General features: G+C 35.1%; 3 protein-coding genes across 12 annotated transcripts in view; 2 read left to right on the plus strand and 1 right to left on the minus strand.

Moving 5' to 3' along the window:
- The first annotated feature begins 1,403 nt into the window (after positions 1–1,403).
- On the plus strand, positions 1,404–163,972 carry plcb4a (phospholipase C, beta 4a). 8 transcript variants are annotated; one of them, XM_015350630.2, is made up of 41 exons: positions 1,404–1,575; positions 10,772–10,827; positions 81,946–82,010; positions 109,627–109,724; positions 120,895–120,975; positions 121,428–121,487; positions 123,338–123,481; positions 124,346–124,425; positions 124,516–124,569; positions 126,085–126,166; positions 127,493–127,593; positions 128,626–128,683; positions 129,517–129,625; positions 130,414–130,624; positions 130,807–130,900; positions 131,330–131,409; positions 132,085–132,169; positions 132,257–132,347; positions 132,671–132,766; positions 133,266–133,286; positions 134,383–134,483; positions 134,736–134,804; positions 136,077–136,218; positions 137,610–137,694; positions 138,296–138,420; positions 139,186–139,237; positions 140,074–140,176; positions 140,727–140,891; positions 143,038–143,242; positions 145,896–145,984; positions 146,795–146,945; positions 147,725–147,777; positions 149,002–149,067; positions 151,994–152,109; positions 152,737–152,812; positions 153,329–153,504; positions 156,231–156,332; positions 156,811–156,868; positions 158,545–158,631; positions 158,925–158,961; positions 160,704–163,972. In XM_015350630.2, exons 4-41 carry the CDS (start codon positions 109,641–109,643, stop codon positions 160,790–160,792), a joined length of 3,678 nt encoding a protein of 1,225 aa, XP_015206116.2. In that variant the 5' UTR covers positions 1,404–1,575; positions 10,772–10,827; positions 81,946–82,010; positions 109,627–109,640; the 3' UTR covers positions 160,793–163,972. The 8 variants fall into 8 exon arrangements, with proteins under 8 accessions (XP_015206116.2, XP_015206102.2, XP_015206136.2 ...); XM_015350616.2 differs by lacking the exon at positions 1,404–1,575 and adding an exon at positions 1,587–1,761; XM_015350624.2 differs by lacking the exon at positions 1,404–1,575 and adding an exon at positions 1,786–1,986.
- A 9,130-nt stretch (positions 163,973–173,102) lies between these two features.
- Positions 173,103–190,936, plus strand: lamp5 (lysosomal associated membrane protein family member 5). Its single transcript, XM_015349598.2, has 7 exons — positions 173,103–174,702; positions 177,248–177,360; positions 178,042–178,214; positions 178,921–179,052; positions 179,386–179,491; positions 187,068–187,256; positions 190,170–190,936. The coding sequence occupies exons 1-7, from the start codon at positions 173,120–173,122 to the stop codon at positions 190,343–190,345; spliced, it is 2,472 nt and encodes an 823-aa protein (XP_015205084.2). The 5' UTR covers positions 173,103–173,119; the 3' UTR covers positions 190,346–190,936.
- Positions 190,937–196,047: 5,111 nt separating this feature from the next.
- The window catches only part of pak5 (p21 protein (Cdc42/Rac)-activated kinase 5), a 130,748-nt gene continuing 38,437 nt past the window's right edge, over positions 196,048–288,358 (minus strand). For 2 of the 3 annotated variants that reach the window (XM_015351350.2, XM_069178669.1), the window contains exons 2-10: positions 269,954–270,177; positions 264,512–264,556; positions 234,952–235,743; positions 214,887–215,381; positions 213,025–213,158; positions 202,614–202,740; positions 201,202–201,327; positions 200,261–200,395; positions 196,048–197,923 (exon numbers count right to left, since the gene is read on the minus strand). In XM_015351350.2, coding sequence (XP_015206836.2) covers positions 197,768–197,923; positions 200,261–200,395; positions 201,202–201,327; positions 202,614–202,740; positions 213,025–213,158; positions 214,887–215,381; positions 234,952–235,743; positions 264,512–264,556; positions 269,954–270,157 — 2,214 coding nt within the window. In that variant the 5' untranslated portion in view covers positions 270,158–270,177 and the 3' untranslated portion in view covers positions 196,048–197,767. The remainder of the gene's footprint in view (positions 197,924–200,260; positions 200,396–201,201; positions 201,328–202,613; positions 202,741–213,024; positions 213,159–214,886; positions 215,382–234,951; positions 235,744–264,511; positions 264,557–269,953; positions 270,178–288,358) is intronic. The other variant, XM_069178670.1, reaches the window with a different exon arrangement.

The following is a 288,358-nucleotide window of genomic DNA, read 5'->3' on the forward strand; positions in this document are numbered from 1 at the left end:
TACTAACAAAAGACAAGCCATTGAACAAGACTTTTAGAAAACAGTTTTGTGCAACTGAATTGAACATTCAGTTCAAATCACAGCTGTGACATTTGTATTCATTGTACAGTGGTGAAAAGATGCCAAGTGTTACGCTGTTTCAGTATTACTTCAGTCTCTCAAAGACACAGTTCACACTCATAAAATGAAGCCTGCTTTGACCCAGAAATGACATTTTCTCATAAGATAAAAATCCCCTTGTGGTATTACTTTCAAACTCTTACTCCCCCTAGAAATGTATAATAACTGAATTTAAAATATATTATTTAAGACCTAAGTTATCTAATGTGTAATTTGAAGGAGTACAATTTGTATTACCCTGTAATTTGAGAATCACTTCTATTGCATACCCCATTACACTGTTTTGACTTACTGTATGCGTCTTCTTTGTATTTTTTATCACTATTGTCATTTGACAAGATGACAAAGTATTGTGATAAAAAGGCTTCTGAAAAAAAAGAAAGGCTTTTTTAAAAGAGAATAGCTAATATTCCACTGTAAAACAGGTTAAGATTTACAAAGATTCAGAGACATACAGTATTGGACAGTCTACATGAGCTGTATGGCATACAAGTACACAACTGATTAGCATTTTTGTCAGATGGCTCATTGAAATATTTTAGATACATTTAAACAGAGATGTAAAATGAGGATAATATTTCTATTATCCTTCATAGCCATAGCTCTTTATTCCAATTTCTTCACAACATTGTTATCAAGGAGGTATAATGCACGAATGCATTTTGCATGCTTAAATAGACCAATATCGACTGAAGTTAGCAGTTGGCTAGACTTTCTAACTGAAATCATACTTGACGGTGCAGTTGCTCAGTATGTTTTCTTCCAACTTAAGGACTTAATATTGACAGAAAAGAGGAAATCGCTTATATTCTGAGCATACAGCAGTTGGTCGGTTGTAACGTGACACAGTAGGTATATAATACAAGTAACACTGGAATAGTTTGTTGAATTTATTGGAGATAAACTTTGTGCCGCAGTGAAAGAAAGTTCTAATTCGCCACACAGATACAATTTAGATGCACTACATTACCTATTCACGCACGTCAGCATTAAGGTTGTAAGTTTTTTTTAAGTCATACCTGTACAGTATATGACAGTTTTGTAGGCCGACGACTGTACGAATTCTAAAATCTTTATTATTAGATTCCTGAATGCATACTATATTTGATCGTGGTATACAGTAGATGATGCTTGTTGATATGGTCGGTCTGTTTGGTTGCATTTATATGGCTTCGCTTCTCATAGAACAAAATCCGCTGTCTCGGTAATGGGGAAATGACTGTTCCCGCAGGCACTGATCGTGTGCACGGTGTGCACAATATCCTAGCACACCGCCGTGCATTAGCAGAGACCCACAGAGGGCACGAGCGCGTGCCGCGGCGTTAGAGTCCTGGATTGGCAGCACTGAGCTGTGCTCTCTCCTTCATTAGCTGCAGGGAAAGAAGGATCCCAACGACTCGTTTCAGCTGACAACCTGTCATTCATCTGCGGTGTGCACGCGCTCCCTCGCTAAGGGTTAGTCTCATTCGACCGCATCAAGCCATCCTCCACTGGAGGGAGAAGCAGACAGAAGCAGGCACATTGGGAGGGATAAAGAGAGAGCAGATCAGTTGGAATCAAGAGAGAGAAAATCCCCTGCGCTGCCACAGCAACCATTATTTTTGTAGACCGGATTTAATACGCCCACGACTCCCAGCTGATGTAAGAAAAAATAAATAATTATGTTGTTTTCAGTAGCTAGGATCCTGCTGCAGTCCCGGACGGTGTAGTGCATGCTTTCTGAAAGCGCATGACTCGAGGTTGAAAAAAGGGCCGGTGAAAGGAGAATATACTGTATGTTGGCTGATTAAAAAAGCTCAAGAACCATCAGATCTACAAAGAGGACAGGCTGCAGACGCAGTTGTTATTTGTTTTTAGAAGTGACAGGTAGGGGTATTTTTAAAACCTGGTTTAGTATTTATTATGACAGTTTTACACCGGATATTCGTGTTGAATATGACAGTAGTACTGTAGCTACTCGTGTTTGTGCAGGACACCGTGGCGGTATCTGAAAGCTGGAATTAAAAACAAAACATTAGAACAATTGAGACAGCAGGTCATTTCTTAAATATTTAGGATCTTTGGTACGATGGCGAGAGAAATTGACCGATTTTGTGTATTAAAACTACATATGATATCTTCTTTATAGCAGAAGCTGTTTTATATTACTGGGTGTATTCGGACTCTAGAACAAGTCCATATAACAACAATCTCCGCTTCTGACAGCACAGAATCCCGTGGGATTTCTTTTGTCGTGTGCGGACAAGTTATTCATTTAACCTTTTATGCAATTCGATTTAGGGTCTAGGTCAGCATGTGGCTGAAATGATTAATATCTTTACAATGTTATTTAAGCATATGACTCTTAAATAAGATTTGTACTGCTGTTCAAGTCGTTTAACATTTTTTAAAATGATTCATTCATTTCATGGTGCTAAATAGTTTCATGATTTTTAATTTCAGGCCTGTTAATGATAAACTACTGCTAACATTATAGCTACCCATTGTCCTACAATATTGTCAATAAGGGCAGTAGGAAAGCTAAGATTTCTCTTTATCATTTTGATTATTTTGTTGTTATTATATGTAAGTCATGCTCTTCTAAATGGAACGCGCAAATTTATATATATATATCAAGGTTGCAATTACCTATATGTTCATACTCATCGTTGATTTAAAATATTCATTACAGCTGCACGCAGATACTGTATCACGATGTGCTTGTTAAATACAGTTTTGTACTGCACGTCGTGTTATGTTCTTGATAATTAGGCGAGGTACTGAGAATTACTGTATGAAAATAATTCTTTACAGCAATAGAACATTACGTTACTGAATACACTAATCTTTGTTTTGTGCATATGTCGGTAAGTGTATATAAAATAATGACATTTTTGTTTGAAAAACAACACTATGCACTATTCATAAATTGTTAAGTAATCTGTAGGGTAAAATCATTGAAACAACTGAGTTCAGTTTAGAGTCAGGATCTGTGTCTAAAGGGCAAAAAGGAAGCAAACATACAGTAGTATTAATTGATTTCTATATACAGTATAAGGTTTTCCATTAGCTTCATAAGAATGTTCACCTATTATTCCATTTACAAATCTCACAGGGGGTGTTGGTGTTTTCTTGAAGTAATTAACCACATATGTACTGTTTATGTTCCTCTCTTTTTTATTGCACACATTTAGTGTTGCATGTTTAAGTTTTCTCTGTTACTACTTTGCATAACACTGCAAAAAATGCTTAAGTTTGAAATGACTTAAATCAATGGGATTTTATTTGCTGTTACTGTTTAGTGCAATTTAATATTTCTTCTAGTGTTAAGATTGGTTAGGTGCTGCAGTGATCAATAGGCATACAATTCCATTTGAATAATGATGATAACATTATTAACCATATACTTCTCATTGATTATGATTTTTATGATTAGAATAGTATTCTGCACATTTGTACTGTGGTTTTCTAACTGGCAAAATGTATAGTTTGGGATGTGTATGCACTTCATAAACGTGACTGGTTCCATTCTTTTATTTAAACAGAAGACAAAGCATATATATTATATATTTTCAATAACAAATTAGTCTTTATAACCATAACACATTCACCTAGGATCTGCACATACTGTATCAGAAGAGTGTGGCAAGACTGAGACAAGATGCTGTCTTGATTAATAAGAAATAATTTATTTCCATCTCAAATCTTGGTGTTTTTAAGCACATATATTTTGATTAATAATATAAGATTTCTATCTTATATAAATAACTTTACATTGAAGAGGAATATATAAAAATGGAAAATATGATCTGTTGTAATTGTTTATAATTTCAAGGTCATTTGAGATATTTGAGAGATTTAAGTCCATTTGAGTTCATGAGTGGCAACATAAAATCAAAATGAAAATATTTAACTTCTAACAACATATAGTATGTAGTAATCAGGATAGACAGTAACACTTTTGGAAAAAAAAAATCAAAATTCTTATTTGATTTAGAAGCTGATTAACATGTCATCATTTCTGTATGTGTATTTTATTCTTATAGGTCTCCAAAGGAAGATTGTCCAGTTTTAGAGTGACTAAAAACATAATCGAATAGGGAACAAATCTGAAATTAATTAAACATCAATGATATTAAATGTGATAGATACTCTTACTGTAGGTCCACAAATAATTATAGATTTTAAAAGAGAATAGTGTGTACGTTTATGAAATTGTTATATCTGGTACATTCTTTATATACAGTATACTTTTAAAGGTTTACTGTTAAGTACAGTGCTGTTTATTAAATTTGCATGCTCATAACAGTAATTATTTCTAAACCTCTGGGACAAAAATAATATGACATAATAACATAATCCTCCAGAAAGGTCTTCTATTTACAGTGTTCGGCTGCTCTGATGTCTTACCTGAAAAAGTATTTAATTCAAAACATCTTCAGAATATTGCTAGTGTAAAGTGAATTAGCTTTAATAATCATATATTTCAATCACTTTAACCATGGAAAAAAGTCCTTTATTAATTTCATATTAATACTACTGCAGGCCATTACAGATATAGGCCTAAACAAAAATGAACATGCTTTTTAATTTTTGAAGCTTTTGGAATGAAAATTAAATCTACTTTAAAGACCTATAAATGTCAATATTTATGTGTGTATTGTTCATGGTGGTGCAGTGATTGTTATTGCTGCCTTTCAGTGCTGGGGTCCTGAGTTCAATTCTGTACCTGGGTGCTCTCTGCATGGAGTTTACAGTATATGTTCTCCCCTGTGTTCACATGGGTTGCTCTGGTTTCCTCTCACAGTCAAAGTGTATTCTGGTAGATGAATTTGGCTTCAGGGAAAATGGGTCCTGTTGTCAGTCTATATCCTCCCCTGGATAGGCGTCATGTCCAGGGTGTAATCCTCCTTGTGCCCACTGTTTGTCGTGATAGGCTCCGGCTGCCTCATGACTCTGAAGTGGATGAAGTGGTTAGGGAATGGTAACTTCTTAGATAATTTTTGTGTATGTCCTAAAACTGAATTCACCTGAGAGTGGAATGAAATTGTTTATATACTGTATTTAAGTGTGCCATCAAGGAATTTAGAATGTTCTGTCTGTCCCTTAGTTTGCTTAGTTGTTTCTGTTATGCCATTTGTACAGTAGGAAGAATATTGTGTGATCAACCCACAAAATACTGGTTGTGTACTGTAGCATTTTTTTGGCTATAGTGTGTATGTTGAGGCTGCCTTCTTGGGGAAGAGAAAACAAAGACAGCTGCAAGATGCTTAATAGACATGAATCACTCAGCTGCAATCTCAAGAGTCTTTTTTAAAGGAGAGAGATCACTGGTTATTAACTCTAATGAGACCAAAGGAGAATTGACGATAAGGACAGGGACTAATTAATGCATCTACTGTATGTAGTTGTCAAACTGCCTTTTTTTCTACATTTTTGTGTAGTTTTCCTTTAAGCAGAAAAAAGCTGCAGTTCGTATAGTAATTCAATCTACTAGATACAGTAGCGAAGCTTTGCAGTTTTACCATTCTCTTACTGACAGTTTGTTCATTTTTCTTAATTGAGATCAAAGTGTCATTGTAAAGGTTCAGTAAGTCACAATTCCTATCAACTCTCTATGATTTTAATTTGAATTAATGTTTTAATTGTATTTAATTTCTTAGATTAATTATCCTATATTTTTTCTTATTAGTAAATATAATTTTAATGTTCCTGTTTATATCAATGTATACAATCTGCTCTTTTAGAAAATGGCAGTGTTCCAGAATATTCTTAAAAGCCTTAGATTTGTAATGCAAATCGTGTTGTGTTCTACAATGTGATTTACCCATATTTTCCTAGTAACCTGTGACTGGTAGCTAATTTTTCAGTGATTATGCTTAGGAGTGAAAAATGACAATTTTGGGTGGAAAAATCTGACCTTTATATTGTAATTTTAATAATACTTGCTTGAAGGAAATGCAAATAAAAAAATATATATATACTTGCAATAAGAAAAAGAACAGATGTATCTTTTACCAAAGTCCTGTTTTTTTCTGAACTTTCAGGTTTAAATTTAAGGTTGATGTTCTTCACAAGCTTACTTTTGCGTATTTAAAAAGTTTGATCTCACCCATATTTCTGTAGCATTAAACAAGTACAAACACTTCCTTTGGATGCATAGGCCTAGCTCATCTCTACTCCAAAAAAATTGTAATACATTTTTTTACATTGGGTTTGATTGGAACAGCCGGGATAGATTACCTAGACCCAGATAATAACAGTCATGTTTATGATGGACTTGAAGCCATAATCCTCAGATGGTGAGTCGATGGCCTTAACTTCTGTTCTTCACAGACAGTGCTTTTGAAATCAGTGGAAATATACTGTATTTGCTGTGTACCTCACTCTTTTATATTGTAAGTATATTTATATACTGTAAACGCATAACCTTTGTATCTACATTTCAAAATGTCCTTTAGCAACCCCCAACACCATTTAGCTCAATAACAAACAAGATAAACAGAAACCACAAATCTCAATTATTGCTTAAACTTTGATCAGACAAAGAATTTCTATTTAATAGTCTTTATTTAAAACTCATTGTATGTTCACTGACCTCTTAGATCTTCCCTGTATTTGAGGTGTGACTTCAAGTGTAATATGATCTGTGGAAATTTAGAAAATGTATTTTCTTCGTTTTTCTAAAGGCTTTAGAAAAAACACAAAATAAGGTATTTTAGATACAGATCTCTACTTTTACTCCTTGCTGATCTAAACAGGATTAGTATTTTTATGACAGGAGTATGTCCATGCTACTTTTTAAAGATTGTTGCTAGTTTTTTAGACTTAAAACAATGCACCAGTTCTGTTGCTTATTAGACTGTAGTGTCTTGACTATCTAGAAAAAAGTAATAATGCCAGAATAGCATAATGATCAAATTAATAACATCATCAACGACTTGCTTCGGCTTGGAGCCAGAGCTGAAATTTCACATCTTGGATTAGTGTCAGCCTTCATAATTGCCAGTGGGGGCCCACACATAACCTGTACTGTACATCATAGCCAACCTGAACTAGACTAGTAGAAAACTGTTACAAGATGCCATTTCAGCACATCTTTCCTCCTTTTTCTTGAGAAATTACTATTATGGGCACTCAACTTGCATTGTTAGAAGAATATGCTTGATGTATAGATGTATAAATATCTTTGCCTTTGAAAATAAACTAAAATTACTAAAATACTGACAATTCTTCTTGAAACATCTGTATAAATCAGTGCTTAGTATTTAGCATTTGTTTTAGAATTGTTATCATTTAGTGCTGAATCCTAATTCTAAACTTATTAGTAATCTGTTATTGGATATTACAGTTTTATTATTCAGTTCTGTTGGTTTTAGTTCCAATGAAAGATAACATACAAATATTTACAGTATCAATGTGCGATTGAACAACTGAGCTGGATAATACCTTTGTTTTTTGCCAAACTAAAACAAACTCATATTGTTTCACTGATTCTGATCTTCTGGTATGAGATTTGTTGCCAAAATGAAATCATCCCTTGGAGAAGAAGAGGAGTTTTGATGATGATGATGATGATGATAATAATAATAATATTCTAGATGCCAACTGGAGTTCTGCATGGAGTTCTTATTATTATGCATGTTTCTCTTCAGTGGTAGAAAAAACACATTATTTCTCACTCAGGTTTTGATCTACTGTTCTTTAGGAACCTTCTCCCCATTCTTGTCTGTTACCATTCTTCTAAGCTGGATAAATGATACGGTGTTTATGGGTTTTGGTAGAAGCATTTTTGAATATTTTTACGTTTATATTTAATCTGTTCCCCAAATTATTGTTCTGTTTATTTAATTTTCTTCCTGGAGCTATGTAACAAACAGCTGTTCAACATCTACACACATTTCTAACAATTACTTATTTGCCCTTTCCTGTCTAGTTTCCATCTTGCACGCTCCATTGAAACTACTCTGCTGTCACTGACTCCACTTGTTGTTAAGAGACATTGCTGATCATAACATAATTCTGTCCTTGCAGTCTGAACTTGATATTTCAGGCTTTGTACTTGACTTTTTAACTGTTATTGTATTTTCGGCACCTTCTTTTACCTTCTGCAGGTATTCCACATTAAACTGTTTTGGGATCCCTTCTTATTTTGTCTTATTCAGACTCTTTTTCTTCTGTTATTTACTTGCATGGTTTCTATTTCCAATCATTTGTTGATGGATATACAGATTTTCTTTACTTCTTTCCCATGTCTTTCGAAATCTGACCACCCTTTTCATATTTCTCTAATTCTTTTTTGTTCTTATAGAATCCTGTCTCCCTTCACCACTGGCACAAAGCTTTAAGTTACCACTGATCTCACCCTTTACGATCCACATCATATATTTTCCTTTAACATTCTGCTTGATAAATGAATAATAATTTTAAAGCAGATACAGTACATCTTTAAAAATCCAAATTTAAAGGCACTGCATAAAGTAATATTCATTTGTGCTGCAAAGGACTAGTTTAATTTAAAACAATCAATGGGTACATGTCTGTTAGAAACCACATATCTAGAGTTGTTTTCAGATTGAAGGAAGTAACTGCAGGGACAGGGAACACTAGCTTCCCTTTTGCAGAGTTAATGTTGAGAGAGCTTTAATTTATGACACCCAGTCAACTCAAGTGCTGTGTTTTCCAAGCACAATCACTGTGCAGTGGTAGTGATCACTTCAAATGTTGAATTGAATGAGAGTGTGATGGTGAAGGACTCCAGCATGATCTTTATTGCTGTGCTTGGAACACAGTGTTGTAGGACTCTGTAGGTGGGAGAAAGAGTTTCATTAATATATTAACTAAATAATAACAATGATGAAATTCAGTAGTTGAATATGAAATTAATTGTTTTTTTATATTCATTACTAAAATATAATTTAAAATTTTAATTTTAAATTTGTTCATTTGGGTTCGTTGATATGTTTCTCATATACTGTGTATTTCAGTTTCCTGAGGAATTGTAACTTTAGTCAGCAAATACGCAAACCAGATTAGATTAAACATTCTAGGGTTTTAATGGTATGGATTTAACTATGGATTACACAGAGTTTAAAAAAGTATCTTTGTATCTTTATTTACTTTTGTATAAATACACAAGGCCTTCCCTTCTTGATGTTTGTTATCTTTCTTATGTTTTAATGTTAAAATCCATTAAACACATACTTATTATTAGCAGCAAAGATGATTGTAAATGTATGGTTGCTTACCTAGAGCAACCTGCTGACAATTGCTGTACTCAAGGATATGAAAAAGAGCAAAACAATTCTGATAGCTTCAATATACTGTATAAGTAACTGGGGAATTTATTGATCTATTTTTTAGCTAGTAGTATTTAGTATTATTATTTGTAGAACACGGTCTGTTTATGGCTTTATATCTATATTCTTTAATGTTGTTATGCTTACTTTTAATGGGTGGGTTTTGTTTTTTTACTTTAAGAGTTGTTTGTCCATACAGCATGCTGCATTAATCTGAATTTGCGCTGTACTACATAGGCAAGGTACTATGAGAGGTCTCATTTCCTTTTCATATTCCTTCATTTTTTTTACTGCACTTATTAATTATTTTTTTTATTAATGTAACTAATTTACTACGTCATTATTGCTCACTAAGTTAGATCTCTTGTTGTTTTCAAAAGGCTGTGCTTGCTAAAATGCACAGCACAACGCCATTTATGGTTATGTGGTTACGTCCTTGTCTTCCTATATTGTGAGTAATAAAAGTTAGTAGTAGTTTTAGTTCTAAATTGGGCAACAAAGTGGTGGATAAACATTAAACGTTCTTATAGTCTTTATTTTCTTTTTCTTACCATATATAATTTTATGTTTTTAGCATAAATATGAATGCCCTAAACCCAGAGCTCTGTACTATTTGTTGTCCATGTTAGGTTATATTTATCTCAGCTGGTGTTTGAAAATACTGTCATTTCATGTACTCTTTCTTTGGCGTAAAAAACGGCTACAGTTCTATCTGGTTCTCCTTTATGTTAATAAAGCCAAGTATGAAAAGACGTGTATAATAAATAACCTCTTGCCATATACAGCAGCCATATCACCCTGCAGCTCACAACTGGCAGCCCACTGAAGCTAAGTAGGTGTGAGCCTGGTCAGTACCTGGATGGAGACCTCCTGGGAAAAACTAAGGTTGCTGCTGGAAGAGGTGTTAATGGAGCCAGAAGTTCACCATGCGGCCTATGAGGGTTTTAATGCCCCAGTATAGTGATGGGGACACTTTACTTTAAAAAGGCGATGACCTTCAGATGAGATGTAAAACCGAGGTCCTGACTTTCTGTGGTCATTAAAAATCCCAGGGCGTTTCTTGAAAAGAGTAGGGGTGTAACACTGGCATCCTGGCCAAATTTCCCACTCTGTTCTCCTCCCCACTAATAGCTCATGTATGGTAAGCATTCTGGGTCACTATGGCTGCCGTCACATCATCCAGGTGGATGCTGCACATTGGTGGTGGTGGAGGGGAGTCCCCATTACCTGTAAAGCACTTTGAGTGGAGTATCTGGAAAAGCTAAGCAGTTATATACTATAGTTATAAGAAACCTCCCTTTATCTGGTTCTTCATCATGGAAAATAAAAATGTATTGTAAAACATTTATTTATATGCTTCTTTTTTGTTTTAGGAAAAAGAAATATTTTCTGCTGGGAAAATGTCCAAAATATAATCCGTGTTGATGTGGTAAGTAAAAGAACATTTTATGTCTTCATTTAATGACATCATTTATGGTGGTTATCGGAATGAGACTACCTACTGTATTTAAGACAGCTTAACTAAAAGGAGAGCAGGAAACAGGTTGCATTATGAGTATTTTGAAAGACATTCAATACATTTGTTATAATGTTTATTGGAACTTTATGCATATACAGTACGTTGACAGGCACTAACCTTCATCAGTCTACTGTTTAGTCAGAATCCTGTTTTTTTAGAAGATGTAATTATTATGTTATATTCTTTGAAAACTACTGAAGTTAGTGTGAAAGAATTAATAAAGCACTTCACCAAAAATCCATATCCAGGCATTGACCCAGATTTCTAAAATGACAGCAACCAATAACAAGAACTGACTTGGATATATAGGAAATGTATATAAACAGTCAGTATCAACAGTTTCAAAGCTGTTTCTTTTACCATATACACCATTACCATTCATCTACTATATGTTACAAGCTTCAGGTTTTTTTATTGTTGATTTGTTATTGTTGACTATTAATATTTATACAACACTATGGATTAATTCAGAATTGAATGCAATGTGTGACTTAGAAGAAAAGGGGGCATTGACAGATTAAACAAAATATAAAGTTATTTGTAAACTCATCTGCTTTTACCTAAAGTAACTAGACTATTGCATAATGCTTCTTATAAAATGTTCAGTGGGAAAAAGACTGAACTACTCTTTTTTAAATTTTTGCTTTCTGGTCACGAAGTATTATGTATGTACTACAGTGTGTAATAGGGAAGCATTCCTTTTAAAACGATCTTGAGTGACATACACATTCCAGTTACATTATGAAAATTTACACCAGTTGTTCTTATCTTGGAACCAAGGGGCCAAATGGTTTTTGGACCTCTAAACAAAAGCAGAATTTTTCATCACAGGACTAGTACTCGGGTACTGTACCTCTCATTAATAGATTTTCCAAAAAAAAAGTTTACAGTTGAAAAGCTGATTTTCACTTTCAGCTTTTCAAGCCGAATGGTTTTTAATAATTGTGTAGTTGACTGGTTTATATTACAGTGGGTCCCTCGGCAGTGACATGTTGAAAAGGGTTCTTCTAACCAGAATAGGTTGGTTTACACAAATCCCTGATATACACAATCAGAGCAGATCACATTCGTCCTGACTTGCAAAACATGCTGATTTTCACATAAATATTTTATTGTTTGTAGCAAAATAAAATATTTGTATGTTTTATATCTTCTTAAGCTTTTAGGAATCTTTTCTGTGCATTTGATTCTTGTTCACATGTGGTGATAATCACATAAAAAATTAGATTCATGAAGGACAGATGTTTCAGAGCTTTGTGGTCTAGATGTCTTTGGTTTGACTGTGGGTCAGGTCACTAGATTGCACTGTTTTGTGCTGCTAGAGTACATTTGGTGTTAATCAGCCATAGCCCTCTTTAATCCTGGGACAACGGCAACTCCTGTGATATTAGTAAGAGACAACCAGTTCCCACTGCATAACTTGCACCTTATTAGGTGACGAATGAGCTCTGCAGGTGGGTGTGTCTGATGAGTATTTCTTGCATATTTCTCACTTCTCACTCATTTTCTGAGGAGTCACTGCCAAAGAGCCTTAAAAAACTGGTTATTCCAGGCAATGGAAATGCTTGGAACAATGTTTTTTTTAATAATGTAACAAAACAAATTGCACAATATGTTAAACTGCACAACTACTTGGAAAAAATAGTTGGTACTGCATCTCTTTTTACTGATTGGTGTGATATTTTCCAATTCCTGTCGTCAAATAAGAATGTATAATATACAGTATGTCAGAGTAATCTATTATAGTAAACAGGCAATCCCTGTTGTTTTCTCTGTTTTACACATTCCGATTGAGACTTTCTTTACATTATCAGGAACTCAAACTTAATTCTAAAATGAACATGAGTACTGACCTAAAAAAATACCCCTGAAAATCTGAATTTGGGTAAGAAAATCCTTAAGTAGGTTAGGTTGAACTTTCAGGAGATTAGAATGGGTAAAACAAAAACAAAGGTTTGGTAGTTTTGGCCCACATAGCCTGAGACTTCAGTGCTGTGCCACAAACAGCATGCAGTCTAACTGCAGTTCATTATACTGAATGGTTCTTTGTTCATCTTCCAAATAAAGTAAAAGAACATGTTTCAGAAACAGTGATTCAGCAGATAGACATTGATTTGTATTGTTTCCTGGTTTATTGAAAATGAGAAACCAAATGTGTTTAAGGTACAGCACTTTTCCAATTAATGTCTAGCTGTACAAAAAAGTTTGAATGGTGTGATATACACCAGAAACTGCTAAACCAATGTTTAAAAAATATGGACTGTTTTCTTATTTTGTGTGACATAGTGAGTCTATACCAGTATAATTGTAGTCTTTGACAGTTCACCTACTCTCACTAATGTTCTGGCTGCTTGATATTCATAAAATCACGCTGTAATCATTTTATAGAGACAAAAATATTATACCCAAGCAGAAATATGATTTAAAAACTGTATAAACTGTATATGTACTATATACTGTATATGGTCCTGTCATTTGATCTTTTTTCTCTATTTTGATTTTATTTTTAAGGATATAGTTTTATTCAGTAACTTTAAAAAAAATATGAATGCATTCCTAAAATAAGTCGGATGTATAAATAAATACAAATATGTAAATTAAAGTCAAACTTTTTAGATGTGTTTGATTAAATATTATTTGATCATGTGAATTTACTAAGACTAACAAAGCTTGATGTACAGAAAAATATCTTAAAGCTGATAATGAAGTAATGGCACTTGTGCAAGAAGCTCTTTATTTCCCACATTTGTTCACTCACTATTTACAATAAATGTCAGTATTTTGTAACTATCAGCAGCATACGTCCCCTGTTTCTTAAAGGAATTGCTTCACTGTGCATGTCAGATGTCTTTCGTCACACTTTAAATTCTCAAATAGTGGTGAACCAATTCTAACAATAAAATAGAAGCCGTGAATGCAGACCTACTTTAGTTCTACATTGTGTTTTCGATAACAGGCTAATCTTGACAATTATAATTTCAGTTAATGGTTTTATGGATACATACTGTATATGCAGGTAGACAAGTACAAGTACACATGGATATATATATTATCCAACTATCTGCTTTATCCAATACAGGGTTGTGTGGGAGCTGAAGCCATTCCCAAGGTGGGGTACACCCTGGATGGTATGCCAGTGCAACACAGGGGACTTACAAACACAGACACACACATGTACACACTCACACCAGGACCCATTTTCATAGAAACCAGTTAACCTACCAATATGTCTGTGAGCTGTGGGAGACAACAGGCAAACACAGGGGAGAACATACAAATTCCACACAGATAGCACCCCAGGTTCATAATGAAACACAGTGCCTCAGCACAGGAAGACAGAAATGCTAACCACTGTGCCACCCTGGATATATACAGTATTATATGTGTATAAAATTTATGTTGAAAGGGAAAAAAAAAAGCATAATTATTTGCTCTCCTCTGTTAGGTTTTATTTACCTGTTCCAGAGTACGTAATACTATATCTGTTGGATGAAAAAAAGCTTTCATCACCACACAAACAAAATGACAAAAATAATTTAATGCGTTTTAGTTACTGTAAATATTTAAGATACTTAAAGTGGTGGCCTTTGTGATATACGGTACTAATGTCTGTTGGACATAAACTGCAAAACAGAAGGTCTATGTAATATATTTTTTCCCTAGAAAGACAACTAAATCTGATATTTTTGGTCAGATTTCCACAGGAGGTGTAAAGATCAGTTGTATTGCTTGTTTCAAATATCAAACCAGGAAAATCTGCAGCTTTGTTACAACACGTAGATCTGTCTTAGAAAATCTTAATGTACTGTATGTGATAGGGTGTGGTTGACACTAGTTATCCTGACTATGTTTAATGAGGCTGGATTTCACAATGTTTCTATGATTTGGTGGGTTTAATGTACTTTGTAATGCAGTATTGACAGAAAACAACAATATGAACCAGAAAAAAAAAGTTGAAAGAGTATTAAATTCAGGGTTTGTTTGATAGAACAAATTTAATCATGGCTTCAAAATTGTTAACAAGGGAGAGAATAAGGTTGTCGTACAAATTCCATACACACACATTGCCTAGTAATAATTTGTTATTTTGCAGGGTTAAGGAAAAATTATTCTTTACTTTTACGGTTTATAAGTGATGTTATGTAAAGAGCTGGAATTACATTGCCATAAGAGCAGATTTTAATCATTAAATATACATACAGTACTGTAAATGAAGTTCAAATTAAATGACCTTCTGTGTTTTGTAATTATCACTTTTGCGGGTTTGTAGTTGAAGCTATTTATAGAAGTTTGCAGTGTGCCCTGGTTTCTTGTTTGGCAAACTTGAATGTTTTTATGCAACATGGCCATTGCCAGCAGATTTCTGCAAGCTCTGTGTGCATCATGTAATATTATATCAGTCCTTCTTTTACAGTCTTGCAGGTGATGAAACAAGTAAAATTTAAATGAAGGTGGTTTCTAACGCCATTTATAGTCAAATAAAAGTAATTATGGCTCATACCGAGTTAAAATGTGACTCACCTCCCCTTTCTGCCCACTGGTTTAGTGTTGAGCATTTGTTTTATCTCGCCTTTATCTTCAGTTAAAAAGGAAATCAGCAGGTTGCTCTAGGTAAGTACTGTAAATAGATCTGCTTAATGCTTCCAAGTTTTTTGGATGGATGCCAGAAAAGGGAGGCCCTTGAATATTTTTCGTGTTTAGCAACATCGGTCAAATATTTGTAGTTTAAGAAAACATGCCCACTCCTGGATGCTTTTTATAATTTTGTGTATATGCATATTTTGAGCTATGGTATTAATTATAGATTTGGTGTACAGCAGCTATTAGGAGTAGAAAATCTAATGATTATTTTTAGAAGAAATGCGTAGCCTAAAAATGTAATGGTGCAAAGCAAACTTATTATTATCTGCCCTTTCTAATTCTGTCATCCCCACAGGAAACACATCTTTTTTGTCTTCACATTTTACAATTCCATGCCACAGTCACTGGTGGGACATATACTTCTGAAAATAATTTATGGTTCTAATTAAACTTTTGACCTCTGCCTTATAATGCACACTGTGACCTTCTTAGATTTTTTAAACATTTATTTTGCATTTCTTCAACAATAAAAATAATTGAATAATAATAAGCATTTTAAGAAAAATAGCAAATTGTTGCAGTGGAATAGAAGGGAGATACTTAACTATAGTGCTGAGGCTCATCTAATACTTTCAAGAGTTATCTGAAGATTAATGATATAGAGATGTTTATTCAGTTTCTTATGTTCCTGGGGCCAACCTAAAACTGGTGAAAAAGACGCTTTGTAGCACAAGCAAAGCAAACAAATCTAGACCCTCAGGCAGGGCAGAGTTTCCTTCAGTCCGATTATTGTGACACATGACTGCTCTTAAGATCAGATGACTGCATTCGCATTAGAAATGTACAGACCTTTTTGGTATGCTCCTGATTTGTCTTGAATGTTTGAAGAAAGGGAGTTATTTAAGCAGTAGAAACAAACAAGAACAAAACAAAATAGGTTTCATTAAACTATATTCCTAATTTCTGAGGAGTAGATAAGGTAAAACCTTCATGAAAAAATGAAAATATGTAAAAAATTACTGTTTAAAAATATTTTATTTAAAAAGTTTGACTTTTTACCAATATATTAAATAACACAAAAGGCTAAATATTCAATTAAGAGCTTAAGCGTTTTCCTGCAGACTTGTCTAGAATTTGAATCTCAAATGCCAAAATATGAAAGCAGTCATTTATATACAGTAGTGTAAAAGTAAAACTGTGTTGTGGTTATCATTAACGCTTAGAGGTGTTTTAAGTAAATCATACATGCTACACTAATGATATGAGGAGGACATATATATGGGTGGGTACTGCTCTTCAGTAATAATAATTAATAATTCCTTACATTTACATATAATTTTTCTGAATACTCCACTCAAAGCACCTTACAGATAAGCGGGACCACCAATGTAATGTAATGTAAAGGCCAATGGGAAATTTGGCCAGGACACTGGAATAACACCCCTACTCTTTTCAAGAAACGCCCTGTGATTTTTAATGACCACAGAGAGTCAGGACCTCGGTTTTACATCTCATGCAAAAGACAGCGCCTTTTTACAGTACAGTATCCCTGTCACTATGCTGGGATAACAAGACTCACATAGGCTGCAGGGTCAGGGCCCCTTACAGGCCCCACTAACACCTCTTCCAGCAGCAGTCTTAGCTTTCCCAGAGGGCCTCCTATCCAGGTACTGACCAGGTTCACCCCTGCTCAGCTTCAGTAGGTTACCAGATGTGAGTAGCAGGGTGATATAGCTGCGTCATCCTGCTTCATTCAACTTCAGTGTTGGATGAAGTTAGCCTCCCCCTATGTATATATTACTTTGGGATTGTTTGGGATGAAAAGCAGTGTACCAAAGTAGGGAAAATTACCATTACTCGGATGCTCAGATGCTTGCTAATAATATGACATGCTAAATGTTTATTAAAAAGATTGATATCACTGAATTCTCTTTTAATATGATTTGCACAAAATCACAAAATATACTTTATTCACAAAATATAATTTTCAAGTACATTCAAGTTTTCATACTGGACCCCCTGAGCATTCAACCCTAATCCTCTTGTCCCATCTTCCATCATTTTCCACTCCTGGAAAATCTCCAGAGTTCTGTTTATTAAGACATCATTCTCACATGTTCTTTGCTTGAACTCCTTAACCAGCATTGTGCTTCATATTCCTACACCCTCTCTCCATCAGATCTGAAGAAGGTCCCACTGCTGAAGCATTATGCTCTTTCTTCCTACTTTTCAGCTTGGAACTAACATTTGCCTGTCCCTATCCAGCCCCAATTATTTTTACGCTTATATGTAAAGTTGAAACCCCAAGCTGCCTTGAAAAGGTGTCTGCACAATCCTCGTATGCTCTAGACTGTTCCAGGGCCAAAAAAGCCTTTAATACAACCATGTGTTCTGTGTTTAGTTCTGAATCATTGAACATTTACTCTGGAGTGTTAAACAATCCCTTAGTAACAAGGAGTATATTCTCTGTGTACAGATTATGAGTAATGAGCCTAAAATACTGTGGAGAAAAAAATGATGTTTGCAATACATTGAAAAACATTATTAGCATGACTTAACACATTAAAAGACATCTAACATCATTTTCTTTTTTACAATTTTTTTTTAAATTCCTGAAATTCACTTTTCATATCACAGATTCAGATGTCAGTTTGAGTTTTCATTCTCTTTGGAGAATTCACTTGCTTGCTTCAAGTACTTGTATCTTAGTTGCAGCATTAATTGATATATTGAAATATATTATTCAAATATATAGTATTTGAAAAAAAACCCCAAAACATAGCATTAAAGTTGACCACCAGTGATTGTAAATAAAATAACTTCAATAACAGAAACAGTAAGTTTTGGCTGAATATTTTTTTTTCATCTTAATGGGGTTCCCACACTGTACTCACAAATATGTGACTCATTCATAGGTAATGAAATCATATTTTGGTTACTTCCAGTATATAAAACCAGTAATCTGATAAGCAACAGTTTAGGTCTTTGTAATAGTGCCCTAGACCCCATTACCTTTCTGCTAATGGGATTTGCTAATTAGGTAGTTCTAAGGCAGATGGTACAATATGCAGATCTTGTCAGTATGAAATTAGACAGAGACCCCCCAGACCTCATTTCTCTTTTGCTCGTTAAATGGCAGTAGGATATAGGTCTCAGAGGGAGAAGACAGATTTTCTTGTTCCAGGAAATACAGTATATAATTCTCAACCTAATGAGTATTAACAGGATAAAGATGGACAAACATGTGGCTTTGGAATTGTTGTATTTTTCAAATTCCACCTTCCAAATGTAGACTACAGACTGAATAAATGAATTGTACAGTATGTAAGCCAAATGCAAATATGAAGTACCTTTCGTCACTGACATTGGATTATTGATTTCTATTGGTCAGTTACTACCAAGTGAAAGGCATTGATTTACAATTCCAAATGTAAATTGTTTCTAAGCATTTTTAGTTTTAGCAACAAATTTAGTTATTAATGTTATATCAATTTATTGAATTATGAATTAGAAAAAAAGCTCCATTACTGTTACAACATGACAGTTTATCTGCCTATTATATCTGTTACAGATTTTGTAAAATGTTGTAAAAGGTTGCACAAAATGATTACTGAAAAAAGTCTTCAATGAATATTATTAGATTCCTTTGTCTTTCAATGTCAGTTGTTTGGTATTTAAGATGTAGAATCAGGTCTGTGGTGTAATTCTAGATTTGGGTGGTACCCGCCAAACCTTTGCCAGGTAATGCACTTTTGTATAACAGCTGATCCTAGGGTGGGACACTTTTCTATTCCAGTATTACCTTTTGTTGTTTTTCTTTTTTGTTTTTTGTTTACCAGTATTTACCATGAAAGACAAATTAATTGTCACAGAGAGGGTTAGTATTGATACAAGTGGGGTGGGTATGAAAATGGAGAAAATAAGGAAATAAGCCAAGCTGATAAATCAATAATTAAAATATATAATTATAACCCCCAACAAAAGATTTTGCCAAGAATATACTGTACCTAAATGTGATTTGTATAGTTAGAGGCACATTCATTCTTTGTTCTGTGGCATAGCTTGGTAAAAAGAATAAGAATTCAGGCATACTTGGTTAAACAAATATTTTTTAACCATGACAATCCACATGTTAAAACACACACAATAAAAATACAACATACGTGTTACGCTATGTACAAATTTACAGTAAGGCGATCCAGAGGCCTATGTCCTAACCAACCAGAAAATCACCAGACTATTACCAAGTATTCAACTTTTAAATTGTGCCTACAAATGACAAAAGAAGAGATATGCTGCATTCTAAACTAAACAGAATACAAACTTTGGTTAAATGTCTCTCTCTGCAAACCCAGAAGTTACCAGATGAATGAGAACCTATCTACTGTACCTACTCCAAAAAATGCACACACAAACCTGGAAAGGCCATTTTTTATGAATTGATTCTTTACACAGAAAATCAGAGTTCCCTAAAAAACACAGAAAAGAAAGTTCCCTTGACAAAGTTCAAATCCTTAACTCCAGTCTGATCTTTCCAATTGATCTACAGTAGAACAAGTAATAGGTTTATTCCATGCTGAAAAGAGAAGAAAGAAAACACAATGTTGCGGCCGTGGAGCCTTCTTCAGGTGCTGTTGCAGCTATCCACCTGAACTACAGTAGAACAAGCTGTGCTCACCTCCAGTATCTTTTCTTGTGGTCTTGCCTGTTGTCTTTTCCTGCTTCACCATCCTCGTATATGGTGTCTTTCTGGACTGTTGATTGACACTTAATCATTTACCCAGAAGTTAATTAGCTAATTAGGTGTTAATTAGATGTTTCTCTTAGAAAAATATTTTGTTTAAATATGTCATGCTTTGACACAAGATCACAGCACCTAGGTTGGCACTTGGGATAGTTAAAAGACATCAATAATATGTGTTTAAACATGCAAAAAATAAATAAAATATATAAGATGAGCTTAATGAACCACGGGGTGGAGATAATTTATGAATTTACATGAGCAGTGCACATACAGTGTAGAATTCATAATCAATCCTGAGAGCAAAAATTATGTGGGTTGTAGCATAATTTCTTTATGAATACTGAATGGGTTTGTGAATTTTAATTTTTAAAAGTTCAGTGTTTGAGAAAATCTTCCATTTTATCATAATTTAACCTGTGATCACCTGCTTGTAGATTTCCTACTGTAAAAAATTATTTTTAGAGAGAAAGGATTCTAGAAGGCAACCTAAGGGATAGGATAGGATCGAATCCTGTATGAACAACGATGTGCTGCTCATTCTGGAAAATCAGGGAGCTCAATGGAGATAATATTCCAGCTACTTACCAGGTTTAGAGCACAGAAGCTACCTACTCTGCTACCAGGACAGAAATGGGGCCTACAGCTATTGAGGAAACTGTTCTTCATCTTATCTCTCTTTCAGCTTTGTTATACTATATATTTCAATATACAAATTGCTAAATACCATGAATTCGGCAACATGTTTAAGCAATAATTCACCGCAACGTACTAAAATGAAACGCATATTTTCTCTGTTCTTTGCCTGATTTTAATGGTATGCATGTAAAAAAAGCTTGAGGGGAAAACACTACAACTCTTTTTTTGATGATGTAGATGCCACAGACTCTATTTTGATTTTTCATACTGAACCTTGAATTAATATTATTGGACTTGAATCTGATTATACAGTATTTAATATATGAAAAGTCAGAAATATATTTAAATACTGAGGTTGGTCTCAAGTGCTGTACAGTATATGCCAGGCAACATCAGATTTCTTTGATCTGAAGGATCAAACAGCATTTGATTGAGCTTGTCTCCCCCAAAAAAACGAAATTCTTTTTAGATAATTTTTATTAAATGAACATGCTTCATTTAATAATTAATTATAATGCCTGACAGGAAACACTGCTGAAAGATCAATGGACTGGAATGGTGGGGGTTAAAAATGTATGATGTACTGTATTTGTTATAAAGAGTTTGTTTTCTGTGGATTTTGTTTTATTGGAACATACTAATTGGTCTCTTTATAAAAATGTGACTTGTAAGTGAATATATCCATTATCTTAAAGCCTTCAAACACACCAAAAAATAGGAAACAAATATGCTGTATAACAGGAAAAAATGCAAACTGGATAATGTTGCAATAATTCATACAATGTCACATAGCTTTCTTAATAGCATTGAATAGAGAAAAGGCATAGTTGTCAAAATGTTTAGGCCTCAAAACACGAGGGTTACATTTATTCACATGCCAGTAGTTTGTAACAGTTAACAGTTTCTAAATCCTCCTCTGTCATGAATTATACTGACAAGTTGTATCCTTCAGTGGGCTGTGAGGTTTTGGAACTTCTGAGGGGGAATTTTGACCATTCCTAAAGACAGAATTCCTCTAGGTCGTTTAGACTCTTTCATACTCTTTAGTTTCCATTTATGAACTGCCTTTTTGAGTTTAAACCACAAATAGACTGAAGATTGAGATGGCCAGTTGAGAATATGTATTTTGTGTGCAGTTAGCCATTTCTTTGTCTATTTGGATGCAGTTTTTTACGCTGAAATGTAAATTTTTGGACTATTTGACAGAGTAAATCAGGTGTGTGGCCAAAATATTGGAGTTCATGATTCCTTTTATCTTAACAAGAATTACAGGACTCATAGACTCAATACAAACCCAAAATATACTAGATACCTTACGTGTTGAAATTAGAAATGGAGCTGAAACAGATGTAATCATTTGGTACTTTAGGTCAGAAACAAATGTTTAGAAAACATTGAAATAACGCTTTTCCCAAGTATCATTTCTGCCCTAAAACACTGCCATGCCATTAAAAACAGTCTACATTTTGCGGGAATACTAACCATAACCCTAGCTAAGGGTTTGGCTAGGTTAGGGTTAGGGTTCAGACATTTGTCAAAGACATTTCATGATCTTCCACTCATTTGATTGGAAAATATGCTTCTCTGAATCAAAATACATACATGGTATGCTCAAAAAGTAATGATGGAAGGAACTGTTGTTAGTTAACTTTGGGATTTTATTAGTCATCTGATTGCTCAAGGAAAACATTTAGAGATCCAGACATACTGTACCCATAGTCATCTCCAGGCCTGAAATATTTGCTTTGAGTTAGGATCTTAAATAGTGTGACAATATTCTTGCCATATGTATGATTTCCTGGTAAATATTTCTCTGAAGCAAAAAGTCAAAAAGAAGAGAGATGTGTTAGTTGCTATGTAACATGATTCCATTTAACACCTCTGATTGCTAGGATTGTTGTGCACAATCCATATTAATTAAATATATTCAGTTTTGTGCATACTGTTTGATAATCATAGTACTGCTAGTCAGCTGTGTAAAATTACTTGTGAAAACAAATAACTACAGTATATGTCAGATGTTGTTTTGAAGAATTTTCAGACGGCAAGAAGATTTGATTTAAAGTTCAAGGATGCCCTGACCTCTTTATATAAAACCTGTTTTGTGATTTTTTTTTTAAGATTAAGAAATATCTGTGGCCAATATTAACTGCACTAAGAGTAGATAGGAGGCCCTTTGCTTTCTTTCTTACAGTATATGGGGATGAAACATCCAGGACTTGGTCTTCAGCTTTCTCAAGAACTGTTTTTCATCTGTACTATAATTTATAATTCATACGAGTCCAGCTCCACTATAAAATCTATTTATTAATCTCTTGCAAGGTCAGAACCCTGCTTTGTACTTGTTATTTAGCTTCAGATCATCTTCAGGGAAGATTTATTTGGAACTTGAAACAACTGATTGTTTATTCTTTCAATCCTTGCCAAGGCTTGCATCTAGGCAACTTAGCACAGCTCTTGCTTGAGGTACCTGTGTTCTAGATGAAAGGTTTACCTTAGTTGTGATGTCAGTGCAGTGTGGTGCTTTACATTTGAAAATGTTAGAGCTAGCCGTAGTGAGTTTAGCCTTAGTTCTGCTGGGCTTTGCTGTTATAAATTAGAACTTGGCTGCAAAAAGTGGGTATGTGGTTATCATGGTAAAACAGGATTGGATGTTTGGAATCAGTATCTTTGACTGTCAGTATCAAAAGTGGCTCTGACTGTGCTTGGTTAGGAACTGACAAATATAGAAGTCCTTGTCATTCTGTGCAGCATTAGCCTTCCATAGTTAGGAACCCAAAAGGGTGTATGAGCATGGGTGGTACTGTGCATGTTCCGTTTGTATTAGGCTTCACTTGTCCTTTTTTAAACATTAGTACATAAGAATATAAGAAGATTGGCAAACAAGGAGAGGCCATTCGGCCCATCTAACTTGTTTATTTTATCTTAAGCAAAATGGATCTCAGGATCTCCTACCGCCAGTTCTTGAAAAAAGTGATGATATCGGCATTGAGAGCAAGGTTGTTATAGCTTCTTCCAGATTCTTTTCTGCCTTGAAAAGAAGCAGATGGCTTGGCACAGCATGTCTCAGGGAATGCATGGATATGCAGTAGTGGTTTTACTCTAGTCCATAATAGAGATTAAAAAAAAGAAGAGAAAATCTTTTTATAGGAAATTATTCAATATATACAGTGCCTTGCGAAAGTATTCGGCCCCCTTGAACTTTTCAACCTTTTGCCACATTTCAGGCTTCAAACATAAAGATATAAATTTTTTATTTTATGTGAAGAATCACCAACAAGTGGGACACAATTGTGAAGTGGAACGAAATCTATTGGATTTTTGAAACTTTTTTAACTAATAAAAAAATGAAAAGTGGGGCGTGCAAAATTATTCAGCCCCCTTGCGTTAATACTTTGTAGAGCCACCTTTTGCTGCGATTACAGCTGCAAGTCGCTTGGGGTATGTCTCTATCAGTTTTGCACATCGAGAGACTGAAATTCTTGCCCATTCTTCCTTGCAAAACAGCTCGAGCTCAGTGAGGTTAGATGGAGAGCGTTTGTGAACAGCAGTTTTCAGCTCTTTCCACAGATTCTCGATTGGATTCAGGTCTGGACTTTGACTTGGCCATTCAAACACCTGGATACGTTTATTTGTGAACCATTCCTTTGTAAATTTTGCTGTTTGTTTGGGATCATTGTCTTGTTGGAAGATAAATCTCCGTCCCAGTTTCAGGTCTTTTGCAGACTCCAACAGGTTTTCATCCAGAATGGTCCTGTATTTGGCGGCATCCATCTTCCCCTCAATTTTAACCATCTTCCCTGTCCCTGCTGAAGAAAAGCAGGCCCAAACCATGATGCTGCCACCACCATGTTTGACAGTGGGGATGGTGTGTTGAGGGTGATGAGCTGTGTTGCTTTTACGCCAAACATATCGTTTTGCATTGTGGCCAAAAAGTTCGATTTTGGTTTCATCCGACCAGAGCACCTTCTTCCACATGTTTGGGGTGTCTCCCAGGTGGCTTGTGGCAAACTTTAGACGAGACTTTTTATGGATATCTTTGAGAAATGGCTTTCTTCTTGCCACTCTTCCATAAAGGCCAGATTTGTGCAGTGTAAGACTGATTGTTGTCCTATGGACAGACTCTCCCACCTCAGCTGTAGTTCTCTGCAGTTCATCCAGAGTGATCATGGGTCTCTTGGCTGCATCTCTAATCAGTCTTCTCCTTGTCTGAGCTGAAAGTTTAGAGGGACGGCCAGGTCTTGGTAGATTTGCAGTGGTCTGATACTCCTTCCATTTCAAGATGATCGCTTGCACAGTGCTCCTTGGGATGTTTGAAGCTTGGGAAATCTTTTTGTATCCAAATCCGGCTTTAAACTTCTCCACAACAGTATTACGGACCTGCCTGGTGTGTTCCTTGGTCTTCATGATGCTCTCTGCGCTTTCAACAGAACCTTGAGACTATCACAGAGCAGGTGCATTTATACAGAGACTTGATTACACACAGGTGGATTCTATTTATCACCATCAGTCATTTAGGACAACATTGGATCATTCAGAGATCCTCGCTGAACTTCTGGAGTGAGTTTGCTGCACTGAAAGTAAAGGGGCCGAATAATTTTGCACGCCCCACTTTTCATTTTTTTATTAGTTAAAAAAGTTTCAAAAATCCAATAGATTTCGTTCCACTTCACAATTGTGTCCCACTTGTTGGTGATTCTTCACATAAAATAAAAAATTTATATCTTTATGTTTGAAGCCTGAAATGTGGCAAAAGGTTGAAAAGTTCAAGGGGGCCGAATACTTTCGCAAGGCACTGTATACAGTAATTGTAAAATATACTTTACAATTAAATTTGACTTTTGATTAATACAAATACAGAAAACTGATATTTTATCAGTTGATTATATATTCCTTGCAGTAGGGAGAAAGGCATGACATGTTATAGTTTTGATATTCAAGTTAGAAGAACTTTTTTTCATTCAGTTTGTGATGTTTATGTTAATGCCACTTCTTTTTGTGAGGGGTACAACCATTTGTCCGAACAAGGAGCATGGAAACTTTTTAAAGGAAGACAATTGCATAATTTGACTTCATTATTCTCTTTATGTTTGGCCTAAAGTCTAAATAATTTGCTGCCAGTAAAGAATTTTCACATTAAATTGAAAGGATTGAGGTCAAAGGACCTAACCAATGTGGCCCACTAGTGCAAGTGTAAGGAAAAAAGGAAAACAACCTTTTCACTGGTTAGGAAATGGTGTCTTGAGTCAGAAAGATTTATAACCTTGTTTTAATATGTTCCCATTGGTATTTGAAAAGATTATATAATATGTATTATATTTGCATGCTGAACTTTTCATACAGTGTGTACTATTTTCTTTTGATGCCTTTGGGCCAGAAAACCTGAGATCGTGCAATGTAGCTGAGCCCAAGAAGAAATATTCCTTGGTATATTTGTATTGGGTATGGTATAATGGTATATTGGTTTTCAAATGGAAGTCTGTTGTGCTAGTCTGTTGTATCTAAATAATGACATCACAACAAGATATTGTGTTGTTATGTTGTTGAAAATACTATCACTTTCAATTACTGCTTTTCCAATTCCGGTTGCATGGAGCCTATCATGGGAAGCATTGGTTGCAAGTCTGGATACACATACTGTGCACCCTGGACAGGAGCCAGTCCAGTGCAGGGCATACACAAACACCAACACGTACACACTTACACTAGAGGCCATTTTACAGAGCCACTTAACCTACCAGTATGTCTCTGGGCTGTGAGAAGAACTCCCGGTGCACCCAGATAGAAACCAGTGGGAGCACAGGGAGTAACATGGAATTTCCAAGGGCCCCAGCACTGCGGGTCAGCAGTGCTATCATAAAAACATTTATGTTAATGTACCTAGAATTCCATACTATAAGTACATACTGTACTGAGGCAGATGTTCATGAGGAAATATTATTGTTTCCAAACTATGCTGCAGTAACACTTTAATAATAATAATAATAATAATAATAATAAAAATAATAATAATAATAATAATAATAATTTCTTACACTTATATAGGGCTTTTCTGGACACTCCACTCACAGAGTTTTACAGGTAATGGGGACTCCCCTCCACCACCACCAATGTGCAGCTGTAACGAACAGTTCTTTCCGGACCCTATGCGGACAACACAGTCTGACGGAGTGGGGAAACACTAGGGAAACGTCATGCAGGAAAACGGGGCTGAAGACAGGGGGGCGTGTCCAAGGTGCGCTGGTGCACGGGGGAGGTGTGGCCGAGGCAAACAATCCGAGAGATTAGTCCTTTGGGAATATCCAAAACACAAGGGTAAGTCCAAAACCAAAAGATCCATCAGAACAAGAATTAAAAACCACGAAGGCCGGGTCGGAACCGGCGGACGGGGAACAGGAACGGCAACAGAGGTTAAAACCTTAACGGGACCAGGCGCTTCCAGGCGCTTCCAGGTCCCGGACTCGCACGATATGAAAATCAGCGTCAGCGCCTGGCTTTTAAGGTGGGTGACAGCAGCATCCACCTGGATGATGCAACGGCAGCCATAGTGCTCCTGAACGCTCATCACACATCTGCTTCAGTGCTTCAGTAGCAAATAATTTGCATTGGTATTTACCCATGAAAGTTACTTAATTCTTTCAAAGCCAATTGATATACTGTAAAAGCTAATGTTTTCACAACACTGAAATCATTGTTTCAGGGGAATAAGGGTCTTTCATTATTAACAAAAATGTATAATACAGGCAAAATATTAAAACTGAGTGGCTCCTTTAAAGTTGTCCAAGATACTTATTCTGAAAGGGGATTTGTATATTTATCATTTCAAAACCTATATTTCATTAGAACTGACATACTTCAAGTGCTATTTGGAATTAAAAAATGTGGCTGGATACAGCTGTACCTTAGGTGAATAATATTGTAATGGATTTTCTGCAGTGTTATGACATTTATCAATTATGGATTATTTTGCTGTTTATGCCTTATGATAACTGACATGATGCAGTCTACCACTAGGATGCACCTATCAGCTTTTATCAAGATTGCTGCCATTCAAAAGCAAAAGTAGTTGTTGCTTACTAAAAATTGAGGAAAATGTTAGTACACTGGGTGGCACAGTGGTTATCATTGCTGCCTCTCAGCGCTGGGGTCCTAGGTTCAATTCTAGACCTGGTGTGGAGTTTGTATGTATGTTCTCCCTGTGTTTGTGTGGGTTTCCTCTGGCTCTGGTTTCCACCTACAGTCCAAAAACATACCACTAGTTTAATTGGCCTTAGACATTTGCCTAGATGTAAGTGTGTGCTTCTCTGTGTTTGTGTCTGCGTTTCTGCCCTGTGATGGACTGGTGTCCTGTCCAAGTTGTACCCTGCCTTGCACCTGTTACTTGTCAGGGTCAGCTCTGGCTTCCTAGCAACCCGAACTGGAAGAAGCAGTTAGAAAATGGATGGATGGATGTTAATACAGGGAGACACAGGGTCATGGGAGTTAGTGCTGCTTCACATCCTGGATTGGATTTGGGCTTGGGGAACCTTCTGTGTGTATGTTGAAATGTTCTTCCTGTGGTGGCCTTGGTTCGGTCTCCTCCCGCTGTCTGAATGCTATTGAGGTTAATTTGTCTCTTAGTTGTCCCTGTTTTAGTGACTCTGTGTGTACTGTGTAATAGACTGGTGATGTGACGTACTGTATTGGATTTTTGCCAGTCATAGCTTCTTGAATTTAGACCAAAAAGTTCCAATTTTGAATTGTATAACCAGAACATCTTTTGTCACATGTTTGCAGGTTTATATCATTTGTTGTTTTATTCAGTAATGGCTTCCTTCTTGCCACTTTGCCATACAGGTTTTGTGGAGTGATATGTCCTGTTTTTTTTAACTCCGCTCCTGTGTGGGTGGCCATTTTTTTATGTGGGTGTGTCCCTAAATTGGGTCTCTCTCTGGATTGGTTGAAGAGAGGAGTCCAGTTTTAAATGCCGGTACAGGACATCCAGAGAGTGTGTGTGGAAGAGAGGTGTAAGAAGAAGAAATTGCAACAACATGAGCCGTATCAGATTTGTTTTCTTGGCTGTGGTGTAGGGTTTGGATGTTAGTGGCTTCCGTGTTTTTTTAAGTTTTCCGTTATAGCTTAGTTTGGATAGAGTAGACAGATATCTTGCGGAAGACTTTGCTTTGGCTTTGCCACCCCTTTCCTGGGAGACAGGTTTAGAGGGTATTGGGTTGTAGAATAGTGTAATTCATTTTTTTTTGTGTGTATTTCCGGCCGTTAAACCATGGCTCATGTGTTAGTCCCCATTCGCCTCTAGACTGAGTCATACTGGGGACGTAACATGGAGCTTCTGGGATATTTTGATTCATGCACATTTCCTCCCATCTCAGCCATTGTAATTCTTACAAAATCACTGCTAGCCTCGGAGAGGCATTTTTTTTTTCTTGCTTCTCAGTTTGGAAGGACAGCCTGCTTGGCAATGTCACAGTAGTATGATACATTTTCCACTTAGCAATGATCAATTTCACTGCGTTCAAAAGGTTATTGAATGTTTATGATTTTTTTTTATCCTTCTCTTGATCTGTGCCCTTCTACAATTTTATCCCTGCTGATTCACAACATGACTCAGGTACCTTACAGTGTATTTTTTTAATCACATGGACCACTATTGCTGCACTCTAGCAGAGAGCATTTGATTAATTGTGTGACTTGTCAAAGTAATTTTGTGAATTTGAATAACTTTAGGTTTTCTGTAGCAAAGAGGGTGAATACTTATTAAATCGGCATATTTTAGGTTTTGATGTTGATTTTTGTTGAGATTTTTCTTCTTTCACCTGTAAACGTTTTCTCTTTGAGATTCAAATTTTAGTTTAAATTTTGACTTTCTATACCATTTGTTATTCAACAAAATTACAGATCACTGGAAAGGGACAAATACTTTTGCAAGGAACTGAATATATGTTTTGAAGACTTCAAATAGGTGAACAAACAAGTTTAGCTTTGATCGGCACGTGTTTATTTTGGAACTATATACTTAGCACTAGCAAAATGTTATTTGAATTAATGCTTTGTTGTGCCGTTTGCAGTTAATGTTGAGTGGATCAGAGCAACATAAGCATGATTTTGGTAGATCTTATGGTGTTTTCAAAGTTTATGGATGTTTTAAAAATAGAAAAGCGACTGTGTAAAAGACAGACGAAATGTGTGCAGCTCAAGGCTTCTGTGATCTTTTTGCTGCCGATCAATTTAAAGCACAGACTTCATCCAGGCAGAAGTTTATTATTCCAAGGAAGAGACACCATTTTTTTTCTCTTTCTGTTGTTAATTATTTCCTTGTGTCAGCCTCATATGCAACGAATACACAACTGTCCAGCCTAGCAGGGTGTTTAGCGTGGGTTCCTCTCAAAACAAAACGTCTACTTCTCTGTCCCCATGATTCTTGCTCCTGGAAAGAACTTGTGGTTTGCTTAGAAGAAGCCATTTACCATGTTCTTAAGGTTGTCTTTCATACTCTTTTGCTTCTGTGAATGTTCTCTAAGCCTCTCTTTGTTATTGGACATTGATTTTCTCTGTTCATACACAACTTTGGATCTATATATAGGGTGACAGATGCATAGATATTCAGGACAGGCAGCACAAACCAAGACTGGGCTATTTCCTAGAATGGTCCGTGAGTGAGAAATGTGTGGCTTTCATTTTAGGGAAGGAAGTACATTAGTAATTGGAAAAGGTAGGTGACCAGCAACTCTCTAGTAGCTTTATAAGTTTTTTTTTTGTGGATGACACATCATGAGTTTTAAAGGGTATGAAGGTGCATTAATTTTCTAATATAACCACTAGTTCTAGTGGTGTTATGCTAACCTAGGAGGCTGTATTTTGTTTTTTGCTGAAAACTTGCTCATAAATTGATAAAGGATACTGTACAATTATGCCTGAACCCATAAAGCCTCCAGCTCCAGAAGACAGTTGGGCTATGCTTCCTAGTAGTGTACCACAGTAGTGTTGCTAAGGGCTATGTTCCATACATTCTTAGTTCCTTTTGTAAAATTTGGATTCTCTTATGTTTTTCATTGCAGATGCTGTGCAGCACACAATATCAAAATCATTGATCATTCAGTTTGTTGAAGTTCTTCTCTGTTGTTGGTTGTGATTTCTGCTTGTCAGTCTTAAAATGATCCCTTGGAATCTGGAGTAATCATCTGATGATTTGCTTTTGAGAAACAACTGAATTCTTTCAGGAAAGGGCATTGTCTGTCATGGCTGACTTGTATATTCTGTCTGAAGCACTTAGCTCCTGTTTGGCATTCTCACTGTGTGAAGTATTGTAACTGTTGAAAGTAACATTACTACTTGTCGTCACCATTGTGTTCCTGTAAAGTCCAGGTATAAAGTTAACCCAAGCTAACTTAGACAGCTTTTCTCTCACACAGTATCATTTTTATCTCACATCATTAACCCCAGCAAGTGAAAGTACTATATTTCAGGACCTACTTGTCACTTTGGACACAAGAGGTAAGTTACAACTTTTAGGCTACTAGTCATGTATAACTAAATTTTCTTGACTCTTTTCCCTTTTTTCTGATAGGTAGAATATTTCAATACTATTATTTTACTATTTTTATTTGATTTTTTTTAATTCTACAGGACTTTTGCAAGCTTGTTTTGTAGACTTAATATCATAGAAGCTGAGAAAATTTGTCAGGGAAGTGCTGCTATCTGGAATTATTTTCAGCATGAACACACCCCTCCTTGGCTGCACAGTCTTGTAAATATACAGTACAACACTTCTGTTTATTAAACCAGTATTTCCATTACATTTAAACCATCATCACTGTTCTTCTGGTCTTTTTCTGAGTATTGATTGTTTTTTTCTGTTCATACTGTCATTAGTCAGTGTAGACATATAAAAAAATTTTTTAACCTACTGTATACTGTAGGTTGCAAAGTACTGTGCTCGGGTCTTGTGACTGGGAGTGGAAAATTATTTTTAAATGTGGGGTTTTTAACGTTTTGAGAGTAACAGAATTTGAGAGTGATAGCAGCGTGGCACTATTCAAAAAAGGTTTTTAAGGGTATTGCTTACTACTGCTTTGTTTTCTCAGTTTTGTTAAAATGCTCCAGTTCATGATACGATCAGAATGAGTGTTGAAAACAATGGTTTGGAATAGTGATACTCTGAACATACTGTGTTTAGGTGACAGCATGAATGAGATCAAATTTAATACGAAGAACATTGCACTTGTTTCCTATACTGCTTGTGGCTATTGATATCAATTACAAAAGGACAGAGTAACCTAAATCGCTTTTTATGTTTGGATTATTAGGTCAGGTATTTCATCTAGGAAATCTTAAAAAGAAATAAATACATCCTTACTTTAATTATGACTTTGTTTTAAATCAAACATATACAGTAGCATAGTTTTGTATGTACAAGTACTTTAAAAAGTTGAGATACTGTACTTAAGTTCTTACGCATAGCAACATCAAAGACAATATAGAACAAGGAACCTAAAATGAATGTCTAAGTGGAGACTTTTATATGCTTTCAAAGTATATAGATTAAAATTCTTCCCAGCTTTAAGATGAATGCTTTTTATAGCAAGATTAGTGTTTTTTTTATAGCAAAGCAATTCAGGGTTATTGTTGAAAGCATAAACTGATTAGTTGATGCTTCAGAATCAGTGTAAAACTAAAATAGTAATAATGGATCATTCCAGGGGTGTGGTTGTGAAAACAAAAATTGTTAAATGGTATTACTGGAAACCATGAGGTTATTTTAGACTGATTAAATTTTGCTTGAATGTATCTTTGATTTTGAAATTCAGAACATTTCAGGATCATCACTGACCAAAGGCATTTGTACTGTAAATCAGATTTTTCTTGAAAGATTCCTTTTATCCTTCTTCATGTATTAAGAGTATTCTCACTTAAGTAATATGTGGTCCAAAAGTACTTTTTATACTTTTTAGAAAAATATATGGATGTTTTTTTATTTGTATTTATTTCATAATAAATCAGGATTGTCCCCATTGCTTTATTATATCTTCTCATGGGGTATGAATAAAAGAAGAATCTAAAAATGATTCCTAGTCACCACTAGGAAATTAATCCAAAATAACCTGCAATGTTTATATACAGTATACTTTTCATTAAACAAAAAAAATCGATTTATTTGCAGAAAAAAACTAAACAAAACAGATGAGCAGAAATCTGTGGAATAACTAAGATGTCGAATTATATTTGAACTAAACGTAGTTTGAACCCACCAAAGCTTTGAACCACATTTGGCATCACATTTCATTCTTTCAAAGCATTCTTTTTATCATACCCTAATATTTGGCTAAATTCCATTTCAGATGGGGGAAACAGTGACCTTCTCAGCACCCTAGACATTCCCTACAGCAGCTGCAGAATTGAGGAGGTCACATTGTTGCTTTCTCGTGTTCTTGCCTGCTACTGCTTGTTTAATATCTTTTTATGTGGTAATAATAAATGACCAGACATTTCTAACTAGTGTTAGACAGCCATTGATTTCTCATTGATATGATAAAACAGTGTCGCCTGTTATATACTGGAATATTAAACTTTCTTGCAGATTAAGATAATTTGGTGCCTCAGTTATTGAGTCCTTCACATCCACACTGTTTACTTTAACATTTAAGATATGTGCAATTATTTTTAAATAAGAGAGGTGAAATCAATATGTTATTTTATAAGTATATCATTTAAAATGTTAACTACAATTTAATAGAGAAAGAAAAATTATGTTAAGGTACTAGATAATTTTGTCATTGACAGGTTGAAGAAATTTTCATTAATTGTTTTTTATGCTTATCCTTTGTTGTATCACTGTCAGTGCAGAAACAGTATTTTAGTCATTAAGTTTACAGCTCTGAAATTTCCTTTAATGTAACTTTTGTATATACTGTAGTAAATAAAATATTCACGTAACTTATAATGGAACTGTGTTCTGTAGCCTGTGTTCAAGTGAATTTTATTCATAAAAAACACATTTGAAAAAATACATTTGTTATTCTGTGAAAACCACAGTGTGTAGGGGATAAGCATTGTCTGCTAATGTACTGTGTGGCACAGTCAATCTCTAATCATTAACTTATCCAAGCACCAGAGACAATCATTGAACCGGTTGCTAAGCAATCATGTTGCCCATCAATTTGGAAAGAGAAAAAAGTGATTGGTTGCCAGTACAGAGGGAAACCCCAGAGTTTAGTTTATATACTTATACATGGAGATAAGATCCCAATGTGTTATATGGATATCCAATACATAAACATATAACTAACAAATTCACAAAGGTATTATCAGGAAATTGGCAACCTTTTTGTAGCAGGTGCACTTACATTTTATTGAAGAGGTATGACAGGTTAATCATTATGCTGATTGACTTTTGCAATATAAAGGGTTGATCATTAGAGTTCTACTGGGTACTCTTAAGGCTGGTGACATAAATGATCTCTGTTGGAAGCTATACAAGATATTCAACAGATGCAAGTTTTTCACTAGATGCTCTGTTGTGGTATTCTGTCCGATTCATACTATGGAGGGTGGACAGCATGTTGCTTCTCTGGTCTTCGAACCTTAAATGCCACATTTCAGCCCTACTCATATCACAATGTTCAATGGGATTCAAGTGTGATGAGTAGGATATCTGTGACATAAATTGCATATCACAAGAAGGCTGTACGAGCATGTGCATTGTGCTGCTAGAATGTTGTCACATCAGGATTAGCCTGCCCATGGGTCAACAAGTGAGGTGCAAGAACGTGATCAATATTGCACCATGCTGTTTTATTCAAAACTATTACAATACATCTGCACCCTTATGTTCCAGCTTTTTATTTTATTGGAGCAGTTTGTAGGTAAAGGAACTTCCTCAAGGATATGACAGCAGCCTTGTACCTGGGATTTGAACACACAGCCTTCCAGTTATCAGTACAGAACTCTAATTACTGTTCCACACTGCTGCCTCATAACCTCCAGACCATCACACTTGGAATTCCCCATCAGGTAGTATGTTGTACACGGCAATAAGCATATTACTTTGCATCCATGCACAACACTTGCAGAATATCATCAGAGCGGTCTATGCAAGATCTTGATTCAAAGTCAAAGAGCAACAACTGCTGTATGCATCCACTATTGGTGCTGTTCATACGCTCTCTTTCTATTGTGTTCACGGTTATTGGTCATCACTGGCCCTGGTATAGTCATCTAGCCTGCAAATCGTAGGACTGTCAGTCTGAAAACAATAACAAAAATGGAGTGTGATGACGTGTAAATCTTGGCGAGGTTTTGTGACTTGTGGTCCGCTATGACTGTTGAGCTCCCTAGATGGAAAATGTGTAATAGCTTAGTCCAGTCTCCCACATACCGATGACACAAAGGCATTGTACTGTTGATAGGAGGTGCATTTTGGTTCTTTTCCAGGTTTTTATGTTTTGATTTTCCCTAATATTGACATTCAGTGACTTATTGCAATAGTGAAAAACATTTTAGTGTATTATGGTCAGTCGTGATTAATCAATAAATCAAAATGCCAAAAGTATTTAATTAATCAATATCCAAAATCTGTATACAAAGAGTCCCTATTATAAGTTGCCCAATATATGTTTCACTCCACTAACATTGTAAAAATGATGATGGCAACATAAAAATTCCCCGCACTTATGTTGTTTTGGAGACACAGTGTTAAAATTCTCCCCCATGTACGCAAATTTTTGCATCTTGAGTTTCATGTAGCTGGTGGTGAACATGAACAATGATAACTTTTATCACAGTTTGTCTTTACATCCATGCAACAAGTGTTCCAAGTGCAAGTAATAGCGCAGATGTGGAATGTAAAAAAAGGCAAAATACTATTTACTGTCAAGTGCAACCTACACTGTCACTTAAAGTGCAAGTAATATGTTAAAAACAGTTTAAAAATGTTACTGTAAAGTATTTAGGTAGCTACAAATGAAACACTAATTTAGTCTATTTTATGGTCTCTAACACCTCTTGTTCTTAGTTGGAATTTCTCCTATATACAGTGTTTTGCTATAAATATTTATTTTTTGGTCACTAATCCCAACTGGGACCCCTGAACCCCTGGGACCCCTGAACATGCATAAAAGTGTGGTTTGTGTTTGTGTTCGATATGTACAAAGTCATAGAAACTTTGCACTGTTCTCACTCAGTTTTTCCTTCTTTATACAGACATAATTCAGTGGTGATTAGTTATCCAGATCAATCTGTTTTGTAGCACAAAAGGTAGCTCTTTGTCCTCATTAGTTAAATACTGTTGATGCTGAGAAACACCTGACAACATGTCATTTCCATGTTATTGGGAAATGTGATGGATTAGCAGCTACAACACCTCTTATTGGCTGCCCATATATAGTTTACCTTGTTGTTGTGATCACATTTTTGAAAATTCAGAACAATGTGAATGAATAATGGGCTTGTTTATTCTCTCTAAACTAAACTGTATTAATAAATGTTAAAGATGCTCTAGTAATAGAAAACACCAGTGGAAGTTTTGAGTAAATTGTTTCTACTCTTAATTGTGTCTATGAGTTTTGCAGAGCAGTGTGCATACATTTATAAAGATTATTTATGGTTGTGTGCCCTGTATTTTGAGACTATATAAAACGAGGGAAATAGTCATTGGTGTTTTTGGATTGCTGACAAATAAATCCATTCAAGTTAGTTAGCCGACTGGAACAGTTATACTGTAGGTCTTTCATTTCCAGGTATAAGAAGATGGTGATGTCTGTAAGATGGATAAAATTAAGAGTTATTAAACACAGATCTCTAAAATGAATGGATTTTTTTAAAGAAAATAGGAAACAGGACTGTTTCTTACTGTTTAACCATCTTTGAGTTAGAATCTCTGTAGCTTATGAACTGTTAGAGTATGATCAATGTTTATACATTCATAAGCTGACAGACAGACTTAAGCTGTGCAATTTGGTGCACCCAGTGTAAGTCAAATCATGGTGAACATTAGACATTTGTGTCGAGCATAGATGTCCATTAACAAACCGGCCATTTGCCCTCTTGTTTAAAATGTATATAGCAACAAATATCAATTCTGTATTTTAGGAAAGTTATTAAAATCATTTAGCTCATTACTAATAATTAGCAGGGGTTTAGTTTTTTTTATGATTATAGGTGTTAATGGGAGTTGGTTTAATTTGCCTTAATCTTGTGAAAGAACTATAGCAATACAAAATTCGGCAGCCAGAATACAGACCAGGTCTAGTGCAAGTGATCACATTACTCCTATCCTGGAGTTCTTGCACTGGCTTCCTGTCAAGTTTTGTGCCAACTTAAAAATCCTCATGCTTACTTACAGGTACAAGGCTCTGCATGGCTTTGCACCTCAGTACCTGTCTGAGCTACTATCGCCCTACTCCCCACCTCGCAACCTTCGCACTTCTAATTCTGGTCTCCTATCTGTCCCCCAAGCCCGTCGACACTCTGTGGGTGACAGGACCTTCTCCTGTTATGCCTCAAAGCTCTGGAACTCTGTCCCCAAGGATATCAGAGAGTCACCTTCGCTAAATTCCTTCAAATCTAGACTCAAAACCTTCTTCTTTAGACGAGCCTTTACTTAACTGGTTCTGTTCTTTACCTGTCTGCACCTAAAGTATTTATTACCCCCATCTTCTGTGTCCTCCGAATGTGTATTCTCATTGTGCATATGTAGTATTTTTTTCATTGTTGTTGTTACCGTTCTGTAAAGCTCTTTGAGAAGCCACTTTTAAACGTTCTATATAAAAAAAGTTATTATGATTATTATTACTGAGCTAACATCTAACATGCCACAGAAATGTATGTGAATTAATTCAGTTATAGGAATATTGCAGGGCGCAATATTCTTCCTCTTAGCGGGGGCCTTGGGTTTAATTCTGGACCTGGGGTGCTTTCTGCGGGAAGCTTGTAGATTGTCCCTATGTTTGCATGGGTTTCTTCCAAGTGCTCGCTTTGTCACCCACACTCTACCGGTAGATTAATAGGCTTCTGGGAAAATTTGCCTAGGTGTGAGTGTGTGCATATCTACTGTACGTTTGTGTCTACGTGTACCCTATGATGGACTGGTGTCCCATCCAGGGTGTTGCCTGCCTTTTGCCCATTGCTTGCTGGGACAGGCTCTGGTTCCCCTGTGACCCTGATTTTGAAGAAGCAATTAGAACATGGATGGATGGATATTGCAGCCTTTTGTATGTAATATTAATATATCCCTCAGCAATGCCAGGTGCAGTCCTAGTTTCAAAGAGTTCATGTGAGCTGACAACTCATTTCTGCATACACAATTTGTTGGTTCACTACTGGCAGCAAGACAACCTTGGCAACAATGTCAAGTGCCTCCAACTTGATCCAGCTGCACTTGAGAGAACCTATGCCATTTCTGTTTGACTCACAAATGATAGAAAAAATACAAATGACAATATGGGACTGATGATTTTAACTAGCTAAGATCTGAGAAATGAAAAAGAGACATTCCAAACAGTCATACAAGTTGACCTTAGTGTCTTTAATTATCAAAAGCTACATCTTAAATATTAGTTGGGACAGAAAATGTCTGACAAGTGAAAGGAAATAAATCTAAGATGCTAAATAAAATGTATGTTACTAAATAAAATGTAATGCATTTGCTTGTACTAAACATGTTCAGACTCAGAATGTATCTGGGTTTCAAAGGCTCTATTATGCATAAAGTATGAATGTTAGAATATCACAATATAAGTCGGGTTTGTACCGTACATCCTGTTTTGTTTTAAAGCATTTACCGAACTATGGCTTAAATTTGACTATGGTCAAACCAGAGATTAGCACAGTCATGGGAATCTGATTTTTTTTTTTTAGTATGTACAGATACCATGAGATATTGGGTTCATTGACCATACATTTTAAATTAAACTTTCATCAGGGTTAATGTGATAAATAGACAGGTGTTTAGTAAGACTTTAAAGTGGACTTAATGTGTAGTGCAATATTATTAATGTGTTATTAAAATGGTATGTTTAGTTTTCTTTCAGTCAAGGTTAGTGTTTTTTGCAGAAAGTATTTACTTCTTGTTGGCTAAACAAGTCGATGCATTATTGCATTTTGCAGGACACTATTTAAAATTAGATCAGCAGTCTTCTGCATTATAGAACATTTTCTCAGGGAAGACAATGAGAAAAACAAGAAAAAATACTTTTATGTGTGACACAAAAGCATTTTATTTATATCATTTCTGTCTTTTATATAATACACATCGTAGTGTGTGCAAGGCTTTTGAAGCCAGCAAGCTGCCTCAATATTTATAAAAATGAAATACAGTATGAAATACATTTATTGGCCAAAAACAAAACTGCTTAGTGTCAGCTACTGAAGATTGGATGGTTTTCAGCATGGTTTTCAGTCTCTGAGGCAACACAATAAAATCCATCAGGGAGTGAAGGTGTGCATCAGAGAGCCATGGTAGTTTCATATATTGTCATCATAGGAAAATTAGGTTTATTGACACTGCCAAAGACTAGATTAAACTGGACATATTAAAACAAAATGGCTGTTAGACATTGAGAGGATGAGGCGTCACCATTTTTTAGCCCTGAAACCAATGAAATTCCCTCCTTGCAATTACTTATAATGACGCCAAACCAAATATTTAACAAATGGAATTAATCATAATATATTTCAATGAAACGGTATGGTAAAGGACAGGATGTAGTATTAAGAACTAGTCCCCAAGTTTGCATCACAATTTTAGGATTACTTAATTTAAATTCAATTTTAATTAAATTTTGAATGCCCAAGATAGTTACTTATGCCTCTTTAGAATTAAAACACACTCAAAAGTCCCTCTTGCATGTAGTCAAAATGAAGTGATATCAATTGTCCTATTTTGTTAAATTCATTTGGGATAGACTTTAACTAATTGGTGGAAATCATATATGAAAACAAAAATAAATTATTTTTTAATCATTGGATAAATTATTTCACTTCCTTTACAGTCCTCTTGGCTATTTTCAATAGAACATTCTGTACCTTTTCTTTAAATTACAATCTTACGTCCACAAATAAGTTATATAAACATTAATTCACATACTGTACACATTCCAATAACAGGACAAATTGATTCTACAGTAAAGACCTTATGAGATTATTGTCAATTATGTCGGCTATACAAAAGCCCAAAATGAATGACATTACACAAAACAGTCAATTTTACTGTACATTTTGTAATTAATGGCCTGTTCTGAATAAATTAAATATTTCAAACATACAATGAGAACTGCATCTTTTTATCTGCATCTTAAAAAAATACTTCTTCACATGTACTTGCCTTAAATATTGAAGAAAAACAATGTCACAGACTGATCTCAATTGAATGAATATTCCTCTGTTTTGAAGTGGAAAGCAAATTGACAATGTAATTAATATGCAAAGGTAAAATCTAAATTTTGAACTTTTTTCAGACCCACATTTCTTCAGAGTTTATTATGGTTAAGAAAAAAGAAACCTTTTTTATAAGTATAAAGTCTTTAGTGTTAACTGATTTACTGTAGACTGGTTTGTCATTAGGGAATGTGCCTATTTTTAGCTTGGGTGCTAAAAATGCTTAATGTTCCATATCTTTAGAATTATTTTTTTTCTATTTGATATTAAACAAAACTGTTAGTGTTAATTAACAATACAGTCAATCTATATTATATTATAATTATAATAATTTTTTCACCAGTAGTCATATCACCCTGCAGCTAACAACTGGCAACCCACTGCAGCTAAGCAGGTATGAGCCTGGTCAGTACCTGGATGGGAGACCTCCTGGGAAAAACTAAGGCTGCTTCTGGAAGAGGTGTTAGTGAAGCCACAGGTTTCTTCGTGTAGCACGTCTTCCAAACAAATGAGCTGCACAAAGTACAGCCGTCATCCTAATACAATTTTTACCCCTGTTAAAAATCATGAAACAAACCAATGTCTGTTGCCAGAAACTGGGGCTCAGACCTAAATGTAAATGTTTAACTAACCTCAGTGTTGACCTTAGCATTATATTATACAGTATGTAATGTAGTTTACTTGGTATAGTTGTTAAAATACAGTGAACAGCACACAATTCCATTTTTTTTGTTGTTCATTTTTGCTGTTAAACACTGCTGAGTAGAGTTAAACATTTCTTACCACAATGAAGTATATTGTGATTTGTGTTTCTCTTGCTAATTTTTTCATGACTTAGATAGAACGGTAATCTGTCTCATGCAAAATCCATTACACTGGAAAAGCCTACATAGTTACTTGGAAGCAAGTGCAAAATAGAATTTACATTTAGACTAGGGAGTTTTTAACAGTGTAATTTATTTGTATTTTTTTGCATTGAATGATTCAATTTTGTATCTGTAAACTGATAGGAGTGCTTTGATGTGGGATAGACTGTGAATTATCAAAACAAATTTGATGAACACATTTAATGCTGGGTTATGTCCGTAAAATATTGTCATACTGAACTCAATTTCAAATCCAAAACAGTAACCAAAGTCCGTAACGTTGTTATATTTATTGATATTTCTAACACATATCCTACAGTAAAATTAATTAATTTAACTAAACTCTGAATGACTCAATTAATTTGACTTAGGACTTTCACGGTGTATGATTACAAATTAACTGAATAATTAGAATGTTAAAAATTACACTATTCACTCTGTTGAAATGTTTCAACTGCACGACACAGCAAAGTTTTTCTGGCATGTAGGGTATTTAAAAAAACATCTCACTTTGGTCTGATGTTGGCCATTAGATGTTGGTTATGTAGATGTTTGGTCATTCATAGTAGTATTGTATTGATAGTATAAATGTTTTGCATTTTTAGTGCTGGCTTGTTTCATTACAACACATCAGGTTTTGCAATAATTCTGCGATCATCATAAATAAGACCATGTATCTGATTTCCAGGGAGTATCTGTTTATTATCAGAAAGTTATGTTGTGTTGTAGCTACATTGAATCCAACTCATCCAAACTTTGAGATAATTTATCTTCTGAATGTAAATTCACTGCAACACCCCAGAGGCACAGCATGAACAGAAAATTGATCTTACAGCCCTTAGTGTAACTGAACGACATGTTCCTTTCTGAAGCTTTTTCTGCCCCAACTATTTTTACATAAACAGGAAGAAAAGCAGGTGTCTCTCTTGAAATTGGTGTTATATTTTTGAAACATCAGGTAGAAACATGAGATATTTAAAGTAAATTATTATCTAAAATGGTAGAAGCAGCAGATGTTGCTTTAACTAGGTGCCCGGTGAGTCATCTTGGTGTGAGAATAAGGACCTCCTCTGTCTCTGACAGTAACAGAACTGGTGAGCAATACATAATGTTTTCCATGCCTGTCAGGTTGTATTAAAATGTTAGAAATGAAACAGAAACAGAGAGACGAAGTTTGCATTGGGTTGAGACTGTACCTTTCTTCAGCCAAACTGTCTAAATGTTTTATGCTACTAATGTTGTTACAAAATGTAATATTCTGTCTCCCTGAAGAATGTATGATGTGCTTTCTGCATGGTGTCCTTAAATGTGAAAGAGCTAAATTCATTCTGCCCTTGAGAAATCAGAAAGGCAATGAAAAACAATTTGCATTGTAAAATCATTGTAGTATTAAATTATGCATGCATTAACATATTTATCTGTGCAGAAGAGATTGCTTAAAAGTAATTCAGTTAAAAATAAATGTCACATGTTGATTGTATTCAATTTTAAAATCAAGAGATGCATTTATGTAATATTTTGTGGGTTTCCATTTTCTACAAGAAAACCCCATTGTGCAACACTACTGTATTTCCTTTTGTCATTTATTCTCTAATAATAAATGACAGAATACTTTGGCTATTGTAGGATATAACGGTTGGATAAACTGCAAAACAAAGGCAACATTTAATAAGAGCGGAGAAACTTTTAACCCTCCAAAAAAACATAACATTTTTTCTGATATACAGTATCTTGTCAAAGTATTATTTTAATGTGACTTAGATAAAATTACCACAATGTGGACAATAAGATACTGTTTATGAATTTCGTAGCAACGAAAACAGATGGAACAGTTCCTGTGCATTTGCAAGCAGCTGGCAGAGGTTGGCAAATAATGGTTGTCTTCTTTTAACAGCATTGGCAAAGTGATTTGATTGGACAATGCGATTGGACATACCATGGCAAGATCGTTACATTGTTTTCTTGACGCTGTGCCACCATAATTTTAGCCCTGTGTGGTCTTGCATTCTCCTGCTGGAAATTTGACACCCCCAGAGTGGTTTGCAGGAGTGGAAGAAGTGTTGGCTCCAAGACCGCGTGCTAGTTTATAGCTGAAGAGTAAAATGGTCCTTCATCAACAAAGATCAAAGGTGTTCTTGTGTCCAAATAGATTTCATCACACTTTCACTGCCATAGTGGTTGGCTTGAACAATGCAACAGTCAGCATAAAATTTATCATGGCATCTCCACATGTGTTATGTTCTGTCAAGCTTGTCAGGAGTGCTATGATAGTCACTGGTGAATTAAACACAGTTGCAAATGGGAAGCTTTTCTCTCTTTTTTAATATGTGGGTTACATCCTCCTAGAATTGTCTGTGCTATATCTACAAACAGGCTGCCTTCAATAATGAACAATAAATAACAACCAGATTATTTTTATTATTTAGTAGGGTCATTATCATATCACTGTTTTTACATGAATTTAAATCATGTCTTTTTGGTTAGCTATTTTAACATTTTTCATCATATAAAATTTGAAAGTTTTATTTTTAGGTAATATACAAAATACTAAATAATTGGTGCTTATATGAAATCATATTAGTGTTTTCTTTTGGAGGATAAGGATCAGTGCTACTTAAACAGTCAATATATCCACAACTGCATGCAACATATGTACTGTAAATAAAAGTATGGTTGTACACAGTGACCTACTGATGTGAAACCTAGATTGTTGTATTTTTTTGCACTTCATTATATTACATTTTTAACAGCTATGAGTGATTTTTCTGAATAATTTTGGAATCTCAGACCCCTTTTCTTGGTGTCTTCTAGACAAATATCATGTTTTTTGTTTCTGAAATGAGATATTATTTATGTCACAATATAAAAAAATCAATACATTAATTACAAAATACATTACAATTAATTTTGTATTATTTGTATTCAGATATATTTTCTTATACTGTACTTGGGTATATAATTTCGGAACATTTTTCTATTCCTCTGTTCAGCAGGGGTTTCTACTCAAAATTCTGTTTTACTCAAGCATACTGTACGCTGATTTCTGCTGGTGTGATACATGACAGATTTGCTGTTGTTGTAATGTAGCTGAACAGACTTGACAGATGATGCTAAGTGGTATCTTTGTTTCATAGATAAAATGATGGAAGGAGAAAAATGTGGTTGCAAAATAGACTCATGGGAGCCATTGCTCATAACTGTATAACTGAAAAATTAGTGAAAAACAAGTGTTTGCTTTTCCTAGTAATAGTGGTATTCATGCAGAAGTATGAGAGCAGTCTGAATATAAAGCCATTCGTGACACTATTGATGTTCAAGATGTTTTAGCTACTGGCATTGAAAATAATACTAAGACTACTACTACTGCTACTACTATATTGTCTAGCCATAGTAAATGTCATGTCAACCTGTCCGATGTACTGTATTTCAAGTAGCCTCTTGTAGCTTATATTCCCATTTTGTTTATGTACAGATCCAGCCATTCAAAATGGGTGGGGTATTTCGCGGCATACCCCGGTGGGCGTGTCGCGGTATTGCGCAGTATCACGAGGTTAATCACGTCATTTGACGTCATGCCGGAAAGTATCCGGCATCACCTTGTAAAACCGCCAGGGGGAGCTTAACCTCTCATGTACAGCATTTGAGCTTTTAAATTTGAACTGTGTATTACAGCATATTAATCATCAGTCATTAAAATGTTGGTATATTTTATGAAAGCAAGATTGCTCAGTTGGACAAAAGTACACAACCTACCTTTATCAGAAATATTTATGCATCAAAGCCTTTACCGAAGATATTACTAATAGTATTAATAATGGATGACTTTGGACAAGCTGTATACTCAAAGTATAATTTCTTTAGCACATTTGTACAAGCACTTGGAATCTGTCCAAGCCATACTTTGTCAAGCATTTTGTTTTACTTCAACGGGCATAAAAACTCCCTTGCTTTTAACAGGTGTTTCATAATTTCTAACTACGAAAATGATTTAAAATGCGACACTTATCATTCAACTAGAGCTCAAAATATCACAAGGATCCTCAAGAGCACAGCAAAGACTGTATTAAAAGATACTTGTATGAGATACATGAGAATCCAGGCTTTTTTATCAACGCTTTCTTTTCCGTATACCAGATATTATGGAACCACTTCAGAAGGGTGTCAGCCAGTCAGATTCCAGGAATTGGTATTTTAAAGGAAAAATACACACCGGTATTCTATTTCTCCCTAAACATTTTAAGCATCAAAGTATTTAACTAACATGTGAAATAGCATGTGAAAAAGTGGTAGTTTTAAGCTTTTCTGCTAATATAATATGGAATCGCATATCTAAAGAAATTAATAACGATATGATTATATTCGTGTACTGCGACAGGGCTGTGTAGCGCTGTTTCGCCTCTCTCTTCGTGTGACTTCCCTTGTAGCCCACTGGTCTACATGCCTGATTACACAACTCACTGTGTTCAAATCCAGCTGGTGCTGGACTTTTCTTTTAACAAACATTTCCTCGAAAAAATAGAATAGCAATATTATGGACAATCAATTGACTTTTATATTTCAAAATATCACAACATGATCGATTCTAAGTCATTTTTGATAATGAATTGTCACCTTCTTCCCTTCTGACTACGGTCCCTGCTTCTGCTTCCTGCTTCTATTGTGTGTGTGTTTTGGGGGATCCCTTCAGATCTCCCTTCAGATTTAAAAGGTTATTAATCATATCTTCGGTGTCGCATCTTACCAGTGCAGCTGATCTTTTGCTGCCTGGGTGGGTCAGCTATCACAAAACTTTAGAGAACCTAACATTTCTATTATTAACAAATTGTAAATGTGTAATAGAGTAAATTTTTATAGAAAAATGGAGGCTGGACAGTATGCGTTACAATATAAACATTTATATTGATTTAAATAGTGTTTTGATTTAAATCGCAAGCGCGTGTTTAATTATATGTGTTTTTTTAATCATAATCAGACTAATGCAACATAAATTGATACAGTATCTTTGTCTTCTAAGTATCTTAATAAACTTTCAGCATAGCTTTCAACCCGTTTAGATTTATTTTTCTTGGGATTTTGGGATCAAACGTGGAAGGATTAGATTGTAATCGTTTTTATTTTTCAAATACGTTTTAGAAAAGTGTAATCTATACCTGCCCAGACTGTACGCCTTCCTAAACCCCACCCTGACCACTTTCACTCCTGTCCTGCTCTTCCCCGCGCACCCCAGCCGGGCGCTCTTCGGCCTCTGCCCGGGACGAATGTATATTTTGATATTTATACCCAGTGCGGCACCGAGGGAGCGTCTGCATTTATAACTTAGTTTTTAAAATTAGACAAGCAATATGAAGCATCTCCTTTTACTTTTAAGTCCCTTAAATACATTGAGCACAGCTTTCTCACCACTTAAGATTACTTTTTGATACCATCCTTACACAAAGGAGAAACTTCCTGTATTTTCCGATGACACACAGTACAAGTGGAAAGATTACAGATTTTAATCAACTTTAATTTTGGTACGTTATACGTTTTAGGAACGTTTCATCTAAACAAACACCACAAAACTATTCTCGATTGTATTTCTGAATGTTATGTTACACCTACAGATGCAGCCATTCAAAGTGAGCGGTACAGACACGTACCGCAGGTAATTGACTGCTGTGTCGCGCATCATGACGCAAGATGACGCGGGGTACCGCGGTACGTGATTGGTTGACCGACAGGGGCACTCGTGGTCCGTTGGTCTGTCGTAGAAAGACTTACAGTAAACTTCTTTACTGTGCCCGTTGTAGATATTGAATTTTACCACTGAAAGGAAATCTTAGTAGCTGAGCATAAAAAGAATAGGAGCATACTGTAACGCGTGTGAAGGCCATAAACGATATTAATTTTGGAACATAAACATACAGTACTGTATATGGCTGGTCTTGGTACTTTAAAGTAAAAAATACACACCAGTATTCCATTTCTCCCTAAACATTTTAAGCATCGAAGTCTTTAACTAAAGAGATACCGGAGTCAACAAGCATACTTTTAGAATTTGATTAATAGGGAATATAATATGGAATCGCGTATCTAAAGAATTTAATAACAATATGATTATATTCGTGTACTGCGACAGGGCTGTGTAGGGCTGTTTCGCCTCCCTGATCATGCGACTTCCCCTGTAGCCTACTGGTCTATGTGCCTGACTAACAATCCACAGGTAGTGTGTTCAAATCCAGCTGGTGCTGGACTTTCCTTTTAACAAACATTTCTTCGAAAAAATAGAATAGCGATATTATGGACAATCAATTGACTTTTATATTTCAAAATATCACAACATGATCGATTCTAAGTCATTTTTGATAACAATGAATAGTCACCTTCTTCCCTTCTGAGAACGGTTCCTGCTTCTATTGTGTGTGTGTGTGCAATAGAGTAAATTTTTATAGAGAAATGGAGGCTGGACAGTATGCGTTACAATATAAACATTTATATTGATTTAAATCGTGTTCTGATTTAAATCGCAAACGCGTGTTTAATTATGTGTTTTTTAATCATAATCAGGCTAATACATTTTTACATTTCTGTATGAACCAGCTTAGAGGTTCATACAGAAAGACAGCTTGTGTTTAAATAGAGTGTAAGGTAATTTATGCTTCTAAAGTTATGGTCAGCATTTATTATTGTACTGTGCTGTAAACTTGTTCTGTGCTTAGTCACATTATTTTATAGCGTTTTTATAGCGTTATCAAATCTGGTGGCGCTGTGTGTTAGTTTCCTGACTCCCATGTCACATGGTCTGTGAGTGAATCTCATGGAACTATGACTTTATTTTTTAACAAACATTTCTTTGAAAAAATGAAACGTTTCCCTTGGTCAGAGATTAAATAAAACCTCACTCGCACCAAACAAATTTATATTTCTAAATATCACAACATGATCGAATTTAAGTCTTTTTAATAACAATGAATAGTCACCTATGCGTTACAAAATAAACATTTATATTGATTTGAATCGCGTTTTGATTTAAATCGTAAACACGTGTTTAAATACATGTGTTTAAAGGCGATATACTGTATAAAAGCGCTGATTCTTATGGAGTGTGTTCCGCCGGGGATTCAAAAAATTTATTTTAAATAAGCTGATAAAGCTTAGACTAACTGTATTCTAGACTGTATTACAACAGAACATTGGGCAATGCAATGTAAATTGCAAAAATGCACTTGGAATCTGTCCAAGCCCTCCTACAAAAATTATTTAAACTGCGACACTGATCATTCATCTCTAAATAAACTTTATTTTATATAACGTTTTAAGCGAATAGGTAATTAGATTGCTCATAAACTTAATCGCTTTTTCTACATAAACACAGCGTGATTGCTCTCTGAAAATGCTTTTCCTTTATATTTAGGCTCAGATTTCAACTATAGATCGTATTATTGTAAACTTTCTTGGAAAAATGTATTTTATGTAAACCATGTTTGCTATTAATTCATTTAGGGCTCAAATACGTTCATTGTCTTCCAATCGAGTCGAGTTGACATTGGAAGCTTGCCACACCCGGACTGTTAAACCAACGCATTAGCACGTCAAAGCCCATTGAGGGTATTGAGCCAGTATTGGCTTTAGTATTAGCCATACAGAACATTAAAGTGCCCCTTTTCCATTCAGCGGGTGCCTGAGCCGCTGTGTCCTATCTTCTGACAGTCGCCGTTGTGAATGTCTGTAGAGTGTATCTTATTTTTAGTACTATATTTTTGTATTATATTCCCTATTAATCAAACTCTAAGAGTATGTATCGGCTTGTCCCCTCCTCCCGCCCCTCTCTGTGTACAGTGGAGCCTCCTGTCCAGCCAGCACATGTCCACAGACATTCACAACAGCGACATATCATAAAACGTTTGCACATATAGTTAAATTATTTGTTGTTTTTCAGGAAGTTAAAAAAAACACTTGAATTACTTATCCAGTCTCTCGAAATAAAGTTATTTTTCAAGCAATACAACAAACTTCGGGCAGTGTTTTTTTTAATCCAACATTGACAGCCACATCTTAAATCTTGTCAGTCAGGTCTTTTTTTATCTAGTTGAATTGTGGTTTGCACATCGCACGACTTTAAAAGCTAGAAAGATAGGTTTCGATTCACATTAGCTGGCGAGCCTTGTTAACAAAAAAACTAATAATAATGTAACATGCCACTGTTTGTTCATGAACAGAGTTAAACTGAGATTTCCTTAGATATGCGATTAAGAAAAAAATAAAAAAAAATTGAATCCCCAGCGGAACACATTCCATAAGAATCAGCACTTTTACAGTATATATCGCCTTTAAAGGTGGCTTCTCAAAACGCTGTACAGGATAAAAACAACAAGAACAGCAACAACAGCAATATTGTATTTCATTGCACTTTGAAAACCAAGTAATAACTTAACTATACGTGCAAACGTTTCATATGTCGCTGTTGTGAATGTCTGTGGAGTGTATCTTATTTGCCTTGAGTCCTGGTTTTCTCTCTCCCCCTCCTCCCTCTCTCCCTCAATTCAATTCAAGGTGTTTTATTAGCATGACAGATGGGTAGAATCAGTGTTGGGTATTTACTTTGCTTTGAGATTCCACTTTTAAAGGTGATATATAACATTTTAACTAAAATAAATTGATATCTTTGTCTTCTAAGTATCTTAATACATTTTCAGCATAGCTTTCTCCCCGTTTAGATTTATTTTTCTTAACTAGTATACTTTAGATCTTTTTTTCTGAACCGGGGAAAATCTGATCATGTTTCTCTATAACAATAATAAAAAAACATTATTTTACATATCACCTTTATGTGATATCACCTTAAGGATGCACAAAGAAATTTAAAATAGTCTTCTTTAGGTATGAGGGTAGGAGTGGATCGCAGAAGGCATAATCGGCAAATTAGGAAAACAAAGAACAGGACAGGCGAGACGTATATCCAGAGAGCGAGTGATCAGAAAAAGGAACAGCTGTTACACCCAGGTTTTACGCTCTCTCTGTTGAATGAATGAAAGCATTTTATTAAAAACACGTTTGCGTTTGTCTGGGTATTTACTTTGTAATCTGTGGTTTACATCTACTGTATTGTTTTGAGATGCCACTTTTAAAGGTGATATGTAAAATAAAGTTTTTTATTATTATTATAGCGAAACATGATCAGATTTTCCCTGGTTCAGAAAAAATATCTAAAGTATACTAGTTTGTCACTCTTCTCATCCCCTCTTTGCTAAATGGCTTTTGAATAGAGTCACATGAAGAGAGAGGTGAAACAGCCCTACACAGCCGTGTCGCAGTAGACAAATATAATTATATCTTATTAATTTCTTTAGATACGCAATTCTTTTAATACAGTCTTTGCTGTGCTCTAGAGGATCCTTGTGACATTTCGAGCTCTGGTTGAATGATAAGTGATGCAGTTTAAATAATTTTCGTAGTTGGAAATTATGAAACGCTCTGTTAAAAGCAAGGGGTTTTTTATGTCCGTTGCAGTAAAAGAAAATGCCTGACAAAGTAGGGCTTGGACAGATTCCAAGTGCATTTTTGCAATTTACGTTGCAACAGACAATGTACAGCGTGTACTATTCTTGTGCTGCGGTACATGAATATAATTATATCATTATTAATTTCTTTAAAAATAGGAGCATACTGTAATGCGTGTGAAGGCCGTAAACGATATTAATTTTGGAACATAAACGTACAGTATACAGTAAACTGTTAACAGACCTTTTTTTATGTATTCAAGTACAGTAGGTAGTTGCCACAGCATGCATAGGCTGCAAAAGAATAGGTGAAAGTTAGGCTATGATACAACAGGTAAATATTACCCCTGAAGAAGGCTCCACAGCCGAAACGTTGCATCAGCATGGAATAAACCTTAACCTACTCCTTTCTTTATGCAGGGTAATTACTGATGCTGAATGCAGTACTGAATCTACAGATGCAGCCATTCAAAATGGGTGGGGTATTTCACAGCATACCCCGGTGGGCGTCGCGGTATCACGCAGTATCACGCGGTTAATCGCGTCATTTGACGTCATGCCGGAAAGTATCTGGCATCACCTTGTAAAACCGCCAGGGGGAGCTTAACCTCTCATGTACAGCATTTGAGCTTTTAAATTTGAACTGTGTATTACAGCATGTTAATCATCAGTCATTAAAATGTTGGTATATTTTATGAAAGCAAGATTGCTCAGTTGGACAAAAGTACACAACCTACCTTTATCAGAAATATTTATGCATCAAAGCCTTTACTGAAGATATTACTAATAGTATTAATAATGGATGACTTTGGACAAGCTGTATACTCAAAGTATAATTTCTTTAGCACATTTGTACAAGCACTTGGAATCTCTCCAAGCCATACTTTGTCAGGCATTTTGTTTTACTTCAACGGGCATAAAAACTTCCTTGCTTTTAACAGGGCGTTTCATAATTTCTAACTACGAAAATGATTTAAAATGCGACACCTATCATTCAACTAGAGCTTTAAATATCACAAGGATCCTCAAGAGCACAGCAAAGAGTGTATTAAAAGACACTTGTATTAATCAACGCTTTCTTTTCCGTATACCAGATTTTATGGAACCACTTCAGAGGGGTGTCAGCCAGTCAGATTCCAGGAATCGGCACTTTAAAGGAAAAATACACACCGGTATTCCATTTCTCCCTAACGATTTTAAGCATCGAAGTATTTAACTAGCATGTGAAATAGCGTGTGAAAAAGTGGTAGTTTTAAGCTTTTCTGCTAATATAATATGGAATCGCGTATCTAAAGAATTTAATAACGGTATTCGTGTGCTGCGACAGGGCTGTGTAGGGCTGTTTCGCCTGCCTGTTCATGCGAGCTGTCTTGTAGCCGACTGGTCTACATGCGTGACTACCAACTAGCAGGTTGTGTGTTCGAATCCAGCTGGTGCTGGACTTTTCATTTTTATTTATTTATTTTTTAATCGCGTAACATAAACATATTACCGTATGCAAACTGTACTGTATACAGTATGTATATGTATATTTAATGTCTTAACTGTGCCCGTTTAAGTATTGAATATTCATATCTAATTTTACCACTGAAGGGAAATCTTAGTAGCTGAGCATAAAAAGAATAGGAGCATACTGTAATGCGTGTGAAGGCCATAAACGATATTAATTTTGGAACATAAGCATACAGTATATGGCTGGTCTCGGTACTTTAAAGAAAAAAATACACACCAGTATTCCATTTCTCCCTAAACATTGTAAGCTTCGAAGTCTTTAACTAACGTGATACCGGAGTCAACAAGCATACTTTTAGAATTTGATTAAAAGGGAATATAATATGGAATCGCGTATCTCAAGAAATTAATAACGATATAATTATATTCATGTTGCAAAAGAACTGCAACGGACATAAAAACTCCCTTGCTTTTAACGGAGCGTTCCATAATTTCTAACTACAAAAATGCCAGGTGAAAGGATTTGTAAACATATTTTGTTAAAGCAAGTCAGTTTTTTCCGCAACACATAAAATACATTTTTCCAAGAAAGTTTAGCCTTTGTCACTAATGAAACCACTAAATAAAGACATAAATATAGAAATCTTAAGATTTGTTTTATTTAATGTTGGTAGCAGGATGAACTGTCAGAGTTTATATTTTGTCGCAGAGTTGCTGCAAGATGTTAACAGTGAAAAAGGTATTTAGAAATGAGTTATTTCAAGATGAAAAATAAAACATACACGAAACATGGTTTCATTATGACCAGAATCGGTCTTGAGATATTTTTAACTTGATTTACAGCATTTGAGAGGTATGTCTTAACACCGATACTACAGTGCTTAAGTACTGCTCACGTATATGTTTCTAGGTTTATATTATGCATTTCATACGGTTGCATGATTTATGAGCAATCTAATTTCTTGTTCGTTTAAAACAGTGAAATGTCAGCTGTAAAAGATCGCACCAGAAACGGCACTCTCTCTGCCTGTCATAGACATTCAGGAAAGGCTGAATGAAGTCATGTCAAGTACAATAATTCGGTGATCAATAATAACAGTTGTATTATATCCATGGAAATATATTCATTATATGCCAGCGAACCTCACCGTGCCAGGCCACCACTGCGTCACAACACACAGCTGCCAGCGCAACTCACCGTGCCCGGCCACCACTGCATCACACAGCTGCCAGCGCACCTCACCGTGCCAGACCACCACAGCGTCACACCACACAGCTGCCAGCGCACCTCACCGTACCAGGCCACCATTGCGTCACACCACACAGCTGTCAGCGCACCTCACCGTGCCCGGCCACCACTGCATCACACAGCTGCCAGCGCACCTCACCGTGCCAGGCCACCACTGCATCACAACACACAGCTGCCAGTGCACCTCTACATACCCGACCACCACTGCATCACACAGCTGCCAGCGCACTTCACCGTGCCAGGCCACTTCTGCGTCACAACACACAGCTGCCAGTGCACCTCTACATACCCGACCACCACTGCATCACACAGCTGCCAGCACACCTCACTGTGCCAGGCCACCACTGCGTCACATAGCTCCAAGCGCACCTCACCGTGCCAGACCACCACTGCATCATACAGCTGCCAGGGCACCTCACCGTGTCAGACCACCACTGCGTCACACATATTTCAGTGCCATATATTTCATGGATATTATGGAATATAATGGATGGATATCTTAGTTATCTTTCTAGTTCACAGGTTTGCATGCATAATTTAATTTTGAAAGCCACTGAGACATCAGGTACTACTGTTGTTTTTATGAAAAAGAAACAAAACAAAAAACATACTAACAACTGTGCCATCCTACTCCTTAGTTAATACATTTTATTATTCATAAACAGTTAACATTGTTAGCAAAATATTTTGAATTATATTTAACCCTATTTTTTCTTTAGTTTTGTATTTAACTTATTATATGATAGTCAGACTTAATGTATATTTGAACAATGAAAATATATTTTTACAAGATTTTACATTAAGCACTTAAAATTAATATGGTTAATAATAGTAAACTGTAACATGCTGTAACAAGATCGGTTAAACTGCAAAGAAAATGCTTTCAGAGAAAATGTTTCAGGTGTGAAGAACATAGATCTCCAATGCAATTTCAACCAAACCTGTTCCAACACACCCTGCCCCCACTACCATTAGAATATACACAAACATTTTAGCATTTCATTCTGAGCAGAAGACCCTCACACCTGAAGAGTGCTGGCTGTGACAAATTAAACCGGTTTTACAGGTTTCAATCACAGACCATGTGACATGGGAGTCAGGAAACTAACACACAGCGCCACCGGATTTGATAACGCTATAAAAACGCTATAAAATAATGTGACTTGGCACAGAACAAGTTTACAGCACAGTACAAAAATAAATGCTGACCATGACTTTAGAAGCATAAATTGCCTTACACTCAATTTAAACACAAACTGTCTTTAGCCCTCTAAGCTGGTTCACACAGAAATTTAGAGATCCAGGCTCAGAACACACAGCTTTATTAGCGAATACATATGCAGGACAACTAGAGAAGACGTTTTACAGAGGATGGATTTTTAGAAACATCCCATCAGTGACATCACTGAAGTCAACTCCTAGGTACTGTAACTGTCGTGTGGATAGTTTCACAAGAATCAGACAAAGGTTTAATCATCGCTTGTTCTAGATAAAACTGCAAAAAAAAAACAACAACCAATAATGTACTTCTTTGCAGCTCTGTTTGCCCAAATCATATATTCACAACGTGAAATCTAGAAAATAATATTACGTAATCAAAATCCGCAATATGGAAACAGAACCTGTGTAATTGTTGATAGATGATGTACTCGTAACATTTTTTCAAGACGAACTACAACATTTAAAAATTGACTTGTATGTACTTGATATCTCTAATCAATCCATGGGTCCCAGCACAAAACGAAACTAAAACGCATACCGTTTCGCGCTTCTTATTAGTTGCTCAAAAGTAATTTGACCGTATGAAATGCATAATATAAACCTAGAAACATATACGTGAGCAGTACTTAAGCACTGTAGTATCGGTGTTAAGACATACCTCTCAAATGCTGTAAATCAAGTTAAAAATATCTCAAGACCGATTCTGGTCATAATGAAACCATGTTTCGTGTATGTTTTATTTTTCATCTTGAAATAACTCATTTCTAAATACCTTTTTCACTGTTAACATCTTGCAGCAACTCTGTGACAAAATATAAACTCTGACAGTTCATCCTGCTACCAACATTAAATAAAACAAATCTTAAGATTTCTATATTTATGTCTTTATTTAGTGGTTTCATTAGTGACAAAGGCTAAACTTTCTTGGAAAAATGTATTTTATGTGTTGCGGAAAAAACTGACTTGCTTTAACAAAATATGTTTACAAATCCTTTCACCTGGCATTTTCGTAGTTAGAAATTATGGAACACTCTGTTAAAAGCAAGGGAGTTTTTATGTCCGTTGCAGTTCTTTTGCAACATGAATATAATTATATCGTTATTAATTTCTTGAGATACGTGATTCCATATTATATTCCCTTTTAATCAAATTCTAAAAGTATGCTTGTTGACTCCGGTATCACGTTAGTTAAAGACTTCGAAGCTTACAATGTTTAGGGAGAAATGGAATACTGGTGTGTATTTTTTTCTTTAAAGTACGGAGACCAGCCATATACTGTATGTTTATGTTCCAAAATTAATATTGTTTATGGCCTTCACACGCGTTACAGTATGCTCCTATTCTTTTTATGCTCAGCTACTAAGATTTCCCTTCAGTGGTAAAATTAGATATGAATATTCAATACTTAAACGGGCAAGGTTAAGACATTAAATATACATATACATACTGTATACCAGCTGGATTCGAACACACAACCTGCCAGTTGGTAGTCACGCACCTAGACTAGTAGGCTACAAGACAGCGCGCATGAACAGGCAGCCGAAACAGCCCTAGACAGCCCTGTCGCAGCACACGAATTCTTTAGATACGCGATTCCATATTATATTAGCAGAAAAGCTTAAAAATAACACTTTTTCACACGCTATTTCACATGCTAGTTAAATACTTCGATGCTTAAAATCGTTAGGGAGAAATGGAATACCGGTGTGTATTTTTCCTTTAAAGTGCCGATTCCTGGAATCTGACTGGCTGACACCCCTCTGAAGTGGTTCCATAAAATCTGGTATACGGAAAAGAAAGCGTTGATAAATACAAGTGTCTTTTAATACACTCTTTGCTGTGCTCTTGAGGATCCTTGTGATATTTTAAGCTCTAGTTGAATGATAGGTGTCGCATTTTAAATCATTTTCGTAGTTAGAAATTATGAAACGCCCTGTTAAAAGCAAGGAAGTTTTTATGCCCGTTGAAGTAAAACAAAATGCCTGACAAAGTATGGCTTGGACAGATTCCAAGTGCTTGTACAAATTTGCTAAAGAAATTATACTTTGAGTATACAGCTTGTCCAAAGTCATTCATTATTAATGCTATTAGTAATATCTTCAGTAAAGGCTTTGATGCATAAATATTTCTGATAAAGGTAGGTTGTGTACTTTTGTCCAACTGAGCAATCTTGCTTTCATAAAATATACCAACATTTTAATGACTGATGATTAACATGTTGTAATACACAGTTCCAAATTAAAGGCTCAAATGCTGTACATGAGAGGTTAAGCTCCCCCTGGCGGTTTTACAAGGCGACGCCGGATAGTTAGTCACGTGACACACGTGAACTGCGTGATACCACGACACGCCCACTGGGGTATGCCGCGAAATACCTCACCCATTTTGAATGGCTGCATCTGTACCAGTATTCTTTAGCAACAGAATCATATTTGTTTTGTATTCATTCATTCATATTCATTTGGTTTATATTGAATGTCACTGATGTATATTTACATAAAAATAATATAAACCTACACATTCTTGTTGTCCAACATGGCCATTTTTTCCACAAAGCACAGTAAAGTCTGGCTAGAGATTTTTTTAGATCAGTAACCTTCCATTACTATTGATGTATACTCTGTTATGTAATGTCAGTTGTCGATTAGCATCCCTAGGAAGAGAAATCTAATATCTCCCTAGCCTCTCAGCTGGAAACAACAGTTACTTTAAACGTTCACAGTTGAAAGGGTAGTGGCATTGTGATACATAAGTTACCAGGCAACAGAAGTCCAGTTGGACATGGACCAGAATGGGTTGGTATACAATAGGTAAGGGGAATAGTGAGTGTTACAATGTACAATGTTAATAATTTACCTAACAGTTGATCTGTTTATTTTGGTATGTGCTGTGTACAGATATAAGTTTAGTGTTTATACCAGCACTCTTCCACAAATACCCTTAAAGCAATAGGTTCCTAAATATGAACTTATAAGATTGTATTTTAATTTGGAGTGATATATTTTAATTATCGTGTAAGACATTGCAGGTTAACATACCTTTTAATAAACAGGTTTGTCTGTATTTTATTATAAATATAAAATACACAAATATATTTATATCCTGCTTTATAAAACAGTGACATTCATGTGTCTTAAAATTCTGTTTTCTCTATCAGCAGACAATAGAAAAATATTGCATTTGCACATATAACCTCATTCATCAGTGTCGATGTGGAATGGAAGTAATTTGTTTTGCTATTTTTCCCAAAATAGAATTAATAAAAACTCCTAATTTTAGATATACTGCACAAGTATTATTCGATTTGTAGACTGAATCATGTGCAAATTAGGCAATGCATACACTTCATGATGCGACATTTTCTACATTTGTCAGTGAAAATATAAAATCAAAATAACACAAACGTATAAAGAGGGTAAAGCAAATTATACCAAATTAACAATGGCTGGTTAAAGTGGATTTCTTACTATTACTCCATGCTGAAAAGAGAAGAAACTAAACAATGTTTCAGCTGTGGAGCCTTCTTCAGGTGTGAAGTATGCTCCCGAAGAAGGCTCCACAGCCAAAATGTTGTTTCTTTTCTTCTATTTTCAGTATGGAAAAAAACTTTACTTGTTCCTTTGTCGCCTACGCACGCTGATGCAGCTACCTACAGTACTTAAACTTATTATTAAGATGCATTTACATTAAGACTGACAACTGAAAGATCAAATCTAAGTTTTAGTGTCGTGTCTATTGTTAAATTTGTATATAATGTAGTGTTTGCTATAAAATTGTTATGTATAGGAATGTGTGCTATAAAACTGTAATACTAAAACATGTAATACTAATACTGTTGATGATAGCTACAGGCCCAGTTACTACAGCACGATAAAACACATTTTTCTTTTCTAGTACTTCTCCACTTTTTAAAACATTGTTGACTTATTTGATAGGTATGAACAGCACATTATATCAACTCACTTTTATAAAAGACTAGTGCATTGTTGCACCCGTACGAGTGGAGGGAATAAAATGTTAAGTACAAGTTAAGAGACCACTTCACAGAAACCTAGGGTCAAATTCTAAACATTAGAGAAGTATTAAAAATATGTTTTGATAGCTGAATAACTCTGTGCTGGCATTTCAGTTTCAGAATGAATTTAAATTTGATTTTCAACAAATAAGCATACATCAAATATATCAAACTGATTTTCTGTGGTGGGTAACATATGATTTGAATATATTTTAAGCGGGCCAAACATACAATATATATTTATTTAATTAACCATACATCCATTACACAGTATTATTTATTTATAGTGTTGGTGTTGTTGATAGATTTTTTCCAACAACATACCTCACTTTACATATTCATTAGATCCCAATTAAGCAAAACCTACTTATTCCACTTTGAGAATGGTATGCTACTAAATCTCTGTTCTGTAGAAGGGAATATTGTTGCATCTCTGTACATACTGTGCCTATATTTGTTTCCAAACTGTAAGCATGAAATGTGTATAAAACGGAGTCTGGGCTTAGAATTCCTCTTCACCTTATGTATTTGTTAGGATACTATTTAAAAGTCAAACACTCATTGACTGTGATAAGTAAAAAGCAGCTCACTTTATTTCATAATTAGCAGAGCACAGTTTAATTAGGAAACTGAATTGGCAAAAGGCAAAGTTAAAGTTTTTTTTCATTTTGTGACTAACATGTGAACACCAAAAATACACTGCAGTAAAAATAGCAAAAATTAAGGCTCTACAACTATTGCTACTTCTCTTAGGCAACATCTCCCTGTTGCATGCAACATCTAACATGTCTGTTTTCTATTCACATTGAGAAAGAATGATACATTTCTCTACCTCTTTATAGTTTTTGGTATACATTTTGCAATAGCATAATTCCTTTTAACATACAATTAGCAGACAGTAAATATTCCTAGATCTCCGTTTAGATAACATTAAGTAGGGAGGACAAAAGAGAGGGTCGGTGTAGTAATATCAGTGGTGGAATGCAACAATATCAAATCTGTAGTTGGGTCAAATTCTAATTAATGCAATGAGTTGATGATCTTTATAGTGTTAGTGAATTTAAGGTTTATTTGGTGGTACTCACCTTTATGAGAAAATGGCAACTTGACCTGTTACTGCTGCAACCTGGGCCAGGACCAACATGGGTATAGGCGGAGGGAAGGGCTGTGATTGCACAGCCTGGAGCTGGTTCAGAATGATGTAGTGAATTTCTGCCCTCTGGAAAGACACCCATGGGACAGCAAGAATGGAGGATTGAGGAAGGGGAAGAGACAGAACACTGGGGACGAAAGTGTGATGCATTGGTGACATAATGATAAATAGGGGGTGGAAGCAGGGAGCATACAAAGCAGGGATTGCTTAAACTGGGAGAGAGGATGGGACAGTAGGAAGTGGCCCGGGGGGTTGAGAGTTTCTTTCTGTGGGCCGTGTTAAGGTAGCGCATGAAGAGCTGCTTGTGTGAGGTAGAATGTAATTGTGACTCCCCGCGACTGTCTTGGAAGAAGCGAATGCTGGTCAGATTGCTGAATCTAGCCATGCTTGAAAAGCTGGGGTGAGCAAGGAGATGATGGGATAGAAGTTGAGTGATGAGTGTGAGGCATGTACAAGAATGATTAGGGATGAATATCAGAAATGGAGAATTGTTAGGTACCGTCTATTTCTGGCAAGTGATGAGGGTTTGAGTTCTATATGAGGGTGCCCAGTAGATGAGATATTTATGAGTAGGAGAGTGGAAGTGGGCAACATAAACATTTAACCTTCTTTCCAACCTAAAACATTTGGTAAACTGTAGGACTGCAGGATTCAAGATGTAGGATTAGTATCACCTGTAAACTCTGTTTGAGAAAGTGTAAATAGCAACAAATAGCAACATTCAGAGCTAATAATAATTTTCTTCTTTTCTTTTCTTATTTATTTGAAAACATCATTACAAGGCAGTTATGACTATATTCAAAAATGTGAAATGAGATTATCAAAAACCTACATGAGAATCACCATTATGAGACTAATGGTGATTCAATCATTAAAGAATATGTTAAGGAACAATATATAGATCCAGCCATTCAGAGTGCACAAGAGATACTGCAGTTGTTTGCAGTTCAGTGTCTGTGGGGTATCAAAGCTTTTTAGAAATTTTCAGTTGTATGATTGCACTACTTTCTAAAACCACCAGGTGGAGCTTAGAGTGGCATGTGGAGCATTTGGGCTGTCGCCAAAAAATGCCTGATTTCGAATCCTGGTCAATGCTGATGGACAATCTTTTTCCAATTATAGAATTTAAGTTGTATACTGCTTAGACATTTATTAATTTTAAACTGTGTATTACAGCATGTTAAATATCAAACTAATTAAAAAGTAGGTATGTTTTATAAAAGCAAGGTTGCTCAGTTGGATACATAAAAAAGAGTTTATTATTATACTATAGCTTGTGAATGCGATATGCCTCTTTCAGGTTTATATCCACACAGAGAAAATCCATTTTGGTAGCTGAAAATAAAAACAGTAGCATAATGTAATACATACCTAATGTACACTCTGTAGATGGTAGTGGTAGCTAAACATATACAGTACATTACTGTGCATTTTGAATGGCTACATCTGTAGCTCTTGCTGGATGATTTTTTCCCATCGTGTTTGTGCAAAGACATGCCCCTGTCAAACGTATGAGCAAATTCAAACAAATGTTGAATTTCATTGAATAAAAAAATGCTAAACTAAAAATGACATTATAATAACTCTTTTAAATTGACCGGTGCTTTGGGTTTCCCTCAGGTTTTGGTAGTTAATCGTACTGAAGAACTTTTCATTACTGTTAGAAATGACCTTTTCTCCTACAGTATGTAGGGTTTAAGATCACTTCAGATTGATGTTATTCCAGGGAGCCAAATGCATTTTATTATACTGCACATATACAGATACATTAGAAAAGCCCACAAACATCTGTCAGTTGTACTTGTGCAATACAATTTTATTATGCCATTTTATTGGGACCCTTACCTTGATATTACTGAGCCATAAAGCAAATTAATTTTATCCTGTCTTATTCATTGGTGCCAACAGTGCTACAATGCTGTAAGGTAGAAATAGTTTTAAACCATGTGCTCATGATTTGAGAAATGCAGCTTATCTTTTTGCATTTTGCAAGAAGTTCAGTAGACAAAATATTAGATCAGATCGACACTAGTAAATATTAGTTTGCCTCACCACTGTCCCACTCAGTTCTGAGACATACAGGAAAAAAAATATTTTTTTGTATTGGTTTATATATCGCTGTGTACACTGCCAATAGCATTTTATCAAAAATTGGTTTTGAAAAACATCAGGTGAACCTTCTTAAAGTCTTTTGAAATTAGTGTTAATTTTTGTTCTACAAACATGACCCAGTTCTCCCATTACTGATTAAAGGGAATCTGGTAAACCTGTAGGAAGGTGGCAAACAACTGAGGTTTTTTTTTTAATTCTAGAAAACATCTGTTGTTAAGGGAACACCTGTTGTTGATGCTAGTATAGATGGAGATAAAGTTGTATGGAAGCGCTCAAAGCCGATATCCCCAGTGAGAAATAGGAAACAGATGTTAGGCATGAGTCTTTGAAGAAAATGCTTTGAGTTGAGCCAAACAAAGTTGTTTACAAACTCTTTTACAATTTAGGCTGTGGTTAAATTATTAAGCATACAAAAACTATTGCCTTGATCATCTTGTAATGTCACTACCTTAATTAAATGTTTTTTTAACAATGTTTTTGATAAAACTTGTGATTTTTCAAGATAATTTTAAAGGTGTGTGTGGGAGGAATTTGCTGTAATTTTAATCTCCTTTGCTTTATATTGTGTTTTCATCCTCTGCTTTTGCTGTTCTCTGCCTGCTGGGTCAGGTCAGATTTCACTACATTGCTACAGCATATCCCATTTTAAGTAAAAAAACATTGCAGACAGGTAGACATGTCTATTTCCTGCTGATTTTCATTTAGTAAAACAGAATTTATTAGCAGTTTATGAGTGCCTGAGATTAGGTCTGTTTTTTTCTGATACCTGGTGCTATTGAATCTTAGCCCATTTTTCACGATATGTGCTCATTTATAATCACCAATTGATAAAGAAAGTTTTACATTTTAAATTCCTGTTACCATTGTATAACTTGAAACTTTATTGACTTTATTTTTGTTAATTTAGAGCTCAAGATGCTTTAAACATATAATAAGAGTGCAGTTCCCCCCTTGCTTAATTTAGTGCTATGAATTGAAAGGCGAAAGTATTGGCACATAATGAAGTGAAATTTGTCATTTTTGATGTGCATTATTAAAATTATTTTAGCTCAAATTATTAAATTGAGACAAAGTTATAGAATTTCAGCCTGTAGTATTATTTTGCATTATTTGTTTGCATACATGGTTATTTTGTGTTCACACACTAACATTGTTGCCAGTAGATACCCTGGAGATGAACTAAATATCTGCTGTTTTATGTACTGTAAGTCTCCTGTGTTTATCAACTAATTACTTGACTGAATGTGGGGAGTTTCACACGGTGTCTGAACTACTGTATAAAAGGTGTGTATGAGGAGGTGTTTAAAGTCAGGTGGAGATGAGAGGTGGGAGGTAGGTGAGCAGACATACTGTAATATTCAAGAGTGTGAGGTTTAGTGCAAGAGTAGGGTGTGGTTTCATTTTGAAAAACTCTGTAAAACAGGACAATCTTCTAGACTGTAGAGACAGTTCTTGTACACTAGTCCCTTAACCCACACTACCAGATTATCTGACTTATCGGGCACAGAAATTGGATTGTGGTGAGATAAGCAAAATATTCCAACTGTGTTGAAGCAGGAGCTTAACCAAGAATCCTCAATGCTGCTAGAGAGAAGTTCACCAAACAGGGACATACTGTAGATAGAGGGTGGCATGGGGTGGCCAAGCCTAAATATGTTTTTTCCTGCCCCAGCTAACACCCCATTTTAGGCATTACCTAAAATCCCATATTTACCAACAGAAGAAAATGTAAATGTACTGTAGGAAAAAATGATGATGCACTGTGACAGAGGAGCCTGTCAAGAGGTACGGATAGCACAGGAAATACACTATTCATTTACCTTCCGTTGAGCAGTTGCTAGATAAGTTCCTGAGAGTGCACACTCAGGGCTTGACTAGTAACTGCTATTACTTAATTTCATATACATTCACATACATAAAACACATACTTAAACACAGGTATGAGTGACCATTGTAGTGTGAATGGAGAGCGCTCTCAAAATGGATGGTACTCACTGTTTGTTTGGTGTTGGTACTTCCGGGGTGGGTTAGCCTATGGTGGCCTCAGAAGGCCAAACCTATACCTACTTCTCAAGGTTTTAATTATGGAGATGGGAAAAACCACATGCATATGAACTGGAGAAATGGTTTGTTCCAGAGAGATAGGGGCTTACAGGCTATTTAAGATGGCTCCTCAGCCTAAGTTGTTGTTGGTGGTGGATGAGTCAGGAAGTGTGACTTAAAACAGAGAGAAAGCAATAAGAAAAGGAGGATTTATCTTTATTTGAAGAATTCGTTTTTTTTTTTCTTTTTGGGGTTTTGTTTTCTGGTGTGGGGGACTGGGAGCACTGTAAATAAACTGCACTTATTTTACTTAAGTGCTTTTGCGGTGGAGCCATTCTGTTATAAAATGGACCTAATTTTGGCCTTCGTCAGGCCATTGTGTGACATTTTGGTGGCAGCAGTGGGACCTCTGCTCTGCGCAGGCCACCTGGGTGCTCCTCTAAGATGGGTGCCCCAACCTTCGGGACCTGTACCCCTCCACGCTGCACGTTCTGTGACGCCCCAGGCACCAATCCTGCAGAAACCCCACGGGCACTCCAGTCCTGGCAGAGCGGAGCCCCACAGGCACCCTGCTTCTGGCAGATCTCATGGAGGGATGTGATAAGTATAGTGCGACGTTGTCATCTTCAGTAACACCAGGAAAGATGCCCAGAAAGAGGCCTGGAAAGACACCCGGAAAGAGGCGCAATGGGAGACCCGGAAAGAGGTCGCACCGCCAGCGCCGGCTACTTCGTGTGCAACCGGCCCCCGCTGCCCGACGCCATGTCCGCTGGGGAGGTCTAGGTGCAGATCCACGTGGCCCACAGAAAGTGCTTTTGCGGTGGAGCCATTCTGTTATAAAACAGACCTACTTTGGCCTTGCTCAGGCCATTGTGTGACATGTATCTAAATTTTTTTAAAGAGTGTACAGTATATGAGCCTATATTGTAAATGGTTGGTGTTGTTAAATACTGTATGTGGCAGATCATTGCAGATTGTTCCTATGCAGCGGAGTGAAAGTTGCATGAAATTTCGGTGTGGGGACAGGTTGAGTGAAGGCAGCAGATGTTAGTTCAGTTTGTAAGAGATAGTGAGAAGGTTGGGTTTATCATCAGGAATGAATAGATATCGATAAATGTACACTGATATTAACATGCTAATTTTGATCATTTTGATAGGTGTATTCATGATGTTTTAATCTGATTTAATGGGAAATAACAGGGTTTGAATGTCTTTCCTTGCACAGAATACACTTCAAAGTTGTGTCCGTGAATACAAGCTCGCCACAATTCCACTCCGCTTCCATGTCAGTTCTGTCTTGCCCGAGTGTAAAACAGTGGTTACCAGTGTAACTAATGCAGAAAAGAATAGTAGTACACCTTTTAGTAGTACATCCTATTTTAAAAGGCAAATCATATCCTATCCCCATAGGGAAGAGGAGGAAAGGAACATTTGATCCAGAGCACAACCTTCCTGGCTGTTCATTCCACCCACCTGCCTTATACTTACACTAAACCAATTTAGTTAAGCAGGGGAGGAGGATGTTTGGCTGATCACAGAGTAGTAGGACACACTGACAATGTGGCTGCCAATGGAAGATAGCTTGGAGAAGACTAAGATGTTGTACAGTGTTCATTGTAAGTTTCCTCAGGGACCTTTTAAAGTGTCCAAGGACACTGCATACCTTGATGTTGGTGACATTAGTACAATTGCCGGTACATATGATAGGCATGTTTAATTAGTTTAATTGTGCTCTCAGAAAGTACAATTGAAAAATAGGCATTGCTGCACTTTCATTGTGGTATTGTGGAGATGTTTTTAAGCATGCAAGGGCCTTATATGATGAGAACTACAGTTTCTGTTTGATTTTATTTTGAATGGATTTCCTCCTTTGCTCTTTTAATTGCATGTACACATGTGAGGGAAGAGCTGACATCAAAGTTTCCCTTTGATATATTTTTATTTTTTTTCTTTGTTGACTCAAGAGGACACAAGAATGTTATTTTACACTTTAAATACATAATTTAAATATCATTTACATTTCATTTGCATTAAGTCAGGAAAAAGTAAATATTCATGCATCTTTGAATGGGCATAGATCAATGTCTGTGGATTCCATATTTAATGTATTTATTGTTTTATAAGACCTAGATATTATTTTTTTAGCATAATTACACTTTCTTTCCAGTATGCACTACACAAACACAGTGTAATAATGTGCTGTGTACTATAGAGATGCACTTTGGCATAACAGAATATTTACAGTTTGGGTTTTTCCCATTTTGTGATACACCTTGAGGGTTACACTGTACAGTTAGGTGCTTGTTGGTTGTCACTTTGAGCAATTTTGGGATATGACAGATGAATACTGTATGCGATCAATTGGACCCATCCATCCATTTTGTATCTACTTCTTCTGTAGTTTTTAATACAGTGAGCTGAATGAGTGTACAAAGAACTACATGTCCTGATATCCAACACATGTTAAAGAATTCTGTGTATATCTACAGATATCTTTATTGAACATCAGCTACAGTATTGGTGCCAGTCCTGTAGACTGCCTTCATTTAGATGCAATATTTTACTCTACTGTTTTGCAGGTGATCACTAAAATGATATTAAAAAGCTTTGAACAGTGCATACTGTACCTCAACAATACAGTATAATGTAAATAGTACTATATAAAATAAAGTTTATTATTAATTTGCTGGACAGAGTGGTGAACATTTTTATGCATAAGACAAAGATAACGATTTACATTAAAAGACATTTAATTAAACACGAGTTTGTGATTTAAATGGGAATGGGGGCGACGGGAACTCTTAATCTAAATACAAATACAATAAATAAAACAGGTTTCGATAGTTAATAACCACTTTTTATGCACGGGTGATTTTTCTTCCTCCTGATCAGTTTAGAAATCTGTGTACGCTGTATGGTTTTTACTTCTTAATTAAACTTTTAAAATACATGTTTCGAATAGAAAGAAATCCTCTTCCTGGTACAGTATGTACCTGAGATTGTCTGTTATAGTGGACATAAACACAAGAGTTTGCTGCGGCGTTATTGGAAACCCAAATTTAAAAAAAAATCGCTGGCATTATATCCTAGAAGACACAGACCGGGAGAATGTCCGCAGCATAAAAGAAAATGCCTGATGAACTAGGGATTGGACAGTTTCAAAGTGCTTGTACAATCGATGTAAATGTTCAAATAAATGTGCAAAAGAAATAAACAAAATAATCATTTATTTCTTTATCAAATTGGCTAGCTAATGTCCTCTCTTTGCTAGTTAGTGGCTGGGTTTTTTGCGTTGGGTAGCAACGGGTGACTGTTCTCAGGCAGAAGATGTAAACAGCTTAATTTTCGTGTGAAATATTTTTTTTTAATTAAAATTAATTCTATACAGCAATCACATATTTGGGTACCGTTTCATAAAACTTTCATGCTTAAAATGTTTAGGGAGAAATGGAAGACTGGGTATTTTTTCTTTAAACTACCAAGACCAGCCATACACAGTAGAGTTTACGTACATACAGTAATGTTTATGTTCCTAAATTAATATAATTTATGACCTTCAGATGCGTTATGCTCCTCTTCTTTTTATGGTCAGCTACTAAAATTTCCCTTTAGTGGTAAAATACCATATAAATATTCAATAATAAGCGGATTAATATGTGAACAGTAAAGAGATTAAATGATTAAATCACTACCAACCAATGCACCACGGGTGCCCCTGTCGGTCATTTTTGCCAGCCAATCACTTACTGCGGTGCCCTGCGGTGGCTTGTGGGTAGTTTACCGCACCGCGGGTTTGTACCGTGCATTTTGAATGGCTGCATCTGTACAGTAGGTAGATTTCTATTGTTATTGAACTAACAGTAAAATTCAGTCAAGTGGGATTAGTTTGTCAGGGTAGAGGTATTCTGGTTATGTTTCTTGATAAAACTGGTTAACTGTGATGAGAGCATAACACCCTTTTAATTCTGCCCTGAAAAAAACGGCTATGCGAGGATGTGCAAGGTAAAAAAAAAGTCAGATTTATCAGTTGGTAAAATGTATTGATCCTTGGCCTTCTGCAAAAGTACCTCTTCTGCCTCTGATGTTTTGAGCAAATTAGTTCAGGGGAAAAAAAAAACATTTTTTAACCTCTCAAACAAAAATAAAAAGCTGCTGTGTAATCTTTTCATTAGAACTTCAGTAAGCCCTATTATTTTCTCCAGGACCATGTTATAAATTTATGCAATATTCCATTGTAAATAGTTTATACGGTCAGATGCACAGATGTTGTTCCTGGTGTTCTTCTCCTTCTTCATCTCCTAGTAATGTTCTTGATTTTACAAAACATACTCAACCACTAGGTAGTTTATGCTATAATGCAATTATGATGAAATCAAATAAGTTAACTGATTTGATTGCAGTGAAAGCAATATAAATGTTGTATTTTTTCATAGGAAATTGATTTCCTAGAGACCTGATGCTCATTTAGGAAGTCTTGGAACTTGTAACTGTCTTGTAAATGGTTTCTTGTGAGCACAGCAATCAACTACACAATGTGCTTTCCGGTGGTGGTTTGCTGCAGATATCCAAAAGTCAGATATCCAAAAGGATGAAAGCTTCATTCTGTCATAAAAATGACACAATATAAAGTAGATTGAACACCTGTATCATTTTATCACAGATAATATTATTCAATCAATGTGACAGACATTCTCAATTATTCTTTGTGTAGAGAACACAAGTTATTATCAGCATTTATCACAGGGACATGAGCAAACAAAGGATCATAACACAAAGGAATGATCAAGCAAAAAATAATTTCATTATAGCAGACAACATTAGAGCATAAAGCAAGTCAATGCTTAGTTTAAAGAGCTGTTTTTGATATATTCTTCAAACCGGGCCTGATTCTTCCTGCAGACAAACTCAGCTAAGTGCTCAGCTAAGTACCACATCATAGAGTGATTTGATTTCTTATAGTATTTCCACATTGAAAATAAAAAGGTTTCTAAATTATTGACTATTAAATAATCTAGTAAAATAGCAAAAGACAGAATTTAAAAAGTTACTTGGATTTCTTGTATAGTGCATCTCTACAATTTTTATTAATATTATTTTATATTGTAAAGAAATAATTTTCTTGGATTAACCTTTTGTGAGACCACTGAGCATGCAGGAGACAATCATCTTTATGAGACATTTTGTTTCAAAAGTTAAGTTGATGTATATTGTCTGTATTCTTCATTGTAGCAATTTATACAAAATAGAGCCTGGTATCAGTTCTTGTGGTATCTAACACCTTATTCTAATACCTGCTTATTGGAAGGTAAGCAGTAGGGCTGGATGATATGACTTCAAATCAATATCACGGTAATTTCAAACATTTACCTTGATAATATTTTTTTTGAAACCCTTGAAATTATATGATTAAATGATATGCTGAAAGATCATGTTTTAAATATGTGAAACTATTAAAGCTGCACACACCTCATCTTATCCCAATGTCTTATCAAATAATTTAAGGATATCATTCATGGAAACAGAAATAGAATAACTTTTAATTAACATTTTCTCAAGGGCACAACATATCTCTTGTTAAGGGTTTGAATGAGTCTTTTGAAACCACTATGTTCCACTGTAGTTATGGGGACCATGTCCTTCGCTATGTAGTATGTAATGGCGTTAGTTATCTTATTCCATCTGCATGAATCTTTTGCATATTGAGTGGCATTAGTAAATGCTTGTGTTAGAGACAGCTGTTTGGTGGAATCACTTCGGCCATGAGGGCACTTTTCAGTCTCTCTCTTTTTTTTTGGCCATATACACTTCGTATTCCACGACATGGTTGTGTTCCAAGTGATGAAACAAGTTAATCATGTTACGTTTGGGCGCAGAAACAGTTTTCCGATAGAGTTTACATCTGACTTCTCTTTCTTCAGTATCCTGTTTGCTGAAGCCAAAATATGGCCAAACGATCAACACTGCATCTTTTATAGATACCAGCTCATCTTCATTTGTACTTGAGTCATCCCTGCCTGTCTCATGCCCGCCACGCTTCTCCGTGTTTTGAATGAAGAACGAAGGCTGGGTGAGGCAGAAGCATGTGACTGGATATGACGACTGGGTGTTGTAGTCTTTTAAGGGGACCGCTCATGAAAGCACACAGTGGGGAAACCTTTTATCGAACATACCGACAAGCAAAATTAGGTCGGTGAGAGATTCTTAACGTCGTAATCGGTACATTTTTGGTATATCGCCCAGCCCTAGTAAGCAGTAAGAAAAGCATTACATTTAAAATATAAAAAATATATATAAGACAACTACAAACAGTAGAAAAAACACTTTGAAGCTATCAATAATTTAATGTGCACGCGACATGACTTTATCTTTCTGCAAGATTCCCTTCAGTTCAGATAAGACTTTTCACTCACTATTTTTTTATCCAGACCACCTGAGAAAATTTGTAATCTGACTTTCAAACATTCCTCGATTGTACCTTCAGATTGTTCAGATTCAGATTGTTGCTCCAAAGACCAAATAGGTGAAAGTCCAAGGATGCCTGGCTGCATACAGAGTTGTGGAGCACCTTTCAACCCTGTTTGACTAATATGTTCTTTATGTCCTTTAATGCAAGTCTTTGATGGCTTCATATAGGCAAGCTGTACATACTGTACAAGCCTCAGATATCTATTGACAAAGTGTACACTTTCTTGACTGTCTACCTGGGCGTAATGGCGTAACAGTTATTTGATTTGTACAAACATAAAAACATATAGCAGGTTACAAAAGAGAGGCGTCCAGGTTCCAGAAACCAATTAAAGTCTCTGGCTTATATCTAGCCATTTTTTTAGAAAAGCCCATATGCCTGCTTTGAGAAAAGTTGTCAGGAAATGTGTAAAACTGTCTCCTGTTCTTGGTTTTAAAAGCACACAGTTATTTCCTCTTGTGTCACCTGGTTCATACTATACTGTTGATTCTGAAAAAATCTTTCTTTGACTTAGTCAGTGCCTTTGAGGTATATTTGAATATGTCAATGTCTTTGCAGCTTTCATTAGTTTATGACTTAAAAGTTTATCTCCACTTGGGCTGTTCATATATGTCATTCCATTAATCCTTTATTGTATCTGGAACCTCTCGGCACTAATTCTAAATAAAATATACCATATGTATTGTTTGTATCAGTCATTGTTCTTTATCTCTTCAAAGAACTGTAACACATTATTAAGCAAAACATACCTTTTCTACATCCATCTTTCCTATCCCCTACAATTCTGTTGCCACACACATAATCCTGTTTTTTAGTTCTAATGTTTATTTTAAATTTACATTTAATGGTAGTAAGAATTTGTATCAACACTACATTCACAATTTTCTAATCAAATGTTCAAGAGACTGGTATTGTTGTTAATGGTGTATGAACATCTCTTATTCTCTAAAGTAGAATACCATAAAGCTCTTCTAGTGCCTATAACACTTCTGATTTCTGGCTTTTATATGCTATTATTTAACACAAAGCATAGTCTTTCCTCACCCTAAGGCATGTTTTTAATTACTTTCTTGGTAAAAAAAAAATATTAATTGAATGCATTATTACCATGTCTATTTCATTAACTTTTTGAATCTTCTTTACTTCACCCTTCACAGTCTATTTGATGATATAATACCAAAAAACGACCTTTTATTCTAAACTAAGCAAGAATATTTTATTGTTTATAGCTGTTTTATAAATAAATAATGATTCTAAACACTGCTCATTGTACATTGTCGCCAAATTCTGTACTCACCCCTCATTCTCCCTGATCTAAAAAGTTGTGTCACTTTCTGGAGGAGACAACAGGCCATTTCAAGGCGCAACATACTGTACACAGACACAAAATACATTTTCTAACCTTTTGAGCTTTTGCATTCTCTTAAGATTATTTCAGATGCTTGTCAGTGCATTATGATTGAACCTAGCTTTTTTTAATAATGTCCATTTAACAAAAATAATATTTTAAAATAGAATAGAATTAGAATATCATAAATTATATTTTGAGGATAAATACTATTTTTATAATTAATAATCATTTGAAAATAATAAGAAGTATAGGGAATATTGCGATAATATATATATATTTTTTAAATGATGTATGTATGTGCCCTCATCTTTAAAGTTTACAATATGTGCAGTTCTAACTAGGCAATGGACCAGGAGATGAAATGTAACTGTATTCACATAAAATAATAAAATGCTCACATATGTTATAAGCATATTACAGTAAATGTATAATTAAATTACCCTGGACCTGTGCAATCACTGATGTTACATGTGATCACTCTCAGGATATTTACTTTGTTCTGGTTCTGCCATAAGCTTTTCTCCCAGGGCAGTATAACTTTTGAGTACGTTTTTTTACATGTTGTATTACTTCCTGTATGAGGACTTTTTTATCTGAACTGAAGGGAATCAGTAGTTAAGTGAAGCACGGGTTGTCTTGTTTTCACCATATTGTTCATATTCTAGTGTTTAGGTTTAGTTTAACTCATTTGCAATCATACAAATACTCTAAATGCCTTTTCCAAAATCACAGTCCATCCTTTTCTTCTGTACATGAGGCCCTTTGTGTTATATTGCAAGAGGCTGGATCATTTTGAGTTTTGTTTAGATTTGTGAATTACATTTAGTTTTATAGCTATACAATTTGTAATTTGGAAATTTTTGAATCATAATTTGGAACATTATGATTTGCTCTTATGTATGTCCTTCTGTACATCTTAGGACAGAATGAAACACAAAGACGTGCTCCCCCAATGTGCTCACCTGTGGAGCTATTTGTCATTTAATACTGTATGCTGCAAGTTCTAAGGAGCCTTACAAGAGAATGGGCCTCAATTATAAGAGTGACTTTGTGTCATCCTGACGTCACAGTTGCATGTGGGATCACTGATTGCCAGAACACCCATAGGGCCCTTGCATTCTCATGTCAATTCTACTGTAGCCAAGCAGTACTTTAGAGTGTTTGGGAAATGTCAGTCATAGTCCAATGGTGACACAAGTCAGGCTTCTGGCCATAGAAATATACACGGTTTTCAATCCAGATGTGGCCTATAAAACACATAATGTTTGAAGTCTTTCTTTAGAACTGAAATTGATAATAAAAGGCAATACAAAACACATTAATTTCCTTGATAAAACAAGGAAAGATAGGTAAACTAAACAATGACAATACAAAGGAAAAAAAATAAAAATATGATAAAATCTGTACTTTCATTATTCATATGAGTTATACAGTAGTTGTTTTTTTTACCAAGTAACATATACAGAATCAATAAAGAAATAGCTGACAGCCATAAGTACATATTCACATTAAATGGTTCGTGTTTAATTATATCATAATAATCATTAAAAAGACTGCTAGGTCTGTTTGTTTGGAGCTGCACTGAAATATGTGCTTTGGGTTTCAGTGGAATAACCTACTCTCTCCTAAGTGAGTTCCTTTAGTACTTGAGCTTCTCAAGAGCCTCTTTTAGTTGGAATTTCATTCTAAAACACAGTAGCAGTCAGTATAAACACAATAATCAGTTTTATTTCTAATGTTATCCTCTGCTATCCTCATATTAGCAAGTATGTTTTAGGTTATACTTGTCAGAAAAAAAAACCTTTAGAAATATTACAAGTGAGCTAATTTAGTTCAGAAGGCGAGTTCCAATACGTAATCTGCTATTTCATGGATATCTTTACCATCAATTTATTTGCATGCACATTTTAATGTGTTTTTTGTTATGTTTGCCTATTCTTGAACTGTTATTCTGAAGATCATTCAATATGTAAATGTTCAGGTGATTTATCAGTATTTAAAGCACATTAATTAACTTCATTGAGAGATATCATTGAGAAAAATAACAGAAGTGCAATACTGTAATCCTTGTGTTAGAATGTACAGTATGTGTAGAATTTGAATGTTCTCACTGAGGCCATTAAGATTTTCTCTGTTTCCTCCCAGAGCCCAAAGGCATAATGATGGTTTGTGTTTTGCAATGGACAGGTATCCAATTCAGGGTTTATTCTGCCTTATGCCTATTGTCTGCATGGTTAGGCTCTAGCTTACCATGACCCTGTATTGAACTAAGCAGTTAATGAAAATGGATGGATGATATATACAGTATATAGTGCCACCCCTGAAAACTAAATATCCTTAATTGAATAGGATTGAATCAATCAAAGTCTAAACATCTTGGAAGCCTATTTATTATAAGAGGCATCTAGAAAGGAACTGGTTCATATCTTGTTCTACATAATGCAAATAGGGACATTGACTGACCGAGTGTTGATGGTCTTGTATGTTTCATCATATACACATCCGTTGTTGAACACTATCCTTGTTAATGTACTGTATATATACAGTAGATATATGATATATAATATGCTAGTATTTGCAGTGATGCAGTCAGATAAGTCTGATAACAGAGGGGTCATTCTCGGTTTTTCTTTATCTCTCTGACCCACACACCGACAGCAACACAGAAGTGTCTGGAAGTGGCACAAGGCCGCAGGGGTTGCTGTGTCTCTGAGAGCTAAGAGGACCCAGGCTGATTAATCCAGCTCTGTACTTGGCAATACAGAGCAATTTGTATTTGTACTTGGCAATACTCAGCAATTTGTACTTCAACACTGCTAGTGACATGACTGCGACTCGAACCTGAGCTAGGGTGAGGGCAATTACTGGTGGAGTCACTTGAACAAGTTCTCACAAATTATGTTTTTGTTTCATTAATCCTTTGGAGTTTCACGCAACTTTGCTGAATGCCAACTACCGTGTTCTGGATTTCAAAACGTTTAGTTCTGTAGACTAGAGTTTACAGTTTTATATATCTAACAATTGAGTATTTTTAAGAAACTGTTTTACATTTTTTTTATTTTAAGGACATTCATGTACAAAAGAAATGCAATAGCCATGCTTAATGGACTGACAGATATTAAAAAAGATTTCAAAGACAGAAAATATGAAAATGGAAAAAGCAGACCATGGCACTATCACTGCATTGTTTTCTTGAAATTGTACCATTGTAATCCTAGTGCTGTGTGGTTTTGCATTGCCGTGCTGGAAAACAACTTTTTCAGATTAGCTTGAAGAATTGAACTACTTTTGGCTGATGTTTTTTGTCAATTTATTGCTGAGCACTAAATTGCCCTCAGTCTTCACCATTGCAGTTTTGTTGTTAAAGGAAATTGTTCCTCACCTAATCATACTTCACTACATTGCTGTTTAGTTTGAATGAAACAACTGCCATCATAACACTTACCAAATCATCTTCATACACATTGTCTTCCATCAGATCTGACATGGGCAAAACAGTATTCAATCAGTAAATAAAATACCCCTATCAATGTCTATGCCATCATTTCAAATGTTCTTTATTATACAGATGAAAGCAATTGCATTTCTCAGCTTTCAAGAAGTTACCTCTAAATGATCAATGAGCATGCAGGTCATTTTCACACAACTACTGTCATACTGCTGATGTCTCTCTGGAATTTCTCATACTCCAGCCACTGCAGTCTGTAAAGTATTATTGCAGATTTAAAACTCCTGGACCATTATACTGTAGGTATCCCGTGTCTTGTGGTCTGAATGTCAGAGAGCTGGGTTCCTGTTTTTTTTTCCAGTGTGTTGAATTATTATTAAATTCTGTCACAGTGGTAAATTGCTGATAGCAACCATGTGATTTTCATCCCTCGGGATGGCCAAAGTCACGTCTTTAATTTGGCCTGTCTAGCCAATTGTGTTGCCCCATGGAACAATACCACTTAACAAATCTGTGTGCTTTCCCATTTAACGTGTAAATATACAGTATATCCAACAAGCCACTGGAATAAACCTGGGATATTTGTGTTTTCAAAAGATATACCAGTATATAAATATCAAATTCAAAACATTTGTTATATTCTTTAATTCAATTTAAATGTTATCATTATAGTAATATGCTAAGTTACTGTATGTAAATATTGGTAAGAATTATTGAACTGTTTTTGATGGATTGTGTAATTAGGTAAAAAAATCGCCTAATTCAAAAGATCTGTGTGTGCATTGCACATTGGAAATGAGAACTGTTAACAGAACTGTGGTTTTCAATTTACAACATGACCCTTATGACTCATCAGTTCAGACGTTTATCCTAGCCTTGAAAGCAGCTTTTATTAAGATGCTCAGTGTTCAGTTTCAAGCAATATTAAACCTGTTAGAAGGTTGGATATAATGGGGTTGGTGTATGATTGTTTTTTTTTTTGCATTTTTATGTTGATTTGCCATAGATTTTCTACACCATAAAGTCTAGTTTTAAAACTATTCCCATTTGAAGCTGCTAGATTTAAATGAGTAGGAATTATTAATGTGCATTATTTTGTGAATTTAAAATGAATGTAGCTTATGTTTTTCTGTGGTGTATACATTTTAATAAGATGCTATTTTTGGACTGTTGTTATCCAAGTAGAACAGAAGTTGTATTCAGAGAAAATGTTGTGTATGAAAGGATACATTGTTGTAACTATATATTACTCATTGTAAATTCGATTTTTTATAGAACTGCAAAAACCTACTATAGACAAGGTCAATTCAGGCACTTGTGCATCCCCACTCATGCATACAGGCAAAGTAATGACCCTGAAATGTTTTCCCTGACATAAAAGTAAATACAGTAGTTTTATACAATTGCTACTGTATACATTTATATTACAATATATACAATACTAATATACTATATATACAATATATAGTAGATTCTGACAATTCATTGCCCGTGTTTATGCACCACCACCAGTTTGAGATGAGGTCATATTTTCTCAGTTGATTTCTTGATTTTATTCATATGCTTAAAACAATAATTCCTGGGGGAAATTATCCTGGTTCTTGCATTTATGATGTTTCTGCAATAGTACATGGTTATTTTTCCAGTTAAGACTGAAAAGTGACTATACTTATATCTAAAAGAACACTGAGTAACATCCATCTATAGAAGGTGGGGTCATGTATTTTTGAGGTATTTTCAGATTACTTCAATTAAATATTGAATAGACATTGATTGAGCTTGTCTGGAGAGGTGAAAGTCCTTTATTCTTCACAACTGTTTCTCTTTTTGATAACACAGGCCCACATAAAAATAATGCCAGAAGAGAAATAACACGGTGTACTGTATACAGTTTATTGTATGCAACCTACAGTTTACTAGCATTCTTTTTGAATACTTACAGAAAGTGCTTTTATTTACATGGTTTAAACTAGGTTTCACCACTTGGCAATTTTCAGTTCAAGAAAGTACTGTGGTAAGTTATGCTTTACCATGGACTAAATACTTTTCTAGGAGAAATGTTATTTTGTAGGTCTTATCATTTAAATGATCAAATTATCATTTAAATTGTTCAGCATGGCACAAGAGAATAGTGGAGATCTGTGCAGTGACTACTTTTTTTCTCTAACTTTTGTAGCATGTAAACTCTCCTATCTAGTAAATATTCAACAGTAGTAAATTACTCATTTCTGCTCAGAGTAAGTTATTACCTTGTGCGCTCTGGGAATTTAAATTGCTACATCAAATTGTTGAGTGGAAAAAAATGTTTTGTAGGGTACATTAAAACCACTTTTTTGTAGTTGCTTTGAAAAGTGTAATTTACAGTTCATTTTGATATGTTAAGAAAAGTCCATTGCAAAAATGCATTGGTACAGTGACATAAAAGAATCCGAAAAAGCTTTCCTTGTGTTAAGTGTTTCTGATGGTGCCATAGCACTGACGCAGATCCATCTAAGTGTACCTCTGAGTCAGAGATATATATACACTGTATATGGGTGGTTGCACGCGTGACAGACGTAGAAGCCTGACACTGATAGTCTTGAACTGTCTTTTGTAGAGAGGTGGATATGTACGTCTCAGAAAAACTTGTTTATACAATGCTGTATATACTGTACATGCTATGCATGCAATACAATTCTCATGCAAAGAAAAAAAACAGTCCAGTAAAATCCAGTAATGATGTTTATGAATATGGTTAGTACTTTTAGTTCTTTTTATCATTTTCATTTTTTTTTGATGGAGCAACAATAAATTAATACAATATAGCAAATGTGGAATTGAATTGAAAAAAAATGTTGCACAGGAGTACATTTATTTTTATTGTAATGATGTATGCTGGGAGACAATTTAGAATTTGATACTATATTTCTAAATCTGTCTCTGTTTTTATGATCAAGGAAAAAAATAATTTCAATAGTCATGTATTACACTAAGATATAAGATAATACTTAATGGCAGATTTGTTTACAGATGAAACAATATGTACTGTATCTGTAGGGAATTGAAAGCCAGCAGGCTTAGACTGGTTAATTTTAAATCTGGAATGCATGTTAAAATCACTGAAAAGAGGTGATTAAGCAGTATCCTCTAAAAATAATAGCATGTAACAATAAAGTGGTAGATATTGTTGCTTCTTTTTAATATTGATAAGAACTAAAGTGTCAGGTCAGTGAAGTGGTTATGTAAAGAGTTCTACAGAAATGGCAGACATCAAGAGAACGTTCTTGATGAGCACCCTTCGATAAAGAGAGCTATGGAGTACAATATTCAGGCAGAGTACATTGCAAAAAACACTCTACGTAGAATGCCCACTTTGAGATGGATTGGATCACGTTTGAAGTAAGAATACAATCAGTCCTAGAGAATGATCTATGCCTAACAGAATGAAATGTGAAAGCTTTGGGATGGTTTAAACACTTGCTAACTGCAAGTGTGCTAGCGGCAGGTCAGATACAGGTCAGATCTGCGCAGACCAACAAAGGTTGTACTTCGTGAAGGGCCCTGTTATGTGCACTATGAAGTACTAGATTCAGTACTGCATTCAGCATCAGTAATTACCCTGCATAAAGAAAGGAGTAGGTAAAGGTTTATTCCATGCTGATGCAACGTTTCGGCTGTGGAGCCTTCTTCAGGGGTAATATTTACCTGTTGTATCATAGCCTAACTTTCACCTATTCTTTTGCAGCCTATGCATGCTGTGGCAACTACCTACTGTACTTGAATACATAAAAAAAGGTCTGTTAACAGTTTGGTTCCTAAAGTTTAGAAAAGTAAAACTTATCAATACCAGAGTCCTCTTGTGTGGCAACAATACAGCGATGCTTTATGCCTCAGGAACAGGTCTGTCATCCATTTATAGTGGACCATACCAGAGGGCCTAGTTCAGTTGTAACAGTGAGCTATCCTTTAAGTGAGTTTTACACTCTTGTAAAGTGTTGTAATAGTGCAGTGAATCAGAAAATGCTTCAGTCCTTCTCAGCAGAGCCAGGCCGTCACTGTGGTAGACGTCTGTTTGGTGTTGATTTAGAATAATCCTCAAAAATAAAGTGTGGCAATGACCACCTACTTGTAGTGTCTACAATGTCCAGATCCCTGTCTGTCCATTTGCTGCAGAAGTTTGATAATTAATCCTATCCATTGAGATAACTCCTGGAACTTTAATAATATTAACAAATATATTTGCAGAAACTAAATTTGCTATTTGCAGTTCCTCTTATGCATAGCTATGATGCAACAAAATAAAAAAAAATGATTAAATGTTCTTCAGAAACATTTTAATGTCAGTATATCATTGATGTTTCCAACAACCTGCTGAGATGGTTGACCTCTGAAACATTTCAAATGAGCGGGATTACAGATATTATGGTTTCGCAGTCGAATTATGTTATTTACTATTTTCATCTGTGACATCTATAACATACTGTATTTTGCTTATTTATATTTAAGATGACAGAAGCATTTATGTATTCTAGATTTTTTATGAAGCAGGAAGCAGGCAGTCAAAGTACACCTGAAACTCTAACATCCACTGGTTTTAAATACAGGTGCCCCCCAAGTCTGTCACCACTTCCATACTCCTTGTATATTAATGACGTGTATGTACTACCAAATCTGTGAAATTAATCAAAACAATCTCCAGCTCAATAGCTTTGGTTATTAAAACCAAAGAGGTAATCTTTGATTTCAGCTATAACATGAATCAGATGCAACCTATGGTGTTTAATGGAAAGATAATGGAGAGGGTAGATTCCTTTAAGTTTCTTGGCACAGAAGTTTCCTCCACCTTGAAATGGGAGACCATTGTACATAAAACAGTAAAGAAAGCCCATCAGAGACTGTTTTTTTAGCCAGCTCAGAAAGTTTGGTGTGTCTCAGGAAGCCAAGGTTCATTTATACAGGGTAATAATTAAAAGCAATGTTTTTCTGTGACAGTCTGGTTTGGAAACTTAGCCAGTCAGAAGAGGAGACAACAGGATAGAGTGGTCCACACTGCTTTTAAATTAATTGGCTATGACTGTTGCACCTGCAAATGCAACGTGTTTAAATTGAAAATCTCTGTGGGTTATAAACGACCACTCCTACCCAACATGGGAAGAAGGCTTAGAATTTACCCTAAGGGGAATTGGGTCTCTCAACTCAACACTGCTATAAAAGTATTTATTAAAATATGTATTGGTAAATTTCTGGATTCTCTCTTCACTCTAATGTGACATCATACTGTATTCTGTATATGATATGTGTACGTTATTTAAGATTTTTCTTACTCTTCTTGTATTTTGTATTTCTGTTATTTCAAGCATACAGTACAACAAGGACTTTGACCTTAGACACATGAAAAGACAAATGACTACAAATTGCTTTTTGTATAAATGAAACTAGATATATGATTATATTATTCTTGTTTACATTTGTGACAATGAATTTCCATGTTTATAATGATATTTGTAAGCCAATAACAAGCTTTTAAGACACTAGACAACACTTCACCTGCTCTTTAAGAGTTTCTTCTAGCATGCCTCTGATTGTATCTTTTGCTTTCCTTGATAAGAACCAGATCAGCTGCTGGTTGATTAGGAACCCAAAGCTTTATGTTGTATACTAATAGGTTTTACAATCTGAGATGGTGATAAAGTAAACTGTTTTTTAGGTTGTATTATTCTATGTAAATAAATGAATTATATCTATTGACAAAGTACATAAAATGAGCTTCATCCTATGTGAGGCCTTGTGTTTTTCATGTCTTGGTTTGGGAAAAGGGACAACACCTAATTTCTTATGTCATCATAAGAACATATTTTTTTAAATCGAGTGTCCATCTTTAAACCAATTCTGACAGTGTAACTCAAATGCTAGGAATTAACTGAAAATAGTTTATTGTACCATAATGTCTTGAACTTTTCTTTAGTCCTGAGATTTGTAAATACAATGGAGTACTTTTCACCTTCTTCTGAAACAGAAAATCAAGTTAACCATAATTATGGTCATACAATGGTTATGATATAGGTTGTGGTTTGTGGAAAGGCTTCAACCCATGTTGGTTTTGATGATCATTATTGATTTACATACTATACCAATAAAAAGGGTAGTCATTGAAGGTCAGTTAGCCCACATTAATATTTTGTTTACATTAATCAGGTGGAAATAAAATAGCTGTATTTATGCTTTACTCAGAATTTGAAAAGGTTTTTTTTATGTACTCTAAAGAAGATTGGGGGCCAGATGGCAGTGTCACAATTAAAATCAGAGATACTTTGTATACATATTTATTTAAATGTGCTTTTGTATTTTAAAAAATGTATTTGCAAGAATGCACAAAATGCAAGAAATTTCAATGCATGTGTAATGGAGGCTCTTTTAATGACAAATGATGTAACAATGCAAATGTATCTTCTGTTATTCTTACTGTACATGGGAATTTTACTCTGCATTGTTTAGTGTCCATATTTCGTAGTTTGGACCGCGGAAGGTTGAGGAAAGGAAAAGTAATCTCACTGTAATTCTGCTTTCAGCCAGTATCTTTGGAACAAATTTGGCTTTACCTTTGCCATGATATTTTAAAATAACCTCTTTACAAATCCCTCATCCCACCCTAAGTCAACAGCAAGAGAATGAAGGTATATTTTTTGTCTTTAGCTTTTGCTATGGAAAGAGAAGAATAGTAATCTCCCATAAGACACTGCTTAAACATTTATTATGCCTTGGATTAATACTTGCTTTACGGATATTTGAAATGAGACATCCTTCACTGGAGGTTTCCCTTCGGTGAGAGTTCAGTATTGATTTCTTTTTTTTTTTCCACAAACAGAAGGAAGAAGTCTTGCTGCATCGGCCTAATCAGACCACTTTCATTCAGATCACCACCATTGTTAGGTAAGTACAACTTCATTATGAGCACTACAAAAGCTGATTGTAGTTAAAATTTTAAAAATCTATATTAAAAATTACATGAGAATTCTCATCTTACTAAAATTAATATACTGTATGCAGTCTTCTGTACCATAGATCCAGACTCATAACAAGCACCTTTTAACATGGCCACAAACATCTTGTCTACTTTAAAAAGAAGATAATACAACAAGGCAATTATATGACTTGCTTCTTTTGGTACATGTACTGGACTAATTTGGATGATTATGGTTGAGAACAATTTGTACAGAAAGGCAAGAACTGAATGCTTCTTCCTTTGAACAGTTAGTACCAAGGGAGCATTAGCAGTGTGCTAGAATTGTGAACTTCTGCAGCTAATTATAAGACATAGGAACTAAGGCGAGCAAATTATTAACATTAAAATATTAAGTACGCTAGCCCTTTAAATTTCATTCTCTCATTGTGTTAATTTGTATTTTACCAAAATAAAGTACTGAAATACCGTGTTGATCAAAAGCTAAAATATTTTATTTTTGCCATCTTCTCTGGATTCATTCTGAAATACAGTTTAACATTTTGAAACCAAAGCACATGGATGTGTTCATTATTCATCTTCAGCAATGCGTATATTTATATGTAAAAGAGTTTAGCACGAATACACTGTTCACTTACTATGTCAATTAGAGATTTATAATCAAGAAAACTATTTTGTTAACTTGATAAAGCTTTAAAATGAAAACAAAAAAACATTATTAATTTGGTCCAATGTCCATTAATTTAAGTTTAAATGGTGAACAAATCAATGACTGAAAAATAAAACATTTCAAATACTATAACACTTCAATGCATTCTTATGTTACTCTTCAAATTGTTTTTAGTATTAACACATAATGCCATGAGTATAATTTATGTTTTAAAATAGTCAGATAATTTAAATGTATTTTATTGTAGAAAATTTAACTCCATTTTACACATGCAACATTATTTTGGTTGTCATTGTCAATGTTGTCAATATTAGGCCTAATGTGTTTCGTAAATACATTAAATACTATCAGCTTCTGAAAAAAAATAATACATGTATCTGTTATAACATATTCTTACTCTGTGCTTCCAAATGATGAATCTAGTTTTTCCAGTATTTAGTATGGATTTGCATTCATTATTACTGTTTGTTTTTACCTCCTAAGTAGAAAGTACTTAGGAGGTAAATCAGTATTACATGTAGATCAGTAATACATGACCTGTAAAGTAGAATATACTGTAAGAATAAGTTTAGCAACTGCAGTATCCTTTCTATAACATGCAAATAAGAATTAAATATCTTAAATTCTTATATTTAAATTTAAATTTATATTTAAATATATTAAATATATATTAAATAAATATGTTTTTATTGAAATCCTACTAAGTCTCACATCTGTTGTATTAGAAATGGTGATTGTGCATGTTAGTAACATAAAGTAAGATTAAGAAAAATTTTATACTAATCATATGCTAACACATAAGTAGTAGCACTCCAGATACTTATTTTCTGCCAAGTTTTGTGTGTTTCATATAATAATATGAATCCATTAAAGATTAAACATTTCAAAGCATTAAATCATTCACCAAATACATGAACCTGAAGAGTGTTACTCCTTTATTTTTTGTAATTGCCTACTGATGTTTGCATGCTTGTATATTGCTGATGTTTTTAGGAATAGCAAGAATTTTTTGAAAAGCAGGTTAATAAGGCCTTAAAACCCCATTTGTAAAGAAGAACATAACAAGCTGCAGTTCACTTTAGTGACTTAACTCTTTTGTTACAAACTCTTTATCATAGTTTTAGTTTAGTTTTAATTCACTCCTCCATTTAGTGATGTCGGAATTATAAATCAGAGACAACAGGAAGAATGTACAAAATCGTCCTCATCTGTGTTCCCTCTGTATGTCTGCAGTACATTCTGTCATTCTTATTCCAACATTAAAATTTTGGCTGGAAAAACATGCTGAAATACATTCATTAGAGGCAGTAATAAGTTCATGGATACCAGTATACTCAGACTTTTATTGACAATAAAAGCACATGACCTGTCATTTAACTACAATTTAGCAAATATGATGTGTAAAGATGTGTGAACCATGAATTGTATCTAGCTTATTGTGTGGCTGAAGTAGCACAAAAGAAATACCAGCATGCAGTATGAGACACATTATTTGACAACTGGAGGAAATGTATAGGACTGTTTTACAAAGCAAAATCTAAAATACCTAATACCTTGTCTGAGTATACTAAGAATAAATTATTCAAGTCAAGTCATATTTTATATAGTGCTTTTCATGGCTTAGCATCCTAATGTGCTTTATACCTAGAACTGTAAATTTGAGATATTCTATTTCTTACCCTCTTTCTTTAACCTTCTTGTTAAACAACACCACATTCACGTACTATAACACACATCACAAATCTATAAAAAACAATGCGACTGCCTCCTTTTTCGAAGCACCTGTCTTTTTATTTTTGCTATGCAGTCTAATCTTACTCTTAATTTTACTTAATCAGCTTGCTGTGCTTTTATTTGTTCACTTTTGTTTTCTTCTGTTGTGTATTAAGTATACAACATGCACATACAAAAAACAACACACAATACACAACATGACCATAGAAAAAACAACATTGATTTAAATTATTTACAATCATACCAGTCATAACCAGGTCATCACATTAGTCACATTAGTCATTAGTCATCACCAAGGCACATCTGTGATCTATATGCAGAAATCTGACTGCCCTACCAATGCCAACCCTAGAAAATCACCAGCAGAGCTCCATTACTTTTGATTAAAATGAGTTAAGGAAGTAAGTTTACAGTGGAAGACCTTAAGTTATTATGTATTATTAAATTTACAGTATGGAACAATTCAAAATGGTAGGCAGTTTATAGCTGCTGTCTGGAACAAAGATATTTCTTATACTGTAACATTACAGAAGAGGTTAATAACTAAGGCCCTGGAAACATTTCAAATTATTATTCAAACACTTAAATTATAAGTGTAAAATTCCAAGGATTTTTACAATAGCAACCCTGTGGTTTACAGTGTTTAAGAACTGTTTTACTCTTACTTGTTGTTTTCCTATTATATATGTATATAATTTACATCACTGTACTTAGATCTTTACTCAGTGTGCAAATTAGTGTTAATAGCCCAAATAAAAAGCTTCTCAAATGCATTTGAAAGGCAGTGCTCAGGATAAGCAAATCAGTAACACAGCAGGATATGAAAGCCTGTTGATAAAGTATGTATTTTAGTTGGTGAACCACCGTTACACTTACATTTTTCGTTATCTGTCTTCCTGTCTTTTTTTTCTGAAAGCAATATTTCTTGGAAAAGTCAGTTAAGCATGATAAATATTCTAAATGTTATTTTCATCCACCCATCCATTTTCTAACTGCTTCATCCAGTTCAGGGTCATGGGGGATCTGGAGCCTATCTCGGCAAGTAATGGGCGCGAGGCAGGTTACACCCTTGGTGGAGCACTAGTTCATCGCAGGACACACACGGACAAGCACGCATTCACACCAGGGCCAATCCTAGAAGCCAATTAACTGAACTATGAGAGGAAACCCATGCAAACACAGGGAAGACACAAACCTCCACACAAATAGCACCCTGGGTGCAGAATTGAACTGAATGCAAGGTCCCTTATTTTAATTATTTAATCATAATTATATGATAATGCTTGATATAAGACAAGTAACACAAAACTGAAATTAAAAAAATCAGGATGCAAATGACCACTTTCATAGGGATATATATTGTCATCTTCATGACAGCAAATTCAAGTCATGAGATGGTTTTCATTCACATTTTTTAAATAATTCATTCGCAAAATGCAACACAAGAGGGTTTCATTCCCCTGGAGTTTGAATAAGAAAGGAGTTTGCCAAGTGTGAGGCGTACTGTATACTGTTGGAGTAATGTACACAACCTCATAATGTATGTCTATTTACAGCATATGTAATGTTGTTCATTTCTTGAATGTACAAAGTACTAATGTGCCACTAACATAACTGTTCCTAGTGATGTTAATAATAAAAACACATTGTTTCTGAAGTGATATTCTATTATTTCAAGAGTTGATAGTCTTTTCAATCTTTTCAATGATTTTATTGTCCAGTTTGTTCACAAAATAAAGCTAAATCTATTAGAACATGATAAAATGGTGATACTAGGTATGTCATTTTATTGTGAAAGCTGTTCATGCCAAGTTATCATAATCTTTTTCACTTAGCATAAAGTATAAGCAAAAAAAAAATCCCTAAGTCTAAAGAGGAAAGTAGATTTCACATGGAATTTTTAATGTGATCTATAAAAGACAATTAGTTAATCAGATTTGGACAAATTTAAAGAATTGTGACCTCATGAATAATTTTGAAATTTAATTGATGTGTTAAAGTGATGTGAACCTAGATTATATCAATTTAGACTGCACAGCTATTCCACAAATGGTCTTGCTATTCATGCAGATTGCTTCTATCAAAAATGCACCTTCTGCCTTTCATCCAGGTTTTTATTACTTATTTTTAAAAGCCTGCCTGTGCATGCCACCTTTACCTTTCCTGTTTGTTTACTGCATTTTTACATTGACTTTCAGAATTGTAATTAATGTCAGTACCTCCTACCTCTTATGGGGGTGTGTTGTTGGGTTAGGATGACATCACTTAATTTGTGAAATTCGTGATAATTTATTTAATTTGTAGGAACAAAATTTTAGATGCAGATGCTGTCTTTGTCACACAATTTAAATAAGCACAATTATAATATCTCACATACAAACGTCTTAACACCAAATGTGCTTTTTGTATTAAAAAAGAAATCTTTAAAACATTCTGAAATGAATATGTCTGCCTTCACTGATCTGCAAAGGATTACATTTCATCCTGGCTGGCTGTTGTAACTGATGTAATTGATTTTAAAGTATTGCCCTGGATACACTAATCATTCTATTGTAGTTTTTTTATTGTATTATTCAGTTTCTTTAATACTTTCTTTGTATGCCAGCCTCGAGGATATAGCTGTGTGTTATACAGCACCAAGGTTTCCTGAACAAATGTATCCAAAAATAAATTCTTATCATTTTGTCCTTTAGATATAACCTAATTTTTATTAAATCTTAAGTATACAAAATGAAATTCTAGATGTGACATTATTTGATGACTCAATAAATGTTAATGGGTGGCATTGTGACATATTGGTTAGTGCTGCTGTCTCACCGTATTAGTTATTAGGCTGGCGGGGAATTATCATCAACTCCCAGTATTCTCCAGGAGCTCTGGCTTCCTTGCTCCCTCCAGTGTAGTACGGGTGAGGTGATTGGTATCTCCAAATTATCCTTGTTTGTGTGACTGTAACTAGGGATGGATTTTGCTCCTTGTGTTGGTCAGGTTAGGCTCCATGCATCACCACCCTCTTTAGGATGAAGTGGCTGTGGATAAAGGATGGATGAATGAAGGCCATACTGTAAGACGAAACAGCCCCAGTCTACAGTAGTGCTGATCGGCTACGATGTAAAATATACTGTAGAATGAAAATATGCAGACCTGATTAGCGATGTCAAGTCATGGTTGGGACCACTCAGTGTCGTGAAACATGCCTGAAGTCTATATGACATTAACTGACATAGACTTGTGGGAGAGCAAAAGTTTTGTCATATGCTACAGCTGTGGGTATTGCTCTCAAACATGAGAATCCAAGTTCTACCATTAGCGTACAGCTGGGTTCATATTATACCATCGTAAACAACACCAATTGACCATTCAGAGCACTGCGTCCATCAGGGTGCACAAATAGTGCAAGATGTCGACTGCATACCACTGGGCAGCATGGCTTCCCAGTTCAACAAGTTTGGAACATTAATTGCACCCCATACCGTTACACCTTGTCAGTCAAATTGAATGGGTTAAACAGCACAGTTCTTTGAAAATCATTCCATCGGCTAGACATGGACTTGGTCAATAACAAACCTCAGTTCAAACCTTAATTCAGCACACAATTAATTCTTTCCATTTTCTGTCCAATATCCCTGTGCAAGGCAGTGTTAACAGATAGGTATTTGGCCAGGTTAAGGTGTCTACAGCACCACAAATTGTATCTACTGTGAATGCTAGCTAGATGCTTTCAGATGGTTCTGTTACTACCTGGCCAGTTTCAAGTCCTGATGTCTGTAACAATACCTAAAGTGATCTAACTTCCAAATGTATACTGGGTGGATGTGAACACAATTTGTAACCAGTAGCTGGAGAATTTTAACATTCACAATCCCTAGTGTCCAGCTCTTTTAGATATGATCAAACATTACTTTTTGAAGATGAATGAACTCATGTTGTTCTTTATAGGGACAGGACGCGCATCGAGATCCTTGCAGGAACTGCTGTGTTTCTTGCACACAGTATCTGTTACCATTTCAGGAACAACACTCAAAAAATATTTTTCTGCACACCAAGATACATTCTAAGCATTTATTTTGTATTCAAATTGGCAAGCAAAGTAATATGAGGACATTCACTTAAGGGGATATCCTTGTATTTATAATAGCTCTTGCTTTGTGTAATGGAAAGATGACAATTAAGTTTTCTGCCATTCCAAAAATGAACATGTGCATTCCTCTCATATCTCTAAGTTTTTACACATCCTTTTCAAATGCTGGAAATATCCTTATTAGGTTAAAATTATAATTCAAGAAAAAATGATTTACTGTCTTGAAAAAATCTAAATCAAACGTTATATTTAACTGGTGTTAGATTTTTATTTTGTAAAAAACATCTTCCATTTTTGGAGGGTTTGCAAAAATGTATAATCTAGAAATTCAAGGAAATGTGAGTTTGAAATTATATTAAACACTGCAGGAATGTTTCCATCAATATGGCAATATATTTTAAATAAATCAGGTTTATTTAATTTGTGTGCTTTGGACTATACAGGCTGTTTATAATGACATTGCAACTGCAAAATAATTTTGTCTGAATTTGGGTTATGTTCCATTATTTAAGGTGGTCCAATGAGAGAAAGCACCTAAGAGGAATAATGCCTATAAATACACTGGCAACCTGTTAGGTCCCAATGTACTGTAAAGTGCTGGTGGGGAATGTGTGAAACAAGGTCTTTTCCTATGCTGCTCTTGGCTTGATGCTGCAATAACATAAGCTATTACAGTCTAGCAGTCACTCTTAACAGGTTGCTATGGAGATTTGTGATGTCATAGAGGAGCAACATCTGTGTGGTGTTTGTTTGTTAGGAAAGGTCAGTCTGTTTCTCTGCGAACACCAAAGAAAACACATCCTAACTATCAAGAAAGGAACTGCAAAACATTCTAAACCCAAGGTTGACTTATGTACTTTTTTAACAGTTGAAGGTTACTTATGTGGTTGTTTTTTCACTTTTGACTCTCCTCACTGGTCCATCAGTGATATGTCTCTTACTCATATTCATTTGTAATAAACAGAAAATACTAAAAGACAAATATTTTTGTACAGGAAATTTCCTTGAGTAAATCTGAAGCCCCCTGCAAAAAAAAAAAAAGAAGCACATTCACTCAGCACTTCTAGTGTAGCCCATGTTTCCCTAAGTTTTTAAATGAGTGACGCCCTTTTGAGCTATAACTATCAACAGGGAACCCCTAATGTAAAGTAATGCAAATATATACTGACAATTAAAGAATGGTCACCATGAAGGGGAGGAGATCTGTTTTTTTGAGTGTTAGTTTACATGGTAATGAGGTGTACCAGTTTCCGTCTTTGATTACAGCATATGTATTATATCCTCATCAGGATATCATGATGAAAACATTCCACAAATTTCACCTTTTCTTCTAATTGGGTAAACAGTAACTGAAGCATTAAAAGTCCTTTGTAGTCATCTTCAAAGGTCTTTTTATAATGTACAGTACTGTACACATACTTAATGAACTGTAGTAAACTCTTAACCCCTAACTCTGTTGCTAACCTATTCTGTATAAGGTAGTGTTCTATTTCTGTGACTGTGGAAAAAAATGTGGTATCTTATTATTCAGGCTACATTAGCTGGTAAGGTCAAGGGGGCAGAAACCATAATTTTGTGAAGTGCTCATTATAGGTACTTATTTGGGCAGTTTGGGATGTTTCTGTTGTTGGGGGTTTGTTTCTCTTTAATGTGGGATAATTTTGAATCCGGAACTAACTGAAACAGAAAAAGAAAATGTAATGAGTGATGACATTTTAGAATATTTTTAGTTGCTATAATAGCATGTTTTAGTATATACTCTGAATAGCAACCATCATTTTCTAATTCAAAGCAAAAAAGGTCAGTCAAGAAGAGATAGATTTGAAGGCAAGTGAATTACATTGTAAGCAGAATTTATACTTTATTATGTGACTGGCTCCTAGCTTATTGCTGACACTGACCAATTTTGGTCAAATGTATCAACCAGAAATTCAAATGGCAAGTGTGGATACAATCATCCTTGCCCATCACGTGAAAGCTGGATTTACAGTTCACTAACAAGACCTTTGTGGTTACTAAGATGAGAAAAAAATGAATTTTAAAGTTCTTAGGACAGATTTATTTTATACAAACTCAGACAAAGATAAAGCAAGTGACCAGAAGTAAATGCATTTACTGTATGTGTTCCACCCTCTTATGTAAGCTTTCAACAAATTATACATGATTTACAATGCCTTGCAAAAGTATTCACGTTATTCACAAAGTATTCAAGTATTCAGACTGAACACTTTTTTGGGTGAAAGAAGTTAAATATCATTAAAAAATGCAAAGAAAATCCAAATCTCTAAAATATTGATTGGAAAACATTTTGCCACTCTGAGTAAATACTTTAGCAGCAATTACAGTTGTAGGTTTTTTTGTTCATTATTAGCAACCGCAAGCTATGAAATCAAACTGTATAATTGATGCATTCACACATTTTAACAATTGTGGGAGAAAACAAAATATTTTACAAAATATGATAACATTACCACTTAACATCGCTGGGGCTCTGGGTTCAGTTCCTGAATCTAAAAAGATTTTGTATGCTCTCCTCATGTTCACGTGCGTTTCCTCTGGGTCCTCTACTTACCTCCCATAGTCCAAGGACATACTGGTAAAGCTGGCCCTGGTGTGTGTGTGTGTGTCTGTCTGTCTGTCTGTCTGTCTGTCTGTCTGTCTGTGTGTCCTGCAATGGACTGGCATCCTGTCCAGGGGTGTATCCTCCCTTGCTCCTATTTCTTACTGAGATAGGCTCCAACTCCCCAGTGACCCTGTATTGAATAAAACAGTTAGAAATTAGATGGGTAGATACATTTTTGAGTTCATCCTTTATTGGACATGGAAAGAGTAGAGACAAATTATTTTCAACATTACAAGTATTTCGAGTTCTGGCTGAGCTCTTTGGTTGCGGGGTTCGGGTCATTTCACAGTCCAAGCATGACCACAATTGGCTGAGCTCTATCAAGGTCGGGGAGGGATTAATCAGCTAGGATCCTGTCTGTGAGGGATGTTTCTCTTTTCCCATCGGCACCAAATCTCTGGTACAGGGCTCTGGTGCCTGAGACAAACTAAAAGACAAATGGCTCGAAGGTGGGTGGGTCGGAGGAGTCTGACTGCACTTCCTTGTACTCCCCATATGTAATGGGTTCATAATTACAAGCCGGGATATGAGAAGCACACAGTAGCATATTCCAGATCGGGTGAGTATAACAAAAATAATTTGCCGATTCTAAATTTAAAACAGGAAATCATTTTGTGATATTTTTTTCTGCACAAAATACACTCTAATGCAAATTAATGCAAAGAAAGCCCTTTACACATCAGTAAATGTCACAGAATCAATATGTTCAACATTTTCACATTTAGCTCTGCTGCTGCTAGGTTGGAACAGCTTGTGTCTTCATAAGCAGTGTGCAGGATAGTAAGGAAAACCTTAGATATGCAAATGTTTCCTGCACTGTTATCAGTGTACCAATATGACTCTTCTCCACAGTATAGAGAAGCTTACTGTTGGTGTTTGTTGTATCCGGCTTTTGCAGATGCTGTTTACTTCATTATGAGAGCTATATAAGTAGATGATAAGTCACTTTAATGTTTCTATTTTTGTCCTGAGTGCATTTTTGTTAGAAGATTTTTTTTCCATTTACTTGATGGGTTTATTTATGGATCTAACATGCAGTTTTCACAAAAAAAAGAGTGAGCGAGAGCCAGTGAAGAACATATGGGGGATGGGCAGGTTATTCCCACATGCCATATTCTTTTCTGTAAGAAGTGTTTTGCTGAAGCTTGGTATGGGATACTGTAACTGTCTTGTTTGATACTATATATTTAATGGCACCAGGTAAAAGTACAGCGCTAAATATTTTTTGTAGATTCTTGCTCTTTCTGGAAGTCTGAGCTACTTTGTATTTACCTGATTTCGGAAACCCAAGAATGTACTGTATAATAGGAAGAGGTGAAAACTGGATACAGAGACACACTAAAATATAATACGTCCTTAAGTGTTAAGGAGCAGAGGGTCAGGGAGACTGTTGTGACCCCGAAAAAGAACTTTGTGGTGATAAAAACTACTGTATATTTCTCTGAGCGATTTTAAGTCAAGCTGAAAGCATCCCATTTGTATTTGTAAAACTTGGATCCATGTGACGGTTATTAATACCTGCAAGGTATGATTCTGAAACATGAGCCCAGGGAGACTTAATGACACTTCTGGATTCCCGTTTATTTGAAATTCAAATTCTTGCAATTTAATGGAACTACAGCTGTACAAAAAATGCAAATTGTCAGCAGAGAGTATCTGAGGGTGCAAAACCGGTTACAGTTATTTTAGTTAAATGCCAGAAAACCACAGTGTGTACAGTACTTGCACACTGAAGAGGAAATCCTGGAAAGGGATCTGTTCCTTTTTAATAATTTACTTTCTGCCTTTAGCATGTTTACACTACGCAATTGTTCTCTGTTACTCTGGTACTTATTGTTGTGCTTTTATTGTTTATATTACTAAAATAAATAGGTGAAACCAAATACGTAAAACTGGTTTTTATGGCACATAAATTCATCATGGGATTCTGCTTCAATGTTTTTTACATTTCTCTGGATGACAAATGTGTGTGATTGCTTTTTATGCATATACAGTATATATATATGTTTTAAGAAATGGTACTGTTTTAATTTAATTTTTAATTGGTGAATAAGAAATAAAAAATAGTTGTGAAAAGACAAATATCTTGGGTTTTTTTTTCTTGATTCTCTGGATATTATCAACTTTTTTCACAGCGAGTTGAGTGAATTTAGAATTACCAGTCCTGGATATGCAGAGTGCTAACATGCAGTGGGTTCGGTGCTGCTAATGGGAAGACACACAACACATGTATATACTAATTGAAAATTGAAGGATGTCAAGCAGACTTCCAGTGTATTGAGTTCATCAGCCAAGCAACTCTCCCTGATGGATCAGATCTAGCAGAAAGAGAATATGCTACATGTTCTAATTAGAAAATGCTTGTTTTTATTAATACCGGTATTTTAATGTCTTAATCTTATATGCGAAAGTAATGGAAATAACAGGACAAAATAAACTGATAGCCTACACATTATTGGTTTAAAGGTAGATAGAAGAGCATGACATTTACTCCACTTACTGTTTAGTATTCTTCTTCAAGTGATTGGTAATATTTAAGATCAGAAAAAAATTAGTTGGGTTTTAGCATAGTTCAGGACTCACAGTTTGTTATTGATCCATACTGTGTAGCATTAACATACACCACTTATTTTTCCAATATTCATTAGTCAGAATGTGATTGATTACTGTAGTTTCTTTATGTTATCTAAGTCCTCTACTCCAACTTTCTAAAATGCAACAAAAAACATTTTAGTCAGCTATTAGACTGAGAAAAGACTTAAAAGGTGGTAGAATGCCATCAAAACAGGCGCTGATGTCAGGAACTCTTCTCTATTGTTCAGTGACAGGTGTTAGTAGCATATGAGCAGTTAGCTTTGTTCTGCATTCTTGACTCTATAGGAACAGCCAACTGTATTCTAAGTACATGTGAATAATTAATTGTAACTTTTTTTTTTTTGGAAACAGGGGTTTTATGCCCATGTTGAAAATAAAAAAAGACTGCTGTCTAGCCTACAGAAAACAACACGCCAGGCAGGGCTTTTCAAGGCGGATATTAGAGATTTTCATCCAAAACTGGTCGGTCTCAGGGAACTATTACAAATGCATGTTAGTGAAATGTAAGACTCTGTACAGTTGATTTAATGAGACAGGGCTGTGCATTTATCAGTTATACAGGTGCAGTTTCACTGCAAACACTGTCTTGTAGGCTTTCTTATTCAAAGCTTTTCATTGAGAAAGATTCTGCTTCATCCTAATGCTGAGAACATTCACAGACTAGACTTGTTTTAATAATGAAAAATATATTTTGTCACCTTGAAATTTTTATTTTCCATGTCTGTGTTGTGAACATGTTTTAACACGTGGCCACTTCAGTATCAGTATCATTCATTTAAGAGAACCACAAGCTTAGAAAGCAGCTAACTGCCTACAGGGAAATAATATTACATTTTTCAAAGCTTTTACTTTATAATCTCATTATGCTTTTTTGGAGCTTGGACATTTTAATCAGCATGCAATTAATATAGAAGTATTATACACTCTTTCAATATTAAACTGGTGCCTTGTCACTACCTTGAAGTCATTGAAACATATTTTGAATATAAAATACTGAGTTTATTTTTTTAATATTTTTTTTAAAAGAATTTTGAAAGTAATGTTTAGCTGGGCTTTAAAGTTCCTTATTACTTATTATGTGCTGTAGATGTAAAATGCACAGTAGAGTAACAGGATAGATCTTTATCATATTGAGGGTGGGAGAGAGTGATGTTAACAAGCAGTAGTGTGAGAGGTGTGCTCTATTTAGTTCATTATTTCTTCACTTGGCTCTATCCCAAACACTTCTCACATGCACAGTATAGCAGAGCAAACCGTGATAGTCTGGAATGCATTCTGCCTCATTTTATCATCAGTTAAATCTGCAGGTTCAAGCCATTCTAAAGTATCTGTCACCCTGAAATACATTTTTACATGTGCTCTCTTCATTGTAAGGTAAGCAATCGAACAGCTTTGCTTGTGCAGATACCGCATCATCACGATTAGTTTGAATTTTATACCTGGAGATTAATGTTTCTGAATGGAACTGTGCATTGTTTAGATTCTGCAATGCATTCACCGTCAAACAAGCAAATCTAATCACGGGTGAGTAAAGAATTGTAGTTGTTTTAAAATATATTTGACCAGTTTGTTGATGATGTTTTAGATATTTGCATCTGTCAAAAATGTAGTAAAATTAGTTCTGATGTGTCTTTTGAAACATTTGATGTGTCTTGTATGGAATCTGTGGAGTTTGTGAAATGAGACATATCAATTATCCATGAGAGAATGCAATGAAAAAACCTTGAGTACCTTTGTGCATACGCTGGGCAATCCCAGAAGGTTTTAAAGGTATCATCATCTGTGCTACTATTAATAGGTATAGCAACATGAATGCCATTATTTCCTGTGTGCAGGACTAATCGGAAAGAACTGTATTAAGGAATTAATTTGAATTTAGCAGGGCTCCTTGATCACAAAAACTTTTCTGGGTCTGATTTGCAGATCTTCATATTTGAAGACTTGTCAGATTTTGTAGATTATATTGAAATTCTGCTATGCTACCTTAGTATTAGACAGGACTTTGTTGAAGCAGTTTTTTCCTTCTCCTCTGCTGCATGCATAGACCTTGTTCTGTGCAATTGCTGTACCTAAGGATTTTTATTGCGCATAAATTGTACAAATTCATTATAATAAGATTAATTAATAAACAGCTCCAAGGTTTACTTAAATGTGACTTCCTCAAATTATGGTGTTTCACAGACTTTCTTATTGAAATATAAAAAAGAGTCATATTTTATTGATTTATATATAAAAACATCTAAAAATGCAAGAGGAGATACATTGTGTTGGAATTTCACTGTATTCTTTATGCATCAAAATACTGCAACTGTATGTTCCGTGATCACTTGTCAAATATACTTCACAAGTGATCACGGTACATACAGTTGCAGTGTTTTGCTGTCCATTTTACACAATCAGGTAAAATGGCAGGCATGCTATTTATTAATTTTGTAAGAAGTCTGTGTTGTTTTTTTCTAACTTATGTAATTAAGGTTTTGCCTGGCTGCATTTAGGGCAGTTTTCTTGAAATTCAAAGCTTTACCCACATTAGAAAGGTCATTAGAATTTTGAATGACACTGAAGAATGAGAATCATCCTTTGACAATTGTAACGTTTGTTTTTCCTGCAGCTTGTGCTTTTGTATGTGCAAAACAACTTCAAGCTTTAATGTTACTGCCTCTATATTATATGGGGGGTACTGACTATAGTCTTTTATTTGAGAGGAAATAAATAATTTGTTACAAGGAGTAAAAGTTTATTAGTGCGACTAGTTATTATTAGTAAACTTTCCGCTTACATTTTAGTTTTTGAATGGAAAGTTTAAATTTGTATAGCCTAGTACAATGTGTACAATGCTCCTTTTTGAATCCTATCCGGACTTTAACTGTACAGAAGATCACATTTTACCACCTTTGTAAAAACAGAAGCATTTTCACACCCTATACCAGTATGTTGGGGCTTAGAAGTGCTGAAAAGGTCTAGAGCTGAAAAGTTGCAAGTTACAGGCCAGCTAATGTTTCCGAATATATTAACATCATTATTGTTGTGATATTATCATCACATTTTTTTTCTGAACGTTACATGAGTGTTTTAGAAGAAAGTATGTTTTGTTAATCTCCTTATTCATAGATAATCTAAATGGTGTATTTGTACAGACTGCATTTTCAACAGGGCGTCATGGTCGATTTTGGGATGGGGTGAACAGGCTGTATTCTCCTCCTTGTGTATTTATGGGTGTTCTACAGTTGCTGTTGTTTATTTCCATCTCCCAAAGCCATGTTGATTAGAGGATTGGTGATACTGAATTTTCTGCTTCATGAGAAGTGGGGCTCCTTTGTCATTCATTTGTATTGTTTGGAGTTACTTAACTGCAATCCTGAATCCATTGTAACAAGAAAATGTTTCATCTTGAGAAAAAATATCCAGTAATAGCAATATTCTATAACAAATGGGCTCTTTTACTACAACATTATGCTATTGAGAAAAGTAAAACCATAAAAGAAATATAAAGTTTTTTCCTGTATTCAGCGTCTGACTACCTCATTATGTGAAGGCCAGGCAGTTGTTCCTTAACACAAGTGCCTTCAGAAAGTATTCAGACCCCTCCACACTTTTTCCACTTTGTTGTGTTGTAGACTTATTTCAAAATGGATTGAATTGTTTATTTTTTGCCATCATTCGACACACAATATCCCATAATGACAAAGTGGCAAATTTATTAAAAATAAAAACTGAAATCTCCCATTTACATAAGTATTCAGACCTTTTATTCACTACTTTTTAGGACCCCTTAGCAGCAATTACAACTGTGAGTCTTCTTGTGTATGCTTCTACCAGCTTTGCACATCTGGATTTGGGCAGTTTCTCCCATTCTTCCTTGCAGATCCTCTCAAGCTCTGTCAGATTGGATGGGGAGCGTCGGTGAACTGCAATCTTCAGGTCTCTTCACAGATTTTGTGTGGGGTTCAAGTCCGGGCTTTGGCTGCGCCACACAAGGCCATTCAGACTTTTTCTGAAGCCACTCCAGCATTGTCTTGACTGTGTTTGTTGTCATGCTGAACGGTGAATTTTTGCCCTTGTCCAAGGTTGTGTGCGCTCTAGAGCAAGTTTTCTTCAAGTCCCTCTCTGTATTTGGCTCTGTTCATCTTTCCTTCAATCCTGACCTGTTTCCCAGTTCCTGCTGCTGAGAAGCATCCCCACAGCATGATGCTGTCACCATCATGCTTCACCATAGTGTCATCCCCTCTGCAGCCAGAGGGCGCTCCTTCTCTGTCCTGTCCCTAGTTTCCTGCCTGCTGTCCTTCCGGTCCCTCTCTTTCCCTTGGGCTATATATTTCTGGGTCTTGCACTCTGCCCTCGCTCAGAATTGACGTTCGGATGTCCTGAGACCCGCCTAGCACCAGGTCGCCCCACGTCCGCTACCTGAGGGCATAAGTTTCTATACGGCACTCCTGAACGCTTTGCACTAACGATCCCGGGCCTTTTTCCCGTCTCGCCGCTACACATATGGGTCTTTTTCCACTCTCCTGCCTCTCCACGGCAAGTCCATTTGGACGTCCGTGACACATAGGGATGGTATTAGCCAGGTACCTAGTTTTCGCCAGACATGGCATTTGGCATTCAAGCCAAAGAATTCAATTTTTGTCTCATCTGACCAGTGCCGTTTAGAAAACTCCAGGTGGACTGTCATGTGCCTTTTACTCAGGAGTGGCTTCTGTCTAGCCAGTCTACCATAGAGACCTGATTGATACAGAGGTGGTTTTCCTTCCAGCAGGTTCTCCCATCTTTACAAAGGAACTCTGAAGCTCTGTTAGAGTGGACGGCCAGCTCTAAGAAGAGTCTTGGTGGTTCCAGACTTCTTCTATTTCACAATGATGGGGGCAACTGTACTCCTGGGAACCTTTGCCAATTTTTGTATAACCTTTTCCAGATCTACGCACTGATACAATCCTATCTCGGAGGTCTACGGAAAGTTCCTTGGACTTCATAGCTTGGTTTTTACTCTGCCATGCACTGCAACTGTGGGACCTTATAAAGACAGATGTGTGCCTTTCTAAATTATGTCCAATCAAGTGAATTTACCACAGGTGGACTACAGTCAAGTTCTAAAGCCATCTCGAAGATGATCAAAAGAAATAGGATGCATCTGAGCTCCATTTGGATTGTCATAGTAATGGGTCTGAATACTTATGTAAATGAGAGATTTCCATTTTTTTATTTTTAATAAATTTGCAAAAATTCTAAAAACGTGTTTTCACTTTGTCTTATGGGGTATTGTGTGTCGATTGAAAAAGAATCAATTCAATCCATTTTGAAATACGTCTACAACACAAGAAAGTGTGGAAAAAGTAGAGGGATCTGAATACTTTCTGAAGGCATTGTATATCAGTAAGCTCTTTCTAACATTTGCATTGTTGGTCTGTGGCTTTATCTTTTCAGATCATCAGTTCTTAACCTGCTTCTCAGTGTATATATATATTAATTTTTATACCGTTCTCATGATGTCAATCATGATGTCAATTCCATATTCTTATGGGAATATGGAAACTGTGATATTGCCTAAGTAATTTGAAAGCAGATGAGTTTTAAAAAACAGTATATATTTTGTTTATCTTTTGTGAAATTAATGATAGAAATGAAATAGAAAGAAAAAACACTTAATTCTGATATCATATGAGGTACTGTAATTTGCTGCCAGTGTCCCTTAGCCAGCAATTGGCAATCTGTTGACTGAAACAGGTGCACTGTTAGTTATTATTGATCAGTTGAGGGACTTCAAGGTTCATTAAGAGCAAACCATATATTGTTCAGTATGTAGGCAGCATTGCGTGATCACTGTTCATTTTAAATGAATGTCTGTTTTCTGTTAAACTGGTCATTTGAAGTTCATAAGATCTGTAAAGACACATGCCAGTCAGGTTACATCAGTCTCAGTCTGGCTTAGTTTACTATTGGAAATATTTTATTGCTTTTATCTTGGTCCAACAAGACTAAGAGTGAGCAGCATCAGAGAGTCTGCACTGACATTTTTACACAATTAGTCCTAGGCATTCTGAAAAAGAGGCCAGGCTTGTAAAAGTTCAATTGCTGTCTCAGATAGGATTAGGGAATACTTTTTTATAAAGCTTCACATTGGCATTTGTATAGCCTTAGCTATTCTTGGACTTGAAAATAAAAGGTGTCAGCTCTCCATTGGATAAACACTGGAATCCTCTGAGGTAGAGAGTCTGTCTACAATATCTCTTTTTTACTAGCAAAAACACACTGTTCATACATCTACAGTATATACTGTACTTCATTGTAATTACTTCATGAAATCTGACATGGGCAGTGCCTTACAATACAGTGCCTGTTATTTCAAATGCATTTGGAGGCATGTTTCAATATTAATATTTGTGTTTAACTTACATCTTATGCTGATTAGGACACGTTTCTTTAAATAACATAAGCAATATCTAGAAATAGCATAATATCTAGCAGAAGGCTTATCAATAGAGGGCTATACAAATATCATAGTAATTCAAGAAAACGGGACAGCTTTTGAACCTTCAAACACTCGGGGGTCATTTTGGATTTGAGAGTTAAAGAATGAAGCTGTGAATGTGGGTAATACTGTTTTCCTGAAATTCATTATGTCAAAAGAAAAGCTACATGTGCTGCTTCTAAATTTTGTCATTTACATATTTAAAATATTGTATTGTATAAATTGAGCCATGGTTTTAAACAAATCAGACAATTAAACAAATTTAGTCCACCTGTTTTGAAAATTTGACTTTTCACCAATACATAACAATTTGGTAAGAAAATGTGTCATAATTAAAATTTTAAGGACAACAAACTGAAAGAATAGTACAAACTCTGTATACTGTTCACCTTAGTTTTTTTACAGTCTTTAATTGTGTTTCTGTTTTATAAAAGAAAATGGAAATACACAGACCTGATGACTTTTGCATAATTGTTATCTAATCTTGTAGTTATATGGTTCAGAGATATGGTCAAATACATTGAATTTGAGGAATACTGATAAAAATCATTCTGTCTGCATTTTCCTTTTCGCTGTCCACATGACTCAGCACAAAGAGATCACTTGTGAACACAACAGGTTTTTTTTCTTTGATTTTGGATACAGATATTTAGAATTGCCTTGAAGCAAAAAAAAATGCAAAAGTGTATCTGATATGGCCAAAATGTGTATATCACCATAAGCCTTAGTGCACATTGGGTGCAGGGCAGCATAACACAATTCTTATTAGAGAAGTAGTTTTTGTTTTCTTATTCTTATTCTTATTCTTTTGTTCTTTTGTGTGAGTTGACCATGCTAAGTGGACTCTGGATTATGCAGTGACAATGGGTCACCAAGGAGACTTTCACAATGACTGTAAATAATTCACCTGTTTTCAGTAAAGTCACTGATTGTTTGGTGTGTTTGATTGAGTCACATGGGGTTAGTTTGTATATCAGGTGTGTTCTTGTCTCATGGGGGCGTGGTGTGTATTTGACATTAGAGTTCATTAGAGCAGTATCCAGCAGACCAAGTGCATGTGGATGGTGGTAGTGTACACCCCAAAGTGCTCCTTTACTTTCTGCCTTTTGGAGTGTATTTTGCAAAGGCCCCCATTGGCCACCTTTAGGTGGGGACTTGCCACACAATCAAGAATGTTTTAACACATAGTCCAAAATAAAATGTTTAAAACTTTGAAGGTATATTCATGGTACTGATGATTCATGACCTGATTTCTGCAAGAAAATATTTCCTTTTATCTTGTGTGTGTTGATTAAAAGGCAGTCTTATGGGGGTTCTGAGTGATTCAGTGGAGCTGATTGCTGTCAAGATTAGTTAGGCTTCAGTCAACCAGGATATGCTTGAAGACAGTGACTACTGGGACTTTACTGTGCCCCTTTGAACTTATCTTTCTGAAAGTGGACAAAACACTGCAACTCCAGTTGATCTTACCTCTCCTGTAAAGACTATGTTGAAAGAGAGTCTGCAGTCTATAATCCCCTGTGCTGGTAAAGTGGTTTTGGTGATGAACCGTTTTAACGGTGATTCCAGATTAGGAAGGTACAGTATATTTATAAAAAAACTGTGATTCACATTAAAATAAAACAGATTTAATGCAAATCCACATAATGACTAATATAAATAATTAGAAGTAATGATTTATTTTAGATATATTTGTATTTTAAAATATCTGCTATTTGGATGTAGCAAAATTCTTCTACTCTTGAATGTTTACAGTAGGCTTATTACCCAGTCCCTAAATTTAGACAATGACATGCTGAACTGATGAATATTACTTTTGGTTCCATTTCAAATGCTATTTGTCAGTGAATAACATGGGAATTCACTTTGATGCTGGGCTTGGCTACTATTATGATATTATCACTGTTTAGATTTTTGCTCAGCTATTTTAGTTAAATATATTCTAAGGGTTAGTGCTCAATTAATTGTTTAAAATTGTGATTCCTAAGTGAAATAAACCTTTTGAACATCTTTACATTTTGTGAAAATTTGGAGTCCTTGTTATTCCAAAACTCAAAATCGAAACACAATGCAACTATATTACATCATTTATAATGAGTATTTTGTGTCCCACATTGACTTGTTTGGAGATTGTTTAGAGATTGGACAGACTGAAGGTAATTTTCTATGTTGACATTCAAGTATGAAGTAAGTCTTCCATAAGTTTAAGGTGTAGGGAGCTGTAGTTGTTGAATCCTAAGCATCGTTTTGCCATTTGTTGTGTTGTGAAAGCAAGCCATTTATTACATAAAATGATTATTTCTGTGCTATAGCATAGAGCACTATTCAAAAAACCCAACCAATTCTAGTCTTGGTATGAATCAGTTATTCCTTTTCCTTTCCCTCATGTGATACTCATCTATAAACAAATTTTAGACCTATAAATATTCCTTGTAATCCATTTGACAAAAATCACAAAATTCAGCCCCATCAATGCCTTTATTATACAAGTCATTGGTTGGAGTATGATGCTACTTTATGCACAGCTTGTCTTGTTTTATTGCATGAACCTCTTAGACACTCTTAGACACTCATAAGTGTTTAACAATTTAACAATTTTAGATTTAATGTATTTTTTCTAACTTTTTAACACCATGATTGTGATTTTGTTTTCCTTAATAAAGTACTGTTTTTAGGACAAAGTCACAACTTCACAGTTTCTATACGTATAAAAATACACCCTTTCATGATTAATGGCTCTTCAAACAAACGTTCTAATTTCAAGAAAGTTCAGTTTCCAGAAATGTCTGTTTAAGATCCTTGGACCAGTTAGCTTTTTAAAAACAAAAAAGAACTAAATTGATCAGCTGAATGGTCTCTTCTGGTTTGCAGACTTTCATGAAGACATCAGCTGCAGGTATTGGCAGAATGTTAGCATTCCAAATAAATAAGCCACATTCCTTGAAGACTAGAATAAGATGCCAGTCAGGGAGATATAAGTACTGTACCAAAGAGTACCAAGGCTGATGTTGACAATCTCCAGCCTTGGCGACATTTTTATTTACCTTTACAGCAGGGTGTTTTGTCTAGCCGGTTCATTAACATTGTTAATAATGTTAATAACTGGAGGCAGCGGAATGGCTATTAAATAGAAAGTGGTTTTGTTTTTCTCACGAAATTCAGTTCTTAAGTGCAATGTGGTTCTAAATAGAGACAAAACAGAATGATAATAAACACCTGGGATTTAAAATGCATTTTAGTGTGCAGACACGTAGTTTTGTACCTTTGCCTAAACAGAATAACTGTACTTAATTGACAGGGATGAGCCATGCATGTTTTGGGTTAGCTGAGTAAAACGTGTTGTGGTTATTAGTCAGTTCTCTAGGGAAGCAGTGCTGGTAGTGGTAATGTTAATGGAGTAAGTAAAAGCAAAAAGGATTGCCTCAGTTTTCCATTATTATTTGAATGAAAGGAGGATAGAAGTTACAGTAGACTGTAACTCTTGAGTTTTTGTTTTGCATTGGGAGCCCTTGTATTTATAGGTGATACATATATATTCTATACAAAACATAATACATTATGGATCTGTATATGTTATATATACTGTATATACAAAAAGAAATATATTTACATATTACTAAGGTGAATGTCAATAACATATCAATTGTTAAAAATTGTTAAAATATCAACTGCCATTCACTGATAATGATTCTTCTTAGCTAACAAAAGCATGCATCCATCCTATCCATCCATCCTCTAACAACTTCATCCAATTCAGGGTTGTGGGGGAGCCAGATCCTATCCTGGCAAGCAGTGGGTGCAAGACAGGGTACACGCTGGATGGCACACCAGTCTAACGCAGGGCAGACACAGAGATAAACACTCATACCTAACAGTATGTCTTTGGACTGTAGAAGAAAACTAGAGCACCCAGCAAAAACCTACATGAACACTGGAAGAACATACAGACTCCACACAGATAGCACTCCAGGTCCAGAATTAAACCCAATGCCGCAGTAGTGCAAGGCACCATGATGCCACTTTGCCACCAGTAGCATACCTTAAGGCTTTAAGGATATTTTTTGTTGTTATTTAATCATTCCTTGACTTTGAAGTGCAGAATTAAAATATATCTTCATTGTTAAAGAGGCCAGTCCCAAAATGGACTTATTGATATTTGTGGATAGCAAGGTTAACTCACTGGCAGTACTAAAATCTATTTGGCAAACATACTGTAACTACAGATTTGATAATGATGCTGCAGAAACCTTTATTTTCATGTACTGACAATGCATTATTTTTGTTGGTGCTGTTGTCCAAAGTGACTTATTTTTGCACCCATTTATGAAGAATACAGTTTAGTGTTTTATTTAAGTAACTTGAATTATGATTTTTGCTTTAGGGTCCCATCCAGGATTTGGGGCCACATACCTTTATAGCCTTCTATAGAAAGATACCTAAGCACTACTTGAAATGGCTCCATTAAACTGCCATTTATACTTTATTATTTATCATTTAAATTGCCATTTTTTAATTACTTGTCTTCTGGCATTTGCTTGATCTGTTCAGTTAATTGATGATTTATGCTTTCTACAGTACACATTTTAAGTGTTTCATGGTAGTACTGAAGCATAAACTTCTTTAATAAAAAATAACAACTTTGTTGAATCTATGGAATGAGCATACTTCACCGCCACCTATGGACTGTCAAAGAAATATAGTTACTGTGACATGGTTTAAAAGAGGAATGTACAAATAATAAAACATTAGAATCTGATTATTCTGAGGATAACTATTTTATAGTAATAATATGTAAAGGGTATAGGAGGAATAATGTTGCTTCACCCATGCCTTTACTTAATTCCCACCTCTACAGTCTTAATTATTAAGATTCACTACTGCTATACTTACTGTACCTGTATACACTACTATATAAAAAAACTTTGCAATCCATCAATTATCACAAATCGTATGTTCTTCTGGAAAAGATTGCAGCAAACTTAACAAACCGATAACAAACTTAAAAGACTGGATACATTGCACACAACAGAGCTAGTTACAACTATTAAGGGAGGATGAATAATGGCAGAAAGGTCACTCCTGCTCCTCATGAAATAGGCATGTCTTTGGAAGATAGAGGGATATTTGGAGCACTTAATGAAACTTACGGGACATGAAACAAACATGCAAACTCCACATATAAGGTTTGCCAGTTCCAAATCAAGGCACCAGCACTAATTACTGTGCCACTGAACTGAAATATCTAATTTTATTTAATAAGTTAAAAACAGAATTATAGATGGAACAGATGGATCAATACAAGAGATAATTAACCCAAGTTACAAGATAGTCAGCTAACAATTACAGTAGGTTAACAATTTAAAGCAATTACACATGTATGTCTGTATTACTGCAGGTTGTGATAAGAATACATTTTTTTTGTATTTGCAAGGATTATTGTTACATCTTAAGACCTCCAAAAGTTCTATATACAGGCAAAAACAGTGAGGGCAAGATATCAAACCTTGAAATAAAATGGGGAGCTTGCACAAAAAATATATTAATGGAATTCTTTAGACAGCCCATTTTTAACAGGTGGGTGCAGATCTTGTGACAGATGTATTAAACTGCAATATCAGAGGAAAGTCTAATCACAAAAATGTCAGGACTGCTAACACAGTACACTGCAAGTACATTTTGTAGAGAAGGCTGTTTTCAAGGAAGATTTAATTGAATTTTCTGTTACAGCTGTTGCTATTAGTGTTCCTTTACCAAATCCAACAAGGGCACACAAGTGCAAATATCAGGATGCCATCTGAAGCAGGCATTTCATCTCAATTAATTTAGAAGGTTCTTGTTGTTCATGTATGAATCAATTCCATTTTTTATCTTGATTTGAAGAGAGAAAATGAGTGTTCTCAAGGTTAATGAGCCACATTACCCATTTAAACAAAAAAGTATTTAAAATAAAGAGGCTTAGAATTTATAACAGCACACTAACCCCAAAATGATTAGCATTATACCAGTTTTAATTTACATGTACAAGACCTTGCTAGAATACATTATTCAAACTCATTATGATATTTCATATTACAGCAGTTCTGAATAGAGAATAAATGCAAATAAGGCAATGCAGTGACAAAAATAATGCAACTACAAACTTTCTGCCCAAATGCAAAATGCCAAGATACTATTTATGTTTTTGGAAGAGTACTTGGGTAAAATCATACCATACCTAATAATGCCTAAAAATGCAGACACGGTGGAATAATGATCATTAGCTACTGTATACTATTCTTTGACTGTTATATGTTTTGGAGTTCCATACAAAATTACTGGCAGTTTTATTTTAGCAGGTAAGAACTGAAGGATAAAGCTGAAGCTGAAAGCCACTTCCATATGCACGTGGAAGATATGCAGTACTGTACTGTACATGTGGTGATGTGATAAAGACAAAGTAGTTAATCTTCTGCCCATCTTCTGCCCAATGAGAACAGCATAGTGTGATTTCTTAGTTCAGTTTAGGACGCATGACAACTTCAAGTCATATCGATAAACGAGACTTTGCAATTCATTTATTCTGTTTTTTTTAAATGTGATTATAAAATTGAAAAGACATGTGGACATGTATCATTGTTTTCAGTGTTGTATTAATTTCCAGCAATTTCAGCATTTTATCATCTTTGTTTTATTTTGTTCTGCAGTATTAACAGATGCTTTGACATACTGGAATAGCCTTTCTTTTGATTTTATGTAAAAGAATCATCACTTAATTTTTTTTGTCCCTCATTTATTTGATCAAACTTTTTTTAAACTTTTGTCTGTCCTCCCCTGTGTACCTTTATAATTGTGAAACATATCTCTGTGACTTTTAGGCACTCAGAAGTGTCCCATCTGAGTACATCTTTTCACAATCTGGAGTGGAACAGAATAAGACAATGAAGCTAAAGAACCAGTACACAGTGACAGTTCCCACTGTTTTATGCTGATCTTTTAATAGCTCAATTGTTTCATTAACATATGCGTTTCTGTTTTATTACAACTTCAATTTAGAATGCTCTGCTGTGAAAATTAATCATGCATTCCATTTCTTTAAGGACACTGTGCTGTGAATTTCTTGTCTTAATTTGAATGTATCAAAATCAAATGAGTGAATTTATATTATCACTCATTTGATTCTGATACATTGGCCTTCTGCTATGAAACGATACATTCATATCATCAGTCTTCCATAAATTGTTTCATAAATAACAAATGGCATCATTTCACCATTACTATACTGATGTATAATGAATACATAACAAATTTTACACTTTACATCAATAGCTCATTGGCCATATACTGTACATACAGGTACTGTATCTATTTTGAAGTCATGAGACAATACATTTGTTCGTTATTTCAATTGTATTGATGCTTGGTAAAATTCAAGGTGCTCAGTGTTTCATATAGAAGTTGAGTAGAATCCTCATAGTGAATTGATTAAGACTCTATATACTGTAAATAACAATTCAAAAGACTATCAAAGTATATAACCATCACCAGTATGTGTGATGAAGGTCGTGCTATTGTTGTGATTGAAGGCAGCCTGAAATGCTACTTGGAGGTTGAAAAGTATAGCTTTAACAATCAGCAGACTAGTTCACAGAAGAAAAGAAACCAACTATGTGATAAACAGGCAGAGGATCATCAGTACAAATGTATTGTCTCATTACTTCAAAATAGATACCTGTATGTACAGTATATGGCCAATGAGCTATTGATGTAAAACGTAAAATTTGTTATGTATTCATTGTACATCAGTATAGTAATGGTGAAATGATGCTATTTGTTATTTATGAAACAATTTATGGAAGACTGATGATATGAATCACACAGGCCCCAGGACTGTCACATCCTTCTGATCCATCTCCATAATTGTTCTGAGACTGCAGTGGCTATAGAACATGAAATTTCTCGGGAAAATAATCCACATTTCAGAATGACTGTAGCTGACCCTGCACATGAAAATGATCCACATGGAGGCATTTCAGGGGTAACATTCTAAAGGTGTTGTCAGTAGGTAGAACACCACCTACCGGTCCTTTACCACCACTTACATGAGCAATCTTGTTTTACCTTAGAGGTCTCCTTACCCAACACTGCTAAGCCCAGTCCTGCATAGTTTCTTTGATCTGACAAGATCAGGCTGGATGATGATAATGCTGAGAGTACTAGAATACAACTTTGAGAAAACCAAGATGAGAACCTGCAGTGGCCAACTATTCTGCTTGCTTCAGCGCTTTTACAATTGTGGTCAGGGAGATCGTTCCATAATGCTGAACATGTTTTCATTTTAGCTGTGCCACATTTCATACTGAAAACCTACCATTTTTTTACATTTTCTGTATACCTCTTAAATAAAAAAGATAAATATATATATATTAATATTATTAATATGAAACCCATGAGATTAAATTATTTTATTTTGTACATTATTATATTTTGTAAAGGTAATTTGAAAAAGCTTGATTTTCAAATCTTTCACACTATGGTGCTAGATTCAGGTATAATAATGTTATTATATTAATTGATATTTTATATAGATGCAAAAGTTACTATTTTTGATTTCTTAATAAAGAATGGAGAAAGCCTATGGATGCATTGAGTTAGCTTCAAAATAAAAATACAACATATGTTTTCAGCAGTAGTTAAAGGAATCAAGCATTGCTTTCTGTTGGCATTTATTAATCTTCAAACCACAAAAAATAATCCCTGGCTATGAATAATTCTTTTATTCAGATGTTTCATCTCTCCTTTGATTAAAGAAGATGGGACCAATAGAAAAATACTTTTTTTTAAAGAAATCTTTTTGAAGATCAAGCTTTGATAGTTGTTGATCAGCTTTATATTTAAAATAAAGGTATGCTTTTTAGTCAAGTTTAAAGGTGTGGTTTCACTTAAATTATAATGATGCTATACAACAGTTGTGTCTCAGAAAAGGGAGATGCCTGGATGAAACAGAGTGCAGATCCTCCCACAACCCCCCTACATTATAACCAAGCACTGATTGTTTCCTTTTCGATTTCAGTTTGCTAGCAAAGTGTAATTGCTTCAAATATTTTCTGTATTCTGATTAAATTTTCTCTGTCCCTGGTTTGTATGACAGAATTTGTTGTTTACACAAGAGTTAAGGATTATGGGGGAACTGAAAAGTGGTCACCACTGAAAGCAATATGATAGTGTTAGCTACCATTCAAATTAAAATACAGTTTTGAATGTGATACAAAAAAAAACAATTTACAACTGGATTTTCCATTGCTTTCATATTGGTTACTTCCCAATTCACTTCATAGAAATATAGGTACAATTAATGTTTTTTTTATATTGTGGTATTTGAAAAATAAAAATCTCAATGTATATATTTTTACATCCGCTGTATATTTCTTGCTTTTCAGATTTGTGAGCAGCCATGGCAAAAGCATACGAATTTAATTGGCAGAAGCCCCTCCCTGATTTTTTGCAAGCAGGGGCTGTGTTTGACAGATTTGAAGAGGTAAGGAGTAAGTCATTCTATCTGACATTGACTTTAATGATTTTGTATCTGATTATTTGCCCTTTTCAGTCATCTGTTACTGAATTCTGTTCCAACTTAAAAGGAAATAATGACATACAATAATAGTGAGGCTGTTTTTATTAACTTCAAGTTCTAGGAAGAAGCATGTGACTCAAGCATAGGTGTTTTATACAGTAAGTGTAAAATTAGTTGTTACACTGTATTGAAAATATTATGGGAGATTACTCATTATGACATTAATGACATAATTTTGTTTGCATGTTGTTCCCTCGTATCTTCTTTGTCCATTTTTGTGCTTTGAATTTTTGTGCTTTGAAGTGCTTTGAATTATGTTGTTTACTGTGTATAAAGTAAACCTAAAAGAGTTAAAAAGAAAATTAAAACTTAACCAGCAACATATTTTTTTTTCAATGACAGTGACTTCCTTGGGATTTCTGTTTCACAGTATATATTCTCTGTTATCTACTGTATGTGACCTCCATTTTTTCACAGTGGTTACATTCCGAAACTGTATTTCAGAAGAATTGACTCAGATCTAACAGCACGTGATTCGACCCTAAAAATATAGGGCAGCAAATTTGGCCAGAAATGTTTAATTTTGTATGACCTTATCACATCTTTTCTGAACTCAGGCAATTTCAGTTTTGAACAAACTTCACAGTTTGTTGCATGATCAGTCCAAGAATGTCAAATGGTTCTCAGTTTATCTGAAAAAAAAAGGTTTATGCTTCTTTAATAAATTAAGGCAGTAAAGTAATACACTGCAGCCTGTAATGTGTAGAATATGTACTAAAGATCATCATTGGTTTGTTACATGGAATGCTAAGACTCTCTTTATTATAGTTTTAGTCTCATTCTAGCTCTGTTGTGCTGAGCAGCAAGTGAGAATTATGCATCTAATAATTTTGAAGAGAGGCAGTCTCAAGGGCAGTATCTTCCTCAGTATCATAAATTTAATAACATCTGATATTTACTATTCTCATTGCAGATCTGGTGAGTCATTTCTGGCCACAAGTTGTCATTTTAATTACACATCAGCCCCAGCATTAAAACAGTGCTTTTTCAAGCTTTTTCAATATTTCAGTGCAATATTTCAATCATATTGCTTTAGTTTGAATTTGTATAGAACACATTAAACTGCTCCTTGCAAAAGCGGTCATAAAATAGAATTAAAAAGATGCGATCCAGAGTAAAAGCCATTTTGTGGAGTTCAGCTTTTTACTATTACTGAGCTACAATTTTTTTTTACATTTACAGTAGCTACACTTGAGACTTTGTCTTCTCAAATAACATCACAATCTAGCTAAATTTTAAGGGTGTTTAAGCTGATCACTTTCTTGATTTTCCTTTTACTTTGCAGTTGCCACTTCAGCAACTAATCAGTATTATATTTTAAAGTACCCTCATCCATCAATTCAATGAGTTTAGACTTTTTGAGAAATATTACCCAATATATTGTTATGTGTTCTGGTTAAGATACACCACAGAGTTGTTTGATTTCAAGACTAAATACGTGCAGTCAGAAATTTCCAAGTATTAAAACATGCTTTTTGTGTGTTTTAAGTACAAAAGTGCTTGCAGAATGGCCTTGTTTACCAAAAAAAAGTCAGTAGTTCATGGGTTTCGTAGGTTGGATTGTTGAACGTGACTTTTGGTAGCTTGCAGTTATTGTGATGCTTGATTCTTGTTATCTTATGTAAACTACCAATTTCATGCTCCATTTTCAGAACAGGGAAAAATATGTAGTTTGTTTTTTAAAAATGTAAATTTACTTCAAAATGTAAATTTTTAAAAAATAGCCTGCTTGGTTTTTAACCAGTATGCAACAATTGTTATAGAAGGAGTGGAATGTATTTTGGAACAAACTAAAGTTACCTTAATTTAACTTGAATGGTCCTTTGAGGTCCTTTGGGACTCTAGCCTTTCGTTTTGTTAAATATTTTCAAAATGTTTTTTTTTTTATTTAAAATGTTTAAAATGGCAGTTCGTCTTCTAGACAAAACAAAATCTGAGAATTCTGTTAATTGTTTATTAAATTACATGTTGAAGGTAGCAATATTATATAGGTGCATTTTTATTTTGCTCTTTTCCTTAAAGGAAAAGAGTATTAACTTCCTGTATTGAGGCAGATATTACAGTATATTAGCCTTTTTGTAACATAATGTGCAAATTGTATTTCAGTCCTCATTTTGTGTTCTCAACAGGTGAAGCAATGTTCCATGTTAATTTCATGAGAACCTACTGTCTGGTATGACTTGGACATTGTCTGTGGTTACAAGACACCCACATAAAAACGTTTTTCCGCCCCTTTGCTGTGCGGCTTAATATTTTGGTGCTGTGTTAAAGCATGTACAATATCAAGTCATATTTACAGTTTAAATTAGTTTAATGTAGCCATGGCCTTTTGAATGTATAGATATTGAGGGGAAGTATAACCTATTTATTTATTATAGGCCACACTTGGCATACATTACATCTTTTCAGCAAAGTGCTTTACTTTTTAAGGTTAAAATGGAAAACAATATTTTTTGGGGAAAAAAGTTAGTGTTCCTTTTCTTATCTCATTACTTGAATTGCCCTGCAGGGACACTTTTTTGATTAACATCACAGATGCACAGTGTTCCATGAAATATGTAAATAAGGTACACTTTCAGACAAGTGCAGTTACTGCTTTTTATGAATCCCATAGTGGAACAGATGCTACTGCCAAGTACTCCCAGGACTCTTTCTTTTTGCCTCACCTAACTAAAACAAGAGCTTTTTTTATTTGAAGGCCTGTGTTTTTTAATGATTTGGGAGTATAATAAGCAATCTACATGTGATAATTAACTTAAATTAATTAGAGTGGTAGTGGTAGTGTGTATTATGTATTGGACTTGAAAGAATTGGCACATCAATTCATTTTGGTAGCATTTTCAAGATGCTTATGACAGGTGTTCAAATGAAGCTACTGTGTATGAGAATACAGTGCCATGCAAAAAGTGTTCAACACCTATAAAAACATTTTGAAAAACTGTTTTGTTTTTCCAAAATAATTAGTCAGAAATGGGGACAGTTACAGTATATGAAGGAAGTGCAGGAAAACCACATGAAGTTAGAAAGATTGAGATTTAATTATTCACAATAAAATTACTTTCAAAACAGGATTTTCAAATCATTTATAGATGATACAGTGTTTCAAGCAGGTTTTGTCTAGGATTCACCTGCTCTTTACTCTGTCAGTGCTCACTTCCATATGCTTAGATGCACACTGTTCAAGCTCTGCTAATAACAAGCACTCCTATAGCATGATGCTGCCACTGTAATGCTTGACAGCTGAGATAGTGCTGACTGGGTAATGTGCTGTGTTAGTCTTGCACTGGACATAACACTTTGCATTTACCACCAGAAACTTTGATCTTTGTCATACATCTGCACTATCTATCATATGAAATTTAATATGACTCTTTTTCACTATTGAATTTTGTCTTGCCACTAATCCATACCTGAATTACATAGGGGCCAAGATACTGTTGATGTACAGTATGAGTATGAGTAATCATCCCCATCTCAGAAATAGAATTTCACTTTTTTTTTTATGAAGTGACTGTTGATTTCACAATGGCATCTTTAGTCAGTTTCCTGCTTACCTTCTCGTTGGAAGGGTGGTCAGGTCTACTGTAGTTATGATGCATGTTTCACTTCTTAGTGATGGATCTCACAGTACTTGGAGGGATAGATAAGCTTTACCTGATGTATACTTCTCTACAACTTGTTCCTCTGCTTTTTTTAAAGTGAGTTGTGGCTTGAAATTCAGTATCTATCTGAGGACATTTACAGAGACATATATAGTCATTCAAAAGTCTAGTTAAACCACTCTACAGATAGATATCATTAAACTACATGTGTGATCTTTCAAATGATTAATTTGCCCCTGATCTACAGTAATTTATGGTTGCCCATGGCAAACAAGCAAACATCTAATTAAATTTATATATATATACAGTATACTGTACAAACTTTCTGCATTTTGAGCAGCTTGAAGTAAATTGGGTAGATTCTAAATCTAAATTCCTATTTTAAGGTGATGCACGATTACAATCTCAGATGGCAACAGAATGTGGTAACTTTAAAATGTATTAATAAGTTTGCATATATTATATTATCTGAAAAACAACTCAATAGATGACAGTTACAATATTATTATTCACTTCAGTACCATTGAAATTTCCTAATGGAATTGTCAGTCTTTTCTACCACAATGTGACAGAATACAGGGAGGAGTCTCAGCCCAACTCAACAGTAGTAATTATGAGCATTGGCTACGTTTGAAGGCTTCTATACAGCAAGTTTGTAATCTGGGGTTAAAAAGCCATGTTTTTTCTATTCAAAGTGCTCAGCACAGAGTGCTTTAGACAACTTTGAAAAAGGACAGTCCTTTTAATATTGCTGCAATTGGTGCCTAAAGGATGACGTTTAATTCAATGAAAATAACTGACAGCTGTGATTGATTTCAGTATTATCTTAGACCTTGGGGAATGACATCCAATTTCTTTCACAATTTCTCTTATTAAGCCAGCCCTTTGCGATGGCTTTCTAAGCTATTATACAGTAAATTCAATTTGCCAGGCAAAATACTAACATTTTTCATTGTGGAAAAAGAAAGCAGTTCAGTTTGGCATCTTAGGTTTTTAAAGGTTAAACAAGTTAAATGTTTCCAGAGCGGTTTAGTGAACAACTGCTTTATTAAAGGAAAGGTAGCTGCATTCTCCTTCCTGTAAATAACGTGTGGCATACTTATGTATTTTAACATTCAAAGCTTTTTAACATTTATTTATAAATCAATAGGGGGAATAAATTTGAGGTTTCAATATTTTAAAAAAAGATAAACAATACTGATATTGTTATGCAATTTCAATCTCTTATTATTCGCTGCAAATAATTTGATATATTTAATAAGATGCTTACTAATTCATTTAAAATGGGGTATTTGAGCTTTGGGCCCTCCTCTTATATTTTGGCTTCAGTACATTAATGTTTGTTTAAAGTGCAGAACAATGCTTCATACTCAGAACTTCATACCTCATTCTGCCATCCCGTTTATATCCTGCCATACACCATGTGCTTGCCAGTTAGGTACCAACATCACTTGTGGCTGTGTACTGGATAAAGCAGTTAAAAAAAGGTATTGATGTTTGAAAATTCACATGTAGATATAATCATAAAATAGAGAACAATTTAATGCACTTATATAAAATAATTACAAATTGATAAACTAAGGCTTGATTGCATTTGCATGCAAAGAGGATTTGCTGTATACTACTTTTACAGCAGATCAAATAACTTACCTGCCTTAAGCTTTAATGCTAGCTATGTCTACATGCCCGAGTAGTTATGTCTAGATAATATTATTGATTAAGCCTTCAGGTAGGCAAGGGATAGCATTTACAGCCAGTTTCATTACCATATTACAATATCAATTTCAAACAGATGGTTCACTCTATGTGCACAGCAACAATCAGTACTGAATACACAATATATTAAGATAGAAAGCAGGTTTGTAATAGAGTAGCAATCACCGTTACTCCACTGGATATTTGGCAGGGAGACACTCTGGGACTGGGGTGGCTGTCTGTTTCAGAGGAGAGAGTGACAGTACATAGAACAGTATGTTGCCCTGGTGATGGGGGAAGCCGACAGACTGGCTGAAGTAGTGAGCAGTACTGTGTTTACACCAGAATTCTCTGGCTTCTAAGAGAAACATTCAGTTTATCCTTATCTGATTTGGGATTAGTCCTCCTTGTATTAGTAAAAGGTAGAATTTCATTCTCTACACACCAGTGTTTTCGATTCTCAAGAACCTCACAGTATAATTACTGATCTATTCTTTTTAATATTATTAATAAAAAATTGTTAAACAATTATTCATACAGTACATGACATCCTGTTTTCAGCATAAATTCTACAAATCGTAATATTGATCCTCAGGATAAATAAGATTTTTTTTTTCATATTTTCAGCCCCTGGTTTGCTTTTCATTTTTTTCTCAATAATGAGGGACTTATCCATGCTGATATTATTTTGCTGGTGATAGTCGGGGCATAAAAAGCACAAGATGATTAGCTTTCACATTTCAAAGACTGAACAACCAATGCATTCATATATTATCTTGATTCAGACAAGAGATTTCTTTTGTAGTGTTTTATACTGTTACAGAGACATTTTAAACATATCTGTCAGGTGGGCATAGAACAGTCTACTGAGTTTGTGTTAAACACAAATGCTTTGGTTCGTGAATGCTGCAACCTAAAACAGGTTACACTCTCAAGACACAATGCTTCAGAATGAGCCTCTGCAACGCTTTTATAACCAACTGTCATAGTGATTCCCCAAGAAGTACTGCAGGGTGGACGAGACCCCAGTAGGTCTTCGATAGTTACTCCTGGATCCTGCCAAGAGTGTGAGTGATTGTAGTCATGCCAGTAAAAAATCTAATTCCTCCAATCAATTCTTGCTCTCCTGTAAGACACTGAGGATCTTACAGCATGGCTAGGGATATATGGCTTAGTCTGGTGAGGGCTGCATGCATAGGTCCTAGAAAATGATGAGTAACTATCATGTATACTTACTGTATTTTTTTTTCACTTGGCTTTAGGGCTTTGGAAATTATGTTAATCTACCTCCTGGAGATGTCGTAATGCTCTTTCTGTATTATGTGTGTACATAAATATTGTTGACATAAACTGTTCACTAAAATAAATGAGTTAATGACTTTCAAAGCTGAGAATGTCGTACTTCCCGAAACTTGTCAAAAACTATAAAATTCAAGGATTTAAGAGAAATTTGGAAGAAGGTACAGAAAGATCTTAATCTTCTTCACCTTTGCTCTTCTACTGTACATACAATATATATACTGTATATACTGCCTCCTGAACAGGAAAGGAAGTGTTTTTTTTACTACATTTTCAATTTTACTTCAGTGTCTACTCTGTCTACTTTTTTCTTTCTACTTTTCTGAGGTGATTACTGCTGCTCTTTGAGTGTCTTAACCCACTGCCCGATCTTTTTGTTGCATTTCATCTTTTCCCCTCCAAAAAGCTCCTAATTCCAATTATCTGTAGAATACCCCCCCCCCCCCAGATCTCTGATGTTCACTTTGTTCCAAAGATGTGAGCACATGGTGTCTCTCTGCACTTGACCCAGTCTCCTTGTTCAATGCTCTGCGCTAGGTTCCTGCCCAGGAAGCAGGTTCAAGTGTTTGCCCTCAGATTCAACTACTGTTATAGCTCATTAATACAGTCATAACAAATGGCCCAGAGAGGTCAGCAAGTTTTTATTTAGCACATCAAGCTGCCCTACAAATCACTCACTACCACTACTCTTTCCAGGTCAGTACAGTGTCTTCCAAGCTAATGAACTCCAACCTGATTTGAAAATTGGAGACTGTTCACAATGTATTATAATTAATGTAGCCCAAATTCATTGTCTGGAGTCAAGGCAACAATTGAGCCTGGACCACTAGAGGTTTATTTTCTCCCTCCAGGCGTTTTGTGCCCATTTCAATTACTACTATACAAACTTGTTAACCACCATATAATTTTGCCCATAGGAAACCATGTCACCTATGCTGGGTCCCAGGAGATGAATCTGCCAATGTAACATTCTTCAAGTCAGCCATGCTGGTTTGACTTCTGTGCCTCAGAAACAACTTGCTCATTCAAGTCATTTTGATATCTGCCACTTTTTTTTGTTCTACAGAAGCACTCCCAGCCTGCTCCCAGAGCTTTTTTCTCATTCTGCCTTTACTCACTTCAGGATTAGCCCTCTAACTATAGCCCAATATATTCCCCTCATCAGTGTTTTTCTTCCCTTTTTATTTCCCATGTTGCTGACATTAGATATGCTCTCTTTTTCCACTTTCCTGTGTGCCATGCTATTATGGCTCTATCTGTTGCAGGTCAAAACACTTTTACTTATGTTTATAGTCAACACTAATGCTCTTAATGCTATGATTATTGTCTATAGACCTCAGGCGTCTCACTGAGTGCACTAGTGTGATAAATATTATTTAAAAGTCTGTCTCATTTTCCATTGCTGAACCAGCATCCTCCTCGCTTCTTTGATGGGTTTCTTATTGCCGCTTTCCCTGCTAGAACTCTTGAGTGGGTTTGTGCATGTCTAAAATTTCTTCAACATAGAAAATCAAATTAATTTCACTCTTCCTACTTCCTTCTCTAGGGAACGTCCTTGACTGTACCCTTTTCAGCTCCTTGTCACAACCCCAGCTTGGTTGCTTTGTCACTTTTCGTCAGTTCATTCCACTCTTCTTCAGTGTAGGCTCTTAAATGAAACTGACCTATGCACATTGACTCTCAGGCTACATGGCCTATCTTCTTGACTTTGCTTCCTACATAACATCTCTTTATCACTATGTTAACATATCTCATACTAAATCTTAATGCGGACTGCTTATAAACTTTTTTCATTTGAGTCTGCAGGCTCATTTTATTGGGAATATAGGACCTCCAGCTTGTGGGATAATATAGAGCTTGCATCAGAGTCCAGTATATTTTCCTCTACATTCATTACTTCAAATTTGTCTCTGCAAACAGTTTTTTAAAACTACCTGTTTCCACTACGAATTATGCACATCTTGGACAGGCATCCCTTTCAACTCACTCTTTCACAGTCTAAAGTCAATTACTTTCCACTGGTTGCTACACCATAACTTGAAGCTAGCAGCTTAAGCGCCAAAGGTTGTCCCTTTGTGTATTCTTAGCTGCTCCATTATACACTACTGCACAGAACATTTACAGGTGTCACATCAGACAGATCAAGATGTTTGCTACTTGATTTCATAGAGCTCTTACAAATCTTTTTATGTTGAAGATTATGATTATACTCTATACATATAGAATTTCATAACTTATTGCATGTACTTGCAGTATAATCATGTTACTTTTGTGATATTTCATTAGTTGTGTTCATGATTCTCTCATGCTATACTTGCTTATAACGTATATGACAGTATTATTTGTATAACTAACTATTCTGCAAAAAATAGCTCATGTAAAATCTTCCTTTAGCTGTGGGAGATGGAGATCTGGATTATGAGAAATGGTGTATTTGTAATGATGGGCTCATATTTTAGTGTTTCAGGACAATCATTTGCTATCTCTGCATGTCTTTTTTAAATACTATTTTAAGCTTTTAAAAGAACTTCTTAGTGATTGTTTTTCAGTTGTTAAACAGGGCATATGCGTTAAATACGCTTATTAGTGCCATGGAGAAATAAATATTTTTTGCATTTAAATTAGATAATATTGCTTTAGAATGAGATATGTTTTGCGTTCATAGGAGATAACATTGTATGGAAGCTTATTAGCGCCATGGAGAAAAAATATATTTTCTGTTTAAACGAGGTACTATTGCGTTTAAATGAGAATTTGTTTGCATTTAAATGAGAAACCTTTTGCGTTTATACAAGATAACATTCCATTAAAATATGATAATTTATCTGTGAACAATATTGCCTACTATATTAATATCTCGTAATATATATTGTGGCATTACACGGGGGCATGTTCAGTGTGGAGGCAGAGGCCTTGTCTAAAGGTGACGTGTTGCCTTGACAACCACAACCGAGGCAGTTAATTCTGGAGCAGCCACAGCTGTGGGAGCTGTTTAAGAACACGCCCTGCTTAATTTCACAATATACAACAATATTGACCCATAAAACTAGCATAAACAACAGAAGAATATCGTCACACTCCACTTTGTGCAAAATAATTCATCTTGAAAGTTCCACCAGTAGAAAATGTCTATGAACTCTCAATCTGAGCTTCTGGCCAAAATTGAGGTGTTTTTCTATCAGAGGAAGCACTCCTAAAATATTTAGATTAAAAAAAATAAGGACAGAAAGGGTCAAACACAGAATAATTAGTTAACAGGATAAATGATATCAGTCTAGACAGTGTGTAACTGGAAGAGTCTGCATGGTTGCACACTCACCCTACATCATTTTGTTCAGGACAGCAAAGAAACGATTTCATCAGTAAAAACATTTCTCCGTGATGAACCTACAATAAAACCAGTGAAGCAGTCGCTGTACTGAACAGTCAGGATCTGCCTTGTGTATAGTATTTATTAAAGTAGCTCGACAAAATTATTGAGGAGGGATAAGTACTGACAAGAAAGATTTATGAGATTTCTCTTATAAACAACAGATTCTCCTTTATAATTAATTTAGGATTTAATGAAATCTAGTGTAATACTTTTAACTACTTGTATAAAATTGAAGATTTCTGTACCATAGTCATTGCCTTTATTAATAATGTGGCAAATACAAAAACACCATTGTCAGCAAGGACACTGCAATAAAACATCAATGCTAATGAACAGCAATCAAAAAAGTCACCTTGAGTAGCAGAACAGCTCACTCTGTGTCATTTAGTTATGTCAAACTTTTCTCAGGATCATATGTACTGTACATAAAACTTAATTTACATTTGTGTGATTTCCCCTATCAATCCACATTTTTTTAATCATAGAATGTGACAACTATATTGTCGTAGAATACCATAAGATAGAGAATAGGATACCATAGGATATAATATTACAACACCTATAGGGTTTGAATGTTTAGGGGTGTGAAGAAGAAGATCCTTCTTGTTCACACTCTTACTGTAAACCCATTGTTGCCAAGAACATCAGGTTGATACTTCTGCAGATGTGCGTTGTAGTTTCTATGCCACTGAACACAGCAGTCACCTCAAGCCAGGAGTATCTACAGAGCTGAGAAGAACTTGTGAGCCCCTTGGCCAGTCCTTATTCTCCTATGTTTTAGATATAAAATGTAATTAGATCTTCATGAAAGTCTTAATAAAAAAATGAAGAAAATCTGTTTAATCATATAACACAGACATGTTTCGAGTACTTAATTTTGCTGTTTTACTGAAGCTTGATTCAGAAATGTCTGATTAACATCTATGATTTTTTCATAATTTAGCTAATAAGTTGCATGGGGTGTGCATTTCATATAAACTTAGTAATGCAGCTATATTTTTACAGTAAGTCAGCATATCCTTTATGTGCAAGTACATTTTTCTTATCAGGTGTGACATCTCATTCTGTATTTCTATTAAAAAGCTAATATTTTTCTATTTTTCAGGATCCTTTTGTCTTTGAACCAAGCTGTCACTTCAAAGTGGACGAGTTTGGTTTCTTCCTAACTTGGAAAAGTGAAGGAAAGGTGGGCTACCATTTTATCTGTAACAGAACAATGTAAGGGATAGAAAAGGAAGAAGAAATGAGGTACCTACAGTACATTTTCAGTGCATCTCTTCACTTTGATCTTAACACTAGATCACTGTTAGTGAATTACATTTTCAATAAGAGAAAATTGACACAAAACTTTATGTTATAAATACATAAATCTGGACTGTGGGGTCTAACAGGTATCAGAAAGCAGAAAACTTGTGATGTTGCAAAAAAGACCCTTTATTTTTTAAAGCAGAAGTGTTTCTTATATTTTAATTGCTCAACTGAAAAGCCTTACAACTGCAGTACTTAATAAATACAAAATCACAATTAGTTTCTATGTGAATATGCCTCAGTTTCTGATTGTTTTCTTATGAGATCTCACTACAGATGCCAAATTTCAGTGTTCTACATGATTCTGCATGCTCATCTTTTTCCTTCTAGGAAGGCCAAGTCTTAGAATGCTCTTTGATCAATAGCATCCGCTCTGGAGCAGTACCAAAGGTAAGAGGTTGCCTTTGTGATTTCCATGAGCTTTACATGGAAATCACAAAGTCAACACATCAGAGAAAAGTTTTAAATTATGTAATTGAAATCTTCCTATAGATCAAAATATAAAATGTAAGATATTGATTGTAGCAGGGACATTGCTAATATATTGATTTTTTTAAAGTAAGGTTATTTTATTGTTTTATTTTTGTAATACTGGATTTCCAGAATGAATTTGCTGATAAAATCAGTTCTATAAAGTTTTTCAAACTGACATGAATAAGTTTTAAATTAACATTTCTTTTCACATAAACACTGAATATTTGCAAACTATGTACAACTCTATAAAGCAGCATTACCATGCAAGAGCAATCCATTAAACAGAACACGCTAGCAACATCAAGAAGTAATACAAGCAAAAAACATAACAGCATCAGTGAAATGAAGACATAGCTTAGTAGCTTAAAGATCGGGAAGCACAGGGGAAATTCGTCCAGCAGAGAAAAATAATCATGCTACATCATGTTTTAAAACAAGACTCCAAATGGTTAATAATGCTGTTAGTCATACTTGCTTCAGAAATTGTTTAGTCATTTGTATACCAATGACTTCTAAGAAATGATTTTTTTTCTCATTAATAAATATGCATAACATATATAACTAGATATATAGTATCTAATTTAAATATAAATGTACTGTAACTAAACAATTAAATACTATTTAGGTGTGCTTCATATAGTAGAACAATTGTTCGGTTATAAGCTAATATACACTGATTTGTTTTTACATTGTTGTACAGCCACAACAAATAAAATGCTTTTTTTTGGTAACAGCATTATTTTACTACATTAATAAATAAGCCACTTTTAATAAGTGGTTAATTTGTAAATAACAATAATATTTTTTTTTTCAAAATGCCCAAATCAGTGGTACAGTATCTATCATTTTTCCTTGCTAGCACTTGCATAAGCTAAAACTACTTTTGAAATGCCTTGTAATTTCTACAGATAAGAACAAGAGAACATATATTTGCATTGTGAATTTAACATTTTGAATGAAGATTAGATTTGATATATCTAGTTTTTTTTCATTCAGAAAAAGTTTCTCTAGATATATAAATGTTTTCACTGGTTCAAAACACTGAGGGAAGGTACAGGATGGTCTAATGTTAATAAATCATCACCACAGGCAAGTGCACAGCAGATTTATTATTTATAATCTGAAATGGTCTATATATAAGGCCCTGCAAAATTTATAGGTGGATTCTAAAAACTGACATTCCTGGACAGATGGCAAATATCCCTTTTGTTATTTCTTGTATATATTGTCATATTAGCACTCACACTGACTTTCAACACCATTGCTAACTATTGCTAATTCTTACCAAAATACATAAGATAAATATGTCAAACAAAAGACCGTTAATGCACATGTTTTGTTATGGCAAGTAAAGTTCAAGAAATTAATGCAAAAGTAAGATCTGTTTAATATGAGTTCATTGGTAAATAAATATTTTAAAATTATTAAAATAGATGGTGGCATGCACCAATACATTAAAAGTAATTCCAAATAAATATACTAATTCATGTATTCTAAATTAATGACCTGAGTTTTTTTATATATATATACAGCCTAGTTGTCTGTGTGCCCATCGCTAAATATAAATCACAGTAGTTATGCACTAAATTGAAGCGCAGATAACAAAGGGATACAAATGCGTTAAACTGTGAGAATTCATCAATCAAAGTATAAAGAACTAGCTTAAAGCATAAATTGAACAATGACACATAACCTTTAAAATCAATGAAAGATGTGTGGCTGAACTTAGTTCCTTGATCCATATTTGTACATTTCTGTTTTAAAAGGATCCCAAAATACTGGCTGCTTTGGAAGCAGTTGGGAAAACAGAAAATGACCTGGAAGGACGCATAGTCTGCGTATGCTGTGGTGCAGACCTGGTGAACCTCAACTTTATTTACATGGTGGCAGATAGCACAGAAACAGCCAAGGTATGGGTTTTGGCAAAGACAGGAAATGTACATTTATGAATGCATATTTCACATGAGAACATACACAAATTCACTTACTGCCAGTCTTGTAGCGTCTAGCAGGAATAATTGCTGGGAAGATTCAGACAGTATTTGATCTTTTCTGAAATGTACGTTGTAACATTTATATAAAAAAAAGAGATGAAAAATAATATTCTTTAGGGCATTTCTATAACTCAGGGGCGACAGACTGCCGGCAAAACCAGACAATTTCTCTAATGTGAGAAATTCTCTAATTTGTTTGATTTTACATAGATCCTAATTTGGATAAGATAAAGGGATAGTGTTGCACTGCACAGCTCTATTCTGTATCGTCTGTGTTACCCAGCTTAGAAATTTCTGTTTAAAAATAGTAAGGACTACAAAGAAGGGAGCTCAGTTGCTTCAGTATACTGTATGTGCCTTTGCCTCAGTTGCATATTGGACTGGTGGAGAGGTGAATATTGTGATTTGCTGCACCGTAGTGCTTAAAAAATGCATTAAGATTAAATACAGTATATGTTTCCAAATTTGTCTGAGCTTTCAGTGATACTATGGAGCATCCTGAATGTGATTCATCCCACAAATGTTCATTGTGACTGAGATACAGTAACTCTTAAGTGGTAGTATTTTAGCTACTCCGCCAGATGGCCTTGCACAAGTTCAGATTTTGTTTGGTATTTCTCTCAGCAAATAGATAGATAGATGGTGGTACTGAATTGGAAGAGAAAAACAGAATAATTAATAATTCTTGTAATAAATATGACTCCAAGCAGGCAGAAATGGGCAATGCTGCTTCGATACATAAGCAATGGAACATGTCTTGTTTTTTTTTGCTTATTACAGCAATGGATGGAAGGTTTGAAGTCTGTCATCCATAACTTCAGAGCTAACAATGTGTGCCCTATGACTTGCCTAAAAAAGCAGTAAGTACTCAAACACCCACTTGTTATTCAATAAAGCAATAAGTAAATACATAAGCTTATAGTTCTAAACTTTATTTTTTCTTTTTTTAGTTGGATGAAATTGTCTTTCCTGACAAATGTAAATGGCAAGATTCCTGTGAGAAGGTAACATGCCCTCCTTTTAGTGTGTTTTATTTTAATACCCTGAAGATTCTCATGATATTAGAAACACAAACACAGAGAGCATACAGTAGACTAAAAGTATTAACTACAGTAATTGTTTGAACTAGGTGTTTAGTATTTCTCAGATTTTCCAATTTCTTTAGCATAATTCAAAATATGTAATTGATTGCTTTTAAAAGGAAATATCAAATTAAATTTTTCTTTTAGAACCAAATAGAGCACAAATAATAAATGTATTCCTAATTCTTTTACCTGCATTCTTAAATATGTATTCTATAATATTTGGTGTCATACTGTCCCATATGTTTATTTTCCACACAGTTCTGTCTAATTTAACTGACATAACATATTAGGAAAACAGGAAAGATTTTAGTTACAGGGAGTTATTCGTAAAACCCACTGCTTTACAGCAGCAATAAATGTTGTTCCAATTGATTAAGGCTTAGTGGCCTGGTAGTTGCATTACCCAGAGAGAAACCAATATTGTCAAAGTGTCCCTAAGTCCTTATTTACATACAGTGAATGTGATTCATAAAAAATATGATGACTTTAAAGGCTTTTATCAACATTGAATAAACCACATCAGTGGTACAATTCCAGCCTGTCCTTGGGAAAAAAATATAGCGTTGTTTAATTTAATTTTCACACGATTGTTGTGTTGGTAGGACAAGAAATTATTTTATTAATGTTAGAGTAGTAACTTAGGCTGCACAGTGGTAAAGTGGTTATCATTGCTGTATGTCAGAGCTGGGGCCCTGGGTTCAGTTTCTGGGGTCCTATTTGCATGGAAGTTGTATGTTTTCCTCATGTTTGCATGGGTTTCCTCCGGTTGCATTCGTTTCCTCCCACAATCCAACTAGTAGGTTAACTGTAATCAGGAGGAAGGGGATTCCTTGAGTCTTTCTACTCAGTTTAGTCTGGCTACAGTATATCTTTGAACTACATAATCATTATCTGGTTCTGATCATAACATAAGACACAAAGGCTTCACAAAGTCCAACAGAGACAATAATATATGTCAATATATATATTATTGTATATTATACAATAGTATATATAGACAATCATAATATGTGTAATGACAGCGATTAAGGAATACAATAAAAATGCTGTCACTGTGTTCAAATGGGTCATAGTGGATATACAGTACAGTATCTTCTATTTTTTAGGAATAGCTGCCACATTGATAATAATAATAATGTGTACCTTTGGCGGTTAAAAAAAAGCCACTGCTGCCCCTTCTTTTACTCGTTTCAGAACAACTGTCATGTCCCTAAACCTTCTTTGTAGCTCCTGTACAGTTTTCTGTTCCAAAATATACAAATCACAAAGATTCTGTGCAAATTCTGTGTAAACTGAAATACAAGTAGATCTAAAGCATTCATGCTCAACACCCATAGGTATAGGTGTTTGAAATCTTGCGTGGACCATAAACAGACAGATTAGCCATCATTAAAGATAAATAACACTTTTAACAAAGTGTTGTTTTTCACTTAGCATAACAAGGACCTTTGCCTCCGGCAAAACAGAAAAGGGGATCTTTCAAGCACTGAAGGAACTGGGACTTCCTAGTGGAAAGGTATGGAGAGATACTTCTGTTATTTGTTCTGATATTTTGCATAAATTCTTTTGAAATGTAAGTACTTTGTAAATAGACTAGTAAAAGCTCACTGTGCAGAATTGACACTTGTCATTATTGCAAAATTACCTTGTGGTGTGATCAGGAGTTCCCCCTCAAGCCGTAGCCTGGATATTGTTTGTAAAATCTTGGATGCACCTGACTACTATTTCTTTTGTGGTAACCTCCATGTCATGAAGAATAGGGGACACACATTTTATAGGGAATACACTCTTAAAACCTCATGGCATACATCTCAGTGCTGCAAATGTGGACATATGTTTGTTAGACTTCCTTTTTAGGTGTGTCACACTAGGGTTGACAATCATGCCTATCTTTCTAGTATGATAGCAACATGACAGCATGTTGTTCCATAGTACTACAGCCCCACCATGTGGAATACAATGGTATCTTCTACATCGGGAAAAGGGGATTTAAGCTCCTACACTGCAATTATTCAGGGAAGATAAGAAAGAAGATAGGCAATTTGAATCAGGTTCAAGCATAACATAACTACTGAGGAGGTAAATTCCCCTTGGCATTTTTTAAACATTTGTTTTCTAAAACTTTTTTCCAACCAATTTGTGACAGGGGTATACTATACACAAATCCTTTTTAATTTTTTTAAAGGATCCTTTTTTTGTGGTGTTTTCTGCCTCCTGTTGGATGCAAGGGAAAAATTTCCATGATACTGTCCCCCTCTAGTTTGGTTGGGGGACAACACATGCTTACACATACTCTGAGCTTCTTTTTTAGCCCTGCAGTCCAGACATGTAAGTTCCCCATGTAATAGAGCACAAGTCAAAGGGGTTGGCCTGGTATGCAACAGTGACACCCGGAAGACAGCAGATTTTAGTTTTGGTTATCCAGTCAATAAAATGTCTGTAGTAACGTTTACATAATGGAATCCATATGTAGCTTCCTATTGTCCTCATGAAGTACAGGGGTTGTAGGAGTAAATGGAGTTGACAAATAATTGCTAATTACAAATTAACTGAATAATAAACCAGAAAGAATTCATGACAGACAAATTTAAAATAATTAAAAATAATTTGGTGAGTGGGCCTGTTAGGTGAAACTGAAGAAACGTTTTGCTGAGTCATATTTAAAAAATCATAAAACACATCCTATTGCTGTATGTTGTATATACTGTACCAATATATTTCTAAATAGAATTTACTAGTAGTTATCTCTTGTCAATGTTATTCTTGCTTACCGATGTGGCACTTGTATGATATGTGCTGTAAATATTTGAACTTTTTTATAATCTTAAAACTTTCTTTGCAGAATGATGAAATTGAGCACTCTGCCTTTACCTTTGAGAAGTTTTATGCACTTACGCAGAAAATCTGCCCTCGGACTGACATTGAAGAACTATTTAAAAAACTGTAAGTCTACAGTACATGCTGCGGTAATACAACACAATACTTACAATAGTAGTGTAAAATTTTAATAAAAACAAAACTGCAAATGTAATTTATCCAGAACAAGCTCACTCGTATAATCGACTGAAAAAGCAAATTGCAATGGGAGTCTTAAGTATGAGACATTAATAAAGACTGATTTTAATGGGCTTCCAAATACTGTAGCTTATCCAATAAAGACATTTGTTCAGCAAACAGATTGGGCACTGTGGTTAAGGTAGCATAAGTTCAAACCTGGGCAATGTCATTACTGTTACTGTGCCTCCCCCTGTGGTGGAACATACTGTACTGTAACAGGCTGAGTGCTGCTATAGATGGGTAGGCTTTAGTCAGCCAATATTCTCAGGGCTTTTGGTGCAACAGAGACTCCTGGGGCCTAGAAAGTTCGTGGTGACATAATTGAGAGACAAACCACACCTCCAGTTGATTCTCATGAAGCTTGTAACCTGTCAAATTACAAATGATTCTGACAAGTGTGCATGTCTGAGGAGATTGTCTTTAAGGTCTAATTCTGTAAATTAATACACAGTTTATGAATCCAGAAGACATGATTAAGAAATAGAAAATATTTGGCAGATACATTTAAAAAGAAAAATACTTTTCTGGAATGGTCTAACTGGTTCAGTTCTTTCACACTTCATGGCAATCTGAAATTCAAAAGGATAAACAATCAAGCAAAATCTGCTCTGTTTTAACATTCTTTAAAGGGTAGTTGAAAGCAGTAAGTAGTACACCTGGAAACAGTCTGCATCTGCTATACTAACTTTCTTTATAAACCTAACCCGCTGGATTTGTTTTAGTATTAACCTGTTTGTTAAACTAACTAGGTATTCTTAAAAAAAATCAGTATTAATCATAGCAAATATTTTTATTTTAATTTTATGAACTGAAATTGTATACATGCAAATAAAATGTCAGAAAGCAATTATTTTGGGGGGTTCTGTATTATGAATTGAAGAGTGTAACAGCTATTTTTTCTAACACATTTCTTTTCAGCAATGGAGACAAAACTGATTATTTAAGCGTAGACCAATTAGTCAGCTTTCTGAATGAAGTAAGCTTTTTTCATTCATTAACTTTATGTGCAGCGACTTGCTTCCCATCTCTCTGCATTGCATGTATCATGCTTCCATTTTCTGTTTTTTGTGGTCCGGTCAATGTATCTCATGTCATAACCATGACAGCCTCCAGGTGTGCAGTACAGATCCTATTTCAGCTGCTATTGTGCCTTGCTTCTGTCCTGTTAATGTGGTTTTCTTTGGCTGAAATATACATGCTGTTGTTTGGAACTGAAGTGGTTTTATGGAATGTACTGTAGAAGACATATTCCTGACAGAGAAAATTGTGCAATAAATATGTACATTACAATCTATACATTAAGGTTTTGTAGAAAACGAAGGTTTACATTTTGATATACACATTTTAATTTTAAATTTAAAATGACCGTGAATTACTGCTCAGCAAAACATAATATAACCTATCTGCATATTCGCGTAACATATCTTGATATATACCTGAACAAACATGAAAAAACAGTCCTTTAGTGTTAAAAGGTTGTGTTCTAGAGCTACGTGTGTATATATATATTTTAAATAAAAATGTCCTCTTCAAATTTTTATATCTCTCCTTTCACAATCAGTTTTCTTATGGTTTGTCATTCTAACCTGGGCATTCAAAAACGCCAGTCAATGAGCATAAATATATGGGTTATATAATGCATGCACATAAAAAAAAACTGCTTATTATAAAGCCTCCATTGCGTACAATGTATTAACGTGTTTTCTGTCACTTATATTTCTAAAACATATATACAGTATATAAACATATTCTTGTTACATTGTATTTATTAATAAAAAGAATTTGATAAAATCCTTTCTCCATTTCCAGAATCAACGAGACCCTCGGTTGAATGAAATTCTGTTCCCATTCTATGATGCAAAAAGGGCAATGCAAATTATTGAAATATTTGAGACAGATGAGGAGCTGAAGAAAAAAGGTATTTAATAAGTTGCATTTAGAATGACAAAAAACATGCATGGAATTGCATATTGTTTGTGAAGTTAATTGGAATTATGAATTTAATATTTCATAATAAATAGATCTTAAATTATATTAACAACTGTGGTAATAAACAGTACATACTGTACAATAATCCCCAAAAGAAGAATTCAATTATGATCATCTGTTGCCCCCTAGTGGTACTTTCTAGTGTCATTATCTGAACAAACTAATGTGGTAGCAATTCATACAATTGTATACTTACTGACCATATTGTATATTACTGCAGAACGGTAATTAAAATAATATATATACTTAAAAGGCTAAACAGTCCAGCCTTCATAAGCATTTGGCTATAATCAGGAACAGCAGACGCCACTGCTGCCAGAGTGCACCGGGGCTGATATTTTGATTAAATATATTTTTAAACATTTGGTTGAGTTTTGGTTTGCTTTCAAATCAGCAAGCATTATGTGGCTTAGCTGGAGTTTTGTGGTTTGTAGAGTTTGAAGAAAAGTGGAGTTTGGTTTCCTTAGAATGGGCCGAAGAAGTGAAGCCACAGAGAATAGCACATCCAGTTTTATCTCTGGTGAGAGCAAATGCTGATTGCACTAATGTAAAACAAGCAAAAAAGATGCACAACAGTGAATCACAGCTGCGGAGATATTAATGCTTAGATAGCAGATACAGGCAAGAGGAGAATTTGCCCACTTCCTGAACTTGGGTTGAAAAACAAATTATAGTTGGAAAACATTTATTTTCTCTGTTGCCCTCTTCTGTATGCAGGCCGGATGTCCTGTGATGGATTTTGCAGGTATCTGATGTCAGATCAAAATGCCCCAGTCTTCCTCGATCGCTTGGAGCTGTATCAGGAGATGGACCATCCGCTAGCACATTACTTCATAAGCTCCTCTCATAACACATACCTGACCGGCAGGCAGTTCGGTGGAAAGTCGTCTGTGGAAATGTATCGGCAAGTCCTTCTAGCAGGATGCAGGTCAGTCTCATATATTAAGTATATAATTATGAATATATTAAAGCACCTATCACTAACTGTACATGTTCGACATTTTTCAACCTTAAACAAAAGTGGCATAAAAGAAGTCTTTTTAAGCTTTCATTACTTTTCTAACAGATGAGTTTAGATAAGAATTGTGAACTTTTCCTCGATCCTTTCAGATGTGTGGAACTCGATTGCTGGGATGGAAAAGGTGAAGACCAGGAGCCAATAATAACGCACGGAAAAGCCATGTGCACAGACATTCTCTTTAAGGTGCATGTCGACCAGATATTTTTGAAGCATCCAAACATTTACTTCTACAGAATTGTTACAGATCGAACAAGCAGTTTAATCAGTGTTAAAGCAGTTTTTAGACAATGTTTGTCTTGTAATGTATACCTGATGAAAATAAACAGATCTTAAATGTAAATGAAATGAAGATGTAGAATCCCATGTTCTAAGAAGTCTAAAATGTCTGTCTGATATGTGCACTTGACTACTCTTCATTCAAAGGATGGAGGGCTGTTAAACATTTATTTGTGAATGATATAGAAGTACATATACAAGTATTGGTATAAAACATCTACCAAATATAACAAAATTTATATTAGACCATTCTGTTAAATCCTAATAAATTAGGGCCAGTGTATTGAAATAAGATTAACGCACCTTGTGATTTTTTTCTTTTAACATTTTTTGTAGGATGTAATTCAAGCCATTAAAGAAACTGCATTTGTAACATCTGAGTCTCCAGTGATACTGTCATTTGAAAACCACTGCAGGTAGGTTATTTACTCTGCTTAATTTGCATATATAAACATGGAAATCATAGTGTTACTTAATATAATTCAGTCTTTCTGATGAGATGTTAAACCGAGGTCCTGACTCTCAGTGGTCATTAAAGATCTCCGGGCATATCTCGATAAAAGTAGGAAGTTATCCCCGTATCCGGGCCAAATTTACCCCCTCGGCCTTTACAGTGGCATCCAAATTGTCCCCATGTATGATTGGCTTGCACTTACCCTGCAATGGACTGGTGCCCCATCCAGGGTGTACCCTGTCTTGAACTCGTTGCTTGCTGGGTAGGCTCTGGCTTCCTGAGACACCGTAAGGTATAAACCAGTTTGGCAAATTATGACATGACTTAATGTAATTCAGGAGTACAATTCCTTTATTTTAAGAAAATTTGAAGTAATAATCTAACCAGGGCCTTATTGAATATTGCAGGCTGGGTGCAGCCCACACAAAGTGAAAAAGAACCTGCACCCATATTTTGTTCAAGCAGTCATTTTATATTGACTAACTGTATACATATAGAGTTAGGTTAGATCTTTTCACTAACAACTTTGTATTAGATATGCAATATGTATTAGATGTGATCGTTGTTGTACAATGATGCCTTTTAAGTAACTTTTAGTAGGAATCTTTTATATCTTTAATTTTTTTTTATACTATAGCAAACCACAGCAATATAAGATGGCAAAGTATTGTGAAGAGATATTTGGTGACCTTCTACTTAAACAACCTCTGGAAGCATACCCGGTTTGTATTTCTTGTTTCTGTTCTTTCAATTTTACACTACCACTGTATTTCATAGATAAAGACTATTTTGACTCTTTTATTCTACAGATTGAAGCTGGGCGACCTTTACCTTCTCCCAATGACCTCAAGCGAAAAATACTCATTAAAAACAAACGTCTAAAACCAGAAGTTGAACAGAGTAAGTTTGCAGTTTTTTCACAGTGTTCTTTTGAGGAAAGATCAACCCGACTGGAGGTTTTGTATGTTAAGAATATGAGTGCTTGTATTGATAAAAGAAACAATAATTATTATTCCTTGTACTGATTTACTCTACTGTTAAAATGTTTTTTACAGCACTGAATATAGTGAATAAAGGTTTGTTATATATTGTAAGAAATCTTTGTTATGTGAAATATCACAGATTTCATGAGAAAAGTTTTCTCCGAGAAAATTCCCTTTAAATATATCCCAACATTAGACCCAGAAAGGTCCCAGATGTTTTTATTTATTTTTTCTTAAAAGAGCAACTTGAAACTTTTAAAAAGCTAATGGAAGCTGGTGAAACAACTGCTCCTGCTAACATTCTGGAAGATGAGAATGAAGAAGAAATTGAAAATGGTAAGAGGCAACATGATTACATAAATTAAATTATTTTTAATGACTACAGTAAAAAACAATTTTTCTTAAATCTCCAGATAGTTACTTCAATGTCAACAATGCAATACCTGTTCTTCAGCTTTTATGATTTCCTAGCAGCATACGAAGGAAAACAACCAATGTCAGGCATTGTGTCATGAAACAGAATGGATTATCAAATGTTTTATAAAATTGTGACATATAAATATATGTAGGTGACTGGATATGTCCAGACATAACCCAGAACATCATATATTAAATGACCTTGGACAATGAACAAGGTGAATGCTATAAATAAAGTGTTAGTTTCACAAAACAATTTTACAGATGTATTTGTCCTGACACTTACCGTGTATTGTGAAGGAATGGTGGCTGCCTGTCAGTACCCACAGACAAAGCAAAACCAACTCACTACATCAAAAGATCACAAGATTCTGGGTAAAATGTAGTGAATAATGTTTTTATTGTCCTGCATTTTTAGCTACCATCCCACCGACTCGTGGTAAGACATCTAACTGAAAGGCACTTCTGCTCTTCTGATTTACACTTCTCTTTCTAGGTGATGCGGGGGATTCTTTTATGTACTGTTTCTTCTTTTGTAGTTCTGCAGTAAAATTGTGAATAAAAGTATAGAAAGACCAAAAATAAAAATAGGGCTAAATCTTTGGGATTTAGAAACAGTTTGAAGTTTCTAGATTACATTTTGATTCCAGTGCAGTAAAAGTTGCAAGATCTTGTGTTTTTATTAGAAAGACACAATTAGCCTTTGAGTAGATATCGCAAAGGCTACCAAAAGTCTATACTTTTTTTGGATGGGTAACTTACAGTACATACAGAAATGCAGATAACCATGGGAGCAGTAGTTTTAAAGATAGTCAAATTAGTTATACTGTAAGGTAGTTATTAGAATACAGATCCAGGAATTGTTTTGATATCATTTTCAGGTCTTTCTTGAATATCTTTAAAAACTAAGCTTATTATTTACTGAAGTTACAGGAAATGATAATATCAAAAGTCCATGACTGCCACTTGCCTATATCTGTATGCTGGAGTATAATCTACTGTAATTGAACTGGCAACACTGAAAAGTAAAAGAAATCAGAAACATAAATAAGAATTCTAGGGAAGTCCATTCACCACTTAGGAAATTGGTCAGTTTGCACCAGTCTTCTCAAAAACAAGTCACAGATCACAATAAATAAATCCAAATCTTAAATCAAGTGCCCAATATTTACAAATAGTATTTTTTTCCTTTACACTTTACACAGTATTTTTAGCTTTTTTATGGGACAAGGCTGGTACAAACATAGCACCATAGCAAATGCTTTGTAAAAATTACTTTTGATTATTAATTTTATTAAATTATTTTGAGATTTTTACTGCTTTAACGGTGTTGGGAGAGTGCTAGACCACTTTTGCAGTAGTCCAAGAGATGCAGCAATTAAGCTTGCATTCTTGCTTGCTTATTCTGACTTTTCTTCTTTTTCAATTATTCTTGGTTTTATTTATTTGCGTGTTGGTGTGTATATGGATTGTGGGTCAGAAGTCTTTTGTATTGTAATGTTTCACTAATTTATACATTTTGTTTTTCTTAAAAGCTGATGTTGAAGAAGAAGCACATCCAGAATTAAAGTTTGGCAGTGACCTCTCTTCTGATGACTTAAGTCAGAAAGAGCCACATTTAAACAGTGTTAAAAAGGTAGAATTTTTTTTTATTTCACATCTATTAAAGATAATTTTCAGTGTCACTTAGTGCATTTTTTGTATTTTATAGAGGCTGTATGCATTAAAAACATAAACTTATTCTTAGCAATATTTAAATCTGTTCTTTTGATATACCATAGTTTTGTACAGTATGTACAGTAAATGTCTTTCTGAAATATAATTCAATACATTTTAGCATCTTGAAGTCTTATTAAAATGTGGATAAATGCCTGATTTTATTTTTAAGGTTACTGAAGAAGAGATAACTGATGTAACAGATGTATCAGATGTATCAGAACAGGACAATAACAAAAAGGTAGTAGTTCTGCCAGGTGAAGTCTTTCTTGATTGTTTCCCCAAATCACTTCATATTCGAAAGGAATTTTACCCAAAATGTGAACACAGCTTGAGGGCTGAGAATTCAGTGTGATTACTAAGGAATTTTTAAAAAATAATTCCTGACTCCTTATCATTACAAGCACAAATAAATAATATTTCAAAGTGAACAATGAAACAACCACTTACTGTATTTCAGTGATTTCCATTTTTTTTTCTTGATTTCTTGCATACCTTTGGCATCCTTCTGTTTTATCAAGAAATCTGAAGAATTCCTAGATTTCAACATAAGTGCTTTCCGCATACTGTAGTTATAAAGCAAAATGTGTAATATTTTGTGTCTAAGTAAAAATGTGACAAAAAAGAATGCAAGTAAAAAAATGATTGAAACATTTTCAATAATATTTAAATGGAAAGCAGGTTTAATATGGCTTGAAATCTGTTTATTTCAATGTCTAACAAGTCTTATACTTATGTCCAACCACAGCATTACTCATTAACAGAATCCTGTAGAGTGCTCTTTAAAACATGCCCTTACATTTGCCACATTTTACCCAGGTTTACCTATTAAACTGTGACATAACATTTCATATACTTTTTTTTGTTGATTCCAGACCTCTGATGCATCATGAAAACATTAACACTGCTTTTGAGGTTAAACAAAGTCTTTTTTGAGAAAAAATGTAAATGAAATACATTACACTTATTTAGATGCTACAACAATAGATTTTTGAATTTCATTCAGCTGAAGGCCCTATTAACCTTATCAGCTAAGCTAAAGTAAATGGGACAAATGGCATTCCCTCATTTGCAAACTTTCTTCCATTTTGAATGATCTTGTTTTGTAAGGATTCACTTTTCTGTACGGTATAAAATATACAATTATTATAAACATTTGAGAAATTTGCAAAACCTTTTGTAGTTTAACAAGGTTACAGCTTTTGTGGTATTCCCCTGTGGTTAAAGTTTTATTGGCTGTGTTTACAGCGGTGTCAAGAGGGCGTCTATTGAAAAACTGCATAGCAATTTGTACTCCTTGGTTTTGAGTTGTATTTTCCAGTGCATTACTCTATTACTCTAGGTGCCACCTAAGCAGGTAAGCAGTGCGTGCTTTGCTAGGCACTTATGGAAGGACCTAACAGCCCTTTACTCAATAGTAAAAATTATAAACCTGAGCAAAAAGCATAATATTTAGAAGTGGAACTTAATTATATTTCCAATATGATTTACTTTTCTCCCTACTTATATTTAGGGTGGTATCACTGTGGAGGATGAACAGGCCTGGATAACCTCTTACAAATATGTAGGGGCTACCACTAATATTCACCCCTACCTCTCAGCCATGATAAACTATGCTCAGCCTGTGAAATTCCAGGGTTTTGATGTGGCCGAAGGTAAGTATGACAGTTGACATCCAGAAACATAATTACTAATTATTTAAATGATATGCAAAGTCCTTAATGAAACAATCTTTATATTTTCAATTTAGACACATTATGTCTGCTAGGTGGTTATATGTGGAATGATACACAAGGAGGCAGTGCATCAGAGGAGAGTATGCTATAACTTCATCAGCATACAAAACACTTACATTTATTCCCTTAACAGTTTTGTCTCTTTTTCTCTCTCCACCCTAAATATGCATTTATATATCCATATGCATTTGTATGTATGTATGCATATGAATATGTGAATATGTGGGCACCAATTTACTATCTATATCATATCTGTTATATGATATACTGTAACCTTTTGAATCACCTACTTTATTATGCTGGTGAAGGCTGTGTGTGGCTATTTCTTCAGCACAATCAAGGTTAACATTTGCATGTATTATTCAAACAGATAGCAGGTTTGTTTGAAATACTTTTTATTGAACCTAATTTCTGAAAGATTTGGTCAAGAATATTTTGACCTAGGATGATCTAAGACTCACAATATTTTCAAACATTGTTTTTATTTAATACAAAATATAGAATTGGTCCAAATCTTGTAGGGAAGTATTCAAAAAGCAATAAACACTTTATTTCTTACATGTGCTGTGCATGCGGATTAATAATAATAATGAACGTTTAAATTTCAAGTACAATTCAAGAACCAAGAACAGCTTAACCAGCAATTATACAATAAAACAATGTGCAGACATTTCCTTGTGGGTAATTGCTTTATGAATACATCCCACACCATAGTTTGTAAAGTTTTTATCATGGATGATTATAATCTTGTCGTCTAACCCATGACAAGAAGAAAAAACAGAAATCAAAGATATGAGCTTGGCAGTAAGCATCATATGTCATTTTTCTGTAAGAACAGGGATTTCCAAGTTTATAAAAACAAGAACTAAACAAAGATCCCGTGCAAAAATTTCTTTGTTGGACAGTTGCAACACCTGTTGCAGTTGATGTAACAGAAAAACTTACAAATTTAGAGCAATACTTAAACAGCATTTTGTAATTTCCTGTTTTTTCCTATATAGAAGGTTTTTATCAAGCTTTATGTTAAGTAACTAAATAGCAGTATTTAGTGGCACTAAATAATTGTTACTTCTGCTCACTTAAGAAAAATATTTATAACTTTAAATTATTAATTATTTTTTCTCCAAGTCATTCATGGGTATTAAAAGATGTATCTGAAATATTGGCTTGCTGTGTCTTTGAGAAAGAATGTGGAACAGAATGTCAGTTAACATTTTGAGTAGTCTTTTTCTTAGACATACAGTGAGATGGATTTTTTTCTTATATACTGTATGATCCATAGTAACAAAATATTACGTTAATTGTTTCAGAAAGGAATGTACATCATAATATGTCATCATTCAATGAGTCAGTTGGATTGGGATACTTGAAGACGAATGCCATAGAATTTGTAAAGTATCCTTTGGTATTTTTTGTCATATGCAAGATACTACTCCGTATACAAGTTATATGGGTTTTTATTCCTTTCTAAAGCCTATACTGTTCTTCTACCAAAATCAAGCTACTTTAAAACACATTTGCTAAAAAGTTTAATAAAATCTTTTAGTCAATAAATCAGTATGTAATTAACATGAATCACACCAAAAGAATAATAATGAAGGTTGATAGATACCAGTAGTTTTTACAGATCAAAATAAATATTTTTGATGCATAATAACATTTTTCAATATGACAGTTTTGCTTTAGTGAAAGCATGTTCAACAATAAAGCATACCAGTGTTCATTCCTGTTTATCTTAATGAGTACTGATATTTTTACTGTAAGGTAATTTTCTATGTAATCTGTTTATGTATTCATAAAGAATCTATAAACGTGACGGGTTGAGGTGAGATTGTGCATAAGTGCATTAGCTATTATTTGTTTAGCTAAGTGGGGGAGGGGGCTTCCTCACCATTAATATATAAAGTAGAGTATAAAACAAAGTAAAGTGTAACATCTAATAATAATACAGTTATCCCTCTGCAAAGCTTTTTTATTTCCTGAATGTAATGCACAGCTATAATAAACGACAAATGAGTCGAATCTACCCCAAAGGAGGCCGGGTGGATTCCAGTAATTACATGCCTCAGATCTTCTGGAACGCTGGCTGCCAGATGGTGTCTCTGAACTTCCAGACTCCAGGTACAGAAGGCTGTCCTCTCAGCTCAGATCCCAATGGACGTACTGAGTAGACCCTCCCAGACAGATGCCACACTTTTGCTAAAGGCCTTTTTGGATAATGACATATGGCTTGAAGTGAAATCATGTGTGCAAAATCAAAAAGCATCCGAACTGAATAACATGAAAACAGAACAAGAGTAATGGGACACTGAATTTGGAAGGATTGATAATATAATCCTGGAGGGGTTTCATTATGTCACGTGCAAGCATTTTATGGCATAAAGCTGCACAAAATCCACCATATTGGACAAAGATTCAGCCTTTATGGTCATCTTAGACATTTTTATAAGAAATCAAATGTAACACATTTGGAACATGTTTGCTTAAATAATTACGCAATTGTAAGCTACCTTTTTATTTTTCAAAGGAGTTCTGTACTGTATATACCTTCTATGACATTTATACTAATAAAAGTTGCATTATTCTATATCCTGCTAGATAGCTGAAGAGATGCAAAAATGATTTTAAAATTAGATACAGCTTACACAAGGTACAACTTGAGCGGTATAAAAATGAAATTCGTAGTACAGAAACATGACTCAGAAAACATAAAAGCACATTGGGTGAACTCGGATATGTACATGACTTTATCATTGTGTGGTCAGAGGAGTTTAAATTGTTTTTTGTGGCCTTTTATGATTCTGTTTTATACTAATTAATCAGTACATCAGTATTTGCATTACTGAATGACTTTAACTTAGAAACCATTTCTCCTTCTTGCCACAGATTTAGCAATGCAACTGAACCAAGGAAAATTTGAGTATAATGGATCATGTGGGTAAGTAGCACAGTTCAAGCCATTATCATTCCATGAGAAAAAACAGCACCTCAAAATTAATAAATTAATGTGTCATCTACTAAAGCCAGAGGCCTCAGATAACTATTAGACACATTCAAGTAAATCGGGAAAATACAAAAGAGGGGCTCATCTTAAAAACATGTAATACAAATTGATATCTGAGCAATGGGAACTCTGTTTCACTGAAGCCGCAGGCAAAGATTTAACTAGTAAGAAAATGATTTATGTCTTGATATTCTGTATTTTTAATGCAATTTTGCCACAGTACAATTTAATTGCACATTATATTGTAGTACAAAAATAATGTGTAATATTCTTTACAAAGTAGGATACTGTCCTTCTTAGCTCAGTAAGCCTCATTCTGAATCTTTAACACCATTTTCATTACAGCAGCTCACATGGTGAGGTGACATCATTATAAATTTAATAGTATTTAATAGTCATGTAGTAATGTACTATTCTAAAAAATCATTAGCTTTGCTTCTGCTATGCTTATCATTTGTGGAGTAGTAAAGTTACATTTACTGTATATATGTGATTTGAATCTCATAGTTCACAATAAATTGAATAAATGAACACCATCCAGGATCAAGGCTGTGAGGTATTGTCTTGTATCAGGATTATAGAATATCTCTCTCTCCATTTGCTGATTAACCCCAAATGTACATCGAAGGTTATCTGTTCTCTACAGAAACACAAAGTGTTTATTATCAGCTCTGTAAGGGGCCTGTGCTGTCTTCACAGAACTAGTATGGCATACTGTAAATAAAAAATGTTGAAGTTTAACATGAAGGGATCTGTCCTGTTCAATCCAGGTACTTGCTAAAGCCGGACTTCATGCGACGCCCTGACCGAATGTTTGATCCTTTCTCAGAAACCCCTGTGGATGGTGTGATTGCAGCTACCTGTAGTGTTCAGGTAAATCACACTTTCTATTCAGCTACATATTGAGGCTTCAGTGTGGCCAATAAAAAAATTATATAAAAAGAAATCGGTCAATTAAATTAATCATTCATGACATTCAGGACATATGATTTAATTAATTGTATAAACATATGTAAACACCAATTTTTTTAGAATTCAACATTTAACATTTTTTTACTACAAAGTAGTTTTACGTTATTAAAGTTACACTTTTAAAAAATCATGTGGTTGAGCATGATAGCACAATTTAAACTATTATCATTCTATGTGAAAATACAGCACCTCAAATTTAATAAGTGAATATATAAATATAAGTATAATACAACTTCAAGACCAGAATTAGACACCACATTCTTCTTTTATGTCTCTAACTGACCTCATTAAACAGATTTATGTGAGTAATTTTATTCTACAATTGTATATTAAATCATTTTCAAGGAAGGTGGCATTAACTTTATCCTTGCTTTTTTTCAGTATGTACTGAATAAAGGCTTTGTGGTACTAACAAAATCACATTTTAGTTTTTTATACTGTTGTTTCAAAGGTTTTTTCAGGTCAGTTTTTATCAGACAAGAAGATTGGCACCTATGTAGAAGTTGATATGTATGGACTACCAACAGACACCATTCGGAAAGAGTTTCGGACAAGAATGGTAATGAACAATGGTCTGAATCCTGTTTACAACGAGGAGCCCTTTGTGTTTAGAAAGGTCAGTTACCTTTAAATTTCTTTATTTCAAGACCCTGTTCAGGATTCAATGACAGGAACATAGAATAGGAACACAAACAAAATAGCAGCATTGCATTTGTGGGTAAAGACCTTTTGAAGTCTGTAAAAGAAGCAAATAATTAGCACAAATGCAGCTGACAATTTCAGGCGCCTCATACTGTAGGTTATAGTTTTTATTTGTGTACAGTACTTTGATTTCAAATAAGATGGGTTTAAAGGCTTGGTGATCTTAGATTTAATAACTCTGTACTGTTTACACAATATTGCAAGTCTGCCAGTGCAACTACTACAGTAAACCTACTGTATTTGCAATGGAAAATATTATTGTGTTCATTCCAAGGAAACAGATCTTACGAAAGTGTCTGATAAACTTTTTTTCATCATTATTCTTAATAATTTTAAGGATTTGTTCTACCAGCAATTTTTAACTTAGCAGCATATCATCTTAATCTTTTTTTCCCACATAAAAGAGAGATTTCTTTCTTTGTACAACAAATAAAATTAGTGTCTGTTTTGGTGGTATTGGTATTCAATCAGTACTGTATATCAGTATATCATATAACAGGGGTCACCAACCTTTCAGAAGGGGCATGCCAAGAGTTAGCTCATGCACTTGTTTTTACAAATTTGCTTCACCTTTTTTATGTTGAAAATTGCCTTACTTACACATTTAATTAATAAGAAAATAATACTGAAATATATTACTATCTTAAATTAATACATTAATATAGACATCTTACTCTTTAGTGTGATCATTGCTCTTGTTTTTTCCTTGACGAGTTCTCCAATCCCAGGCTCATAGCCTAACCCTTTAAATAGCATGCAAGCCTCTGAGAGTTCAGTTGTTATCAGTCTAGGGAAGGGACAAAATTGACTTCATGTGTGAAAAAGTCTGTTCACAGAGGTATTTTGATGTAAATGCTGAAAGCAGTGCAAATGCCACTCTCTTCAAACAGTCAAATTTCACAGGTAGGGACTTCCAGCCTGATAGAGGTTGTATTAGTCGCTTATGTGTTTCATATTTGTAACCCTCCTTCCACCACATCTTTGCCCTTGCAGCAGCTCCCTGGCTCATCCTATCATTTAAAGCAATGAGGTTCCAACAGCCCCGTCTTCACAGATTTGTTCTCTTAAGCCAGGCGTGTAAATGCCATTAAAGCCCACCAATTTAAATTATGTCTCTTCTCCATCTTAATGAGGATTGGTCTGATCTACTGAATTGAGGGGAAAGTATTACTCTTTGCTTGATTTGAGGCATTGTTGTCATTATGATTATACATTTCTGAAAAAAATTGTTAATTACTGTTAAGACAGACATGGAACTGTGCTTCATTGTAATATAATTTTGTTCTTGTAATTTCTGCACATCACATGTATCTAAACATAAAAGTAAGTCTATAAATTGTTCAGTAATCATCACTGAGAGCATTCAAATGCAGCCTTGAATTAAATTTGTTCAGTTCTTACATACTGTATTTAAACCACTGCATGCACTAAACCAATGAGGAACTATAATCACTGGAGAGCAACTTTAAAATAAATTAGATAAGGGCCTTAGCGCTTATTGTTATTTCTAAAAAATAAGAGTTTAATAATTTTACTTAAATATATATATTTTTTATATTAATTGTATATCAAATATGTCACAGGCAACATACTACAGGTTCACGCTGATTGAAAGAGAGGCGCCTCCCTCAGCACCTGCAAGGAGCCAAAAGAAAATGTGTAAATAAAAAAGAGCAGTTAGAATAATGGATGCCTTTAGGGAGAATCACCTTAATTAAATTGGTTATGTGACTCTGTTATGAAACAACAGTCCCTTATTTATTGTTAACCTACCTTCCAATAAAATAAGCTTCAGTGGCAATAAGAGGAGAGGCATATTCCTCACCTCCTTTATGCAATTATGTGGTGCCTCTTGACTAACCCCAGCCATGGTAGGTTAGACACATTACACAGGCTCAAACCAGTGACTGCACCATAGCACTCAACCTATAAGTGAACCAGAGCCTTTAGTGGTATTGGTTAACCCACTCAGGAGAACGGAGAATCTAGTAGAGAAATGTAGCCTAGCCTCTGAAGCAGACAGTATCGTTTAACTTACAATTCTTGTCTCCACTGTGCAGGTGATTCTTCCTGACCTCGCTGTGCTGAGAATAGCAGTGTACGATGACAATAACAAGCTGATTGGTCAGAGGATTCTCCCACTAGATGGCCTTCAGGCTGGTTACAGACACATCTCACTACGAAATGAAGGCAACAAGCCTTTATCATTGCCAACCATATTCTGTAACATTGTGTTAAAAACATATGTGCCAGATGGATTTGGAGGTAGGCCGGAGTTGATATAAATGTAAAAAATATATACATTGCTTCAAAACATTTCCTAACTTATTTACTACTTCATTATAGTTAGAAATTGTGCTGTATTTCCAGTAGGGTTATTTTCATGTGACATCCTTTTTGAAGTTTCCTTTGGTCAAGTCTGTACATGTTTGAAAACAGTAAATCTGCCAAGTACAAACCAAGATGTGCTGCTTTTCATGAAGCATCCTAGCTGCTAAGTTTGGTTTGCCTCATCAGTCCCTCAACCATAATCTCGCTACTCCTAGAGTCTTTTCAATTTGCATTTTAGTCCATGTTACCACTGCATATAAATATAAATTTATAAAACCAGACATTGAATGAGGGATCGTGATAACATTTTTTTCAGTAAAATTTAGATTCGTCTATAGAACAGTTCTCACAACAGCAGTACTTAGTAGAATTAAGGTTAGTCCTAATATAAATACACTACACTGAGAGGCAGGGACAAAACAATCAAGTGGACATCTAATGAAGGAACAGTGAATGATGGACCAGAGGGTCCATCGACCAAAGGGATGTGGGAATATGTAACAAGCTATCCAGCCATGTTGATGAACCTGATATCCCAGCCTTCAACAAATAACCAGAGATCCAGCTATTGGTCCAGTTAGCTACTAACAACAAAGTGGCCTAGATGGCCTCCACTGGTTTGAAACTATTCTTATTTCCTAACATTTTATACATATTCAGGCAAGTAAACTGGTATCAGTGAGTTGGAGAATAACGAAAATGCAGTGACTGCTAACAGGACATATGTCCTTGCAAAATAAGCACCAAAAATGCAGAACACTTTGTACTTGGAAGCAGTTCCAAAACTGTCAATGCGTTGATATCCGATTGTTGAAAGTAATCATACGTATGAATGGTTAATATGTATAATGTAAAGCAAGTAACCTTGTAAACATTTATCAAAATATGAAAATGTATCTTAAAAAATGTTTACAAAAATCATGTTTTATGTTATACACATTTGCATAAATGGATCTGGTGTTCAAATAAACCTAACCAAGATATTAATGTAATTAGATATTAAAGTATTGAGTAAAGATGTTAGAAAATGGATGAATGAAGAAATATTCAGTAAATATTGTATTGCACCTTTCTTATACTGGCATAACTATACTGGCTCATTACTTTTTTAATGAAATTAAGTTCTAAAATTAGGACATACATGTACCATCTGGACAACTGTGCATGAGGTAGCACAAATACTTGTGCATTTGCACAATTGTCCAGATGGCAATATATCTGAACATTGATTCAGTCTGAAGGGCAGAAAGGAAAAAAAAAAGTAAATATTGCAGCTGGGAAAAAGAAACTAAAGAATTGTTTACAATGTTAAGGTTTTATGTGTGACAAATTGTTTTGTCTGTAAGATAAGACATTTACTGCATAAAATGAATGATGGGTTAAGTAAAGTACTTAGTTAGGCATTGTCCAGATGCTCTTAAGAAAAAAAAATAGTGCATCTAATTGGTTCAGACATTTTCATACTAGGTGTTTCCTATATTGGGAACTAATAATACTATCCACTTAGTTCTATTAAAGCTAGATGTTGCTATTATTGATAGCAATTAGATATTAAGGTATCACCTGTCAAACAATTCTGTTTTTTACATTGTTAAATAGTAGAGTATAGTCTGTAGTCTCTATTCAACTTTACACTAATCTTCTTTTGCTGAGTTTATTTGCTTGATAGAAGACAGATAAAATCATTTAATTTCCTTGAACATCCACAAGTGCGTTATGAAATACTGTAGCTTGTTCTAAGCTGAAGATGACTGGGAGACCTGCAGATATTTCTGTGATTCAAATGCATGATTCATCTGTATGACATTTCTTCCAAATAATGGAAACTTTTGTTCATGATCAAACTTTATACACTGTACACAAGTCTCAAAAGTGTGTGGATTGAGTGAGATTTAAAAAAAAAAGATTCATGTGGCACAAATTTGATGATCTTAGCTTTTTTTTGTGATTCAGATATACAGTACCATCAATGTAAGGAAAGCAGAATACAACAGAACATTTTGATCATTGCTAGACTTTGTGTGGTTTTTAAACATTTATTTAAATATTTTATATATTTATATATATAATATTTTAAATATTTGATATTTAAATTATTAAATCAGTTGGATCAGATGTGTTAGTTTTGGACAAATATATTAAATTCCATAGTTTCCACATTCTAATCATTTCAGAAGTTTAAAAAATCTCACATATTTATCTTTTAATCCATTACAGCTGCATTAAAAATTTAATGTTGTCATGTATTCATGTCTTCATGAATGAATTGCAGTTCAGTTTCTTCTGTTTGAACACTGAATCAGACTAATCAAAGGAAGAGTACTTTTTCATCACAAAGAATGCCCTAAAAACTTCATAGAAAGACTTTATGCACCATTAAGCGACACTGTTTCATAGCTTCATTGCAGACAACCTACGGATAAAAACAATTTCACCGTTTCATAAATGAAGAAAACTGTTCTTCATGTTTATGACCTCCAGGGGATGCCGTCACTAGACTAACCTTCCCCAGTCATCTTGAATACTTCATCTCCTGTTTTTCTAGGATATTCCTACATGCTTGACATGTTTTTTGAATATCTTTCAGCTATTGTAGATGCACTTTCAGATCCAAAGAAGTTTTTATCCATTACGGAAAAGAGAGCTGACCAAATGAGGGCAATGGGTATTGAAACAGTAAGTACTATTTTTTCATCTTTGTGGTGTAAAATCATGTGTGATATTTAAAATATATTAAAGCAGCAGAATTGTGTTATGCAGGATTTTTTTAACCTGCCTTATCCATTTAAAAAATCATTTACATTTCATACACTTCAAAATTTCCTTTATGATTGAGAAATATCCTTGTAAGTGAGTAGTCCAAACTGAAATTTGTAGTGTTTCCCACTTTTTTTCTTCTGGTTGTTTGTCAATGCCAGATGTATTGTCAACCAGCTTTTGAGACTGTTCTCTCATCAAACCACTTGCCTAGCAGATCTGACCCTGACATCCTCCTGGGATATAAGGTTCAGATGTGCTCCAAGGGTTAACTTCTGTTTTTAAATGGTTCACTGAAACCATTTCACTCTTCTTTAAATTACCATATCAGCTGGATTTGAACCCTATTAGGTCAAAGGCAAGAAATGGTATTGAAAGAATTTAAAATACCTTTTATCTTAAGAGCTTCTCCCAGTAACTAAAACACATGAATATAAGTCTATATGGTGAGTCAGTGTAACCTGCTGAATACCACATCTAAAATAGTAGTCTCACATCATGATCAGGAACCAAAATCCTTCTGGCCATGCTGGGAAGCAGTAGTGTTGTTCATTTATGCAGTATTCTCAAGCTTTTTAATGTTAGCAATATTTCAGGAACTCAAGCTTACATCTAATTTGCAGGATAAATAATATTTTTTTTAAAAGCTCGTATTGCAACCTCAAGTAAATACAGTGAAGTACTTTTAACCCCTCATTTGCCATTTTCCTTCATTTTTTCTGCATTTAGAGTGACATTGCAGATGTGCCAAATGACAGCTCAAAGAATGATAAGAAAGGGAAGGTTAACCAAGTCAAAGCCAGTGTGACACCTCAGAGCAGTTCCGAGTTGAGACAAAACTCAACTGCCGGTCAGACCAATGTCAACGAAGCAAAGAAAGGTTAGGAAAATTTAAATGCTATTAAGAATCTATATTTGTGCTTTGAGACAAAAGATTTTCCTTTCATGTTTCCGTAATGGGATCATAGTTTTCATAATACATTTGTATTTCTCAATAAATCGAATGACATAACTGTATTGGTGCAAACCAAGGACTATGCAAAGAATCTTGATCTAATTTAGGGACATAAGAAGAGAATTTTACATTGTCTTAATGCAGTATATTCATTTTGAACTATTCTAAAATATTATAAGATTATTACTCTACCACATATTGAGCCAAGGGGATGAATACATATTCAATCAACCATTTTCTGTTTTATATTTAGTTTAATTTAGGAGGAGTTGTAAAATTTTGTTTTCACTTTGACAAAGAGAGTGTTGATCAATGGAAAAAATCCCAGTTAAATACATTATGATTCCATATAATAACAAAATAAAATGATTTATGAAAGTCAGTATGAAACTTTAAATGTATAAAACTTATAATTTAGCAAGAGACAATATAGATGTCAAATATAATTTATATATAACATTTTTCCCACCCAAACAAATGTGAAATTATGAAATTTGTGAAATTTCAAGAGTATTTGAAAATAGTATGTGTGATGTAAAATTTGCATTAGAGCAAAAAGGTTAAGTCTAAATGTTTTTTATTTTTTATTTTATTTTTTAGTAATATTTAAACATTTTGTGAGGAAGGTATAAATGGTTTAAGAATGTAACATAAGAATAAACCTTTAGATTGCTTTGTTAAAAACTTATTTTCTTTAATTCCAGACACAGCTGCACTTGTGCCTCAGGTTAATATTGATGACTTGAAACAGATGAAGGTAAATTCTATTTTCATCATGATTGATTAATTCAAGCCACGTTCTCTTCGTACTGCTGACTGAGCTGCTTTCAGTCCACTAAGATAATGGGAAGTGTTATGTGTGCCGTAAAATTTTGGACATTAAATATATAAATTTCACATATTATAAACCAATCTTCCATCTTCTACAGCTCTGTCACACATGACAGCTTTTATTCTCAACCCCTCCTGTTCTCTTTTCCTCACATCCTAGTATTTTAGCAGTCTGTCGTCTTTGTTCTGTGAACATTGAACAGCTGCTGTAATCTTCAGCTAGAGCCACAAAAAGCAATAAATGTACATGATTAGAGTGTTAAAGATAAAAATCATTAGTTTCTTATTCTGTATTTTTTAACCTTTTAAATCTCTTCCATTATGTGATCCTCTCTTCAATCATTTTTATTTGACTAAGTATTGGTATCATTTTTTTCCCAGCTGCAAATATGATATTTCCAGTGTGTCTCAAAAATACTAAAGATTTGCCAGTACACTTTTCATTTGGCCTCTGAAGGGTCACAAAATGGAGCAAGGTTTATTACTTATTTCACTATAATCATACATTGAATAGACATTATAAAAACATTGTGAGTTTTTGTAGAGTATATTTAGTCCCCTGTTTCCTGCGGTCTTTTAGATGGTTACCTAGAAAGTATGATGTCAGATTTTCCTTAATCAGGTGTGTGAGTTTGTGAATCCCAAAACTCTACAGTCAGACTGATAATACAGTATTTCATAATACCTAGTGGCATGACATGACTCTTAACAATTCTTACTTCCTTTTAAATGTCATCTGTCAATTAAAAAAAGTCTTGGGATTCATATCCCCTGAATATATATCTAATCAATGGTCACTGAACACCACTTGTCATCCATATTCAACGGTATGTGTACCTTACACATAATTCAATTTTCTTGTTCACACATGTGTATGAATTTATATATCATTTAAATAAACATGTTTTGAAAACAAAACAAAACTTGAAGGATAAAATAAAATAATATATACATTTCCTGATTTAAATTTATCACTGCTGCACCAAAATAAAACAAGTCTGTTTTCACCAAGGATAATAAGCATGAGCATGCATGCATGCTGCAATAGGATTCCTTAGTCATTTCATAGTTTTTCTAATAGAATTAATGTTATAGTTTGTTTTACTGTTGACAAAATGCAGGGATTTAAAAAAAACATGTTTTTTAACAGACATACCTTAAGCTGATCAAGAAACAACAGAAGGAGCTAAATGCCTTAAAGAAAAAACATGCAAAGGTAAGGTACAAAGTGTATTTATTCACTTATTAGTAAAGGATTTAAAAAGTATTGCATTAGCAGGCATAGCGATTGCAGGTGGGTTCATCTCAACGTCTAAGAGCTGCCTCTGCAAGATATTGTCTATTAGCATTCAGTTGCATCATACTTATCATCATCCAGCAGTAATTTTTAGTGCTGTACAGGGTAGTTGTACTGACCTTTTGTGTCTCAAGTTGAGGAAATACAAAATATGCAGTAATAACACATCATTGCCTAGATAATGTTTCTGTACAGGCCTGATTTACATTGCTGTAGAGTAGTGAAACTGAGAGCTTAGTCACATAGAAAAAGCACTTAATTGTATTGAGCTGTAGTGATTGCCTTTATTCAGTTGGTTTAGCATATCAGATTGCATGCAAACATGCCTTGTTTTGTTGCTTTATTTCTTGTGATCAGTTGTACCCAGAAATAAACATTTCCATCTTTACATTTTAAAGCTGTTATGAGTTGAATTGCATTTAAGGTTATTTGAAATAATGCAAAAAAGGGTTATCTAAAAAGTACATAAGTGGCACAGGTTTTCAGAATGCATTTGGCAATTTAGTTAATTCAAATGAAATAATATACACTGTAGCTACAAATATGTGACCTTTAAGCAGGCTTTCAGAAAAAAAAAATTCTTTCTGATTTAAGGTTTCCAGTTTTATTTGGTACCAAAATACTGTTAAGTATATACATATCATACCCTATAGGAATTTTGTTAAATTTCTAGCAAAATCTAAACAAAAAGGTCTAAGACGAGTAAGGTGATTGAATGGTCAGTACTAGATTTCAGAGGCAGCCAGATACAACTTCAGTATTTTTAATATTAATAAAATGTAACCTTTAGAGTTCCTCTGTGAAAACTAACAGTTTACATAAATAGTTTGTGGCTTCTTTTCAATATTAGCTGAATATCGTCTACTTTTTGAGAATTTAATGCAAAAGCTATTTGTGTAATTAGTAAATTACTCTTAATCTTAATGTGCAATACTACTGTGTTCAGTAATAGTAATAACACACAATGAGTGTGAAGATAGTATAACTTTATATGTGTTTTGATTGTATTTTAGACCTAAATTAAAAAGGCTTCAAGTCAATAAATATGCATTTTCTGGTTTTTAAATATGAAGTGGCACTTGGTACATGTGAATTGTATTAGTGCAGGTCAGTCAGCTGTCTATGATGTGGAACTTTGGTTTAATAGCAATGAAAAGGAAGGAACGTTTAACTGATCTTGGAAGGTAGTTAAAATAGTAAAATCACTATGTGAAATTTGCTGCTAGAGATAACTTTTTCCCCAGTGAATTCAATGTATTTATTTGGGTAATATAAGAGATTACATTGTGCTCACATACTGTAGCTGTATAATTTTTGGAATAATAGGAACATATTACATATAACATATTAAGTTACAAGGATCATGTACTCTTATATCATCTGTTGGTTTCCGTTATTTAATTATGTGTTCTGTGTCCTTTTTATATGTAATCTGTGGATGATCTGATATCGTTCCTACTTAGAATTTTGATTATGATACTCTGTACACTAAGTAAATGTACTAAGATAAACACAAAGAGAAGAAGGAGGTGAAAAAAAGACAAAGAGAAGAAAAAGTGTGAGCTCCGTGACGTTGCCCCCCCAGACAGCACAAACAAATAAACCCACCTCATTTGTTAGTCCTATGTTTGTGCCTTTGAACGTAGCATTTGTGCTACAATTACAGAGCCAAAACAAACAAAAATTGTGTCACTGTCCACATTCTTATGATCTGCACTGTATATAATTAAATTAGCATGATGTCCATCTAGTGTTTAGAATATTTTTATTCTTTAATCAAATCATTTTCTTCAGTAAAGATTCTTCTTTTTTGACTGTAATGAAAAACTACCCTTTTATTTAGTTGAATATTTTCATATGATTACAAATACACACTGAGTACCTGGTTTGAAATATATAATTTAAACATTTAGTCTAAAGTACTAAACAAAACTGGATCACCAATAACATTAATACAAATGAACCTTGAACAGGAACAAAATCATTCTTTTCTTAGTGTTTCTTTTTTTGTTCAGTTAAAAAATTAGAATTGAATGTGCACGCCCTAAAACTTGAACATGTTCATAATGTTTATGTAGTATGCTTTTTTTTAGGTTATAATTAATAAATTGGGCATAATTAAGGCACAATTGATAAGATTAAATCTGATAAACTGAATAGAGGACAGCTGTCTGATCTGCCAGCTCTATATTCTAATATGTCAAATTAACAGATAGAGCATTATTTGATATCAGGGTTCCCTAATGGAGAACCAGTTACTATATATTTATACCAAGATAAGAAACTTCACAGTGGTTATGTGCTGCAATTGGTACAAGATTAAATTTGTGTACTGCTGCTTTTTATGTGTGCTTTATTGCTTTTGGTATTGTAGTAAAGGTACTTGATTACTGGAAGGTAAGTAAGCTGTAAAATCACCAGTGAGGTGTTATGGAATTATGCTGGAAGTGCAGTAGTTGAAACCTGTTTATCTGTGAGGTGCTTGTGTGCTGTGAATCTCAGTGTCTGTCAGTGCTCCTGAACAAGTAGACTCTTTCAGGAATGTAATTGTAGTCTAAGCATCAACTTACCACTTTATGCATTTATGTTTTAGAAAAATAAAACTGGGGTTAGGAGAGAGTGAAACAATGATGTGAAACAAGATCGTTCGTGGGATTTTAATGTGGGTGGAGAATATAACAGGAAAACAGATGAACAAATGAAAGGTCTGCGAACAAGAAGAGGACATTCGACTCATCATTCTAGTTTGGTAGCTTCGTAAATACTGATTGTAAGAATGAACTGACTGCCAAAACTGTACCATTGGAATAGCAGACAGGTGCAACAGATTGTAATTTTCTTCCAGGACCACAGTGCTATGCAGAAGTCACATTGCACCCAAGTGGACAAGATTGTGGCTCAGCATGACAAAGAAAAACTGACCTATGAGAAACTTTTGGAAAAAGCGATTAAGAAAAAAGGGTAATTTTTTTAATTCTGTTTTTTGTGTGGAAAAACGGCATTCCTGAATCTGAACATACTGTATATTCATATAAAGTCATACCAATTGGACTAAGCAGTAATTCCTGAACTGTAATCATTTTGTTGAGTAATCGTTTTATATGTTTCTTTATTAGCCCTATACAATTTCTTGCATTAGGAATGCGTCTTTTCGCATACCCCAGCTTTTCTCCATGGAGACACAGACAGGGAGAGAAGCTTGGGGTCAGAGCACAGGGTCAGCCATTGTATGGCACCCCTGGAGCAGTTGAGGTTAAGGGCCTTGCTCAGGGGCCCAGCAGAGTAGGATTCCTCTGCTGGCCGCAGGATTTGAACCAGCAACCTTCCAGTCACAGGCGTAGATCCTTAGCCACAGAGCCACCACTCAGCCCGTATTTCATATTTATATTTATATGTAAATATGAAACACATATTTCATATGTGTTTCATATTTACATACAGTAAATATACAGTATTTACATACAGTAAATATGAAACACAAAAACTCCTCTTGTGGAATTTTCAAGAAAACAGAGCAACCCCTAATCTTAAAACATAAGTCAAAGAAAAGGCACTTTCTGAAAATACTTTTTTTTTAATCAATTGTAGAGAAAACAACTGCCTTGAACTGAAGAAGGAAACAGAAATTAAAATCCAGACACTAACATCAGACCACAAACTAAAGGTAAATGTTCAGTTATTAGAAATAGTTAATCTAGGTTTGTCTTGGTCATGCTATCTTTTTGTTAATCCCTCAGCTTCATTTATTGAAGAAATGCTGGAGCTGTCTTCCTTTAAAGCCTGTTATGTAAAGTTTGTTTTTGTTTTTTCCTGTACAAAGCCTATCGGAGTAAGGTACTTAAGGCTTTGCGTTAGATATGGAAGGTTATGCATTCAAATTACAAGTACAGAAATGCTTTTGTACCTTAAGCAAGGAAAGTTTATGTATATGTCTTAAGTAAAACACCTGTTTAACAGCACAGCTGTAAAACGTTATATAAATATCTTTTGATTGTGTTTTTTTTTTGGCACTAGTTGCTTTTTTAAACCATCAACCAAACTAATGAATAGCAATAACTGTAGTTTACCATCCAGGTGACCATTTTAGATTATTTGACTATTTTCTTAGTGACTGCTTTTTTTTATTCAGCTCTGCCACCTGGCTGCGAGATGTTTTACTACACCGGTTTTTCTCTGGCAGGTGAAGGAGATTGTTGCCCAGCACACCAAGGAATGGTCAGAGATGATCAACTCACTCAGTTCAGAAGAGCAGGAACTGAGAGATCAGCATGTACTCCAGCAATGTGAACATCTCAAGAAACTGTTGATTTCAGTACAAGAACAGCAAACCCAACAACTTAAGCTCATCCATGACAGGTGAGAACAAGTGTACATTTAAGGTACAGTTTTTTTAATAGTTTCCCTTTTTGTAAGTGAACTTTTGGTTTTGAGTTTGGATGAGCTTTCAATGTGTAAGTAGGAAAATTCCCGTTTTAAGCCTCCAGAATTTAACAGATCTTACACTAAAATGTTTCAGAATGTACAAGCCACTATTTTTTTAATTAAGAATTGCTGACATTTTTAAACCATTATAATTAAAAGATTCACTACTATACTGTATGTGAAAACAGTGTCTCTGCTTTCCCTTGTTGGTGATGTTGGTGATGGTGATGTATTTTACATGTACGGTACACTGAGCAATTCCCATAGCTAGGGGTGATTAACCAATAATAGACGCTTTTATGTCATATTTTTTATTGAATCCAGTATAGAAAACTATACAACGGAATGGAATTTTCTGATCTTCATTTAACACATAAATGATTAACATTACATAGCAGTATGACACCAGAGAGAGAATACATTTGTTGTCTTTTATTTCCTGCATTCTGACAGATAACTCGAGATCTTACAAATATACTGAGATGCATTAAAAGCACAACAAAAGCTATTAATCCTGAGAAGAATATTATGAATAAGTAGTAATATATATAAGCAAATAGTAAAGCTAAATATCTGGCAGTATTTTAAGGAGGCTATGAATGTCCAAATCAAGCCTGTACATTTTTTTTTTACATTTTGCATAAGAACATAAGAAAGGTTACAAAACATAGAGGAAACTTTGGTAGTAGTTAATTGATCCAAGGAACTCATCCAGGTGTTTCTTGAAAGACGTGTAGGGTACTGGCTTCTGCAACATGACAGAGTAGATTTTTCCATATTGTATTTTTACTGTAAGCTCAAAACAGATTTCCTCTTGTTGCATTTAAGCCAAAACAGCACGGAAGTCTCTAGCAGACAGAATTGGCAGGTGGTAACAAGATTTAAACTTAAATCACTGATGATGGATTGATTAAACATGAGCATGATGAAATGTGAGCTAGCTTTAGGTCTTCCAAAGCTGATGGTTTGAGCCCTCCCTCACCAGTTCTAGTTGGTGCCAATAACCAACCTGCTTGCTGGCTCTTCACTTCACACGTTAAAGTGCATTTTTCCCCAACAACTACATCATACAATAACATTATGAAGTCTACTACAAGACTCATATTTTACAAATTAAAAAAATAGAAAGTTAAATAAATGAGCCTGTAGTTAAGAACTCAACTAGAACAAACACCAGAATACACCGGGCTACCCGGGACCAGAACTGAAAACCTCTGTACCAAGGTATTTTTGCAGGAACGAGTGCAAAAAAAAGCCTAAATCTGTAATCAAATCAGTTCCAGTTATTATATTTTTCATAATGGGTATTTTTATGCACTCTTTTGGATCAGTACCATACCATTCCAAACTGGTTAGAGCGGCCTAATGACCCCCTGACATATAACATTTCTATAACATTCTCTTATAACATTTCTTATATATTGAGCATTTTGATTTTACTGAACATGATCATTATTATAAATTCTCTCTCCAAGTTAAAACAAATGTATTCAGTAAACTGTATGTTTAAGGGACGTTTGATGGATTTTTCTATATCTTTGTCAGTTATTGAGCAGTAGCATGATATGCATATATTCACTTAGTTTTAATAAACTGTTTGAAATAGAATATCTGTATCTTGGCTTATCACTATTGTAGGTTTATATAAATACTTATTGAGCAGAACTAGCATAATTCAGGCTGTGGTGATACAGTAATCAGCATGCTATACTTAGTAATAAAACTGAATTCTATAGGGATTTTTGACAATGGATCAGTACTTTTTATTTTGCTGTGCACAGTTAATTAATACCACTTGAAAACTGAACACAAAATGCAGAAAGGCTTTTGAAGTACAACAAAGATAATTTGCATGCTGCTGAATGACACTTCTGCTTGGCTTTGGTTTTCTGAAAGGTTTTATTTCCAGTTTCATTATCTCATGGTCTTTCATTTCTTTTATGATGAAGTCCACATTTCCATGTTAGTTAATTGGTATCGTCAGTCTTGATTTAGTCTGTTATTGTAAGGATTTCTGTTTCAGTACAACTAAAGCTTTAAAAATGAATGAATTGAATTAAAAAATAAAATGGCTACCTACCAAGATTCTGTTGATTTGTTTTTGATAATTTGGCTTGTTCGGTATCTGATTATTACACAATTTGTAGCTATTCTGTTAATTTAAAATGATATGTGAATGCATGAATATTAAATATTTAAAACTAAATACAATTACAATGCTCTGAATTAATTAATATTATTTATTATACACAGTATATTCAGTACATTGTATATATAAACAAATCATTTGAGTAGCCTAGTTTGAATTGTCATGATATAAACAAAATATATTAGTTATACTTATACACGTGTTCAGATTACCAATATATTATTTTAAAAAATCCTATTTTCTTTATTGTGGAAATCACATTGAGTGTCTGTGTTCTCCAATATTGATTCCAATACTAAGATCGTAATTATTATGCTCTCATATGTACTGCAATTACCAAAGCATACAGAGCATATGTTCTTCATCCTAATATTGCATGGATGTTCAGGGGTTTTTTTGTATGTGTAATTTAAACATTATTTGAATTAAGAAACCCTGTCAAATCTGTGAACTGATTATGTTTGCTGGAGTTGTATCTGGATTATTTTAATTCATTGCTGTTGTTTTAAAGACAGAGCAAAGACATGCGTGCTAACCAAGCTAAGACATCCATGGAAAACAGCAAAGCCATCAGCCAAGACAAATCCATAAAAAACAAAGCTGAGCGGGAGAGGTAAGTTGAAACATACTTTATTTGACAGGAAGTCAGAAAAACTGTTTACTTGAATAGTTGAAGGCTTTAGAAGGCATATTGACGTTTGAACTATTGTAAATCATCATAAATGGATTTTGTTGTCAGAATTTGAAAGCATATTTATTGCAAGTAAGAACATTTATTTTTGTGTCCTCCTTTGGAAGTTGTTTGTTAGCCAAGTTGAAGAATTTAATCAATAATTAAAGCAATTAGTCACAGTTTTCTTTGTTACTGTAGGTATCATCTGTCCATTCTCATACTGTACTTGTTTTGAGATTCCTAATGCTTTTTTTCTCCATTACCATAGTCAACTAACAAACATCTATTTTTATCTCTTCTCATCTATTCAGTAACAAACACGGAATATTTTGGAGGAAATCATTTTTTCGGTTGGAACATTGCTTTATGTTGTTACACTGTGTGAGAATTACATAACTTTTATTTCCCTTGCTTGAAGGAGAGTCAGGGAACTGAACAGCAGTAACACGAAAAAGTTTCTCGAAGAAAGGAAAAGGGTGTGTATTTTTTTGTTTGTTTTTCAAAGTACTTCTTCACACAGAAAAAAATAAAATACTGACATATACATTTTCCAAGAAACTATTACCCCGTTCCAGTTAAACGGTATGTAGATGAATTAATTAAGAATTAATTAACTCTCTAGCAAAGTAGAACTGACATTCTTGGTGAACGTGTTTGTGTTAAATGTCCCAAATAAACTTCTCTAAAAAGTATTTTCTCCGACTACATACTGTCAAATTCTAAAAAAAAATAGAAAGATATGCTTCTATCATTGAGCAAACCAGAAGATTTCACAAACCATTTTAGCATTGGAGAGCACATGAGACAGACATGGGATATTGTTTTTTTTCAGCTTTCAGCTTAAATCTCAAGTAATGTCAGGATATCCTATAAATTTTGAATTCTGGAATATGTAGCCATAGGAACAGTCATATAAAGTTGCTATTGTTAATTGACTGTTCATTATATAAGTCGTTATCAAAGGTATATTTGTAGAACAAGTGTTGTTTAATGCACATGCATAGTGTATATAATCTACTGTTTATACAGTGCCTTTGAAATAGTCACATTTTCAAAATAAACACAAACAATACACATTTTTAAGTGAATTGTTTAAACTGAACACTTTTATTGGTGAAATAATTAAATGTCAGCAAATTTAAACTAAACTATAATATTTTATCACATTAGTTTTCAACCCCTTTACTATGACAAATCTACATTTAAAATGTAAAGATCTGTTTCATCTAAAAGTGAACTTATTTGGCCAAAATAATTGAGCTGTAACAAAACTCAAAGCACATCTGGAGAAGACACAGAAGTTGATCTCCTTTTCCACATAGATGGTCACACAGAAAAGTGATGTCTGTACTGTACTTAAGGTCATGGAAAATAGTGGCTGGAGCAAAAGAAATAGTTCTTATTTTTCAGAATGTTCTTAGTGTACAGTATATCATCGTGGCTGGACTTTGTACATGAAAATGAAATGAGAACATGAGTAAATACTGTACTATATGTTGCAGCAGGGACTTTGCAAATACTTGAAGGCAAGTTTGTGGAAAATCTGGTTTAAACTAACTTCTTGCATTTGCTTTTCATTCTAAAGAATCCCAAAGGTGTTCACATATAGGAAGGGACCTGCTTCATCAATGAGAAATTACATCACCAGACATGTTAAAGGGGAAGTTTGTGTAAGATAGATTGTCCAAGGTAAAACTGAGGTCTATAGAATGCATCATAAATAACACCCCTACTCTTATGATCAGCTCCAAGGAGTCAGGAAATTCATGTAATGTCTCATTATATATACCTACAGCACCATATCTCCTTGTCCAAAGGGATGACTACCGTCTACTGGTCCACTAAGGACCACCAAAGACCACCAAAGACCATCTACAGGTCTTCTATCACACTACTAACCAGGCCTAACCTTTCTTGCTTCTGAGATTTGTTATGATCAGACTACAAGTTAGCAACTTCTAACACTGCTTTCGAAAGAATGTTACCTGAAAACATTATACTTTTTCTTTGATCAGTTGTCCCTCCATATGAATGTCTTTCTATCTCTACTACAGTGATTTTATGGTTAAGTCACTCAATATTGTTTCAGCCTAATATCTTTTAAATGATGTTTATTGATCATAAAAGAGGTATTTCATCTTATTTCTCACAGCTTGCCATGAAACAATCCAAGGAAATGGATCAACTAGAGAAAGCTCAGCATGAACAGCTGGAGAATCTAGAAAAACTAAATGAGCAGGTAGAGACCTTTATTCCTTATATCTCCTTAAATATTTTATATCCTTCAGGAGAGGAACTGCACCAAATAATATATATGTATATCTGAACACTTTAACATCTTTCAAAAGAAGCATCTCTTTATCTCAGTCTATTAAACGAAGAAATCATCAACACACAGAAAATAAGTTTGATGTTCAAAAATCATTTTCACTTTTTTTTCCATTGATTTTCATTGCTCATTGTTACATATTTTTATACAAATGTTGAAATGTTCATTTTTAATAGCAGTTGCTTTAATTTGTTTTTGTACAGCTTTTGAAATCACATCATGCAGTGTCTCAGTGTCAAGGTAGGCCTTGCCAATCCTCATCATATACTCATGACCCAGACTGATCTTTTTTTCATTTACCTTTCATTTTATTTTCTCACAGCCAAGTAAAGGAGCTTATACGTTTTATGTGTACATGAATTGATGATGATGAACAATGCTACAGCATCTGGGTTGTTAAAGTAGCTCTTTAAAGCCTGCACTTTCTATGAAAGTTTAGTGTTATGTCCGGTTAAACCCAAAGTTCTCTCCTTCACATCGGTAATTGTTGGTTCTCAGTGGAAGAGGGTAAAAGCTACTGTATAAACTGATGCAGTCATTATACATTATGTCCTCAGCTGAGGCTCCAACTGTTTTCATCATGGTTCACAAAACAAACAGAAGCTCAGAGAATGCGTCTTTCACTTTACTTCCCCATTTTTAAAGATGTGATTTTCATAGCTGGTCTTTCCAAATTTGGATCTAAAAAGGGGAAAACTACTGGCGTTTTCCAAAATCTGGAATTGCAGAATCCATCTGATGCTAGTAGAATGAAGTACAGTGTAATTTCTTTTCAAAGCCTACTTTATTTTGTTGTACAAAGCTTGACAGTTAGAGGTGCCATATCACCACTGGCCAGGATCTTCTGGTTGTGTCTTCCTGCATATTATAGGAAGATTAGTTTGACAAATGTTTCTTCCTACTTGTTGTTACTATTTAAACTTACAGCATTGGATAAACTTTAAGCTTCTACTAAGGTAATACAAGTACAACTGGCACCTTTGCTTTCAACTCTCAAATATTTCTGTGTTTTGAAATTTTCCCTTAGCAACCTAAACATCACTGATTCAGTTCCTCCTAACAAAAGGCTGTGCTCACCACGCCCTCTTATAGCTTGAGAGGCAAGTTAATTACCCACAGCTGAACCTCATCACACAGGAAGCAAGCTAGTCAGCGTTCCTGACTTCTCAAAACCCATGGACCAAAACATATTCCCTCTCTACCCCTGCTCGGCAGTACATTCTGTCACAGGGATTAATATTTTTTTACTCCAGTCTCTTAGTTGCTGTCAGTTATATTAAATTTGGAGTCTTAAACTACATAACATTGTAAGTTTAAAAAAATATTTCTCAAACTCTTCTGTTAAGAAACCTTTTTTTATATTTTAGAAATACATGTATAAAATATGCACTGTACATTGCAGAATGTCATTTTATTGTATATACTAAAAAGTTAGGAATGGTTAAATGTCATTGGAAGGATATGCACAGTCAAACTGCAAACTCGCATACTGAAAACCTGGGAAGAAAATGTCCTGAATATGAATTTAAACCTGTTTTGCATCTTATTTCAAACCAGAATACTCATTTACTATAGTGTTCCAGGAAACTAGCCTTGTAGTCTGTTGTAAACACCAATCCACAAATATGAGTAGCTTCATATGATAAACACTGTAAAAAACAACTTATGAGATTTCATAAGGCACTGTTAGACATTCATTTAGGATTTTGCATTTCTTTCTAATTTCCGGTCTCATTTGCAAGAGCACCCAGGTCAGTATGGGTGGCATACATGAAATAATTACAAGGGATGTATTCTCTTTCCAGTTGTCAAGATAATACATTTCTACTGTAGGAGCGGGATATAATACAGTATGTGAAAGATGATTTTGTTAAATAACAGTATGATATGGTGTTTTTTTTTATGTCATGAGAGTTTTCCCCGTTGTTGCAGTGAGATGAGGTTTTAGACTGGGGTGTAAGTTTTTGATTTATGATTTTCAGGCAAAGGAGATGCAGCAGATGGTGAAGCTGGAAGCGGAGATGGACCGCAGGCCAGCAACAGTGGTGTGAAGTACCCCCAGACCAACTGAGACAGAGAAGTGTGCCGCACACAGAGGAATGCTGCAAAATCCCTTCTTCTCACTTTCTGTTCTCTGGCTGATGAGGTTCGGAGCTATTTGTTACAGTGACACAATCCCTTGACATAATACTTAAGCTCTTCGAGTATGAAACATGCCCATGTGGTCTGCTGCTACATACAAAAAAAAGAAGAAAGCAAATTCAAGGAGGTAACAGAATTACTTTGACAAAGCACTTTGAGAATACTATTTTAATCATTTATTTTTTAGCATTTTTCAATGGCCAAATAGTCTTTAAATTTCTGTTGGAAATGTTTAACTGTTTCCCCTTTTAACGTTAATAAACCATTGTTTTAAGTACATATACTTAAGAATAGCTGTTATATTTTCAAAATAATTGTTTTAGAGCTTTATTATTGTTAATAGTTTTAATTTAATGAGTCATCAGGTACATCGAAAGAATGTTATGCTGCAACACAGATTGTGAGGCTTTTGGTTACAATTGTATGTTAAATCTGTCAACAATATCTGGATGATGTGATACTCTAGACTTAAGTATTATGTCATGAGCACTTTAAAAATCTTAGGCTGTGAAAAACATCTATCCTTCATTTTCTGATAATCAGACGTAGCAATGTACTTGGATTGCGGGTTTCTTAAGAATGTGAAATGCTAGAATATTTTATGGTAGAGTAATGGGAAAATATGTTATATTTATAAACCTAAACTAAGTAATTGATATAAAAAATTTATACAATGTAGCTGTTTTTGGAGCCATTGTAGGAGCTGGGTTACCTTACCAGAATTGCAGTTTGATTATGATTTGCAATACCATGCTATCCTTTTTCATACGTACTGTATATGTGTGTTGACAAGAAAATACCACTGAATTCCTATACCTGAATACAACATGAAGGCACTGAGATCTGAATAGGTAAATGTGGAGATCCACTCAGTTTGTTAGCTTGGAAACAGACCTAGCAACTTTGTTATAATTTAAAACACATTATATTATTGTGGTAGGGAGTAAGGTTAAAGAACATGAAAAGGGTAACTCATTTTTACTTACATTTTGCTGTATTACGTAAGTGCCATGTACTTCAATGCTTAATGTTAAATTTTACAGAAAATATTCTATACTTCAAATGCATGTATACACAAGAAACTTGATCTTTTATCAGCAGTGATGTCTATTGTCCATTAAGAAATCATTTTTCTGTCTTTTTAAGAATTTTATAAAAAATCTGGGAAAATACCTGAATAGATGGGACTAGACAGGCTTATAACAAACTTCCAATTTAAATTCTCTAGTAGACACAGGACAGCTATTACCGATTTTATAAACAAGACACTGGACTGTAGAGCCAAAATAAAGTAGAGGTTTAAAGTTTAACAGAGTTTTCCTACAGTGTTTATTCTAAATATGTTTAAATAAAGCTTTTTCTAACAGAAAAACTATGTGAATTGTCTTAACAATGGACATCAGATTCTTTAATATTACAATACCCGAAAAGTAAACTCCAAAATGTACTGAATGTGTAGTAAACAAATGCACATAATACATTTAATTATCCAGTTAATTTTTTATCATTCTGTTATTAGGTGAGGTATAAAATCAGTTTGATGCATCAACTGCTCATTTATTTAGTAGGTTGTTTTTCTTCAGAAGAGTGCATATATGTGCTGCATTCAAAAATTATACATCGTTGTTTTGGATGTTAACCTGTTACATCACATGATACATCTAGAGGAAGCTGTACATTGATCAGGTAATTAACACTGGTATTGTGGTGAAAGCCATATCAAAATAATGAAAATTGTAATTCTTGAGTGCAGTTTGACTTGAAATAAATACTTATTTTGGATAGCCAAGAGATTGCTGATTTTCTACTAAACTGCCTTTCTGTTCAAAATAACACCAGAAAGCCAATGATTACCATGCTGTCTCACTGCAGATTCAGTTTGGGATGGGGGATGGGATACTAAAGATTAATGCAATAAATGTTGTACGTGGGAGATGACTCATTTAATTTGAGTTGACACACTTTTCAGCAAACATACAATATTTTGTTGAAACATGTTACATCTGGTACACACATGCATTACTGGCGTGGCAAAAAAGATTAGTACTGTGGCCCATCTACATGTCATTCTATACTTTTCTATGTCTGAGTTACTACATATTATGCTAGTTTATTTTTAGACTCCATTGTCATATTGAAAAAAACGTGGTTACTATTATACTACAATGAAGGAAATGGCAATTAATGTACCCACTACAGGGATTTTTTTTTCTTATTTTAGGCAGCTGTATTAATAAAGTTTGTCGATGGGTACTACTGTATGTTGACCATGGTTTGGATTTTTGAATTTGTAAATGGGGTACAAAGTTCAACACCACAATATCCAAAAAAAAGCTCTTTAATAAGGTATACCATAAATATACCATCTTCCTAGAATTTTCTGATGTTACTTTTTTATTATTGTAGTGAGCTAAATTATATAGTGAAAATCTACTGTAAATATGTACGTAGTCTAACATTTTAGACCAAATGTGTTTTACGGCATATCAATAACCTAAGGGCTCTGTGGTTGTGTTAATCCTTGAACAATAAGGATATGTTTGTTGTTGGGAAAGCAAAGTATCAGCCATGTGGATGTTATTTTATTTTCTCTTTCACTCCATCTACTGATATTATAAACATAGTTTCGTCTACATATCTTCTGGGGTATTAGGTGTAAAAGTGCTTTTAATTCATTGCTTTCAGGTGTGTCGCTGATTATGTCTTAGAAAGTCATTTCATTTAAGAGCAGAGTAATAAATGCCAAAATAAGAAGTTATTTATAATATATATATATAAAATGGGTATTATAAGAATATATAACAGTTATTGCTGTAGATTATCTTTTCACTGGTTGTATGTTTTTTGTTGTGTGACTACATGTAGAATTTGCTTTGTAGGTTTCTTGTACAATTAGATTACTTTGCAAATATAATTGCATTTACTGTGTTTTTTTTCTATCTTAACCATAACTTGGTAAAGGAACGTCAGTTGCGTGTTTTTGGTTCTTTTTTTTTTACTTATACAGCATTTTGTTCAATTTCTAGGAAGGGAAATATCATTGTTCTCCTGCTACTTTAATACTGTTTTATAGTATATGTATCAATAAATAAACAGAATTAAAATGGGACTTTGGCTACATAGTTTATGATTGGTTTAATTGAAAGCTTTATATAATATTTCTTCAACCATCAAAAAGAGATGAATAACCAAAAACCAGTCAATATGCTATATTTTAGGAACGTATGCAATGCTTAGTGCACTGGTAGACTGTAGTTAAAAGTATTCAGTTGTCTTCAGTTGTCTTCAATTAAAACAAGACATTCATAATACTTCAGAATTCAGAATGAGTTTTCCAACAATGTATTATGAATATATGTTTACACCCAAGTAAAATGTTAATATTTATATATCTGAACCTATGCAGGCAACAGTTATCCTGAATACTAATTTCAAGCATGAGCGGTAAAAAAAATAATAAACTGAATACTAAATATTCATGTGCATAGAGAGTATTTAAAATGTCATTATTCTATGTAATGTTGAAAGATGGAAAATAATAAGCCTTAAGCACTTATCAACAAGCACATTTTTTAGAAGAAGCCTTGTTGTGCTTGCTGTTTCTCTAACAAATTTCCCCTAGGGGGACAATAAAGCTTGAATTGAAACAGGCACTAAAGTCAGGATTTGTACCCTTTGACTAGAAAACTGTTAAAATCTATAAAATTAGTGACTAGAGTGAACAAAATAACTGAAGTAATTATGATCCAACAAGTAATATTTCTCTTGTTTGTATGGTTATAGAACTAATTTATATCTCAAAACTACAGCATACGCTATATAGAAATAATATTCCTTCTGGTTACAGGAATAAAGTCTTCATGGACCACACAAGAAAATAAAATAATCCTGATCCAATACCTCCTATTCAACTTTTCCAGCTGGATACAGCTGTACAATGCAGAAGATAAAACTAGCACTCAAGCAGGCACTCCCATGCTTTTCCCCATTTCTCTCTAGTTTTTTACCCCAGTCTTCACTGTTAAGAGAAGGTGGTATTTGGTGGTCTGACTGCAGCTGCTGTGAGGTGAAAAAACTGAGGTTTTCCCTGACAAAGCTGTGAGGTATGTGGCACACAAATCAAGCCCAAATTCCATTGACTGTACAAGATCCAGATAATCCCAATCTCACTTTTTCTTGGCTGTTAGCTGTCAACATAGTGTTCTAGGTTCAATGTGTGTCACATAAACGTACTACTAACCCTTCAATGTTTTGAGCATAAACAGTATGGTACAGTACAGGCCTCCTTCACTCATTGTCACGGACGTCCAAAGGGACTAACCGTGGGGAGCAGGAGAGCAGAAAAAGACCCATATGCGTAGCGGCGAGACGGGAAAAAGGCCCGGGCTTATTAGTGCAAAGAGTTCAGGAATGCAGTATAGAAACCTATGCCCTCAGGGAGCGGACGTGGGGCGCCCTGGTGCTAGGCGGGTCTCAGGACATCCGAACATCAATGCTGAGCCAGGACAGAGTGCAAGACCCGGAAATATATAGCCCAAGGAAGAGAGGGACAGGAAGGACAGCAGACCGGAAACTAGGGACAGGACAGAGAAGGAGCGCCCTCTGGCTGCAGAGGGCGTGACACTCATAGCTGTTGACAGCTGACACATTATACCAAGCACCTGACACCAGTAGTTACTGGTGAAATGAGTAGGTCACTCAGTTTGTGTAGGCCCTCAGACTCTGAAGAGGATAAATATACTGTCTAGGGGTGCTGGCACTCTACACTCTGAAATGCTTTCCCTACTCTGTCCACAACAAAGCAGCTGGCATGTACACTCCCTTAAGCTTCATGGAGTTTACAGATACAGCCAATCCTGAGCGCAATCAGTGGGTCCTTTCACTGCTGTGTAAGCATTGCAAGTACGTCAAAACCACTCCACTTCCCAATGGCAGTTTCCCTAGACACTTTCAACATCTTAATGACTTGTGCCAGGTTGTCCACACACAGTCAGAATCCCCCAAAGAGCCTGTGGTGCCACCATCACCAACTACTAGCCAAATCCTGCCAAGGATGCCAGATAATCCCTTTGGGTACACAGAGCCTTGACTTGCAGCGTATGGAGTGTAATTTCCATCCAGTCTGACCACTGATCCCCCCCAGCCTGCAACAGTGGACTAGGCCCAGCTCCTGGCCTGAAACTGGGATCGCTTGCACAGAATCAAGCAACAGTACTGTTACCTGATGTTTTAAATGCCCTTCCATGTACTTTCCACTTGTGTCCTCTTGGTCTTGTATTACTGTTCTGTTTGAAAAAAATCCAACAGGTTTGCTTTCTCAGTGCCTTTGAAGATTTTTAATACTTTAATTGTGTCCCCCAATTGGTCTCATTTTCTAGACCTAAACAGCTTTAGTTTTTTTTTATCCTGTCAGTATAAAACACTCCTTTAAGCCCATAAGTAGCATGTTCCAGGACCCATAACCCTCTGTGTTCTAATTTTTTCAATTCACTTCTCTATCATTTGGAATACTTCTGCTCACAATAAACCTTTACATTACTATAGTTCATATTTGGAATTATTTGAAATGGAATTCCTAATGTGTTTAGTATTTTTTGCATCCCAAAGGATTACAAAGAACTTTAAATAGATCCACCACTGTAGTGCAACACCCACTTAGGTGCAACAATTACATGCCAGCAACCCCATGTATACTATATAGCAGATGAGGCAGAAAAGTCATAAATTATTTCTCCACTTGAAACAAGGGATACATTTACAGTAGGTAGGAGAGGTATTACAGTGCTCCCTGTTGCCTTAGTGGTGCAGTGAATCAGAAATTCGGGTCGAGGAAGAAGAGTGCTAACTACATGTTCAAAAAAATCAGCAACAACCTAATTGTTTTCAGAGGTGCCCGATTCCACCACCAAACTGGCATTGCCTTGCTTAGCTTCTGATTTCTGCTGATTTACAATTTATTCAAATATTTACAATTTCCTGTAAGCAACTGTTGAAGGACTGAGGCAGAGTGTGTCACAAAATGTGGCAAGAAGGGGTGACATCCATGGTAAACAGATTCTGCTTAAAGAACAGAACAAATTTATCCAAAGGGTGAGTAAATCAAAAGCTAAGAAACAGCATCCCAACAAATCCATCCATTCATTTTCTAACACCGTCATCTGATTTAGGATGTCAGGGAAGCCAGAGCCTATCCCACCAAGCAACAAGTGCAAGGCAAGATACACCCTGTACAGGATGCCAGTCCATCACAGGGCAGACAGACACATATTCACACCCAAGTCCAATTTTTCCTGAAGCCAATTAACCTACCAGTAGGTCTTTGGACTCTGGAAGGAAACCTGAGCACACTGCGAAAACCTACACAAACAGGGAAAGCATACAAGCAGCACAGAACTACTCTCATTACATATTTATGTTTCTGAAAAATAAAGTATATATTGATTAAATGTTTATGGCATCATTTTGATTAATTATTTACAACAAATGTATGTCAACAGAATTTACACATAAGAATTCTTACACAAAAGTCACATTCCTGATAATTCTGTGAATTTATTGCAGTGCAAAGTTATAAGCCTTATAAATTATGAAGGGGTATGAAAATCATATGATTAATCATTGCTTTAAGTTATATTTTGTGTGATTTGAAATGCTTATTTGTGGCAGTAAAGCATTAAGGCAATGCCATTTCACAACTGCCTATTAGTGGCAACAACCCAATCATGAGATTGTTATTGAAGTGCAATCATTTTCAGGTTGAAATACTGAAGTATTTCCCAGTTTTGGAAAGCAAATGTACTTAGACTGATGTTTCACAAATTGGGCTACTTTGCACTATTAGAAATCTGTTGGTAGATGTGCTGATGGAAGAGAGTCAGTTTCACCAGATCAGAGTCAAAAAAGAGACAGAGGGAGATACAGAATATGAAACTTAAACGAATAAGACATAGATCTTATACCAGAGTGCCTAAAAAGTGAAGGTATATATTGCCTCTATCCTTGCTAAAGGAAAACCCAGATTTGTACTGTATTTAGAGTATATTGCATTTGCTCAGTAAGGAAATAATTTAAGTGGATCACATTATACAGTATGTGTTTTTCAGGTAAAAGGTGAAAAGGCTGAACACTTTGGTACAACACTCTTGGAGAAGAGTGCCATTGGTAGAGATGGGTATAAAAATATTAAATTCTTTTACTCTTTTAATTTTAATTAAAAAATGCTTTGCAAATCAATTGCACAATGTAATAATTGCATAAATCACACTATTTCAAAATAAACCAGTTATATATAATTATCATTATATATTAATATTCATGTTATATATAAAAGAATATGTTCACCCACTTTATTTCTGCATTCGAAGACAAAAATATTTGGTCAGTTATAAGATTTCCTTCAGCCATGTCTTGAAACATGGTAACAGATTCTATGAGCAGTTCTTCATTTGTACTGTATATACTGTAGCATTAAGGCCTATGAGCAAGTCCCACGTTACTGTATATATTGTGACTGGTAACTGTCCTTCCAGACAAAAAATATAACACTTCAGTAACACCAGAAACCAATTTTATGGCAGCAGTGGGATATTGAGTAGTCTGAGATTTAACTTTTTTTCTCAATATACTGTTAGGTTGAACACAGAAGATTGCAACAAAAATGTTAAGGATAAAAGTTGTGCTTTTTTTCCTTTAAAATTACAATTATTTCAAATTACAAATTAAAAAAGTTAGAAGAAACTTTTACAACAATCCCACATTTGTGAAAGATAGGCTTCACATGTGAGTCTTAAGAATTTATTCGTAAGACAAGAAAGATCAGATCTAATTCTATAAAAAGAAAGGAGTATGAAAATTGCTCACCACATTGGCAAGTAAGGATTATCCCAAGGCAGATTTTACATAGGTTTGTTTGACATGGTATTCCCCTTCAATACCGAATGCAGTCAACACCAATGGGAAAATACCCTGTTACTGATGCCATACTGAGAACTTGCACCAAATTAGTACTGTGGTGGGCCAACCATGTCATTCCAACGTTTTCTCCAGAGTGTGGGATGGCAGGGGCCATCTGTTCAATTTCAGCCTACTTTCTATCCTCTATCCAAGCGAAGCTCCTGGATCATGGTTTTTTACCGAATAAACTCTTGAATCTTAATGACTTTTGCCTTTACAATACCTGTATATGGTCCTCCCCATCCATGTTCACCAAATTAAACAATCTATAGTTGCTAGAGAGAACAAGGTCCTCTTTTGGAGACAAGAGTACCCAGAGTGGCCACCTCCCAAGTGTCTCCTCCATCTCATAACTCATACTGCAAATCACTTGCTCATGATAATTTTGGTGCCTTCTCTTCTACAAAAATGGAGCAGAACAGCCCCTGTCATCCAAACCTCAGGGAAAGGTGCAAAAAACCCAAGGAAAACATGCCTGGGTCCCCATGGGGCTATCTGATACAAGATCTCAGTATGATGTCAAGAACAAGACACATCCTGACTGTTGATGACCGCATTCCTTTTAGCTGAGATTATAATTTCTTTTGCACTCTCTCATTTTCAACACAGCCGTTTCATAATATGTGGTTAGTGAGAAGCCAGCAGAGAATGGCTTGTCTGAAGCTTCAACGGCAGATGTCATGCATTCTCCCACAACCTTGGAAGCCAGGATAACACACTGGGTATTGATGCAATATTTGGGGATAACGGTGAGTGAATTGTTGCATTATCATGGTCATGAGGCTAGATCAAGAGGCAGTAATGTGAATCACATCTTCCCTTCCACAGATGTTACAGTAGAAACACAAAAAGACTTGCCAGCAACCCCAGACAATCTGCCATTCCATTGACGATACCTTTCGGCTTCAAGGTCTCTGCAGGGATGATGCTTCTATATAGGAGGTGAAAAAACAGACAGTGTTGACATAGTTGAGAAGTTACTGCAAAAGCAAGGATTTCTGGCTGACTGCAATAGAAAAAAAATATTGGAAACTGTTAACTGTTTCAACATATCGTTCACATGAAAATTGTAACAATTATATAACAATAATAAAAGCAAATCACTATATATATATACTGTATAGGTTATATTATTAGCCATATAAACATATTAGTCTGTTTTGTAGTGTGCTTCCTAAAGATATGGTGCTTCTGAATTTAAGACCACATTTGAATATGGAGAGGAAGCACCATGCTATTCCTCATAGTGGACACCAGGTCAACAGTGACGATCGTACACTCCATCCATCTTCCCATTATGTGCAGATGCACTTCACCAACCTGAAGTTAGTACAGCAGTGGAATAAGTGATCCCCATGTTCAGGGGGACCACTGCAATTGTTGAAGCAGGGAACCAGTGAATTATGGAACTGGTCTGGATTGCTCCCATCCAGGAGACATACATAGTGTCTGCCTCCTAGGGGGCCCAATGCATGGTGTTAACTCCTTCCTTCTCAGCTGGAGTGTGGTGCTTCTGTGTGGATTACCAGAAGCTGAACAGTCACTTCAAAGGATCCATACTCTATAACAAAGACCAACAATTACCTCAACCAGCTGGCCAACTCTTCGTGGTTTTCATTACTGGATCTCCACAATAGCTACTGGCAGGTTTGATTTGATGCGTGAAGCATGCCCAAAGACCACTTTCTTGACTGGACAAGGATTCTGGCTATTCCAGATGATCCCCTTTGGCCTCTGTGATGCTCCAGCCACATTTAAATGATGCAGAAGGCCCTGGAATTCATTACCCTAACACAGTGCCTTGTCTGTCTCGATGACCTGAGGCTGCATGGCAGCTTCTTTGACCACAGTTCCTTCATCCTAGGCCTAGTCCTCAAGCGAATGACTGCTCCCAAAGAAGTGCCACCTAATGCCGAGGGAGGTCTCTTTTATAGGCCACCATATAAGTGAATCTGGAATTACTACCCAGGAATGAAAAGTTAGTGCAGTGCAGGAGGGGCTGGCACCCGTCAACTTGAAGCAATTCAGAAAGTTCTTAGGGTTGGCACTGTACTACTGTGTTTTTGCCACTACCATTGTCCCACTTCTTGAGCTCTCCCAAAAAGGTGCAGAGATCGAATGGAGGCAAGGCAGGAGGCCTTCAATACATTGAATATACAGTCTTAGTTGCCCCAAGTCCCAGTACAGATGCCAATGATGAAGGACTGGGAGATGTATTGTCACAGAACAAAGATGAGAAAGAGAAAGTCATTTTATACTACAGCTAGATGCTGATGCCCATGCAACACAACAATAAGAGAAAGACAAGCCTGATCCTTCATTCCAGTGGTGAGTCCAAGACATTGCATGCCTGGGACGAGATGGCTGGACAGCTTTCATCCACCAAAGCTCTCTGGGTGCTGGATCCAGGCCTTAGGATGGAGCAATTATTTCTACACCAGTGTTCCTCCACACCGGATAGGCTATGTGGCAGGTAGCCGTCCCTGCTGCATTATGAGAGCCCACCGACGGCTGCCTGTAGTGAGTTGTTTAGGTGAAACTAAGACTCTCGAATGTCTCAGACAGTAGTGCCAGGAAGGGTCCCAGGAAACAGTCAAGAGCAACCCTCCTACCCCTTCCTGTGAGTGCAATGAAACAAGGAGCCGTGAATATTCTAAGACCTCTACTTAAGACACCAAAGGGAAACAGGTTTATGCTAGTCACGATGGTCCACTTAATTCTCTCCACAGAAGCCAACACCCTACCAGACCAGGAGGCCAAGACTGTGTGTGATGCCCTGATAGAAGGCTTCTTCAGCTGGTTTAAAGTCCCTTGGTAGATCCACTCTGACCAAGGCAAAAACATAGAGTCCAAGGTTTGTATGCATGCAGGGGTCTAGTTGGTTTTCCTGCACCAGGACCAGCTGGCCACCTACAGAGTTAAGACCACATGTAAGCCAGTCTCTTCCAGCTCTCCTAGCCCTGGTTGCCCAGAGGGAGGTCCCGAGACAGCTGATTCAGACGCTACAGGAAACTGTGCTCCACCTTTCTCTCTCTGTTGTGTCTCTCTCGCTCCCTTTATTTTTCCCTGGTGAATAGCACATCTCTGTAACTAAAAGGGCAATAAACCCTCTGCCTTTGTGAAGCTGCATACCTGCCTCCTGCCTATTCTATGTCACCATCTTTGGGCTGATTTACCAATTATTATTATTATTATTATTATTATTATTATTATTATTATTATACTACCTTTGCCTACTGCCCTGTCTCTCTCACACCTGAAGAAGGCTCCACGGCCGAAACGTTGTGTTCTCTTTCTTCTTTTTTTCAGCATGGAATAAACCTATTACTTATTATTATTATTATTATTATTATTATTATTATTATTATTATTATTGTTATTATTATTATTATTATTATTATTATTATTATTATTATTATTATTATTATTGTTGTTGTTGTTGTTGTTGTTGTTGTTGTTGGTGGTGGTGGTGGTGGTGGTTTTGTTCATGTGATGGCGATAATACCATCTCTAAACTTTCAAAACAAAATATCCCGTGACGTTATCATTGTGCTCTCAGGAGTGGAGATATCAGCATTTGTTCGTCTGCATTTATGCAGTCCAAACACTATGTGGTGTCTTGTTACACTGCAATTTGCTGTCCATGGTAGAAAAAAAATATTTAAACCACTTACAGTTTTAAATGTAATGTATTACTTCCAAAATTATTTTTATACTTATATTATTTATAACTTTTAATTAAAAAAATATTTTTTAAGTTTTCTTGAGTTTAACAGTTTACGAGTAGCCATTTAATACTGCGAAAGAAAACAATCAATTGAAAAAATGTAATTTAAATTGACCACAGAATCACTTCTTTAGACCTCGAAAGCGTCATTGTATCTTTGAACAAGTTAAGTCAAGGAAATTTTTTACTTTTTACATATTTCGAAACAGAGGATTTTCAAATAACATGGTAGGAGGTGTGTCCAAGACTAAAAGGGAGAACACTGATAATGAAAAATAATAAATGCACGTGTATCATATTCATGATATTGATGTTATCTGAAGCACCTTATGCTAATAGTCGAACTACACTTCACGTCTGAAAGACCAGGCAAATTGTGTTCATGAAAAGAACGTTGCCTTGGTAACACAGTAAGGCTTTTTCCGTCTATAAATACCTGCGATATTCATTTTCCACTCTTATGAGCATCATGTTGTAAAGGAGAGTTGCCCAGACCTGCTCCACTATTACAAAAATACATGTTTGTTCCTTGTGCTTAGGTTCACTAAGACACAAAATAACAACAACTTTGCAGACATGTTGAAACTTTCTGAAAAAGCGAACGAGCAAACGGGGACTAAAATTCTCCTGGACGCCATAACAAACGACAAAATTCACTTGGCGAGGTTTATCTTGGACGCTCTCGACGGGAAGATTATTAACGCTAGGACAGAAAGAGCTCAGACCCCTCTTATCTATTCTGTTCTATTACCCGATACACAAACGAGATCTAAATTTATGAAGCTTTTGCTACAAAGAAAGGCGGACGTAAATTGCCAAGACGAAACCGGACGTACTGCTTTAAGTTATGCTTGTGAAAGAGGATACCTGGACGCGGTGAAAATACTAGTTCAGAATAATGCTGACCCTGAGCTGGTAGACATGTGGGGGAACACCGCTCTGATTTACGCTGCAGTGACCGGACATTCCCCCGTGGTAGAATTTTTAGTGCGGGCGTTCAAAAGATTGGGTCTTAATATTGACCGACCAAATCGGGTTGGCAACTCTGCAGTTGAAGTGGCTAAGTACCTGGGACACAAAGACTGTTTTCTCGCCCTGACGAGCAACGCCAAGAAATCTCATGAGAATGAAACCTGTAATTGGAAAGAGCCGCTACAGAGTCAATCGCATGATAATATATGCGAAGAAAGGTTGGAGAAAAAGTTATCCAACTCCTTAATAGTAAAGGAAAAACAAGATAATCACGTATACCCATCAATCCAGACAAGAAGTGCGCTTACAGCGAATGAGGCTTTAGATATTGGAAGTTTAGATCGAAAAAAGTCTCCAACTTTCGGAAATCAGTCGGAATCTATGGAATCAATAGATGAGGCTGATGGAGAAAGTGGAAGCTCTCTTGATTGCCAGGGTCTCGTCTTTTCCAGTGTTCTTACTCCAAGGCCTCGGGTGCGCTCATTGAGTGTTCAATATGCCAGTACTAACCAGAAGCAAGGGGAGAACAAAAACAATATTCACCCCTATCTACCACCTTTTTCACAAACCTCGGATCTTCGCATTTCAGCTATTAATTCTACAAACCCAAACAAAAACAAGCACAGGAGTGTTGGTCTAGCGTGCCTTGATACCACAGTACCAATCTCGAGCCCTTTCTCCAGCTCTCTGGGTATTTTGCTTACTCCCATTGCAGCAGCGAAAGTTGGTAAAAAGGAAACAGAAGATGAAAAACCTAAAAAAGCAGCCTTTGACTTGGGCATTAGACGATTTCATGAAAGTTATTATCTCAAAAGATGCAGCTTACCAACGAGTGCCTTAACCCCAGCACCACCTGATCGGTTGATGTTGCCTTTATTCAAACCCAAAGGTTTTCCGAGAAACATACCTGCAACCATCACAGATTGCTCCAACACCGTTTCGCCAACGGCTTCAACGACTTTTACAGTCCTGGGTAACAAACTGTTCCGGCGATTCACTTTTCCCGAGTTAAAAAAAACTACCAAAGGCTTGCAAAGGAATGAATGCGCTGATGCTTCGGGTGGCAGTCCTGAGTCAGTCATGCGGGGTCTGCCGAGGTCTGAGACTTTTCCCATGAGCAAGAACCACCCTCAGGTGGGAAGTAAACCAAGCATCGACAGTATCAGTGCTGTGAAGTGCGAATTCGAGTTTCACCATTAAATCACTTCCTCGTGAATATTTTCTTAATCTAAGGTAAATGCACACATTAAAAAACAACAACAACCGATTTCCTAAGGATGAGTATCAAACCCATGGCGGCTTACTGTGTTTTTAAGTTAAGGAATCTGACGTGGTCATTTACAGTATTAAATGTACTGTATTTTACAATGGGAAATTAGTATTTGTGTTCAAGATAGACTGCAGTATTATTGTTTTAGTGTTATACGTTGATCTGTATATTTAAACCATTTGAATCAAAAATGTCTTATTTTTAACATGATGCCATATCTCTTCATTTGGAAAACAATACGGATCAGTCGCTTAACTGCAATGTACAGTAAGTGAAACGATGCCTCTGTTGACAAGCAGTTCCTGTTGACACTGTGCTTGTAATGTAGGTTCACTGTCGGTTTAAATACAGTATGACGTGTTTTATACTTTTCTGAAATGTACACATAAAATAAACATTATATATATATATAAACATATGCCATGGTTTTGCAGGTATGTGATATTTGTCGCTGGTTGAATGTACGTTTGGACATATTCCAAAAAGGAAGTTTATTATTTTTCTTTCGAATCTAAAAATTGAAAGTTCTTCTCATTTTTACAAGTAATCATGTTATTAGTAAAACACATCTTGTCTTCTGAGAAGCTATCTTCCTAACTGCATAACCCCCCCCCCCCCCCGTACTCCCCCATCTATGAATCGATTGCTATATTGTCAGTCCGCAAACGATCGTAAAAGTCTCACTCTCAGATCAATAAGGAACGTATTCGAATGTTTTTAGATACACATTGGTGAATGAACCGCCCTAGTTTTAAAATGATAAGAATAGTCCTTTTTGTCGTGCCGGGCTGTTTCTTAAAGAAATTAAAGGACCTTGAGCATTGTACTGTCATATTTTAAAATAATATTTCAATAACAAGAAGAGACTGCTCAATTAAAATTGATTTCGAAGATGAAATTCTAAATTACCATGCCTCACACATACAGTACTCGGAGAACTGTAATTTTCTATATACAGTACCTCGTGACATCGGAGCGTCCAATTATGTTTTATATATTGTTGCTTCTGTATACAGTGTATGTTCGGTCTGTAGTTATCTAATTAATATCAGGCTAAGCTTATACTGTATAGAGTGCTTTCTTGGTATCGGCTGAAAATGGCAAAACAAATATTTTGAAAATGCTCGCACATGTAACAGAAATGCGTGTTACACAGAAATGTGCCTCCTGTTAAATGTCACGGAGACTAGGATATAGTGACTCAAAATGTAATGCAACATGTACAAATAGAGTACCAACACCGTTTCACTTATATACTGTACAGTAGGTAGGTTGAGAAATATTTTCCTTTTGTAAGTTATGCACATTTTAGAAGTAGGAGGTTCAAAACTGTTCAGACCATCAATAGCTTGACAAACTAAGCCTAGGATGCTAAACTATAATCAATGTCTTACACATACAAACGTAAAATAGCCAAGATATTTGTGAGAACGGAAACTTATCGGCTGCAGTCCTTGTGTCTTATTTTCCATCATATCAAATACATTTACTGTATTTCCCCGTATGTAAACTGGGCTTTGCAAATGACATGACGACGCAAAACATCAAGACAAGTATGACCGACGAATGGGTTACCGAGAAATGCAAACTATACTCTTAAAGGATGACAATAAGTTGAAAATGTAGCGTATTAGGTACAGTATATACAGTACAGTATAATAAGATCAAGTTTATTTTTTAGTTCGTTTTGATCCTTGCAAATGGGTTACTAATTAATCGAACGGTTATAAAAGCAGCAGGTAAGCGGGAGACAAATGGTTATTAAAATGTTCCGTTTAAATCATTTAAAACATCCTCATCTTCACCTGCAATGTTATTATTGCTTTTCACATAAACACCCCATAAATAACATTCCCGTATGCAACTTTGTACAGTACCGTGTTTGTTTTGGAAGACCTGAATTAGGTTGAGCCTTCCATAGGCATGACAGACACGATATAAACTACTGGTTTTAAGTGACAACATGGGTGTGATGATTATTAGGTCGTTGCTTTTGCTTCACACGGCTCAGCACACACATTACAGCACCGCATTACGAGCACACGTCGGAACTAGTGCTCTGCCACACAACAGCAGCAACCTTTTCCATGACGGATAATATTCCCAAACCTCGGCTGCGGTAGTGGGAGATGGAAAAAAGCTTTTCAGAAATAGCTGCCGTCGTATTCTTCATGAAACAACTTAGAATAAGTTCCCTTTTCATAACGCCTCCTTAAATCACGCCACAGCTCCTCGTCTGCACTCTGTGGGCATTTGTAGAACTGCTTCAGCACCGAGTTAGTTTTTTTTTTTCTCTTATTGCAACCAGTCTTGACTGTATCAGTCCTCTGTTTATCGCTACAGTAGACTAAAATGCTGCAAGCATAAGTGTTGCTTTAAGTATACCTGTGTTTTAGCTGCACTTGCAATGAACTGAACAGTTCCCCTCGCGGTCGCCGGAGATCACGTTTGTCACTCTTTTGAGATTTTAAGAGACCAGGCTCTCATCTCGATTCTTGGATTTCAATCTACAGAAGAATGGAGCTCGCCAGATTCAGGACCATGGATAGCACTCGAGTTCTGCTTTGTATTTTTAGTGAGTAGGCTATTATTTTTCAGCAGTGTTATTACTGCAGCATGTACACATTCGATCCAATTTGCTTGTTATGTCGAGAGGGGCATCGTTTTAAACGTGCGGCGTAAAGAAGAGAACATTTCAATGTACAATAAACGCGTTACAGCAATGATATGCGAATGAAGTTAACATTCTTCGTGTATAATGGGTATACATATAATACAATCATAATGTACAGTATAATGTAAGATGAATAGTTCAACTACTAAATTAAAATATTAAATAACAATATTATTCTCAGGCATATAGCATACTTATCAAGGAATTTGTGCACCTGACAATTATTCCTCATTAACACTTATGCACGTTAAGTAATTTTCAATATGTTACAATTTATACTCAGTAATTTATGTGAATAGATATTTACTGACCTTTAAAAACATAGCAGACTTTCTGATTTTAACTTGCTGTTGTTACTGTGATTCACATGAGAGTAACTGTATGACTATAAATATAATTAATCTCTCCTTGCTATTATGCTAAACTAGACATTGTGTACCTATACAACTGCAATGGAGGTTGGCAGTAGCTGTAGACTAAACACATTTGAATATTGTGTGACAAAACACATATTGTATTATTTGAACTCCTTATAATAGTTTTTTTTACAGTTTTGAGTGAACAATACATTTTTTTTTCCAGACTTTCTGTTTGGAGTTGTATCAGAGCAAGAAGTTGAAAATCTTTCAGGATTGTCTAACAACCCCAACAAAGATATATTTGTGGTTCGAGAGAATGGGACAACATGTTTGATGGCAGAGTTCGCTGTCAAATTAGTCGTCCCCTATGATGTCCTGGCACTCAACGGAATAGATGTAAGACACCAGTTTTATTTTTGTTATTTGAAATGTACAGTGTCGTACAAATCCTTCCAAAAGTAATTTTTCGTGTTTTTATCTTGTTCGAGAATGCTAATAGTTATAACTCACGTTATTTACGTGGTACAATACAGACAGTTATGCTTAGAGGACGTCCAAAAGGACAATTGTTTTCTATAATATTTTATGTACGTCAGAAGTGATGAAAACATTGCGACAACCAGTGACTGTAGTACGAAAAATGCATTGCTTTCAAATATTTCGTTCTAAAGTGCCCAGATAATTTGGAACACTTTTCATTTAGTAGGCACTAAACTATTTCAATATGACATACTGAAATAAAAGAAAAATAATGGCTGTTTGATTTGTTTAGACTGCTTTTAAGCTAACGTTTTTTGGACAACAGTCCATTGTTGAACTATCTGGGATATACATACAGTACTCTCAGATACACTGTACAGTACACGCATTTCCTCGAATAACATCGAACACATACTGCAGAAAATGAATAAGCGCAAAACAACTAGGAGAACGGTATTTTTCCTTTGTCATTTTCGCATTTAGTAGAAAAACGGTTTAAAGCAGGTTATTGTAAGAAAGCATATGAGTAAACCACTTAAGTGGGAGGATAACACTTGATGTAAATACCATTATCACATTTAGCTATGAGAGTGCACAATTATTGTTTTTTTTTTTTGTTTAGCTGATTACAGAACAAGCGCAAATCACACTTCCCCGTGGGGCTGAGATTAAAGGTAAATGCGGGAGTACAGAAGCCGAGCTTCAGATTTCTTGGTTAAGTGACGCCTACACTTTACGCCTGTTTTTCATTAAGGTAAGCCGCATATTGTCAAACATTACAAATCTAGCTGAGTCAACGTCTGAACTGCTCTGGAAAGTATCATTTATTAAGAAACATTTTTTTCGCCACCTACTTCATCATGGTTTGTTTTAAACGCACACAACAATTGTAACAAAATCAGCATAGCGCATTCTTTAAAATGTTTATTGACCATAATCATTTTTATTAGTAACAGACATAAAGTCACAGAGGTAGCAGTAACTGAGAGTGTTAAAAAGACTAACGATAAATACCAATAAGGAATTAAATTAATCTAAGAGAAAATTTCAATGAATTCCTTAAATCGTTCTAAAACTTTTTTTTCAGGAAGCACATAACCTGTCGAAATGGCAAGATGTTTTGTGGAAGATCAACAAAATTCAATTCGTTTACGACACTTCTGAACAGACGCATTTCAACAATGCTTATAATCGTAAGTAGGAAGGTATTTTCTACACCATGTACAAAACACGTATGTTGTTTGACCTTTAGGCTAATTAAGTCCAGAAATAACTTTTTTTTCTTCTTAGACGAAGTCCTGTTTCAATTCCAACAAATGTAAGCCAGTATACGTTATCTGAAATTACAAAACCATCTTCAGCAGGGCTTCTTAATGGTTAGCCGACAAAAGACACTTTTAAAAACCTTAGTCCAGATGTAAGATGTTGGTTGTTCTATGCAAAACGGGATACCTACAGTATCTAATCTATTAGATTGTTCGACGTTTCACGGAGGCCCCAAAGCTTCTTTAGCATGTTAAACTACATCAGAACATTTACTTCTAATTGTTAGTTTTTTTCATTACACAAAGATGATACATGTGACAGTATTATTCTTTTTTCGTGTTTTATCTCTTACGTATTTTAAGAAACTAGTGGATGAAAAACCGAACTGGCAAAATGTCAATGGTCTTCTCTTGTTTGTAACCTCAATGTTATACAGTAAATTTAGCAGTACAGTACTTTATATTATAACCCAAAGAAAGGCCTTTTAAGGATTTTATTAAACTTCGGAGTGTTTTCTTGACGGAAAAGCATGTCTCGTCTTTGATCAGTATTTGTATACAGTACTTAACAGCGCTAAAAACATAATGACATTCTGAACATTTTATGGTAGAGTACATAAACATAAAAGAAAAAAAGGTGAAGTACTGTCACAATTGATCAATCAAATATTATACTCTTAGAAGAGAGCCTGATTCGGATAGATTTGTTATTTCTCACTCTTATGTTCTTATCAATTTTTGAACAAGAAATGTAGAATCCAAAAGCTTAACATATTCGCTTTGAATTATTCACCTCGGAAACATTTTAATGGACCATTTATAATATTTCAGAACATATTTTCAACATTTTCACACTAAATATAGATTACACTCAGAATAACATATCATTATTTTTGCGGTAAAACATTTCAAGGTATTGGTCTCATTTACCAATTTAAAGTAGCTTAAATGGAAAAAAAAGTAGCCATTTTAAATGCACCTACTGCATATGGAACTAGAAATATATATATATATCAATATATATATTGGGTAAATATATTATATATTCTTTTTACAGTATATACTGTGAACAATAAAAGAGAGTGTACACATTTATGAAAACAGCAATGTGATAGCTTTAAAAGTCAAGCAGTAGTCAGACATTGAAGTAGTCGCTTTCACATCTAGATTATACTGTACAAAATAATTATTATACACCGAAATAAAGGTCAAAACAGGAGTGTCATATTAAAAAATATACAATTATAAAAAAAAATTATATTGTAACTTTGCAGCTTTAAAACTGACATAAATCTTTTGTTTACCTTTTAACTTTAGTTATAGTATATTAATGTGCTTTATTGTTTTGCATGCATTTTTGAAACCTGGTCTGAATATTCTTATTTGTCATCTACAAATCTTCAAATCTACCCAGAATTTGCATTCAAAGTCAAGTCAGGTGATCCTTGTGGACAATTACTGAACATTGTTCATGTCTTTCTCTGCTGTTAAATTGTTTTTTTTTTATGTGTGTCCTGCTGATTTGTAAAGCAATGTCTTAAATGCTAAATGATCAGGAGGTATTGTATAACTTAATTCAGTGAGCTACACGTGTATAGTTTGCTGCAGTTATGATGACCTAAATAACAAAATGCCCTTCCCTAAGGGCTAAAGCCTACCACATTATGATGAAGCCACAAACATACTAGAAAACTAGCTGCATCATAAATAACTTTTATTATACCTTTCTGCTTTACACTGTATCTCAACTGCTGATTCTGATTTTCCAACAAATATTATGTTGGGATACAATTTTATCATAGTTTGAAAGCAAAACAAAATAAACAACAAAATTCAATACAAAATACATGTAAGTAAGGGAGTTTGTAAGACAGGAAAGAAAGGTGAAAGAGGACACATTAAACATCATTAGAAGATATTAATCTAAAGTACTATAAGGCTGTCACTGAAGTATGATTTTTATTTTGTGTTTACCAGTAGATTTTTTTTCCTTTGTCACAGGATTCATACAATAGGAAAACCTATTTAGCAAATACTGTGGTCTTCATCAGATCCCAGAACATGCACATTCTAGTATCTGATATGTTTTCAAGAATACACAGTATATATTTATTGTAGACTAGAGTAGGTAGGTACAGTAAAAGGCTGAGAGCCTGAAAGCAAGAGGCATTTACTACAAACAGATGGATGCTTATGACATGTAGCTAAGAAAATATTTGACTTTTAGTGGATTTCCAATGAGTTTGCAATGATTGGGTTAATTAAGAATGAGACAGTCCCTCTGCTTTTAGAATAAAACAAAAGATCCTGTTATCTGTGTGGTTTAGTTAAAGCTTTTTAATGGGTGACCTCAAATACAACTGTGTCTCAAGTACTCTCAACTGAAAAGATGAACAATATTTTAAATTAGGTACAGTATATCCACAATGTGAAAAGCTTTAAAAATGCTGTACATTTCTCAACCATACATTTGTTTTCTGATCAGAAACTGAAAGTTGAATTAAACCTAATTTTCGTTGTAGCAGAGTAGATTAGTAGAAATAATTATATTGTTTTATTATGGAAATAAATGGGAATCCTACATGTCTACTAGCTAAGACCATCCAGTCAAATACAGTATGCTTTAATCTTAATTAAGACCTTGATTCTAATATATTATATTATATGTACGGAAAATTAGGGAGCATTTTATTGTCCAAGTAAAATGGACAAAAAAGGTCTGTGACTAAATAAAATATGGGGTATATAAGAAACCAATGGGATTAAAAAAATGTAAGCATTGAACAACATTTTGCTTCTGAATAAAGTATCATAATAAGGTGTAATCCCAATGGATTGGAGTGGAGTACGAAGTTTGGACTTTTAAAGTATGACAGTGAGAGTATTGTTCAGATTTTGTCTATGTTACGGACACAGCCAGACCTCATTAATTACCAATTAACATTCCACACATGACTCTTTATTCAAATCCTCATCAACCAGCACTTCACTGCTCGGTATTGAACAGTCTGCTGTTTTCCTGAGCTCTCCTTCTTCCTGCAGACCTTCAGTGAATAAGCCCTTCTACTGCTCTGGATCCTGACACTGCTTCCCTCACCGACTCTGACTTCCCCTAGCCCCATCGGATTTGTTCACCCTCATCCATGGAATCCACTTGCACAGGGTTCTTCTTGTCTAATAATCTCCAACAGCAATTCTAACAAAAAAATGTTAATGGTGATAGCGGACAACAAGCAGGCAGTCTTTTATATACTTTATGGATGAAAATAATAGCTGAATGGTCAAAGTAAAGACCATTCTCTGAACTTAATAGGAGTATTAATATCTGGCTAGTGCCTACTGGAACTTTAAGAATTGATAGAGCTGATTTTAAATAAATAGAACCAGTCACACTCTTTTAGTGAATTTTAAAGTATCTACAATCAAAACTTCTTAACAGAAAGTACTAGTTAAACAATGCAACCTGGATGATGTGATGGCAGCAAAAGTATGCCAGTATGCCTATCACACATCAGCTACCAATGGGGAGGAGGATAGAGTGATGAAGCCAATTCATAGATGATTAGGAGGTATTGATTGGTGAAGGACAGGTGGAAATTTGATCAAGACACTTGTAGGGCTTAACACCCCCTACTCTTTTAGAGAAACACCCTGGGACTTTGAATGACCATGGAGAATCCGGACCTTAGTTTTACATCTTATTCAAAGGATGGCACCGTTTTTACAGTATAGTGTCCCCATCATATACAAGGGCATTAGGACCCACACAGACTGGGGGGTGAGCGCCCCAGGCTGTTCCTACTACCACCTCTTCCAGTAGCAGCCTTAACTTTCCCAGGAGTTCTGCCATCCAAGGAACTGGCCAGGCTCACACCTGCTTAGCTTCAGTGGGGCGTCAGTTGCACCTTTTTACTGTATAGTGTCCCCATCACTCTACTGGGGCAGGGTACAGGATGAGCACTCCCTACTAGACCCACTAACACCTCTTACAGTGGCAACCTTAGGTTTCCCAGTTTTCCCATCCTGGTACTGGCCAGGTACCTGTTTAGCTTCAGTAGGGCACCAGTTTTGAGTTGCAGAGTGGTATACAGTAGCTGCTGGTTGATATACTGTATGGTTTTGTGGCATCGCAAAGATATATAAAGTTGACTTCAATGTCTTTGCTGTTTCGTAGGTTAAAATGTCTACTAATGCACACTTTATATTTTCTTGATATTTGTCAACCAGCAACAGTGGCACTGAATCTTATCAAATCTCAGAAAATAAGCAGTTTTGGATTTGGTTAGTACTGGAATAGGAGAACTCTGAATAATTGGGTACTAATTGCATCTAAGTGGAGAAGTGCTTTTGGATTATCTTTGATGAAAATTGCATACAAACATTATTTATTATAGATCTTGATTGGCCCTAGTGGGTGTATTGTATGCAACATGTAATTACCACCTAGTAAAATATAATAAATTATTGGAACTTCCAGTGGGTCCTGACAAGGCAGTTGGGATAATACATGCTCACACCCAGCATCCATTTTATTTCTTTTCTTAGTTTTCATTCAGTTTAAGGTGGCTTTCTCACTTTCAAGGCCCCAGAAATCATGATAAAGGAAGCAAGGTGGACACCTTCTCTATGAAAGCTTTGAAAGAAAGGGCAAGAAAACTGAAAAGCAGCCCTTTTCACAGATAGTGACTAATGCATACCTCATGTCACTGACAGACTTTATTATGATTTACTGTATACCAGTGACTTCAGTGTTAAGAGGAGAAGATTCCTGTTCACCCCTTGTTGTGAAAAGAAACCAAGAGGTTTGATCTTATTCAGGCATTCAGGCATTAGAGAGGCAGGGAAGGCTAAAGTTCTTAAAAAGATCCTCAGATCTACTACTAAAAACAAAGTGAGCTTGGATTTGGTTTTTTGCAATGATTCTTAAATAATGGTTCATTGTATATCCAATCTGGCAGAAATAGTGGACAATGGCTACCTTTTTAATCTGTGCATTGTTTGCCATCTGGAACAATAATTCTATTAATCCTGGAAATGGTTTTGTTATTTTTTCTTAATTTTTAATGCTTTGCTGTATCGACTAACATCTAATCTTTCATGATGCAAGAACCAGTATAATTAACAGTATTGATATCAGATGTGATCTTTCATTTTCTTAAAAAATGTAAAGATTTTTTAGAGATCTGAACCTCTTAAGTGTTATTATTAGTGAATTTAGAATCTGTTTCTAAATTTAGCTCTAAGCAAATGGACACATTCATATTGTGGTCATATTCCATTGTGATCAGGCAGGCCTTCTGAAGCGCTCTGATCATATGTGGTGCCTTTTCCACATTTGCAACCAAGCTTCTTGTAGCTGTGCTTGTAGAACATGTAAATATATGTTGTATTTCCAATAAATATGAATATTAGATTAAGAAAAAAAAACAGATGACCATTTCAGTAACATCTAATGAAATAGAAGTGCCACCTATCGATCTGCTTTGATCAGTAAAGGGATGCAAGTGACATACTGATGAATAGAACTGTATTATGCCGCAGTGTTCTTGCCACTGGTGTGAGTTGCAGCATCAGTGTATGAAACAGAGAACTAGGGATGGGTAAGAACCAATATTCTTCTAATTCATACTTGCATTCTTATATAGAAAGCTTGTAGAAGGAAGTACAGCTAAACCTCATTGTGGATGTTGCAAAATGTCAGGCTTTACAGGTTCATTTTTCACTAACAAAAAATGTCTAATAACTAATCCCCTTTTTTTCTGTGAGCTTCTGCGGAATAACAAGAAATTCACAAGAAAAACCAAGCAATATTGGGGCAAACTTGAAAGTTAGGTCCACTTGTAAAAGCTACTGTATGTTAAGATCAACCATTTTGTCCAACTTTGTAGCGACCTTTAAAGGTGCTGTTGTTGTCCTTTGTAGATGCTTTGTAGCTTGTTCTTTGGGAAGGTGATTATAATGAATGTTTTACCAAATAATCTTTATGACTTCATTGGATAGTTGTTTAGTTTCATGATTTCCCAGTCCTTTGTTAAAATTGTTTTGGAATAGGTAAATCATGAAATTGTACACCAAAAAGCTTAAGCCAAATCCCCAAATGTAACATTTGTTCTATTTCTTTCAATTTTGATAGGGATATACTTTTTACTCTGCCACTAGAAGTTGTTTGGGCCTCTGTGACTTGAACATAAATTCACATGTGGTGATTCAGTTAATTAGATAATTGGTGAAGGGCAGAGAGTCACATTTTCACATGTGTTTCAGTGACTTTTTGTGTTGGCTTTCTAGAGTGTTTCTTTTGTGTGTATTACAGAACTTTGCTTAAATAAATTCTCATATTTCTCTTTTTTTTTTCCTTTTCATTGTGACTTTCCATGTGTTCAAACCTCACGTGGTTGGCCTGTCCCAAATATAGATTTTTTCATTACAATTTATAGTAATATGTTATTTTATATACAAGAAGCTACTCTTTTAAATGTGTAGTGTAAAATGCAGTTTTAAACATATTACCTTAATTATTTACTAAAAAACCAATGTGATATCATCTTATAAAATAAAATAGTGCTAACTATTTTTTTTTGAAAGTGCAAAGATGTACTGTACACTAACATACAGTACAGTAGTGCAAATTGCCCATTGAGGTAAAGGCCTCTTTGAGAGGATCTAAGCAGCAAACTGGAGGATCCAGGAATTATGACAGGTGATAAAACCATAAGAAATCATTGAAGATTGTCCCCTGCAATCAAATCTGTTGATGGTTTTGGGCTAAATATACTTCTACATGTTGACAATGGCATCACGTTGTATCTGTTGAAGGTATGGGAATGCAGTAGTGATCACTGATAGATAATACTGTAGATATTGGTCTAATAGTTACTGGTCTCTGATACTCTGTATGTCCTAGTGGTCCTTTAAGCTGTAACAAAGCTTGGTAAAAAAGAGCAAATTCTACATAGACAATAACTTCTGGAATGGCCTGCAACAGTTTGGTGATGATACAGTCATCCAACCATGGACCGATGAACTCCCTTCAGATTTCAGATTCTATTTACCACAAAGGTGTTTGGAAGTCATCTGAACTGAGACATGAGAAGAGACATGGTGAATTCACATTAAATTCATAAGTAGGCTTTGTGGGTATATATGTTCTTAAATATCAGTACCAGAATAGTGGGTTGGAATACACATACAGTATTAGTTCTACAAACTCAAATTTCAGCTATTCAGATGACACATAAATTATTATTATCTGTGCTCAGTAAAGGTGCATAAAATAACAAAAGTGTGATTGTTTCTGTACATATTTTGTCAATGGTATAGCCTACTTATTACTGATTTTTGCATTCTGAAACAATGTGCATTTATTTTGGAACTGATCATATGCATAATAAATACATACAGTATATGCAATATGTACAGTATAATGTACTATTAGTGTTATTTGAAACACCCTTGATATCTTGTTATATATGTTACTTTAACAATTGGCACTGTGTATTTCTAGCTGGGAAGCACACTGCGAGCTCGCACCGCCTGTCCGCCCTGGTGACTCCAGCAGGACTTTCTTATGTGTGCCAGGCCCCGCAGACTCTTTCGCTCATCTCCAGTGATCATCAGAAAGGAGTAACAATCTCGATGTCTGACATCCAGATCCAGCCATTTGACATAAAGAGCAACTTCATGTTCAGTGAAGGTACAATTAAAATTTACTACAGCATCAGATATATAAAAACAAATGAGACCAAGCGTAATTATTCATAAGCAGAGTGCGGCAAAATACTAATGTGAAGTAGCACACATGTTGGCAAGGTAGAGTAAGTAGATTGCCTCTCTGAATTAGTATAGAATTTTTTATTTGAAAAAATTAACTAACCAGTATTGCCATGGCAACGTTCTTATTGTTACCAGATTGTTGTCTCAGGCATCAAATTACCTTACATGTTATATAAGATATATCCAAGCCTAAGCAGTGAAATACTGCAGTGTTGTTATGGAAATAATAGCGAGAAACAATTGCATGTCAGACTGCATCTGAATGTTTTACTGTGGGAAAAAAAAGTGGATGAAGTGCTGGGTATGGTATTCTAAACTAAAAAAAATAAAATGTAAGAATATTATTTAGATTAGAGTGATGGACGGGAAGAAGCAGATATTACAGCTATTTAAATAAATGGCCTAAATGCTTTCCTTGACTTGGTCAAGTTTTTTTTGGAACATCATCAGTCAGGCTTGAGTAGTCTTTACATTGTCCTATTCCAAGACTCCTGAGACCTTGTTGTGGAGCAGCTGTTTTCAAGGCCTATCTCATTCATTGTAGCAAGAATGTCTCTTCATTATGCTAGAGTAGCAGAACTTCACTTTTCAAGGTTTTAAAATGAGATTTTAGATTCCAGAGCAGTAATTGTGAAGGTTGTGTTTTTCTTTTTCATTCTTCTGTGAACATTATTTTTTAATTAGGTTTGTGTGAGACTAATGAAACATTAAAACATATGTATTCATAAATATACTGTATGACTCATATATATTTAGGTTTCATGAACACAGTAGTTTGGTACAAATACATTTGTAGATTTAAAATAAATGGATTCTATTTTGTGTTTTGCTGGTTGCTGTGCTTGTTAACATTAATGTGTAAGAAAGTTTTTCTTTAAAAGAAAAGGCAAAGTCACAGTAAAGCTGTGATTTAGCTTGTGAATTATTTTCTTTTGTTGAAATGGTGTTTACCCCCCATTTATTTTGGATTTATTGATTTATAATTTTGTTAGAAAAACAGAGTCACACATTTTTATCGATTTTCAAATTCAATTAAAATAATACAATACTAAAAAATAATGTTTGCGCTCTCTGTGATATCTAAGTAGCACAATAGCTTAACTTCCCAGTATCAGCTATTAATGTTTTAAAATCGATTTAATCATATAAATATTTTTTTGTTTTGTTTTAATGCTTCCATTGCTCACAGTGGAAGATTGCTTGTAATATGATATTTCACTTACAATTACAATGGTAATTTAATTAGTAAATGATGAATATGTATTTCACACTGAGAGGAATAATAATATGTCCTTTAATATAAATTGAAGCTTGGGTTCTCAATCAATTTCTATGCCTGAACAAGGTTATGCTCTTTCTCTTATGCTGCATTGATACACTTGGATTATGTGTTGAAGAACAACAAATGGCTGTTTTACATACAAGGCTTGTACTGTATGTAACTACTTGTGTGAATTATTTTATCATATGAATACCTCTTTGAAATACAATATATTGTTTCTAAAACTGTTTAACTCACTCAGAACAGAACTGACCATCTGCTTGCACTTATACTCGGTTATATAATATTGATGATGAGATGCAAAATAGAAGTATTCCCGAGAACTATGCTAATCAAATGAACATCAATAGAGTGCCTTGTCTATGAAATGGAAGGGCAGGTACAGTATAGTGACAGATAACAGAGAACTTTGTGATTTTTTTGATGGGTATACAGTATCTCTTAGCATTTACAGCAGATCATGTTTAATGTGTGGGTATTTTACAGGAAGCACAAATGTTCTTGCATATTTGGGAGAAAAGCTTGAGAGAGTTTGTTTTTTAAACAGTCATTATTGCACAAACAAATATCTGAGCTGGACACTTTTTTAATCACTTACAGTAGTTTCTCTTGAAACATTCATTACTATGAAACACATACAGTACCTGTATTTCCCCATCATCTATATTTGAGAAATCGATGTGTTATATAATTATAACTGAGATTAACAAAATATGTATGAGGATATTAATGTTACATAATACATAACGATGTTATGTATTAACAGTCATAGATTTATTTCATCTGTTTAATATACTTTTTTAACAAACCTTAGAAACCAAAAACTGTGGTTTAGTTCCCATGTGTATCTATTATTTTTACATGTATACAAAATATTTAGTTTGAACAAAATAAAGAATCACACTTATGAGGGACACATTTATTGTAATGGAAACATTTTCTGGAAAATTACATGCTTCTCAGACTTCCTCCTGCAAATGATTTTCATCCTGATCTCAGGTTCACACATAATCCTACTATAATTTTGGGAGTTCTTTACATTGTCTGCAGATTACAAACGCTGATAGTCTTGTTTATTGTCATAGAGTGATATGACAATACTTAACATACTTATATACAGCATACAGGTACAATTACATTAAAATGATACAATCAAAATATAATACATGTGCATATTATGTAAATGCATCTAAACCTGTATGGCAATTATTAATTAAAAGAGCTTGTTGACATATTTTGGCTTTACTACAGTCTAATTCATACTGTATATACTGTAAGTTAATGACTTAACAATTATTTTTTTCTTTTACTGAATACTTCCATTGTATTCATTTAAACTTTAGCAGTATGAACTGCTAAAGTTTAAATGTTTTCAACTTCAAATATTAAAGCTTCAAGCTCTTTCAGATTCAATTTTGGAAGTGATCAATAAGCGTGTCTGTTCCCTTGCTTTGATATTGAATTTTAGTCCTGCTTCTCTAGTGCCTTCTACTTCCTATATATTCCTGTCAGGTCCGAGTTGTAATGTCATTTGTTTCTCTCTCTCCACAGCCTATAAATGTATTACTGACCAGAGGGAACAGCTAGAGGAGACCTTGCCGTTGATTCTGGGAATAATTCTGGGAATTGTCATTGTAATTACTCTTTCTGTCTATCATATCCATCAAAAAATGACTGCAAATCAACCACAGCTTCCAAGAGACAGATCACTGTATAAGAATATGTGATGACGTTTAATATTGTTAAAGAAAATGAAAGTTAACAGTACATTTTCTTTCATAGGAATGGTAATTTATTTACAGAGTTCTTGAGTTAAGGTACAAATATGATTAGTTTTAATTTGAAAGTTACAGGTATTATATCCATGATTTTAATTAAACTGGAGAATCTATCAAACAAGCCATTCAAAAAACATGAAGCACAATCTTTAATATGCTAAAGTATTTATTTTAATGCTGCATTTATTATTATGCATTTTTTACATTGTTTTCCTTGCTTTAGACAATATATGCTTTCTTTACAGTATGAAGTGCACCATTAATTACTTTGAATGTATAAATATGTAAAATGTGTAAATAAACTTATAGAAACCATAAGTTAAACATTTAATTTTCTCTGTAGTGTATGCTTTTGGCTGGGGTAGTGCAAAATGTGTATTTACAGCATAATATTGCATAAGAGGAAAAAAATATTTATGTCACGACTTTAAAGTAAACATTTGCATCAGGAGAATTAACTTAATAGAACTGATGAACTTTTGATTGAATTTAAGAAAAATGTGAAATGTTCTATTTAACAAAATAAATTAATGTAACTCATTTTCTTTGTGTACTTTTGTATATTCTATGCTTTTTAAACATTCACTTCTTTTCTTCCATTTGAAGTAATTCAATGAAAGTGAGAACTAAAATATTATTCTCTCAGGGGCAATTAATAGGATCTCATTGCTTTTGAGAGAAATATTAGAGCTCTGTCATGTATTCCAGAGTAAGCCTACTTGTTTCTTACATTGGAATGTAAGAAACAAATGTGACTAGAATAGACCACTGTACCTAGGACTAAATCTCAGGATTTTGGTGACTCTACTTTTTCTGAGCTGCTCAATTGCTGTGGAATACCCTTTCTCCAGCTCTTCGAGAGGGTAATTATTTGACTCTTTTCAAATCTAAACTTAAAACTCACATTTTTACTATGGCCTGTGTTTGACTGCCTTCTATTAATCCTGTATGTTCTATTTTAATTTTTCTTACTTTTTATTGTATTATTTTTGTCTTTTTGTTCTATATGTACAGTACAGCACCCTTGGATTTGGAAAGGCACCCTTTTTAATAAATAGATAAATTATTCCTATTCTTATCTTTATTAATAATAATAATAAGAAGAAGAAGAAGAAGGAGGAGGAGGAGGCCTAATAATATAATAACACTATAATAATATAGAATTTTCCTTTATACAGGAAATCAGAGTTTTCTAAATACAACAAAAATGGCAAGCTCTCTTATTAAGGTTCAAATACTTACCTCAAGGCACTGTCAACTGACACGTTTTCTTTGTCCTCCACTCTCCTTTCTCTCTCTGTCTTTTCCTCTTTTCTCTCTGTACCTGCTTGTTTCTGTGCCATGTTCCTGGTCTGTTGATGAAACTCTTAATGATTTTTTAGGAACTTAATAAACAAAGGTAAATCAAAGTGAATTTCAGACATCTCAGCAAACATCTCCTTGCTCTGATGCTCCTAAACCTGACACTTTGTTGAGATACCTCAATCTACAGTTCCAATTCCCGGTAATAATATCCAATTTAAAAATAACAATATATTTTTAGATGTACTGTATGTGGGAGATGTACAATAAAATATTTCGCTACCTTATTTTGTATGTACAGTATGGAACCTGTCACAACGTATGTTCAATATGTTGAAAATAATTATTTAATTTAATTCTAAAATTTACTGTATGTCAAAATATATAATTCTGCAACATATAATGGATGATGCAATATAGTGTATTTATTTTGGCCTTTCCAATATATCTTGCAAAACCATCCTGCAAACCAATAATGTGCCCGTGATCTTCACAAAAAGGATAACTTTTTATACTATGAGGGAACAAAAAATGGTTAATACCACATCGAATATTAGAATGAAAAAATAATGTTTTAGCATTTTATACAATTGACGAAGGATAAAAGTAGTTACTTCTTGTTACTTTCTTAGGGTGGAATTAACCTTTACTTGTTCCTTCGTACAATGCACACTGATGCGACTCACTGATTTTTATTAGGTAACTGCTTTCCTGGAAATCCATCTATAAAGAACAAGAAAAGTAAACGTGAATAAATTAAAAGCTGTCTATACCCCATTTTAAAACCCCATTTTAACTGCAATCAGTGACTCGTAAGGGCCTCAAGAATATCACCTCAAATTTACAAATGCCTTACAAGGTTCTTGTTTGCTGTTACTGCCAGTATCATACAATAGTTGCACCATGTCCCTTGGTGCTTCAAGGAGAATAGCATTGAAAACACCTCATGCCCTAACCTTTATTGAGTAGAACAAGTCCTTGATGAACTGAAACAATGAATAAGGAAGAGATGCTAGAAATGGAATGGCAGAATATTCCTGAACTATCAGCAAAAAGATAGTGGAAACAGTCCCTGCTTAATTGCTAGGATAATTCTAATAACAATTAAGGCAAAGGGTGGCCACAAAATTAATTATATTGTGAACAACTGTTTTGTTATTTTGAATTTTGTCCTACTGCTTCTGGTAATATATAAATGCTCTTCATACCTTAATAATATTGATGAAGTTCAGAAGCAGATGGATAAATTACAAAGCAGTTGCTGAGGAGTGATGGAAAAACTCCTAGTGGCATGATAAATGCAACTCCAAACACTGGAACATTGGTGTCTGATTATTGCCACTTCGTCTATGGAGAGAAAATATTGATCTTACCATTTTTCTCACCTTTCATGCTGAGGAAAAAGCTTCTTGTTGAAAAATGAAGATAAGGCTTTCCTGTAGCTTCAGATGTAAGGTTGCAAATTTTAGTGTGTCATACATTTTGGAGTAGTCCAAAAAAGTCCAAGACAGCACTTGTTCTAACAGTGGTGATAGGTGTTAGATGTGGTGAAAACTTAATGTTATTTATTCACTTGCATTTGTTGAAGCTTGATGTGGGAGAATATTTCAAGAATAAGATTCAGGCTTCTTTTTTAGAAACTATTAAGTGCTCCCATTATGATATAATTTGTTTTTACATTTGCTCCATTTGTATTTACAATATGCCACTGAGAGAATTAATTGTCATAATTGAAGCTTAACTTTAAGTCAAAGTCGTTTGATACGATCTGAGATAATATCACTTGGTTACTTTTGTTACTTAACATTAATGAAGAACTCTTGGATGACTAAAACTGACTAAACTGTTATAGAGAAGATGTAGATTGGAGTATACTAATGTCAAAAGGATTTAAATGTTTACATTTGGGAAACTGAATATCTGACTTTGACTAGAGGTCCCACCTACTGTTTCTTAATTTCAAATGTATTTCTTTAAGTGATAGAAGGTTATACTTCACCAAGAAGTGCCTTTCTGTAAACTTCAATATTAAATACTTAACAGGTTTGATTAAGTTTTGCCTCATATATAGGGATTACCAAACATAATTTTATGAAAGAAATGATGTAAACAGAGACCATAGTATTGTATTTTTGCAAAACTGTGAAAGAGAAAAGGTCAACAACAGGAAGAAGGTCAGATAAAAGGCTACAGTTAAGAAGTGCTGTTTATAAAATAAACAAGGCAGACAGGCTTAACATCTACTGTATATCTGAGTGGTGAAATATAACTTGGAATATAGGTGTTGCAGGCTTGCTTACTACTGCATCACTAAAAGACCCATGTGTCCCCTAGTGCACACAATCGGACGTATGCCTGGACCACATCACTAAAATCTAAACAGGATCCACTCTCTTTCATTTCCTTAGACAAAGTAACTTTAACAGGTGGGGTAGATAGGCCAGGAGATCAGCCTTACTTCAATCAGCACTTCAGACAATAATAAAATATCACCATGTGCAGTATGAATTGTTCATTAAAAGTCACAGGAATATTGTTTAGCTAGATACTATGCATTTACAATGATTTCAAATGAAGATGCATTTAAAAATTAAATAATACATCAGCAAAGAACCCAAAGCTTTAATTGTGTAATAAACTGGGAATGGTAGATGTGAAACAGAATATAAATGATCCATTCTTTTTTTTAGGAAAAAGACAACAAAAAACAGGTTATAATTAACTGATCAATAACCATAGAGAAAATGGAGTAAGGTTTAATGAAGAACTTTATTTAAAATTATAGTAATATTAAAACATTGCAAAATATATTACCATTATTTGATATATAATAAAACATTTGAAATGTTTAAAACAAAACTGAAAACAAAAGAGACCTGCAAGAGCAAATGCCTTAGAAAACAATCTTTGCAACATTAGGTTTTTGGCTATTGTATAGCCCACTTGAAATTTATCTTATAGTTATGTATAGTAAGGGCAATAAAGTACACTTATCTGTGTACAATTTTACATTAATGTTTACGATTTGAAATATTGTTTTATGTTAAGAAACATTGAAGAAAACCAAATTACAGGGGGTTTGTAATTGATTACATTATCCCTTATCTTCTTTATTTTCAATGTGTGTGCAATTGTATACAAAGTTCATGATATTTAGTATAATATAATATACATAATATAATAGTGTAATATAATAAAATATAGCTAACCAAAACCTCACACTGCTATTGTTTTACTTTAACTATACAATGTGGTGAAGGCTGGTATTTTAGGAGCACAATGTATCATTAATTTTGAAAAATGCCAAAGTTAAGTTGTATTTTACCCAATATTTTAAATTACAAAATAATTACCACCAAATAATATCCAAATTAATTATTATTACCACCAAATTTTCCACCAAAGTTATTGTAGGTCCAAGGGACCATTGATTATAAAGCTTCCAATTTCCTTTTGAGCTGCTGCCAATTTGCAGTAAATTGTGTAAGACTGTAAATTTTCCTGAACAAAATACAAACTCTTTCATAGTTTAACTGAAATAATTTAAATAAATACTACCTAGTTTGCAGAGAACAGAAGGGGGCAAAGTTAAAATGTTCAATTCAACTGATCACTACTAACTGTAACCTGTTTCAAACATCAGTTTCACAAAATTAGTCTAAATTTGAATTATCTTATTATTATATATGAATTATCAACACAATAAAACAATATTTTGCAGATCAGTTTGTTGAAGTATAGTTAGGAATTATGCAGAGTACACAGATTACCACAGGGACCACTGCTATTTCAGATTCCAGGCTTTTAAACTAGCTACTGTACAGTATGTGTAAGTTTGCAGATGATACAACAATAGAATGATTAGAAAACACAATGGAAGAAGCAAAGGAAACTCCAAAATGTTAGATTAAAGACTGGGCAAACATCCGTCAGAACATGTTTAATTTAGTTCAGGTGGGTAGCTGCGTCAGCATGGGTAGGCTGCAAAGGAACAAGTAATAGGTTTATTCCATGCTGAAAAGAGAAGAAAGGAAACACAACATTTCGGCTGTGGATCCTTCTTCGGGTGTGACACCCGACTGCTCACTTCTGTGTATGTCAATACTTGATTCAGCTTAACTAGTAACCACACAATTACCTACTGTAAATAGGCTAAATGCAGACATTTTTAATTTATTATTCAAGCATATTTACTTCAGCATTAAAGTTTTTTACAGTTAGCTTATACTTAACTCAGGAAAGAACCATGCATGAAAATGGCAATGACTATTAAAGTGAGATAAAGCAGTTCTGATGAACATTACATTTTTATGTTACTGTTATGTTAGATACTGTAGCATAACACTAAGAAAATTAAACATGTCCAGATTTTAATCATCAGGAAATAAGGTGATATATTTTGTTGTAAAAGACAAGTTATTGTTGATATTATCATTATTATTATTCAAAACCAGAAAGTTAACCAGAAAAAGATAACAAAAGCAGTAAGATAAAATAAAAGGCTAGTGACATTAGGAAGTGCTGATTATAAAATAATTAACACATGTTTGAACGACGTTTCCCGGGAGATACAGTTGACAAAGTATGTACAATAAATCTTTCATTTTATTTTTTTATTGAAAACCAGTTTAACTGATAACAAACATGCGAATTCACTCAACAAGCAACACCACATTTAATTATTAGTCATTCAAATTTTAACATTCATCAAGGTTTAGACAGCAGCACACGTTAATGTGTTCATATTTACAAAACACATTAAATTTTAATTCCAAAATCAAAACAAGAATCTATGTGGAGTGAAACAGTTTTGAAATATAGATTCTACATCAGGCTTGGAAGTCTAATGGAGGATAAATAGGTTAACATCAAAGATGAATAGGGCTTACTCTTTATCAATTGTATATTAGGTTTTTCATATTTCTTTAGCTGTTTTTGGAACAACTTTGTGTTGGAAATACATAAAAAATTAAACAAGTTCTCATTTTAAAATTCGGCAAAACAGGCAAGGCCTTCACTCAGTGTATTTTTTAAATTCTGTTGAAAAAATGTAATGTCCATATTAAACACCATTTCTTTACTTTCTGAAAATCTATTTTTAAATAATTGATATGGATATTTCTAATTATTAAATAAAGTCACAGAAGATGAAAATATTGCTTACTTGATTAAGATAATCAAAACCATTATCTGTTGGTATAAAAAAAAGAAAAAGAAACCCTACTGAAAAATAAATCAATTTTCCAATTCAAAAATAAATAATACTATCAATATACAAAAAAATCTGTCATTCCCATTTTTGACAAAGATTTATTCCTGCCCTCATGTACGTTATGAAATATATTCTGGTTGTCACACAGACAGTATCACAGTTTAGGTTCATTTATTATCTATAAAGGGATTATAAATAGTAGGAAAGACCTTTTCTGAAATGTTTAATTAAATTATATTTAATACTGCTCATATCACAATGATTACATCACAACAACATACTGCAAATTATCAAAAACTGTACAGAATATTACAATTAATCTAAAATACGTTACACTGCTAGTGTTAAAAAAGAAAAGTGCTTTTCCTTAAACCAGAGAAATATGGCCAGCCTTCCAACACATAGAAAATGGCCATATAAATTTCTTTAAGTAAGACTCCATTGATAAGTCCTGAATGTGCTGTAATCTATTTATCTGACAGAAGCAATTGTAGTTTCATGGTGCTTCATCAACTATGCTGACTGGAAGCCAGATACTATGATTTTCCTAAGAAATTGAGCCCCAAAAGTGCTAGAAGTCAACAGATAAGATGTGCTGTGCTCAAAACTTACCGCTAGTACATAGAAAACTATTAAATCATAGCCACAAAGGGTTCCTGCTCCGTAGGCAGAAATTCTGTAAGGGCTAAAAGTCCTCCAAAACTGTGAGATCTGTGTGCTTTGAATGACTGCACAAAAAGTAGATGTCTCTCATTCTAACCAGCACAATTTTCTTAAGCTAATTAGTCTTTTGCTACCATAAAGGTATAGTTACTTGAAGTCAGTCTTGCAATAGAGGTGAGCTACTGAGCAGGATGTCAGCGGTGCCTGTAGTTCCTCATAAGGGGTACAATGCAGGAAGAGGGTCCCGAGAGCTTCAGGAATGGATGACACAGCAGTTCTTGTGCAGTGGCTCGTTGCGAAGGCTCCCTCACCAGCATCAAGTCCAGAAATCCTCGCAGGACAGACGACACCTAACACATAAAGTACAAATTCAGAATGCGAAATCTGACAGGGTAGTCATGGAAAAATATAAGACATCTATGTCTATCCAAAGTTATTAAACACCACGTAATTGTTCATATTTACAAAATTATTTTTTCAGGAATGCAACTAGTTACATAACACAGAATAAATTAAGTTTGGAGTTTTTAGGCCATAATTATAAATTTGAACAAGTATTTCTACAATCACTACTTATTATTACAATAGGAGAAAATAAAACCATTAATGATGCTGAGATCTTTTGTTTGTCACAAAAACAAATATTTCCAGAACTCATTTAGAAAGTTTAGATTACATAATCCTATTTCTCAATATGTCTCTTATTTCTTAAAATCTTAAAATGATATCTGAATGCATGAACATTTCAATATCAGAGGACTGTGCTACAGTACATAGTCAGAACAATATGGTAAAACTAGGTTCAAGCAGCGGTAAAATACTGTAATTTTCCAATATGTGGAATATATGTTTACCATATTAATGATTCAATTGAATCAATCCAAATTATGCATTTCTGAAATAATAAATTTCATTCCAAAATTAAGTGGCACATTTAATGGCACCTGTGTTTTCAGGACATAGTGCACCCTCCTCTTGCAAGGATAACAACACTGAGCCTTTTTAAAAATGTTTTATGAGATTAGAGAACACATTGGAAGGGATCTTATAGCATTCCCCCAAACAGAATCATTCCAGATATTTGATATCCTTTAATCTGCTTTTATAGACTGCCCACTTCAGTTTCAACCACAGGTTTTCAATGGGGTTCTGTCCAGAGACTGAGATGATCATTGCAAAATATTAATTTTATGGTCAATTAACCATTTCATTATAGATTTTAAGATGTGTTTTGGGTCACTCTCTTGCTGGAAGATACACTTGCAACCACGTTCAAGCCTCTTAGCACAGGCAACCAGGTCTTTTGGTTAAAATATCCTGGTGCTTGGTAGAGTTCATGATGACAATTAAGTTAACAAGGACCCTAAAACCAGCTAAAGCAAAATAGTCACATAACATTAAAGATGTTACAGTAAGCATGATATTCTGCTTATGATACTGCATATACAGGATACATCTTTGTTTTTTTCTGAGCATAGCACTCAGTTCCAATCCAACTGCGAAGGTTGTTTAGCAAACTCTAGGTGCTTACATTTGTTGGTTGGTCTGAATATTTTTTTCTGGCTGCCCTTCCCTATAGTCTATTGGCAAGGAGGTGGTGACTAATTGACGATTTGGAGACTGGTGAACCCAAGATGCAACTAAGGTCTGTTATTCTCTGACTATAATTCTCTAAAAACCAACAACTTTCGGTCTCTTCATTTGTGAGTTCTTTGCTTTCATCCATGGTTATAGATTTAACATGCATGCTACCTGATTTTTATATCTACAGTAATGAAACAGGAAGCCATGGAAAGCCACAATATACTGTACTGCAGATTCATATTGATATTAACATAAAAAGTAGAATGTTAATGCAGGTTTAATCTTGTTTCATTACTTAGAACAACTTTGGGGGTGTCAAGAAATTAAAGTATTGCTTGTTAACATATGAAATATAAAAACAAAACCAATATTTCATTAAAATATTCAGTGCTATTCTAAGTGGACATGAAGAAATTGTATGGTGTTTTTACTTAAGTGACTAAAAGTAGATTTACATAGCAAAAAAACAATATGCAACACTTTCTACTGTCTGGGTCACTGCACTGCTTCTGGTGTGTTCAGTATATCAGTGTTATTTTGCCCTTCAGGGAATTTGATCATGGCTATGTGTAGTCCATTAGCATGAACTCCAGCTTCAGTATAGTATAGTGCTACTCCTCAGATGACAAAAAAACTCCTCTATGCCATAAGGATGGGCATCCTGCTACAGGAAAATTTTATTGCTATACAGATTACAATACAGACTTCACTTTTGAGATGTGGTTATTTGCTCGATTTAGTGACCAGAGTTTGATTCCTCAACTCACCAGCATATTTTGCAGTAGAGAAAGAAAATTAGAATTGGCATGGTGCATTGGATCTTTGTGAAGCTCTGGGGTTTTCAGCTCCCAAGAAGCTAATAGATTCAGAAAAAGGAGAAACCCACTTGTGAGATGAGGTTTTCCCACATTTTTCTCCCCCAAGATCAATAAGGTGCACCCTCATGTCTTTCAGGTTGAAGCTACTTTAACCTCTTTTTCTCTGTTTGAGGTATATCAAACAGACAGATAACATTTAAATAATTTTTATTGCTTATGGATTACCACATTCATGAAACATATAATACTAGATGGTAGCAGTCTATAAAGTTAATAGACCCAAACCTTATGAGACTCCTTTAACCTTGGAGGTAGGTTATCCCGTATCCTCCTCATAGCTTGGAGAGGTGGCTCATTAAAATAAGGAGGCTCTCCGTCTACCATTTCTATGACCATGATCCCCAGGGACCATATATCCACCTGTAAGGAAAGTGAAAGACAGCTGAAGAAGGCCACCACCTGTTGGAAATTTCGGCAATCACAAAAAAAGATAAAAAAACGAGAGTGCAGAAAATTCTCGACTTCATTTAAAACTGCACACTCATAAGTTATAACAGAAAAAATTAAGTAATTCCAAAACTAGAACAACAACAATTTCTGCATAGGCAAGCTCTCTGTGCCTCTCTCCTCCAATTACTTTTTCTTTTCATTTTTTAATTATTCAGTTTAATTTTTTTACAGGTTAAAACAATCCACCTCTAAAGCCTACATTTCAGCTCCAATAAATATCACTGAATATCAATATCACTGAACTGGAGACCCACATTCTCAAAAGACAATAATGTAAGCTAAGTGGCAGTGTATCTGGAGATTAATATTTTCTTTCTTTGCACTTTTATATTCCAATGCCATTTATACAAATATGCATTAAAATAACTATTGTGTTAAAATGGAGCTGTTGTAAATATTGTAATTAAATTATTATTATGCCAAATTCTCCTGCCAATTATATTCTATTGAAAACAGAAACATGATAGAGCAAAAGAACTATGAACATTAATATTTAAGATATAATCTATAACACCTAAAAGAAACTGTGGTTCAGTATAATTCATATATATGAAGCTATTGGTGGATACCAGACCCAATTATCTTGAATTACTTTTTAGAACAGGCAGAGTTCAGCATATCATTTTTTATTATATTTTAAATGCCTGTAGTGAAATGATTAATGTTCAAAAGGTATGTGCTTAAATAGTTTTAATATGAAAGACTTAGACATTTACCTCAGTTCCATATGGTAACCTAGAAATCACCTCTGGTGCCATCCAGTAAGGTGTGCCAACCAGTGACTTCCTTTTAGGAACCTCCTTGGATACTTGTGCACAGAAGCCAAAGTCTGAAAGTTTGATCTGTCAGAAATACTATATGCTTCAGTTGAGGATCACAATCATTATTGTACAAATTCAAAACAGTACATTTGTTTTGTAAAATAAAAAGATAATGAAGGTTATCTGCCCAATACATACCTACTTCATTTTTCTTTTGAAATTCATTTATGTAAATTCATTAATGATTAAAGATATGTTTTCATGATAACATCACATATAAAATAAGTGTAATGTAAGAACCTAACAGCCACTAAGGTTCACTTTCATTAACCATAACAGCAAATCACACAATGAAAATAATAAATAATACTAATAAGCCAAATGAGTCTTGCATTAACATACCAAACTACACTTTTTATGAGGAAGTTCGTCAGCTAAATGGGAAGCAGTTTTATTAGGTGTTGAACAATTAATATAATGTTTGTAATGTATTCTCTATATACCCCATTCTCTTAACTTTCTTCATTTAAAAGTCATTCTAAAGAACATAGTGATTTCTGTTTCTACCTGAGTCATTTACTTTTAACCTCTTTTTTTGAAGATATGGAAACGATGGAAGGCAAGTGAAATTCGGCTAGCCTTTCTCTATTTTCTATTACTTCTTGCTACTAAACTGTTAACTATGAATTACAAATATCCATACCAACACACATTTTTTGAGTATTAACATTTAAAATACACAAATATTTTAGAAATCTAAAAACAAAACACAATTACAAAGCACAATTAACGATTTTCATGAGGCATGAATAAGTAAAACTTCAAGGAATTAGGACTTCTTGTATAGCTAAGTGATATCAGAGGTGTTAGCCGAGGAATTGAGGAGGATATGTAATAATCGTCCTCATATTACATATGAGGATATATGTAATAATAAACCTTACACATGATATCACATGACATCAATATTCTTTGCTTTTAAAGATAATGTTTGCCTTGTCTAACATGTTGCAACATTAGCTTGACTACATTATAATTATATTACAGGCAGGTTTAATGACCAGAAATATTATAACACAACAAGCATGTATGATTCATTGTCCTCTTGAATTCATAAGAATTCAACCAAACAGCTATGTATAGATTCAAACATTATAATGAACTGTATATAATGAGAAAATGTTTGACTAAAAGAATCAGCACATCTTAATTAGCATTTGGAACAAAACATTTCATTTCAGCTAAATTACATTAGATCAATTTTGAACAAGTGGAATAATAAAAGATGTTTTAAAATTGTAATTGGATGCATTCTTGCATAACAAATGCCATTTTAGCCTCAAGAAATTGTACTTAAAAATGCCTACCCTTCCATCGCTTGTAAGAAGTATGGAATCACTCTTGATATCCCTGTGAATAACACCTTGCGTATGAAGGTATGATAAAGCTTTCAATACTGACAAGCAGACAGTGGCTATCTGCTCCTCATTCATCCTGAAATGCAAAAAAATATATATATTAGGAAAGTTTTAGTAAAGTTGAATACTGGTTTGGATAAAATTGGTTTGATGTTGTGTTTATGTCTATCAAACATATTGTATTTCTATCTTGTCTTTCGATGTTAGAAAAAATAATTCACTGCTACAATTTTTTAATTCACATGACCATGTTATTTAAAATCTTAAGAATTACACCTCAGCTTTCCCTTCTATCCTGTTTTGTTAGATCTGCTATATTTCAGGCTACAAAGATGCATTGGCAACAGCCAATAGGATATGAGCATAGGATACAGAGAAGCATCTGGGATGGTTGAGTCTGGTTGAGCATGGTTGAGTCTCATGGATTTCAGTGGTAGGACAGCTGTTCTTCATACACACTGTATATAGATTATATACCAAAGTGACAGCAATAAAATTGTTAAATTTGCCAAGGATACAAAACATGGGGCAATGGCTGAGAAAGTACATACAGTACATACCAAATTAAATTCTATGTTACTAAATGTAAAATTTTGCAAATAGGTTAGAAAATATAAGACAGGGCTGCACAACCTGTGGCCTTTCCACTTCAGATCCATTTTGAAAGTATGATACTAAAATGCACTTCATTGCTATATCAGTTCATCTTAGTATCAGTTCCAAATCATAAAGGAGCTGGTTGTAGCAATATGTTTGAAAAAGCAGATTGGAAAGGCTGCAGATGAGCAGCTCTGATGTACTTTAAAATCATACGAAAGGAATCATAAAATTAGAAAGAGATGGGCACTGTATAAAAGCAACAAAATAGAAAATTTAATGGCAATTTACATAGCAAGTAGTGTACAAAATGTATCAAGATATGTTGTGCCAAAACTGTACAATAGACTATGCAAAATGATGCAAAATGATGCAAAATGTCTGCCTGTAGTTGTACAAAGTTTCCAGAAAACTTTCTCCGAAAGATAAAATTAATATAGTTTGTGCCATGAGTTCAATATATCAACACCTTGCGTGAAGTACTTTAGATTTTTTGCATGTTACCATAGAAACTATCTGCATAACAAAACTTTAAACAGACACATCAGATCACAAAGCAGCAGCAAATGAAAAATATATCCACCTTAATAAGAATATTATCATGCTGGATTGATTAAATTAGCCTGTCATTATTGATTACAAGATTAATAAAAAGCATGACATATAACCTGTAAGTACTACAGTAATATCAGAGAATCTGATAAACAGTTACTTTTCAGTTACTAACAGTAAAATGTAAAAGAATAAATTATGTTATAACATTCTGTGTATGGAGAGAAACAAAATGCTATATAACTTTGTATTTGTTTTTTTAATTACTGAGTATATTTTAAAGAGCTGTTTTACCCTGCTTCTGCACCACATTCATTTCCACAAGGCACATGAGCAAAAAACAGACAGAATGAAAATAAATTAATGATGTATGAAAATGTTACAAATAATAAATTGCGCATAAACTGTAGGGTGCATGCAGCTTGTAAAAAGACAAAGATGATAAGGCATGCTGTGAAAAATATTTTTTTATGGCAGGAAAACATTACATATTGGTAGGGCTAGTAAAAATGAAGAGAAGTAATGAACTGGAATCTTTTAGTCAAATTTTTATTCGAGAAATGAATCTGATGAAAATGAGGAATGCAAAAACACATTCATTTGATGCATCTATAAAAATCTCAAACAATTGATTACTATAATTCAAAAAGCATTTAGAGCAAACATTTACCTAGCTTAGTTGATGGCACAGGTCCCTTTACCTCCAAAATTTTCAGTGTAATTGTGATGAGCAACATGGATAATCTTAAACATATCTGACGCCTAATTTTGTTTTGTCTTGAATAACGGTTGTAATTAAGTTTATATTGCCAGTATTGTCAGGTTATACATTGTTTTTAAAAATAAGTGTAACACAGTATATCAATAAAAACGTTTCATGATTTACGGTCAGTGCCTACAGAAGGAATTCTTTCAATGCTTCATAAATTATAACACAACCTAAATGGAGGCTGACACATATAGTTATAGACTTCTGACTTGTTTGATTAGTTTCTTCACTGGAAAGCAGTCAAAATCTGGCAGTCCCTCTGCATACAACCTTGAACCAGACTCTGACTCTGCCTTCTCTTCTTTCTGTGGTTTTCATTTTGTTGTTGCTACCTTTTTTGCTTTTTAGCCAAGCTCAGAATCAGCTCGGAGGTGCTCACTGCACTTGCACAAGAATGAGCATAAGGGCCTATTCGTATTCTTAAAAAATAATGACACATCTTTCAATTAAATAATTCCTGAAGTCTCATTTCTGCAGTACTATACAAATGGATTATGGTACACTGCTCAATTGTAGTTGTGTGATTTGCTATTTCCAGGTCATGCTGACAACATTTGTGTGAATAAATAACACAGCTTTGAATAGTTTAACTAAAAAGACTGGTCATATAAAACTTTTATATACTGTTTACTATAATCTTCACCCTCTCCCATCTCCTTGTAATCTGAGAACGAGAAACAAAAGGGCTTGTTCAGAACATATTGATATTTGTTATTGTATATATATTTTTCAAATCAATTAACTATGTAGAAAAAGGAGACATATCATGATAAAATCATCATTTTTTCTACATATATATGGGTAAACAATTTTCTATTTATATTACAAAATATTAAGTAATGATGTGGAACAGAAAACCCATGTTTGCTGCCTGATCCTATTCCATGGACAGTCTTCCCCCTGGCTCTCCCGCCTTACTCAAGAGAAATTAATGATCTTCCTTCAGTTCCATCAAGATCTCCCCAAGGAGCCTAAAACCATTAGGTGTGGACTGAATCATGAAGTAATATAATCAAACATTTTGAAACTCAAAGGAATATAAACAACCCAGACATAAAAGACCCTGGCAGCTAATCTGGGATGTGTCATGATGTGGGGGAAGTACTAAGAAGCAGAAAATCTGATTCCCCAACACCTCTCAGACAAAGAAAATAACACATGTTCATCTAGTATTATTTTAAGGGCTTCAATACATTTCTTTAAGCTAACAATTTGGAAATAAAAAACTGGGAAATAGGTGTTGCTGTACGCTGCTGCGCATAGCTTTTACCGTTGAATGCTGACACTCGATTGAAATCACCACATTAATTCCTAATTAACACTGGTATGAGGTACAAAAGCTCCACATAATTCAGCACCAATCATTACACTTCCCTGGCAGTAGCCCAAGTCTAAATGATGGAGGAGCATACTGTTTACAAAGAAGTGGGAGAACAGAGCTGCAAGGAGAAACACAGAGGACACCTATTTTTTGGCACTGTTTCTTACCTTGGAAAATGGAAAAAAAAATCTGAAATACCTATTATGAGTATAGAATTATGTGAAAACCAACAATTTTTGCAACAGTATTCATAATACAAGCGACAATAAAATGTAGGTTTACTGTAGCACCAAACTAAGGACACACATACAGTTAGGCATATTTTTACACAAAGGGCTGTTTGGGTCTGGAAAAACCTAGCTATGTTTTTTAAACTGATCCCCTGTCTACTCTCAAGAAATGACTGGATTTGATCTTTTGATCAATTAAATGATAATACCTACGTAAATGAGCTAGATGGACCAAGCAGCCTTCTCTGTTTTTTAAACATTCATTGTTTACAATATGTTTTTAGAGAATTGACATTTGTACTGTATGGATGTTGGCTTTATTCCTAATGTATTAGTATTGGTGTACATTACAGTAAGGTTTTACCTAGGTAACTTTAAATTTTACTTTGCTGTTGCTGATTAAAATAATCTCAAAACAGTGAGCACATTGCTTCACATTCAATTTTTTTTCTCCTGTGAAGCAAGATGAACAGCGTTCCCCAATATAGGTAAATTCAGTAATAGAGAAATGCTGTAAAATGCATTAATTAACAATGATTTACATCAGATATAAATAAAATTCTAATTTAGAATTAATTTAATATGTATACTGATACAGTACATGCGTACTGTACCTTCTTAAATCACTGTTGCATTAGTAGGAATCGCCAACAATTATAGTCAGGATTAGGTACGTACAAAAATACGTACAGTAGGACAAAACCTATTCTGATTTATAAAAAGTGTCGATGATGAAATGATTATCATCATACATTCATCAAACTTGAGAAACAACTTGATCATCCACAGGAAAACAAAACAGTACTTTGGAAATGTATTTGAACCGATCGATTATTGTTTAGACAAAATGTTAGGTAAAAAAAAACTATTGTAAGCTGTGCTTTTGTTTCAAATGGAGTCTAGAACAGTCCTATATTTACAAGATTTTTTCATTGCTCCAGAAGGTTGTTTAAAAGTCCTTTGTGATTCAAATAAATCCCATATTTACTGTATAGTGAAAGTAAAAACACATTTAACTTAAGAGTTTAAAAAGAGGTGCTTCTGCCAATGAAGAAAAAAAACACATTTGCATTTCAAAAGTCTAATGCAAGGCAGCGCAAAACTGCACGGCACGACCAGGAATGAGATCTCCTGAAAAATTAATTAAACTGTACATAATCTCACGATTTATACCAATGAGGGTGTGGATCTTCACGAAACAGTGTAATTATCATCTGACAGTCCGCCACATAGACAGATGTGTAACAGAAATAACTATAATTATACAGTACATACAGACAACTGCACTTATACACAACAGCAGAAGAAAACAGAACACAATAGCAAGGGGCTATCCTTTGAATAAGCTTTAGTAAGAGTTTCAAAATGATGCCTGCACGTATCCTAAGATGTAAGAAAGTGGAAAGTGTTTTCTCTCAGTGCTATACATGCATATTTAGAATGTACATCTATTCTGCAAGAAGACGAGTTTCAATAAAATATCAATTTTATTCTGAATGTCCCGTAGTTCTTTAATCAGAGGTTTTTACACTTATGCCCAAACATTAATTAACCTTCTTATCATATTAACTATATTGCAATATAATTAAAATGTACACATAACATTTAAATACCTGATAATAAACCTAAATAAACTGATACAATTAGGCAAATAGACGGGTGTGTGCACTTCTTTGCATTTAATTTGATTTTGTGTTCCAAACCACAGCATTAAAATACACACAAAAGCATGTGCTATATAGGATTTTTGAATTGTTACTACTGACATCCTCCTCCATCCATTTACAAATGCTTTTTCCCAATACAAGTTTGCAGGGCAGCCGGAGCCTATCCTGGTGAGCAACGGGTGCAAGGCAGGTTACATCCTGGACTGGACTCCAGTCCATCGCAGGGCTCACACAGAGACAACCACGCACACTCACTCCCAAAGCCAATTACCTACAAGTATGTCTTTGGACTAAGAGAGGAAACAGGAGCACCTGGCAAAATCCCAGCTAACACAGGGAGAACACTCCGGGCAGATATTACCCCGGCTCTGAATCCAGGCCCCAAGTACTGTGAGACAGCAGAGCTAACCACTGCAGCACCATGCTGTCCTTACTGCTGATATAGTTCAAAAAGGTACTATTCTCTGTACAGATGAAAAAACAACAACATAATCAGTATAGTTTTGACCAGAGGATGGGGGTGGCAAAGTTTAACCATGTTGGCAGTTCACTTCTTGATTACACAACTCAAGGTCTTACTCAGCACTTCAGGTTTTGAGATGGTTGCCTAGATGTAAGTGTCAGGTAAACAGAGATGATCAAAGGGTGTTTTAGATTATTTACTTTGGTTAATTAAACTTTAATTTGAATCATTAAAATCATAATAAAGGATGAGCATTCATAAGCAATAGAGCAAATATAGAAGGAAGGAAGACAGAGTGATGTGAGAGGACCTTGTTAGAATTGGCTAGAATTCTGAATTATCTAGGTCCAGACCCGGTGCCACCGGGGGGGTGGCAAAAGGGGTTGTCACCCCCCTCAACTGAACTGTCTCGCCCCCTCAGTTTTGGACAATAGTATTTTGAACACTTTCGCTTACTTAATTTGCGCCCTAAAAATAGTTGTACTTTATCAATGGTCAGATAACTACAGTAACCCTGAATTTACTACATCAGAATGTTTGATGTGAACAATGTGTCAACATTATTACGATCTTGTTTGCTCAGGTGCACCGATTCCTTGCAGTCGTTTATCCTTATTCTTACAATTGTTATAGAAATACGACTTTAGTTATAGAAGTTTGTGCTTTCTTTTGGTTTTACAACTGTTTTTTCTTAATGATTTATACCCTTGTTACCATTGATGTACTGTAGCTGCAAAAATAAATGCATATGGTATTTTGTCAGGCATAATAATCTGTGCTGATGAACGTAAAACTGTACTTAATCGCTAAATACCAGATTGCTCGTCGTTATCTTCCAACACGATGCACTAATCAGTGGCATGGTTGCGAGATTTCACTTGGGTAGTTGCAATGGCTCCGTTTCAAATGAAATATCACCACCCCCTCAGAATTTTAGATGCCCACCTACAGGTTTTTCCCCTGGCGCTGGGCCTGTCTAGGTCTGTAGGATGTAGGCTCATACATGACATTCTTCCTATATTGTTCATATTCTTCCTTCCACCTGCACAATATTTTTTGTGCCCCTGCCACACAATCCAAAAGCATAATAGATTCACCCCCATGCTTATGGTTGGCAATATATTTTTTTCTTCAAATGCTTCATCCAGTTTTCTCCAAAGGTATCTTCTGTGGTTATTAACAAAAAGCTCAATTTTTGTTTCATCAATCTATAGCACTCCAAATTCTTTTTCTGGCTTTTCAACGTAACTGTGTTTTCCACACTTAAAATGTTAATAATAATAATAATAATTGCTTACACTTATATAGTGCTTTTCTGGACACTCCACTCAAAGCGCTTTACAGGTAATGGGGTCTCCCCTCCACCACCACCAATGTGCAGCATCCACCTGGATGATGCGACGGCAGCCATAGTGCGCCAGAACGCTCACCACACATCAGCTATTAGTGGGGAGGAGAGCAGAGAGTAATGAAGCCAATTCATAGATGGGGATTATTAGGAGGCCATGATTGGTTAAGGCCAATGGGAAATTTGGCCAGGACGCCGGGGTTACACCCCTACTCTTTTCGAGAAACGCCCTGGGATTTTTAACGACCACAGAGAGTCAGGACCTCGGTTTTACGTCTCATCCGAAGGACGGCACCTGTTTACAGTATAGTGTCCCCATCACTATACTGGGGCATTAGGACCCACGTGGACCACAGGGTGAGCGCCCCCTGCTGGCCCCACTAACACCTCTTCCAGCAGCAACCTTAGTTTTTCCCAGGAGGTCTCCCATCCAGGTACTGACCAGGCTCACACCTGCTTAGCTTCAGTGGGTTGCCAGTTGTGAGTTGCACGGTGATATGGCTGCAATGTTGACTTACAGTATGTAAGACTTACAGTATGTGAAATGTTGTACAGTATGTGAAATGTTGTAAAATGTTGACTTACAGTATGTGATGAGATCTTAGGAAAGGCTTCCTTCTGACAACTCTCCTGTGCAGATCATTTTTTGTGTAAACAATGCTGTACTGTGGATCTGTGGAGAACTACTCCAGTTTCAGCTTAACATTTCTGTAGGTCCTTTGCAGTGATCTATGGGTTCTGCTTTGTAAATCTGACCAGTGTTTGAACAGTTCACATCAGCAATTTTTCTGGTTCATCCCGATTTTGCCTCGACTTCAAAAGGTCCCTTTAAATTCCATTTCTTAATGATGTTTCTGACAATTAAAAATGCAAGCTGGAAGCATTTAGATACCTTATTTATAGCCTTTTCCTGGTTTGTAACAGTAAGTAATATTTATTGTCAAGTCCTCAGACAGCTGCTTAAGGGAGTCCATGGTTGTTGAAGGTAAACAGAACAACAATCACAACCCAAGAGGTTAGAGGGATCAGAATATTTGTTCAACCCTGGTATAGTCTTTACCACGGACTTTTAGGCCTAATAGTCAAGTGTTGGGGCCTTTGAAAAATACTAGTTAAAAAACGTAGCATTGAATCAACTGGAAGGGTGCCCAAACTTTTTATTTTTTCCTCCTGTTAAAATCATCAAATGAATAGTAATTTTGCATTATAATTTTTAGAAGGATGTTGGGTTTACCTTTGTGCCATGTAGAGGTTATCACCTCCTGTTAACTTAGAGATTCTTTGAAATACAATTTAACAATTTAATTTAGGGTGCCTAAACGTTTGCACACAACTGTTATTGTCCTAATAAAGCTATGTGCTTTTATAGAAACATTATGGGTCCATATTTGACGTTTTCAGTTTAGATTGTCAAAATAATTGAGTAACAATCCGTTCAAATAATCACTTTTACTAATTAATTGGGCTCGCTATTTATCCCAAACTATTTTTATTTGTATGCATTTATAAAGCTATTTCTGGATGAGCAATGTTGGCTCAAGGGGACAATAGCAGTACCCTTTCTCATTTGGGAGTTTTACACAACCTTCTAGTTACAAGTGCAAAGGCCTAACCACTGCTGCACACTGCAGTTTATTCAAAAGTACACCTTTAATTACTCAAAGAACAGGTAAAAAAACAATCAGGTCCTGCTAGAGATAATGCAGATCTTCATTATGAAGACTGCATGTTGTTATCAGTATTTCTTGAGGTGTCATATCTATGAAAAATGCTACCTGGGGAATAAGATGTTCTGCTTCAACTATCATAAGAACAGACAAAAAAACAGAAAATTGGAACCATGTGGGACAGTCCAACAAATTGCAACAACTCTGCAATTTGATACTGACAGCATTCATTTTCTAACTGCTTTATCCAATACAGAATTACAGGAGAGATAGAGCCTATCCTTGCAAGCAAAGGATGCAAGGTGGGGGTACATTCTGGATGGAATGCCAGTACATAAAAGGGCACACAGACTCAGATAAACACCTACTACTACCAGGGCCAATTTTCGCAGAAGCCAATTAACCTCCAGTATATCTTTGGTTTGTGGTTATGGATGCCACGATGAAGCCATCGATGACTTTAAAAAGCTACAAAGTTCTATGAATAACATAAGAAAATGAGTCTAGGAGTCAACAATATCTCAGTTACTCTAAAAAGGAGGGTTGTATGTCAGAGTCACACCCAAGTTCTCATGGAGTGATGGAGCAAACATGTGGTCAGGTTTTGCAGTCAGGCAAGACAATTATTTTTTTTATCTAAATGTAAAGTGTTACAGCTGGGGCAAACTCAATGCAACACATCACCGAATCATTATCATCCCTACTGGTAAATGTGTTGGTGATGGAATTATAGGGCTGTTTCTCATCCAAGGAGACCAGTCAAAATCAAAGGGGAAAAGGAACGGAAGTAAACATAGTAAACAGAAAAAAACGTCAGTCTGCTAAAGACCTAAATTTACACTATGGTGAACCTCCTTGTGTGGCCCACAGTCATGACTTGAATAGAAAAAAAAAGTTTTGTTAACCCATTAAAGTGTTCATTTTGAGCACTAATATTTTTAATAAAATGTTCACTTAAAAATTCGTATATTTCATGATTTGTGGCAGATTAATTATTTTGAAAGGCACTGGATAATGGAGCAGTATGGCCAACTATACTTATGACCCTAATCTACTGGTTCATTGTTATATTATAGCAAACACGAGTCACGTTTTGCATGTATTGTAAATTGTCACAAGCCAGTTAATATAAGTGTAGTGTTAAAGCAATGGCAATTATGATTACAGATTACAGGCTACAGCTATACCTTTTGGGCTGTATCATGCAAATTTCAACAATCTTGTTTAAAATGTATTTGGTTAAACCTGACTTTGGGAAGTTACAGTACAATCACAAAACGAAAACAACGCAAGGTTAGGAGCTGGTTATGAGACTAGTCTTGAATAAGTTTAAGAGTATAACCACAACATAAATGTTTGCACACGTTGTCTAAATGTCACAGTTTAAAAACGACATGACCTAGCCTGTAGGTTGTATTCATGAAAATTCATTATTATTCAAACACCAAAACTACAGTATATTTGCTATATATTGACTTAAATCTATATTAACTAGATTTTATAACAGGATGGCAAATACAGCCCAATACTTTGCTTGAAAAGCAATTTACTCAAAAGATAAAAATGTAAAATAATAAAAAATAAAATGTAAATTACAATTATAATTCTTTTCTTGTTCATGAAGAAATTGAAATGTAAGATTAATTGTATGATTTTTTTGGGAGATGTGGAGAATATAGAACAGGTAAGAATAGTCTTAAATTAAAATAAAAACAAACTAAATTCTTTAAAAACGCACAAGCCTACCTTGTGTGGGTCACAATGTCAGTCAAAGCACCACCTTCAAGAAACTCCATAACTACCCACAGTTCATCTCCTACTAGGTAGCTATTGTACATGTCCACCACATTTTCATGATGGTAGTCTCTCATTATAACAACCTGGATAATTAAAGAAAAGAAAATCCAAATTATAAATCTCATAACAGTACACCCACATAAAAGGCAAATACTTTACTGTTTTAAAACAGTGTATATATATAGTATATATCATTTAATTTACATGTCATTTTATGTCATTAAATATACAGTAGAACAATCAACAAAATAGGCTTATGGCTAAAAATTCATTAAAAAATCTGATACAGTAGGTTAAACTGACACTGAAATTATATTTATGTAAAAATACAATTCAAGCTATTCTCTTGTGTAAAAATGACAAAATACAGGGAATTCTAATTCGCATGGAAGAGATCAAAGCAAAGTCTAATGTAGAGTTTGTTTTAGAACTGTAATCGGCTGCTCTTGACCAATAACAATTTAATCACACAAAAATTAGTGTAGATTCCTAAATAGAACTACTGTATTGACAAGTGCATTTTTAAATCTTATTTTTAGCCTCTAAAGGCTTCAATTTAAGTTCCACAATGGGCATTAAAATGAAATTGTACGACAATTACAACAAAAAAGGGGAAAAAGTAAGTTATGTTTATTCTGTAAGTCTAAGCTAAAACCAATATCTAAAAATTATCTTTAAAATTTTAAAGCTATTTGACATCATCACCCTCATCAAAAAACATAAGGAGATTAACATGATTTTGAATTTGAGGATTTTAATTTTGGCAGTTTAAATAAGATTGTCATGCTTTGAAAATAAGATTCAATAATATCATTTATAGTAACTGTCTTTAATTTTTTATATAAATAAAACTTAACTAAGATATACATAAGACTTCTAATTTAAAAGTGAATGTTTCTTTCATTTTTTAAAGCGTATGTGCAAAATTGTTATAGTTTGCACTAGAAGGATCTGATCTAAGGCTCTTACCTAATACAAATGCACATTTGTGCAATACAAAGTTTGAAAATACCTCAGTGGTCTGCATTTCTTACAAGAACACAGTTTAAGTTGCTTTATTCCTATCAGGACAGCATTACATTTCCGATTCATAATATGTGTGAAAGAGTTCATAACTCTTTCATAACTCTTTCTAAAGGAAACAACTTCATCATGATTTATTGAAATATACAATATGTCCCCCAAGTCTACATTTTCAAAATATACTTTAAGATCATTTAGATTCATTATAGAACAGCCTTATAGTATGTTGTGGCCATTAGCACTGATGGCTTAAAGCTCCTGGGTTTGAAACTAGATTAGGTTGCCTTCTATGTGGAGTTTTTATCTGCTTGTGTTCATGTGGGTTTTCTCTGGATGTTCTGGTTTCCTCTGATAATCTTAGTATGCAGAAAGACAAGTTCCTAATACAAAAAATTGTATATGGCCAATAAAGTGATCTTAAGTGTGCATGTATTCTTTCGTGTGATGGAATGGAATTCCAGGTTAGAGTGCAGAGACCTACTTTGAGTCATATGCTTCCAGCACAGGATTTGACCCTTAGCAGATATAAACATATTCCAGATATTGTATTTCATTTAAAATATTGTGCATCTAACAATACCTAGATATACATATATAAAGAAAAGGTACTAATCACCAAAAATGTGTCCCAATATTTAAACAGTTTATACTCAAACATGTTTCAAGTTTCCTTTTTCTAGTTGAAATTATGCTTCTTTGTGGAAGAGTTAATGACAGAAAAAAGTAAGACATGCAGACATGGGAAACAGAATGAGAAAGCACAGTGGTTTCTCATTCACTGTGCTGACCTCATTGAAGAGCAATTCCCGTCTTTGCTGTTTTCGCAAGTCCATCTTCTTTACTGCCACCTGCTTGCCAGTGTGCTTCTCTGTGGCGATACACACAATGCCTGTGGATCCTTCGCCAATCTTAATGAAGTTATCTAGGTACTCTCGGGGGTCACCAGGATTTACCACGAGCTGCAGGGCAGCCCTGAACTGCTCGTGAGACACCCTTGAGGGCTGCTGATCTGAGGAGGAGCCCCAGCTCGGGGGAGGGTAAGCACCAGGAGGTATATAAGGGGATGATGGTTGCGAGTAAGCACCTTGAGCACTGTAGGGCGGACTGGGCTGCGGCTGAGAGTGGTGGTAGGGGGAGGGCTTGTGGTAAGTTGTTGGGAACTGGAAACTGCTAGGGTAGCTTGGCTTGGTTTGAATTTGAGGTAGTTTAAAAGGGACTCTGGGGTACGTTTCTGCACCGGGCACTTGCGAGATCATGTCCCTGGCTGCTCTTTCATAATCCCCCTGTAGAAACACAAGTAGAAAAAGGCTTCTGGTATAAATACCTCACTGGAAGATTTCAACAGAAAAACCTATGAAATTCAGAGTTTTCTACAGGATGTAAACGATTTATAAGACCTTTTTTTTTAGTACAGATTTTTTTTACATTTAAAATATCATATTTAGCATTTTGTTAATATTAATTATCAGAAATTATCACAACATTAATCTTTAATCAAAGGTTTCATCAAAATTCTTTGGTCAACAAAAAATAAGAAAGTGTAATTTATAAACCGGCAGGATTTAGTAAGGCGGAACATTATTTCAATGGAGGTGTAAAAATGTATCGCAACAGTAACTTTACTATAAACATTATGGAACATTAATGACACAGCAAATTATTCTAATACTGACTCTTCTATAGAGAGTATGGCCTCAAAAGTACAATAGTTTTCTGAAATCAGAAGTGACTGAAAATGATCAGTGACAACAGAACATACACAGCTGGCACTATTGATTGAAACAGAATTAAAGTTTCATGTATCCTGTTCTATTTCGTGACAAGAAGAGCCAGTGGTTACCCTAAATTCTGAGGAGGAAGGTTTTTCTGCCAACATACTGTACAGCAAATGAATCTGAAAGATATTTCATATACAACATGCTATGTTTGATGAGGCTGGCCTAGAGGATAATGGGAAAATCTAAAATTGTAGTTTTTTTATTCACAAATGGCACAAAAGATGATTATGAGTGCAAAATAGGTCTGCAATCCTAGTAAAAAAATTGTTAAATTTACCCCCTCCTTCATTTTGTATAAAAGATAAAGATGTGTTGAAACAATAGAAATGTCTGTTTTATCCATGCTGCCTTCCCTATTCATGTAATGTCAATTTTGATATACTGTAACAATATCCTGAATAAAAATAGCCCAAAAATGAAAGCAGACTGTTTATCTATGCTCATGAGATAATCATACAAAATATTTAATATAATCTGGAATGTACTTGTTTTTTTCACATGAATTAGAGTACACAGCATCAGCAAATATAATTTATAAGGGATATTTAGATAATCATACTGAAAAACACACAAAACATTTGAGGTTATTTTGAGTCTCATGACAAATTAAAGTGAGTCACTGTATGACCTTGTTTTAAAATATTCATGTTTGCCACATTTATAATGATTTTTTGCTTATCATGCTATTTCTATGCCCCAGGAACCAGGTATTTTTCAAGGTGAAGCAAGTTATATGCTCTTAAAGGAAACATTTGGTGTCAAATAAAAATCAGACATAAATATAGAAAACCACAGTTTGAAATGTATTGTAACGCAACGGGGGCTCAGGCAGGCGCCCTTGCCGCATCTGGTCGGCCCCTGCACCGTCCGGGGCTCGAACCCGGGACTTCCGCGTCTCTCTGCAGCGACCTAGCCCCGTGAGCTAAAGAGAGATCTCTTTACGGCCCAGTAGCTGTAGTCCTGCTATCACAGGGAAGGGCGGTGACATCACCTGCTCTGGTACGCCGGCTCTTACACAGTGCCTGTCGGCCGTAAGCGTTACATTCTCCCCCGCTTAAATCGCCGTCCCCGGCGAAGGGCTATCTCACCCCGCTTCTAACACCAACGTAACGCAACGGGGGCTCAGGCGGGCGCCCTTGCCGCATCTGGTCGGCCCCATCCCGACTGAGGCTCGAACCTGGGACTTCCGCGTCTCTCTGCAGTGACCTAGCCCCGTGAGCTAAAGAGAGATCTCTCCACAGCCCAGTAGCTGTGGTCCTGCTATCACAGGGAAGGGCGGTGACGTCACCCGCTCTGGTACGCCGGCTCTTACACACAGTGCTTGTCGGCCGTAAGCGTTACACTCTCCCCCGCTTAAATCGCCGTCCCCGGCGAAGGGCTATCCCACCCCACTCTGACACCAATGTAACGCAACGGGGGCTCAGGCGGGCGCCCTTGCTGCATCTGGTCGGCCCCTGCACCGTCCGGGGCTCGAACCCGGGAGTTCCGCGTCTCTCTACAGCGACCTAGCCCCGTGAGCTAAAGAGAGAACTCTTTACAGCCCAGTAGCTGTAGTCTTGCTATCACAGGAAAGGGCGGTGACATCACCTGCTCTGGTACGCCGGCTCTTACACAGTGCCTGTCAGTCGTAAGCGTTACAGTATTATGACCTTATATAGTGCCTTCAAAATGTATTCACAACCATTGGATATTCTTACAATTTGTAAAAAGGATTTGTAAATCCTATTTATAAATGATTTTTTTTTACTCTGATCCACACAAAGTATGATATAATGTCAAGAGGCGGAAAGAAAATCCATGATTTTTTATATGTAATTTAAATGGAAACACTATCATGTTTTGATTTGGTAAGTATTCATCCCCTTTGCTATCACACTCCAAATTGTGCACAGGTGCATCTAATTTCCTTGTTAGATCACTGCAGAACTCGAATAGAGTCTGACTGTGGTCAGTTATTAGTTGACTTGATTGCAGAAGAAATACACCTGTCTAAATGAAGTCCCTCAGCTGACAGTGCCGAGACTCTACCATGAAGACCAAGATGCTGTCCGTATAATTCTGTAATAGAATTATGACAAAGGCATGGTTCTGGGGACACCATTAAAAATATGTTTAGCATGTTTAAAGTTAAGTCCATCATTAGGAAATGGAACAAAGTACAAAACCCAAACTTATCAACTGCCCAAGAAGACCTTGGCAAGAGAAGTAAACAAAAGACCCATGACCACTCTGAGAGAACTGTAGAGTTCTATGAATGGAGAATCTGACCAAGTGTAATGCTCTCTGCAGCCCTACAAAGATTTAGACTCTCTGGGAGATTGGCAAGACAGAAGCTACCAGTACACCTGAAACTTGCAAGAAGGAACATGGCAGACCCTGAGATAATGTGGCAAAAGATTCTCTGGTCTGATCCATTAAAAACTGATCTCTTTGGCCTGAATGCAAAGCACTAGGCCTGGTACAAATTGCACACAGCTCATCGCCCATGTAATACCGTCCCTGCCATGAAGCATGATTTTTAGGGGCAGGGACTAGGGAACTTCTTAGGATAAAGAGAACAATACAGTAAATGTAAAATACAGGAATATCCTTAAGGAAAACCTGCTTCAGTTAGCAAAAAACCTTAGACTGTGGTGAAGATTCTTGTTCTAACAGCACAACAACCACAAACATATGTCAAAGTTACACAGGAGTGGCTTCAAAAGAAGAAGTTGAATGTCCTTGAGTGGCACAGCCAAATCCTAGACTTGAATCCTAATTAGAATTTGTGGAAGAACTTGAAAGTTTGCGTTCACCAATACTCCCCATCCAACCAGAGCTTAAACAAATCAGCAAGGAAGAATGGGAGAAATTTTCAGACCCACACATGCAAAGTTAATAGCCAAACCGCATTTGCAATTGTTCGGGGGTAGGTGGGTGAATACTTTCTAAAGACATTGTATAATTGCATTATGAAAATATGTCTGCAATGTCACACTGCCAATTTCAAAACAAATTCATTTCAGTGTAGCCTCCTGAACCACAAATTATGCTTTCCTCCATTACAGGAAGGAGAAAAACGTGGACCAATGGATTCTGATGCATGTTCATTTAACTCTCAAGTTAAAGGTACCGACAAAGGATTAAACAAGAACCCAAAATTATATTTGTGAATGCAGAGTATTGCGACTTACTGATTAATGAAGCTGACTTTAACCTATGTTTCCATCCCCAAGCTGACCTCTACGCAGATGTTGCACATGTGTAATTATATAGCGTTTAGGTGCTGTTTATTACAAATGATAACCTATCTAATGAATACCTGTACTTTCTAGACGTTCTGTTAGTTCAATTGGCTTGCAATTCCCATTTGTGGTGCAAGGCTTTTGCATGATTTGATACAAGGAGAACTGTTAATATTGTTTTTTTTTTAAATAATATTCATCTAGACTCTATATGGAATTTTTTTTGTTGACATAGCCTATTTTTTGTCCTGTTAGAAATGCAGTGAAAAACACATTTTGTTTCTGCCGCAAAGGCCCAGAGGGGCTCAAAATGCTGTTTTCTAACTGGTATTGCTGCTTTTCCATCTCATAATACAGCTATTGAAGTTTCGCACCCTCTTGTATGCCTCAATGTAATGCTGACTCAGATCATGACTGCAAGTGTAAAAACAGCAAATATGTTTCATTAATGAAGTCTTTGACCTCATTCAGCTCATTAAGAGGGTGATTTCCAAGGTTTTTTCCTCCAGAGTAAAATTTGCTCCTTAATTTCTAAATGTGGGGGAGACAATTTACATCCAGAAAAAAAAAAAAGAAAAAAATGTTTCTTAAGTAATATACTACTTGATATAATTATCTATATGTCATTTGGAGTTTAAGAAAGGTGCCACTATTGCACTGAAGCAAAAGCCTTTTAAAGTGCTTCCACTGGTCTACAGTAGATGCCTTACTTGGATATGTAGTAAAGTAAAGCAGACAGCAGTGTGTGGAATATTTACACTTTGACACATTAGTTTAAAAATACATTAATACACTGAAAATGTCACTTCCGGATCGATATATTCATGCTACCTGACCTAGAAGAGTTATACATGATTCTGGTCCTGAGTGTTGTCATTTACATTCAACCTATTAATAATGATTATATTGAGTCCATGTTTACTTAATAGGTTTTAATTATTTCCAGGTCTTCCAGGCTATTTAAGGCTTTAAAATATAAAACATCTGGGATAGTGGATCTCCAGGACTGACAGCGGCTATCTCAATATCTGTCTTGCAGGTTAGAGAGGCATTAAGACAGATATACTGTACAGTACTCTGCATTAGGGGTGCATTCCTGTGCAGCTGAACCCCCCTGGAAAACAGGCACCAAACAATTTGCACTCTAAATGGAAATGGATTTTGAAAGCTAATTTCCAATGCGTATGGACTAGTTAAGGTCTGGTGCAAACAGGCACTGTAGAGGTCAACTTAGAGTCACATACAGTGCATGTATGACAGTAAACAGAAATTTAACTTTATTTTGGTTTATAATTAGAGGCCAAATGCATCTGAAGTTCAGCACCTCTTCTGAATTATTTTGTTTTATAGATTATCCAGTGGGTTCCCTCTTATAAGCCTTCTTACAATACCTTTGTGCCAAATAGAAGGCAAGCAATATCCTCAAGATCTTATTATGCTGAACTGACACCATGTCCGTTCCATATGGGTTTCATACATCATTGCACCTCACCACTCTCTTTCTTAGTAGAATTCCCTTTTAGCATAGTGGAGTAGTATTGAAGGTGAATGCAGATGATGAAATAATGCAAATATACTGAAACACAGAAAATACATAATGGAAAAACACAGCACCCTGAAAGATGGTTTTATGTTCAGATTTGTTTAACTGTTTTGAATAATGTAATCCTATGTACCATGCTATATAAAGCAAGACACAAAATAAAGAAGTGCTCTTGTTCTTGTGATCATCTAGATAAATTGTAGAATGTTAAATCCAGTAATGATGGTAAATTAAATTACTTCTACCACACCCACAGAACACAAATTCTTAATGACAGAACATGCATTGTCTTCTAAATGCCTTATGACTGTGCTTGAAATGTCTCCAAGGAGAGTGTCAGACACAGTCTCTTGATGTATCAGGATTACAAATAATTACAGCCATGGATTCATTTAATCAATCAATTTCACTAGTGGTGCTTGGGGATGGACAGGGCATAAAACTCTGCACTGCTATCAATTGCCAGCACCACCGCTGGCTGTCAGCCAGAAGTCCCCTGATCCATGTTAGTTAAATGCACATTAATCTGAATTTGGCAGCGTAATCAAGAACCCAACTGAACTGTGAAATTGAATTCTGCAGTGGAACATCATTTGGCCATTTTATGCTAAGACTGCAAAAAAAAAAAAGTGCCGCAACATCAATTTGTCACTATAATCTGCTGCACAACTCAATGTGCAGCTAAATCCCCGAACTGTCTACAATGCCAGGCAGTTCACAACAACAACAGAAAAAAAGATTTAGCTTTATAAAAGAAACACAACTACATTTTATCACCCCAAAGCATTTTCTGTGTTCCCTATAATGAAAAAGAATGAAGAAGGGGCATTACAAGGATCACAAGAAGAGGCAAAATGAGAAAATTTGTGAAGTATTAATAAATGATGTACACAATTGCTGTGCTTTATTATTTATTAAAAAGAAAAGTATTCTGCCTTTAAAAGAAAAAAAAAGTGTAACAACTCACAGATATTTAACAAAAACAAATATTCATTTGAATATTCAGATAAATTCAGACAAAATAGATTTTGTAGTTAAAATATTTCCTTTAAAAAAACACTTACCAGCTAACTTAAATTCCACAATAATTAGACATGGTATTATAGATATTATTCTAGATATACTTTTGATTAGCTAAAACGTAATAAAAACAACATTACATGACTACCTAATGGAGGAAAATACTTGAAAAATAAAAATTAAGGTGAGCATGACTCAGTGTTTGCCAGAGACTTTAAGACACTTTGGAATTTTTAGGTCGTTCTTTAACCAAAAGGAATGAATGTAGAAATTAAGCATCACATCTTTTCAGAGATTAATATTTGTGTTCAATGACTGTGCACAATAAGCAAGGCATGATAATCAGATGTTAATTTTTCTTGCATCTGATGAAAGAGACAGTATACTGTATACGTTAGTACAAGACTGTTTTATGGCAATTAAAAATTCCATTATATGTTTAAGGTACATAACATTTTGCTTGAATTCCTAACCCTACAATCAGAATGTTAATTTGATACCACATTCAAAATTTGACCTCATGGGAAGATGCCCTTATATGTTGTAGGTCTCCCTGTTTTTCCACTGTCAAAATCTCAAATCAAACTGCTTCCGGTAGCCATTTGATGTGAAAAAAAAGTAATCTAAAAGAGTATGAAAGTTATGGTATTAATTCTAAACAGAATCAGACAAGGCTGCTCTTAAGGGCTGCTATAGCTGCTATTGCTGACTATTGCTGAAGTCTTGTTTAAAGGTGTTTACAGGCAACAATCTTTATCAGGGAAAGGCTATCAAACTGACAAAGGAAGGCATTCGGTGTGCTTCAAATGACAAACCAATAGCATTCACAAATTAGACCACAGGTGTTTTTTATATTAAAAAATCAGTTGCATAATTGCTACATCATTTTAATTCTTTAACGGCAGATTGTAGTTAGTTCTCAAAAACCTTGAAAAGCAGCTGCACAGTATGATTACGCAGTATAGGCTTAGATGTTCAGTCCTTTTAACTTCATCTACCGTACACTGACCTGCAATCTGTACGTAATCAAAGAGTGCCTTTCTTCATAGAAACAATACAGTGAAAGTCAACAAATTTATTAAATTTGCAATGAATTTAGGATCTTAATTTGCAATGCCTTGTGCTAAAAAACTGGGATAAAAAAAACTACAGTAGATTATGAAACTTTTAAGACAGTTTTGTTAAAAGAGCAAAACACTAAATATATTCAGTTAGGATTTTTTTTTGAATGCTGTATAAATTAAACATATATTCTGCACTCATTCATAATAAAAAAAATCAAATACCTTTATAAACTAAAATATATATATAAATATGTGACTGTAATTTACTTATGTAATTTCTAACAACAGCTAAATTATCCAAAAAAACAAAGTGGTTTTGATTGCTGCTTTTCAGTCTTGTATTTATGAAAAGCATTATATAAAGAAAACTATTAATTTTATATAACGTTTTCTCTGTAAAACCTGTATCCATCTGCAAGTGATACGTTGGCTTCTCTGTCTCCTGCCCTTCGCACTTTGATTTTAAATTAAGAAAAATACATTTTCAGTTCATTTATTACACTCTGGGCTCACAACCTACTCTACTCTACCCCCAAAGGTAAGCAAGAGTTTTGGTTTCAGGGAAATGTAGTTTAATCAACAAGAAAAAATCTACCTATAATTAAGAAGACAGTACTACAGTATAATGACAATATTGACTACTGTATGTAATAGGTATTTGTACTGCCTTTTATACGAAAACATTATTCTTTTGGCAATTTTGATGTCTTATATTTTGAGGTTTTTAATTGTATTAACTTTTAAGGTAATGTTATTTTCCTGAATTAAATCTCTAATGAACATACAAATGAATACAATTTGTGCCACATTTCTACTTTGGCTGTGTTACTGTGTATGTGTACCAAAAAGTATATATTTCAAACACTGAGTCAGGCACCTGATAGAAGCACAAATCACAGACCAAGTTGTGAGAATAAATTATTATTCAATCAATTTTGTACTTGCGGCCGACATAAACATGTCTATTCTTCCATAATGCATACTCATACTCATATTTTTCCCATAAAGGTACATAATTTATATTCTATTGTGACATAGAATTTGAGTATATTTTCATTTAGAATTTTCCATGCCGTGTCACCTCTAAAGAACCTCTCTAATAAAGAAGCTTTTAAAGTAAAGTACAAGGAAACCTTTTGTGTACCAACATGGACCCTGCTTGTAAAAAAATGATGGTTATTTATGTATTTCACAGGGGGCACTTCACCTACTACAGAAGTGCATCACATACTTGTAAAGCACCTGGCAGACATTCTGCACCAGTGCCTTACTAGGACATATGGTGGACAGGTGAAAAATGACTTCACTGGTTCCACTGAGGAGGGAATTCAGGTAGGTTAACCTGAAATGGCATTTAGCAAGGATAAATAAGTTTTTATTTTTATAGGTTTTTCAAATAGTGCCATGGGAGCTTTAATGACCATAAATAGTCAGGGCATCAAAGAAAGTCCTTCTGCTGTACAGTGTACCCATTTATTGTGTGTTTATTTAGTGCACATATTTTTTATGCAGAAATCTATTGCTTCAAGATACATCCTTCTTATATGTCAAGAAAGTCGCTTTTTAATTTTTCCTCACTAGAACCTTTGAATATTCTCTGGATCTGATGCACTTTATATTGGGTTTTGGTGTTATGTGATAGATACTGTATAGTATTATATATTTCAAAAGCAAAACTGTACCTTTAATACTGTTCTAAAAAATGCCTCCCAGATAAAACATTGAAAGGTGGGTTACTGTACATGAAACTTTTAAACAGACATCCCATAAATACTACATGGAATTAATAAACATGTGTGTTTACTGTATGAATATATATATTATATTATATATAAATAGTTCAGGTGGGTAACCGCATTCCTTTGGTGCTTCCTTACCACCCTAACACACTTCCTATCCCCAGGACCATTAACCACAACTTTTCCATCCTACAGGATGATCCCTCCATTGGGGCCCTCTTTTCTGATCGCCCTATCATCTCATATCGCCGACCACCTAATCTGCGTAACCTCCTTGTTCACAGCTCCCTTGACCGCCCTCAACAACCATCCACACCAGGCACTTTCCCTTGCAACAGAGCTCGCTGTATCACCTGCAAGTACACAGCCACCACCACACTCATTCAAGGCCCCTCAGGACAATTCCGGATCACCCAGACAGCATCTTGTACCTCCAGCAACCTTATTTACTGTATCTCTTGCAGTAAATGCCTAGCCATCTACATTGGAGAAACAGGAAGGAGACTCGGAGACCGCTTCAGAGAACACGTCAGGGCTGTGAAGATTAAAAATCTCTCCAAACCCATTGTTTCTCATTTCACCTCTGATGACCACAACCACTCTAATCTCTCCGTCTGTGTTCTCAAAGACGGTTTTCCGAACTCATACATCAGAAAGACCACCGAAACTAAAATTATTCTGCAGCTAGGATCACACATTCTCCCTTCCCTTAACGACAGACTATTGTTCTTTTAAATTTTCTCCATTCATTGGAAGTTTCATTTCACACCTCTCGGCACCCATTCTGACTTCACACCTCTTGATTGGCCTCTCTTTCTGTCCCCTGCTCCCGCCTCTCACTCCTCCTCCCTCCCAACCTTTGTTCTCCCGCTACTTTACCTTTGCCTACTGCCCTGTCTCTCTCACACCTGAAGAAGGCTCCACGGCCGAAACGTTGTGTTCTCTTTCTTCTTTTTTTCAGCATGGAATAAACCTATTAATTGTTCCTTATATATAAATATATACATATACTAGAAATTAACATAATAATTAAACAAAATAATAAAATTGTGTTTTGTACATTGATCAAGATAAAATTGATAAAATGATTTAGAGTCATCTGTGTCTTTCTGTTAGCTTCACTTACTGTAGGTGCCTGACTACAACAAAAATAAGAACATAAGAAAGTCCTGCACATATTTTTTGAAGCTCAAACATTGTTTTTTATTGCTAACCCACAATGTCTTGATAAGGATAGAAGATCTACAAGAACACCCAAATCCCTAGATGTAACTTCCTGCATCTCCAAAATAATCATGTATTTTTCTTTCTACCTGATCCTTTTGCAATTATCACTGTATTTGCTAAGTATGTGCCATTATTTTGTCTGAGTCTTTTTGTAAATCAGTTGGTGTTATTTATGTATTTGCCATTATGTATTTAATATCATCAGCAAAGTTGACTAGTTTGCCAAACAATACCAAAATCCAGATTGTTTATGTAGATCAGGAGGAGCAATAGACCTAAAACAGACCCCTGTAGCACACCTCTATTCAGTTCAAACTCCAAGATCACGTCCTTAAGATAATAGGCTGTTTCTTGTTCATTGACCAGTTATACACCCATATCTAAACACCATCTTGCATTCCTACACTTCTAATTTGAAAATCAACTTTTTATGAGAGACTTTGATAATGGCATATAAATATGTCAGGTGGGTAGCTGCATCAGGATGCGTAGGCTGCAAAAGAACAATAGGTTTATTCCATGCTGAAAAGAGAAGAAAGAAAACACATATAAATATGTCATAAACTTTAATTTTCTAATCTAAAGATTTTTTGACTGCTAGGAGAATTCTAGCAAGTAACTTAGACAAGATCTTTCTTTTCTAAACCCATGTTCTCTAACTCCTAAAATGTCCATGTTTTCTAAGTATTCTTTTAAATTATATCTATTATTTCTATACCTTTACCTGTGACAAAGGTGAGACTCTTTGGATCAGTATTTTACTGAACACATGAGACCGAACAGTGACCTACTGTACATTCACAATCAATTAATTTACAAAAAAAAGCTTCTATAAATACAGTTCTATAAAAGATATGGTGTACTGTACATTACAGAAGCCAGTTAGTTCAAATAATGATATCCTTATATACTGACACATTTAATAATTTCCAGTCTGATACATCCCTTAATCAGATGTCTATAGTCTATTGAATTAAATTAGACTCAGTGTCCTGTTGGCTTGGGTTAAGACAAGAGGTAGCTAAATTTTAGGTAACTCAAATAAGTTCACTCTCCAAAGTGCCAATGCTTCATTGAAACAGCATTAATGCTAAAGGTCCCATTAAGGTAAAGGTTAAAAGAAGAGCGGAAAACAAATAGTTCTGTAGGTTTCAGAATAAATAAGGACTGGGAAGTTTATTACACCACAGTTGGAGAAGCATCAGGACCAGTTCCATATATACTACCCATTTTGATTTTAACTCACTGTCTCCTCATCTCTCTTCAGTTAAACTGGCAATGTGACTTTTCCAACAAACGTGACTGCAAAAAGTCCAACTCAGGACTTAAACATTTCTACAAGATGCCAAAATGAAAGAGTGAATCAGTAAAGTGCTGAATTCTGCCCAATATATTGTTTCTAAAACAGAATAAAATCTTGTTTTTTTTAAACGACTATGTTATTTTCACTTGATCAAAGAAATAGGACCGGACTCTCAGTGTTGACATCCTGAATATCCAAGCATATTTAGCATCAAGTTCTTCCCACCTATCTATCTTGCTGCCAGAAGACAAACTGCATAGATTGCTTTTATTATTTCCAGACAGAAATTCAGCCATGCATAACTTTGGCAGAGCCACATGACTGTCAAAACTAGCTGCTAGGAGTGAGGCAAAGCTCTCACTCCTCTCTGGCACTGGGATGCTCCCAGAACTGAACAGCTGCCAAGTTGGACCATGAACAAATCCAGCCAGCTCAGTCTCTTCAGTAGATTTGTTTAACTCATCAAGGATTTATTGATGACAGGTCTTTGAGTATAAAACCTCTTTTTTTCACATTAAAATTCTCTAAATTTGAACTATTATGCCAAACATGTTTGATGTTTAGTTCATGTAGTAAATGCTTCTTTACTTGTTTCTGAGAATATACATTAAATTAATCATATTTAATTATATGAGACTGATCAAAACTATGAGCTAGACCATAACACAGTACAGTCAATCTGTATTTTTCCCTCTAAAGTTAACTCTGATCTTTGTAATCCCTGAGTGAATGATCAGCCTTTTGCATTACAGCAGATCATTTTACAAATATATTATATTGCATTTGTTGTTTGCTATACATGTTTTGCTTATCGATAAATTGCATATTGTTTATTTAGGATCTGTGTATGAGACTGTAACTTATTGTGTTTGATGGAGTCCTAACAGTCATCAAATACTGTTGCAATTTACCTTTACAATTTCTGATTGTTACAGTAAATTAAAAATTCACTACAGTACAAATGCGATACGATCCAATATAATAGGGGAATCGGAGTGTATCCCGGCAAGCAAGGGTCCAAGGCAGGGTACACCATGGACAGGAAGCTAGTCCTGAGCAGACACACAGATACAAATGCAGACACCCACACACTCATACAAAGGGCAAACTTTCCCAGAGGGCAATTAATCTACTAGTATGTGTTTTGATTTTGTGGAAGGAGTAATTCTCACCCACAGATTTGCTGAAATTCACTTTCCAAATGAAACACATTTGGCGGAAGTATGATGCTTAAAGTTTTAAATAGTGTACCACATAAGCTGACAAACTGGGAACAAAAGAACCGTAAAGGCAGATAATAAAATAATAAAAGATAATAAAGAGACATGAAACAAGATTTTTCAGCTAAGGGAGGAACCTGTGTCTCACAGCAGAGCTACTGGAGAGTGAATGACAATCTTCAGGAGCAACATCTTAGTGGGAGTAAGGTGGCAAGAGTGAGAGAGGATGTCAGACTAAAATATAAAATATAATATATAAATATATATATTTTATACATATAAAATATAAAAGAAACAAAAGCACAAAGATTGTGTAAATTCTGTACTGTATAAATTCCAGGTATTATATTAAAAGACAAATCAATGTGGAGAAAAATTGCTAACTGATTTCATAATAAGTATGTTTCATGTGAACATTTTTTGTTGCTAATTATTGATAATAATCATGACTGAAAACCATCACATCTATATATTCCATGACAGATCACCATTAGGGGCTGAAACATAAATAGTGCTTTTTCACAGGAATAATCTCAATCTGCCTGACTGAAGACTAAACTAGTCTTAAGACTAAAAGAAGGAGATATGGCTAGAAAAGTAGGATAATTACTTGGTTTACTGAAAATATATGCATATGCTATTAGTTGCAAGCACAGAAAAAGAGGAACAGATGCTTTTCACTCCAAGGCTGGAAAACCAAGCAAGACTTGTACAAAATTTAAAGGAATTATTTGAACAGCCCCACAAAATCCTACAATTACTGCACAAATATGTCACAATGAAGGTCCATGTATGAAAAGTGATATGAAAATCATTAATAAAAACAATACACAAAGCAACTGTTTTCCTGGAATATTTGAAAAGGCAGGAAGAATCATTCAACCATTATCTGTGGTCTGATAAATCCAAAAAGAAACGTTTTCTAAAAAGAATGCAAAATATATTTAGGGGAAGAGAAAGGAGGATGTTAAGAAAGGATTCTCATACCCAGTGTGAAACATACTGGAGGTTGTATAATGGGATGGGCTTGTTTACCTTTCCCAAGCAATGGTGACCTTTGTATTGTTGAAGGAAAAATAAACATTAAAAAGCAAGAGAATTTGGTCTCTCATATGTTACCAAGTGTAAGAAGGTTTATTGGACAGATTTATTGGACATTTATTGTCCTACAGTCAAGGACACAGAGTTTCCATCTGACATAAAGATATTTTGGACTGATAAAGAGGCTATTGGTGCAAAGTGGAAACAAAATTCACCTACAGATCTCAAAATAAAGAAAAGGCAAAAATATCTCTGGACAGATTGTAGAAACTGGCATCAAAAGTAAAAAAAAAGACTGCATGCTGGAAAAAACAAAGCACAAATAAAACTATAGAAAGTATTTTCAGATATATTTGTCAAAATATGAAAATAGTTATTGTATTTTAGCACAATTTTAGTTCAGCTGCACAGTGATAGGGGAATTGAAGTCTTCACTGTACCACCTGACAGTGTTACAAAGTAGTGCAGTCCTGCAACTGAAAACTGGGGAAAAATAAGAACGAGGTGCCAAATTTCACCACTGTACACCGCTGTGTATACCGCATTATAGACACATTGTGCATTAGATATACTAAATGGCTTCATCTATACTGTAGGTGCGTTGTTGCAAACCTCATTTGGGATCTGAGATTTTCTTTCCCCTTCCATACAATCCCCATTTGTGGAGTGACTGGGATGTTGTTAACCCATAGATATTTTCTCCCAATCAATCCCAATGAAATCTCTAACTCTTTCAAAATTACCAATGGCCTCCTAGTGGCATTCCTAACCAGTTTCCTACACGCTTGTCTGCTCAGGTGGAAGGGACAGCCCAATCTAGATCTAGGCCTGGGTGCCTTCTGCTACAATGATTGATTTCACCATTCTCACCGAGATATTCGGTGTCTTTGAAATGTTTGTACACTATTATATTGATCTGTGCCTTTATACAACTTAATTCATGAGTTTCTTTTTTAATCTCCGTAGTCTCCGTGGTTGAATCTTTGCTTGAAATTCACTAACTAACAGAGGGGCCTTACAGAGAAAAGGATATTTATTCTGATATCATGTGAATCATAAGTATTGCACATACTGTAGACACAGGCCACTTAACTGATTTTGTGGCAATTTAAGGTAATTTTGTGCTTCTAAATTAGTTTAGAATTACAACAGCATAGGATTTAAATACTTGTGCAGTCATTGTTTCTAATTTTTTTAAATATTCATTACCTTTTTTAAACTTTTTATATTTTGCTTTGAATATGTAGAGTAGATTGTGTATCTAACAAATATTAATTTCATGCTTCAGATTGTGATTACTGCAAGCTTCAGAGCAAGAAAAAATGAAAAGTGTACATGGGTCTGAATACTTTTGCAAGGCACTGTACTTTAAGAATATGTAACATCTTAATGATTTAAAGCTGCATCATCTTTGGTCTGGATCTCAATCTCATCAGCTGGGCTACTGATTTCCTAACAGACAGAACCCAGAAGGTGAGAGTCAACAATGTTTTATCCAACGAAAAGAATTCCTCTACTGGGCCCCCCAAGGATGTGTATTGTCACCCTAGCTCTTTGTCCTATACACAACGACTGAATGAGCTATCACCACTCAAAACACATAACTAAATTTGCAGACGACTGTCATTGTTAGCCGTCTGCATGCAAACAAGTGGAGCCACGGACCAACCGTTAATGAGTTTGACTCCTGGTGTGAACAAAACTTCCTCAAGCTAAATGTGTCCAAGACTAAACACATGATAATGGACTTCAGGAAAAACACCCACACTCCCACCCTAACCTACACTGGGGGTGATTCGGTGGAGCTAGTAGAACAATACAAGTACCTGGTGACAGTTCTGGACTCCAGGCTAAATTTGAAAGCCAATACTGACCTGATCCTCAAAAAAGGACAACAGCTTTCTTTTTCTTAAGGAAGCTTAAGTATTTTAAGGTCAATGATTCATTGTTGATTTTATTCTATCGGTCTTTCCTTGAATCTGTTTGAACGTTTACCTTGATATTCTGGTTTGGCAACATGAATCTGAACAGGTTGCCAAACAACAACAAACTGGGCAGTCTTGTGAAAATACATCAGAAGGTCATTGGTGCTGATCTTCCAGCCCTCTCCTCCATCTATCATACACATGTGTTGCATAAAGCAAAATCCATTTGTGATGATCCTTCACACCCCTTGTTTAATAATTTCCAGTTACTCCCTCAGAAAGCACATACCGACTCCCCAAAACCAAAACCAACAGATTTAAGTTCTCATTCATACCTGTAGCCATATCGTTACTTAACACTTGACTTTCTATCCAAATATATATGTGTATTGTTGTTCCTGTTGTGTTTTGTTCTTCTGTCCATCTGTACACCAACACTGCTGTTGTAAAACAATTTGCCCCCTTGGGGATAATAAAGACTCTCTCTCTCTCTCTCTCATCATGCACCTTCATTTCAATTGCTTCCCCATGGCCTCCCAAATGGTTTAGCCAGTAAAGGTGCCCATGTGAGGAACACTATACTCCGGATAGCAACCAGTGATATCTTGTTACTGTCTGAGCTACTGTACATTATTAGGCAAGTGTGATCAGGATTCTCCTGCCAGTGGTTTGAAGCAACTAGAGTATCCTTGGCTAGCTATAGTGACAGTGAGTTTCTGCAGCTTGCCAGGTGCCTGTGATCTTACAGTGTTATTAATAAGAGCTGTACCCATCCTACTGTACCTTTGAAGCTGTAGGTATTTCACTTGCACACTGTCTGCATAAGAGTGCATACGAGTTGGACTGTATGACAAAAATGCAGATCACAGGAAATGTGCTGTACATGGTCTTCATCTCTTTGGCAAAAGCATCAGGTTGGCTGATTTTTACTTTCCTAGTTACATTCTCTCCATCTATGAATAATATCAAACTGGGGTTCAATTTTCTAGTCTTATGACAAAGTATAATTTTCTCTTGGAAGATGTGGTCACTGATGCTGTAAAAATGTTCTGAGATGATAACATTTTGTGTCCTAATGTTTTCTGTAAAATGTGTTATGTTCTTTACAAATGTATTTGCAGGGAGATATGCATTTTCACTACATATTGGGCAGAAATGAAAGTGACACAATATACTTGTATACCTTATTTGTAGAATGGACAGAGGGCATCAGGAAGAAGCAATGCAATACTCCAAGAAGAGTTGACATAAAAATGGTACAAAACTACGATCACACATTAAAAAGATCCATGCATCTGGAAACATCTGCAGTATCACTGAAGAAGTGGATGGTATAAAATGTCAATGGGCCACACATTTTGTAATAACAGATTAAGACTGAATCAAGGAAACACTGGATCAGGAATGGATCCCAAGAAACAACTAATGTCCAATGCAAAGAACACAGAAGATGAAGAAGAAAGATCTGGAACTTAGCTGCAAAATGAAGTGACAGCAGTTCATGCTTAATTTGCAGCTTAATTTGAGTCCTTTCTTTTATTTTATATCCAGTGATCTCACTGATAAGAACCACATTCTTTTACTTCATATACTATCATACAGTATATGATTTTGAAGATGGATTGAAAGCATTTTAGTCAATATTTCAAAATATATTTTCTATAAGTCTTATCATTCTATTAGAATTGTTTATATAGTTTTAGAAATATTTTAAATTAGAAATGAGAAATTGTCTCATAATTATTAAAGCTTCTATTTTACTAACTAATAAAAAACATGTTGCAGTAAATTCTAATAAGAATTAAGAACTACAGTATTAGAAAGACAACCCCACAAATAATTGCTGTATGTAACTGCTGCTGCAGATCTGTAAATCAAATGTTAGACTAGTGTTAATTAACTCTGGCACTCACATTATTATTAAGGCTCCATTAATAGATTTTCACTGGACCTGTAACAAATTCCATTTCTTAAGCAGTCTGTATCACAGCCTTGCAGTCCTATTCAAGATCAGAGCTGCAGAGCAGATTAAGCACTGACATGAAATCCATCACAACACTGCATTGCATTAAAATAGGATAGACTGAATAGTGAGCATGCTGATTGGGGAGATAAAACTGATACACTGCATCTTTTATGTCCTTAAAAGCCTTATCCTTAAAATGATAAAGATACAGTGCAACACATTATTGATGTTCTATGTACTGTATAGTATTTTAAAATCTGAATAAACTCAGTGAAAACAAAACAAAAAAAAGAGTTAGAATGACTGTTCCTTATTTTTTACATAACATATTCAATATAAAGTACAAATTATGAAATTTGTTAAGTGCATTTATTTTTGTAACATGAAAGAAGAGGGTGTTCCTTTTGCTGTCAAGAAATCAGCACCTGTTTAAAATAGAAAGGTGTAAATATTTATTATAGCACCTGTTTAAAATAAAAAGGTATAAATACAGTATAATATAAAATAATACAATCATACTGTATATTTAAAAGCTATTTTAGCGTGACATTTTAAAATACATTGCTATAGCTATTTGTTTTAATTTTTAAACAATTATATTTGTGAAGTGTATGAATCGGAATATTCTTTCCACAAAAACTACATTTTGTTTCACTGACTGAAAATGGTGCAGAAATTGTTCACATCTGCATCAGCATTTCTGCTTGTAAAATAAACTAAATCTTTTGTGGAAGTCTTCGAAGACCCACTGTCTCTTCAAACTATTTTTCTAGAGATAGAAATGAATGTAGTTGAAAAGTCAATATATTAATTTTCATATATCACATAACAAATAATCTAATAACGGTGAGATCTGTTATTTGAAAAAAAGATTAATTACTTCAAAAGTATCACAAAGTATCATATACATTATTTATGAAAAAAATAATGATAATAATTAAAAGTGCGGCTGGGGCTTTATACTTCTGTCTACGATATATTACATTTTAAAGACAAATATTGGGCTCTAACTAAGTCTGGCAAAATTACTAAGTAGTACAAGAAAATTTCACTTCCCCTTCCCCAAAGCATCAGGTTGAAGTATAAATTCTGTACTGTACATGCATCATATTTTCTAATTCTCAAATCACAAGGGACTAAAGTAAAATGTACTTTTTAAACAAATTAGTTTAGAACAACAAACCAAGTTTGTTTTCAAATAGTTGACCCTGTTAAAAATATTCAGATCAATATTTTAATGTGATTAAATAAAGCACCGTGGGGGTATTAACTCAAACATTCCCCATTTTCTGTATTTGTATTTTACGGTTTAACTCACAGAATTTGATAAGATGAAGGGGCTACTGCTCTATAATATATAAAACATGAAAAAAATGAAGAAAGGAAAGGTAAGAATAAAATATATGTAAAGCAGAATAAAACACATGAGGATCCGGAGTACAGGTGTACTCTTACAGTGATTACAAAGATGTACAGGTATCAAAGAGACGGGATTACTAAAATAGTAATTCAAGATAACTTTAGATATCTTTACTCTCAGGCTTATTGCAAAATCTCAGAATAGTGCTAGACATTCCAGTTAATCACAAGTAAATCATACAAGGTGACTTTGTTCATCTAAGTTTAAGAAATAAAATAATCATGTACTGTATAGGCAACTTCAAATACAAAGGAATCTGACATAAAAAAAAACAAAAAAACAAAACATAAGCCTATAAAAGTGAAATGAAAAGGAAAACACATATATGTTGAAAAACATGGCTTCAAAGGAAGTGTTAGAAAGAAACAGATGCCTGTCTTTACCTTTGGAATTACCGGTGAGGCTGTCACAGTTTCAGAGAGACGTGGGTATGTGTATGAGCTGTATGATTGACCTTGTTGTGTTGATTTGAAAGCGCTAACTCCATATGGCAAGTTTGGTTCCTGGAGTCCAGAGCCTGATCTGGATCGCTGTCTTATGGCTGGTTGCGGACTGGTCTGGGTGACGTAGGATGACTTTGGTCGCTTTTCGTAATCTTCTCTTGGGGTTCTATACCCCCAGTCACTATCTGAGTAGTCAATTCGTTCACTGTGTATTGAGGACCTCGAGGGTGTGCCTTGAGGTTGCTCCCTGTACTCATGTGCAGAACTCCCAGAAGAAACCCTGTAGTAGTCCCTGCTGGGCCCAGCACTTTCCCCGGACCTGACCTTGGTCTCCAAGTAGGTGTGATAATCTGGAGGCATCTTGGAGAAATCTGATTTCTGCGGCATCGCATCAGGATAGAAAGGGTCCACTCCTCTTGTTCTAGCAGTGTGCCCGTTTTGCTTTGCTGTTCGGTAATGTTTCCCCCATTCCCCTTCAAAGCTACCCTTGTCTTTATAGGTCTCCCCAGGAAAGTCTTTCCAGCTGTCCAGGTCACAGGAGTACCTGGAGTAGTGATGGCTGAAGCCGTTCTCCTCCGGCTGCTGTGAAGTGTGGTTGGAGTTTGGCTTGTGTGAGGCAGGAGGGCTTTCTTTTCGTAAAGAGTTTGAGCGTGTGACTGAAATGCTGTCAAACTCTTCCAGCAAGCCATTGATGGAGGAATCCTTCTGAGTTCTGTTTCCTCTTACAATGGTCTGTAAAAAATAAATAGAGATGTTTCAATTTCTAAGAAATAATATTTTGATTGTACTAAGAAATTTACCTCTGCTGTGCCATTAGTTATTTTTTTTTAGTCAAAAAGTAACTCATGTCTATTTTTTGTTGTTTCAATCATTCATTTATTAAATTATCTTTAAATATAATCTATACCATACCATTTACTCAATGTGCAGTGCTTTGGGAAGGAAAGTAGATGTAAGAGACATGATTACTGATGAGTATGTTTTAGATGCATAACGAGAGTAATGTGTACCTGCATGAACAGTCACAAGGGTTTAAAGGTATTGGCTGACAGAGGGAATTTTGGCACATTGTTCATGTAGACCTTTTTCAACTGGTGATATTAGTGGACATCTGTGTAGAAGCCTGTGAGCTGTGGAATTAATATTGTTTGCCTTTGAAGGTGGATTGTCCAGAAAATGTATTCCACAGATTTTTGTAAGGTAACACAGCATATATACAGTGTGTATATATATATTATGCATAGAATGGTTTCACAAGGTAAAATAATATTCAGGAGAATCTTGGGTTAAACCAAATACTATCATTACGACTGCAAGCTGTACTCATAACAAAAAATGTAGTCTTTACATAGCAAACAATTCCTTTTGAATCGTGCACATATGTAACACATGCATTTTAAAATTAAAGTTTCATACATTTTCAACCAAAATAGGAACTATAAGAATAGAACATACTGTAAAATACAACCATGTGCTTGGTAGGATTAAAAAGGTGTCATGGAAATCTGTCACATTCTGTTTATTTTCATTTTTAAGAGTTCAGTTAACCATTACTTGTTCCTATTTGTTTTTTAGCCCATTTGAGAGGCATAACATAAAGCATGTTTGGTGCTTCTGAAATTTTAGTGGGCAAACCTGTGCATAAAAACGGCACTGTAGGAATGTACTTTAAAAACTCCTGCCCAAAGTCTTGCATATAGAAAATACCCAGGATTCCCCCAGCCCAAGATGAGACAGAGTAGCCTGTTTTACTGGGGACAGGAGAGTATGATAATTCACTCTGTCATTTTACTTCGTCAGTCCAAAAGAAAATGAAATATAATTGTTGCATAAATCGCAAGGTATCATACACATCATTATGGGGCTAAATGGTAAAAAATAACAAGTTGAGTTTGTACGTGCAAATGCTCACTGAACATGTTTTTTTGGTGTGAATATCAATGAATGTGGAAAGGATGCTTTAGAAAATAAAACAAAGGTTCTATTATTTTCGTAATGCAGTCTGCTGTGATGTTTTTTATTATACAACCTAGGATTTAATTATGTTATTGGCTGCCTGTCACTCCATGATGAATGTTGTCTTTAGAGTGCGAATCTTTTTTCACCTAACAGGCAATATATCTGGGCTTCGTAACTGAAGTGAATCACATACTGTAGATAAAGAATTATAAGAGTGAAGCCCAGCTTCAGTTTTTGAAAAGAAGAAAATGCACAGCAATTGCTGATTGGAATACATTAATACACTTGACATTTACAGTATTACACTTAAACAGAACTACATTCAATTTGCTGAAAACAAAAAACCACATTGCTCATGCCTCCCACCCTATGTTAAAAGGATTGATGTGAACAGTATGAGTCACTGGGGCTTTTTGGTGCAAAAGGGAACACTGCATTAAAGAAACTCCACTGATGGTATCGACACACAGTCAAAAAAAAAAAAAGTGAAATGCAGCATGGTTATTTAAAATAAACATTTTTCAGTGCATTTCTAACCCTTTTTGTGTCAACAACAAATACTGGCTGTGGTAAACACATACATTCCAGGCAAACCCAGACTCCTAATTAGTTTTCATTCAAAAAGTAAAGCATGTTGGACATACTGGAGCCCGTACAGAATATGTCATGGAAGCTAGATAAACGTACCGTCTAATTTACAAATGAAAAAAAAAACATTTATGAACGTTAATCACAAACACAAATTCATAACATCACAAAATCGGTCAGTGTTTTCATAATAATAAAAACAATGTTCGAATAGGTATTGACAAAGACAGGAAGTGGTCTGTTGAATATGTCCCATAACAAAAAAAGGTTGCTAAAACACGTGTTCTTAAGCAATTATTTGAATTTATAACAGAAATGAAGTAAATATGTTAAATCCTTTTATTTTATTACATTACAAATACACATGCAGTGTTGACAATTCACTCTTGATTTCGAATGTTGTTGGCACACAGATATAGAATCACCAATGTCTGCCGACTGCTACAGGCTGACCTAGGAGGGGATATGTGGAGCACAAACCACTTACCTGTAGCAGTAAGGTTATCCGCAGCACTAATATTTTATTCCATTGACTTGTTCCAATGAACTGTAGGTTACGGTGCAGGCATTAGTCAAGGCAGCAGTATCATGTGCAGTGCAAGGTGAAACTGCAGAAATAGTTAAGAGTTCAGGAGAATATATCAATTTCCCTGTTTCTCCCAAGCTGCAACAGCAAAACAAGGTGTATTTGTTTTAGATGTTTGGGTTTCCTGGAGTTCTGGGAGGCATTGCACGAGCCATCTACAAGCACCAACACAAAATGGGCACTTTTACAAGAAGCACAAATAGGAGTTTCATACAAAACAGAATAGATTACTTTTTATTTTTTTTTAGGAAGCAATAATTCTCATCTTTTTTTTTAAAATGACTCTTTAGGTAGTGTAGAATTTAAAGGCCAATGATAAAGTTTGCACACATTATAACTGAGCCCAGAAAAGTAGGGATACACCACAGCACAAAAAGAAATGAAAATACAGCATTAAGTTTGTTACATAATTGTGGTGTTTTAAGTTATATCTAGGCCCCAGTACTCCAATCCACTAATATTCTGTTTAATTTGTGACAAAGGGAATAAATTAACAGAATTAATAATCTTCACAAAGTTTTCTTTCTTCATTATTTCTAAGTACCTATATAAATACTGATCTTGTAAAGAAAGGCCCAAAAGGACATTCTCAGACACTTGAAGCCTTTTTAACCTTATTTATAAACAGGTGACAATGAAAGTGAGTAAGACTTGAGAATTTCTTCTGCCTCATTAGAAAGTATTCTGAGCACTTGTGTTCTCTTCTTAGAAAATTAAACACTGAAACATGAAATATGCAGAGAGCGAATTACAGTAATAATAATCCATTGAGAGAAACGCTGCATGTACATTCCCAAACATCTTTAATCAAAATTGATTTATTTTTATTTTTTATTTAAATATTTATTTTTATTTCTAAATTATATTTCTCAATAACCATTGCACATTTGTTTTTTCTTAAGTAACCGTTGGGTGTCTTTGGAGTTCAAGTCTAAGTTCCTAAAAGAAACACAAAGCACTGATGAATAAACACAGCCCAAATCTATGGCATTTATACCAAACCAATGCACCAAAAGTGAACAGTCAGACAGACTTTAACAGACATGACAATCATCTTACTAAAATACAAGGCAAATAGTGTCAATGCATTTGATTAAAATACTGACCCTCAAGATTTAAAGATATAGGAAAGCATTTTGGAATGTTCAATTACATTACGTAATAAATTACATACAATACAATATTTTCTTTCCCTGTCTGACCTTGATTAAATCTGCATAAGACTAATGCATACTATACTACAGCATACTATATGTACTGTACTAAGTGTACATATAAATAGGTGTAAACAGAACATTTGTTCAGCTATATTGATGTACTGTACTGAGAAAACAGTGACTCCTTGGTTATACAGATGCAGCCATTCAAAGTGCGCGGTACAGACACCGCAGTACAGATACCGCAGGTATGATGACACGCGATACCGCAGTGCGTGACTGGTTGACCGACAGGGACACTCGTGGTCCGTTGGTCTGTCGTAGAAAGACTTACAGTAAACGTCTTTACTGTGCCCGTTGTAGATATTGAATTTTACCACTGAAGGGAAATCTTAGTAGCTGAGCATAAAAAGAATAGGAGCATACTGTAACGCGTGTGAAGGCCATAAACGATATTAATTTTGGAACGTAAACATACAGTATATAGCTGGTCTTGGTACTTTAAAGAAAAAAATACACACCAGTATTCCATTTCTCCCTAAACATTGTAAGCTTCGAAGTCTTTAACTAACGTGATACCGGAGTCAACAAGCATACTTTTAGAATTTGATTAAAAGGGAATATAATATGGAATCGCGTATCTCAAGAAATTAATAACGATATGATTATATCCGTGTACTGCGGTAGGGCTGTATATAATATGGAATCGCATATCTAAAGAATTTAATAATGGTATGATTATATCCGTGTACTGCGGCAGGGCTGTGTAGGGCTGTTTCGCCTACCTGTTCACGCGAGCTGTCTTGTAGCCTACTGGTCTAGGTGCGTGACTACCAACTGGCAGGTTGTGTGCTCGAATCCAGCTGGTGCTGGACTTTTCATTTTTATTTTGTAGCGGTGAGGCTTAATAATAAGGCAGAATTAAGTGTTTCTGAGCTTCCCAAATGAGGCCCCATTTCTCTGTTCATCTCTGTGGTGCAGCCACAGAGAAACTATTCATGCAAGATGTTTTCTTTTGATAAGGACAGCTCCCAAAGGGGGATGCACTTAGCTAAGCCTGGCTATCATGATCAATGGTCATCCATTGGCGCCTATCTGTCTAGGGAGTGCCAGTTGGACATCTGGACTGCATTACTAAGTGTCAGGACTAAGTGACTCATATCTCACCTTGATCAACCAATCAGGGACTGGTAGGGCCGAGTAACCCACGTGGGACTCTGATGCCCATGGAACTTTCAGCCAATCAATGAGCTGAAGTTCCTCCAGGTAAAAACAGGCAACACAGAGAGCCTGTGAGATTCAGATTCAGATTCAGATTCAACAATTCTAAAGGGAATTCAAAGGAGAATTCCAGGGCAGGACGGCCCAGGAGCAGAAGGCTCCCAAGGGCAGGACATTCTCGCAGCGCGCCTCCTGACCATCCTGAGACTCAGCCCGGACAACCACGGAACGGCCAGTGTGTCCGAGTGCCAGAACTTTCCTTTGTTCTAAGAGTCTAGAGTGGAGGTTGCCAGAGAGTAACCAGCAGCAGGCCTCGTGAACAGGACGGAACTGTGGACAGCTGAATTACTATTCAGAACTAGCTCTTCATCAGGAACGAACCGGTCCTCTTCCTGACTTGCTGGGACCCACAGTCATCTTTTCTCCTGTGCACAAACTTTGCTAGTTAAAGCCAACAATGAGCATCAGCAGCGCACCGTCGCAAGCCGCACAGCACAGCCTGGCACGGAGCCAGAGAGCGCGGATTGGACAGCAACAGCCTGCAACTGTTTCTTTGTGCCCGCAGGAAGATCTGAATCCCCAGAGATTGGATGAGTATTCAACTTCAATGCATTACAGCTCGAGAATTTAATTGTTATCCCAACCAGTTGATATCAATTTAATTCCTAAGAGTTATGTACTTGTTTGAGTATCTAATGTAGAAGTTGTAACCAAGTTCACTTTACGAAACGGTCTTAATGAATGATATACTGAACGTATGTCCTCTTGATATATGTAACTCTTTGTAACTGATTGAATATATATCTTTTGTATTCTGATAACCCTCTCGATAAGATCTGTTAGGTTTATATGCATATTCTATGTATTAATAAATGTATCCTCGTGTATTAGTACCTGTGTGTGTGCGTTGTTTGAGTTATATCGCATGGTTGGATTCTAAAGCCATCAAAAGAATCAACTTTGTGATTTACTGCTACAATTAATAATTGTCTCGGTAAATGCCCAAACCCTACAGAACTGGTGCCTTCAGAGAGCCACTATGATTACATATTTGGCGTCCCTGAACCGGTTTTACCTACAATTTATTTATTTTTTAATCGCGTAACATAAACATATTACCGTATGCAAACTGTACTGTATACAGTATGTATATGTATATTTAATGTCTTAACTGTGCCCGTTTAATTGAATTAAAAAAAAAAATATTTAACACGAACATTAAGCTGTTTACATCTTCCGCCTGAGAACAGTCACCCGTTGCTACCCAACGCAGAATGGTGATTGGCTGACACTATCTGACACCCCTCTGATTGGAGAAAAAAGACGTGCTGGTGTGCTATACACACTACAAGGAAGAGGATTTCTTTCTATTCAAAACGTGTATTTTAAAAGTTTAAGAAGTAAAAACCTTACAGCGTACACAGATTTCTAAACTGATCAAGATCGTTATCTTTGTCTTATGCATAATAATGTTCACCGCTCTGTCCAGCAAATTAATAATAAACTTTATTTTATATAGCGTTTTAAACGAATAAGTAATTAGATTGCTCATAACCTAATCACTTGCTTTTTCTTTTTATTTAGGCTCAGATTTCAACTATAGATCGTATTATTAATAACCATAATAACAACCAACCAACAAAAACAACCATATAAACATAATGGTGGTGCTGGACCTTCCAGTTTTATTTATTTATTTTTTAATCGTGTAACATAAACATATTACCGTATGCAAACTGTACTGTATACAATATGTATATGTATATTTAATGTCTTAACTGTGCCCGTTTAAGTATTGAATATTCATATCTAATTTTACCACTGAAGGGAAATCTTAACATAAACATACAGTATATGGTTGGTCTCGGTACTTTAAAGAAAAAAATACACACCGGTATTCCATTTCTCCCTAAACATTGTAAGCTTCGAAGTCTTTAACTAACGTGATACCGGAGTCAACAAGCATACTTTTAGAATTTGATTAAAAGGGAATATAATATGGAATCGCGTATCTCAAGAAATTAATAACGATATAATTATATTCATGTTGCAAAAGAACTGCAACGGACATAAAAACTCCCTTGCATGGTTTCATTACGACCAGAATCGGTCTTGAGATATTTTTAACTTGATTTACAGTATTTGAGAGGTATGTCTTAACACCGATACTACAGTGCTTAAGTACTGCTCACGTATATGTTTCTAGGTTTATATTATGCATTTCATACGGTCAAATTACTTTTGAGCAATAAGAAGGGAGAAACGGTATGCGTTTTACTTTCGTTTTGTGCTGGGACCCGTGGATTGATTAGAGATATCAAGTACATACAAGTCATTTTTTAAATGTTGTAGTTCGTCTTGAAAAAATGTTACGAGTACATCATCTATCAACAATTACACAGGTTCTGTTTCCATATTGCGGATTTTGGTTATGTAATATTATTTTCTAGATTTCACATTGTGAATATGATGGGATGTCTGATGGGATGTTTCTAAAAATCCATCCTCTGTAAAACGTCTTCTCTAGTTGTCCTGCATATGTATTCGCTAATGAAGCTGTGTGTTCTGAGCCTAGATCTCTACATTTCTGTATGAACCAGCTTAGAGGGCTAAAGGCAGCTTGTGTTTAAATTGAGTGTAAGGCAATTTATGCTTCTAAAGTCATGGTCAGCATTTATCTTTGTACTGTGCTGTAAACTTGTTCTGTGCCAAGTCACATTATTTTATAGCGTTTTTAAAGCGTTATCAAATACGGTGTTACTGTAGTTTACTGAGTCCCATGTCACATGGTCTGTGATTGAAACCTGTAAAACCGGTTTAATTCGTCACAGCCAGCACTCTTCAGGTGTGAGGGTCTTCTGCTCAGAATGAAACGCTAAAATGTTTGTGTATATTCTAATGGTAGTGGGGGCGGGGTGTGTGAGAACAGGTTTGGTTGAAACATTTTCTCTGAAAGCATTTTCTTCGCAGTTTAACCGATCTTGTTACAGCATGTTACAGTTTACTATTATTAACCATATTAATTTTAAGTGCTTAATGTAAAATCTTGTAAAAATATATTTTCATTGTTCAAATATACATTAAGTCTGACTATCATATAATAAGTTAAATACAAAACTAAAGAAAAAATAGGGTTAAATATAATTCAAAATATTTTGCTAACAATATTAACTGTTTATGAATAATAAAATGTATTAACTAAGGAGTAGGATGGCACAGTTGTTAGTATGTTTTTTGTTTTGTTTCTTTTTCATAAATACAACAGTAGTACCTGATGTCTCAGTGGCTTTCAAAATTAAATTATGCATGCAAACCTGTGAACTAGAAAGATAACTAAGATATCCATCCATTATATTCCATAATATCCATGAAATATATGGCGCTGAAATACAGTATGTGTGAAGCATAAAAGACACCAAGGGATTGGGTGAGCTCCCATCACAAAAAAAAACTGCGAACCTGCACTACAGCGACCATAGTACAGTATGGAGACCAAGGCGTTATACGGGAAGAGACGGGGTGCTTCTGCCGCCCCAGCTTCCAAAGAGCGAAGGGTAAGCAAATACAGCAGACTTCATCTGAAATACGCGATTACAGCACATATTACAAGGTATTATTGCCGTTTTGAATTTTAAATTCAATTATAATTATTTCTTCGTAGCCTGTTCTTCAAGAAAACACCGCACGGGCGAAACGATCTACCACCAGGACAGTAAAAAAGAAAGCGGTAAGACGGAAAAAAAGAAAAGTTTATTTTGACTTCTGTTCTGCGACTGATGAATACTACTGTGTGACTTTATTTCTTACATGAATTATATTATTTTGCCACAGGCCGTGGGTCTCTGCTCTCGGCCACTGGCCAGGGTGCCAACCTGTAGAAGCAGCACCTGTATGGAGACATTTTGGCAGCAGCGGGAGCATTACGATGCATTACTGGGGAGGATTGGGACGCTAGAGTTCCAGCAGTCAAACAGTTGAGCAGCTGTCTCCCGAAAAGTGCCTCTCCCCGCCGTGCAGGCTGTAATGCCTGGCGGAAGCTCTGCCCCCCGCAGAGCACACACCGCCTCAGGACACTCCATCCCGGCCTCTCAGTTCACCACCGCGCAGGAATCTGTTGATGCTGTCCCCGCCGGCTATCTCCCCCCAGGAAGCACAGCGGAATTCACAGATGCCAGTGGGACGAATAATTCTCCCAGATGTCCAACTGCTACCCATCACCCAGGAGATGGAGGGAGGGTTGTACTTGCAGTGCATCGGCATAGACGGGAAAGCAAGAGCCGACCGCTACGCCGCCCTCGTGTTTCGAAATCTTGTGACTTTTGAAATTTACTGGGGGTGGACCACGTCTGTAAATTTCGATGGGTCCAGAGGCAAAAGTGCCTTGCCTTGCAATCTCCGGGAAACCATTAGTACGATGGTGAATCGGAGATTCTCAACCCTTGCTGCGTACGACTGGAAAAGTATTCGTGATCGGATCAACGAAATGCTTCGTAGGAGGAGGCGGTCTTTTCCTCTTGTCTAACAGTCTGTCCACAAACAAAACATTCCTGTTAGACAAGAGGAATTGAAAAAAAAACAATGTTGTCAATGAAAACCGGTGTGTGTGTCTCTCCCTGCTGGATGTCCCACTCACAAACTGCTGAATGAATAAAATAATTTTATTGAAAACGAGTTTGCGATTGTCTGGTCTTTAAATTCTGGAGATACGCGATTCCATATTATATTCCCTTTTAATCAAATTCTAAAAGTATGCTTGTTGACTCCGGTATCGCGTTAGTTAAAGACTTCGATGCTTAAAATGTTTAGGGAGAAATGGAATACTGGTGTGTATGTTTTCTTTAAAGTACAGAGACCAGCCATATACTGTATGTTTAAGTTCCAAAATTAATATCGTTTATGGGCTTCACACGCGTTGCAGTATGCTCAGGCACTAAGTAAAAGGAGATGCTTCGTATTGCTTGACTAATTTTAAAAACTAAGTTATAAATATAAAAATTGCAGGCGCTGCTCTGATGCGTCGGCTCCTACACAGTGCCTGTCTGCCGTAAGCGTTACAATATACATACAGTACCCAACACTGCTTGTACCCATCTGTCATGCAAATAAAACACCTTGAATTGAATTGAATTGAGGGGAGAAGGGGGGGATACTAAAGCCAATACTGGCTCAATGGGCTTTGACGTGCTAATGCGTTGGTTTAACGGTCCGGGTGTGGCAGGCTTCCAATGTCAACTCGACTCGATTAGAAGACAATGAACGTTTTTTAGCCCTAAATGAATTAATAGCAAACATGGTTTACATAAAATACATTTTTCCAAGAAAGTTTATAATAATACGATCTATAGTTGAAATCTGAGCCTACTTTAAAAATAAAGGAAAAGCATTTTCAGAGAGCAATCACGCTGTGTTTATGTAGAAAAAGTGATTAGGTTTATGAGCAATCTAATTACCTATTCGCTTAAAACACTATATAAAATAAAGTTTATTTAGAGATGAATGATCAGTGTCGCAGTTTAAATAATGTGAGTCAGGAAACTAACACAGCGCCACCGGATTTAATAACGCAATAAAAACACTATAAAATAATGTGACACAGTACAGCACAGTACAACAATACTGACCATGACTTTAGAAGCATAAATTACCTTACACTCAATTTAAACACAAGCTGTCTTTCTGTATGAACCTCTAAGCTGGTTCATACAGAAAATGTAGAAATGCATTAGCCTGATCATGATTAAAAAACACATAATTAAACACGCGTTTGCGATTTAAATCAGAACACGATTTAAATCAATATAAATGTTTATATTGTAATGCATACTGTCCAGCCTCCATTTCTCTATAAAAATTTACTGTTGCACACACACACACAATAGAAGTTATTAAATTCTTTAGATACGCGATTCCATATTATATTCCCTTTTAATCAAATTCTAAAAGTATGCTTGTTGACTCCGGTATCACGTTAGTTAAAGACTTCGAAGCTTACAATGTTTAGGGAGAAATGGAATACCGGTGTGTATTTTTCCTTGTGATATTTTAAGCTCTAGTTGAATGATAGGTGTCGCATTTTAAATCATTTTCGTAGTTAGAAATTATGAAACGCCCTGTTAAAAGCAAGGAAGTTTTTATGCCCCGTTGAAGTAAAACAAAATGCCTGACAAAGTATGGCTTGGACAGATTCCAAGTGCTTGTACAAATGTGCTAAAGAAATTATACTTTGAGTATACAGCTTGTCCAAAGTCATCCATTATTAATACTATTAGTAATATCTTCAGTAAAGGCTTTGATGCATAAATATTTCTGATAAAGGTAGGTTGTGTACTTTTGTCCAACTGAGCAATCTTGCTTTCATAAAATATACCAACATTTTAATGACTGATGATTAACATGCTGTAATACACAGTTCAAAATTAAAGGCTCAAATGCTGTACATGAGAGGTTCAGCTCCCCCTGGCGGTTTTACAAGGCGACGCCGGATAGTTAGTCACATGACACACGTGAAATGCGTGATACCGCGTGATACTGTGACACGCCCACCGGGGTATGCCGCGAAATACCTCACCCATTTTGAATGGCTGCATCTGTATACGATTCTGTTATTATAAAATTAAAGATATTTTATATTATCCTAAAATATTGTGTTGCTCAAAATATTTTAAACTGACAGACTTATTCCTGATTGTTAAGCTTCTTCCATACTTAAGTTATATAGGGAAGATCTAATCTCCACAAGGAGGAGTTCACTCTAAGTGATTCTATTCAAATCATTAAAAGTAAAAGAAAATATCTACATTTTATAAAGTTAAATTCTACAATTGCTTGACATTGTATACAACATTGGGGCCAGATTAATTGCTGTATATTATTTCTTTCTTGTGTGTTTTTTATACAACCTGCATTAGTACAGTGTATGTACAATTTCTCTGCTTTATATACCCTCTGATCAATTTTAGTGACTTAGGTCAACAGACTGTACTAAGTTTAAAATATACTAACAAAATCAATACTTGAAAAACAACACAGAGAAAATGAAAAAAATCACAGAAGGTTAATTGTGTACCAAATCACTGTCAAGCATAGGAATCAATGCATCCTAAAATCTTCACATCAATTTGAATTAGGGCCTAATATTTTGAAAGTGCCAGCTACCATTTCCTTTTTTATTGCTTTTTGAGCAGGTTTTCTATGTTGTTCGTAGTCCCAATGACAGCAGCCATATTTCATGATGCTGTGTCAGTGGTCTGTCCTTTGGTGATAAGCCATAATAGATCTGCCTGTGAGAGCATCTGTCTCCTCAAGGTAGCAAAAAAAGGAAAGAAAAACGATGGTTGTTCACAGATACTGGCTTAACCTTGGTAATAATGAAATGGGCAATTAACAGCATTGCCCTTCTCATGACTCGCATTCATGTTTCTTAAAGCAAAGTGCACTGAGCTGCAGTCTATAATAATGTAGCACACATTGCTAAATCCAATTCACGAACAAATACTTTTTCTCAGTAGGGCATAATACGCTTGAAATTCAGCCCAGTTCTAAAAGCCATTCCTCCATAACAGCAAAGAGCAGCAGAGACAGGAAATACAATCTATTCAATTGCACTGCTGATGCATGAAAACTCTAAGAATAAGAACCAAAATGGCAGCTCTTGATAAATTAGCATCATAAGAAAAATGAATTATTAGATCCAAAATAGATCACAATAGAATTAAACATATTTTCTAAATAATTCTCAAGTTTTTTAAGGAGTGTACTCAGGTTGTATTTTTTTGTAATGAACCACCATTACAGCACCACCGATTAGTGTGCGTTTACTACAGAACCCAATGCTACAGAATATTGTATCATATTCCATACGATCAGGCTTATTATATATAGAATTTTTGCATTTTCATAATTAAGCCTGATGTATAGAAGTATATTGGGATCATATTTTAGTGCAACAAAATTACTACAGTATAGTACAGTTTATGCAACTACAAAAGAACTAAACTGTAGTAAAATAAATTCAAAATTAATCATCAGATTGTAACTTTCAAATTCAAAGTTACTGTACTAGTGATTTTCATGAAAGGTTTTATACTGTATATAAAGTCACTTGCCAAGTAATGTAATAAAACAGCATTATTAGAGGACAAGAAAGGTTAAACACTCAAAGGATTTAACAAATGCAGGAGTTCTTTACAAAATCCCATAAACATATAGTTAATATACCGCAAAGTGACTGAAGTTATATCTGTTACAGTATGTGTGTGTGTTTTGGCAGGGCACAGGTCTTAGCTAGGCAAGATAAAATGGCAAATGGACTGGACATGTACACTGTTGAATGAAGATGTGCTTTATAGGATTAAAGCTTAATTTGACTGACATCCCCTGACCAAAAGCAATTCCAGCTTATTTTTGTTTAATCAAGTTTCAAGAAAATAGGAGATGTCATGACAAAGTCATAGCAGTTTACTGTAGATGTCAGCATGATAGACTAAAAATGTGAATTTTGAGAGTTCATATTCCAGTCTCTGTCACAGATTAAACTTTAAAAGAAAGGTTACCTGGGGAGGGGAAATAAAAGTAGAATTAAAGAAGTGTAGTGACATACGGTAGCTCAGTATTGTGCTCAATAGAAACTTAGTAGCCGATGAAGAAGGTGACCAGCTTTCATTTTTAGATTATTTTAACCTATATAAAATCAGATTGGGTTATGGTTCCCGAGGTATGGATGTCTATATAAAAATAAAAGGCTAATTATGCAGAACCATTACATAATTGCAACTGTTTCCTTTAACCACTGTTTCCCTTGCTTGGCCATTTTATTATTCCCACTGCTACTAGATGTCACCGTATCTCCAAACCATCAACTGTATTTGTATTGTTTTCAGGGTTCACACTAATCTAGGAGATCAGGATTCATAAAACTATTATTAGTATACTGTATATATACAGTACATAACATTAAATATATGGAACAATATTAAAGATGAGCTACAGTATGTCATAATAGTGTTTGGTCCGTGCAACCCTGATTATCAGTTATGTAATGATAGGGAACAACAGATTATAATCCCTGTTCCTCAGTAAATTCTTTGGGTATATGCAAAATTTGCACCTGGAATATGTGACTGGAGAGCAGACATATATTGTAAATAACACCTACCAATGGAAAATCAGGACAAGGTTTGCCATAGGCCTAAGTAGACATTTCAAGCTGGAGTCTTGCATAAAATATCCATTAAAATGATGTGGTTAGAATAGAATCAACAACTACAATTATAGTGGTAAAGTGATACAAGGGTACCTATAAACCTCTTCTCCTCATATCTCGCAGGTGATAAAAGTAATAAGCATTCCTTGACAATGTTAATCTAGTGTATACTGTATCTATGCATTACAATCAATTTTTTAGCAAACTAAGGGCAAATTAATGAGGTCCTTTAGTGCCACTATTTCTCAAAAATTCTGTACACAATTTACAGGCTTCACAATATCATGTCCCCAGTTCATTTGGTACTACTGCCAGCCTTCCTCTCTTTAAATGATAGTGTTCTGGTTTGAGCTTCAAATGAGTTAAGCACTTGCTTATTCTGCTTTACAAAGCACATATTAATCCATCAAATGTTCTAACTGCTGCATAAAAATGTCTAGAATGTATTTTCACAATGCCTGTTAAGCCTTCAATATTATCAGAACATTCGGAAGGGTGTTTTCTTCATTATCCAACCTTAGGATAACAGTACCTAAGCATGCCCTGTTCTGGCATATTCATTCCTTCAGTGATTTAAGAAGATCAGAAAAAGACTATAAGCATATTACACCACCACCTATGTTAATTTACTCTCTCTGTACTGTAACTGCTTGCGCTACCTGAAAACTAGCTGCAGACAAACCCTTGCATTCTACATGTGAAAATTCAGAAAGTAAATCCATTGCAAGCATTGTCATGCTTACAAAACATCACTGAGGATACTCAATGTTACTGTTAAAAGCAAAGCACAATTCATAACCAATTGTTTGAAAAAATGCATCTGCATATTTTTATTTATAACTATTCCTGTAATGTAACCCTTCACTTCAAAAGCAGCAAATTCACAGCAGGCAATTTCTGTACTACAGTTTAAGTGCAGACATTCATCTTAATCCAAATGGCAACAAAGAAGTGCTTTCCTTCAGCATAACATATTGTTTCTGAATGCTGCTCAAATATGCCTGAAATGCCTTTGTACAGAAGGATAGCTTTTGCTGCAAAAGACATACTGTATATTGTATACAATTGACACAAGGCATCAGTCCAGAAGAGACAGCTGAAATATACACTTGTACTGTGAACAAAAAAGAAAACAGATTGCAAATCACATGACTACTTTTTTTAGTTAAATGAGAATGTTTACAAGAAAATAATTTGGTTGTTACTGTATGCAAAAAAAGTATTTTTTACAACAAAAATCTTCCTTTCACAGAGCTTTGGAAAACAGCACAGTGAAACCACTACAAAACAAAACATTAACAGTCAAGCTTCAAGCAGTAGAGCACATACAGTGTACAGTCTATTCTTATTTTTATAACTAAGCAATCATGTTTTAGAGTATACAAAACATGAATAACACTAATTCAACCTTTAGTTTTCATTTGTTCATGGCCTACCAATGTTATACATTTATTAATTTAAGAGGGACAATTATTAGCTGACTTGATATGCTGTGGACACCATGGTAACACTGTACACCTGATACTCCACAATATATTTAATTAAAAATACCAATGCTAGCATAAATGAATGAATTACAGGTTTTCTTTGAAAAATAAGTTTTAAATAACTGATAATATTTTTATGACATTAATATAATATGAAGAAATACCAGTATCAATGTAATGAAATTAAAACAGAAAAGCTTTTTTTCTATGTAAGGATACTAAGTTGAATTATTTCACAATTCGTGTTAAAAAATAATACCTGAGACATTACTACCAAAAAGTCTCCATCTGACCAAGCTTGTTTAATAAATATTTGTGAGGGTACAGAAACTATACAAAGATGCTACAAAAATATAAAACACAAACAATTTTGAGATGCTTGTTTCAGGCTCATGCCTTAGCTGAAATCAATGAAGTGGGAGTGTGCTTACTTGGCCTGCTTGCGCCACACGGTGGCTAATCTATGAAAAAACTCGGAATAACAGATATCTATGTGTGTCTGCACAAATCTTCAATATAGTTCATGATGTACAGACCTTTTTTTTGGGATTCCCATACCCAAGGATACATATTTGAATATATGGTCAATAGATAAACATGAGGAAATAAAAATAATAAACTGGATTATATGGAAAATTAAACTGGACAAAGTTAATTAATTTGTATTCTGCTTATAAACCAATACTACAGGATAGTTAAACGGTGCAAACAGACAAGCAGAACATATAGTGTACCTCAGCAAGCTTTCTATAAAAATGAAAAAATACAGTTTTTAAAGCACAGTGAAATGAAAATACATGTGTGCTAAAATACTTGTGTGTTAAACGAACTGGTGAACTAGAGTCCCTTGATAAAAAAATGAGGGCACTCGATTGTCTTAAAATGTAGATGTGCTCATTCAGAGTACAGGTTGAGCTCAAAGGTCCAGATGCAGCCTACAGTACTCTGTACTAACAGCCCACAGTAAACAACTATGTCCAACTGGTTAAATAACGTGGGGTGGAATATGGTCAGCTATGGATCTTCTGGCTTTCTGTACATCAGTAGCTCCAGGGTTTTGCCGGAGGCCCCTCCAGTGAGAGTCAACTGCCTTTTAAGACACTATAAAACTTGTGTCGAATCACCAATACTTTACAGTATTAAAGGATTGTATCCATACAAGAATGTGCAAGGTGTCAATAGGTATAACAGTGTAAACACTGCAGTATCCTGTATAGTATGGCATCATGGCATTTTTATTTTTTTGAATAATCTGATGCAGGGTTGCACTGCACTGTAAAACTGCCAGGTGGCACACCGTGTCCAGAAAGTACGGCAGCTGTGTGTGGCTAGCAGACTCAGTTGTCAGTTTGACACTTCAATTGCATTAAATTATTAAATTATTAAGTATTAAATGTTTATTAACCCTTTAGTGCTTTCCTGCACTAATCATACTCTATGCACTAGCGATATAAATTAGATCATTTTCAATTTCAAATGATAAAACATCATTTTTAACATCTGATACACCACACTGCAACCAATTTAACAAAAACTGAAAAAAAAAAACATAATGAAATTGGATTTACCTAGACTGCTTTGGTCCTTTGGAAAGTATTCAGGAAACAGGTACATATATACAGTATACAGATTTCATTATTAAAATCAAGAAGCAATGTATTACATAAGAAACACTCCATGAAGACACAGAGACAAAAAAAAATGGTGTCTCAGCCTCCTCTGATCTCATGAGTCTTGCACTGGCTACTCATACTCACAAGCTTTTGCACCCGTTATTCTTATGTAACACAAAGTGATACATATTCATTGGTTTAATAACCACTCCAGATAAGTATTGTCTACATCTCTCTTCTTTTTGTAAATTGCTATTTTTTACTAACTGATAGAAACAGGATTGCCCTGAAGTGATTAAAAGTGTCCAATTGGGATTTTGTATTTGGAACAGAAGTCAAGCAAAAAATAGTTGCTAGTTTATACTTAAAAACATAATTAAGGTCACCTTATTACCACTTCTTTCATTTTGTTTACTTGCTCCTCGAGAGCCAATACAGGAGCTTTGAAATGTCCCTTGAAATAACTGCCTGCTTAAATAATTTCCTAATTAGTCCTAATATGTTATAGGGATAAGATGGTTTGATTAAGTAACATTAATTGGGTCAATCAGAAAATTACAATGGTCATTGTAGCCTGTAAAGACCAAACACGGAATCTCTGCAAAAAAATCATTGTACAATGTTCAAGAAGCAGTTTGAAAATTGACAGATATTACCAAAGGATTTCAAATATGCTGCACCATCAATGAACAATACTAGTCCTTGAAGAAGCAGAAATGATTGTTTCTTTACCATGAAAGGAGCAGCTATAGTTTTTGCAATTTAGGTGCCCAAAATTTTTAATACTTCAAATTGGCTGAGCTTGAACTACTTCAAGTTTGTTTAATTTGTTTAACTGTTCATGCAAGGTTAGGTGTGTCCATTCCCAAGTTTCAGACATGATTTTAATGAAATATCAAATAAAATAAGATTTTCCAAACAAAATTTAAAAGTGAAAACAACACTAGGTGATATTAAAAACTGTTAAATGAAAAAAATGATGTCAGCAGATTAGAATACAATGAAGTCATACTAATATAACAACCGATAAAAAAGTTCTATAAAAAAACAAAAAAACTGACATGTAAAAATAAATATAAGAAATAAGAAGATAAGATCACTTTATTAGCCCAGCTTGCTCTCCATGAGACACACAGACAGGGAGAGAGAAAATCATACAAGTAGTGGTTTTAAAATTTATGGGACACTAATTCTGAGTAATTGAGTTATAATCTGTACCATTTTGGTGCATCAGTCTTCAAAGCAAGGACACAGTCCAGCTAAAAACAAGGGCAAACTTCAAAAGAAAAAAATGAAAAGCTTCTGTATCAGCTGGTCATTACAACAGTAAGGCTTTGAACTTTCAAAGGATGAAAGTTCCCTCAAGTACAAGGTTGCTTTGCTCAGGTCTTTAAGGACTAGTTTCCATTAGCTGTTTTTCCTTGTTTTTTCCTGACTTGTTACAAATTCTATGTGTCCATTGTTCTACTTTGGTACTGTTTTTGTTTTTGCCATCCCATCTAAAATTCTTGGAACAATAACCAGTGAAATGATGACTCAACATGAAAAGAAATTAAATGGAAGTACTGTATTGTATATAAGTGTAATTTTTTAATGTACTTTATATGCATCTCATCTGAGAAACCGAGACAGTGAGAGAAAGCTAATTTCCATTACCATTTCACACAATCAGATATATAGAAAAATAATTATTTATCTGACTTCCTGGTGATGCAGCAGTTAGCATTGCTAGGACTAGGACTAGGACTAGCTACTGTAGGACCATGATTTCAATTATGGGGTTTGCAGATGCAAATTTCAATTTCTCCTATCTGTATGGCGTTTACAGTATATGTTCTCCCCAGGTTTGTGTAGGGTTCCTCCGGGTGCACCTGTTTCCTCTCTTAGACAACAGATATACTGCTAGATTAATTGACTTCTGGGAAAATTGACCCTGGTGTGAGTGTGTGTGTGCACTCTGCAATGGACTGACATCCCATCCATGGTGTATAGGTTCTGGCTCCCCCTCGACCCTGAACTGGAAGTGGTATGACATACAGTATGGACGTATGGATCTAACTTATTTGGGAAAATGAAATATGAAAAAGTAAAGACAAAATGCAAACTGCTTATACACTTTTATTTTTATTAGTTCTGAGTGGATATGTCAAATACCTAAACAGCAATGTAAATGTCAGGGATTATGACCATCACTGCCTAATGAAACTGAAGTCTTTTTCTAACAGAAAATGTCGACCACCAATTTTGTCATTCCCCTACTTTGAGAAAAATATCCAGCTATGCCTTTGTATGATTATTAACTTACAAAACAAAAATAAAATAAACCTGTAAATGTGCCATAATGGTATAATATGTGTGAAGAACTGTTAAGTTTGCTAACAAAAGAGAGAATTTCTGTGATGCAGAAACCTTATACAGTATGTGTTTTTCTTTTATTTGCATGACAGATGTTAAAAAGCTTTGCTTTTTGGCATCAATTTTTCATCCTATTTTCTAACTGCTAACTCCCGTTGGGGGTAAGTTGTAGTAACAGGCTGAGCAGGGCAGATCAAAATCCAGGCATAGACTTCTCTCAAAGAATATTTAAGCTTCCACTTGCAAAGATTTTATGCCCCAGAATACAGTGCAGCAGTACACCTTTAGTCGCATACTTAACCACAAAACAAAAAAGAGCAAAAGGACTCAATATCATAAATGCTGACTGGTTCCTTGGGAGGCAGGAGAATGCTTATATTAGACTAAGATACAATGCACCATAAGTACTGGACTCTGTATCTTAAATGAAATTGAATTTACTATAATACCAGAACTATTACATGCTAGGATGAAAAAAGCGTGGTAAATCATAGAAGAGATATCACTGATGAAAACATCACACAACAGTGTGTACATTTTTTTTCTAATTGGAAAGTGTCATTACATTCTAAAGCAAAATCGTAATATCTGATCAAAACACCCTCAGATATTTGCTAAAAGTCACTGTTTTAGGCTAATGTTCTATTAATCTAAAACATGAACTAGTTTTTCATACTGATAGCACTTTTCAAACTATGGTTTTGGTCAGACAAAAGGTACTAGCAAAAGATTTCATTACCACTGCTCTAATCCTGTATTAATTCTTAATATTTATGGTACCGAAAAGGTACTGACTTGGCTTGGTCTCACAAAACTGTAGCCAGTCTGAAAAAGGCACAACAGTGCTTGCACTTTCTATGGTGCTTAAAGAAATGTGGTATGGGGAAGAAGTACCTCATGAACTTTTGCTGCAGCACCATAGAATGTGTCCTCACTGGTGGCATCACTGTGTGGTACAGCAATACTACAATGCATGTCAGAGATGCGCTAGAAAGGGTTGTGGCAAAAGCACAGAGGATTACTGGATATGATTTACCATGAATTGGTGAGATTTACACCATCCACTATCACAATAATGCCCAATCCATCATTCATGACCCATCAAACTGTTATCCCCCCTGTACTTTGGCAAGCGGTACTGCAATATTAAAGCAAGGACCACTGGACTCAAAAACAGCTTCAATCCCACTGCAGTGCCTCAATACACATCTGCACTACATACTTTTTGCATGGTTTACCATGTTTTTTGGGTTGTTTTTTTTCTCACTCCTATGTATTTATTGTTCCTGTTGTCTACATTGTGTGGTGTTGTCTGTTCTACAGTGTATGTCCAGATAGTTCAGTGCGATTAAGAATTTCAACGTACTGTACATGTACATATGGCAATAAACTACTCTACTACTCTACTCTACCGAAGGACTAAGGAAATTAAAATTTGTGAAAAGTAAAATTCATACTTTATGTAGTTTAGTTAACAACATTAATTTCAAACAGACATTTTACAGTACCTGTATCTTATGACAATGAAACAATAAAACTGACGCAACTGAAAAAGAATTATAGCACTGTGGACCTTGGAATAAGGTCTGCCTGGTTTGTTCTTCTTTTATGCAAACTCTCAAAAGAATTAATTTGCTTTTTATTGTACTGTATTGCACCTCTGTATCTGTTTTGTTTCCTTCCCTTTCAACATTCAGTACCATTTGCCTTATCCTCTTGTATGAAACAATTTCTCTAAACTGACCGCCATTGTGCTCACTTAACAGCAAGCTCTGATGTTCACTTTTATCTTATGCATTGCATTGAGCATTAAATGTGCTTGTTCATCTTTCAATAGCCAAACAAGGCCGAGCAGCTGTTCCAGCTAAATCTGACCTGGGAGGGTGGATTCTGAGCAGCTCTAGGGTACATGAATCACCAAAAGCTTTTTCAGCCTCCATATGCAATACAATGAACACTCACTAACAGCAAAAACTGTACTTCATTACTATTTAGAAACATGCAAAATAGAATTGCTCTAGGTTTAATTAAATGCTCTAGTGTTATGCAAATCACTCAACAGCAATGCCACTTTTCCATTTTTTAAATGTTTTATTAATAAGTATTTAATTCTTTAGTTTTAAGAGAAGTGTTGTTTGCCCTCTGGCTGAACTCTCAGTAAAGTACAGTATTTATAACAGACAACTTCAAGTGAAAACAAAATAAATAAAACTATAAATTGCAGCCAAATAAAATAACTACTGTTGAAATGTTATTTATAATGTACAGTAGGTACATATGTATTTCATTGGAGAATTAACTTAGATTGTAAAGAGGTTAAATATGATTGTTTTCTACTTTAAATACAGTAGCTAATTAGTTGGGTGTCGATTACCTCTCTTATTCCTCAATCTTGCACAAATAACACAAATGTCTAAAGACATCAGAAATATCCCCTTACAAAGACAGTGCAAACTGAGAAAAAAATAATTGTTCAACTTCAAGAAGAACACTTACAGAGCAATTGTCCATGTTTTCTGATCCAGGCTAGATGAAACACTGAAAGACTCTAATCTATCAGGAGAACAGATAGTTGTGGAACAGTTAATGTCTGAAATTGTAAAAATAAAAGGAGGGCATTTAGTCCATAAAATCTGTTTGGTAGTTAGTAATTAAGCGATCTAATGATTTCATCTTGACTTTTTCTTGAAAGAAGCCAGGGTACCGGCTTAAACAACATGGCTGGGTAACATGTTCTATACTCTCTTAATCCTTTGGTTAACAAAGTGCTGCCTGATCTTTATTTTAAATGCACTTCTAGGTTTATTTTTAACATTGTTAAAATTAAAAATAAAAACACTGTAAACGAAGCAAAATAAAAAAAAAATCAGTGACTACATGTACACCTTTTTTGTATGTTCCGGATTCTGAAAATGCTAAACATGTTGTCAATTACTGGATTGCTAAAATCCTAGGATAATAACAACTAAATGTGCAGGTGGATCCCAAAAGACAAATAACTTTGATGTTATAGACAGCTTGCAATATTTTTAACATTAAAATAAATCCACTATTTTCACAAAAATCTTTTGCTTCATTGCTACTTTTTCTGCTTTTCTGGGCTTCATTGCAGTTGTAATATTAGATCCAATCTTTATAGGTTTGCTTTATACTGATTTATACTATATTATTTGTATTTACAAAAGTGTTGCAATATTTAGCAGACATTTTAACTGATTTATCTGGGAGGAATTGAGATTACTGCCTGGCCATTCTGAATCCTGAAAAGGAAAATTAACAATGCCCATAGAGGCTATGATTCAGGAGGCTATGATAGAGGCTATGATTCAGGAACTTCTAGTGAATTGCAAAAATGGAATTGCTTCAACTGTAAGTTGTTTTTTTTACGGTCAGAAGTGAAGACTGGTGAAAAATACAAAAGAATGTCCACATATTGTGGAAAGAATTGTATGAATCAAGGAAGTGCTGACAAATGTGAAGAAAGTCTCAAACTCGACACAAGCAATTTGGTGATGAATAGCTGTTTGGAAAACCATCTACATAAAGAATTCTTTGTTGTGGGAATACAAAAAACTGCAGAAAAGACAAAGACTGAGATAAAGACAAAGATTTTACATCAAAGACTGAATATGTCCTTAAAATAATTTGAACCACCGAAGACAAAGGAATACACTAAATGAGGGCAACGCATCTATCACTAGATGGCAGTGTAATATCATTTTCTAAATTCTCTGATGCTGTAACTTTCTTTCTCTCGATTCTAATGTTAATGGTTAATTAGAATCTAAAAATATGAGGGGTTGACAATTCTCTGTCCATTTCCTTAAACAAAAACAAAAGTATTAAAACTAAACATAGCTTTTACGGTCTGTGGTTCTTTTACATAGAAAATCCCTGAAATTACTGTATGACCTATTGTTTACAGGCTGCTTTGTACCATCTGTGTGTTTTCGCTTCCAGTACCAAAACAGTACAAGCAAATGTTGCACTTTCAATGTTTATTTAAAAAAAGAAACTGCCAAGAGCTCAGACAATTTGACACACATCACATCACAGATAAACATCAGATGACATGTTGTGTACTGTACATGTAAGCCAAGACACCTCAGAAACACCTGAAAAAAAATTCATTAGGATTTGTTGTATCAACAAGACAAGTTGAAAAATTATATCTTTTCAGTTTGTTTTCCTTTTTGATATTATCATCATTTTTATGGATGTCTACTAAAAATATTTTTTATTTAACAGAAATACATTTGACAGTTTCCAGGAGTTCCATGATACACTATTCTTTACAATATTCTAAAATAAACTTAATTACAAATATCAATATGAATCTGGATTTCACCAGGGTGTGAAAAAGCTTTCTTTCATGTTGTGCAATTTTTAACATTTTCTACAATTGTGATGCATAGAATGAAAAGGAATATGTTAATAACCATTAACTTTAATTTTCTATCATAGAGACTAAATGACACACTCTCCTATATGGGACACAAGCCTCTTCCTTGGTGTCCAAAGCATAACGTTAGTGTTTCTTGGCAGATATTTAATACTTTTAGGTCTCCTTAACAATAAAGCATGCATTTTAAATTGAACCTCCTTGGCTTATGTTCATAGTAACAAGTAATAGGTTTATTCCATGCTGAAAAAAAGAAGAAAGAAAACACAACGTTTCGGCCATGGAGCCTTCTTCAGGTGTGAGCTCACATCTGAAGAAGGCTCCATGGCCAAAACATTGTGTTTTATTTCTTCTTTTTTTCAGCATCAGAATAAACCTATTACTTGTTCCTTTGCAGCCTACACATGGTGACGCAGCTACCCACCTGAACTACTTATGTTCATAGTGCTATATTACCCAGATTTAGGATTACAAAAATGGATTGTTGGTCAACCAAGTAGAGAGAAGTTGACCTTTTCAAATATTTAAAATAATAAGCACGTGTGGTTTAAACCACCACCTTAATTTCAATCCGATAATCTCTCTTTGCAGTGTCGGTTAACCAAGGCCCTTTTAACATTAAACCGATTAACGTGTTCTGTATTCAAATTACTTTAAGATATTTGCTTTCACTGAAGGTTACAAACTGCTATAAAGGTCCAGTTGAAATAACACAAATATTTTTGTAAAAGCTGCATTGTCCTACAATATACAATCTAATTTCAGAAGAATACATGAATGCAGTGTAAGAGATGATGCATTTATAAAAATCACCACTGGGGGACAATGGACAGGCCTGCTTCAAAGCCTTTAAAACATAATGTGTCATATAATTTGCCAAACTAAGGCTTTAAATTAAGTAAAATATAAAGTCAGCTGTGACACAGGGATAATGCATTGATGAAATATGTTTAGCCTGAGTATATTACAGAGAATTACTTGGTAGAAAAAATAAAGCATACATTTAGATGGCCTGGAGTCTAGGAAAGCCAGAGAAATGTACACATCATGTCAAAATGCTAGCAAGGTCCAGTGAATAAGACATTTTATTCTTTCCATAAATGTCCTTAATCTGTAAATATACTGTATAATGCAATGCTTTGAACAGAAAACCACTGAGAAGGATATGACTCTAAAATAGATTAAATGACTGTCTTTAGTCGAGTAACATGATTAACAGCACAGTCATTAAAAATGATACTGCACACCATTTACAAACCAATAAATATATTTATACTCCCAAAACAACCAATTTGCATATATTGACAAATTGTTTATTTTTGAGGTAACTAGTAAAGATCAGATGACTAGAAACCATACTGTATTTCAATCTGTTATTTTCAAGTCCAAACCTAAATTCAAACAGAAAAAAAAATACACATTTACTAGAGACAAAGAACCTAAACAAATTGATGAGAGCCCAAATCAAATGATCTATTCAGTCAAAAGAATAGATTGTTTTCACATTTCACAACCATTACACGCATACATGCATATCTGTCGGTGTTCTAACACAACATTCTTAAATTAATTAGACTTTCAACCTGCCTACTGTTTTTACTCAAAAGACTTATAAAGAATCATACAATGTTTATCAACGATGTTGCATGGTGAAATATCTTCTCTCCAGTAAACTGCTGTATCATTCTTAACAAATAATGGACTGATTATGTTCACTTTGGAAAAGTGACAATGTTTTTTGTTTATTTTGGTTTATACCATCTTACCACTGTAAGAAGACGCACAAGTAAAAAAATAAATAACGCACCTCTGTGCAAGTTTCAGTTGTCCCTTTCATATCCCACAGCTGCACTGATAAACTGCTGGGTTCTTCCTCCTCCTTCTTAATATCCATGACATACTGCACCTGCTCCCAGTTTCCTCACGCTTTCTGCCTGATCATAATTCACTCTCTGAAACAGCCGCATCCCTCAGTGCAGCTGCTCAGGCAGAGTGACTGGGTCAGTACTGTACATTTTATTCTCAAGTTTCCTCAGCTGCATGCATACCAGATCACTGACCAATGCTGCTTTGCACTTTGGGGATTCAGTAACATAACCGATAGAGAATGTTAAATTTGCTAATTGTGTTATCTTTTACAAACTATAAATTGTCAGAAATGAGAATGAGGCATAATGCCTATGAACTGTAATACAGGCTATACTGTAAAAGACAGCAATGACCGAGAGATGATTATTCCCTGAAGCGGTCAATGGAGTCATTTCAAGCAACAGGCTTGTTTAGGGAATTATTTGGTAATGCAGGTAATGTTGAGAACATTTGACATGTTGGCATACTGTATGTACTGTACATGCACATTTTGTTGACGTCTGACAAAAAGCCCTCCATAATCCCATAAAAATACATCAGTTCAATCAGCAATTCCATTACATCTCCCTATGAAAACACAAAATACTGTAGCATCCAAATATAGCATGATATTTGATTCCACACTATCACATCTTCCCATCTAAGATTGGCAACTCGAGGCTCAGTACAGCAAGGCTGCTGCTGAATGCTGCATTTTTGTTGGTAACAGTAATCAGGCCTTGTAAAATTCAAGAGATGACTGCCTAATTTGCTGACACATCATGCCTCTTAAAACCAGCCTTCAGATTACCACTGTCATGATTATCCTTGGACTCCTATGATTCCTCAATTGAGACCCTGATGTTAAAATAACAAAATTTACAACGTATTGTCTGAATTGTGCTTGGGTTGTTATCTGTTATTCTGGCTAGGCCTTCCAGTACATTAAAAATTTGCTAAAGCAAATATAGCCGTGGGGTGGGGAATGAAGGGGTGAGATGAGTAAGATGAGATATCCACAGAACGATCGATCTATTTATCATTTAGTTGCAGAAAGTCTCCTGCAGATGTACATTTCCATCAACCTTACTCTGAACCTAAAAGAAGTTTGTTTTTCCAAATATGAAAGCATATATTTTAGACATTCATATAAACTTCTGAGACTGAAAACGTCGATCTTTGATTTTAAAAACAAACCAAATTAGTTACATATTTTGTTTCTTTTGCCAAAAAAAAAATTCTCATACTAAAGTGCCAGTCGGAAGATACTAAAGTGCCAGTTGGAATGTAATATTGAAGGTTTGTATCCTCTGTTAATGCTCTCCACTTTTTATGTGAATGCCACAGCAGGTGAGTAATACAGTATATCAATGTATCTGTTACTTTGATAACACTCAATGATTTCGGTCTAGGGATCTCATGATGCAAGTTTCAGTTTCGCACACTGCTTCTGATATACAGCTGAGGTCATTGAATACCATGCAGTTCTTATTTCGCCATTTAATGGAAATTTGGTAAGTTTCATGTCAGCCACATTGCTGTCAAAAGGATATCCTATATACAGTATTTCAATACACAAGCTCCATCTTTTGTTGTAATCAGGAAAAGAGAAAAGAATTAACAATAAATCAGGAGTCCTTGCAGCAATGTGACACTGCAAACGTAAATGTTCTTTCACTAGTAATAAAATATACATGGTTATTATCTTTGAAATTTGTAAATGATTCAATTACAGCTTTGCTTTAATGTTCTAAGGTAATTCCAGCATTCAGCATTGTTTCTTCAAAAAGCATACAAGACAATACCAATACAAAGTTAGCATATAATCTTTAGCAGTTATGAGTTCCCTTACAGCTGCACCGTGTATATTTTCTCTACAAATACCTGTACTGATTTAAGTTTAAAGCATTCTACAACAATAATGTAGATATTAATAAAAGTGATTATATACAGTATCAGTTGCTAAGTAAAGCAGCACTGTTGTGTACATTGTCCTGTTCCCTTGGGGGTGCCACAGTAAGAAACTGCAAGCATGAAGAATAAAAATCGAATTCCTTTGTGACTGGTGATCGAATAAGAGCTGGAGGCAGGTTAGTGATACAAAAATAGTCATATGGCTTTAATTATCCCTGTCATGATAACAATTAAATGGGGGGGGGGGTATTTCAGAGAGTAGTAAACAAAGCTTTATTTTGAATTTAAACTTTCTGATAACCTTTTTCTATCAGTGTACTGTATAAGAGAGCACTCGCACATTTGAAGTTTCAGAAGGTACACAAGAAATGAGAAAAGTACACACATAAATGTAATAATTTAAATATGTGAACAAAACAGAACCAAAAAAGCCACCTGTGACTATGACCACCACAAAACAAATTTGTTAAGCAATATTTCAGGCCAAATAATATTGGAAAGCTTAAACTGTACTTTTGTTTTTTCAAAGTCAAATGAATACTTTACATCAAGGTCACTTTAAATAGAACCCGCCCCCACCCCCCCAAAAAAAATAGCTCCCTCTCCAGATATTGTATTTACAGTACACACATTCTTTAATAATCCTCCTAATTTACAGAGCATCAAGAATCACACTTTGCTTTATGCTTAGAGCGTACTTAGAGCTCCACTTTATACAGTAGGTATAGACATGAGATACAGGACAATACAGAACTTTAAAAATTGGGTGATTTGAAATAAAATGTAATCATACAGTATGAAAACTTCAATAATGCATTTTCCATTATCATTTTCTTATCTAGAGCATAGTATTTGGGAGATGAAGCTATGGATGATGTTTGTAATTAACTTAGTTTCACAGATTAGCAAAGACCCATTGATTGCATGCCTCCCTGTTTTGAGTGTTTTTTTATTAGGAGACAGTTTTGAGCTAATGGTGGAAGCTTGATCTAGAATACACCTACTGTATGGTACTGAACTTCACTTGACTTTCCAAACCACAACATCAGAAGGACAAAGTAGAAGAAATGCAAAATACTTTAGTGTATACCATGTTTAACAAAGGTGTCAGGCAGTTTATATTGCATGTGCATTTATGTATGTAAGAAAAGGGTAATAAAAAGCATACTTTTCGCAATGATGTTTCAGCTGACGGGACTTTCTTGGGAGATATCTGCGAAGAGAGCAAGATAATTATTTCCTTGTTTTCCCTCTTCAAAGATATCTCCTGTGGTACAATACTGTTACTTCGCTCTTCTGTCAATTTGCAACAGCCTCAGTCTTGCTTTATTTAGCATATTAAACAGTTTTTAGCCATATGCTCAGGAGATACTGTAAGTATAAAAAGTCTGTTTTCATTATTATAATTACAACAAAGTGGAGTAACAGCTCCTTAAAGTAGTTGGCAATGTTAAACACTGGAGGTGTTACAGCTACATAAACTCAATTGTTACAGTTGCATAATGTGATACAAACCAGCTGTTATCACTGTTATTTCAGAATGATGCTATTTTCTTTCCTCACAATCAGTAGATTTTGTTTAAGAAAAACAAAATGGTCAGAAATGTTAAAATTCTGAAGTGTGGTGTAGTTTGTTTTTTTAGTAAATTCAAGTTCTGAAGCTCAAGCTGTTATACCCTCATAAAAAATGATAGAAACAGAATGTAATTCTTGTTAGGACTGATGTCTATGTTTGGAATGAAGATGTTGGAGCAGGAGCAGAGTTGTACTGTAGATTATCATAGCTGTTACTGAAAGACTGCACAGCTAAAACTTATCATTCTGTTTAAAAACACAGTAGGCCCCATGAAATACTATTGTCTCAATACCCTAGCCATCTTTGTCATCAAGGGCACTTTGTCGTGTGTTTGGGGGTGTCAGTTTTTCTGGCTTCTTCCTTTTGCTCCTGAAAAACCCTTTGAGCCACATTGAGTCACACTATGACATTTGAGCCATAGTCATACAGTAGGTTTATGTCTCATAAATATAAAATTGGTCATTTGTATTGAGAAGTGTGAGTGTAATCCTGTCTAAATTTGAATAAAGTATTACTGTGTCAATATTTCCACAATGAGCATTATTTTCCTTCTGTGGACATCCAATTGGCTACATTTCAAGTAACACACATGAATGATGGAAGAAACTCAAAAATTTAAATCTAAAATAAAATCAATTTAAAACTAATACTCAAAAATTGGTACAAGGTGATACCAATAACAAATCACATTTGAAGTTTAAACAACCGATAGAAAATGACCCCAAAGAGAAAGTTAAAAGAAAAAGGTCACTTTCTCCTGGAGAAAAGACCATAAGACATAAGGATCCCCCACAACCAGGGCTGGTAACCTCTAGATAACACCAGTACAAATTACAGCTCCTAATAATATAATCTGAAAAGGAATGGATTTGCACATCTTCACCTTACAGCTTGTTTAAAAGTATTTTCCCCTCTATATACAGTGATTTATATAAACAAATATCTAACAAAATACAGTACATATTTATTTTGTTATATTTCCTTAGATACTGTATACCTTTATCTCAGTTTTGCTAAGTTTATAGTGCCTTGCTAATGTATTCAGACCCTTGCACAGTTTTCACATTTTGTTGTTTAAAGTCTTGCAGTCATGACATTTTGAAGTGGAAACTAATACCTGTTATATACACAACTCACTCCACACATTAAAAGTAAGACACAAAAGTAATCAATAAATTGATAATTAATATGAAAGAAATATAGAAAAAGTGTGATTGCATAAGTATTCAGACCTAAATTAATGCGGGTGCACAAAACTGCCTTAATGAGCCACACAAAGAGAACAGTGGCCTCATGTTATTTTAATTTTAAAATTTTAAATATAAAACCATCTGATTCTTTATGGTCCCTCAGTTAGTGTGTTTCAAGCAAAGAGTTATCCGTGTAGATCAAGCTTTCAAAATAACTCAGGAATAAAGTATAAAGGCACGTATCAGCAAAACTGAACAAAAACATTTCAAAGTTCCTTGATATGTCTTTGAGCATGGTGAAGTCAATCATTAAGAATTGGAAGGAATTCAGAAACTGCCTACATAAGACTAGTAGAGAGTTACCCAATAGACGTGTCTGTAACTTCTGCCAGAGGTGCTTTCATCGAATATTGAGTTCACGTCTGAAAACGCATGTAACATATTTCTTTTTTTTTTTAGTTTTTGCTGACATTTACTGTAACGTATCTTACCATCAGAAGCCTTCAGTCTGAGCATTTAGGTTTTTAATAAAATATTAAGTTTTAGAAAATGTGTATTCATCAATTTCTAATCTAACAAAATGGGATACAGTACCAAGGATTTTGCAAGGTAAGTGGACACATGTTAAATGCAACATAGATAGCAAATAATATATAGTAGTATGTGTATACAGTATTACAAGCCACAGTGTGATTTCACTCTTTTAATATGTAATGTTTTAAAAGATTGTCACTAAAATTAAGAATTAAAAAACAAATAACTTTAAAAAAAGAGTAACAGCACAGTTCCAGTGCTTTAAAGTTAGATGTGTGCTTTCAAGTATTAGATAGGAACTTTAATGTCCATAATTCATGAACTGAATAATACGGATAAGGTATGGTCAAAAACAGGCATCAAAAGCGTAGACACCTGGTCAAATTGTGTTTCAGTGAATCGCTAAGTAACGTTGACACAACCTCTGCATGGTACAACCATTAGATCTTCCTAAAACGTTTATTGCACAATTAGTATACAAAATATAGAATGTCCACAGCTCCTTTAAACTTTTTGTTGCCTTATAGCTTGGAATGTATTTAAACGCAATCATGAATTCATTACACATTCTACAAAGATTCTGGCTTACCTTTCAACCCACATTTGCAGCATACTGTCAAAACATCTTTTTTGCACCTCAGAAATATTGCTAGACTACACCCTATGCTATCACTAACTGTGGCAGAAATGCTAATCAACAAATTTGTGTTCTCTCGAATCGACTACTGTAGTGCTCTACTCGCTGGGGTACCTAAATCTACTTTGAACAAGCTACAGTATGTCCAAAATTCAGCAGCCAGAATCCTGACCAGGGCTAGTGCAAATGATCAAATTACTCCTATTCTGGAGTCCTTGTACTGGCTTCCTGTCAAATTCCGTGTGGACTTTAAAATCCTCATGCTCACCTATATGGCTCTGCATGGCTTGGCACTTCAGCACCTGTCTGAACTATTATCGCCCTACTCCCCACCTCGCAACCATCGCTCTTCTAGTTCTCCTCTCCTTACTGTCCCCCAAGCCCGTCTACATTGTATGGGTGACAGGGCCTTCTCCTGTTATGCCCCCAAGCTCTGGAACTCTCTGCCCAAACATATCAGAAAGTTACCTTCGTAAAACTCCTTCAGATTCAAAACCTTCTTTAGAAAAGCCTTTACTTAACTGGTTCCATTCTTCACCCCTCTGCTTTTCTTAGTACCACCATTCGTAGTCTCCCCTGTATATTGTAATTGTGTTTTATCTTGTGTATTCTTTTCATTTATTGTTGTTGTCATTCTGTAAAGCGCTTTGAGAAGCCACCTTCAAAGGCTCTATATGAAACAAAGTGTATTATTATTTTTATTTTTATTATTATTATTATTATTATTATTATTATTATTATTATTATTATTATTATATTTAGCACATTAGTTAAAAAAATACTGAAATAGCTTGGCTGGAAATTGGACAATCCCCCTTGTGATCGTAATCCTCAATAAGATCAGATCACCTTCAAAACCACACACCATATTAACTGACGTAATATGACGTAAGTGAATCGCTACGTAAAGTTGACACAACCTCTGCATGGTACAACCATTAGATCTTCCTAAAAAGTTTATTGCAGAATTAGTATACAAAATATACAGTAGAGCCTTTAGAATGTCCACAGCTCCTTTAAACTTTTTGTTGCCTTATAGCTTGGAATGTATTTTAACTGGCCTCAACCTACGTTAAACTTTAGTGCCTTACATGATTTCAGTATAAATTCAGAAGTTCCTGTAGGCTTCCTGTGCTGAGTTGTGCATTTCAGTGGTGTGCCTCAATCATAAGCACCAAGGAGCTTTCAAAAGAACACCACAACAAATGTGTGGAAATGGCCAGATCAGAGAATGGATATGAAAAATTACAGTACATTTAAAATAATTATTTTGAAGTGGAAAGTGTATGGCATCACCAAGAACCTGCTAGATCAGGTCATTCCTCCAAACCACCTGATCAAGCAAGAAGTAAGCTACCAATGGTAACTTTGAAAGCTATTGGCTTTTATAGCCAAGTGTGCAAGAGAAAACAATATCCCAGGCACACCACAAATCAGGCATACAAGGCAGGCTTTGTTCTTTTAATAAGGGATGTTGAGAAGGAAGCCATTACTGAAAAAGCAGAAACAAAGCATTTGAGTGACACTGCAAATAAAACAATTTATGTGGTCTGATGACACTAAATGCAACGGTTTGGCTTCCTTGCACAACAATAGGTTTGGCACAAACCCACCTTAACACATAATCCAAAAAAACACCTTCCCAATTGTGAAGCATAGTGGTGGCAGAATCATGTTACTGGGATGTTTTTCATTGGCAGGGACTTGTCAGGATAGAAAAGAAAATGAAAAGGCACAATGTCTAGAAAAGTAATTAAGGAAAACCTGCTGCCCTCTCCAAAAAGCTAAAACTAGGATGGAGGCTTACCTTTCAGCATGATCCAAAGCACACACTAAAATCTACATACTATATAAAAAGCAAAGGAAGAAAAATCTTGAAAAGTTTGTTTTCAAAAAAAGTTTCAAAACTTGTGAAGAAGAATGGTCAAATACTCTTAAGTCTAGGGTGTGCAAATTTTGTAGAGACCTATCCTAGTGACCCACTGCTTGCTGTTAAAGATGCTCCCATCAAATATAAACTCAGTGGGATGGATACTTATCCAAATTATGATATTTCAGTTTTGTATTTTTAGTATTTTTCCATCCATCCATTAGTTTTCTAACTGCTTTATGTAATGCAGGGTCACAGGGGAGCAAGAGCTAGGCTTGGGCTTGAGCCTGAGCCAAGCAATAGGCGCTTTCCAGTCCCTGCGTTGGACTGGCAACCCTGGACAGGTCTGGACACACACAAAAACCACAAACTCCAGGGTGAAATTTCCCAGAAACCAACTAACCTACTAGAATGTTTTTGGACTGTGGGAGGAGCATCCAGAACACACTCGTGAACACGGAGAGAACATACAAACTTTAAGTATAGAGCATCCCAGGAACTGGACCCAGGGTCCCAGTGGTACAAGGCAGCAATGCTAACTAACGTGCCAACATGCTGACCTTAATAATTTTTTCCCCAAAAAAATAACCTTAAATGTGTGGAGTATGGTGTATAGATAAAAGGAAAAAATCCATCAAACCTAACTCTGACAACAAAATGTGAAAAAATCAGGCACTATTTAATACAGTATGTTCATACATATCTCCGCAGTATATATGAATAACAAATCTACAAATAAAATATTTTAGGAGAGAGCAAATACAAAACAGGTAATAAACCCAATAAAATGGACATCATCATACCTTCATAGGAGCAAGCTGAATGGGTGTGATGTACGAAGGGTCCACCATTGGTTTGGGTCTATTGGCAGTGTCTGCCAACAAGCTTTGCCATTGCTGGGGAAGGCCTGTGAATTTCTGCTCTCGGTGGTCAAAACCAGTGTGAACCCGGTGCTCGAAGTTGGATGGGGCAGAGATCTCCAATTTTTTCTTCTTTTTTCCAAACATATTGGAAAGTCCTGACAAAACTGCAAGACAGGGAACAATGGGAGAATTTAAGCTTAGCTGGCCTATAGCCTGAAGTGAAACAAATTTATTACAATAAATGTTTAGTTTATTGTAATCTGCACAATAGTAACCATAACTAAAGTAAATTTACTTCACATTATTTAAGGTATTACAGGATGATATACATTTAGCAGAGTTATGTTCATAAGTTTGAAAACATAATTTAGGTTCTGGGAAATCAATTCCTAAAGATAATGTTTTTCAACAGTGACAAACATACTAAATGAAATGACAAAAATATTTGTTCACATAATATCCTAATTCTATGTCTATAAAGGTATAATCCAGCATTGTGCATAGTATAATATACATAGAAAGAGGAAAGATAAAACATTGAGCACACATTTTTTAAAAGACACAATTCGTAATTTTTAAAATATACATTTCTTATCTTCTAAACAAGATCCAGTAAAACTGTCAAATTGAAGATAAGAAATATTTCACTTCATTTCGTTGTTATTTTTTTTTCTAAAATGTGAAAGAAACTGAAAAGCTGGGGCAAACACAATACTTCAAAAGTCATTATGTTATTTCAAGATGTTTTCTATTTCTCTGAAGAATATGGTCTCAAAGAGCTTTGAGACTGCTCAGTTAACTGATTTCAGTGTATACTCATAATCAATAAAGCTCTGTGTGTCCAATACTAAATTTGAGAGAAATAAAATTCAAGATAGACTACTTTATTATGTACTCACTTTATTGGAATACCACAAAATCTGAATTCTAACGGCAGCAAACTACAGGATGCTACCATCCCAGAAGTATTTACAACACTCTTAATATAAAAGTTAATGTGCTTTTTTTTAAAAAAAACTTTAGTTGTAGTTATGACATATTTTTATTATTTACCATACAGTTGAACAAGACTGAATTGAAATACAAGATCAAACACCTCCTGAACACAGACTATTGGCACCCAGGACTGATAAGCTAAATCAGTCTTCAAAGCCAGCTCTCCAATGTAATAGTAGGTCAGCAAATACTTTAGGTTTCATAACTTTAACACATACTGCAAAATATAAATACTGACAGAATATTTCAAACAGCCTGTATTAATGTGAATTATGTAAATAAATTAGTAAGATTAAGCTCACTCCATTACTGATTTTATAGGTGAGGAAGAAATAAAAAAACGCTCTTTATAAAAACCATTAATGAGAATGAAAACTCACATTATTCATAACAAAACATTCATACTGAATCCTTTTGTTCACTGTTTTTTATATTATAATTGGAAATTTCAGGTATTTTTGTGTTAGATGGTACAGTATTAACTTTGTGGTGTCTAATAAAGGAAGCCTTAATTTAATTAGGCTTCAGGATTTTTTTAGTTCTCAAAGGCAGGTTTGTGTCCTTTCAATTGTTACAAAACCACTGTAAATTTGAAGAATAGTTCACTTTCACCTACAGTATTTAAAAAAAAAACCCTCTTGCTGCAAGAATATCATCCCTTTACTTACCCTAGCCTATAGGAACTGCTTATACTCTTATTAACACTTTAATAACTATAGCCAGTGCACATTTCAGAATCCACTGGATAATTAATCACTACCTAGGTTTTTCTTCTTTATTTACTGTATCTCAGATTCTCCTAAGCCCTTTGGACTCATGGGATGCCACAGGACACTGCTACCCTCTTACCCAGGGGCTAAAGAAGTGTGTTTCGAATGTCTTTCTTCTTGTGTAAATAAGCTTTCACCCAGTTATGTCTACGCGGGGCAGAAACCAAGACATTTTATTGTTTTCAGTCATGCCACTCTGAAGCAATAATTAATAGTTGTTTTATACACTCTATGCATTCAAAGTAAAAAAAAATGAAAGAAGTAAATGGATAAAACAAAAGAAAAATGTAAAGTCATAATGGCACAAACCAATTAGACCCCTTCCTGTGGTAATCCTGAATTAAATTAGATGCACAAAATCACCTTGACATGCCACACAATTAGTCAAATGGCTTCTGTCTGTGTGCAATAATATTTTTTTTTGTGATTTCAGAATAAAACCTCAGTGTCTCCATGAGGTTCCTTAAGGTAGTGAATTTTAGCAAAGGCTCAATCATCTAAGGAGCTTTCAAAGCTAGTCAAGGATAAAGACATTGAAAAGCAAAGATCAGTAGAAGGTAACAAAATCTTGAAGTCGCTGAAGAATATCCCTATGATCACTGTCTACTCAATCATTAAGAAATGGACAAAAAGGAAACTGGTGAGTGGCGCCACTTTGAGGGCAACAATGACATTTAAAGAGCTACAGAGATCACTGGCTGCCATCAATATCCTGGTAAGACCAAAAGTGGAAAACAAATCTCACATCTGGCTTGAGTTTGTACAAAGATCAGACGAGACAAAATTGGAACCTTTTTGATCTAAAAGTCAAGCAGTAACATTTGCAACTCAAGTAATCTACCAGTAAAGACCATCCCTAGAGTCAGGAATGTTGCCTGCATCATGTTATGAGAATGCCACAGCAGGGACTGAAATGCTTCTTAGAACTGAAGGAAAAATATACTGAGCAAATTACAGGCAACTGCTAGAAGAAAACCTGTTTCATTCTGCTGAAGACTTAAAACTGGTACTGAATCCATCTTTCAGTAGTTATCCAAAGTAAAAGTCCAAAGCTACATTGGAGTGGTTTAAAAATAAGTGAATGTCATTGAAGGCCCAGTCATAGTCCTGACTTTAAAACTTGAGAGAGCTTGAGAAGAATGGGCAAAGATTGTATGAAGCAGATGTGCAAAATCATCCATCATCACTGTCCATGTAGCTTGCTGTCTTCCAGTACAGAAACACTTGAAGATTCCAACATTGTACTGTACGTCTGTCCATCTTTTGACAATGACAACATGCAATTTGTGGTTGTTGGTTGGTCACTGAATGTGTTGAAGGAGCCTCACGATCTCTCTGATGAACCAACACTGCTGGATACCTCCTAATGGTGGGTAGCAGTAAAGGCAATAGGTCAGCTTTCCAACATACAGTAGAGTGTGTCAGCAGTATAATAGAGAAAGTGATTATGGTGAAGGATCTTGGTGCTGCACTTGTCACGAGATTGGTAGGTCGTCGGTCCTGGGTTCTTTGAACTTGAACTTTATTGCCATATGTAACCGGTACTGGTACAATGGAATTCTTACTTACAGAAAGTCTCTCGATTGTAAAACAAGTGTAAAAAACAAAACAAAGTGCAAACAGTGCATCAAAGACAATATACAAACCAACAGTAGACAATTTGCAAGTAAACATGTAGACAGTTTGAATGTAAACAATAGTTTAGATATAGCTATAGATAAGAAATCATAAAGAGGTAGATGGTGATGGTGTAGGTGTGGTCATAAATGTGTTCGCCAATCTCACTGCTTGTGGATAGAAGCTATTGACGAATCTAGTGGTAAGTGTCCATATGCTCTTATATCTCTTGCCTGAGGGCAGTGTCCTCTGTGATGGCCAGAATTCTACCATGGCAGCGGTCCTCATAGAGCTGTTTAATCTCGGTGAGACCACAGCCGATGATCTTCTGGGCCATATTGACAATCCTCTGCAGTGCCTTTCTTTCTTGCGAAGAGGTGTTGCCATACCACACGGTGATCCCGTTGGTGAGGATGCTCTCGATGGTGCAACGGTAGAAGTTCACCAGCACATGTATTGGCATCCCCCATCGCTTGAGGCACCTCAAGAAATAAAGGCGCTGCTGAGCCTTCTTCATGATAGAGTCAGTGTTCACAGTCCAGGTTAGATCTTTAGAGATGTGAATTCCCAAAAACCTAAAGCTGGTGACTGTTTCCACTTCCATTCCATCAATACTGAGTGGGCTGTGAGTGTGTGGCCTGTGTCTCTGAAACTCCACTATTAGCTCTTTCGTTTTCTTCACGTTCAAGTCCAGGTTATTGCTATGACACCACCTAAGCAGCTGTACGACTTCATCCCTATAAGTGGACTCGTCATCATCACTGATCAGTCCTATTATAGTGGTGTCATCTGCAAACTTAATGATGCGGTTGTTGCTGTGTCTTGCTGTGCAGTCGTGAGTGAACAGGGAGTACAACCTTGGACTCAGACAGCAGCCTTGTGGGGTTCCAGTGCTCAGGTTGAGGGGTGTTGATGTTTTATTGCCTATCCCCTACTTGTGGTCTCTCGATAAGAAAGTCCAGCAGCCAGTTGCAGACAGAGTTGCACAGACCTAATCCCCTGAGCTTTGTCACCAGTTGACTGGGTATGATGGAATTGAATGCTGAACTGTAGTCCACAAACAGCATTCTCACATACGAGTTCTTAGTGTCCAGGTGTTCCAAGGCTGTATACAGAGCCAGGGAGACAGCATCATCTACTGATCTGTTGTTCTGGCAGGCGAACTGCAAGGGGTCCAGCGGCTCTGTGATGGAGGAGTTGATGTGTGACTATACCAGCTTCTCCAGGCATTTCATCACCACAGATGTTAATGCTACTGGGCGGTAATCATACAGGCATGTCACTTTTGCCTTTTTGGGGGTTGGAACAATAGTGGGTTTTTTAAAGCAGGTGGGGACCATGGACTGTGACAGGGAGGAGTTAAAGATGTCCGTAAACACTGTGGTCAGCCTGGCTGCACATGTCCTCAGGTCGCGAGGTGGTATCCCATCAGCCCCTGCAGCCTTATGGATTTTCACCCTGCTCAGAGTCTTCTGCACGTCCTGCTCTGAGAGTTTCAGAACAAACTCGCCCTGCACACTTGAGGTCTTCTCAGCATTGCCTGTGTTCAGAGCATCAAAGTGGGCATAGAAATGGTTCAGCTCTTCAGGCAGGGATGCGTTTCGTGTCAATCTCCTGGATGTAGCCCTTGTAGCCTGTGATTGACTGTAATCCCTGCCACAGCCTCCGGGTGTCAACGAACTGCGTTTCAAGCTGCACTCTGTAGCTCTGTTTGGCGCGTTTTATGGCTTCCTCTAATGCATACCGTTATTTCTTGTACAGCTCTTTGTCCCCCGATTTGAACGCGGTGGATCTATCTTTTATTTTATTGCGAATGTCGTTGTTGAACCACGGTTTCTGATTGGAAAATGACCTAATTTTAATTTGTGGTACACAAATGTCGTTGCAGTATTTAATATAGCTGGTGACCCGACACAGATTTTAATACTCATTTAAATCTGTGTCGGGAGCTCTGAATGCGCCCCAGCCTGTACTATCAAAGCAGTCTATTAACCTGCTTTCCACCTCCTCAGACCAACAACGCACTGACCTGTTCGCAATGGGGGAGGTCTTCAGCTTCAGTTTGTACTCAGGAAGCAACAGGAGAGCGATGTGGTCCAATTTACCGAAACTCGGTTTGGGAAGCGCTTTGTATTCTCCTTTTATTGTCGAGTAGCAGTGGTCCAAAATATTGCCTCCTCTTGTCGGTACAGTGACATGCTGAATGTATTTTTGCAGTACTTTTCTCAGATTGCAGTGGTTGAAGTCCCCAACTACAATTGAGATGGCTTCTGGGTGGGAGTTTTTGTGCTTGTTGATAATGTCGTGGAGTTCGCTGTGTGCTGCTTCCACACAGGCTTGAGGTTGAATGTAAACGGTTGTGATAATAGTGGCGGAAAACTCCCTTGGGAAATAAAAGGGTCGACATTTTATGGTCAGGTGTTCTAGATTCGGCGAGCAGGATTTAGGGATTACCGTCACGTAATCAGGAAGCAAACGCCTCCTCCTTTGTGTTTGCCGGTTGCTTGGTGGTTTCTGCCCATGCGGTAAACGGCGAACCCCTTTGGCTGGATGGCGGTGTCCGGGATGCATGCATTCAGCCAGGTTTCAGTAAAGGCATAAACACAGCATTCCCTCAGGTCCCTTTCCACGTTGATCCGACAATGTAGCTCATCTATCTTATTGTCCAGTGACTGAACATTAGCTAACAAAAAACACGGCAGTGGTGGTCTGTGCGGACGCCTTCATAGTCGCGCTAGTACGCCGCCTCATCTCCCCTGGCATCTGCCCACCTGTTGTTGTTGTTCGCCGCAGTTTTGTCCGATCCCGCAGGTGGGGCCCGGTGCGTGAAAAAAGTTGTTTGATGACACTAAGGAGTCTGTCCTCAGGTTTAAAAGCGTTTGTCTATCATAAGTAATGACAGACATTGAGCGTCCAACACACAACAAAAGTGCACAAGATCCTTCGGTGCTTTTACATTTGACTATAGTCCCTTTTCATGATGCTGAGATGTAATAATAATAATAATAATTAATAATTCCTTACACTTATATAGTGCTTTTCTGGACTCTACACTCAAAGCGCTTTACAGGTAATGGGGATCCCTTCCACCATCACCAATGTGCAGCATCCACCTGGATGATGCGGCGGCAGCCATAGTGTGCCAGAATGCTCACTGCACACCAGCTATCAGTGGGGAGGAGAGCAGAGTGATGAAGCCAATTCATAGATGGGGATTATTAGGAGGCCATGATTGGTAAGGGCCAATGGGAATTTTGGCCAGGACGCCGGGGTAACACCCCTACGTACACGAAACTGTAAATTTTGTAAGGCCGCCCTCTAATCATCAAGTTATACATTTTCTTATGTTGTACTTATGAGACTCAAATGTTTTCTTGTTTAGCATTAGTTTCAGGCTGCCTTCCATATGTCAAAGTGAAGTTATTCCTTCTCAGAGAGGTTTTTGTGATGCTCTGAGAGATCTCTTGGGTTTAATGTACCTACTGTACCATCCCATCATCATGCAGACTTAAAATAAATAACTTATGGCAGTAATGGATACCAATGGTGGTTCTACCAAATATTAAGTTCACAGGTCTGAATACTTATGTAATCAATCATAAATATTAAATTACTGATTTTAACATGTTTATTAATTATTTGCACTGCAAAAAGTAGCACATTCAAGATCATACTCAGTGTATCTGATTAAAATCAATGCAATCTGAAGAGACCTACTGTAACTGAAACTTCTACAGTATTTTGAAAGTGGGCCATTCTCTTATATGTCTCTTCAAATACTTTTAGAAATCAAATCATGTGTTAAAAGTAAAGGTTTTAGCATCAAAGAATTTAAAAGTGAATAAGAACATGAGTTCTTCACATTGAAATAGTCTTTTTTTATGATACCTCTTGAAATCATCAAGATTTCTATTTCTTAAACCTTCCTAAGGTTTAAGCTGTGGGAAATACACAAAAGAATTGTGAACTTAATTTAACTAGGTAAATCGATTCTCATTTACAATAAAACATGAAAAATAACCAATTAAATACAGGACATTAACTGGAGCACTTGAAATAATTTGGTCAAGGATATAATGGCAGCATCTTACCTAGGATATGACTGCACAACTCTATAGTCTAAAGTTAACAAAACCTAAACACTACTGCATTGAACTACCTACCTACTCTGTAACAATAAATATTCATTAACTAGTAACTTAATTTGTTCTGATGATGACTTATTTTGCAAGGGATTCAGAAATATCTAGTGTGGGTAATTACCACTACATTGTTTTTGTTTCATCTTTAAAAACTGTGTACACTAATTTACTTAGGAGGAAAAACAGCATATACAGTATATATATTTATTTAGTTAGATTAATCCTTTATTTACTGGTAAGGATATTTATTAATGTTATACATTCTTATTACTAGGCTTTTACTACCTTTACTACTTTTTACTACCCTATTTACAGTATATTTTTAGACAATAATACTCTTTGGCACAAACACTTGGGTTTCATATAGTATTTCTCCAATAATCTAATATACCTACTTGAGTAACAATTTTGTGAAATTACTTGATCTGATGAAAGGATGTGCAGGATCTATTCCAAAATGCAAACTATTTCATGATGTAACCCTTGGAAAGTATGATTCCATAATTAGGCGATACTGAGTGGCAGTTAGCCATGATCACCCCTAGAATTACATTCCAAATACGAAATCTCTTTAGGTATAATGACATTCAAGCCTTACTGTACCTCCTTGGCTTCTGTCTAGATCCAAAATGTATATGCATTGTGTTGGAGGCTAAATTATCTGTCTTCTCTTTCTTCTTATTATTTTTTAAATAGATATATTTGTAAGCATATATACTTTACAGTAGATACACCTACTGTTTATGAAGCTCTGCCTCCCAGCTTGATACCACACTACATGGTGGTTTTCCATATGCCCCTACTCTTCTTGGACTTTATTCCTTTGTATGGTGTATTATAATAATATTTTAATAAGATTATTATATTATTCTAAAAGCTTTAATATGAAGGTAATAATTCACTGTCACATATAACATATGGTGCATTCCTGATTCATCTTCATGACATCGTGCAACTGTGTACTTTACAGATTTTTATAATTGAAATGTAATGTATTATTATATTTTATTATTAAAATATAAATGACTGCTGTTTACAGAAATTCACACATGTATGGATTCTAAAACTTGTTTACCATATCATTACTGTAATGATTCTCAGAATCTGTTGTTATTAAACTTTATTTGAAAAAAATATATTAATGCATCAATATTTATATTAGGATTCACAACTCAAGAAGCCTAATTAAGAAAAAAAAGAAGGTTGTTTTTTTGGTGGACATTTTTTCTAATGCAGAACAAACCCATAACAGGCACTAGCTATAGTTTTTTGGGAGGGCCTTGTTATTGTTTTAATGAAAGACTCTTCTGTGGGAAAATGCTTTGCTTGCTAAAATATGTGTTTCTAAAACAAAGCAGGCTTTGCACAATGCAGTGTCTGTAGTACCAGGCTAATCCAAGCACAGCTTTTTTCCAACTGGTTGACTAATGAAAGAAACATACGTATTGTCAGTGATCACATAAAAACTAAACTCACAGATAGATCAATAGCTAATTTTCAAGAAAATAACATTTTTCCTCATAAGAAGTTATTTTGAAACAACTAGTGCCTCTGTGTCATGTCCTGGTATTCACAGTTTCCCATCACCATAGCAGTAGACAGGTAATTGCACTATGGAAATACAAAGTCAGCAAAACTGTAAACGAATCACAACAGTTTTCCATGGAAATTCAAACAAAAAACAGAAAACCTAGTCAAGCAATGAGGCAATGCAAAGCTAATAATCTTTTCTTGTGGTTGTGAGGGATTGCAGCAACAGAATAAATTGAATGGCTCAGAGTTCTGTTGTAAAGTGTTCGCAATTTTCTAATATAAAGGTTTAACCTATGACAGAAATATTTTCATCCATTTGCTCAATCTATTTATACAATATGTTAATTGAGAAAAAGGTTCTCATATAAAATGATCTGATAGAAATAAAGAAATATACCAGCAGATGGTACATCCATCCATTTTCTAACCAATTCATCAGATTCAAGGTCACAGGGGAGCCACAGTCTATCCCAATAAGCAACAGGAGCATGGTATCATACATTTTGGATAGGATGCCAGTCTTTTGCAGACACAAATCCAAACATTCACACAAGGGCCAATTTTCCCAGAACCCAAATAACTTACCAATTTGTTTTTGGAGGAAACCCATTCAAACATGAGCAGAAAATAGAAACTCCAAGCAGATCGCACCCCAGGTCACAGGGTAATTCTAACCACTAACAACTGCATCACAGTGCCATTGCAGATGGTACGTTAAGTGAAAATGAGTACATTTAGTCCAAAAACATTACATTTAAGTAACCTGAGTGTTTCACGTATCACGTAGGATGTAATAGTGGATGTGTGAGAACAGACTGCCAATCAGCAGGACTTAAGTGTTAATGCTGACTTTTCAGTTTCATCCTAAAGGATATGTGGAGAAGTGATATACGAAAGTCAACAGAATGGATGGCGGAAAAAATGTTTAAATGCTAAATTGAAATGTAAAGTTAAATTTGAAGCTCTATAATGCCATGTACTTTTTTGGTCAAGTCACTTTAACACTAACAGCTGAAGGCATGTTGTATGTGAAGAAGTAAAAGAAAAAAAAACATATATATATACTGTACTGAAGTACAGTAGTTCAGGTGGGTGGCTGCGTCAGCATGCGTAGGCTGCAAAGGAACAAGTAATAGGTTTATTCCATGCTGAAAAGAGAAGAAAGAAAACATAACGTTTCGGCCGTGGAGCCTTCTGACACACCTGAAGAAGGCTCCATGGCCAAAACTTTATGTTTTCTTTCTTCTCTTTTCAGCATGGAATAAACCTATTACTTGTTCCTATATATACTGTATATGCGTTTTACGGGAAAGGGCACTTTGATGAGATTTGACTGAGTTTCAAAACTGCAGGACTGGAATGTCTGCTGCATGTTGAACTCTATTGCCTAGATGTCACCGATTCAATTCTTGGCTATGCAATTAGCAGAATGACAGTGAAAGGTGGGCATGTTGAATGGGTCTTTATCCTCTACATGTAGGGTTTTTAGCATCAACTCTTACCATAAATATAGAGTACGTATATTAATTTGATTTTTCAAAAGCACCCCAAAAATGACAAAGAAATGAAGAACAATTTTTGAGAATGCTCTGTAGTCAACAGCAGTAACCTGTTTTCAAATACCTGAACACAGAATTTCCTCTTTCACCCTGGCAACTCCCCTTTACAAATTTCCTTAAAACACCTACCAGAAATGAAAAATGTCAAAACATGTCCAAACCTACTACTGGAAGTATAGGTTGAGGATGCAGAGGATACATGTATCCAGGGAGTATTACCCCCTAGATTCACAATCAAAGGTGATGTATAGCACTCTGTATGTAGGAGGACATCTGGACATCTTAAATATTAAATTTCATCTGTGCATCAAAATACACTTATTTAATCCAAAAAAAAGAATAAGAAATAAGACCTCTAAGTAATACTCTTAACATCTCCTAGGTAAAGCATTCCTAAATGAAAATATCTACCTATCCCCCTATATAAAAGCCCTTTTAGTAATTCTTATTGTTAGGCATTAAAGTAAAGCATTCCAACAGCATTGTTATGCATTATTAATTTAAAACAAGATCAGATGCAGTCAGCAGTCATACTTCAGATGTCAACTCTGACCTACAGAGGCAGCCATGTGAGCATCCTTGAGGTACTGTACCTGTATGATTAAACAGCCTGTAAATGCTTAAATGTTTTCCAAACAATTCAGGAGGAAAATAAACTGTAAATCAAGAATGACACTATGGTCAAAAAGTCATTTTAATGTAATCATTTTTGGAAAAGAAATGTAATTTTAAGACAACAGTGCTACTGTTCAACAGTGAAACCAAGCAACTGGAGAAGTGGAATGAGGAATGTGGAATAAAGTCCACAAATCAAGAACTTTTACTGTATGCAATGACTAAATGGGAAATGGAAATACTATCAAAGGTATAGGGAATAATTTTGGTACACAACCAATCAACCACAAATAATTACTATAATAGAGCATAACAAATTCACAGTAATTAATATTTTAGACTATTAACTCTGGACTAACATCCTTAAAGATACACAATTATACATTCACAATGTTTATAAGGGGAGCAAAGACCTGTTTATAAAGGCATGGCTTTGGTGTTTGTTGGCTACCTATCCTCCTTAAAATGATCACATGTGACCAATTAACAATACTCAAAGACCAGCTGCTACTGTTATATCACTGTTATATAATAGGCTATATCATCCTGTTCCTCCCAACTGGCCAGCCATTGAAACTAAGAGGTACAGTATGAGTTTGACCAGTATCTGGATGGGAAATCTCCTGATAAAGCTAAGGTTGCTGCTGGAAGAGGTGTGAGTGGGAGTAGTAGGGGGTGCTTAGCCCATGGTCTGTGTAGTTGTTGTTATTATTATTATTATTATTATTATTATTATTTAAAATCATTTTGTGCGTTCTGTGTAACACCAGGTAGTTAAGGCTGTTGGCAAGGTGGGTATACCAACAAGTAACATGGCATACTGTACATACTGTACAGTTATGAAGCCCTTACAGGTATATCCTATACTTTCTGGCATTAGTGAAAAATACAGTGCAAGCTTAGTGTGCAACAGATTGTCCACTTCAATTAAAAACACATCATGATGATCAAAGCCAGCACTCAAAATTAATTTACCACAAGTCCTTTGATAATCAGACAGCAGTAAATGTGGGAGGAAAATGATAATTCCTGCAGGTCATAGTGGATCACCTGCACACATGCAGATTGGAAAAAAAACAAAGATTTAGTTGATTTGCATTGAAATGAGGTGACAATACAATTCATTAACATGTCAATCTACACCACTTTCCCCTTTTCAGAGGGAAAACAACTCGAGCTTAACCCAAAGATGAAGCTAGAAAAGATATCCTAACCTATTGTATGTTCACCCCATTTTCTTATCCTGTCCAGCATAATGCAACCGAAGGGCATATTAATAGTATTTACCCTCAATAAGGTATCGTCACCACACTGACAGATGCATATAATAAATCCAACACACTGTGCTTCCTCCTTAAGGGCACGCCCTGAAAATTTCATGCAAACAACTGTACATACAGAATCATTACAAGACAAAGGACAGGTGACTTATGGTCTTGCTGCATACTGTACTGTATATCAGTGGTTCCTAATCCTGGGCGGAGTGAACCACACACCTGTTAGTATTCATTTCATCCCACAACAATTAGACAATTGAAGCCTTAACTGATCTAAAAAGTTGCTTCATTGGATTATTTGCATTTTCTAGTTTCAAGCTTGAGATTTTTTTGTCATATGATTAAATGGTTAAATCTCCCACATGTTCAAGAGCTGGGAACAAACAGTTCAAATCAATGTTATATTAAGTGAATGAAGGGTCCTTGACCAGGACCTTGATTGGGACCATTGCTGTATATGTTTTTCTAGAATGGCAGAATCATAAATGAATCTAGAGAAGTCAGGGATGGATTCTCCATAAAACATGTTGTGTCTTGGAGTACAACTACTTGGTGTAAACAATTAATACATGTAACTTCAGCTATCAGTGTGTGGCAAATTTTATCTAAATCAGTGCAAATGTTCCAAACATTCAGTCAAACCAACAGTATCTGTCAATCTGCTGAATCGCCTGCTACAAACTAACATACACAGTAACAAGCTAATAATTTGTGCAGTCTTCAATGCCCTCATCGGTCAAGATTTTGGCATTTGGTGAGGGTAGGACAGAACAGCAAATAAAACAGTAAATTGAACAGTGATGGTCTACTACTGCTAGAAATCTGTGCCAAATGTGCGTGCCAATACTTACTGTACATATTCCAAACAAAACTCAAAACTACTTGGATGTTTCCTCAATCATGTCGCTGAGAAAATGCTCTTTCAAAAAGCACCTTAAAGATGTTTACATCATACAGTACTTGTTAATCAAGGTTTCAATTCTGGGGGTCATAGCTGTTCTTGGGAATGCAGAAACAAAATATTATGCTAGCTAGTTTATAATTATAATTTGATCTCAACACTCATTAACAAAACTGGTATACTATGTTTTATTAGCAGACCAAACAACAGTCAAGTCTGCCATATATAAGATTTTCTAAACATTTTATATCCAAAGTTTCAATCTCTGGTATTGAATATACTAATCTAATAGTATAATCTAATTTGTAATCTAATCACCCCGCTAACAAAAAAGCATGTATAACCATTACATAGTATTATTTAATAGCATTTTGTGTCTTTGATAATTATTCTAGATACTGTACCTTCCTTTTAAAGAGAATTAGCAGCAGATTTGTTCTCACTAGATAGCAATTTATCAAAATGTGTTATGTTATGGGTATTTTATTATTTAAATTTATAACAAATGTGATTATTTTACAAAATGTAACACTTCTTTTTGTGAAATGAATATTGTAGGGGCATCATAGTCTATAACGATAACTTCAAATAAACGAGCAAATACATGTACCCATCCCTTACAATACGAATGCTTGATAATTACAAATATTTACCACAATAAAACATGTATTTTGATACCTTGATGAAACAAATGAGACAAAAACCCATACTCTTTCAAACATTTATCCTCAAATTACCAACTTAAGTTCAGTTTCAGGTCATGGACAGATTCACGGTAGTGTCAATGATGGCAAATTGATTATTCAATTTAAATTTAATGATGAATCTAGTGTAGACTACCATGATGAATACAACAATATACTAATTGTTGTATACAACAAACAATAACTGAGGAAATCCAACTAAGATGATCTTGGTAATAATGTCTATTCCAGGGGCTAACAGCTTTGGTCCTTAAGAGCCATGGTGTCTTCTGGTCACTATATGACTTAATTGTATCAGGTGCTTAGATAAATGAACATTGTTTATAGATCTATTTATCATTCAAGGTTACATATAGAACCTGGATGAATGCAGCTCTTGACAGCTAAGGTTACAGATATCTGCTCTAGTCAATACAGCACTACATGTGCAAGAACTGATGGCAACCTGGCTTCAGGATTTTTTGGTTGTCAAATCCTGAGACCTCACTACATAACTTGACTGCAGGCTCATCCTAACATTACAAGATTTCATCTAGACAACACATATCCTCATGTGTATTCACCTGAGCCCCTTTAAACATTTGTGGAATGAGCTGGAACAATATGTGACTCAGGGCTGAGAAATCACTCAACCCTAAACACATCTCTCCAGGCTCTACCAGAGGAAAGAGACAGAAACCCACAAGACAGCATTTGCAGCCTGGTGCAAAGCATGCTTTCCAAAAAATGTACATCTTGTACAATTTCCAACAGTGGCCACACATGCTATTAATCCATGATTTTCCCTAAAGAATCTGCTCTGTAGATAACAAATGTTAATCAATATACAGTATAATAAGTATTTACATGTCATATCTCTTCAACAAAATGTTAATTTTGTTAATTTTAACCTGCAACAAAAAACATTGTTATTCATGTGACTTTTGACCTGATTAACTTTGCAAATGCACTGCAGTTATAAGTCATGTTTTGTCTGATGTTCAGAATATATTTATTCTAATGTAACTGACTACTGAATTGTTAAACTCAGTAATCAGTAATCAGTTAAACATTCTACTACTGTATACGGTATATAAGCAATTTTGCTTTGAAGGCAGACAGGTGAAGGAAACCCCTCTTCGGAAGACTAGGGAAAAAGTCTAGGCTATAGAATTGAAGGGATCATCAGGCCTTTATTTCAGCTGAAGTTAAGGAACAATACAACAACATGAGAGGAAGAAAAAGTTTTTCTCTCCTTTTTCTTTCTCTGCCCGTTTCCCGTTGAGAGCTCTCTTTATATCCAGATAACAGAAATTACAATTCTCATTCCCATGCAGTCCCCTCTGCCAGCAGCTGGATGACTTTCTTTTCTTGCCTTTCTGTTATCAATAACTTAATTCGTAGCTACCTGCAGTCTACATATTTTGTAAGAATAACAAGGACATCTTTTTACAGATGTGAGGTCATCAGTGCTTTGAGTGCAGGTTTAAGATTACAAGTGTTGTAATTGCAATAATTCTGAGATTATCATGGTTTTATATATATCATGGTTTTAGATATACTGTATAAAATAACAACAATTCAGCTCTAGCTGGCATTCAAATCATGCCATTTAAAAGAAAAGTTCCCTTGATGTCTTTACTTAGAATGTGGGTAAATTTGCAGGCATCAAACTGTAACTCAGGAATTATGCACTGTGCAGAGCTATGTCATTGTGCATAATTTCCTTGATATTGAGATGAGTTTGCACAACAATATCAAGCACAAAAGGCTATGCATACAATCATAATCTCACACTTTTATTTGGTAAATATTTAGCAATATACATGTATATGGTTACTAATAGGTAGTTACAAAAGCAAAGAATTACTGAAATAGACCTACAGTAAGTTACTTTATTTACAAACAAGGTGTCAGGTTTCCTAGAAGCCTGCGTCCTGACCAAACACAAAACCCCAGACAGCTACCAAATATTCAAAGATATAACACCTACACAGGCCTACCAGAGAGATAACCTTGCCTTCAAAACTAAACAGAATATGAACAATAGTTCAATCTTTCTCTCTATAAATCTAAATGGTACAAAGTGAAAGTGAAACGGATCAACCTACTGTATTCTAAAATGCATGCACTATCAATGAGAGACCATTTTTAACCTATTGATTATTTATACAGGAAATCAGAGTTTCCTAAAAAACAACAGAATGGCATGCTCTTCTAACAAACTTCAAATACTGAATGAGAGTCTGGCATATGCTTTTTTGAACTTCTGAACTTTATAATATTAATGATAAAATTAATAAAAAACTGCAATCAGATCACAAAATCTGCAAAATTATGTTCTGATGGGTCATTTCAATAATTACCTTGTCAATTTTCATCACCTACCGTAGAATAGTTAGGCTTTCAAGAATGTTGGGGGACTTAACTGCTTTAAGAATTTATTGGATTCCAATCAGATTTAATCAACAAAGAAAGGTGATGTGCCTCTCACAAGTTGCTATGATACTTTTCCTGCTGACACTGAGTCATCAACTGCTTGTTGGAACACAGCCTGTAACAGACTGTTCCTATTCAAAAACACTTTGTCCAATTATCTCCAAACCTAAACATCATTCCAGTACCAAAAAAGTGAGATTCTTATAAACCAAGATGGCCTCCTGACCACCACTTTGTTTTCAAAATTCAAACAACCTCAGTTTTGGGGAAACGTGGCAGAGTTCTTCAGCAAACCTGCTTCACATTTACATCTCAATAGATTAAAATTCATCTAATGAGATTATTTTTACACTCACACTGGGTCTTCAATTTCTTGCCTATTTGTGGGCTCAAACTGATCAATGCACAGTGTAAACCAAACCATTCAAGGCAGTTCTGTTCAAACATAACTTAGCCAAGTGGCTAATAATTTACTAATTAGAACTGTGTTTGCTATTAAAATATTATACAATTGTGATCCCATGCAAATAAATGTGGCTACCTGTCTGCCACTGGACTTAGGCTATTCAATTTTGAACAAATAAAGCGCTTGAGGTCAAACTACAGTATGCCAGGCACTTGATAATAAAAAATGCCACATTGCTTTACTACAGGATTTTTCAATAGAAACTTGTATTGGTGTCACAATGTTTATGATGCCATTTCTTATAAACTCTCACTTTGCATCTAGCATTTACTTCATAACAAAAATGTTTTCGCATTTAACATTCAGCTGAAAAAAAGGATTGTTCTTTTACGTCTCTTTCAAGGGGAATTGTATTCCTCATAATTTCTGCATAATGTAATCCAAGTTTAATCCATCAGAAATACCCAATTACCAAATCTCATTAAACTTTGCAAAAGTGCACATAATACTCCATATTAATTGCTTCCACTTACTGTATATAGCGTTTTTCTGGACACTCCACTCAAAGCGCTTTACAGGTAATGGGGATCCCCTCCACAACCACCAATGTGCAGCATCCACCTGGATGCTGCGACCGCAGCCATAGTGCACCAGAACGCTCACCACACATCAGCAGAGTAATGAAGCCAATTCATAGAGGGGGATTATTAGGGGGCCATGATTGGTAAGGCCAATGGGAAATTTGGCCAGGACGCCGGGGTTACACCCCTACTCTTTTCGAGAAATGCCCTGGGATTTTTAATGACCACAGAGAGTCAGGACCTCGGTTTTACGTCTCACCCGACGGACTGCGCCTGTTTACAGTGTAGTGTCCCCATCACTATACTGGGGCATTAGGACCCAGATGAACCGCAGGGTGAGTGCCCCCTGGTGGCCCCACTAACACCTATTCCAGCAGCAACCTTAGTTTTTCCCAAGAGGTCTCCCATCCAGGTATTGACCAGGCTCACACCTGCTTAGCTTCAGTGGGTTGCCAGTTGTGAGTTGCAGGGTGATACTGTATGGCTGTTGGCCGTTGGCTTGTGAAATATTAAAATATTTCAAACATTTACAGCAAGGTTTAGTTATATTCAGTTTTATACAATCAGTATAAAACAAGTTTATATCTCAAAATATTGATATACTGTACCTGTATACAGGTCACACAAATCTTTATAATGAAACTGTTTTACTTGTTTTTATATTATATAGTATGCAATGTACAGAAATAAACAAATTATATGGGCAATATTTGTTTTTGTGGCCTTGTTGTTGTTTTTTTCATCTCCTTTATGAAAACATAGATATATCTGTATCACAGAGCAAATGTGAAAGCATTTTAGTGTAATGTGTTGTACACAGAAGGAC

This window comes from Lepisosteus oculatus, chromosome 2 (assembly GCF_040954835.1).
Source record: "Lepisosteus oculatus isolate fLepOcu1 chromosome 2, fLepOcu1.hap2, whole genome shotgun sequence".
NCBI classification, from domain to species: domain Eukaryota; kingdom Metazoa; phylum Chordata; class Actinopteri; order Semionotiformes; family Lepisosteidae; genus Lepisosteus; species Lepisosteus oculatus.

Coding starts and splice junctions, on each gene's coding strand:
- plcb4a (XM_015350630.2), top strand. CDS start 109,641: ATGGCAAAAGCATACGAATTTAATTGGCAGAAGCCCCTCCCTGATTTT. Junction 134,484..134,735: donor ATTTAAACAGTGTTAAAAAG/GTAGAATTTTTT, acceptor TTTATTTTTAAG/GTTACTGAAGAAGAGATAAC. Junction 145,985..146,794: donor GGGCAATGGGTATTGAAACA/GTAAGTACTATT, acceptor TTCTGCATTTAG/AGTGACATTGCAGATGTGCC.
- lamp5 (XM_015349598.2), top strand. CDS start 173,120: ATGTTGAAACTTTCTGAAAAAGCGAACGAGCAAACGGGGACTAAAATT. Junction 177,361..178,041: donor AGTTCTGCTTTGTATTTTTA/GTGAGTAGGCTA, acceptor TTTTTTTTCCAG/ACTTTCTGTTTGGAGTTGTA. Junction 179,492..187,067: donor TTTCAACAATGCTTATAATC/GTAAGTAGGAAG, acceptor GTGTATTTCTAG/CTGGGAAGCACACTGCGAGC.